Raw genomic sequence first — 288,358 nt, 5'->3', positions numbered from 1 at the left:
GCCCGGCCGCCACAAGGTGTTGCTTTGTGGCAGTGAAGGAACAAGGACAATTGGCTCTTTATGTACACTCAGCCTCTCTTCTATTTTCTCTCAATCTCCAAGATATACAGTGCCTTGTGAAAGTATTCGGCCCCATTGAACTTTGCGACCTTTTGCCCCATTTCAGGCTTCAAACATAAAGATATAAAACTGTATTTTTTTGTGAAGAATCAACAACAAGTGGGACACAATCATGAAGTGGAACGACATTTATTGGCTATTTCAAACTTTTTTAACAAATCAAAAACTGAAAAATTGGGAGTCCAAAATTATTCAGCCCCTTTACTTTCAGTGCAGCAAACTCTCTCCAGAAGTTCAGTGAGGATCTCTGAATGATCCAATGTTGACCTAAATGACTAATGATGATAAATACAATCCACCTGTGTGTAATCAAGTCTCCGTATAAATGCACCGGCACTGTGATAGTCTCAGAGGTCCGTTAAAAGCGCAGAGAGCATCATGAAGAACAAGGAACACACCAGGCAGGTCCGAGATACTGTTGTAAAGAAGTTTAAAGCCGGATTTGGATACAAAAAGATTTCCCAAGCTTTAAACATCCCAAGGAGCACTGTGCAAGCGATAATATTGAAATGGAAGGAGTATCAGACCACTGAAAATCTACCAAGACCTGGCCGTCCCTCTAAACTTTCAGCTCATACAAGGAGAAGACTGATCAGAGATGCAGCCAAGAGGCCCATGATCACTCTGGATGAACTGCAGAGATCTACAGCTGAGGTGGGAGACTCTGTCCATAGGACAACAATCAGTCGGATATTGCACAAATCTGGCCTTTATGGAAGAGTGGCAAGAAGAAAGCCATTTCTTAAAGATATCCATAAAAAGTGTCGTTTAAAGTTTGCCACAAGCCACCTGGGAGACACACCAAACATGTGGAAGAAGGTGCTCTGGTCAGATGAAACAAAAATTGAACTTTTTGGCAACAATGCAAAACGTTATGTTTGGCGTAAAAGCAACACCCTGAACCCACCATCCCCACTGTCAAACATGGTGGTGGCAGCATCATGGTTTGGGCCTGCTTTTCTTCAGCAGGGACAGGGAAGATGGTTAAAATAGATGGGAAGATGATGAAGCCAAATACAGGACCATTCTGGAAGAAAACCTGATGGAGTCTGCAAAAGACCTGAGACTGGGACGGAGATTTGTCTTCCAACAAGACAATGATCCAAAACATAAAGCAAAATCTACAATGGAATGGTTCAAAAATAAACATATCCAGGTGTTAGAATGGCCAAGTCAAAGTCCAGACCTGAATCCAATCGAGAATCTGTGGAAAGAACTGAAAACTGCTGTTCACAAATGCTCTCCATCCAACCTCACTGAGCTCGAGCTGTTTTGCAAGGAGGAATGGGAAACAATTTCAGTATCTCGATGTGCAAAACTGATAGAGACATACCCCAAGTGACTTACAGCTGTAATCGCAGCAAAAGGTGGCGCTACAAAGTATTAACTTAAGGGGGCTGAATAATTTTGCACGCCCAATTTTTCAGTTTTTAAATTGTTAAAAAGTTTGAAATATCCAATAAATGTCGTTCCACTTCATGATTGTGTCCCCCTTGTTGTTGATTCTTCACAAAAAAATACAGTTTTATATCTTTATGTTTGAAGCCTGAAATGTGGCAAAAGGTCGCAAAGTTCAAGGGGGCCGAATACTTTCGCAAGGCACTGTATTCTCCTCCTGATTATGCGTCTCTACATTCCATAGTCTACAGTTGTCTTTTTCCCCTTGGCTCACTCCCTCTCTTTTAGACATTTCTCTTCTATTACTGATTCTGTCTTTCCTCAGTTCTCTCTGTCTTTTAATCAGTTATCTTCGTCTTATTATTCTCTCTGTCTTTACCACATTCTATTCTCATCCTTAGCTTCTTATTTCTATTCTCATCCCTAGCTTCCTATTTCTATTCTCTTCCCTAGTTTTATCATTCTATTCTCATCCCTAGCGTCCTCCTAGCTTTCTCTTTCTATTCTCATCCATAGCTTCCTCTTTCTAATCTCATCCCTAGCTTCCTCTTTCTATTTTCATCCATAATCTTCCTCTTTCTATTTTCATCCCTATCTTTCTCTTTCTTAGCTTCTTCTTTCTATCCTCATCCCTAGCTTCCTCTTTCTATCCTCATCCCTAGCTTCCTCTTTCTATTTTCATCCCTAGCTTCCTCTTTCTATTCTCATCCCTAGCTTTCTCTTTCTATTCTCATCCCTAGCTTTCTCTTTCTATCCTCATCCCTAGCTTCCTCCTTGCTTTCTCTTTCTATTCTCATCCCTATATTTCTCTTTCTATTCTCATCCCTAGCTTCCTTTTTCTATTCTCATCCCTAGCTTTCTCTTTCTATTCTCATCCCTAGCTTCCTCTTTCTATTCTCATCCCTAGCTTTCTCTTTCTATTCTCATCCCTAGCTTTCTCTTTCTATTCTCATCCCTAGCTTCCTTTCTATTCTCATCCCTAGCTTTCTCTTTCTATTCTCATCCCTAGCTTTCTCTTTCTATTCTCATCCCTAGCTTTCTCTTTCTATTCTCATCCCTAGTTCTCTTTCTATTCTCATCCCTAGCTTCCTCTTTCTATTCTCATCCCTAGCTTTGCCTTTCCTTCTCAGTTCAACCTTCACTTTCTCAGCTCCCACTCTCCTCTTTCCATTCACTCTCTCCTCTTTCCATTTACTCTCTCCTCCTTTTTCTCCATCTTTTCATTCACCACTTACTCCCCCCACTTGTCTTTTATCATTTGTTTCCCCTCTCATCTCACCCATCACTTTCTTCTCTCCTCTGCAGCCTGTCACACAGTTTGGTAAACTATTACTTAGACACTCTATCTGGTCGGTCCAATAGACAACATGTCACAGTGTCATCTCACCATGCTATGGACAACAAGCTCTCACAGTCTCACTTCAGAATCAGACGTTCAACTATGTTTCCGAAAATGTTAAATTTCAAAGTTGTTCCAAACGCCAGATTTCAAGGTGTTTAAGGTTAAGTTTAGTTATTAACTTCCTAAATCTTAAGGTTAGGCATTAACTCTGAATGGATAAGGTTAGGCATTAACTCTGAATGGTTTAAATACTGACTTGTTTCACGGGTGACCTTGCTGGCTATGGAACTGAACAACATGGACGTTCATGGGTAGGCTACTTAATTGGTTACTCTCTCTTCTCCCTCCTTCCCCTCTATCTCTTTCTCTCTCCCCCCTCCCCCTCTCATTTGGTACAGATACAGAGAGTTTCTAATAACGGCCTTATCTTTTCCGGGCAGCAATTTGTCTTTGTCCACCCCCCTGTGTCTAGCCAGCCTGTGGTGGCTAATGAAGGTTAGGAGGCCAACTGTTCTCCTTCGAACACACACACACACACACTCTCACACACACTCTCTCTCACACACACTCTCTCTCACACACACACACACACACACACACACACACACACACACACACACACACACACACACACACACACACACACACACACACACACACACACACACACACACACCTACCTCCATCAGACTTCTCTGAAGACACAAAGTGGATTCCCTCAGTTTCATTATTCTCATTATCTGTCTCATGTTCAGTTGAACCCTAGCTTCTTGGGAAACGGTCAACTTAATGCTAATATGCTGCTAACGCTACTCAATTTTCTTTGTTCTCTTTTGAGAGGGGGATTAGTGTGTGAGGCTGCTAAAATGTAGTGCGTGTGTATGTTGGGTTTCTGCTTTTGTTAGTAGTAGTAATGATTTGTTTCTATCTTTTATATATTGTGTTAGTAGTAGTAATGATTTGTATCTATCTAGTATATATTGTGTTAGTAGTAGTAATGATTTGTATCTATCTATTATATATTTTGTTAACATTGTTTAGGTTTATTAATGACTTTTAAAACATTGGGATGATGCATGCACTGCTGGAGGTGGCAGCCTGTACAGTGCCTTGCGAAAGTATTCGGCCCCCTTGAACTTTGCGACCTTTTGCCACATTTCAGGCTTCAAACATAAAGATATAAAACTGTATTTTTTTGTGAAGAATCAACAACAAGTGGGACACAATCATGAAGTGGAACGACATTTATTGGATATTTCAAACTTTTTTAACAAATCAAAAACTGAAAATTGGGCGTGCAAAATTATTCAGCCCCCTTAAGTTAATACTTTGTAGCGCCACCTTTTGCTGCGATAACAGCTGTAAGTCGCTTGGGGTATGTCTCTATCAGTTTTGCACATCGAGAGACTGACATTTTTTTCCCATTCCTCCTTGCAAAACAGCTCGAGCTCAGTGAGGTTGGATGGAGAGCATTTGTGAACAGCAGTTTTCAGTTCTTTCCACAGATTCTCGATTGGATTCAGGTCTGGACTTTCTAACACCTGGATATGTTTATTTTTGAACCATTCCATTGTAGATTTTGCTTTATGTTTTGGATCATTGTCTTGTTGGAAGACAAATCTCCGTCCCAGTCTCAGGTCTTTTGCAGACTCCATCAGGTTTTCTTCCAGAATGGTCCTGTATTTGGCTCCATCCATCTTCCCATCAATTTTAACCATCTTCCCTGTCCCTGCTGAAGAAAAGCAGCCCCACCCCATGATGCTGCCACCACCATGTTTGACAGTGGGGATGGTGTGTTCAGTGTGATGAGCTGTGTTGCTTTTACGCCAAACATAACGTTTTGCATTGTTGCCAAAAAGTTCAATTTTGGTTTCATCTGACCAGAGCACCTTCTTCCACATGTTTGGTGTGTCTCCCAGGTGGCTTGTGGCAAACTTTAAACAACACTTTTTATGGATATCTTTAAGAAATGGCTATCTTCTTGCCACTCTTCCATAAAGGCCAGATTTGTGCAATATCCGACTGATTGTTGTCCTATGGACAGAGTCTCCCACCTCAGCTGTAGATCTCTGCAGTTCATCCAGAGTGATCATGGGCCTCTTGGCTGCATCTCTGATCAGTCTTCTCCTTGTATGAGCTGAAAGTTTAGAGGGACGGCCAGGTCTTGGTAGATTTGCAGTGGTCTGATACTCCTTCCATTTCAATATTATCGCTTGCACAGTGCTCCTTGGGATGTTTAAAGTTTGGGAAATATTTTTGTATCCAAATCCGGCTTTAAACTTCTTCACAACAGTATCTCGGACCTGCCTGGTGTGTTCCTTGTTCTTCATGATGCTCTCTGCGCTTTTAACGGACCTCTGAGACTATCACAGTGCAGGTGCATTTATACGGAGACTTGATTACACACAGGTGGATTGTATTTATCATCATTAGTCATTTAGGTCAACATTGGATCATTCAGAGATCCTCACTGAACTTTTGGAGAGAGTTTGCTGCACTGAAAGTAAAGGGGCTGAATAATTTTGCACGCCCAATTTTTCGGTTTTTGATTTGTTAAAAAAGTTTGAAATATCCAATAAATGTCGTTCCACTTCATGATTGTGTCCTACTTGTTGTTGATTCTTCACAAAAAAATACAGTTTTATATCTTTATGTTTGAAGCCTGAAATGTGGCAAAAGGTTGCAAAGTTCAAGGGGGCCGAATACTTTCACAAGGCACTGTATACAGTCTTATTACAGGGGTTTCTAAGGGGAAGGGGAAACCAAAGTCCCAAATGGAACACTATTCCCTACATAGTGCACTACTTTTGACAATGTCCCATCAAGGGTTCTGGTCAAAAGTTGTGTACTATGGTATATAGGGAATAGGGCCCCATTTGGGCCTCACGCTCATTTGTATCCTCTCCGGTGTAATCAGATGATCTAAATTAATTTACAATGGTGTCAACGCGGCATAACCGCCTCCTTCACTTAATTGTTGTAGTGCAGATGAAAACATAGACTATGTAACGTTCTGAGTGTAGTGGGTGAGAAGTCAGGCGCAGGAAGCAGAGAGTTCAGGGGAGTGCTATTTTAATGCACAACAATGGCGAACATAAGCCAACCCCACGAAAACACAGGGTGTAATACCAAACAAACGCCCCAAACAGGGGGACTTAAACTGTCCAGAAAAGACCCACGAAATGGGAAAGCACGTAACTCACAGACGTGCACACAAGTTTACACAACACAGAAGGTCACAATAATTAATCCCGCACAAGGAACCAGGCGGGCCGGCTGACTAAATAAAGCCTCACTAATAATACATAATTCAAAACAGGTGCACTCAATGAACACATAAGGAGGGGGAGGAAATAATCAGTGGCAGCTAGTAGGCCGGCGACGACGACCGCCGAGCGCCACCCGAACGGGAAGGGGAGCCACCTTCGGTCGGAGTCGTGACAGACTACAGAGCCTTAATGAGGGCTTCCTGTGGTAATGTGATGAAAACATAGACTACAGAGCCTTAATGAGGGCTTCCTGTGGTAATGTGATGAAAACAGACTACAGAGCCTTAATGAGGGCTTCCTGTGGTAATGTGATGAAAACGCAGAATACAACATGCGCCAAATACAACAGGTATTACAGCGAAATGCTTTCTTACAAGCCATTGAAAATACAGTGCCTTGCGAAAGTATTCGGCCCCCTTGAACTTTGCGACCTTTTGCCATATTTCAGGCTTCAAACATGAAGATCTAAAACTGTATTTTTTTGTGAAGAATCAACAACAAGTGGGACACAATCATGAAGTGGAACGACATTTATTGGATATTTCAAACTTTAATTAAAGAGCAGCAGTAAATAACAATAGCGGGGCTATATACAGGGGGTACAGGTACAGAGTCAATGTGCGTGGGTACCGGTGTCGTGGTAATTGAGGTAATATGTACATTTAGGTAGAGTTATTAAAGTGACTATGCATAGATAATAATAGAGAGTAGCAGGGGGGGGGGGGGGGCAGAGCAAATAGTCTGGGTAGACATTTGATTAGATGTTCAGGAGTCTTACGGCTTGGGGGTAGAAGCTGTTTGGAAGCCTCTTGGACCTAGACTTGGCGCTCCGGTACCACTTTCCGTACGGTAGCAGAGAGAACAGTCTATGACTAGGGTGGCTGGAGTCTTTGACAATGTTTAGTGCCTTCCTCTGACACCGCCTGGTATAGAGGTCCTGGATGGCAGGAAGCTTGGCCTCGGTGATGTACTGGGCCGTACGCACTACCTACCCTCTGTAGTGCCTTGCAGTCGGAGGCCCGAGCAATTGTCGTACCAGGCAGTAATGCAACTAGTCAGGATGCTCTCGATGGTGCAGCTGTAAAACCTTTTGAAGATCTGAGGACCCATGCCAAATCTTTTCAGTCTCCTGAGGGAGAATACGTTTTGTCGTGCCCTCCTCACGACAAATGAGGGCTTCCTGTGATAATGTGATGAAATTATAGATTGCAGAGCCTTAATGAGGGCTTCCTGTGATAATGTGATGAAAATGTAGATAGCAGCACCTTAATGAGGGCTTCCTGTGATAATGGGATGAAATTATAGATTGCAGAGCCTTAATGAGGGCTTCCTGTGATAATGTGATGAAAATGTAGATAGCAGCGCCTTAATGAGGGCTTCCTGTGATAATGGGATGAAAATGTAGATAGCAGCACCTTAATGAGGGCTTCCTGTGATAATGTGATGAAATTATAGATTGCAGAGCCTTAATGAGGGCTTCCTGTGATAATGTGATGAAAATGTAGATAGCAGCACCTTAATGAGGGTAATGTGATGTCACTATTACTTACTGTTCAACTGGGGGGAGGAGGCTGGGACCTGTTCAGTAGGGTACAACATAACAAAATGGTTTGCAAAGAAAAATTACCTGTAAATCTAAGACAGGAGAGAGAGGTGGGGGACAATGGGAGAGGAAAGGAGGAGAGAGAGAGAGAGAGAGAGAGAAAGAAGATGGAGGGGAGGAGAGGAGAGGAGAGTTAGAGAATGGAGAGGAGAGGAGATAGCAGAAATATATTAGCTAAACAAATCAATAGAGCATTAAGGCCTCTGGGAGGCATCCTAAGGAAGAATGATGTCATGACTCACTGAGCATACACACACCACACACACACACACACACACACACACACACACAAACACACTCAGAGACAGAACCTGGCCATCTCCAGCCCTGCTGTATAGTCCGCTCTGCCAGGCACTCGCTGAGTAAATCTATGAAGTCTGAGGGTGATCCATTACTGTGCTGATGGGGAATTTTACTACCAGAGCAATGAGAGGAACGGGAGATGACTTCTGTGGGCCAGTCACCTCTCTGGCAGGCTCTAGTGATTGTGCCAAGGGGAGAAACTAAGAGATCATGAAGGATCGCAGTGTTCCAACCTGCCACCAAATGATTATTGTTGGTTTGTCTGGTGCGGATGGATAAAATGACCATGCACGCACGTGGCCGGTGTAATCAGCATGTTATTGCATAGCATATAGTCTCCCTAGACAGACGTGTTGCCTTCCTCATTAACAATGTTCCCTAAGTCTGGGATTTCCGAGACTACATAGAGAAGTTTTGCCATCATAATTGTAACTGGATATCTGCAGCAGTGATGCTCACAGGAAGAGTTGAATAAAGGGAAATCTTATCTCAAACAGATTAAAAGGTCAAAGAGTGAAAGCGACCTAATCCCTCACTGGTTTTTGTATTACAAGGTACAACTGATGACCAGATTCATTAACAGTCCCTGGTCAGAAAACAGAAGGACACAACTAAGCATAGTGTACTAAGCCTGTATAGGACACTACTTTTGATCAGGGACTATAGGGCTCTGGTCAAAAGTAGTGTGCACTATGTAGGGAACAGGGTGCCATTTTGCAACACAGGCTCAGGCATAAAGAACTGCTTCCTTGTCTCTTGAAGACCATACATCAGACCATAAATCAGCCAACAGAGAGGGCTGCCTCGCTTCTAGTTCTTAGGAGACTTTGCAGTAACTTTGTTAGCCCAGAACATGTTTTGTGCTATTACATACAGCCGGGAAGAACTATTGGCTAACAGAGCAGTGGTAAATACAAGATTTTTGCTACATCCGCAATAACATCTGTTAAACACGTGTATGTGACCAATACAACTTGATTGAGCTAAATGAGTGCCCTCTACAGATCCACAGGTCAGTGAACACTAGCACTGCTCCATTAACTCAGGTAATATATGGCCATTCATTCAGTTCATTCAGGGCCCCTATTCAGGAGTGCTGATCTAGGATCAGGTCCCCCCTCTTATTAATTTTAATGTTAGTAACTTGAGCTGTGAGAAGGGGTGACCGTGTCCACCATCATCCAGGAACTCTTCAGATGGAGCCTTGAAACTACTGAGTGTATGATTACCAAAACATAATCTGTCAAGCCATTTCTAGACACCTAGTAACCCATGAGCCACTAGGGAATCATCCATTCCTCTCCAATGTCACCAAAGGTTACAGAAATTAGTTATTGAATCCAAGTGATCCTAGTGGGAATTATCAAGCTATTTTATCAAAGCGAATAGAAAAGAATAATCCAAGAGAGACTATTTTAATTTCAGCGTGCCCCACTTCGCTCATAATTAATTGTTCCTGTTGCAGCTGAGAGAGAGAGAGAGAGAGAGAGTGAGAGAGAGAGCGAGAGGCGAAAAGGGAAACACCCCCTGAGACAGTTACAAGAGGAACAGAGGAAGAATTAGGTAATTACCAGAGTTTAGAGCCCTTTCTGATGAGGTGTCTGTACGTCACAAAGCTTCTCAGAGTAGGAGTGCTGATCAACAAAGCATTTGACACACATGTCATGAATGCCCTGTTTGTACTACCTCAGTTGGATGTTCAGGACACCTTGGGAATTCCACAGGCACGATCTGTGTAATGTGAATGGTTCTAGCTAGTCACTGATTCAACTCAACCACAAGCCAATTATCAATAACACCTATTGGTCTTACAAATGAATTGTCGCTGTTATGAGGGCAAAAGGAACTGCAACTCAATATTAGGAAGGTTTTTATTTTTTTATTTAACCAGGTAGGCCTGTTGAGAACCTGGCCAAGGTAAAGCAAAGCAGTGTGACACAAACAACACAGAGTTACAAATGGGATAAACAAAGGTACAGTCAATAACACAATAGAACTGTCTATATACAGTGTGTTCAAATGGAGTAAGGAGGTAAAGCAATAAATAGGCCACAGTGGAGAAGTAATTATAATTTAGCAAATTAACACGGGAGTGATAGATGTGCAGATGATGATGTGCAAGTAGAAATACTGGTGTGCAAAAGAGCAGAAAAGTAAATAAAAACAATATGGTGTGAGGTAGGTAGTTGGATGGGCTATTTACAGATGGGCTATGTTCAGCTGCAGCGATCGATAAGCTGCTCAGATAGCTGATGCTTAAAGTTAGATATGAGAGATACTGTATGTCTCCAACTTCAGCGATTTTTGCAATTCGTTCCAGTCATTGGCAGCAGAGAACTGGAAGGAAAGGCGGCCAAAGCATGTGTTGGCTTTGGGGATGACCAGTGCAATATACCTGCTGGAGCGTGTGCTACGGGTGGGACTGTGATTTCCTGCATCCAGTTTGCTGAGTAAACTGTTGGAAGCTATTTTGTAAATGACATCGCCGAAGTCGAGGATTGGTAGGATAGTCAGTTTTATGAGGGTATGTTTGGCAGGGTGAGTGAAGGAGGCTTTGTTGCGAAATAGGAAGCCGATTCTAGATTTATTTTTGGATTGGAGATGCTTAATATGAGTCTGGAAGGAGAGTTTACAGTCTAGCCAGACACCTAGGTATTTGTAGTTGTCCACATATTCTAAGTCTGAACCGTCCAGAGTAGTGATGCTACTTGGTGGGTACGGGTAGCGATCGGTTGAAGAGTATGCATTTAGTTTTACTAGAATATAAGAGCAGTTGGAGGCCACGGAAGGTGTTCCTAATGTTTTGTACACTCAGCACGTGCCTGCATGCAGATATGTGTGCGCGCGAGTGTGTTCGGCCATTTATAGTCTCCACAGGATTATGGCAGGAGCTAAGATTAGAGCGTTGAATTTCCTCCACCTTAGCAGAAGTCAAGCTCTCTGAAGAGTGTATTAAAGGCCTGTCTGGGAAGGTGAAATCTTGATGCGTTGACAGTTCCTGAGACAAAGATAATGGAATTTGAGATCAGAGGGCAAAATGAAAAATACCAAGATAAGTATTCCAATTTGCCTATCACACATTTAATTAAAAATCTCCCTTTTTGATCTGACTGGAAGAAGGGAAGGAGGGATTTTTTGGTTGAATTGAAGGTAAAGTAATCCAACAAGGTCAATCTGAAATCCATCCAAGGCCCATCAGGAGAATGACATTATGGAGACTTAGGTCTAATTTCAGGAAGTTGTCTGTCTCTCTCTCACCCAGAATACATTATCTGTGGTATGTCAAAGTCAAAAGGAAATACTGAGAAAGGATGGAGGAAAGGAGGGATCAGCCACAGACTGGGTAGAAAAAAACCAACACATTTTCTTCAAGTAAAAGCAGTACTCAACTTCAAACTTCACTCTGAAGTCTCCTTCATAATGGTCCCATGTGTAAATTAACAATGGACCGTTTCAACAACGGAGAGAAAACGTTGTTTATTACTACATGAAAACAACGTGATCGCTTTCGTCAGGAACACTGGAGGGGGAGATAGAGGGAGTCTTTGTGTAAGCACCCACACACACACGCACGCGCCACATACACACAGAATGGTGGTTCTGTAATTGGTGGTGAGCAGATGAATAGCAGATACAACATGCTGGGTTGCGAGTGTCTGAGCCGCGGGAAAACAAACACGTTTAACAGAATACTGTTACTTTTGGGGGAAGTATGCTAATTAGCTCATAAACAGTGTCACATTGTGTTACGAGTGGCGTTCGGAAGACGGAATCAAGGAACAATGGCTGATTTAAAAAAGTTCTATAATTATATTGGAATGAAAAAGTATGTGTCATGGAATTTTTTGTTATTGCCATAGTTAGTTTCTGAGAAGAACTGAATGGAATGTCTGTATAATACTGGTACCCCTTTTATGTATCCCAGATAGGGATTAGGGCACCCAGACGGGGACTAGGGCACCCAGACGGGGAATAGGGCACCCGACGGGGAATAGGGCTCCCAGACGGGGAATAGGGCTCCCAGACGGGGAATAGGGCACCCGACGGGGAATAGGGCTCCCAGACGGGGAATAGGGCTCCCAGACGGGGAATAGGGCTCCCAGACGGGGAATTGGGCTCCCAGACGGCGAATAGGGCACCCAGACGGGGAATAGGGCTCCCGACGGGGAATAGGGCTCCCAGACGGGGAATAGGGCTCCCAGACGGGGAATAGGGCTCCCAGACGGGGAATAGGGCTCCCAGACGGGGAATAGGGCTCCCAGACGGGGAATAGGGCACCCAGACGGGGAACAGGGCACCATTTAGGATGTAACTAGTGTATTTACTGGCCAGATGCTGGGTCTCCAGTAAACTCTCCGAATAATCTCTCTCTCCTCCTGGTATGCTGGGTCTCCAGTAAACTCTCCTAATAATCTCTCTCTCCTCCTGGCATGCTGGGTCTTCAGTAAACTCTCCTAATAATCTCTCTCTCCTCCTGGCATGCTGGGTCTCCAGTAAACTCTCCTAATAATCTCCCTCTCCTCCTGGCATGCTGGGTCTTCAGTAAACTCTCCTAATAATCTCTCTCTCCTCCTGGCATGCTGGGTCTTCAGTAAACTCTCCTAATAATCTCTCTCTCCTCCTGGCATGCTGGGTCTTCAGTAAACTCTCCTAATAATCTCTCTCTCCTCCTGGCATGCTGGGTCTTCAGTAAACTCTCCTAATAATCTCTCTCTCCTCCTGGCATGCTGGGTCTCCAGTAAACTCTCCTAATAATCTCTCTCTCCTCCTGGCATGCTGGGTCTCTAGTAAACTCTCCTAATAATCTCTCTCTCCTCCTGGCATGCTGGGTCTCTAGTAAACTCTAACTTCTTAAGGCTAGGGGTCAGTATTCGGAAGTTCGGATGACTGACGTGCCCAAAGTAAACTGCTTGCTCTCAGGCCCAGAACCTAGGATAGGCATATAATTGGTAGCATTGGATAGAAAACACTCTGAAGTTTCTAAAACTCATGTCTGTGAGTATAACAGAACTGATAAGGCAGGTGAAAACCAGAGGAGAATCCATCCGGATTTTTTTGTTTTTGAGGTCACCACCCATTGAAATGTTTATCTGTGGGATATTCAAAGGAAATCCTCCCAGATTGCAGTTCCTATGGCTTCCACTAGATGTCACCATTCTTTAGAAAGGGTTTCAGGCTTGTTTTTTGAAAAAATTCATACATAGTTGTAGTTTTTCAAGGTGGCTCTCATTTTGACTGTATTCTTGTGGCGCGTGTGGATGAGGGCGCGCACCTCGTTATTTATCTCCGGTATTGAACATACTATATTCTGTCTGAAATGTTATTGCTTATTTACATATTAGGGTACCTGAGGATTGATTAGAAAAGTTGTTTGACTTGTTTGGACAAAGTTTAATCTGTAACTTTTGGGATTCCTTTGTATACATGTTGAACGAGTGGAACGGGTGGATTACTGAATCAAACGCGCCAACTAAACTGACTTTTTTGGGATATAAAGAAGGACTTTATCGAACAAAACAACCATTTGTTGTGTAGCTGGGACCCTTGGGATTGCAAACAGAGGAAGATCTTCAAAGGTAAGTGATTTATTTTATCGCTATTTCTGACTTTTGCGATGCCTCTGCTGGTTTGGAAAATGTTTTTAATGCTTTTGTATGCGGGGCACTGTCCTCAGATAATCACATGGTATGCTTTCATCGTAAAGCCTTTCTGAAATCTGACAAAGCGGCTGGATTAACAAGTTAGGCTTTTAAATGATGTATAACACTTGTATTTTCATGAATGTTTAATATTAAAATTTTTCTATTTTGAATTTCGCGCTCTGCAATTTCACCGGATGTTGTCGAGACGGAGCGCTAGCGTCCCACCTAGCCAATAATCTCTCTCTCCTCCTGGCCAGATGCTGGGTCTCTAGTAAACTCTCCTAATAGTCTCTCTATCCTCCTGGCATGCTGGGTCTCTAGTAAACTCTCCTAAAAATCTCTCTCCTCCTGGCCAGATAATAGGTCTCTAGTAAACTCTCATAATAATGTCTCTCTCGTCCTGGCCAGAAGCTGGTCTCTTGTAAACTCTCCAAATCATCTCTCTATCCTCCTGGCATGCTTGATTCTCTAGTAAACTCTCATAATAATCTCGCTCTCCTCCTAGCCAGATGCTGGGTCTCTAGTAAACTCTCCTAATAATCTTTCTCCTCTCCTGGCCAGATGCTGGGTCTCTAGTAAACTCTCCTTATATTCTCTCTCTCTCTCTTCCTGGCCAGATGTAACAGTTGTCTCCCTCCTCCTGCCAATATGTGTCTGTTTATTCAGATCTAAGTGCTTTTCTAAGTGCTTCTGATGGAGTCACCCAGCGAGGGGTGGCTAATTATTAACAAACTGCTGTTAGCTTAGCTCTGTTAGCTTAGTGCTTTTGGGTCCACTAATAAACAAACCGCTATTAGCTTAGCATTAATGAACCAAATTGCATTTAGCTTAGCGCTGCTAACTTAGCCTGCCTAGTAGCCTGCCCAGTCAATACAGCTCTATTGACTTAGTGCTGTTTAGAGTGGTTAGCTTAGCGTATTACGGCCTCACATCCTTGGTCCTGTGAGATCAGCCAGGCCTTTGATCCTGGTCCAGAAGTCCTTGTTCTCCTGCCAACACACACACACACACACACACTTTTCTGGTGTTCCTGCCAACAGAACAGTAAATATTTAAATACCTTCTGGATGGATCATAAGCAAGCAGAGGCCCTCCGCTTCACACAATCAGTAGAGATGGTGTATGTGTGTATGTGTGTGTGTGTGTGTGTGTGTGTGTGTGTGTGTGTGTTTCAATGTAAACATCCCACCATCCTTAAACTGTCAGGATTCACTCCTTTTCCAGAACAGAACAGAATATAACTTTAATAGATATGGAAAACTGTTGTCTCACGTTACCTCATGACCAAAAATAGACAGGGAAATCTATAAATGAACCTTGTTAGGGTTTGGCCTGTGTTAAAACAGTGTATTTATAAACATTAGTAAGTAGGGTGAATTGTTTAATCTTTGACATGCCCAGATGTGTCCTCTCCCTCCATGTGGAGACAGACATAGAAGCAACACACTGTAAATGAACACGTTGGGGGAATGTGTATAATAACCAAGTCAGCACGAATAACCAAGTCAGCACGAAGCCATAAGTTTCTTGCCAGCGTGTGTGTGTTGGAAACGCTGTATGATAACATCCGTGTATGGCTGACTGGAGCCAGTGACCTTGGTAACGTGGTTGTTTTTTGTTGTTGTAACTAACACATTCCACAACAGAACAAATATTATTTATTCACACAAATGATCTGAATAGAAACATCTGTGGATTTTTTGAAAGGATTAAAAACCATAAAGGCTACAGAGCTCTTACTGTTACATCTTATTTATCAAAATTGCAGAAAACAACTATTTATCAAAAACATCTCCCAAAGATTCTGGTCCTCCCCCCCTGTCTCCACCCCATTAGTGTTCTCTGTCCAGTAACATCCCACTGTTCATCCCAGTAACATCCCAGTGTTTATCCGTGCTTATCCCAGCAACTTCCCAGTGCTTAGCCCAGGAACTTCCCAGTGCTTAGCCCAGGAACTTCCCAGTGCTTAGCCCAGGAACATCCCAGTGTTTTTATCCCAGGAACTTCCCAGTGTTTTTATCCCAGGAACTTCCCAGTGTTTTTATCCCAGGAACATCCCAGTGTTTTTATCCCAGGAACATCCCAGTGTTTTTATCCCAGGAACATCCCAGTGTTTTTATCCCAGGAACATCCCAGTGTTTTTATCCCAGGAACATCCCAGTGTTTTTATCCCAGGAACATCCCAGTGTTTTTATCCCAGGAACATCCCAGTGTTTTTATCCCAGGAACATCCCAGTGTTTTTATCCCAGGAACATCCCAGTGTTTATCCCAGGAACATCCCAGTGTTTATCCCAGGAGCATCCCAGTGTTTAGCCCAGTAACATACCAGTGATATCCCAGTAATCTCCATTAGGGTTCTCTGTCCAGTAACATCCCCAGAGCCTGGTTCCGCTCTAGGATTCTTCCTAGGTTACTGCCTTTCTAGGGAGTTTTTCCTAGCCACCCTGCTTCTACATCTGCATTACTTGCTGTTTGGGGTTTTAGGCTGGGTTTCTGTACAGCACTTTGTGACATCTGTAAAAAAAGAATTTATAAAATACTGGGATGAATCAATCAATCAAATGTAACATCAGCAACATCCCCGTGTTCTCTGTCCAGCAACATCCCAGTGTTCTCTGTCCAGCAACATCCCCGTGTTCTCTGTCCAGCAACATCCCTGTGTTCTCTGTCCAGCAACATCCCCGTGTTCTCTGTCCAGCAACATCCCCGTGTTCTCTGTCCAGCAACATCCCCGTGTTCTCTGTCCAGCAACATCCCCGTGTTCTCTGTCCAGCAACATCCCCGTGTTCTCTGTCCAGCAACATCCCCATGTTCTCTGTCCAGCAACATCCCCGTGTTCTCTATCCAGTAACATCCCAGTGTTCTCTATCCAGTAACATCCCAGTGTTCTCTATCCAGTAACATCCCAGTGTTCTCTATCCAGTAACATCCCAGTGTTATCTGTCCAGTAACATCCCAGGTCTGCATGGACAAGTGTCTTCAAAGACTCACAGAAATGTGTTCTCCTCAGAAGAGTGCTCTCTCTGTGTGTGAGACGTACTGTAAGTGGCAGGGTCTACAGACAATCACGAATTACAAAGTGACAACTAACAACGTCATGGACACAGATGTCTTGCTCCCAGACAAGCTAAACAATTTCTTTGCCTGCTTTGAGGATAACACAGTGCCACCGACACGACCCGCTCCCAAGGACTGCTGGCATCCCTAGCTGTGCCCTCAGAGCATGCGCAGACCAACTGGCTGGAGTGTTTACGGACATATTTAATTCTCCCAGTCCCTGTTTGCTTCAAGATGTTCACCATTGTTCCTGTACCCAAGAAAGCAAGGGGAACTGAACTAAATTACTACCGCCCTGTAGTACTCACTTCTGTCATCATGAAGTGCTTTGAGAGGCTAGTCAAGGGTCATATCACCTCTATCCTACCTGATACCCTAGACCCACTCCAATTTGCTTACCGCACCAATAGATCCACAGATAACACAATCGCCATTGCACTGCACACTGCCCTATCCCATTTGGACAAGAGGAATACCTACCTATAGCTCAGCCTTCAACACCATACTAACCTCCAAGCTCATCATTAAGCTTGGGGCCCTGGGTCTGATTCCCGCCCTGTGCAACTGGGTCCTGAACTTCCTGACAGGCCACTCCCAGGCGGTGAAGGTAGTAAACAACACCTCCACTTTGCTGATCCTCAACACAGGGGTCCCACAATAGTGTGTATAGCCCCCTCCTGCACTCCCTGTTCACCCATGACTGCATGGCCACACACGCCTCCAACTCAATCATCAAGTTTGCAGACGACAGTAGCCCTGATTACCAACAACTTTGAGACATGAAATGGTCCACCCACACAGGACAGTGTGGTGAAGAAGGCACAACAGTGCCTCTTCAACCTCAGGAGGCTGAAGAAATTCGTATTGGCCCCTAAAACCCTCACAAACTGGTACGGCAACTCCTGGTCCCAACGTTGATGCATCTTTACTGACCTCACCTTCTGGATGATAGAGGAGAGAACAGGCCATGGTTTGGGTTGTTGATGTCCTTGATGATATTTTTCGCCTTCCTGTGACATCAGGTGCTTTAGGTGTCCTGGAGGGCAGGCAATGTGTCCCCGGTGATGCGTTGGGCAGACCGCACCACCCTCTGGAGAGTCCTGAGGTTGCAGGTGGTGCGGTCTGCCCAACTCATCACCGGGGACACATTAGGTGTCCTGGAGGGCAGGCAAAGCACCTGATGTCACAGGAAGGCCAAAAAGATCATCAAGGACATCAACAACCCAAACCATGGCCTGTTCTCTCCGCTATCATCCAGAAGGTGAGGTCAGTAAAGATGCATCAACGTTGGGACCAGGAGACTGAAAAACAGCTTCTATCTCAAGGCCATCAGACTGTTAAACTAGCTGGCTACCACCCGGTTACTCAACCCTGCACCTTAGAGGATGCTGCCCTATATACGTAGTCACGGAATCACTGGCCACTTTAATAATGGAACACCAATAACTTGAATAATGTTTACATACTGCTTTACTCATCTCATATGAACATACTGTATTCTGCTGTATTTTAGTCAATGCCACTCCGACATTGCTCGTCCTAATATACACTGCTCAAAAAAATAAAGGGAACGCTTAAACAACACAATGTAACTCCAAGTCAATCACACTTCTGTGAAATCAAACTGTCCACTTAGGAAGCAACACTGACAATAAAGTTCACATGCTGTTGTGCAAATGGAATAGACAACAGGTGGAAATTATAGGCAATTAGCAAGACAACCCCCAATAAAGGAGTGGTTCTGCAGGTGGTGACCACAGACCACTTCTCAGTTCCTATGCTCCCTGGCTGATTCGGTCACTTTTGAATGCTGGCGGTGCTTTCACTCTAGTGGTAGCATGAGACGGAGTCTACAACCCACACAAGTGGCTCAGGTAGTGTAGCTCATCCAGGATGGCACATCAATGCGAGCTGTGGCAAGAAGGTTTGCTGTGTCTGTCAGCATAGTGTCCAGAGCATGGAGGCGCTACCAGGAGACAGACCAGTACATCAGAAGACGTGGAGGAGGCCAACAGCCCAGCAGCAGGACCGCTACCTCCGCCTTTGTGCAAGGAGGAGCAGGAGGAGCACTGCCAGAGCCCTGCAAAATGACCTCCAGCAGGCCACAAATGTGCATGTGTCTGCTCAAACGGTCAGAAACAGGCTCCATGAGGGTGGTATGAGGGCCCGACGTCCACAGGTGGGGCTTGTGCTTACAGCGCAACACCGTGCAGGACGTTTGCCATTTGCCAGAGAATACCAAGATTGGCAAATTCGCCACTGGCGCCCTGTGCTCTTCACAGATGAAAGCAGGTTCACACTGAGCACATGTGACAGATGTGATAGAGTCTGGAGACGCCGTGGAGAACATTCTGCTGCCTGCAACATACTCCAGCATGACCGGTTTGGCAGTGGGTCAGTCATGGTGTGGGGTGGCATTTCTGTGGGGGGCCGCACAGCCATCCATGTGCTCACCAGAGGTATCCTGACTGCCATTAGGTACCGAGATGAGATCCTCAGACCCCTTGTGAGACCATATGCTGGTGCGGTTGGCACTGGGTTCCTCCTAATGCAAGACAATGCTAGACCTCATGTGGCTGGAGTGTGTCAGCAGTTCCTGCAAGAGGAAGGCATTGATGCTATGGACTGGCCCGCCCGTTCCCCAGACCTGAATCCAATTGAGCACAACTGGGACATCATGTCTCGCTCCATCCACCAACGCCACGTTGCACCACAGACTGTCCAGGAGTTGGCGGATGCTTTAGTCCAGGTCTGGGAGGAGACCCCTCAGGACACCATCCGCCAACTCATCAGGAGCATGCCCAGGCGTTGTAGGGAGGTCATACAGGCGCATGGAGGCCACACACACTACTGAGCCTTATTTTGACTTGTTTTAAGGACATTACATCAAAGTTGGATCAGCCTGTAGTGTGGTTTTCCACTTTAATTTTGAGTGTGACTCCAAATCCAGACCTCCATGGGTTGATACATTTGTTTTCTATTGGTAATTTTTGTGTGATTTTGTTGTCAGCACATTCAACTATGTAAAGAAAAAAGTATTTAATAAGAATATTTCATTCATTCAGATCTAGGATGTGCTATTTTCCCCTTTGTTGTTTTGAGCAGTGCATATATGTATATATATATTTCTTAATTGCATTATTTTACTTTTAGATCTGTGAATTGTTGTGAATGTATCAGGAATCGAAGTAACAATGATTATTACAGCAACAGTCAGAGGAACAGGACGGAAGGCAGGCTCAGACCAGGCAGAGGTCGGTATTCCAGAGGTGGGGCAAAGGTACAGGACGGCTGGCAGGCTCAGGGTCAGGCAGAGTGGTCAGGCGGGTGGGTACTAGGTCAGGACAGGCAAGGATCTAAAACCAGGAGAACTAGAGAAAAGAGAGACTGGGGAAAAGCAGGAGCTGACACAAAAACGCTGGTTAGCTTGACAAACAAGATGAACAGGGGATAAATGGGGAAGATGGGCACCACCTGGAGGGGGCTGGAGACAATCACAAAAGACAGGTGAAACAGATCAGGGTGTGACAGAATTGTTAGAGACTGTTGGAGCTAAGAAGACAATAAGTTCACTACACCCGCAATAACATCTACTAAATATGTGTATGTGACCAATACAATTTGGTTTGTGTGTGTGTGTGTGTCTCATCATATTCGCTCACTGTGTTTTGTCATGTCACTGTGAACTAGAGGTCGACCGATTAATCATTATGGGCGATTAATCAGGGCCAATTTCAAGTTTATAACAATCGGTAAACTGGATTTTTGGATGCAGATTATGGTTGATTACATTGCAGTCCACGAAGAGACCGCGTGGCAGGCTGACCACCTGTTACTCCACGAAGAGACCGCGTGGCAGGCTGACCACCTGTTACTCCACGAAGAGACCGCGTGGCAGGCTGACCACCTGTTACTCCACGAAGAGACCGCGTGGCAGGCTGACCACCTGTTACTCCACGAAGAGACCGCGTGGCAGGCTGACCACCTGTTACTCCACGAAGAGACCGCGTGGCAGGCTGACCACCTGTTACGCAAGTGCAGCAAGCTAGCATTAAACTGATCTTATAAAAAACAATACATCTTAACAATCACTAGTTAACCACACACGGTTGATGACATTACTAGTTTAACTAGCTTGTCCTGCGTTGCATATAATCAATGCTAATTTATCATCGAATCACAGCCTACATCAACTTCCCCAAACGGGTGATGATTTAACGAAAGCGCATTCGTGAAAAAAAGCACAATCGTTGCACCAATGTACCTAACCATAAACATCAATGCCTTTCTTAAAATGAATACACAAGTATATATTTTTAAACTTGCATATTTAGTTAAAATAAATTCATGTTAGCAGGCAATATTAACCACGGAAATTGTGTCACTTCTCTTGCGTTCAGTGCAAACAAAGTCAGGATATATGCCTGGCTCGTTACGAACTGTGTGAAGACCATTTCTTCCTAACAATGACCGTAATTAATTAGCCAGAATTGTACATAATTATGACATAACATTGAATGTTGTGCAGAGTAACAGCAATATTTAGACTTAGGGTTACCACCCGTTAGATAAAATACGGAAAGGTTCCGTATTTCACTAAAAGAATTAACGTTTTGTTTTCGAAATGATAGTTTCCGGATTTGACCATAGTGATGACCTAAGGCTCGTATTTCTGTGTGTTTATTATATTATAATTAAGTCTATGATTTGATGTTTGATAGAGCAGTCTGACTGAGCAGTGGTAGGCAGTAGCAGGCTGTAAGCATTCATTCAAACAGCAATTTCCTGCGTTTGCAGCTCTTCGCAATGCTTGAAGCACAGTGCTGTTTATGACTTCAAGCCTATCAACTCCTGAGATTAGGCTGGCAATACTATAGTGCCTATAAGAAAATACACTAGTCAAAGGTATATGAAATATAAATGGTAGATAGAGAAATAGTCCTATAATTCCTATAATAACTACAACCTAAAACTTCTTAACTGGGAATATTGAAGACTCATGTTAAAAAAAAACAGCTTTCATATGTTCTCATGTTCTGAGCAAGGAACTTAAACATTAGCTTTTTTTACATGACACATATTGCACTTTTACTTTCTCCTCCAACACTGTGTTTTTGCATTATTTAAACCAAATTAAACAGGTTTCATTATTCATTTGAAACTAAATTGATGTTATAAATTATATTAAGTTAAAATAAAAGTGTTCATTCAGTATTGTTGTAATTGTTGTTATTACAAATATATATACACAATTGAAGTCAGACGTTTACATACACCAACTACATTTAAACTCCGTTTTTTACAATTCCTGACATTTAATCCTATTAAAAATTCCCTGTCTTAGGTCAGTTAGGATCACCACTTTATTTTAAGAATGTGAAATGTCAGAATAATAGTAGAGAGAATGAGATATTTCAGCTTTTATTTCTTTCATCACATTCCCAAGTGGGTCAGAAGCGTACATGCACTCAATTAGTATTTGGTAGCATTGCCATTAAATTGTTTAACTTGGGTCAAACATTTCGGGTAGCCTCCCACAAACTTCCCACAATAAGTTGGGTGAATTTTGGCCCATTCCTCCTGACAGAGCTGGAGTAACTGAGTCAGGTTTGTAGGCCTCCTTGCTCGCTTTTTCAGTTCTGCCCACAAATTGAGGTCAGGGCTTTGCAATGGTTACTTCAATACCTTGACTTTGTTGTCCTTAAGCCATTTTGCCACAAATTTGGAAGTATGCTTGGGGCCATTGTCCATTTGGAAGACGCATTTGCAACCAAGCTTTAACTTCCTGACTGATGTCTTGAGATGTTGCTTCAATATATCCACATAATTTTCCTTTCTCATGATTTCAACTACTTTGTGAAGTGCACCAGTCCCTTCTGCAGCAAAGCACCCCCACAACATGGTGCTGCCACCCCCGTGCTTCACGGTTGGGATGGTGTTTTTCAGCTTGCAAGCGTCACCCTTTTTCCTCCAAACGTAATGATTGTTTCATCAGACCAGAGGACATTTCTCCAAGAAGTACGATCTTTGTGCGTATGTGCATTTGCAAACTGTAGTCTGGCTTTTTTTTATGGCGGTTTTGGAGCAGTGGCTTCTTTCTTGCTGAGCAGCCTTTCAGGTTATTTCGATATACAGTGCCTTGCGAAAGTATTCGGCCCCCTTGAACTTTGCGACCTTTTGCCACATTTCAGGCTTCAAACATAAAGATATAAAACTGTATTTTTTTGTGAAGAATCAACAACAAGTGGGACACAATCATGAAGTGGAACGACATTTATTGGATATTTCAAACTTTTTTAACAAATCAAAAACTGAAAAATTGGGAGTGCAAAATTATTCAGCCCCTTTACTTTCAGTGCAGCAAACTCTCTCCAGAAGTTCAGTGAGGATCTCTGAATGATCCAATGTTGACCTAAATTACTAATGATGATAAATACAATCCACCTGTGTGTAATCAAGTCTCCGTATAAATGCACCTGCACTGTGATAGTCTCAGAGGTCCGTTAAAAGCGCAGAGAGCATCATGAAGAACAAGGAACACACCAGGCAGGTCCGAGATACTGTTGTGAAGAAGTTTAAAGCCGGATTTGGATACAAAAGATTTCCCAAGCTTTAAACATCCCAAGGAGCACTGTGCAAGTGATAATATTGAAATGGAAGGAGTATCAGACCACTGCAAATCTACCAAGACCTGGCCGTCCCTCTAAACTTTCAGCTCATACAAGGAGAAGACTGATCAGAGATGCAGCCAAGAGGCCCATGATCACTCTGGATGAACTGCAGAGATCTACAGCTGAGGTGGGAGACTCTGTTCATAGGACAACAATCAGTCGTATATTGCACAAATCTGGCCTTTATGGAAGAGTGGCAAGAAGAAAGCCATTCTTAAAGATATCCATAAAAAGTGTTGTTTAAAGTTTGCCACAAGCCACCTGGGAGACACACCAAACATGTGGAAGAAGGTGCTCTGGTCAGATGAAACCAAAATTGAACTTTTTGGCAACAATGCAAAACGTTATGTTTGGCGTAAAAGCAGCACAGCTGAACACACCATCCCCACTGTCAAACATGGTGGTGGCAGCATCATGGTTTGGGCCTGCTTTTCTTCAGCAGGGACAGGGAAGATGGTTAAAATTGATGGGAAGATGGACAGGACCATTCTGGAAGAAAACCTGATGGAGTCTGCAAAAGACCTGAGACTGGGACGGAGATTTGATCCAAAACATAAAGCAAAATCTACAATGGAATGGTTCAAAAATAAACATATCCAGGTGTTAGAATGGCCAAGTCAAAGTCCAGACCTGAATCCAATCGAGAATCTGTGGAAAGAACTGAAAACTGCTGTTCACAAATGCTCTCCATCCAACCTCACTGAGCTCGAGCTGTTTTCCAAGGAGGAATGGGAAAAAATGTCAGTCTCTCGATGTGCAAAACTGATAGAGACATACCCCAAGCGACTTACAGCTGTAATCGCAGCAAAAGGTGGCGCTACAAAGTATTAAGGACCGTTTTAGGACCACTATTGTTTTCACTATATATTTTACCTCTTGGGGATGTTATTCGAAAACATAATGTTAACTTTCACTGCTATGCGGATGACACACAGCTGTACATTTCATTTAAACATGGTGAAGCCCCAAAATTGTCCTTGCTAGAAGAATGTGTTTCAGACATAAGGAAGTGGATGGCTGCAAACTTTCTACTTTTAAACTCGGACAAAACAGAGATGCTTGTTCTAGGTCCCAAGAAACAAAGAGATCTTCTGTTGAATCTGACAATTAATCTTAATGGTTGTACAGTCGTCTCAAATGAAACTGTGAAGGACCTCGGCGTTACTCTGGACCCTGATCTCTCTTTTGAAGAACATATCAAGACCATTTCAAGGACAGCTTTTTTCCATCTACGTAACATTGCAAAAATCAGAAACTTTCTGTCCAAAAATGATGCAGAAAAATTAATCCATGCTTTTGTCACTTCCAGGTTAGACTACTGCAATGCTCTACTTTCCGGCTACCCGGATAAAGCACTAAATAAACTTCAGTTAGTGCTAAATACGGCTGCTAGAATCCTGACTAGAACCAAAAAATTTGATCATATTACTCCAGTGGTAGCCTCTCTACACTGGCTTCCTGTCAAAGCAAGGGCTGATTTCAAGGTTTTACTGCTAACCTACAAAGCATTACATGGGCTTGCTCCTACCTATCTCTCTGATTTGGTCCTGCCGTACATACCTACACGTACGCTACGGTCACAAGACGCAGGCCTCCTAATTGTCCCTAGAATTTTTAAGCAAACAGCTGGAGGCAGGGCTTTTTCCTATAGAGCTCCATTTTTATGGAACGGTCTGCCTACCCATGTCAGAGACGCAAACTCGGTCTCAACCTTTAAGTCTCTACTGAAGACTCATCTCTTCAGTGGGTCATATGATTGAGTGTAGTCTGGCCCAGGAGTGGGAGGGTGAACCGAAAGGCTCTGGAGCAACGAACCGCCCTTGCTGTCTCTGCCTGGCCGGTTCCCCTCTTTCCACTGGGATTCTCTGCCTCTAGCCCTATTACAGGGGCTGAGTCACTGGCTTTACTGGGGCTCTCTCATGCCGTCCCTGGAGGGGGTGCGTCACCTGAGTGGGTTGAGTCACTGATGTGGTCATCCTGTCTGGGTTGGCCCCCCCCTCGAACCTTGGGTTGTGCCGTGGCGGAGGTCTTTGTGGGCTATACTCAGCCTTGTCTCAGGATGGTAAGTTGGTGGTTGAAGATATCCCTCTAGTGGTGTGGGGGCTGTGCTTTGGCAAAGTGGGTGGGGTTATATCCTTCCTGTTTGGCCCTGTCCGGGGGTGTCCTCGGAGTGGGCCACAGTGTCTCCTGACCCCTCCTGTCTCAGCCTCCAGTATTTATGCTGCAGTAGTTTATGTGTCGGGGGGCTAGGGTCAGTTTGTTATATCTGGAGTACTTCTCCTGTCCTATTCGGTGTCCTGTGTGAATCTAAGTGTGCGTTCTCTAATTCTCTCCTTCTCTCTCTCGGAGGACCTGAGCCCTAGGACCATGCCCCAGGACTACCTGACATGATGACTCCTTGCTGTCCCCAGTCCACCTGGCTGTGCTGCTGCTCCAGTTTCAACTGTTCTGCCTTATTATTATTCGACCATGCTGGTCATTTATGAACATTTGAACATCTTGGCCATGTTCTGTTATAATCTCCATCCGGCACAGCCAGAAGAGGACTGGCCATCCCACATATGCTCTCTCTAATTCTCTCTTTCTTTCTCTCTCTCGGAGGACCTGAGCCCTAGGACCATGCCCCAGGAATACCTGACATGATGACTCCTTGCTGTCCCCAGTCCACCTGACTGTGCTGCTGCTCCAGTTTCAACTATTCTGCCTTATTATTATTCGACCATGCTGGTCATTTATGAACATTTGAACATCTTGACCATGTTTTGTTATAATCTCCACCCGGCACAGCCAGAAGAGGACTGGCCACCCCACATAGCCTGGTTCCTCTCTAGGTTTCTTCCTAGGTTTTGGCCTTTCTAGGGAGTTTTTCCTAGCCACCGTGCTTCTACACCTGCATTGCTTGCTGTTTGGGGTTTTAGGCTGGGTTTCTGTACAGCACTTTGAGATATCAGCTGATGTACGAAGGGCTATATAAATAAATTTGATTTGATTAACTTAAGGGGGCTGAATAATTTTGCACGCCCAATTTTTCAGTTTTTGATTTGTTAAAAAAGTTTGAAATATCCAATAAATATTGTTCCACTTCATGATTGTGTCCCGCTTGTTGTTGATTCTTCACAGAAAAATACAGTTTTATATCTTTATGTTTGAAGCCTGAAATGTGGCAAAAGGTCGCAAAGTTCAAGGGGGCCGAATACTTTCGCAAGGCACTGTTGAACTCGTTTTACTGTGGATATACATACTTTTGTACCCGTTTCCTCCTGAGTTTGAAAGTAGGACTTGAAATACATCCAGTTACACCTCCAATTGACTCAAATTATGTCAATTAGCCTAACAGAAGCTTCTAAAGCCATGACATCATTTTCTGGAATTTTCCAAGCTGTTTAAAGCCACAGTCAACTTAGTGTATGTAAACTTCTGACCCACTGGAATTGTGATAGTGAATTATAAGTGAAACAATCTGTCTGTAAACAATTGTTGGAAAAATGACTTGTGTCATGCACAAAGTAGATGTACTAACAGAGTTGCATTACCATGAAAGCATTAAGTGAAAATGAAATATTACATTTGGTGGAGAATAATAGTTCAGAGCCATCATCGTGAAGATGCAGAAGTTTAATTTAACCCAGTAGTTTAATTTAACCCAGTAGTTCATGTTGAACCCCTTTGATGTTCCTATCAATATACTATTCTTGCACTGTCCACGTTCTCCAATCTTTTATTTCCAGTAAGTTTGTTTTATGAAAGTTTATTACAAACTGATGAGAACGTGCAGTATCTGCTGGCTACAGCATCGTAGACCAGGATTGTGCCCAAAATGGTACCCTATTCCCTACATCAGGAGTGGGCCATATCTCAAGGCTCAAGGGTCACATTGAGATCTCGAAGATCGACAAAAGGGCCACACAGATTCGTTTTTGGACCGATTTGTTTGCTAAAATCAATTTGACCCTTTGGGGCCTGGTGAAAAGTAGTGCATTATTTAGGTTACAGGATACCATTTGGGACATACCCGGACCTCAGATACTTCACCACAGCAAGGATCTCAGATAAATCAGTGCCAGACGTCAATACAACCTTTAGAGAGCCCAGTGTTTCTCTGTAGACACTCTTACTCAGTTTACTTTCCTCTAGTTGTTAGGCATCTAAAAGTCAAGTCACTCACCTGCCCACACACACTTCCTGTATTTCAGCCAATTAGAATCACTGTCTAAGAGGACGTTGGAGTGAGAGAGTTGGAGGTAGTGGTGGTGAAGTTACAACAGTCTAAAGTAATAGTGGACCTCTCTCTCAATTCAATTCAAGGGGCTTTATTGGCATGGGAAACATATGTTTACATTTCCAAAGCAAGTGAAATAGATAAAACAAAAGTGAAATGAACCGTAACCACTACACTCACAAAAGTTCTAAAGAAATAGAGACATTTCAAATGTCATTATGGCTATATAGAATGTTGTAACGATGTGCAAATTCAAGTACAAAAGGGAATAAAAATAAAACAGAAATATGGGTTGTATTTACAAGGGTGTTCGTTCTTCAATGGTTGCCCTTTTCTTTCTTGTGGCAACAGGTCACAAATGTTGCTGCTGTGATGGTACACTGTGGTATTCAACCCAAGAGATATGGGAGTTTATCAAAATTGTGTTTGTTTTGGAATTCTTTGTGGATCTGTGTAATCTGAGGGAATTATGTGTTTCTAATATGGTCATACATTGGGCAGGAGGTTAGGAAGTGCAGCTCAGTTTCTACCTCAAGAGCCAGGTCTGCCTACTGCGGCCTTTCTCAATAGCAAGGCTATGCTCACTGAGTCTGTACATAGTCAAATCTTTCCTTAAGTTTGGTTCAGTCACAGTGGTCAGGTATTCTGCCACTGCGTACTCTCTGTTTAGGGCCAAATAGCATCCTAGTTTGCTCTGTTTTTTTTGTTAATTATTTCCATTGTGTCAAGTAATTATCTTTTGTTTTCTCATTATTTGGTTGCGTCGAATTGTGTTGCTGTCCTGGGGTTCTGTTAGTGTTTGTGAACAGAGCCCCAGGACCAGCTTGCTTAGGGGACTCTTCTCCAGGTTCATCTCTGTAGGTGATGGCTTTGTTATGGAAGGTTTGGGAATTGCTTATTTTTAGGTGGTTGTAGAATTCAATGGATCTTTTCTGGATTTTGATCATTAGCAGGTATCGGCCAAATTCTAAACTGCATGCATTATTTTGTGTTTTACGTTGTACACAGAGGATATTTTTGCTGAATTCTGCATGGAGTCTCAATTTGGTGTTTGTCCCATTTTGTGAAGTCTTGGTTGGTGAGCGGACCCCAGACCTCACAACCATAAAGGGCAATGGGTTCTATAACTGATTCAAGTATTTTTTAGCCAGATCCTAATTGGTATGTCGAATTTAATGTTCCGGTTGATGGCATAGAATACCCTTCTTGCCTGGTCTCTCAGATCGTTCACAGATTTGTGGAAGTTACCTGTGGAGCTGATGTTTACGCCGAGGTATGTCTAGTTTGTTTGCTCTAGGGCAATGGTGTCTAGATGGAATTTGAAGTTGAGGTCCTGGCAACTGGGCCTTTTTTGGAACACCATTATTTTGGTCTTACTGAGATTCACTGTCAGGGCCCAGGTCTGGCAGAATCTGTGCAGAATATCTAGGTGCTGCTGTAGACCCTCCTTGGTTGGTGACAGAAGCACCAGATCATCAGCAAACAGTAGACATTTGACTTCAGATTCTAGCAGGGTGAGGCCGGGTGCTGCAGACTTTTCTAGTGCCTGCGCCAATTTGTTGATATACAGTATACAGTGGGGCAAAAAAGTATTTAGTCAGCCACCAATTGTGCAAGTTCTCCCACTTAAAAAGATGAGGCCTGTAATGTTCATCATATGTACACTTCAACAATGACGGACAATATAAAAAAAAAATATCCAGAAAATCACATTGTAGGATTTTTAATGAATTTATTTGCAAATTATGGTGGAAAATAAGTATTTGGTCACCTACAAACAAGCAAGATTTCTGGCTCTCACAGACCTGTAACTTCTTCTTTAAGAGGCTCCTCTGTCCTCCACTCGTTACCTGTATTAATGGCACCTGTTTGAACTTGTTATCAGTATAAAAAAGACACCTGTTGTAAGGGCGTTCGTCTGTAGGAGGAAGAGAAGCGGACCAAAGCGCAGCGTGGTGGTTGTTCATATTTTAATAAATCACTACACATGAACAAACTAACGAAAACAAGAAATGTGAGAACGCAAACCAGTCCTATCCTGTGACGACAAACACAGTGACAGGAACAATCACCCACAAACACACAGTGAAACCCAGGCTACCTAAGTATGATTCTCAATCAGAGACAACTAATGACACCTGCCTCTGATTGAGAACCATACTAGGCCGAAAACATAGAAATGCCCCAAAACATAGAAAAACAAACATAGACTGCCCACCCAACTCACGCCCTGACCATACTAAATAAATACAAAACAACAGAAATAGAGGTCAGAACGTGACAGTACCCCCCCCCCAAAGGTGCGGACTCCGGCCGCAAAACCTTGACCTATAGGGGAGGGTCTGGGTGGGCGTCTGTCCGCGGTGGCGGCTCTGGCGCGGGACGCGGACCCCACTTCACCATTGTCTTAGTCCGCCTTATTGTCCGCCTCCCTGGCTTACTCACCATGGCCACCCCTCTCAATGACCCCACTGGACAGAGGGGCTGCTCGGGACAGAGGGGCAGCTCGGGACAGAGGTGAAGCAGCTGCTCGGGAACAGAGGGACAACTGCTCGGGACAGAGGGGCGATAGCAGCTCGGGACAGAGGGGCGATAGCAGCTCGGGACAGAGGGGCGATAGCTGCTCGGGACAGAGGGGCGATAGCTGCTCGGGACAGAGGGGCGATAGCTGCTCGGGACAGAGGGGCAGCTGCTCGGGACAGAGGGGCAGCTGCTCGGGACAGAGGGGCAGCTGCTCGGGACAGAGGGACAGCTGCTCGGGACAGAGGGACAGCTGCTCGGGACAGAGGGACAGCTGCTCGGGACAGAGGGGCGGCAGCAGCTTGGGACAGAGGGGCGACAGCTGCTCTGGACAGAGGGGCAGCTGCTCGGGCGGCCCCTGGCTGACTGACGGCACTGGCGGCCCCTGGCTTACTGGCGGCCCCTGGCTGACTGGCGGCACTGGCGGCCCCTGGCTTACTGGCGGCCCCTGGCTTACTGGCGGCACTGGCGGCCCCTGGCTGACTGGCGGCACTGGCGGCCCCTGGCTGACTGGCGGCACTGGCGGCCCCTGGCTGACTGGCGGCAATGGCGGCCCCTGGCTGACTGGCGGCACTGGCGGCCCCTGTCTGACGGGCGGCACTGGCGGCCCCTGGCTGACGGGCGGCACTGGCGGCTCCTGGCAGACGGGCGGCACTGGCGGCTCCTGGCAGACGGGCGGCACTGGCGGCTCCTGGCAGACGGGCGGCACTGGCGGCTCCTGGCAGACGGGCGGCGCTGGGCAGACGGGCAGCACTGGCGGCGCTGGGCAGACGGGCGGCACTGGCGGCGCTGGGCAGACGGGCGGCGTTGGCGGCGCTGGGCTGACGAGCGGCACTGGCGGCGCTGGAGAGGAGGAAGGCTCTGGAAGCGCCGGACTGAGTAGCTCTCGTAGCGCCGAACAGGCGGGAGACTCCGGCAGCGCTGGAGAGGAGGAAGGCTCTGGTAGCGCCGGAGAGGCGGGAGACTCCGGCAGCGCTGGAGAGGAGAGAGCCCCTGCAAGGATGGGCCGGAGAGACAGCCTGGTACGGGGAGCTGCCACCGGAGGGCTGGTGCGTGGAGGTGGTGACGGATAGACCGGGCCGTGCAGGCGCACTGGAGCTCTTGAGCACCGAGCCTGCCCAACCTTACCCGGTTGAATGGTCCCGGTCGCCCTGCCAGTGCGGCGAGGTGGAATAGCCCGCACTGGGCTATGCAGGCGAACCGGGGACACCATGCGCAAGGCTGGTGCCATGTAAGCCGGCCCACTGGAGACCAGATGCGTAGAGCCGGCTTCATGGCACTTGGCTCGATGCCCACTCTAGCCCGGCCGATACGCGGAGCTGGAATGTACCGCACCGGGCTGTGCACCCGCACTGGGGACACCGTGCGCTCCACAGCATAACACGGTGCCTGCCCGGTCTCTCTAGCCCCCCGGTAACCACAGGAAGTTGGCTCAGGTCTCCTACCTGGCGTAGCCATACTCCCTGTTAGCCCCCCCCCCCAAGAAATTTTTGGGGCTGACTCCCGGGCTTCCTTGCCAACCGAGTTCCCTCATATCGCCGGCTCCTCTCTCCGGCTGCCTCTGCTCTCCTCGCTGCCTCCACCTGTTCCCATGGAAGGCGATCCTTTCCCGCCAGGATCTCCTCCCATGTGTAGCAACCCTTGCCGTCCAACACATCATCCCAAGTCCATTCCTCCTTGTGCCGCTGTTGCCCGTTACCACGCCGCTTGGTCCTGTTGCGGTGGGTGATTCTGTAAGGGCGTTCGTCTGTAGGAGGAAGAGAAGCGGACCAAAGCGCAGCGTGGTGGTTGTTCATATTTTAATAAATCACTACACATGAACAAACTAACGAAAACAAGAAATGTGAGAACGCAAACCAGTCCTATCCTGTGACGACAAACACAGTGACAGGAACAATCACCCACAAACACACAGTGAAACCCAGGCTACCTAAGTATGATTCTCAATCAGAGACAACTAATGACACCTGCCTCTGATTGAGAACCATACTAGGCCGAAAACATAGAAATGCCCCAAAACATAGAAAAACAAACATAGACTGCCCACCCAACTCACGCCCTGACCATACTAAATAAATACAAAACAACAGAAATAGAGGTCAGAACGTGACACCTGTCCACAACAGTCACACTCCAAACTCCACTATGGCCAAGACCAAAGAGCTGTCAAAGGACACCAGAAACAAAATTGTAGACCTGCACCAGGCTGGGAAGACTGAATCTGCAATAGGTAAGCAGCTTGGTTTGAAGAAATCAACTGTGGGAGCAATTATTAGGAAATGGAAGACATACAAGACCACTGATAATCTCCCTCGATCTGGGGCTCCACGCAAGATCTCACCCCGTGGGGTCAAAATGATCACAAGAACGGTGAGCAAAAATCCCAGAACCACACGGGGCGACCTAGTAAATAACCTGCAGAGAACTGGGACCAAAGTAACAAAGCCTACCATCAGTAACACATTGCGCTGCCAGGGACTCAAATCCTGCAGTGCCAGACGTGTCCCCCTGCTTAAGCCATGTCCAGGCCCGTCTGAAGTTTGCTAGAGAGCATTTGGATGATCCAGAAGAAGATTGGGAGAATGTCATATGGTCAGATGAAACCAAAATATAACTTTTTGATAAAAACTCAACTTGTCGTGTTTGGAGGACAAAGAATGCTGAGTTGCATCCAAAGAACACCATACCTACTGTGAAGCATGGGGGTGGAAACATCATGCTTTGGGACTGTTTTTCTGCAAAGGGACCAGGACGACTGATCCGTGTAAAGGAAAGAATGAATGGGGCCATGTATCGTGAGATTGAGTGAAAACCTCCTTCCATCAGCAAGGGCATTGAAGATGAAACGTGGCTGGGTCTTTCAGCATGACAATGATCCCAAACACACCGCCCGGGCAACAAAGGAGTGGCTTCGTAAGAAGCATTTCAAGGTCCTGGCGTGGCTTAGCCAGTCTCCAGATCTCAACCCCATAGAAAATCTTTGGAGGGAGTTGAAAGTCCGTGTTGCCCAGCAACAGCCCCAAAACATCACTGCTCTAGAGGAGATCTGCATGGAGGAATGGGCCAAAATACCAGCAACAGTGTGTGAAAACGTTTGACCTCTGTTAAATACCCTTTGTTGGCAATGACAAAGAATTTAGATAAGTATTTGGTCAATAACAAAAATTTATTTTCCACCATTTTTTGCAAACAAATTCATTAAAAATCCTACATTGATCTTCTGGATTTTTTCTCATTTTGTCTGTCATAGTTGAAGTGTACCTATGATAAATTACAGGCCTCATCTTTTTAAGTGGGAGAACTTGCACAATTGGTGGCTGACTAAATACTTGTTTTGTCCCATTGTATGTTGAAGAGGGTGGGGCTTAAGCTGCATCCCTGTCTCACCCCACGGCCCTGTGAGAAGTGTTTTTTTCCGTTTTAACTGCACACTTGTTGCTGTTTGTGTACATGGATTTTATAATGTACGTTTTTCCCCCAACACCACTTCCCATCAATTTGTATAGCAGACCCTCATGCCAAATTGAGACGAAGGCTTTTTTGAAAACAAAGCATGATTAGACTTGGCCTTTGTTTTGGTTTGTTTGTCAATTAGGGTGTGCAGGGTCAATATATTAGTCAGCAATATGTGGTCTGTCGCACGATAATTTGGTAAAAAGCCAATTTGACACTTGCTCAGTACATACATTTCTTCAGTGAAAATTACGAGTCTACTGTTAATGATAATGCAGAGGATTTTCCCAAGGTTGCATATCCCACAATAGTTATTGGGGTCAAATTTGTCTCCACTTCTGTGGATTGGGGTGATCAGTCTTTGGTTCCAAATATTGAAGATGCCAGTGCCAAGGATGATGTTGAAGAGTTTAAGTATTGCCAATTGGAATTTGTTGTCTGTATATTTGATAATTTCAATGAGGATACCATCAACACCACAGGCCTTTTTGGGTTGGAGGGTTTTTATTTTGTCCTGTAGTTCATTAAATGTCATTGGAGAATCCAGTGGGTTCTGGTAGTCTTTAATAGTTGATTAAGATTTTTATTGGATCATGTATATGTTTATGTTTGTTCTTTGTTATAGGGCCAAAAAGATTTGACAAGTAGTTTACCCATACATCTCCGTTTTGGATCGATAATTCTTTGTGTTGTTTGTTTAGTGTTTTCCAATTTTACCAGAAGTCAAATATATCATTGTAATGTATTTTTCTTCTTGGCTTTAAATAAAAAGTAGCTTCAGACTAAACATGACCCTCAGTTCCAGGTTGGATGGTGTTTTCAGGTTTCTGTTTGTTTTCCATAACATTTGCTGTATTGCTTTGTTATTATTATTATTATTATTATTATTATTATTATTATTATTATTATTATTATTATAAATATTCTTTGGTAGTTTTAACCCTTCCAGGTGATTCCGTAATTCCGTCCAAAATCAGGTTGTAGGTTGAGTTTTGATTTCGAGTGAAGGTTGTTGTAGAGGGTAGCATCCTGCATATGTCCCTGACAAAAAAAAAATAGATTTCATCTTGGATTTTAAAACATGCTGAAAAATGCAGGAGCAGATCTGCTCATGACCCCTTGCATTACCTTTGAGCAGGGCCCATAGGGACATAGCTAGTAAACCCAAAATATCTCCAAGTCTATTTAGATGCTGCTTGCATGTCTTCTGCATAGAAACATATTGTTACTCCTTCTTTACAATAACATAAGGACACTGGAACGTATATGCAGATGGAGCTCTAGGGAACATGTGCTGTGATGCTTTAGACGGCATATGAGGCTTTGCCTGCATGCCAAATGGCACCCTATTCCCTTATAAAGCAACACATTTGACCAGGACCCAGGGTCAAATCTAGTGCACTAATAGGGAGGCATTTGGGAGGTATTCTCTATCTCTGGCTCTGTCCCCTTTGTGTGTATGGCCCTGGCTCTGCTCCTAGGCAGCAGTGATCCATCCAGACAGCCTGGGGCACACAGAAGTGCCCCCAGATGGGAGGTCCTAGGCTGGGCACAGAGACAAGCATAGCCTGCCTCTCTGATGGAAGAACCAGGACAGGGAATTCATCACCATGGTCAGCATAATGAGTTCACATCCACTTTATGTTCTCTCTCTACTGTAGCTAATACACGACCATGTTGTAGTGTTCTACAGTAAAACCAGGCAGCCAGGTCACACCAGATACATAGCAGTATTAGATGTTTGTCCAGCTCCCCACGACGTCGTGCGATGCCTTCAATATCGTCCACTAGGGGCAACTATTACCATCTACTAGGCTTGTGGATGGGGAAAGTTGAAGAGTTTAAACTACGCGCTACAGCTCCAAGGATCACGGATTCAATCCCAGTGCTAGGCATTCTTTTTCTTTCTGTTTTAAATCCCAAACTTTAACCTTGAGCCTACATTTAATCTCCATTTCTATTATTATTTATCAGTCTTTGGGTTTATGGATGTGACGGCAAGCCTCTCAGTGTATCTCAAATAGCACTCTAGTACATTTGTAGTGCATTACTTTTGACCAGGGTCCAATTCCTTTCACTGCCCTCTTAAAAGGACCTGTATAACAACATTGGATCTCCAACTGTTCCCAGGTAGACTTTGCTGGCAGGCCGTGCCAGAGGAGAACAGTTTCTCCATATTTACAACACTTGCATTGGATTCAGAGATTCACAACATAATCCACCTACCTTTTACCTGAGCTCCTTATCCTTAAATAAACCTACCTGGATACACTCACGCATAAGAAAGCACACACACACACCTTACTGCGCAAAGTGTCTCTGGTAATAGTCATGCATTTAATATAAAAGAAACCTCTCCAGTCTGTGTTGTGTGACTCACAGCTCTCCATTTGAAACCTGCTTACTGTGGGTCACGATACAGGATATGGTCCGCTGCAGAATCACTTCACAAAGGAACTTGGTCAGTGTCCAAAATGGCACCCTATTTCCTATGTAGTGTACTACTTTTGACCAAAACCATAGGGAATTGAATGGAATAGGGTGTCATTTGGGATGCACACTAGCGCTCTTTCTATAGTCAGGCTTTGGCCTCTTTCCTTTCAGCTCCCCACGTCACCACTGCCATCCTTAAGAGATGTGTATGAAGAGAGTTAGACAATCCAACCTTTAGCCTAACTGAAGTCTAGGGGCCCATATCCAGAAAACGTCTCAGAGTAGAAAATAGATTGTGACTGGTGAGAATAGAGACATTTACTCTTATGGGTAAAAATAAAAGCTATGCATGAAGCCGCTTTAGTCATGAGTCCCACCTAAAAATCGACAGATACTGTATTTAGGAGACTTCATGAGCGGTCCTAACCAGTTCATGCGCTGTCCTAACCAGCAGGTGCCTTGATAATAGAAAACAAATGCAGTGAGTCATTAGCTCCTGCACCACATGTTATTTCTGTGGTGTTTTTAAAGGAATGTTTGATTATTTCTATATGATAAAGCCATAAATAATCTAGACCTACATGCGCTTTTGACAACGATATCACATAAGGTGTATTTCACATGATATGCCTAAATACTTACAGGCTAATAAATATGTTTCTTTCAATTATTTAATTAGCCTACCTACACATTTTTGGGGGGCGTGCCTATGATTTCAGCAATTGAAGGCATCTAGGGCTTATGTTAACTTTGATTGTGTCAGACGAAAATTATAGACCTCTCAAACGTGGTACAAATGTTATAAATAGGCTTAGGGCTAGGCGTCCCGTCAATCGGACACCTGTCGACAATATCCGGTTAAATTGGAGGGCACCTGATTCAAATAAATAATTGTAATATTAAACATGGGTATCTTATATCGGCTAAAATCTTAATTCTTGTTAATCTAACTACATTGTCCGATTTACAATAGGCTTTATTGCGAAAGCATACCATGCCCCACAGCAACATATTTTTCAACCAGCACAGGCTTCATAAAAATCACAAATAGCGATTAAATTATCACTTTTTGAAAATCTTCCTCTGTTTGCAATCTCAAGGGTCCCTACATGCATGGTCGTTTTGTTAGATAAAATCCTTCTTTATATCCCAAAAAGTCAGTTTAGTTGGCACCATGGATTTCAGTAATCCACTCATTCAACATGCAGACAAAGGAATCCAAAAAGCTACCAATAAACTTTGTAAAACAAGTCAAACTGTTTATTTAATTCTCAGGTACCCTAAAATGTTAAACTATAATATTCCATACAGAAATAAGTATGTCCAATAGAAAAGTAAAATTAGCAAGTGCGCGTCCTTTCTGTCACGCGCCCAGACTGATTTCCTACTGACTCGGTACAAAAACGTAATTCTTCCTCGTTGGAAGAAACAAGCCTGAAACCTTGAATAAAGACTGTTGGCATCTAGTGGAAGTCATAAGAATTGCAATCTCAGAGCTGGAATTTCATAGGACCCATAGCATTCCATTGAAAGAGCATGGGATCTAAAAAAAAAAATCAATTCTGGTTGGTTTTTCTTTGGATTTTCAGCTACCATATCAATTGATTTAGTCTCATACATTATTTGTACATGTCTACAAACTTCAAAGTGTTTTCTATCCAATGATACACATATCCTGGCTTTTGGGCCTGAGTAACAGGCAGTTCACATCAGTCAGGCGGAAATTCTGAAAAAAGGACCCTAGCCCTAAGAAGCTTTAGTAAGTGACTTGATGCTAACTATACCAAAGCGATTTAGAGTTGTTATACGGGAGTGAAAAATGTGTTGACATAAGGGACATTTGTATCAACATTCTGCGTTTAACAACCATCAGAATTGGTTTAAAAAGGTTATGCATGCCAACATATTATGGCAATAATTAAGAGTAGGCAAAATGTGTGCTATAGTGTGCTATAGGGTTCACAGCTGGCGATACATCAATTGTTTTTGCACATATTTGCAACAAAAAAATTAAGCCAATGAGTCATAGCTATTTTTCCTTTTAGGTACCTCAAACTGTCTTGATTACCTGCCGAGAAAGTTATGAGTTGATTTTAGCCCTGGCTCAGAGTTTGTCTGAGTAGCATCTTGTCCTAAAGCCTTCTCTGAGCTGGGAGTTTTTTTTTAGTCTGTGGATAAGGGTTATATACACTGCTCAAAAAAATAAAGGGAACACTAAAATAACACATCCTAAATCTGAATGAAATATTCTTATTAAATATTTTTCTCTTTACATAGTTGAATGTGCTGACAACAAAAATCACATAAAAATTATCAATAGAAATCAAATGTATCAACTCCTGGACAGTCTGTGGTGCAACGTGGCGTTGGTGGATGGAGCGAGACATGATGTCCCAGATGTGCTCAATTGGATTCAGGCCAGTCCATAGCATCAATGCCTTCCTCTTGCAGGAACTGATGACACACTCCAGCCACATGAGGTCTAGCATTGTCTTGCATTAGGAGGAACCCAGGGCCAACCGCACCAGCATATGGTCTCACAAGGGGTCTGAGGATCTCATCTCGGTACCTAATGGCAGTCAGGCTACCTCTGGCGAGCACATGGAGGGCTGTGCGGCCCCCCAAAGAAATGCCACCCCACACCATGACTGACCCACCACCAAACCGGTGATGCTGGAGGATGTTGCAGGCAGCAGAACGTTCTCCACGGCGTCTCCAGACTGTCACGTCTGTCACATGTGCTCAGTGTAACCATGCTTTCATCTGTGAAGAGCACAGGGCGCCAGTGGCGAATATGCCAATCTTGGTGTTCTCTGGCAAATGCCAAACGTCCTGCACGGTGTTGGGCTGTAAGCACAACCCCCACCTATGGACGTCGGGCCCTCATACCACCCTCATGGAGCCTGTTTCTGACCGTTTGAGCAGACACATGCACATTTGTGGCCTGCTGGAGGTCATTTTGCAGGGCTCTGGCAGTGCTCCTCCTGCTCCTCCTTGCACAAAGGCGGAGGTAGCGGTCCTGCTGCTGGGTTGTTGCCCTCCTACGGCATCCTCCCTATAAAATAACATGTAGAATCATGTAGGAACCAAAAAGTGTTTAACAAATCAAAATCTATTTTATATTTGAGATTCTTCAAGTAGCCATCCTTCACCTTGATGACAGCTTTGCACATTCTTGGCATTCTCTCAACCTGCTTCATGCAGTAGTCACCTGGAATACATATTAAGAGGTGTACCTTGTTAAGTTAATTTATGGAATTTCTTTCCTTCTCAATGCGTTTGAGCCAATCAGTTGTCTTGTTACAAGATAGGGGTGGTATACAGAAGATAGTCCAGTAAAAGACAGGACAGCTCAGATAATCAAAGTGAAATGACAGTCCATATTATGGCAAGGACAGCTCAGATAACCAAAGAGAAATGACAGTCCATCATTACTAAGACATGGTCAGTCAATCCTGAAAATGTCAAGAACTTTTAAAGCTTCTTCAAGTGCAGTTTCAAAAACCATCCAGCGCTATGATGAAACTGGCTCTCATGAGGACCGCCACAGGAAAGGAGGATCCAGAGTTACCTCTGCTGCAGAGGAAAAGTTCATTAGAGTTACCAACCTCAGATTGCAGCCCAAACAATGCTTCAGAGTTTAAGTAACAGAAACATCAACTGTTCATAGGAGACTGAAATCAGGCCGTCATGGTCAAATTACTGCAAAGAAACCACTACTAAAGAACACCAATGAGAAGGGGAGACTTGCTTGGGCCAAGAAACACGAGCAATGGACAATAGAGCGGTGGGAAAATGCGCTTTGGTCTGATGAGTCCAAATTGGAGATTTTTGGTTCCAACCGCCATGTCTTTGTGAGACGCAGAGTAGGTGAACGGATGATCTCCGCATGCGAGGTTCCCACCGTGAAGTATGGAGGCGGCGGCATGATGGTGCTTTGCTGGTGACACTGATTTAAAATTCAAAGCACACTTAACCAGCATGGCTACCACAGCATTCTTCAGCAATAAGCAATCCCATCTTAGTGGGACTATCATTTGTTTTTCAACAGGACAATAACCCAAAACACTTCCAGGCTGTGTAAGGGCTAAATGACCAAGGAGTGTGATGGAGTGCTGCATCAGATGGCCTGGCCTCCACAATCACCCGATCAACCTAATTGAGAAGTTTGGGATAAGTTGAACTGCAGAGTGATGGAAAAGCAGCCAACACGTGGTCAGCATATGTGGGAACTACTTCAAGACTGTTTGAAAAGGATTCCAGGTGAGAGAATGCCAAGAGCATGCAAAGCTGTTGTCAAGGCAAAGGTTAACTACTTTGAAGAATCTAAAATATATTTTGATTTGTTTACTACATGATTCCATTTGTGTTATTTCACAGTTGATGTCTTCACTATTATTGTACAACGTAGATAATAGTTCAAATAAAAACCCTTGAATGAGTGTCCAAACTTTTGATTGGTAGTATATAATTATACATATATGAGAGTGAGTTAAGCTAAAGGCTAGATAGTCTAACTCTTCAGACAAAGAGCAGAATTAGAGCAGGTCTGCAGGCTTTAAAATCGAGCCTATCCCTAGCAGGTGAGGAAAGAGGAATAAAAGAACCATGCACAGTCACTGATGAAAATGTGTCAGCTGTGCTTTGTCTGTAGCAAACTGCTCTCCACCTCCATGAGGGAGGGAGGCTGCCCACTTCCAAAGACATCCATTTACCCTCCCTTGCCTGTTACGTCAACACTGACAGATCCGTGATGGATCTTTGTGTGCTCCTGTGCTTATACCACACAAGTTAAGTACTGTGTGGTTCTAAGTTCTAAGTACAGGCATCACTATAGTAGTGTTTGTGGACATGACCATGGTATACTGTAGCAACGCCTGCCAACTAGTAGGGTCATCGTGAATAAATACTCTCCACCCCTCCCCCTCCCTAGCATACTTGGCTGATTACTACTTGAGGGAAATTGTACTTACTATGATTGAGATGGTTGTCCTCCTAGCCCTCTTAATGCACTACTGTAAGTCCCTGGATTTGAGCATGTGATAAATGAAAATTATAAGGTAAAATACCTACCATCCCACTGTTTAATGAAGAGAACACAGGTTGGTGACCGGCCTTTTATTGAGTTGGTTCAACAGTTCTGAGCAATGCTATGGACCAGACAACACCTTAGCAAAATAAATAAACTTTACATTTAAACATTAGACAGTTTAGGCCCATTGAAGAAAACAGTACAGAGGCAGATAAAATAAAAGCAAAGTTAAAACTTACAGGATTAGGTTTGTTTGGCAAAGAAAGACATTAAAAAAGGGTACACAAATTACTTCTTAGATCTGTTACTTCTGCTAGATAGCTTTCTGAAATTCAGTGCTTTCAGAGATGGCTGACCAAGTTCACAAGAGGACCAGAAACACTGGAAAAAAACACCGTAGTTCTGATGATATGAGAGAACAGTTAACCACTGCATTTACATAAATAGAAACACACATTACTACCTGAAGACAGTCTGCTTATGAGACACTGCCAATAAACTGCCTTGACCTCAAACCAGCAAGGCCTCTGAAAACAAAAAGGTTATTGCAGTGGCTTAACATAATGAACACATTGAATATTGTCACATGAATGACCTCACTGATGGTCAAACGCAACACATACCATTCAACCAGACCTCAAACATTTCGTCAAGACAGCATCGTCACAAAATTGTTGCTCACAGAAATAAACCAACTATACCGACGCCATACATCCCAACCCCATGTACAAAGCTCTCACCTGAAAATGACACGGTGTGCTTTTATACATTTCCTGTATGTCCTCCCCTAAGGGTGCCCGGAGAAACAGACAAACTTTAGTTCCTAGCCTTTCACAATATTTAACTGGAGGTTTAGGTGAGGGTTATGGTGATACCCGCCTACTGTGGGACTCCTGTTAAAAGCAGGCAGAGATGCTGTTCAGTTTAAGAGTCTTTATAGATTCAGGTAATGGACATTACACATGGCAGGGAATGATTGACAGTTGACATGAGACTTGGCTGGCTTTTTAAGGAGAGTGGTTTATCTAAAAAGGAGACAAATGTGTAAATAATTACAGCAATTAAAACAAATAATCTACTGTTAACAGCCTTAATTAACAACACATGCAATACGCATATAAAATTGGTAAAGCTATGCATAAATATAACAGTTAATGGCCACGGGTGTGGGGGTGCAACATGAGACATGGTAGGTCAAAGCTGTCAGGCTAATTTATGTTACCTAGTCAGCATAACAAAAGGCAATGCACTAAACGTTCAACACTTAACATGCGTCCATTGACAATACAAGTACCAAAGAGAACAGATCAGTAGACTGAAAATGGCTGTATGACTGAGCCGCTAGCATTTCGCAGACATTAGAGGCCGATATCAACTATACAAACAATGATGAGGGAGTCCTCTTCTTACAATCTTTTATAGGAGGAAAAGTTTGTACTCACATTTCAAGGACGCATACTGGTTGTTGTTTGTCGTGCTCAACTACTCTCTCTGGTTGAAGGACCCTGAATGATAGAAGGCACCAGCCAACCTGCCCGAACAAAAACCTTGCCATAGAGTTATTATAGAGGGCAAAACTGTCACGAGTGCTCACATGTACTAACATAATAACAGAGATGGGTAGAGGGCACACCTGCCACGAATGCCCTCCCCTGCATCCACGTCACCAAGCATGGAATTCTGGACAATAATTAAAAAGCAGTACCTTTTGTCTTTACCACAATAAATCATGAACAATCATCACACAACAAATATTACATACCCAGATAGTGGCTTACTCTGCATTAGTGTGTTATTCTCCACATTGTTCTAATTGCATTTGTGGTTGGATTGTGCTTTAAAATAGTCAAAATCAATCAAGGAATAGTACAGTGCGTAGTATAGTATCATTCAGTCTACTACTAAATTCTAAAGTACTACACATGATCAAGGCATAGTACAGTGTGTAGTATATAGTATTATATTGTAAACTGTAGTATATTGTAAGTTATAGGCAGCGATATGGAATTTTCCCCCCACGCACATGAAGATAAAACCCTGCTAATCCTCCTTGGTGATTGCCTTCCTCCTGATCCCCCTGTAAAGAAGATCAGTGGAGCAATGATACATTTTACACTTCAGCCCAGCCTTAAGGAATTGTACGTACCTTTTTATGTATTCAGGGCAGGCTTTAAACTCTCAGAGGGTTGATGCAAGTCACAGGTCTTTTTATGTACCTGAATGGAATGCAGTCATTTTTATAGTGATGACCTCAACATTCTGGAAGATTTTCTAGCCAGAATGATGTTTATGGCATTTGACATGAGAACTACGAAATGCTTCACAGCCTAGGTTTGAAATGGGCATTAGTACCCTTGCTCCCATGGGGAATGGCATTATGGTGGAAGTAGTTTTACAGCCAAGTTATGCTTCATTTTATCATTACCACTCAATTTATGGAATGGAAATTGGCTGCTATAGAACCTCTCTCTCTCTCTCTCAGTAGAGCTTGAAATTGCATTAGTCCTGTCTTTAACTCTGTGGCTCTCCTGGCTCATGTCATAGCTCACATATAGCCAATGGAAGCTTTTAGTCAGGGGCCATTCAGATGGCCGACCCAGGACCCTAACCAGACCCAGACCGAAGGGTCTCTGGTACGGAGTGCTGGACAGAACGCACACACGCACACACATACTCCTCTCTGGTACAACATTTTAGGGACAAACACTGACCTCTCATCAGGAATTAGATCAACTCAGTCTGGGGAGACTACAGGTCAAGCAGAGCCTAAGCTGGCAGAAGGTATTTGGAGTGAACGTCTAGTCCGACTCAGGTGGTGTGCACACATTCCACCACTTCCAAGTATATTACTCGCTAATTTTCAGTAGACGACCTTAGGGTGAGGATCTCCTTCCAGAGAGACATCATGGACTGTAACATACTATGTTTCACGGAATCATGGCTCTCTCGGGACATACTGTCCCCATCCATACAGCCAGCTGGGTTCTCAGTTCATCATGCAGACAGGAATAAAGAACTCCTTGGGGTAGAAGACCCTACTACTTATGGTTTGATTGTGAGAACAGAAACTCAAGTCCTTTTGTTCACATTACCTAGAATATCTCACAATCAGATGCTGACAGTATTACCTCCCAAGAGAATACTCTTCGGTTATAGTCACAGGCGTGTATATTCAACCTCAAGCCGATACCACGATGGCCTGTAAGGAACTACACTGGACTTTATGTAAACTGAAAACAACATATCCTGAGGCTGCATTTATTGTAGCTGGGGATTTTAACAAAGAACATTTGAGGAAAACACTACCGAAGTTCTATCAAAACATTGACTATAGTACTCGCTCTGGAAAAAAACTAGATCACTGCTACTCCCCCCTTACGGGATATCTACAAGGCCCTCCCCCGCCCACAAATCAGATCATGACTCCATTTTTCTCTTTTCTTCCTATAGGCAGAAACTCATACAGGAAGTACCCGTGCTAAGGTCTATTCAACGCTGGTCTGACCAATCGCAATCCATGCTTTAAGATTGTTTTGATCTCGTGGACTGGGATATGTTCAGGGTAGCCTCTGAGAATAACATTGAAGTATACACGGACATGGTGACTGAGTTCATCGGGAAGTGTATAGGGGATGTTGTTCCCACTGTGACTATAAAACCTACCCAATCCAGAAACCGTGAATAGATGGCAGCATTTGTGCAAAACTGAAAGCGTGAACCATAGCATTTAACCATGGCAAGGTGACTGGGAATGTGGTTGAATACAAACAGTGTAGTTATTCCCTCCGTAAGGCAATCAAACAGGCAAAACGTCAGTACTGAGACAAAGTGGAGCCGCAATTCAGCGGCTCAAACACTAGACGTACAGTGCCTTGCGAAAGTATTCGGCCCCCTTGAACTTTGCGACCTTTTGCCACATTTCAGGCTTCAAACATAAAGATATAAAACTGTATTTTTTGTGAAGAATCAACAACAAGTGGGACACAATCATGAAGTGGAACGACATTTATTGGATATTTCAAACTTTTTTAACAAATCAAAAACTGAAAAATTGGGCGTGCAAAATTATTCGGCCCCCTTAAGTTAATTAATACTTTGTAGCGCCACCTTTTGCTGCGATTACAGCTGTGAGTTGCTTGGGGTATGTCTCTATCAGTTTTGCACATCGAGAGACTGAATTTTTTTCCCATTCCTCCTTGCAAAACAGCTCGAGCTCAGTGAGGTTGGATGGAGAGCATTTGTGAACAGCAGTCTTCAGTTCTTTCCACAGATTCTCGATTGGATTCAGGTCTGGACTTTGACTTGGCCATTCTAACACCTGGATATGTTTATTTTTGAACCATTCCATTGTAGATTTTGCTTTATGTTTTGGATCATTTTCTTGTTCAAAGACCAATCTCCGTCCCAGTCTCAGGTCTTTTGCAGACTCCCTCAGGTTTTCTTCCAGAATGGTCCTGTATTTGGCTCCATCCATCTTCCCATCAATTTTAACCATCTTCCCTGTCCCTGCTGAAGAAAAGCAGGCCCAAACCATGATGCTGCCACCACCATGTTTGACAGTGGGGATGGTGGGTTCAGGGTGATGAGCTGTGTTGCTTTTACGCCAAACATAACTTTTTGCATTGTTGCCAAAAAGTTCAATTTTGGTTTCATCTGACCAGAGCACCTTCTTCCACATGTTTGGTGTGTCTCCCAGGTGGCTTGTGGCAAACTTTAAACGACACTTTTTATGGATATCTTTAAGAAATGGCTTTCTTCTTGCCACTCTTCCATAAAGGCCAGATTTGTGCAATATACAACTGATTGTTGTCCTATGGACAGAGTCTCCCACCTCAGCTGTAGATCTCTGCAGTTCATCCAGAGTGATCATGGGCCTCTTGGCTGCATCTCTGATCAGTCTTCTCCTTGTATGAGCTGAAAGTTTAGAGGGACGGCCAGGTCTTGGTAGATTTGCAGTGGTCTGATACTCCTTCCATTTCAATATTATCGCTTGCACAGTGCTCCTTGGGATGTTTAAAGCTTGGGAAATCTTTTTGTATCCAAATCCGGCTTTAAACTTCTTCACAACAGTATCTCGGACCTGCCTGGTGTGTTCCTTGTTCTTCATGATGCTCTCTGCGCTTTTGACGGACCTCTGAGACTATCACAGTGCAGGTGCATTTATACGGAGACTTGATTACACACAGGTGGATTGTATTTATCATCATTAGTCATTTAGGTCAACATTGGATCATTCAGAGATCCTCACTGAACTTCTGGAGAGAGTTTGCTGCACTGAAAGTAAAGGGGCTGAATTATTTTGCACACCCAATTTTTCAGTTTTTGATTTGTTAAAAAAGTGCTTTCTGGACTTTTTTTTCGAAATTCTTTACATTTTTTATCAGATGCTCATGTTACGATCGTTATAACAAGTGAACCAAGATGCAGCGTGGTATTTTTCCATCCTTTATTTTTGGAATAGAAAACTTTAAAGAACAAAACAACAAAACTAACAAACAAAACAACAAAACTAACAAACAAAACAACAAAACAAACAAACAAAACAACAAAACGAACAAACAAAACGTGCCGCTAATATAATGCTCACAGTCAACTATACATATACAAGATCCCACAAAGAACAATGGGAAAATGGCTACCTAAATATGATCCCCAATCAGAGACAACAATAAACAGCTGCCTCTGATTGGGAACCATACTAGGCCGACATAGAAATATAATTCACCTAGATAACCCACCCTAAAATCACACCCCGACCTAACCAACATAGAGAATAAAAGCTCTCTATGGTCAGGGCGTGACAGCTCAACAATAATGTAAGCTTTACTTTATTGTCAATACTATGCGTGTCAAGACATTAAATTACATTATCACACTACCAGTATCTTTCTGATGTACACAAATGCCTAATGGGAAAGCCCTTGAGTTCATTTATACAATACAATATGGACTTGAACCCGGTCTAACATCTCTGGAGGGACCTGAAAAGAGACTGTGCAGCTACGCTCCCCATCCAACCTGACAGAGCTTGAGAGGATCTGCAGAGAAGAATGGGAGAAACTCCCAAATGCAGGTGTGTTAAGCTTGTATTGTCATACCCAGGAAGATTTGATGCTGTAATCGCTGCCAAAGGTGCTTCAACAAAGTACAGATTAAAAGGTCGGAATACTTATGTAAATGTGATATTTACCTATTTTTATTTGCAATAAATTAGCAAACATTTCTAAGAACCTGTGTTTGCTTCGTCATTATGCGGTATTGTGTGTAGATTGAGGGAATAAAACAATTTAATACATTTTAGAATAAGACTGTAACGTAACAAAATGTGGAAAAAGTCAAGGGGTCGTGAGTAGTTTCCGAATGCACTGTGATGAATTCCAGGAAACTGGCATCTCGTGTTCATTTATTATTTTATCAACATTTAACCAATGTTGAGTGGGTGAGGTGGAGGGGAGGAGTCTGGGGGATGGGGGCTTTCTAGCAGGAGAGGGACAGAGCTATAGTGAGATCAAGATCAAGGGAAGGAGGGAGAAAAAAAGAGAGCAGGGGATCATGGCCTTGAGCTAAATGGGTTAACGGGATATGGTACTAGGAGAGGGATTGAGAGAAGGAGAGTTGAAGGGTCTTAAGTAGCACCAAACTCTCGTGAGACCCTGAGAGATTGAGGGAAGGAAGAAGGGACGAGAAGAGAAGATCTCCTATCATGACAGCAGAGTAGAGCGTGCATCCCAAATCGCACCCCATTCCCTATATAGTGGACTACTTTCGACCAGAGCCCAGAGAGAGAGCAGCCATTCACTTGTAGCTGTGATGTGATGTGTATTGAATTGAGTCATTGGTCCCACGTCCAGCTGGTAGCGGGAGATAAGACCTCACACACTGAACCTGTGAACAAACCAGCATCCATCAAAACCTGCCACAGAGCCAGCCAGCCACACTGCCAGCAGCACCGCCAGTCATCCATCTGGCCCGCAAGTCAGACATCCATCTGGCCAGCCAGTCAGAATGCCAACCACTCATCTGGCCAGACAGGGAAGGGAAAGGGGATACCTAGTCAGTTCCACAACCTAATGGATTCAACCAAAATGTGTCTTCTGCATTTAACCCAACCCCTCTGAATCAGAAAGGTGTGTGGGGGCTGCTTTAATTGACATCCACAGCACCTGGGGAGAAGTCATTGGTTAACTGCCTTGCTCAAGGAGAGCAGAACAGCAGATTTTTTTCACCTTGCCAGCTTGGGGATTCAAACCAGTAACCTCTTGATGTTATGCTGTTATTGTAACTGCCAGCCAGCCAACCAGACAGACAGCTAGTCAGCGAGCCTTCCAGCCAGCAAGGTTTTCTAAAACAGCACAAGGTGGAGAGAACAAGGTTGAGAAAACGAAGTGGAGAGAACGAGGTAGAGAAAAAGAAGTGGAGTGAACGAGGTGGAGAAAACGAAGTGGCGAGAACGAAGTGGAGAGAACAAAGTGGAGAAAATGAAGTGGAGAGAACGAGGTAGAGAAAATAAAGTAGAGAGAACGAGGTAGAGAGAACGAGGTGGAGAGAACGAGGTGGAGAAAACGAAGTGGAGAGAACGAGGTAGAGAAAACGAGGTAGAGAAAACGAAGTGGAGAGAACAAGGTGAAGAAAACGAGGTGGAGAGAACGAGGTGGAGAGAACGAGGTGGAGAAAACGAAGTGGAGAGAACGAGGTGGAGAAAACGAAGTGGAGAGAACGAGGTAGAGAAAACGAGGTAGAGAAAACGAAGTGGAGAGAACGAGGTGGAGAAAACGAGGTGGAGAGAACGAGGTGGAGAGAACGAGGTGGAGAAAACAAAGTGGAGAAAACGAGGTGGAGAGAACGAGGTGGAGAAAACGAAGTGTAGAGAACGAGGTAGAGAAAACAAAGTGGAGAGAGCGAGGTGGAGAAAACGAAGTGGAGAGAACGAGGTGGAGAGAACGAGGTGGAGAAAACGAAGTGAAGAGAACGAGGTAGAGAAAACAAAGTAGAGAGAGCGAGGTGGAGAAAACGAAGTGGAGAGAACGAGGTTGAGAAAACGAAGTGGAGAGAACGAGGTAGAGAAAAAGAAGTGGAGAGAACGAGGTGGAGAAAACGAAGTGGCGAGAACGAGGTGGAGAAAATGAAGTGGAGAGAACGAGGTAGAGAAAACGAAGTGGAGAGAACGAGGTAGAGAAAACGAAGTGGAGAGAACGAGGTGGAGAAAACGAAGTGGAGAGAACGAGGTTGAGAAAACGAAGTGGAGAGAACGAGGTTGAGAAAACGAGGTGGAGAGAATGAGGTGGAGAAAACAAAGTGGAGAAAACGAGGTGGAGAGAACGAGGTGGAGAAAACGAAGTGTAGAGAACGAGGTTGAGAAAACGAAGTGGAGAGAACGAGGTTGAGAAAACGAGGTGGAGAGAACGAGGTGGAGAAAACAAAGTGGAGAAAACGAGGTTGAGAAAACGAGGTGGAGAGAACGAGGTGGAGAAAACAAAGTGGAGAAAACGAGGTGGAGAGAACGAGGTGGAGAAAACGAAGTGTAGAGAACGAGGTAGAGAAAACAAAGTGGAGAGAGCGAGGTGGAGAAAACGAAGTGGAGAGAACGAGGTGGAGAAAACGAAGTGGAGAGAACGAGGTTGAGAAAATGAAGTGGAGAGAACGAGGTGGAGAAAACGAAGTGGAGAGAACGAGGTGGAGAGAATGAGGTGGAGAAAACGAGGTGGAGAGAACGAGGTGGAGAAAACGAGGTGGAAGAAACGAAGTGGAGAAAACGAGGTGGAGAGAACGAGGTGGAGAAAACGAAGTGGAGAAAACGAGGTGGAGAGAACGAGGTGGAGAAGACGAGGTGGAGAGAACGAGGTGGAGAAAACGAGGTGGAGAGAACGAGGTGGAGAGAACGAGGTGGAGAGAACGAGATGGAGAAAACGAAGTGGAGAGAACGAGGTAGAGAAAACGAGGTGGAGAGAACGAGATAGAGAAAACTAAGTGGAGAGAACGAGGTGGAGAAAACGAGGTGGAGAGAACGAGGTGGAGAGAACGAGGTGGAGAGAACGAATTGGAGAGAACGAAGTGGAGAGAACGAGTTTGAGAAAACGAGGTAGAGAAAACGAGGTAGAGAAAACGAGGTGGAGAGAACGAGGTGGAGAAAACGAGGTTGCTGAACTTATAATGTTGATGACTATAATAAAGTATTAACTGGATTTGTTCAGATGGTCATTAAATGTTGTTTTTAACCCAGAAATGTTTCTGTAGAAGATAGTGGCTATTTAAAACGGTAAAATTTATTTTTCCGTCTCTTCCTACCTGGTTGTGGTGATAATATCATTTAGGTATTTTATTATAACCGTTGCCTTTGTATCCACAGAGTACAGGGTGTTCGGTGATGAAATCTCACTTCCTTATCTTCTACAGCGTCAGTGTCCCGAAATCAGGACATTTGCTGCTCAATATGCGATATGTGACTAGAATGGCATTGTAAACAGGCAACCTTCCAGGACATAGACATGTCTTATATCGTCAGAAAGCTTAAATGATTGTTAATCCAACTGCAGTGTCCAATTAACAGTAGTTATTGCATGCTATTGTTTGAGGATAGTACACAACAACAAAACACTTTTGTCAAGGCAACTGGTTTGATACATTTACCTCTGACGTTAAATAATGTACTTACATTTAGTAATCTTACTCAGATTTGTCATCCTGAGGTTAGCAGAGATAAAATGTAGCATAGTTTTGTTTGATAAAATCAATGTTTAAATCCTAACACAATCCATGTTGTGTACAGTGTTTTGCATGAATTCCGACTCTTACAACTTTCTACAAAAAGTTTTATGAAATCTAAAAATCGGTACATCATCGTTTAACTCGGTCAAGATCAGTTTCTGTGCAATCCTCAAACACTCTAGAAGGTAACCAAACGTGTTTCACATTCTACATTACGTATTGGTTGCTAAACACCTCACTTAGCCCATGAAGGTCAGCCATCATTACGCACCGATGAGACGAGCGGTGTTCACTTAATTGACAGTGTCTTGATCCAATGACCACCTACATAGCTAGCTAGATAGCCAATGAGCTGGGCTTTCCAGCAGTATGTGAACACCTTTTCTACCACAAACAGCCATCATGCTAGAGCTGTGCACAACAGTGTTCATTCTCAGGTGAAAGCAAACAGGACACATGGTAGTTTACGTTACGCAGTGGTTCATTCCCTTCTACAAACTTTTCTCAGAACTGAAAAAGTTAAACATGGCTACTAAGAGTGGAAAAGCTAAATCGAAGTCCATTTTTACAAATTTAGATAAAATTATTGCAGAAATTGACCCGAAAGAGTGACACAGAACAAATGGACGAGGACTGAATGCACACAGGTTTGATTCGAGTGCAAAATCAATGTTTTTGGAAGGAAAATATCCACTTTTAGAACAGTAAGTAAAATATGTTTTTGTTTCTTATGCTAATGCAGTTGTTTAAATGGTTGCATATTCTTTTGAGATATTTTTCTTTGATTTTTATAGTGCCTTGGGTAAGTATTCAGATCCCTTGACTTTTTCCACATTTTGTTACGTTACAGCCTTATTCTAAAATAGTTTAAATTGTTTTTACCCCTCATCAATCTACACACAATACCCCATAATGAGAAAGCAAAAACAAATTTTATTTTTGCTACATTTATAAAAAATACAATTCATATAAGTATTCAGACCTTTTACTCAGTACTTTGTTGAAGCACCTTTGGCAGCGATTACAGCATTGAGTCTTCTTGGGTTTGACGCTACAAACTTGGATAACACCTGTATTTGGGGAGTTTCTCCCATTCTTCTGTGCAGATCCTCTCAAGGTTGCATGGGGAGCGTTACTGCACAGCTTTTTCCAGGTCTCTCCAGAGATGTTCGATCAGGTTCAAAACCGGGCTCTGGCTGGGCCACTCTAGGACATTCAGAGACTTGCCCCAAAGCCACTCCTGCGTTGTCTTGGCTGTGTGCTTAGGGCCATTGTCTTGTTGGAAGGTGAACCTTTGCTCCAGTCTGAAGTCCGGAGTGCTCTGGAGCAGGTTATCATCAAGGATCTCTCTGTACTTTGCTCCATTCATCTTTGCCTCGATCCTGATTAGTCTCCCAGTCATTGCCACTGAAAAACATCCCCACAGCATGATGCTGTCACCACCATGCTTCATTGTAGGGATGGCGCCAGGTTTCCTCCAGATGTGGTGCTTGGCATTCAGGCCAAAGAGTTTATTCTTGGCTTCATCAGACCCGAAAATCTTCTTTCTCATATTCTGAGAGTCTTAAACGCTGAGCTGTAGTCGATGAACACCATTCTCAAATAGGTGTTGCTCTTGTCCAGGTGGGAGAGGGCCGTGTGGAGTGCAATAGAGATTCCGTCATATGTGGATCTGTTGGTGTGGTATGGGAATTGGAGTGGGTCCAGGGTGTCTGGGATGATTGTGTTCATGTGAGCCATGACCAGCCTTTCAAAGCATTTCATGGCCACAGATGTGAGTGCTACAGGGTGATAGTCATTTAGACAGGTTACCTCGGCGTTCTTGGACACAGGGACTATGGTGGTCTGCTCTAAACATGTTGGTATTACAAACTGGGTCAGGGAGAGGTTGAATACACTTGCTTTGAGTACATGTCCTGGTAATCTGCCTGGGGCCATGTGAATGTTAACCTGTTTAAAAGGTCTTACTCAAGGGCCGTTAGGACAGTGAGATCACACAGTTGTCCAGAACAGCTGGTGATCACATGCATGGTTCAGTGTTGCTTGGCTCAAAGCGGGCATAGAAGGCATTTAGTTTGTCTGGTAGGCTCGCGGTTTCCTTTGTGATAGTTTGCAAGCCCTGCCACATTTGATGAGTGTCAGGATTCCATCTTAGTCCTGTATTGACGCTTTGCCTGTTTGATCGGAGCAAAGTAGCGGGATTTCTTGCAAGCTTCCACTCCTTGGATGCGGCAGCTCTAGCCTTTAGCTCAGTGTGGATGTTGTCTGTAATCAATGGCTTCTGGTTGGGATATGTATGTACGGTCACTGTGGGGACTACATCATTGATGCACTTATTAATGAAGCCAGTGACTGGTGTGGTAAAATTCTCAGTGTAATCAGATGAATCGCGGAACATATTCCAGTCTGTGCTAGCGAAACAGTCCTGTAGCTTAGCATCCGCTTCATAGGACCACTTCTGTATTGAGCACATCACTGGTACTTCCTGTTTAGTTTATTTAATTATTATTATTATTATTTCTATATTTTTTTGTATTTTACCCCCTTTTTCAACTATGATCTTGTCTCATCGCTGCAAGTCCCCAACGGGCTTGGGAGAGGCGAAAGTCGAGTCATGCGTCCCCCGAAAACATGGTCCGCCAAACCGCCCTCCTTATCACCCGCCCACCCGGAAGCCAGATGCACCAATGTGTCAGAGGAAACACCGTTCAACTGATGACCAAAGTCAGCCTGCAGGCGCCCGGCCCGCCACAAGGAGCTGCTAGAGTGTGATGAGCCAAGTAAAGCACCCTCTGCTAAACCCTCCCTTAACCCGAATGACGCTGGGCCAATTGTGTACCACCCTATGGGACTCCCGGCACTACCGGTTGTGACACAGCCTGGGAAGGAACCTGGGTCTGTAGTGATGCCTCATGCACTGCGATGCTGTTTCTTAGACCGCTGCACCCCTCGGGAGGCCCCCTGTTTGAGGTTTTGCTTGTAAGCAAGAATCAAAAGGATAGAGTTGTGTTCAGATTGCCAAAGGGAGGGCGAGGGAGAACCTTGTATGCATTTAAGGAGTAAAGGTGATCTAGAGTTTTGTCACCTCTTGTTGCACTGGTAAAAATGAGGTAAAATGGATTTCAGTTTTCCTGCATTAAATCACTGGCCACTAGGAGTGCCTCCTCTGGATGTGCATTTCCTTGTGTGCTTATGGCCTTATGCAGCTCATTGAGTGTGGTCTTAGTGCCAGCATCAGTTTGTGGTGGTAAATAGACAGCTAAGAAAAATCTCTTGGTAAATAGTATGTTGTTGCTTATTATGAGGTATTCTAACACAGGCAAGCAAAAACTTGAGACTTCCTTAACATTAGAGATCACGCAGCAGCTGTTATTAGCAAAGAGACACACCTGTCCCCCCTCTCTTACCGGAGGCTGCCGACCGGTCTTTACGATGCAAGATATATTGTATATCCATGTCCTCATTCAGCCACGACTCTGAGAAGCATAGGTTATTACAGTTTTTCAGGTGGGATAATCTTGAACGGATCCCATCCAGTTTGTTCTCCAGTGACTGCAGAGGGCAGTGGCGGTCTACATGCTCACCGACATCTTGTCATGATGCTGCCTCATTTACCTCTCCTTCGCCGCTGCTTCCTCTTTCGAGTCCCGGGGATCAGGGCCTGGTCCGTAGTAAGCACAACATCCAGAGCTGCTGACTCGTTGAAGTAGAAATCTTCATCCAAATCGAGATTAGTGCTCTCTGTTTTGATGTCCAGAAGCTGTGTTTGGTCATAGGAAATTATGTCTGAGACATTATGTACAAAAAAAAAGTTATGTTCAGCGTAAACCCCCCCCCCCACAAGATAGCCAAACTGGTCAGGAGCCCGTCAGACGGCTGCTCTCCACATGAGGAGAGAGCGTAGGCTTTGAGCCAATAATAATAAAAGCATGGGGAGAGGAAGTAGATAGAGACGAGGCTGGCGTTCATCCCTTCTATTTTAACCAGCCTTCTAAGAGCTCTCGACTATCAACATAGCACACAGAGATGAGGCAATGACTGATTTGTTGCTGTGTTGTTGTTGTTGTGTTGTTGTTCAAAGCTAGATGTGGAGGTGGTTTTAAGGAGTTATGGTTGTGTTGTGTTGTTGTTCAAAGCTAGATGTGGAGGTGGTTTTAAGGAGTTATGGTTGTGTTGTGTTGTTGTTCAAAGCTAGATGTGGAGGTGGTTTTAAGGAGCTATGGTTGTGTTGTTGTTCAAAGCTAGATGTCGAGGTGATATTAAGTAGCTATGGTTATGTTGTTCAAATGGATGTCATGATTCTATCTAGTTTCTTACATCTGTCAAGTGTTGAATATTCTCCACAATTGAAGAATGGCGTGAAATTGCCATTTTAATTGTATATGTACAGTGTATGTGAGCATGTGTGCATCCGTGCGTCTGTTGATGTGTGTGTGCTTGTGTCTTTTTGTGAATAGTATTGTTGGTATGACAGTGAGTTACGTATTGAATATTTCTAGGGCTCCATAATGAATGTATTCTGTTTCTGTCTCTTTGCCCACTCGTAATCTCCTCAATGCTTCTCTCAATGCTCTAATGCAGTCATCAATGTGTGTGTGTGTGTGTGTGTGTGTGTGTGTGTGTGTGTGTGTGTGTGTGTGTGTGTGTGCGTGCGTGCGTGCGTGCGTGTGTGTGTGTGTGTGTGTGCGTGCGTGCGTGCGTGCATGTGTGTGTGCGTGCGTGCGTGCGTGCGTGCGTGTGTGTGTGTGTGTTCACAGTCTCATGTCAGAATTAGACGTTCATCTATGTTTCTCAAAGTTGTTCCAAACGTCAAATTTCAAAGTGTTTAAGGCATTAACTCAGAATTTTTAAGTTAGGCTTAAGTTTAGGGATTAACTTCCGAAATCTTAAGGTTAGGCATTAATTCTGATTGGTTAAGGTAAGGGTTAAGTGTTGGGATAGGCTTAAAACAAATCAGCTTTCTATCGCTGGATTTGAACTTACAACCTTAGGAATCACAGGTAGATTTCTTCATCCATTCACCATCACCATCACCCTCACCCACAATGCTCTATTGAAACTGAAACCTACATTTAGGTAACAGCGCTCACTGTTGCCCCTATTGGCCGATTTCCACGTCCACGTCTCCCGACGTCCTCAGACATGGATGGACGTCAAATATGGACTATTTTCACAGGTGGCTTGGCTGGTGTACGTGTGATTGTGCAAATGTGTGTGTGGTTCTTAGTAAGGCTGTGGAAATGTATTCTCCTGTACAAATGGCACAAATTCCCCGATATCAGGGAACTCATGTCAACATGTTTGCTTTCAGAGCATATTTGATCCCAAATTATAAGGGGGAGAGATACCTGTTTCTCAGTCCTAGATCCATGACACCATTTCTCCCTGTGGAGCAGCAGGACCCACACACACACCCCTGTCACCGTGGAAACACCCTATCACCGCTTCAAAGAGACCCACGGTTTCCATAGGAACCGCAATAAAATAAATTAGATAGGATGTGGGAATGAGAGGCTTGATGAGCCATCCTTCTGGAAAGCTACTCAGAATTCCATCAGAGACACTGCACACAGAATCAGGGAATCACTGACTTCTTTTCTCTCCTTCCCTCTCTCATACTATCTTCTCTTGGTCATGCAGAAATATCATGTGTGAGTGTGGATTACATCTCCCATCACTGGTTTGCCTCTTATTCATCATATGATCAGCCTTAGTCTCTGTGGGGGAGAGAGAGATCTCATCATTGCCTGGGTTTGAGAGAGGAGAGAGAGGAGAGGAGGAAGAGGTAGAAGAGAGATGAGCAAGAATAGGAAGAGGTAGGACAAGAGAAGGGAGAGAGAGGAGAGAAAGGAGAGGAGGAAGAGGTAGGACAAGAGGAGGGAGAGAGAGGAGGGAAAGGAGGGAGAGGATAAAATGGAGAACAGAGATGAGGAAGAAGGGTTGAAGAGAAGAAGGAAGAGGTAGAAGAGAGGAGAAATAGGTAAAAAGTTAACATGAGAAAAGGAGGAGGTAGGAAGAAGGGGGAGAAAGAGAGGGAGGAGTGATCTGATGTGAGGGAGGTCTTGTGTAAAACCCTCCCCATTAGATCTTATCTGCATCAAGTTCTCAGGTAGGACTCATTACTGACTTATCTATGTCCCAAATGACACCCTATCCTCTATATGATGCACTACATTTAACAAGGGCACATAGGGGCTCTGATCCAAAGTAGTGCACTATGTAATGTGGAGAATAGGGTGCCATTCAAGATGCAGACATTGAGGTGCTCCTGCTGGAGGGGAGAGATGTTACCAAGTATGACTGGGGTGGCGCCTCCTCTCTCTGTGCCCCTCCCTTCCTCCTTCCCCCTCTCTGTCATTCCCTCCTTCTCTCACCCTTGCCCCTCCCTCGCTCTGTGCATCCCGAATGAATAAACAAGAAAATTAGTATCTGACGGTCTGCGACCCTCTCCACCTCTCTCTTGACCTCTCTCTCCACCAATCTCTCCACCTCTCTCTCCATATCTCTCCACCTCTCTCTCCACCTCTCTCCACCTCTCTCTCCACCTCTCTCTCCACCTCTCTCTCCCTCTCCACCTCTCTCTCCACCTCCCTCTCCACCTTTCTCTCCATTTCTCTCTCTCCCTCTCTCTCCACCTCTCTCTCCCTCTCCAACTCTCTCTCCAACTCCCTCTCCACCTCTCTCCCCACCTCTCTCCACCTCCCTCTCAACCTCCCTCTCCACCTCTCTCTCTACCTCTCTCTCCACCTCTCTCTCCACCTCTCTCCCTCTCCACCTCTCTCTCTACCTCCCTCTCCACCTTTCTCTCCATCTCTCTCTCTCCCTCTCTCTCCACCTCCCTCTCCAACTCTCTCTCCACCTCTCTCCACCTCCCTCTCAACCTCCCTCTCCACCTCTCTCTCTCCCTCTCTCTCCACCTCTCTCTCCCTCTCTCTCCTCACCTCCCTCTCCACCTCTCTCTCTACCTCTCCATCTCTATCTCATCTGAGAGAGCATGTTTCTCCTCTCCCTCCCTGACGCATATTCAATTCCTTTCTCCACCTCCACTCGCTCCGGGTAAAACCTTGGCTGTGTGTCAGTGTCAGTTTAGCCCAGAATACATATTTTTAGGGAGAAAAAAAGGGATTTCACTCTTCTCTCTTTTCCTCATTCCCTCTCTCTTGCTCACTCGAATGGACATTGCCACCAGTGGACACATTGCACCCAGGGCTCTGGTCAAGAGTAGTGTACCATGTAGGGAATAGGGTGCCATTTGTGACACAGCCTGTATTTCCCTGGAGCCCTGACTAATAATATATAATAGCAGCTGGAACAATCAATAGGTTCCTCTCAACTCCTGTGTCACTCGCCTCGCCTCTCCTTCCTCTCCTCTCCTCCGCTCCGCTCCCCTCCCCTCCTCTCCTCTCCTTCACTTCCTCTCCTTCCTCTCCTTCCTCTCCTCTCCTCCGCTCCGCTCCCCTCCCCTCCTCTCCTCTCCTTCACTTCCTCTCCTTCCTCTCCTCTCCTTCCTCTCCTTCCTCTCCTCTCCTCCGCTCCGCTCCCCTCCCCTCCTCTCCTCTCCTTCACTTCCTCTCCTTCCTCTCCTTCCTCTCCTCTCCTCCGCTCCGCTCCACTCCCCTCCTCTCATTTTCTTTTCTTTCCTTCCCTCTCCTCTCCTTCCTCTCTTCTCTTCTTCTCTATCCCACTCACTCACTCTCACACAGTGGGAAGACAACAGCACAAAAAGATCTCCCCCTCTCGTTCTCTGTCTTTATCCCTGCTGTTATTTTCTCTACCTCTATCTCTGTCTTTCTCTCCACCTTTCGCCCTGTCTTTCTGTCTGACAGCTATGGATGCTTTGCTGTGTTTTCAACATATGCTGTATCTGACCCAGCATTCAATTAGCTCCTATTACATCTCCTCTCCGTGGACTGTGTGTCTGCATCCTATCTAAACTGCACAAGTCATGCAGTCCATATGTTCTGATAGAGGTATAGGGCGATGGCTGAAAGTAGTGCACTATATAGGGAATAGGGTGCCATTTGGGACTGAGCCATAATGTGTCCTAATGTGGTCAATAACCAGCAGACAAATGACCCAGTCATTAACATCCATCCTGAGAGTAAAAACACATTAGGAACACCTGCTTTTTCCATGACATATACTGACCAGGTGAATGTGATGATCCCTTATTGATGTCATCTGTTAAATCCACTTCAATCAGCGTAGATAAAGGGGAGGAGACCGGTTAAAGAAGAATGTTTAAACCTTAAGACAATTGAGACGGATTGTGTATGTGTGCCATTCAGACGGTGAATGGGCAAGACAAAATAATGATGGTCCTTTGAACGGGGTTTGGTAGTAGGTGCCAGACGCAGCGGTTTGTGTGTCAAGAACTGTAAAGTCCATGCCTTGACGAATTGAGGCTGTTCTGAGGGCAAAAGGGGTAATGTTTTGTACACTCAGTGTAAATGCATTGGATAATGTATAGATGTTCCAATGTTGCTGTTATTATTTCCATATAGGAAACCCTGAGAGAATACAGAGAGTGATTCAACAGAAAAATAAACAGAGAGACCGTGCTTCTCATGATCACATGGTTTTCACTGTAGCCTGTAGTCTGGTTTCACATGTTCATATTCAACTAGCTTCTCCCAAAATATCTATTCATATATGGGGGAGGAGGTACCATAGTTGAGCCAGGTAGCATTCGACCTCCATCAACCTCCCTCTTCCTTGCTTTCTATGTTCTTCCTTCGTTCATTTTTATGTCCCTCCCTCCCTCTCTCTTTTTTTCCAATTAGCACCGGTCACTTCTACCCCTCAGAGATTACCCCAGCTCTGCCTGTTCAGGCCTGATAACGTCACCTCTCTGTGAGTCCGAAATAGCACCCTTATCCCTGTATACTGTAGGGCAATAATTTGGATGGCTCTGGTCACAATAAGTGCACTATATATGGAATAGGGTGACATTTGGGATGTATACTCTGTCTGAGATCAGCTGATGAATATAAATGACTGCTCCTATTCAGGAAGCTGCTCTTCAGTCTTCTGTCATCTTATTAAAACGTGAAAACCCATTAACCTGTTAATGACAACATTCTAGAACATTCTAATATCCAATTAGCTGACATTACACATTCATTTATTCAATTTGTATAGGAGGAAAGTTCACACATTTCTGCTAATGAGATGCATCAAACGTGCCCCTCTTTCTATTTGCAAACCACCTCGTTACAAGCTACCTCTATGTAAATGAAACATTAGGAATTCGTCATCACGGTGTGTGTGTTTGTGGATGCAAGGCATATCGGGGGAGAATGTAGAGACTGTATGTTGAACTCTGGTAGACTTGTGCCTCCCACTAGGAAAGGAAATGAGATGACAATACAGCCCCCTAGGAGTTCTCACAACGATACAGCCCCCTAGGACTTGTCCCAACAATACAGCCCCCTAGGACTTGTCCCAACAATACAGCCCCCTAGGAGTTGTCCCAACGATACAGTTTCTGAAAGGGCACCCTATTCCCTATCTAGTGCACTACCTTTGATCAGGTCCCACAGGGAACATGGTGCCATTTGGGATACATTCTGAGACTGTTTGAAGTTGCCTCGATATCTGACAGCTACTATTGAAAATACCCTTTTGAAGCCTGGGATTCAGATACAGGACAGAGTCGGTCTCTCTGTCGGTCTCTCTGTCGGTCTCTCTGTCGGTCTCTGTCTGTCTCTGTGTCTCTCTGTGTCTCTCTTTGAGTTTTGAGAGAGGGATGAAGGCAGAGAACCTGCTTGGGTTTCCTCCCATCTTTCCTAATCTTTTAAAGCTATAGCCTCAAATACAACTACCATAGCACTCTTATGTGTGACTTTATGCAGACAGATCTTCCCTTTTGGCCTCTAGTAACTTTGGAGTGGTCGATACAATGGAGAACACCAGAACCATGGAGAGAGTTGGGACATTGAGGTTTCTAGAGATGGAGAACACCAGAACCATGGAGAGAGTTGGGACATTGAGGTTTCTGGAGATGGAGAACACCAGAACCATGGAGAGAGTTGGGACATTGAGGTTTCTAGAGATGGAGAACACCAGAACCATGGAGAGAGTTGGGACATTGAGTTTCTGGAGATGGAGAACACCAGAACCATGTAGGGAGATGGGACATTGAGGTTTCTAGAGCTGGAGAACACCAGAACCATGTAGAGAGTTGAGACATTGAGGTTTCTGGAGATGGAGAACACCAGAACCATGTAGGGAGATGGGACATTGAGGTTTCTAGAGATGGAGAACACCAGAACCATGTAGAGAGTTGAGACATTGAGGTTTCTAGAGATGGAGAACACCAGAACCATGTAGAGAGTTGAGACATTGAGGTTTCTGGAGACAGAGAACACCAGACATTGAGATTTCTAGAGATGGAGAACACCAGAACCATGGAGAGAGTTGGGACATTGAGGTTTCTGGAGACAGAGAACACCAGACATTGAGATTTCTAGAGATGGAGAACACCAGAACCATGGAGAGAGTTGGGACATTGAGGTTTCTGGAGACAGAGAACACCAGACATTGAGATTTCTAGAGATGGAGAACACCAGAACCATGGAGAGAGTTGAGACATTGAGGTTTCTGGAGACAGAGAACACCAGACATTGAGATTTCTAGAGATGGAGAACACCAGAACCATGGAGAGAGTTGGGACATTGAGGTTTCTGGAGACAGAGAACACCAGACATTGAGATTTCTAGAGATGGAGAACACCAGAACCATGGAGAGAGTTGGGACATTGAGGTTTCTGGAGATGGAGAACACCAGAACCATGGAGAGAGTTGGGACATTGAGGTTTCTGGAGACAGAGAACACCAGACATTGAGATTTCTAGAGATGGAGAACACCAGAACCATGGAGAGAGTTGGGACATTGAGGTTTCTGGAGATGGAGAACACCAGAACCATGGAGAGAGTTGGGACATTGAGGTTTCTGGAGACAGAGAACACCAGACATTGAGATTTCTAGAGATGGAGAACACCAGAACCATGGCGAGAGTTGGGACATTGAGGTTTCTGGAGACAGAGAACACCAGACATTGAGATTTCTAGAGATGGAGAACACCAGAACCATGGAGAGAGTTGGGACATTGAGGTTTCTGCATTATGATGCATTTACATGACACTAGAACATTCTATGGCAGCCATGTTAGCACCCCATTAACATTACATGGGTAATATTTAAACAATGCTATGGCACGGAATGTCTAGAATTAGAACAATATTCAAAATTCTAAAAGTTGACTCAACTCTGTAAATACACAGCCCTGGAGAACACTATCCAGAACACACCCTAGAACACTGTGTGTGTGTGTGTGTGTGTGTGTGTGTCTGTGCATTGTTTAGCTTTCATAAAACGCCTACACACTTCCTGAGAATCGACCGCTGCTTCTTTCCTCTCCTGACCTTTTCCCCTCTCTCTCTAAATGTCTCCCTCTCCCTACGTCCATCTCTCCCTGTATTGAGTATGTGTATGAAATCATTAGTGTCAGATTTAACGAGCAGGAAAAGTCCAATGCAGCTGTGGCTGACACACACACAGTGCTGATTTCCCTGGGTAAGCGTGTGCTGTGTGGTTGCCTCATAGGAGAGAGCTGTCAGACTGGCATCAGTAAACCTCCACGTTTTTTATTTGACCTTTATTTTACTAGTCAAGTCGGGTAAGAACAAATTCTTATTTACAATGACGGCCTACCCCGGGCAAGCCCGGACGGCACTGGGCCAATTGTGCGCCGCCCTACGGGACTCCCAATCACAGCCGGTTGTGATACAGCCTGTGTTTGAACCAGGGTGTCTGTAGTGACACCTCTAGCACTGAGATGCAGTGCCTTAGACTGTTGCACCACTCGGGAGCCCCCCACCTGGAGCTCTACAGCAACACAGCACTGATGTTGGAGCCAAGCATCACAAATAGTACCCTATTCCTTATATAGAGCATAGGGCCCTGGTCAACAGAAGTGCGCTATATAGGGAATAGGGTGCCATTTGGAATACACCCTCAGAACACACGCAGCCTGATCTGTCACATAATCACCTTCTATAGGTGCTGCTGCCTACAGGGGTCAGAGAGGAGTGTAGCAGGCACCAGACCTACAGGGTTCAGAGAGGAGTATAGCAGGCACCAGACCTACAGGCGTCAGAGAGGAGTGTAACAGGCACCAGACCTACAGGGGTCAGAGAGGAGTGTAGCAGGCACCAGACCCACAGGGGTCAGAGAGGAGTGTAGCAGGCACCAGACCCACAGGAGTCAAAGAGGACTGTAGCAGGCACCAGACCTACAGGAGTCAGAGAGGAGTGTAGCAGGCACCTGACCTACAGGGGTCAGAGAGGAGTGTAGCAGGCACCAGACCTACAGGGGTCAGAGAGGAGTCTAGCAGGCACCAGACCTACAGGGATCAGAGAGGAGTCTAGCAGGCACCAGACCTACAAGGGTCAGAGAGGAGTCTAGCAGGCACCAGACCTACAGGGGTCAAAGAGGAGTGTAGCAGGCACCAGACCTACAGGGGTCAGAGAGGAGTGTAACAGGCACCAGACCTACAGGGGCCAGAGATGAGTGTAGCAGGCACCAGACCCACAGGAGTCAGAGAGGAGTGTAGCAGGCACCAGACCCACAGGAGTCAAAGAGGACTGTAGCAGGCACCAGACCTACAGGAGTCAGAGAGGAGTCTAGCAGGCACCTGACCTACAGGGGTCAGAGAGGAGTGTAGCAGGCACCAGACCTACAGGGGTCAGAGAGGAGTCTAGCAGGCACCAGACCTACAGGGATCAGAGAGGAGTCTAGCAGGCACCAGACCTACAAGGGTCAGAGAGGAGTCTAGCAGGCACCAGACCTACAGGGGTCAGAGAGGAGTGTAGCAGAAACCAGACCTACAGGGGTCAGAGAGGAGTGTAACAGGCACCAGACCTACAGGGGCCAGAGATGAGTGTAGCAGGCACCAGACCCACAGGAGTCAGACAGGAGTCTAGCAGGCACAAGACCTACAAGGGTCAGAGAGGACTGTAGCAGGCACCAGACCTACAGGAGTCAGAGAGGAGTGTAGCAGGCATCTGACCTACAGGGGTCAGAGAGGAGTGTACCAGGCACCAGACCTACAGGGGTCAGAGTGGAGTCTAGCAGGCACCAGACCTACAGGGATCAGAGAGGAGTCTAGCAGGCACCAGACCTACAGGGATCAGAGAGGAGTCTAGCAGGCACCAGACCTACAAGGGTCAGAGAGGAGTGTAGCAGGCACCAGACCTACAGGGGTCAGAGAGGACTGTAACAGGCACCAGACCTACAGGGGTCAGAGAGGAGTCTAGCAGGCACCAGACCTACAGGGGTCAGAGAGGAGTGTAGCAGGCACCAGACCTACAGGGGTCAGAGAGGAGTGTAGCAGGCACCAGACCTACAGGGGTCAGAGAAGAGTGTAGCAGGCACCAGACCTACAGGGGTCAGAGAGGAGTATAGCAGGCACCAGACCCACAGGGGTCAGGGAGGAGTGTAGCAGGCACCAGACCTACAGGGGTCAGAGTGGAGTGTAGCTGGCACCAGACCTACAGGGGTCAGAGAGGAGTCTAGCAGGCACTAGACGCACAGGGGTCAGAGAGGAGTCTAGCAGGCACCAGACCTACAAGGGTCAGAGAGGACTGTAGAAGGCACCAGACCTACAGCAGTCAGAGAGGAGTGTAGCAGGCATCTGTCCTACAGGGGTCAGAGAGGAGTGTACCAGGCACCAGATCTACTGAGGTCAGAGAGGAGTCTAGCAGGCACCAGACCTACAGGGATCAGAGAGGAGTCTAGCAGGCACCAGATCTACAAGGGTCGGAGAGGACTGTAGCAGGCACCAGACCTACAGCAGTCAGAGAGGAGTGTAGCAGGCATCTGACCTACAGGGGTCAGAGAGGAGTGTACCAGGCACCAGACCTACAAGGATCAGAGAGGAGTCTAGCAGGCACCAGACCTACAGGGATCAGAGAGGAGTCTAGCAGGCACCAGACCTACAGGGGTCAGAGAGGAGTGAGGCAGGCACCAGACCTACAGAGGTCAGAGAGGACTGTAACAGGCACCAGACCTACAGGGGTCAGAGAGGAGTGTAGCAGGCACCAGACCTACAGGGGTCAGAGAGGAGTGTAGCAGGCACCTGACCTACATGGGTCAGAGAGAAGTGTAGCAGGCACCAGACCTACAGGGGTTCAGAGAGGAGTGTAGCAGGCACCTCACCTACAGGGGTCATAGAGGAGTGTAGCAGGCACCAGACCTACAGGGGTCAGAGAGGAGTGAGGCAGGCACCAGACCTACAGAGGTCAGAGAGGACTGTAACAGGCACCAGACCTACAGGTGTCAGAGAGGAGTGTAGCAGGCACCAGACCTACAGGGGTCAGAGAGGAGTGTAGCAGGCACCTGACCTACATGGGTCAGAGAGAAGTGTAGCAGGCACCAGACCTACAGGGGTCATAGAGGAGTGTAGCAGGCACCAGACCTACAGGGGTCAGAGAGGAGTGAGGCAGGCACCAGACCTACAGAGGTCAGAGAGGACTGTAACAGGCACCAGACCTACAGGTGTCAGAGAGGAGTGTAGCAGGCACCAGACCTACAGGGGTCAGAGAGGAGTGTAGCAGGCACCTGACCTACATGGGTCAGAGAGAAGTGTAGCAGGCACCTCACCTACAGGGGTCAGAGAGGAGTGTAGCAGGCACCAGACCTACAGGAGTCAGAGAGGAGTCTAGCAGGCACCAGACCTACAGGGGTCAGAGAGGAGTCTAGCAGGCACCAGACGCACAGGGGTCAGAGAGGAGTGAGGCAGGCACCAGACCTACAGGGGTCAGAGAGGAGTGAGGCAGGCACCAGACCTACAGAGGTCAGAGAGGACTGTAACAGGCACCAGACCTACAGGGGTCAGAGAGGAGTGTAGCAGGCACCAGACCTACAGGGGTCAGAGAGGAGTGTAGCAGGCACCCGACCTACATGGGTCAGAGAGAAGTGTAGCAGGCACCAGACCTACAGGGGTTCAGAGAGGAGTGTAGCAGGCACCTCACCTACAGGGGTCAGAGAGGAGTGTAGCAGGCACCAGACCTACAGGGGTCAGAGAGGAGTGAGGCAGGCACCAGACCTACAGAGGTCAGAGAGGACTGTAACAGGCACCAGACCTACAGGGGTCAGAGAGGAGTGTAGCAGGCACCAGACCTACAGGGGTCAGAGAGGAGTGTAGCAGGCACCTGACCTACATGGGTCAGAGAGAAGTGTAGCAGGCACCAGACCTACAGGGGTTCAGAGAGGAGTGTAGCAGGCACCTCACCTACAGGGGTCAGAGAGGAGTGTAGCAGGCACCAGACCTACAGGAGTCAGAGAGGAGTCTAGCAGGCACCAGACCTACAGGGGTCAGAGAGGAGTCTAGCAGGCACCAGACGCACAGGGGTCAGAGAGGAGTGTAGCAGGCATCTGACCTACAGGGGTCAGAGTGGAGTGTAGCAGGCACCAGACCTACAGGGGTCAGAGAGGAGTCTAGCAGGCACCAGACCTACAGGGATCAGAGAGGAGTCTAGCAGGCACCAGACCTACAAGGGTCAGAGAGGAGTGTAGCAGGCACCAGACCTACAGAGGTCAGACAGGAGTGAGGCAGGCACCAGACCTACAGGGGTCAGAGAGGACTGTAACAGGCACCAGACCTACAGGGGTCAGAGAGGAGTGTAGCAGGCACCAGACCTACAGAGGTCAGAGAGGAGTGTAGCAGGCACCAGACCTACAAGGGTCAGAGAGGAGTATAGCAGGCACCAGACCCACAGGGGTCAGAGAGGAGTGTAGCAGGCACCAGACCTACAGGGGTCAGAGTGGAGTGTAGCAGGCACCAGACCTAGAGGGGTCAGAGCGAAGTCTAGCAGGCACTAGACGCACAGGGGTCAGAGACAGGGTAGCCTAGTGGTTAGAGCGTTGGACTAGTAACCGGAAGGTTGCGAGTTCAAACCCCCGAGCTGACAAGGTACAAATCTGTCGTTCTGCCCCTGAACAGGCAGTTAACCCACTGTTCCCAGGCCGTCATTGAAAATAAGAATTTGTTCTTAACTGACTTGCCTGGTTAAATAAAGGTAAAATAAAATAAAAATAAATAAAAGAGAGGAGTCTAGCAGGCACCAGACCTACAAGGGTCAGAGAGGACTGTAGAAGGCACCAGACCTACAGCAGTCAGAGAGGAGAGTAGCAGGCATCTGTCCTACAGCAGTCAGAGAGGGGTGTACCAGGCACCAGATCTACTTGGGTCAGAGAGGAGTCTAGCAGGCACCAGACCTACAGGGATCAGAGAGGAGTCTAGCAGGCACCAGACCTACAAGGGTCGGAGAGGACTGTAGCAGGCACCAGACCTACAGCAGTCAGAGAGGAGTGTAGCAGGCATCTGACCTACAGGGGTCAGAGAGGAGTGTACCAGGCACCAGACCTACAGCGGTCAGAGAGGAGTCTAGCAGGCACCAGACCTACAGGGATCAGAGAGGAGTCTAGCAGGCACCAGACCTACAAGGGTCAGAGAGGAGTGTAGCAGGCACCAGACCTACAGGGGTCAGAGAGGAGTGAGGCAGGCACCAGACCTACAGAGGTCAGAGAGGACTGTAACAGGCACCAGACCTACAGGGGTCAGAGAGGAGTGTAGCAGGCACCAGACCTACAGGGGTCAGAGAGGAGTCTAGCAGGCACCAGACCCACAGGGGTCAGAGAGAAGTGTAGCAGGCACCAGACCCACAGGAGTCAGAGAGGAGTCTATAGCAGGCACCAGACCTACAGGGGTCAGAGAGGACTGTAGCAGGCACCAGACCTACAGTAGTCAGAGAGGAGTGTAGCAGGCACCTGACCTACAGGAGTCAGAGAGGAGTGTACCAGGCACCAGATCTACAGGGGTCAGAGAGGAGTCTAGCAGGCACCAGACCTACAAGGATCAGAGAGGAGTCTAGCAGGCACCAGACCTACAAGGGTCAGAGAGGAGTGTAGCAGGCACCAGACCTACAAGGGTCAGAGAGGAGTGAGGCAGGCACCAGACCTACAGGGTCAGAAAGGACTGTAACAGGCACCAGACATACAGGGGTCAGAGAGGAGTGTAGCAGGCACCAGACCTACAGGGGTCAGAGAGGACTGTAACAGGCACCAGATCTACAGGGGTCAGAGAGGAGTGTAGCAGGCACCAGACCTACAGGGGTCAGAGAGGAGTGTAGCAGGCACCTGACCTACAGGGGTCAGAGAGGGCTGTAACAGGCACCAGACCTACAGGGGTCAGAGTGGAGTGTAGCAGGCACCAGACCTACAAGGGTCAGAGAGGAGTCTAGCAGGCACCTGACCTACAGGGGTCAGAGTGGAGTGTAGCAGGCACCAGACCTACAGGGGTCAGAGAGGAGTCGAGCAGGCACCAGACCTACAGGGATCAGAGAGGAGTCTAGCAGGCACCAGACCTACAAGGGTCAGAGTGGAGTGTAGCAGGCACCTGACCTACAGGGGTCAGAGAGGACTGTAACAGGCACCAGACCTACAGGGGTCAGAGAGGAGTGTAGCAGGCACCTGACCTACAAGGGGTCAGAGAGGAGTGCAGCAGGCACCAGACCTACAGGGGTCAGAGAGGAGTCTAGCAGGCACCAGACCTACAGGGATCAGAGAGGAGTCTAGCAGGCACCAGACCTACAAGGGTCAGAGAGGAGTGTAGCAGGCACCAGACCTACAAGGGTCAGAGAGGAGTGAGGCAGGCACCAGACCTACAGGGTCAGAGAGGACTGTAACAGGCACCAGACCTACAGGGGTCAGAGAGGAGTGTAGCAGGAACCAGACCTACAGAGGTCAGAGAGGACTGTAACAGGCACCAGATCTACAGGGGTCAGAGAGGAGTGTAGCAGGCACCAGACCTACAGGGGTCAGAGAGGAGTGTAGCAGGCACCTGACCTACAGGGGTCAGAGAGGACTGTAACAGGCACCAGACCTACTGGGGTCAGAGTGGAGTGTAGCAGGCACCAGACCTACAAGGGTCAGAGAGGAGTCGAGCAGGCACCAGACCTACAGGGATCAGAGAGGAGTCTAGCAGGCACCAGACCTACAAGGGTCAGAGTGGAGTGTAGCAGGCACCTGACCTACAGGGGTCAGAGAGGACTGTAACAGGCACCAGACCTACAGGGGTCAGAGAGGAGTGTAGCAGGCACCTGACCTACAAGGGGTCAGAGAGGAGTGCAGCAGGCACCAGACCTACAGGGGTCAGAGAGGAGTCTAGCAGGCACCAGACCTACAGGGATCAGAGTGTAGTCTAGTAGGCACCAGACCTACAGGGGTCAGAGAGTAGTGTAGCAGGCACCAGACCTACAGGGGTCAGAGAGGAGTGAGGCAGGCACCAGACCTACAGGGTCAGAGAGGACTGTAACAGGCACCAGACCTACAGGGGTCAGAGAGGAGTGTAGCAGGAACCAGACCTACAGAGGTCAGAGAGGACTGTAACAGGCACCAGATCTACAGGGGTCAGAGAGGAGTGTAGCAGGCACCTGACCTACAGGGGTCAGAGAGGACTGTAACAGGCACCAGACCTACAGGGGTCAGAGAGGAGTGTAGCAGGCACCTGACCTACAAGGGGTCAGAGAGGAGTGCAGCAGGCACCAGACCTACAGGGGTCAGAGAGGAGTCTAGCAGGCACCAGACCTACAGGGATCAGAGTGTAGTCTAGTAGGCACCAGACCTACAGGGGTCAGAGAGTAGTGTAGCAGGCACCAGACCTACAGGGGTCAGAGAGGAGTGAGGCAGGCACCAGACCTACAGGGTCAGAGAGGACTGTAACAGGCACCAGACCTACAGGGGTCAGAGAGGAGTGTAGCAGGAACCAGACCTACAGAGGTCAGAGAGGACTGTAACAGGCACCAGATCTACAGGGGTCAGAGAGGAGTGTAGCAGGCACCAGACCTACAGGGGTCAGAGAGGAGTGTAGCAGGCACCTGACCTACAGGGGTCAGAGAGGACTGTAACAGGCACCAGACCTACAGGGGTCAGAGAGGAGTGTAGCAGGCACCAGACCTACAGGGGTCAGAGAGGAGTGTAGCAGGCACCTGACCTACAGGGGTCAGAGAGGACTGTAACAGGCACCAGACCTACTGGGGTCAGAGTGGAGTGTAGCAGGCACCAGACCTACAAGGGTCAGAGAGGAGTCGAGCAGGCACCAGACCTACAGGGATCAGAGAGGAGTCTAGCAGGCACCAGACCTACAAGGGTCAGAGTGGAGTGTAGCAGGCACCTGACCTACAGGGGTCAGAGAGGACTGTAACAGGCACCAGACCTACAGGGGTCAGAGAGGAGTGTAGCAGGCACCTGACCTACAAGGGGTCAGAGAGGAGTGCAGCAGGCACCAGACCTACAGGGGTCAGAGAGGAGTCTAGCAGGCACCAGACCTACAGGGATCAGAGTGTAGTCTAGTAGGCACCAGACCTACAGGGGTCAGAGAGTAGTGTAGCAGGCACCAGACCTACAGGGGTCAGAGAGGAATTGAGGCAGGCACCAGACCTACAGGGTCAGAGAGGACTGTAACAGGCACCAGACCTACAGGGGTCAGAGAGGAGTGTAGCAGGAACCAGACCTACAGAGGTCAGAGAGGACTGTAACAGGCACCAGATCTACAGGGGTCAGAGAGGAGTGTAGCAGGCACCTGACCTACAGGGGTCAGAGAGGACTGTAACAGGCACCAGACCTACAGGGGTCAGAGAGGAGTGTAGCAGGCACCTGACCTACAAGGGGTCAGAGAGGAGTGCAGCAGGCACCAGACCTACAGGGGTCAGAGAGGAGTCTAGCAGGCACCAGACCTACAGGGATCAGAGTGTAGTCTAGTAGGCACCAGACCTACAGGGGTCAGAGAGTAGTGTAGCAGGCACCAGACCTACAGGGGTCAGAGAGGAGTGAGGCAGGCACCAGACCTACAGGGTCAGAGAGGACTGTAACAGGCACCAGACCTACAGGGGTCAGAGAGGAGTGTAGCAGGAACCAGACCTACAGAGGTCAGAGAGGACTGTAACAGGCACCAGATCTACAGGGGTCAGAGAGGAGTGTAGCAGGCACCAGACCTACAGGGGTCAGAGAGGAGTGTAGCAGGCACCTGACCTACAGGGGTCAGAGAGGACTGTAACAGGCACCAGACCTACTGGGGTCAGAGTGGAGTGTAGCAGGCACCAGACCTACAAGGGTCAGAGAGGAGTCGAGCAGGCACCAGACCTACAGGGATCAGAGAGGAGTCTAGCAGGCACCAGACCTACAAGGGTCAGAGTGGAGTGTAGCAGGCACCTGACCTACAGGGGTCAGAGAGGAGTGTAGCAGGCACCTGACCTACAAGGGGTCAGAGAGGAGTGCAGCAGGCACCAGACCTACAGGGGTCAGAGAGGAGTCTAGCAGGCACCAGACCTACAGGGATCAGAGTGTAGTCTAGTAGGCACCAGACCTACAGGGGTCAGAGAGTAGTGTAGCAGGCACCAGACCTACAGGGGTCAGAGATGTGTGTAGCAGGCACCAGACCTACAGGGGTCAGAGAGGACTATAGCAGGCACCAGACCTACACCTACAGGGGCTGTCCTCAAAATATACTTGACCTTTCTGTTTTGTTTTCTTTTCCTGTGTATGACACACACACACACACACACACACACACACACTCACCATCAATTTGATTGGCAGATGGAGGGTCTGTACCTCATTAGTGTGTGTGTGACCGTCCCTGTTGGTGTGTCCGATCTGGTTAGACCTAGCCCCGTTAGTCCTGTCAGAAGCTAATTTGTTATGATTTATTCTAAAGGCTTGTTAGACAGAGCAAAAGGGGTGTATAGAGGAAGGAGATGAAGCTCCAACATTATACAGATGTAGGAACGTAATCTGAGCCAGTTCACTACGACAGGACAATAATCCTGCAGCAACAGGACATTTTTTGTAGGGATTGATGCATTTTTCGTAGGGAAAATCAAGTACTTAATTTCAAATTGGAAATTAAAAACTTGTTTAAACTTAAATGCACTACAAGTTTTACATTTCCTGTATTCAGGGTACAGGAAAGGTGTCTCAACTCAGCGTCATCCTCCTTCTCTCTGAACTCCTCAACCTCTCACCGATGTCCTCACTTTGCTACTATGGCTCCATACCGTGGTCTACTGTACACGTCTGTACGCTCGTGCAGAAGTTCATAGTTATTCGTACAGAATGACCTTCTCTTTTCTCACCTCTGTAGTTACTGTGGTTGAGTGACCTTCTCTTCTCTCGCCTCTGTAGTTACTGTGGTTGAGTGACTTTCTCTTCTCTTGCCTCTGTAGTTACTGTGGTTGAGTGACCTTTTCTTCTCTCACCTCTGTAGTTACTGTGGTTGAGTGACCTTCTCTTCTCTCACATCTGTAGTTACTGTGGTTGAGTGACCTTCTCATCTCTCACCTCTGTTGTTACTGTGGTTGAGTGACCTTCTCCTCTCTCACCTCTGTAGTTACTGTGGTTGAGTGACCTTCCCTTCTCTCACCTCTGTAGTTACTGTGTTTGTGTGACCTTCTCTTCTCTCAAATCTGTAGTTACTGTGGTTGAGTGACCTTCTCTTCTCTCACATCTGTAGTTACTGTGGTTGAATGACCTTCTCTTACCTCTGTAGTTACTGTGGTTTAATGACTTTCTCTTCTCTCACCTCTGTAGTTACTGTGGCTGAATTAGTTTATCTTCTCTCACCTCTGTAGTTACTGTGGCTGAATTAGTTTCTCTTCTCTCACCTCTGTAGTTACTGTGGCTGAATTAGTTTCTCTTCTCTCACCTCTGTAGTTACTGTGGCTGAATTAGTTTCTCTTCTCTCACCTCTGTAGTTACTGTGGTTGTGAAAGGCCATACACTGGAGATACATTGTACACATCAATACAGCTGTGTCCATTAAAGCAAAGTTAATAGGTATTAACAATCTACCTCCACTCCAGCTCTACCTCTCCCGTTCTAACTCCAACTCCAACTCAGCCTCTATCTCTACCCCCACCTATTCCTCCACCTCCACCTCCACTTCTACCTCTCCCAGTCTAAATCCCCCTCAGCTTATATCTCTACTTCCACCTCTACCTGCACCTCTACCTTTACAGGTCTAACCCCCCCCCCCTCAGACTCTATCTCTACCTTCACCTCCACCTCTACCTCTACCTCTACCGGTCTAACTCCCCCTCAGACTCTATCTCTACCTCCACCTCTACCTCGACCGGTCTGACTCCCCCTCAGACTCTATCTCTACCTCCACCTCCACCTCTACCTCTACCAGTCTAACTCCCCCTCAGACTCTATCTCTACCTCCACCTCTACCTCTACCTCTACCGGTCTTACTCCCCCTCAGCTTCTATCTCTACCTCTACCTCTACTCTACCTCTACCTCTACCGGTCTAACTCCACCTCATCCTCCACCTCTACCTCCAACTCTACCTCTACCGGTCTAACTCCACCTCAGCCTCTTTCTCTACCTCTACCTCCACCTCTACCTCTACCTCTACCTCTACCGGTCGAACTTCACCTCAGCCTCTATCTCTACCGCCACCTCTACCTTTACAGGACTAACTCCCCCTCAGACTCTATCTCTACCTCCACCTCTACCTCTACCTCTACCGGTCTAACTCCCCCTCAGCCTCCATCTCTACCTCCACCTCCACCTCTACCTCTACCTCTACCAGTCTAACTCCCCCTCAGACTCTATCTCTATCTCCACCTCTACCTCTACCTCTACCGGTCTTACTCCCCCTCAGCTTCTATCTCTACCTCTACCTCTACTCTACCTCTACCTCTACCGGTCTAACTCCACCTCATCCTCCACCTCTACCTCCAACTCTACCTCTACCGGTCTAACTCCACCTCAGCCTCTTTCTCTACCTCTACCTCCACCTCTACCTCTACCTCTACCTCTACCTCTACCGGTCGAACTTCACCTCAGCCTCTATCTCTACCGCCACCTCTACCTTTACAGGACTAACTCCCCCTCAGACTCTATCTCTACCTCCACCTCTACCTCTACCTCTACCGGTCTAACTCCCCCTCAGCCTCCATCTCTACCTCCACCTCCACCTCTACCTCTACCTCTACCAGTCTAACTCCCCCTCAGACTCTATCTCTACCTCCACCTCTACCTCTACCTCTACCGGTCTTACTCCCCCTCAGCTTCTATCTCTACCTCTACCTCTACTCTACCTCTACCTCTACCGGTCTAACTCCACCTCATCCTCCACCTCTACCTCCAACTCTACCTCTACCGGTCTAACTCCACCTCAGCCTCTTTCTCTACCTCTACCTCCACCTCATCCTCCACCTCTACCTCTACTCTACCTCTACCTCTACCGGTCTAACTCCACCTCTACCTCCACCTCTACCTCCACCTCCACCTCTACCTCTCCCAGTCTAACTTCCCCCTCAGGTTGTAACTCCACCTCAGCTTCTTTCTCTACCTTCACCTCCACCTCAACCTCTACCTCTACCAGTCTAACTCCCCCTCAGGTTCTATCTTTACCTCCACCTCCACCTCTAACTCCACCTCCATCTCCACCTCTACCTCTCCCAGTCTAACTTCCCCCTCAGGTTCTAACTCCACCTCAGCTTCTTTCTCTACCTCCACCTCTACCTCCACCTCCACCTCTACCTCTCCCAGTCTAACTTCCCCCTCAGGTTCTAACTCCACCTCAGCTCCTTTCTCTACCTTCACCTCCACCTCTACCTCTACCTCTACCTCTACCTCTACCTCCACCTCTACCTCTACCGGTCTAACTCCCCCTCAGGTTCTATCTTTACCTCCACCTCCACCTCCACCTCCACCTCCACCTCCACCTCTCCCAGTCTAACTTCCCCCTCAGGTTCTAACTCCACCTCAGCTTCTTTCTCTACCTCCACCTCCATCTCTACCTCTACCTCTACCTCCACCTCTACCTCTACCGGTCTAACTCCCCCTCAGGTTCTATCTTTACCTCCACCTCCACCTCTACCTCTCCTGGTCTAACTCCCCCTCAGGTTCTATCTTTACCTCCACCTCCACCTCTACCTCTGCTGGTCTAACTCCCCCTCAGGTTCTATCTCTACCTCCACCTCTACCTCTCCTGGTCTAACTCAGCCTCAGCTTATATCTCTACCTCAACCACTACCACCACCTCTCCGCCTCCCAGTCTAACTCACCATCAGCCTCTATCTCTATCTCTAACTCCACCTCTACCTCTCCCCATCTATCACCCACTCAGACTCCATCTCTACCTCCACCTCCACCTCTACCTCTCCCAGTCTAACTCCACCTCAGCTTCTTTCTCTACCTCCACCTCCACCTCTACCTCTACCTCCACCACCACCACTACCGGTCTAACTCAACCTCAGCTTCCTTCTCTACCTCCACCTCCACCTCTACCTCTACCTCTACCTCTACCTCTACCTCTACCGGTCTAACTCCCCCTCAGGTTCTATCTCTACCTCTACCTACTCAGCATCTTTCTCTACCTCTACCTTTACCGGTCTAACTCCACCTCAGCTTCCTTCTCTACCTCCAACTCCACCTCCACCTCTACCTCTACCTCCATCTCTACTGGTCTAACTCCCACTCAGGTTCTATCTCTATCTCTACCTCCACCTCTACCTCTACCTCTCCTGGTCTAACCTCCTCTCAGCTTCTATCTCTACCTCTACCTCCACCTCTACCTCCACCTCTACCTCTCCTGGTCTAACTCCCCCTCAGCTTCTATCTATACCTCTACCTCCACCTCTACCTCCACCTCTACCTCTACCGGTCTAACTCCCCCTCAGATTCTATCTCCACGTCCACCTCCACCTCTACCTCTCTCGGTCTAAATTCTTCTCAGCTTCTATCTCTACCCTCACCTCCACATCCACTCTACCGGTTTAACTTCATCTAAGCTTCTATCTCTACCTCCACCTCCACCTCTACCTCTACCGGTCTAACTCCACCTCAGCTTCCTTCTGTACCTCCACCTCCACCTTCACCTCTACCGGTCTAACTCCACCTCTACCGGTCTAACTCCCACTCAGGTTCTATCTCTACCTCTACCTCCACCTCTACCTCTACCTCTCCCGGTCTAAATCCTGATCAGCATCTATCTCTACCTCCACCTCCACCTCTACCTCTACCTCTACCAGTCTAACTCCCCCTCAGACTTTATCTCTACCTCCACCTCTACCTCTACCTCTACCGGTCTTACTCCCTCTCAGCTTCTATCTCTACCTCTACCTCTACTCTACCTCTACCTCTACCGGTCTAACTGCACCTCATCCTCCACTTCTACCTCCAACTCTACCTCTACCGGTCTAACTCCACCTCAGCCTCTTTCTCTATCTCTACCTCCACCTCTACCTCCACATCTACCATCAAACTCCCCCTCAGCCTCTATCTCTACCTCCACATCTACCTCCACCTCTATCTCTCCGGGTCTAATTCCCCCTCAGCTTCTGTCTCTACCTCCACATCTACCTACACCTCTACCTCTCCCGGTCTAACTCCCCCTCAGCCTCTATCTCTACCTCCACATCTACCTCTCCCGGTCTATCTCCCACTCAGCCTCTATCTCTACCTCCACCTCAACCTCTACCGCTACCTCTACCGGTCTTGCTCCACCTCAGCTTCTATCTCTACCTCCACCTCCACCTCCACCTCCATCTTCACGTCTACCTCTACCGGTCTTACTCCCCCTCAGCTTCTATCTCTTCCTCTACCTCTACCTCTACCAGTCTAACTCCACCTCATCCTCCACCTCTACCTCCACCTCTACCTCTACCGGTCTATCTCCACCTCAGCTTCTTTCTCTACCTCCACCTCCACCTCTACCTCTACCTCTACATCTACATCTACCTCTACCTCTACCTCTACCTCTACCTCTACCTCTACCTCTACCGCTCTACCTCCACCTCAGCTCTTTCTCTACCTCCACCTCCACTTCTACCTCTACCTCTACCTCTACCTCTACCGGTCAAACTTCACCTCAGCCTCGATCTCTACCTCCACCTCAAGCCCTACCTCTCCCAGTCTAACTCCCCCTCAGCCTTCATCTCTACCTCTACCTCTGTACAACCTCCACCTCTACCTCTGTACCACCTCCACCTCTACCTCTACCTCTGTTCCCACCTCCACATCTGTACCCACCTCCACCTCCACCTCTACCTCTACCTCTGTTCCCCGCTCCACATCTGTACCCACCTCCACCTCTACCTCTGTACCCACCTCCACCTCCACCTCTACCTCTGTACGAACCTCCACATCTGTACCCACCTCCACCTCTACCTCTGTACCCACCTCCACCTCCACCTCTACGTCTGTACCCACCTGCACCTCCACCTCTACCTCGGTACCCACCTCCACCTCTACCTCGGTACCCACCTCCACCTTCACCTATGTACCCACCTCCCCTTCTACCTCTGTACACACCTCCACCTCTGTACCCACCTCCACCACGACCTCTTTACCCACCTCCACCACTACCTATTTACCTTCCTCCACCTCCACCTCTGTACTCACCTCCAACACTACCTCTGTACCCACCTCCACCTCTACCTCTTTACCCACCTCCACCTCCACCTCTGTACCCACCTCCACCACTACCTCTGTACCCACCTCCACCTCTACCTCTTTACCCACCTCCACCTCCGCCACTACACCCACCTCCACCTCTACCTCTGTACCAACCTCCACCTCTGTATCCACCTCCACGTCTACCTCTGTACCCACCTCCGCCTCTACCTCTGTACCCACCACTACACCCTCCGAGCTCTGTTCCCACCTCCACCTCTACCTCTGTACCCACCTCCACCTCTGTACCCACCTCCACCTCCACCTCTGTACCCACCTCCACCTCTGTACCCACCTCCAACACTACCTCTGTACCCACCTCCACCTCTGTACCCACCCCCACCTCCACCTCTACCTCTGTACCCACCTCCAACACTACCTCTGTACCCACCTCCACCTCTACCTCTGTACCCACCTCCACCTCTGTACCCACCTCCACCTCCACCTCTGTACCCACCTCCACCTCTGTACCCACTGCCACCTCTACCTCTGTACCCACCTCCACCTCTACCTAAGTACCCACCTCCTCCTTCACCTATGTACCAACCTGCACTTCTACCTCTTTACACACCTCCACCTCTGTACCCACCTCTACCTCTGTACCCACCTCCACCTCTACCTCTGTACCTACCTCCACCTCCACCTCTGTCCCCACCTCCACCTCTACCTAGGTACCCACCTCCACCTCGACCTCGGTACACACCTCCACCTCTACCTCGGTACCCACCTCCACCTTCACGTATGTACCCACCTGCACTTCTACCTCTGTACACACCTCCACCTCTGTACCCAACTCTACCTCTGTACCCATCCTCACCTCTACCTCTGTACCCACCTCCACCTCTACCTCTGTACCCACCTCCACCTCTACCACTGTACCCACCTCCACTTCTACCTCTGTACCCATCTTCACATCTACCGCTACCTCGGTATGCACCTCCACCTTTGTACCCAACTCTACCTCTGTACCCACCCTCACCTCTACCTCTGTACCCACCTCCACCTCTACCACTGTACCCACCTCCACCTCTACCTCTGTACCCATCTTCACATCTACCTCTGAACCCACCTCCACCTCGGTACCCACCTCCACCTCTACCTCTGTACCCACCTCCACCTCTACCTCTGTACCCATCTTCACATCTACCGCTACCTCGGTATGCACCTCCACCTCTGTACCCATCTCACCCTCTACCTCTGTACCCGCCTCCACCTCTACCTCTGTATCCACCTCCACCTCTACCTCTGTACCCACCTCCACCTCTACCACTGTACCCACCTCCACTTCTACCTCTGTACCCATCTTCACATCTACCGCTACCTCGGTATGCACCTCCACCTCTGTACCCAACTCTACCTCTGTACCCACCCTCATCTCTACCTCTGTACCCACCTCCACCTCTACCTCTGTACCCATCTTCACATCTACCTCTGAACCCACCTCCACCTCTGTACACATCTCCACATCTACCTCTGTACCCACCTCCACCTCTACCTTTGTACCCACCTCCACCTCTACCTCTTTACCCACCTCCACCTCCGCCTCTACACCCACCTCCACCTCTACCTCTGTACCCACCTCCACCTCTGTACCCACCTCCACGTCTACCTCTCTATCCACCTCCGCCTCTAACTCTGTACCCACCACTACACCCTCCGAGCTCTGTTCCCACCTCCACCTCTACCTCTGTACCCACCTCCACCTTCGTACCCACCTCCACCTCTACCTCTTTACCCACCTCCACCTCCGCCTCTACACCCACCTCCACCTCTACCTCTGTACCCACCTCCACCTCTGTACCCACCTCCACGTCTACCTCTCTACCCACCTCCGCCTCTACCTCTGTACCCACCACTACACCCTCCGAGCTCTGTTCCCACCTCCACCTCTACCTCTGTACCCACCTCCACCTCTGTACCCACCTCCACCTCTGTACCCACCTCCACCTCCACCTCTGTACCCACCTCCAACACTACCTCTGTACCCACCTCCACCTCTGTACCCACCTCCACCTCTACCTCTGTACGCACCTCCATCTCGGTACCCCTCTCACCCTCTACCTCTGTACCCACCTCCACCTCTACCTCTGTACCCACCTCCACCTCTACCTCAGTACCCACCTCACCCTCTACCTCTGTACCCACCTCCACCTCTACCTCTGTACCCATCTTCACATCTACCGCTACCTCTGTACGCACCTGTACCTCTGTCCCCACCTCCATCTCTACCTCGTTACGCACCTCCACCTCGACCTCGGTACCCACCTCCACCTCTACCTAAGTACCCACCTCCTCCTTCACCTATGTACCAACCTGCAGTTCTACCTCTCTACACACCTCCACCTCTGTACCCACCTCTACCTCTGTACCCACCCTCACCTCTACCTCTGTACCTACCTCCACCTCCACCTCGGTACACACCTCCACCTCTACCTCGGTACCCACCTCCACCTTCACGTATGTACCCACCTGCACTTCTACCTCTGTACACACCTCCACCTCTGTACCCAACTCTACCTCTGTACCCACCCTCACCTCTACCTCTGTACCCACCTCCACCTCTACCACTGTACCCACCTCCACCTCTACCTCTGTACCCATCTTCACATCTACCTCTGAACCCACCTCCACCTCGGTACCCACCTCCACCTCTACCTCTGTACCCACCTCCACCTCTACCTCTGTACCCATCTTCACATCTACCGCTACCTCGGTATGCACCTCCACCTCTGTACCCATCTTCACATCTACCTCTGAACCCACCTCCACCTCGGTACCCACCTCCACCTCTACCTCTGTACCCACCTCCATCTCTACCTCTGTACCCACCTCCACCTCTACCTCTGTACCCATCTTTACATCTACCTCTGAACCCACCTCCACCTCGGTACCCACCTCCACCTCTACCTCGGTACCCACCTCCACCTCTACCACTGTACCTACCTCCACCTCCACCTCTGTACCCATCTCCACCTCTACCTCTGTACCCATCTTCACATCTACCTCTGAACCCACCTCCACCTCGGTACCCACCTCCACCTCTACCTCGGTACCCACCTCCACCTCTACCACTGTACCCACCTCCACTTCTACCTCTGTACCCACCTCCACCTCTGTACCCACCTCCACCTCTACCTCTGTACCCATCTTCACATCTACCTCTGAACCCACCTCCACCTCTGTACGCATCTCCACTTCTACCTCTGTACCCACCTCCACCTCTACCTTTGTACCCACCCTCACCTCTACCTTGGTACCCACCCTCACCTCTACCTCTGTACCCACCTCCACACCTATGACCTTCCTCTTCTATCTCTCCCCTCAACTGTCCATACTGTGACTTTGAAAGACCATCCACTGGTCATTTACCTTCAACCATGACTACGCTGGTCTATAGTACAGGGCGTCTCTGGCTGTCTCCTCGTAGACAAGTTCACAGGTATTCACAATATTTCCCTTTCCCCAGAGGGGATTAATCATGAGGCCGGCGATTATAATTTGTTCCCAGAAAATGTGTCATGTCTGTGTGCGGCGATGCCTGATGTTCTGGGACCGGGGAGGAGTATCGACTCCATCAATCAGTATTACCAAGGTAACGTTGTGAAGGCCCCACTTCCCCCCACGGGCAGCCGAACCGAAAGGCAATTATGCAGCCGGCAGTTGAGAGGAGAAGAAGGGTGAGAGGGAGGGGGAAAGAGAGGGAGGAGGGAAAGGGAGCGAGAGGGAGGATGAAGGAGTGTGAGAGGAGGGAGAGGGAGCGAGTGGGAGGAGGAAGGAGTGAGAGAGGAGGAGAGAAAGAGGAGGACTTAGACATATTCCAGAGAAAGGAAAGGAGTAGATTGTCAGTTAAATGCAGAACTGTATCTCTTTCCTTTGTAATTGGTGAAGTGATCATTCTGCATGTACTATCCCTTTAATACACAACTGAGTATGTATGAAACATAATGATTATTACCACATAAAACTGTTATATCTACACAAGTCAAACTTCCACTGACCTCAAAAACAACATTAAAGGGATGCCTCTGTATGACAGTGTGGTTCGGTCTCAAATGGTACCCTGTTTCCTATAGTGTGCAACTAATGGCTCCGGTCAAACCAATATACTGTATAGCAATTTGGATGATTTGCATCTCAAACAAACCCATCCAGCTTATCTCCACTTCTAATAACAGTGAAATATAAAAAATGTATCTCCTCCGAGACACTTCTAGTTCTCTATCTATCTATCCAACTCACATCCTTCTGGTTGTCTATCCAACACATATCCTTCTGGTTCTCCATTGATACAACACACATCCTTCTGGTTCTATATATATCTAACACACATCCTTCTGGTCTATATCCAACACACATCCTTCTGGTTCTATATTCAACACACATCCTTCTGGTTCTATATCTAACATACATCCTTCTGGTTCTATATATATCTAACACATTCTTCTGGTTCTATATCCAACACACATCCTTCTGGTTCTATATCTAACATACATCCTTCTGGTTCTATATATATCTAACACACATCCTTCTGGTTCTATATCTAACATACATCCTTCTGGTTCTATATATATCTAACACACATCTTTCTGTATCTATATCTAACACACATCCTTCTGGTTCTATATCTAACACATATCCTTCTGGTTCTATATCTAACACACATCATTCTATCTATCTATCATTCACATCTATCTATCTATCTATCTATTTATCTATCTATCTATCTATCTATCTATCTATCTATCTATCTATCTATCTATCTATCTATCTATCTATCTATCTATCTATCTATCTATCTATCTATTCAATTCAATTCAAGGGGCTTTATCTGCATGGGAAACATGTGTTAACATTGCCAAAGCAAGTGAGGTAGATAATATACAAAAGTGAAATAAACAATAAAAATTAACAGTAAACATTACACATACAGAAGTTTCAAAACAATAAAGACATTACAAATGTCATATTACGTATATAAACAGTGTTGCAACGATGTACAAATGGTTAAGGGTACACAAGGGAAAATAAATAAGCATAAATATGGGTTGTATTTACAATGGTGTTTGTTCTTCACTGGTTGCCCTTTTCTTGTGGCAACAGGTCACAAATCTTGCTGCTGTGATGGCACACTGTGGAATTTCACCCTGTAGATATGGGAGTTTATCAAAATTGGGTTTGTTTTTGAATTATTTGTGGATCTGTGTAATCTGAGGGAAATATGTCTCTAATATGGTCATACATTGGACAGGAGGTTAGGAAGTGCAGCTCAGTTTCCACCTCATTTTGTGGGCAGTGTGCACATAGCCTGTCTTCTCTTGAGAGCCATGTCTGCCTACGGCGGCCTTTCTCAATGGCTAGGCTCTGCTCACTGAGTCTGTAAATCGACAAAGCTTTCCTTAAGTTTGGGTCAGTCACAGTGGTCAGGTATTCTGCCACTGTGTACTCTCTGTTTAGGGCCAAATAGCTATCTAGTTTGCTATGTTTTGCTCTTTTTGTTTTCTCATGATTTGATTGGGTCTAATTGTGCTGCTGTCCTGGGGCTCTGTGGGGTGTGTTTGTGTTTGTGAACAGAGCCCCGGGACCAGCTTGCTTAGGGGACTCTTCTCCAGGTTCATCTCTGTGTGGGTGATGGCTTTGTTATGGAAGGTTTGGGAATCGCTTCCTTTTAGGTGGTTGTAGAATTTAACGGCTCTTTTCTGGATTTTGATAATTAGTGGGTACCGGCCTAATTCTGCTCTGCATGCATTATTTGGTATTCTACGTTGTACACGGAGGATATTTTTTTCAGAATTCTGCATGCATAGTCTCAATTTGGTTGTTTGGTTGTCAATTAGGGTGTGCAGGGTGAATACATGGTATGTTGTACGGTAATTTGGTAAAAAGCCAATTTGACATTTGCTCAGTACATTGTTTTCATTGTGGAAATGTACGAGTCTGCTGTTAATGATAATGCAGAGGATTTTCCCAAGGTTGCTGTTGACACATATCCCACGGCAGTTATTGGGGTCAAATTTGTCTCCACTTTTGTGGATTGGGGGGGGATCAGTCCTTGGTTCCAAATATTGGGGAAGATGCCAGAGCTAAGGAGGATGTTAAAGAGTTTTAGTATAGCCAATTGGAATTTGTCGTCTGTATATTTTATCATTTCATTAAGGATACCATCAACACCACATGCCTTTTTGGGTTGGAGGGTTTTTAATTTTGACCTGTAGCTGATTCAAGGTAATTGGAGAATCCAGTGGGTTCTGGTAGTCTTTAATAGTTGATTCTAAGATTTGTATTTGATCCTGTATATGTTTTTGCTCTTTATTCTTTATTATAGAGCCAAAAAGATTGGAGAAGTGGTTTACCCATACCTCTCCATTTTGGATTTTCCCAGAAGTGGTTAGAGTCTATGGATTCTTCAATTTTATTGAGCTGTTTTCTGACGTGCTGTTTCTTCTTTTTCCATAGTGTATTTCTGTATTGTTTTAGTGATTCACCATAGTGAAGGCGTAAACTCAGGTTTTCTGAGTCTCTATGTTTTTGGTTGGACAGGTTTCTCAATTTCTTTCTTAGATTTTTGCATTCTTCATCAAACCATTTATCATTGTTGTTCATTTTCTTTGGTGTTCTATTTGAGATTTTTAGATTTGATAGGGAAGCTGAGAGGTCAAATATACTGTTAAGATTTTCTACTGCCAAGTTCACACCTTCACTATTACAGTGGAACGTTTTACCCAGGAAAGTGTCTAAAAGGGATTGAATTTGTTGTTGCCTAATTGTTTTTTGATAGGTTTCCAAAATGCATTCCTTCCATCTATAGCATTTCTTAATGTTACTCAGTTCCTTTGGCTTTGATGCCTCATGATTGAGTGTTGCTCTGTTTAAGTAGACTGTGATTTTGCTGTGGTCTGATAGGGGTGTCAGTGGGCTGACTGTGAACGCTCTGAGAGACTCTGGGTTGAGGTCAGTGATAAAGTAGTCTACAGTACTACTGCCAAGAGATGAGCTATAGGTGTACCTACCATAGGAGTCCCCTCGAAGCCTACCATTGACTATGTACATACCCAGCGTGCGACAGAGCTGCAGGAGTTGTGACCCGTTTTTGTTGGTTATGTTGTCATAGTTGTGCCTAGGGGGGCATATGTGGGAGGGAATGCTGTCACTTGCAGGCAGGTGTTTGTCCCCCTGTGTGCTGAGGGTGTCAGGTTCTTGTCCGGTTCTGGCATTTAGGTCACCACAGACATGTCCCTGGGCCTGGAAATTATTGATTTCCCCCTCCTGGATGGAGAAGCTGTCTTCATTAAAGTATGGGGATTCTAGTGGGGGGATATAGGTAGCACACAGGAGGATATTTTTCTCTGTTAAGATCATTTCCTTTTGAATTTCTAGCCAAATGTAAAATGTTCCTGTTTTGATTAATTTAATGGAGTGAGTTAGGTCTGCTCTATACCAAATTAACATACCCCCTGAGTCCCTTCCCTGTTTCACACCTGGTAGTTTGGTGTATGGGACTACCAACTCTGTAACCTACAGGGCAACCAATGGGTCCGTCTCCTCTATACCAGGTTTCTTGCAGGATGACAATGTCTGCATTACCGATTTCTTTGGTGAAGTCCGGGTTCCTGCTCTTTAGGCCAAAGGCAGATGACCTCAGGCCTTGGATATTCCAGAATGATATTGTGAAGGCTTTGTGTTCCATAAAGTGTCCAATGTTGTTGGTCATGTGGTTTGGCCTCAGGCCAGTAAGTGTGAGCAGAGCCTGCTGAGCATCTGGTACATGCCATTGGCTTGGGCTAGTGTAAGAGTGGGGGTTGGGCCTGTTTGCCTGCTCACTACCTGGGCGTATGTATGACTTCCATGCCCTCTTTGCGGGGGTGGGGTGCATAGGGTGGGCGGGAGGGGCATAGGTCTGATCTGAGGGGGCCTATATGGGGTGTGGGCATGGTTGACGTGGGGGGGGGGGGGGGGGTGGATGTGGCTGGGAGTGCTGTGATCTAGATGTAAGTCCACTTGGCCTGGGTCCTCTATGAGTAGGTCCAGGGACTGGTCTCGCTGGTCTGGGTGGGGTGTCTATTGATCTGTTGCTCCTGTGTGAAGTGTTGGGGATACGTTTGAGAGCGATGTCCTTTAGAATCCGGGCAAAGGTGGGCACTGCTGCCTTGTAGAGGTGGACCTGGTCATAGAGGCTGTTCAAGTCCAGAGTGGAGTGGTGGGCCAGGTAAACATTTGGTTTTGAGGCACAGCCACGGGAAATACTTGCGTTTACCCGCTGTATTGTGGCAGGGTGGAAGTCTTTTTGTGGTAGCAGGGTGGAGATAACCACTTGTGCGTTGGGGAAAGTAGAAGATGCTTTTTCAATCACTCCCTTCAGTGCTGTGGCCACCCTTTCCTGCTGTGCTCTCAGGTCGTTTGTGCCTGTGTGTATTATTACGTGGCTAGGTGAACCTAGTTCATCCTCAGACAGAAGATCTAGGATGCGCTGGGTGTTTGGACACCAGAGTTTAGACACACTGTGTTTGGGGAAAAGTTTTTTTTCTTGTATATATTTCCCATTTGAGTCCATAAGGAGAACAATCTGTGGCTTGTGTATGTCCTCAGTGGGTGTGTGGGGGGTGGGGGGGTGGGGGGGGTTTGTCAGAAGGGCTATCAGGGTGGCTGACGAGGGGGGGGTGCTCAGAGGGGATGAGAGCCGCTGGGCTTGGGGTACTTCATTTGTCTGTTCTGCTGTGATGTCGACGCTATGGTCAGGGTCTGGTGTGGACTGTTCTGCTGTGCTGTCAAGACTTTTGTCGGGTGCTGAGGTGGGCTGTTCTGCTGGCTTCTCTGCGGGGGTGGCCACCTCTCTAGTGGGTTGTTCTCTGTCACACGCCATCCCCCTCAACCTCTCCTCCAGCAGTCTGATCCTCTCCTCCATCCCCCTCAACCTCTCCTCCAGCAGTCTGATCCTCTCCTCCATCCCCCTCAACCTCTCCTCCAGCAGTCTGATCCTCTCCTCCATCCCCCTCAACGTCTCCTCCAGCAGTATGATACTCTCCTCTAGTGCTATGTTCTTCTCCTGCTCCTGCTCTTTCTCCTGTTGAAGTTTTCTCACCACTGTCCAGAGTGCAGATATGTCTCTCTCCACCTTCAGCACTCCGGGTCTGGTTAAGTGAGTGTTGTTGTGCTGGACTGTTGTCTGGGTCTGTGCATACTGGAGTGTAATCACCTGCTGTTCCAGCTCCACCTGCCTTACCTCCAGCTGGGTGAATTTATCCTTCATTTCAATGAGAGGGTAGTACTCTGTGCTGGAAGGTTGACTTTCCGCTGGGGGTGGCTCGTCTGTGGTTTTATATAATGAAGAGGTCTGGTCTGACCCGCTCGGGGTGGGGGTATCTTTCTCAAGGGAGAGCTTCTCCTGCTGGGCTAATTCTTTGATTAGGTGAAAGTCCAGCTGAAACTGTTTTGGGTACCCTGTACCATTACTGTTCCAGACGTATAGAGATTTATATTAGCGGACTCAGAGTCCTCATTGTCAAGTATCCTGAGTTTCCACCCCTCGTTAACAAAGGGGTAGTGTGCTCATATAGCACTGTGCCATGCCAGGGGATGGTTTGTGTGGAAGAAAAGGTTGCTGGTGTCACTCAAGTTCAGGTTGGATGGTGTTTTTAGGTTTCTGTTGTTTTCCAGAGAATTTGCTGTATAGAATAATAATCCTTGGTAGTTGTAAACCTTCCAGGTGATTCCGTAATTCCGTCCAAAATCAGGTTGTAGGTTTTGAGTTTTGATTTGAAGTGAAGGTTATGTTGTAGAGGATAGCATCCTGTATATGTTCCTGACAAAAAATCCAAGTTTATCTAACTCTAAATCTATCTTTTTTTAAGAAAATGGTGAGAAATGCAGGAGCTCATCTGATCATGACCTCTAGCCTACCTCTATCCAACACACATCCTTCTGGTTCTCTGTCTATCTGTCTAACACACATCCGTCTGGTTCTCTGTCTATCTATCTATCTATCTATCTATCTATCTATCTATCTATCTATCTATCTATCTATCTATCTATCAACACACATCCTTCTGGTTCTATATCCAACACACATCATTCCATTCCTTCCTCACTTGGCAGGATCAAAACAAGCCTGGGCTGTGTCCCAAATGGTACTATATTCCCTAAATAGTGCACCATTTCTTTTGTCCAGGGCCAAAAACGCTCTGGTCAAAATTAGCTTAATGCACTGTGTAGGGAATGGGGTGCAGTTTGGGAAAAAGACATGGCCAATCGATTTCCAAGGCGGCTAATTAAGTTTACCGTCAATAACTTGTCCCAATTAAGACGGGGAGTTGGACTCAGGCACGGAATACCTCCAGGTTCCATATTGATCTCTCGCTCCCAGGCATCCATCCAAGTTCAATCAGACAAGACCCAGTAATGCACTTCACTTCTCTCTGCCTCCTCTTCCTCCCCGTCCTGGCTGTCAGTCAACAAGTGGTCCAATCAAGAGCGCCTGCCTGCAGACAAAGCGAGTAACAAGCCAAAACCATCACACTCCATTGTTGCTTACTGCTTGTGACATTAAGGGCAATCTGTCCAGAACCATCAAACCAAACAGCCAGGTTGAAGCTTTTTTAAAGAGACGGGAACCACTTTGGTTATGACACGATCATTTCAGCTGTGTGTTGTGTTTTGTACATGTTGAAGCCTTGGCCTATCTTGTACATTGTATGTTGGAAACACCCACCTCCATCTGTTTTAAAGCAACAATATTTAACTTTTTGGGCAAACTGACCAAATTCACATAGAAATGCGAGTTGTAGATATTTTATTATCATTGAAAGCAAGTCTAAGAAGTGTTAGATCTCTTTTATGTGCTCTATTTCTATGCTTCCCATTATTAAGTTTTGTTTTTGCATCTTTTACTTTCGGTTTTGTACACCAGCTTCGAACAGTTGAAAATACAACATTTTTGTGTTATGGAAAATATATTTCACAGCGTTTTAGATGGTACAATGATTCACTACTCAATGACTGCTTGTTGTGTCACATAAACTGAAATTAGGTGAACTACTAGAATTTTAGAAACCAGGAAATAGAGGAGCGATATTTGCATAGTGCACCTTTGAAGGAAACAGAGGGAAGTGCAACAACAGAGTTTGTGTTAATTGTCCTACTGTCAGTTTTTTTCCTACTTGGTCTCTACAGTAAATTAAATCACATTTCTATCTCGCTCTCTCCTCTCTCCTTCTTTCCAGATCTCTATATCCAATCACTATTTATCCTTTCTTTTCTTCTCTCTCCTTCTTACTCTTTCTTTTTTCATTATTTCGCTCCTTTCTCCTCTCTCAATTCGCCAACTCTCATCCTCTCTCTTACTCTCTCTTCCACCCCTCTCTTTCTCTCTCTCATCATTCAATCTCTCTCTTTCTCTCCCCTTCTCTGTCTTTTTCCCTCCACCTTCTCTCCCTCCACCTTCTCTCTCTCTCTCTCTCTCTCTCTCTCTCTCTCTCTCTTTCTCTCTATGCCTCTCATTATTCTCTCTCTCTCTCCCTCCATCCATCCCTCCCCCTTCTCTCTCTCTCTGTCTCTCATTCTCTCTCTCTTATTATTTTCTCTCTCTCTCCATGTTACCGGTCCCTCCTGCGCTCCCTGGAGAGACTGAGGTATGACAGCCTTACTTTATTCTCCTGATCTTCATCTGTAAAGCTGTTAGGCTTCCTGTCACCTCCTGAAAAACACACTCCCTCTAGCACTATGACAGACAGACAGACAGACAGACAGACAGACAGACAGACAGACAGACAGACAGACAGACAGACAGACAGACAGACAGACAGACAGACAGACAGACAGACAGACAGACAGACAGAGACTAAGGCTGTCATTTGAGACAGCCTTAGACTAGCATACAACCTTGAATGTAATGATGACCCATTTAGCAACACCACCTGGCCCATTAGAATCTTGACACATGGCTATATTCCATCCACAGGGTTCATATAGAGTTCTATAGGATGAGTAAATAGAGGGCTCACAACATTCTATTACCAAATGTATGGTGAATTGTATTGATTTACTTTTCAGACATTGAGCTTAGAACAATATGCATCAGCTCTTCAGTTTGGTCTAGATAAATCAGTTTATTTTTTGCTTGAGTTTATCAGGACTTTCAAATCAGAGGTTACAAAGAAGTAATTTCACTTTGAAAGAACACAAGAGAACATGGAACACAGAAGGCAGAACACAGAGAGAACACACGCTGTTCTATACAGCTCACAATAATGCAGGTTATGTGACATTGATACTCCCCCTACCATTTCCTGTTTGCTATGTGGTGAGATTTGCACTACAGTGGATTAGATATGCTAAAGACACATGAATCATGAACATTCCTCTGGAGAGGAAGGTAGCAGGTCATATATGGTGCTATGTCGGTGTGTAGCAGGCCTGTCCCATGGTGAGGGTTTGAGGGAGCCCCCTGTCCGTTGATCACGCACTGGTATCTTTTTTCAAAACTTTTGGCTAATGTGATCAATCAATTTTAAAAAAATTATGAAGCCCTTTTTACATCAGCAGTTGTCAGCAGTTGTGACCACTCTCACCATCACTCCTGTCCCTACTGTCCGACATGGATGGCCAAACAAATAGATGTCTTCACCAGGAGCAGGAACTCTCTGAAACCTAGAGACCTGAATGCTCTCCATTTCTTCAGCTAGCTAACTGTTATCTCCAGTTTGTTTAGCTTCTTTTTTGTCTGTATACTGCAATTCAGCTTTTAGCTGTGAATGTGTACAAGACAGCCTAACCAATAATAACAGCCTAAAATCCCAATGTCCAAGCAAAGCAGAGGCAGAAAAACAGTGGCTAGGAAAAACTCCCTTGGAGGAGAAGAAAACAGCATGTTTCTGTCTTGAAAGTTTGTAGCTGATATTGTACTTCGTAAGACAACAAAACATTTAAATAAAAACAGTCTCAACACCCATTACCATGTATTCCTCTCCACTCCTCCATTGTCTGTGACTGAAGTGTCTCTGACTGGAAGTACGTTGCCATGGTTTTATCAGTAACATTTCTGTTAAATTGGAAACAAGAAGAAATTACTTCAGCTTAAAGCCTCCTAATCTTTCCAAATGTTATTGTCTGAGAAAATATGTTAATACCCTACTTGGGTTTCTGGAGACAATAACTGGGAGAAAGCAATTTTACCATTAGCTGAGGAGAAAGTGCTTTGGCTGGGTCTGATAAACGAGCTTATCCCTAATCCTAATTGTGTCAAAGGAAGGATTTAGTGCTTCATTTGATAAACAAGCACAGGGGCATCACATCCATAATGTCGAGTGCAATCAATCCCTACATGGAAACCAGGGCTGCTGTTTAACCTTGCAGTTGATCCATAGAGATGAAGCACTGATCTGGAGGCATAGGAGAGTGTACATACATTTAGGATGCGTCTGAAATGACACCCTATTCCCTACATAGTGCACTACAGTTGACCATGGCCCCTGGTGAAAAGTAGTGCACAATGCAGGGAATGGAGTGCCATTTGGGATGCAACCAGTGTCCAATAGGAAGTAATTGGAAGGACTTGACTGTAAAAGCGGCTTCGGTAACCTTACAGATTACAAACCCCTTATCAGGTACCAAACAGTCATACTTGTGTGTGTGCTAGCGTTCCCCCATAGTAATTATCCATGCTGAACCTTAAAGTGGTTACAATCATGAATGTTTTGGCCATTAGAAGAGCTCACCCACAAGCCATGCAATAAAACGAAGGTAGGCCATTTGTATACAAACAAGCAGGATAGAAAACGAGGCATATAATCGCCTGGATCACACCGATAGAGTCGTTGGGTTTTGTTACACCAGAAGTCCATTCCTTTCCAACGGAACGCTGCATTTGTCTTGCAGCATTGTGTTGCAGAGGCAGTTGCAGTGCGATCTGTGTGGTGCATACTTTGGATTTATTGAATTTATGCATCAAATTGTATGTATTGACAGAAATTGTAAATGTTGAAGTTTTGTTTCATACATATCCAGATTATGCTGCGTACCATTTTGCTGTTGGTATGTTAAAGGCACTGCACGATCAATCCGACATCTGTGTTGTCCATACAGCATTTACTGGGACGTGGCCTCCACAGAAGAGAGAGCAAACCTTTTTTTGTTCTTCATGGAGCAACGCAGAGCTGTTGTGAAGGAATTTTGGTATTTATTAGGATCCTCATTAGCCGCTGCAAAAGCATCAGCTACTCTTCCTGGTCTCCACATGAAACATGACATCATACATAGTACAGAACATGATTTGCTTAGAAGGAAGAAAGCTTGTGTTTATACAGGACCTCCCGCCATCCATCATTCAACCAATCATGTCAATGCAGAGCTGTATGGAGCCCTCCACAATGTTACAACATTTGAGAGGTGCACAGCGATGCAGAACAGAGCTCAATTTGGCCTCTGCATGCCTACAGAGGCTCCACAAGTACGTCACACCATCCATTTGGCACCTACAACCACATTTTCGGTTCAAGCATAAATGGGCTTTTAGATGTATGTGCCAATGCATAAACAGTGCAATTACGCAAAGGTTATTTATTTATTTTTTATTTAACCTTTATTTAACTAAGCAAGTCAATTAACAACACATTCTTAATTACAAACCCTAACCCGGACGATGTTGGGCCAATTGTGCGCCTGGAATCGAACCAGGGTCTGTAGTGACGCCTCTAGCACTGAGATGCAGTGTCTTAGACCACTGCATAACATTCCCCCCATAGATGCATTTGAGTATATTAGAATGTAGAATGACTCCAAATTCAGATGTAAGAAAACGTTATACACTAATTAAACACTAGATGAACCAAGGAACCATAGCAGTTATGACTGTTTGAATCTAATTCCAAGTGTATAAAACAAAATAAAAACAGAGCGGCCATGAGACCCTCCTCGTGCGCGTCTCCTGAGAGGATGGTGGGTGCATTCCGTAGGTAGGGGCTCGAGCTGAAGTCACCGTTCCATATCATTGTAGCAGAGGACACGCGGGCGTCAGCAGCGCGCGAGAGAAAGAGCGGGAGGAGAGAGGAGATAGTGACTGCAGTTACACGTTCCCTCTCGATATTGGATCTATGTTGTTGTAAGAGCATCTGTAACCGGTAGGAAAGGAGTGGGGAAGAGGAGGTATACACTAACTCACCAAGGAAAGACCTATGCTTGGATTTTGCCTCCTTTTTCTTCGCCAATGCAAAAGGAAATATGCAGCGAAGCTTCACCCTCCTGTACACCAGTTTTCTGGGGATGTGCTTGGGTTCAAGTTTTCCAAGTAACATCAATATAGGTAGGTGAAAAACCCACGCGTAAAATGAAGCCTGGCAGAATTATTGTATTTTTGTATGTATTTGTTTAGTGTACACATTTGATTTCTTGGCATAGGCCTATTTGAATGGACAATGGCAAGTTAGTGAATATGCCTTTTCTGAGGCTATAAAGTTGTATTCAACATATTTTGCTGATAAAAGAGTCCGGAAATATTTATCTCTCTGTGTTTGCGTTTTATTTTGCCGATAGAAGTTTTATAAATAACCGTTGAATATGTATCTTTCACAGGGGGACTATTCCCAACCGAATCTCACGAATATGACGTGTTTCGGTTCGCGCTCTCGCACCACCAGGATATCCCCAAACTGGTGCCGCAGGTGGATATGGTCAAGATAGGCAACAGCTTCTCCATGACATATGCCTGTAAGTCTTTTTTCCCAGGGTCTCTGTTCTCCCCATTCCACCCATCCCTCCCAGTTATTTCTTAGTTTCCCTCATGGGTTATTTATTCATACGGTCAATCTGTTGTCCTCCCGCTCAACGAAACCACTGGCCAACGCTTGTCCAGAAATGATTAGTCTGTGCTACGTAGAGGTGTCTGACATTGATAGATGTAGTTATGACATATACAATTACATCTGGTTATTCTGTCACTGTAAAGATGGTCCGAGAATGTGTGATTTTTTGCATCCATCTGCATCGCTCTTTTTCATAAGAGGCTGGGTGTGCGCGCGTGTGAGATTCTCGTAAGAGGCTGTGTGTGTGCGTTTGTGACTCTATCTTGTAAGAGGCTGTGTGTGTGTGACACTCTTCTAAGAAGCTGTGTGTGTGGGCGTGTGTGACTATCTTATAAGAGGCAATGTGTGTGCGTTTGTGTGACTCTTTTAAGAGGCACCGTGTGTGCGTGTGTGAGCAAGAGAGAGACCTCAGTGCAATGAACACATTTTTTCTGACAAATCTACCCATATCAGTAGTATCATGTAGGCTACAGACAATATAACCAGATGAAACAAAGTGGTTATATACTTTATATTTAAAATATTGATTTTGTTTTGATACCCTTCCCCCATTTAGCCTACTACACAAGCCAACATTGAAATTTGATCTGTGACAGCGCTGATCAAGCAACTTCCCTTTCCCACCGACATTCAGGATAAACCTGTTCCCACAAAGCCCTGTTCCTAATTACAGATGGATTTCTATTCGTTTAGCTTCAGCTGGCACCAGCTACTCAGCTTAGCTTTCTCATTACAGTAGCCTAGCCTACAACACCATACCACTCAAATGGCTCCAAGCGCCGTGACTCACTCAACTTCATAAGGTAGGCTCTGTACGTTTCAGGAACACTTCTAAAATAGGGTTCTAATTACTGTAACACTGTAGGAGAAATATTACATAGTAGACATTCAATTTGTTCACCTTTAGACATCATTATCTTCATGGATGAGCTCACTTACATGGGGGCGAGCGTGTAAGGTGACACTCAGGCACGTAGGAAAGAGGATTTATAGTTTATTGTAAAGCCCTGTAGATCAATGGTGGTCACCGGTCCAAGTTACTCTCCTGTAAGTACATCAACCACCAATCGTCATTGCACGGCCTGTCTGCTCTGATGATGCCCAAATCAAATCATGCTTAATCGTTTTAGCAGCACTGTCACAATCACCTTCCCTTAACAGATACAGACACTGAAGCAGCTTCGTATCATGTTTTAAAGACCAAAGTGATATGGTAGCCCAATCATTCCCCCGTATGCTGAAAATCAAGAAAAAAACACTATAAAATGAAAAATAACTTCATTTCGGGAGTTATGTATGTGTATTTTTGTGTTTTCCAACCTTCACTTTTGGGATTTTAAACACCAAGGTGCCCTTGAGATTTTCTTGATTTAAGTTGGTACATCTAAAGGTAGGCCATGTCCCAGGTGCTCCATGTTGGACACTGTGCATCAGGTCTATGCAGCTGTGTGCTGGCTCCAGATGAAACATACACAATAGATTCTCCTCCCTGACAACTCTCTCTTTCCACACTAGTCTCCTCAGGACTGCTTGAAGTGCGACATTCAATTTCACTGGCAGAGTCTTCAGACATTGATAACCGTGTTGTTTCTGTGTTTTTTTTCCTACTCTGAGACAAGACTTGAATTTAAAGGCAGTTTTTATTCTGTTTCACATACCAGCCATGCTTTTCCTCTGATCTCTGCCTCGGCTCTGAAGAGACGCAGTTCCGTTTTGAAAAAAACTGAATGAAAAGGAAATCAGAAAAAATGGAAACCGTGGATGTATTTTAAGTCAGATGATATCTAATGCAATAGGACTGTAACACATGATATCTAATGCAATAGGACTGTAACACATGATATCTAATGCAATAGGACTGTAACACATGATATCTAATGCAATAGGACTGTAACACATGATATCTAATGCAATAGGACTGTAACACATGATATCTAATGCAATAGGACTGTAACTCATGATATCTAATGCAATAGGACTGTAACACATGATATCTAATGCAATAGGACTGTAACTCATGATATCTAATGCAATAGGACTGTAACACATGATATCTAATGCAATAGGACTGTAACACATGATATCTAATGCAATAGGACTGTAACACATAATATCTAATGCAATAGGACTGTAACACATGATATCTAATGCAATAGGACTGTAACACATGGTATCTAATGCAATAGGACTGTAACTCATGATATCTAATGCAATAGGACTGTAACACATGATATCTAATGTAATAGGACTGTAACACATGATATCTAATGCAATAGGACTGTAACACATGATATCTAATGCAATAGGACTGTAACACATGATATCTAATGCAATAGGACTGTAACACATGATATCTAATGCAATAGGACTGTAACACATGATATCTAATGCAATAGGACTGTAACACATGATATCTAATGCAATAGGACTGTAACACATGATATCTAATGCAATAGGACTGTAACTCATGATATCTAATGCAATAGGACTGTAACACACAATATCTAATGCAATAGAACTGTAACACATGATATCTAATGCAATAGGACTGTAACTCATGATATATAATGCAATATTTTTTAAAATATTTTTTATTTATTTTATTTAACCCTTATTTTACCAGATAAGTTTACTGAGAACACATTCTCATTTACAGCAACGACCTGGGGAATAGTTACAGGGGAGAGGAGCACACTACACAGGGCAATGTCCCCAATCCCTGCCCTGGGGCATTGGGATATTTTTTTTTAGAGCAAAGGAAACGGTGCCTCCTACTGGCCCCCCAACACCACTTCCAGCAGCATCTGGTCTCCCATCCCACTTCTGGTCCCCACAAGAATAGTTAAACACGCCCGGCATGAGGGGGAAGAATCAGCATGTTTACCAGAACAGTCATTGTAACCATTACACAACAATGTTATGTAGGAATGTCAATTACACCTGTCATAACGGCTCACTAACCTTTAATGTAGCCTACATCTTAGCTGACGCAGCTGGAGATTAGGGGGAGTATATTTTCTCTAGGCTAACACAAAATGAACTTTCTTGAGGAATTCCTATTCATACTAGAGCCAGAAATGTGAAATATTGATGCTCCCTGTCATTTATGCCCCAAGGTTTGTTTTGTATGTCACATTTCGACCCATCAGATCTGTGTCACAAACCAGGTTTCCATTCAACCGTTTTAAGCAAGTAAAGTTCCACGTTGGATAAAAAATGTCATGACAGGCCTGATGAAAACTTTCCAAATGTCGACAAAGCAAAATACGCTAGACAAGGTGGGATCTTTTTGTGTCGTTAAAATGAATTATGCGAGAAATGTCGGTGGAAACTCTTTTATGTGCAAACATTCATATCATAACCATAATATCAAAGTAAACTTAGAGTCATGTTGTGTGATCCTCCCACTACGACTCATCAGGAAAGCATTCAATTTATCTCACTACAATACATTTAAGTTAGCAAAAATAGATAAGATCTTGCTACCATGGAAAATTAAATACCTGTCTATTTGTGTAAAAATCACCCTGATTTAACTCTTTAGTCATATCCTATTTTCTTATGGCCCTGCTTACACCTAACGGCTTGTTTAAAAAAATATATATGAGCAAAATATATTCAATTTTATTTGGAATGGCAAGCCAGTTAAAATGAAATGGGCCTAGTTTTATAAAGAATATGAATTCAGAGGGCAGAAATGATTCAATATTAAAGCATTAGACCTCTCACTAAAGGCTTCAGTCATACAAAAACTATGCTTAAATCCAAACGGGTTCTCAATAATAACTTTTTCTCTTTATTCAGATTACAGCCTCTCATTTTGGTTATTTGAAAATGAAATCATCTCCAAAATATCGCTATTTTTAAAACAAGCCAAAGAAAGTTGGTTACTATTTCAGTTTAATCCACCAGAAAAGACACAACAAATATTACAGCAAATATTACGGTTCAACTCAAATATATTCATGTAAAAATATAAAATGTTAAAAAATGGTATAATCTTTGTAAATTATATCATAAATATAATTTAATTTGTAACAAATGCAGCTAAAGGAAATATATGTGTCATGTGTGCTCCCTCTCCGGACTCTAGGTCACCAGGCTGCTGATTATTACGCACACCTGTCACCGTCGTTACGCGCACCTGTGCGTCATTCGACTCACCTGGACTCCATCACTTCCTTGATTACCTGCCCTATATAAGTCACTTCCTTTGGTTCCTTCCCCAGGCGTTATTGTTTCTGTTTCAGTTTCATGTCTGTGCATTGTTTGTGTTTTCATTTATTAAATGATTCACTCCCTGCACTTGCTTCCCGACTCCCAGCGCACACGTTACAATATGGAAATCTGCTCTATTGAAAATATAGCCAACTCATTTCAGCATTACAGCAAAAATGGAGGAGACAAGTGGAAAGGGGAGAAGGTAAGGAACTTGTCTGTCGGCCCGCATTAAAGACCAAAATTGGTTAAAAAAATTGTGATGAATAAAAAAGTGTACCAGTTTCATTTATTAAGGACCAAACATTGACAGCTGTGCCATACAGGCGGCAAAATATTTGGAAAGAGATTTTCGATGTACCGATTCCATGGCACATGGTTTATAAACTGATACACAAAACAACGTCGGATTCAAAACTTTTCAGTGTCAATTATTATATGAAATTCTTGCAACCAATAGAATGTTATAAACAGTGCCTTCGAAAAGTATTCAGACCCCTTGACTTTTTCAGTTTCTTACGTTACAGCCTTATTCTAAAATGTATTAAATAAAATAAAAATTATTCAGCAATCTACACACAATACCCCATAATGACAAAGCCAAAACAAGTTTTTTAGAATTTTTAGAATTTTTAGCAAAAAACAGAAATACCTTATTCAGAAGTATTCAGAAGTAAGTATTCAGAACCTTTGCTCAAGTGCATCCTTTTTCCATTTATCATCATTGAGATGTTTTTTGATTGGAGTCCTTGGTTGGAGTCCACCTGTCATAAATTAAATTAATTGGACATGATTTGGAAAGGCACACACCTGTCTATATAAGGTCCCACAGTTGACAGTGCATGTCAGAGCAAAAACCAAGCCATGAGGTCAAAGGAATTTTCCGTAAAGCTCAGAGACAGGATTGTGTCGAGGCACAGATCTGTGGAAGGGTACCAAAACGATTCTGCAGCATTGAAGGTCCCCAAAAACACAGTGGCCTCCATCATTCTGAAATGGAAGAAGTTTGGAATCACCAGACTCAGCCGGGCTTGGGGGAGAAGGGCCTTTGTCAGGGAGGTGACCAAGAACCTGATTGTCACTCTGACAGAACTCTAGAGTTCCTCTATGGAGATGGGAGAACCTTCCAAAAGGACAACCATCTCTGCAGCACTCCACTCCACCTTTATGGTAGAGTGGCCAGACGGAAGCCACTCCTCTGTAAAAGGCACATGACAGCCCGCTTGGAGGTTGCCAGAAGGCACCTAAAGACTCTCAGACCATGAGAAACAAGATTCTCTGGTCTGTTAAATCCAAGATTGAACTCTTTGGCCTGAATGCCAAATCTCACGTCTGGAGGAAACCTGGCCCATCCCTACGGTGAAGCATGGTGGTGGCAGCATTATGCTGTGGGAATGTTTTTCAGCGGCAGGGACTGGGACACTAGTCAAGATAGAGGCTAAGATGAACAGAACAAAATACAGAGAGATCCTTGATGAAAACCTGCTCTAGAGCACTCAGGACCTCAGACTGGGGCGAAGGTTCACCTTCCAACAGGACAATGACCCGAAGTACACAGCCAAGACAACACAGGAGTGGCTTCGGGACAAGTCTCCGAATGTCCTTGAGTGACACAGCCAGACTTGAACCCGATCAAACATCTCTGGAGAGACCTGAAAATAGCTGTGCAGCAACTCTTCCCATCCAACCTGACAGAGCTTGAGAGGATCTGCAGAGAAGAATGGGAGAAACTTCCCAATACAAATACAAGCTTGTAGTGTCATACCCAAGAAGTCTTGATGCTGTAATCACTGCCAAAGATGCTTCAACAAAGTACTGAGTAAAAGGTCTGAATACTTATGTAAATGTGATATTTCAGGGTGTTGTGTGTAGATTGATGAGGAATTTTAGAATAAGGCTGTAACGTACGAAAATGTGGAAAAAGTCAAGGGGTCTGAATACTTTTAAAAGGCACTGTATATGGGGGATACAACCATCGAAGCTCTGTACATTTTGCTGCACAGAGACAAAATCATTAGATCACTTGTTTTGGTACTGCCCATATGTAGCTTGTTTTTGGTTGCAGGTTCAGGAATGGCAGCAGAATTACAACATTTACCTGGAACTAACTCTGCAGATAGCACTGCTGGGTGATTTGAAAAGGTATAGTCAATCGATCAATATTGTAATAATACTCTTAGCAAAACATTTTATGTTTCATTTACAAACATAAAAGGTTCAGGACTTTTGTGAAACATCACAGCACAGTTAAAAAATGCAGTATATGGCAATGTACAGTATAAGCTGGAAGTAGAAGCCTAGGTGTTGTTGTCCATTTATTTACTCCAATTGGGGGAGGGATGATGGGGCTAGGGGAAAATAAAGAAGGAAAATATATTTTAAAAATATATTTACCAAAATATATACGGGGGATTGGATATGATGCAGACAATTCCATTGATAGAAGCCACTGATCTACCCCCTAAAAAAACACTACTGCAGGTCTGAGACAAGGCCACTATTTCTAAACCATTTCTTGTGCTGAACAACCTTTGAGCTGAGCTGGGTATTGGCAGCCGCTGTGATGACAACACATTGCCAGATTGTGGTGAGTGAATAGTCATCCTGCTCCTCTCCGTCCCTAACACGAAGGGACAGATCAGATCCTGTCAGCTGAGACAGCCAGGCTTCCATGTGACACGCATCAGGTAGCCTATCGGTTAGAGCGTTGCGCCAGTAACGAAAAGGTCGGTGGTTCCAATCCCCGAGCTGAGCTGGCTTGGTGAAACATCTGTTGACGCACCCTTGAGCACTTAACCCTAATTGCTCCTGTAAGTCGAGTGTCTGCTAAATGACTAACATGTAAATAACAGGCACAAACAGACGGAAGACGTGATGTACGTACGACAGAAGAGACAGGGACACCATTTCTCTCTGTTTCAGGATGTGCTTCAAGAGGATGTGGAAAAGGTTAACATTACATTACATTTTGGAATCTGGACTTCATGATGATCTGCTTAGTGTGTGTATGAATGAAAGTTCATCCGTTTGTGTGTGTGTGTGTGTGTGTGCGTGTGTGTCCGGGTGTGTGTGTGTGTGTGTGCATGTGTGCATTTGTGCATCTGACTGTCTGTGTGTGTGCGTGTGCTTGAGTGCTTGTGTCTGTGCGTGCATTTGTGCATCTGTATGTATGTACAGTGGGGAGAACAAGTATTTGATACACTGCCGATTGTGCAGGTTATCCTACTTACAAAGCATGTAGAGGTCTGTCATTTCTATCACAGGTACACTTCAACTGTGAGAGACGGAATCTAAAACAAAAATCCAGAAAATCACATTGTATGATTTTTAAGAAATGAATTAGCATTTTATTGCATGACATAAGTATTTGATACATCAGAAAAGCAGAACTTAATATTTGGTACAGAAACCTTTGTTTGCAATTACCGAGATCATACGTTTCCTGTAGTTCTTGACCAGGTTTGCACACACTGCAGCAGGGATTTTGGCCCACTCCTCCGTACAGACCTTCTCCAGGTCCTTGAGGTTTTGGGGCTGTCGCTGGGCAATACGGACTTTCAGCTCCCTCCAAAGATTTTCTATTGGGTTCAGGTCTGGAGACTGGCTGGGCCACTCCAGGACCTTGAGATGCTTCTCATGGAGCCACTCCTTAGTTGCCCTGGCTGTGTGTTTCGGGTCATTGTCATGCTGGAAGACCCAGCCATGACCCATCTTCAATGCTCTTACTGAGGGAAGGAGGTTGTTGACCAAGATCTCGGGATACATGGCCCCGTCCATCCTCCCCTCAATACGATGCAGTCGACCTGTCCCCTTTGCAGAAAAGTATCCCCAAAGAATGATGTTTCCATCTCCATGCTTCACAGTTGGGATGGTGTTCTTGGGGTTGTACTCATCCTTCTTCTTCCTCCAAACACGGCGAGTGGAGTTTAGACCAAAATTTTGTCTCATCAGACCACATGACATTCCTCCACTGGATCATTCAGATGGTCATTGGCAAACTTCAGACTGGCCTGGACATGCGCTGGCTTGAGCAGGGGGACCTTGCGTGCGCTGCAGGATTTTAATCCATGACGGCGTAGTCCCAGCTCTCTTCAGGTCATTGACAAGGTCCTGCCGTGTAGTTCTGGGCTGATTCCTCACCTTCCTCATGATCATTGATGCCCCACGAGGTGAGATCTTGCATGGAGCCCCAGACCGAGGGTGATTGACCATCATCTTGAACTTCTTCCATTTTATAATAATTGTGCCAACAGTTGTTGCCTTCTCACCAAGCTGCTTGCCTATTGTCCTGTAGCCCATCCCAGCCTTGTGCAGGTCTACAATTTTAACCCTGATGTCCTTACACAGCTCTCTGGTCTTGGTCATTGTGGAGAGGTTGGAGTCTGTTTGATTGTGTGTGGACAGGTGTCTTTTATACAGGTAACGAGTTCAAACAGGTGCAGTTAAATCAGGTAATGAGTGGAGAACAGGAGGACTTCTTAATGAAAAACTAACAGGTCTGTGAGAGCCGGAATTCTTACTGGTTGGTAGGTGATCAAATACTTATGTCATGCAATAAAATGCAGATTAATTACTTAAAAATCAAACAATGTGATTTTCTGGATTTTACATTCCGTCTCTAACAGTTGAAGTGTACCTATGATAAAAATTACAGACCTCTACATGCTTTTGTAAGTGGTAAAACCTGCAAAATCGGCAGTGTATCAAATACTTGTTCTTCCCACTGTATGTATGTGTGTGAATAAGCCTGGGAAGATGTGTGCTATGACGGTTAGAGGCAGTTGGAGGCTGAATGGATCCTTGTGTCTGTGGCTGAATGGAGCTCCTCCGGATGAGGGAGGTACTCATCAGCACGGCTGAGGCCTGCATGCCTTGCACTCCAAATTACACCCTATGCCCTATTTTGTGCACTACTTTTGACCAGCACTCATAGGGCCTATATAGGGAATAGGGTACAATTTGGGGCGTAGACTATATGACCACCCACTTCCTCCAGCCCTCCCCCTGCCTCCCCCTAACCTCACGCTTCACCCCCCACATTCCCCCTCCCCAACAACTGTTCAGTTTAAACAGAGTAGGGCAGTAGGAGATGTAACGGTTGGGGGTTGAGCGGACTGGTAAAGGTGAGAGAACAGACAGAACAGGGTAGATGGTGTAGAAGGAAAATGGTTGACGTTGAGGGAACGATAATGTCTTTCTCCTGTTGAGTCATCGACAGTGTGTGTGTGCACGGCCTGTGTGTGTGTGTGTGTGTGTGTGTGTGTGTGAGTGCACGCCCTGTGTGTGTGTGTGTGTGTGTGTGTGTGTGTGTGCACTCCCTGTATGTGTACGTTTGTTCATCTGTGTGTTATTTGTGGGTGTATTTTTCCATGCTTACGTATGTGTTTGTGTATGTAGCCTACGTGTTCATAGGAAGATCTAGCTTGACTGTCTCTACATGTTTCCATGTTTAAATATAACTGCAGTGGAATGGATACCTTGAGCCAATCTGAGAGTATTAGTCAGTCTTCCCCTTGGTTAGCATTGACATCACCATCATCTGCTACTGACTGGCTTTAGAATAGGGATGGAGCGGAGGCATAAATACCTGATTTCGTGTCAAATCTCCTGCAGGCATTAAGTTATAACTCCAGTGTTGTGCTGAATGAATATGTTGGTCAGTTGTTGCTTTAACGTTGGTTACCTGGCGAAGAGATATCGTATCCATATTTAAACAAACAAAATTCAATTTTATATTCAGATGAAATATTTGTAATAAGAATTGTTAGCTATGTGCAAAAAAAACAACATTCACAAATAAACTATATGAATAAAATAACAATCCCTTCGTACATTTAAAACAATAAAAAATAAGCCTCTGAATGTTTTCCGGGTATCCTTCTTAGTGACCACAAAAATATACAAAAATAAATATGATTACTACAGTGATCTATTCTAGTAATGTTATTTCTCTGAATGACCAAACCACCAGTTCTAGCATCACAACATCTATGAACCCTAATTGGATCCATAGCTAAGCAGATTAATGGTGTCACTATAATCTTCTGCTGCAGTATTTCTCTTCTGAGGGCCTTTAATGGAAGTGTGTGTGTGTGTGTGTGTGTGTGTGTGTGTGTGTGTGTGTGTGTGTGTGTGTGTGTGTGTGTGTGTGTGTGTGTGTGTGTGTGTGTGTGTGTGTGTGTGTGTGTGTGTGTGTGTGTGTGTGTGCGTGTGTGTATGAGAGCCCTAAGCCAGGTCTGATCAGTGGACTGAGGCCACACAAAGACATCCACATCAGTAGGAGTATAGAAAATAGCTTATTCTCCAAATCTGCTGGTCTAATTACTACTACAGTACTATAGTCTGGTCTAGAGGACCACCAGGAATTACTACTACAGTACTATAGTCTGGTCTAGAGGACCACCAGGAATTACTACTACAGTACTATAGTCTGGTCTAGAGGACCACCAGGAATTACTACTACAGTACTATAGTCTGGTCTGGATGACCACCAGGAATTACTACTACTATTACTACTGGTAGTACTACTACCAGTTCTAGCATCACAACATCTATGAACCCTAATTGGATCCATAGCTAAGCAGATTAATGTTGTCACTATAATCTTCTGCTGCAGTATTTCTCTTCTGAGGGCCTTTAATGGAAGTGTGTGTGTGTGTGCGTGTGTGTGTGTGTGTCTCTGTGTGTGTGTGTGTGTGTGTGTGTGTGTGTGTGTGTGTGTGTGTGTGTGTGTGTGTGTGTGTGTGTGTGTGTGTGTGTGTGTGTGTGTGTGTGTGTGCGTGTGTGCGTGTGTGTATGAGAGCCCTAAGCCAGGTCTGATCAGTGGACTGAGGCCACACAAAGACATCCACATCAGTAGGAGTATAGAAAATAGCTTATTCTCCAAATCTGCTGGTCTAATTACTACTACAGTACTATAGTCTGGTCTAGAGGACCACCAGGAATTACTACTACAGTACTATAGTCTGGTCTAGAGGACCACCAGGAATTACTACTACAGTACTATAGTCTGGTCTGGAGGACCACCAGGAATTACTACTACAGTACTATAGTCTGTCTAGAGGACCACCAGGAATTACTACTACAGTACTATAGCCTACTACAGTACTATAGTCTGGTCTGGAGGACCACCAGGAATTACTACTACAGTACTATAGCCTACTACAGTACTATAGTCTGGTCTGGAGGACCACCAGGAATTACTACTACAGTACTATAGTCTGGTCTGGATGACCACCAGGAATTACTACTACAGTACTATAGCCTGGTCTAGGGGATGGGTTCTCAAACCTCTCAAATTCAGGTCTACAAGAACATTGTGAAACGGCTGGGGGCGGTTTGAGAACAGGAATCATTACTATAGTACTTAACTGTATGTGATGGAATGTTGGGTTGCTGGGAGATAACTGGGATAACAGACCAGATGAATCACTCAAGATCCACTGTGAAATTATACGTCTGTCCAGTTTAGCAAGATGTAAGGAGAGAACGCCAAAACCGGCCACTAGGGGCAACGGGGCGCACTATTTTCATTAAGCCCTTTAGTAAATTAGATTTGCTCACCTCCTGTGTCCTCCGTCCTCTCTCGCATGCCTTTGAAAAAGGCCAAAGTTAAAGGTGCATAATGCAGAAATTATTTCCTGGTTGCTAAAATTCTCATAGTTTGCCTAAGTTCAGTTTGTGTGACTAAACAAGCAGTCAATATTTAAAGAATTTAAACCGCTGTGAACTATCTTTCCCATAACCATCAATAGTTTATTTTCAGAGCTTTGAAGCTGGTGTACAAAACCAAAAGTAAAAGATGCAAAAAGAAAATATAAGAACGGGAAGCATAGAAATAGAGCACATAGAATATATCTACCACTTCTTAGACTTGCTGTCAATGAGAATAACAGATCCATAGGTCATAATTCTATGTGAATTTGCTCTGGTCGCCCAAAAAGTTCCATATTGCAGCTTTAATTGAGGAGAGTCGGCGAGGAGAGTGAACGTGTATGTTTTTCTCTGACAAAACAAAAGCTGGTTCAAAGGGGGTGTGATAGGTTGCTAAACTCTTCTGCGGTATGATACATAATATACTCAACGAAAGGAGGGGAGGACACTCTTCCGTTTGGGTACTAATTAATTGGCACGCGGAGAGAGGGTCACGTGTTTTTTTTACCCTAGCCCAAACCTTAACCCTTAACCATTCGGATTGAATTGCCAAATTTAACCTTTGAAATTTTGCTTTGATGGACAAGTGTTTGGATGTCTGATTCTGAAGTAAGAGCTTGTTGGATAGAGATGGTGTTGGATTCCGGTGAGTTATCCCGGGTGCTGGACCCTTATTTACCATATCAAAGTACCACTACACGGGTTAGATTATAATACAAAGAGAGGTGATGTAGAGAGAGTACTCCTCTCCTCTTCTTCTGCAGTCTGATGCCTCGGCCTAGAGAGACACTCCTCTTCTCTTCTTCTGCAGTGTGATGCCTCGGCCTAGAGAGACACTCCTCTCCTCTTCTTCTGCAGTCTGATGCCTCGGCCTAGAGAGACACTCCTCTTCTCTTCTTCTGCAGTGTGATGCCTCGGCCTAGAGAGACACTCCTCTCCTCTTCTTCTGCAGTCTGATGCCTCGGCCTAGAGAGACACTCCTCTCCTCTTCTTCTGCAGTGTGATGCCTCGGCCTAGAGAGACACTCCTCTCCTCTTCTTCTGCAGTGTGATGCCTCGGCCTAGAGAGACACTCCTCTCCTCTTCTTCTGCAGTGTGATGCCTCGGCCTAGAGAGACACTCCTCTCCTCTTCTTCTGCAGTGTGATGCCTCGGCCTAGAGAGACACTCCTCTCCTCTTCTTCTGCAGTGTGATGCCTCGGCCTAGAGAGACACTCCTCTCCTCTTCTTCTGCAGTCTGGTGCCTCGGCCTAGAGAGACACTCCTCTCCTCTTCTTCTGCAGTGTGATGCCTAGGCCTAGAGAGACACTCCTCTCCTCTTCTTCTGCAGTGTGATGCCTCGGCCTAGAGAGACACTCCTCTCCTCTTCTTCTGCAGTCTGATGCCTCGGCCTAGAGAGACACTCCTCTCCTCTTCTTCTGCAGTGTGATGCCTCGGCCTAGAGAGACACTCCTCTCCTCTTCTTCTGCAGTGTGATGCCTCGGCCTAGAGAGAGACTCCTCTTCTCTTCTTCTGCAGTGTGATGCCTCGGCCTAGAGAGACACTCCTCTCCTCTTCTTCTGCAGTGTGATGCCTCGGCCTAGAGAGACACTCCTCTCCTCTTCTTCTGCAGTCTGATGCCTCGGCCTAGAGAGACACTCCTCTCCTCTTCTTCTGCAGTCTGGTGCCTTGGCCTAGAGAGACACTCCTCTCCTCTTCTTCTGCAGTGTGATGCCTCGGCCTAGAGAGAGACTCCTCTTCTCTTCTTCTGCAGTCTGGTGCCTCGGCCTAGAGAGACACTCCTCTCCTCTTCTTCTGCAGTGTGATGCCTCGGCCTAGAGAGAGACTCCTCTTCTCTTCTTCTGCAGTCTGGTGCCTCGGCCTAGAGAGACACTCCTCTCCTCTTCTTCTGCAGTGTGATGCCTCGGCCTAGAGAGACACTCCTCTTCTCTTCTTCTGCAGTCTGATGCCTCGGCCTAGAGAGACACTCCTCTCCTCTTCTTCTGCAGTCTGATGCCTCGGCCTAGAGAGACACTCCTCTCCTCTTCTTCTGCAGTGTGATGCCTCGGCCTAGAGAGACACCCCTCTCCTCTTCTTCTGCAGTGTGATGCCTCGGCCTAGAGAGACACTCCTCTCCTCTTCTTCTGCAGTGTGATGCCTCGGCCTAGAGAGACACCCCTCTCCTCTTCTTCTGCAGTCTGATGCCTCGGCCTAGAGAGACACTCCTCTCCTCTTCTTCTGCAGTGTGATGCCTCGGCCTAGAGAGACACCCCTCTCCTCTTCTTCTGCAGTGTGATGCCTCGGCCTAGAGAGACACTCCTCTTCTCTTCTTCTGCAGTGTGATGCCTCGGCCTAGAGAGAGACTCCTCTCCTCTTCTTCTGCAGTGTGGTGGTGATGTGTATCATCCCTCTGGGTAGCTCTGGGAGTAGAATGTAGAGAAAAAGAGAGAGCGTGTGTGTGTGTGGAGTTTAAGATTGAGAACAGAGAAACCGCTGCAGATTCTCCTCCATCACAGCTTACACGCTGCTTAGTCCTCCTCCGTCTAATTGCATGATCACTGCTTAGTGGATTCACACACACACACACACACACACACACACGCACAATTACTGGAGACAGCGCTTCATCAGATGCATTTAATGTATTATTCATTGCAGCTCATCCAAAAGCCATCACTCCATGGAGTTAGAGGCATAAATATGTATTAATAACCATGTGGAAGAAATAGAAGTGTGGGAGCTTTTGTGTTTAGAAATACTCTTCTCAGGATTCATTGAAGGGAGTTTCACAATGGGGAATTGGAAAAATAGAGAGTGAGTCAGGTTTTGGTTTGTGTTCCCTACACACCACCACCACAACCACCCCACTGGGGTAGAACCATGCCCTAGAATGGTATGTCTCAGCTGGGATATGGGATTGAGGTGAGAGGGGCTAAGGCACCGTGCCCCAGAATGGTGTGTCTCAGCTGGGCTGTGGGATTGAGGTGAGAGGGGCTAAGACTGGAGTTTAATGGCTCAATTCAATCTGTAGAGCAGAAGATCGCGAATTGACATTCCCGGAGACTACACTGACAGTAAACGCTACACATGTAGCCGACGCAAGACCTTGGAACATGTCACCATTCACAAGGCTGCAGGGCCAGATGGATTACCAGGACGAGTACTCAGAGCATGCACTTATCCACTGGCAAGTGTCTTCACTGACATTTTCAACCTCTCCCTGACCCCGTCTGTAAAGCAGACCACCATAGTCCCTGTGCCCAAGAATGCCAAGGTAACCTTCCTAAATGACTATCGCCCTGTAGCACTCATATATGTAGCCATGAAATGCTTTGAAAGTCTGGTCATGGCTCACATCAACACCATCATCCCAGACACCCTGGACCACTCCAATTCGCATACCGCCCAACTATCTGTATACTGCCACTGATCACTGATGTTGGGCGATTAGGCCTGGCTCACAGTCTGCGTTCCAATTCACCCCAAAGGTGTTCGATGGGGTTGAGGTCAGGGCTTTGTGCAGGCCAGTCAAGTTCGTCCACACCGATCTTGACAAACCATTTCTGTATGGACCTCGCTTTGTACTTGGGGGTTTTGTCATGCTGAAACAGGAAAGGGCTGGTACTTCCTGTAAAATAGCCAAGTTAGTACCTCGTACCCCTGCACATCGACTCGGCACTGGTACCCTGTGTATATAGCCAAGTTATTAACTCGTAACCCTGTACATCGACTCGCTACTGGTACCCCGTGTATATAGCCAAGTTATTACCTCATACCCCTGCACTACGACTCTGTACTGGTACTTCCTGTATATAGCCACGTTATTACCTCGTACCCCTGCCATTGACTCAGCAGGTCGCGTTCGTCATAACGAGGAGACCAATGCGTAGCGTGATATGAATACATTCCTCTTTAATGAAGGAGAACACTGAACAAATTATACAAAACAACAACTATATATATATATATATATATATATATATATATAAAACGAGTGCTGACATGCAACTAACCATAGATAATAACCCAAAAACCAAAATGGAAAATGGCAACCTAAATAGGATCCCCAATCAGAGACAACGATAAACAGCTGTCTCTGATTGGGAACCAATTCAGGCCACCATAGATCTATATTTACCTAGACAATACCAAAAGCCCATAGATATACAAAAAACCCTAGACAAGACAAAAACACACATACCGCCCTCGTAACACCGTGACCTAACCAAAATAATAAAGAAAACAACGATAACTAAGGTCAGGGCGTGACACAGTACTGGTACCCTGTGTATATAGCCAAGTTATTACCTCGTACCCCTGCCATTGACTCAGTACGGGTACCCTGTGTATATAGTAGCCAAGTTATTACCTCGTACCCCTGCCATTGACTCAGTACGGGTACCCTGTGTATATAGCCAAGTTATTACCTTGTACCCCTGCCATTGACTCAGTACGGGTACCCTGTGTATATAGCCAAGTTATTACCTCGTACCCCTGCCATTGACTCAGTACTGGTACCCTGTGTATATAGCCAAGTTATTACCTCGTACCCCTGCCATTGACTCAGTACTGGTACCCTGTGTATATAGCCAAGTTATTACCTCGTACCCCTGCCATTGACTCAGTACGGGTACCCTGTGTATATAGCCAAGTTATTACCTTGTACCCCTGCCATTGACTCAGTACTGGTACCCTGTGTATATAGCCAAGTTATTACCTCGTACCCCTGCCATTGACTCAGTACTGGTACCCTGTGTATATAGCCAAGTTATTACCTCGTACCCCTGCCATTGACTCAGTACGGGTACCCTGTGTATATAGCCAAGTTATTACCTCGTACCCCTGCCATTGACTCAGTACGGGTACCCTGTGTATATAGTAGCCAAGTTATTGTTACTCATTGTGTATTTATTATACTGTAACATTTATTATTAAGTGTTATTACTTTTCTATTAATTTTCTTTTGTCTCTCTCTCTGCACATTTTGGATGGTCCCATAAGTAATAATTTCTCTGTTAGTTTACACCTGTTGTTTACCAAGGGTGTGACTTGATTTGATATGCAGGCTCAGTCAGAAAACCTGCGGTACGGATAGAATCGAGCACTAAGTTACTATAACTAGGACCCTATAAAATCCTTGTTGCGGAAGGAATCATGGAATCCAGACATTATAACAGAATTCAACAATAGTAAAAATGTGTTTAACTTAGGAAGTAGTAGGAAATCAACTAAATGTATTGAATGTATTAGAGCACACCTTAAGGGCTTCTGCAGAATTCTATGGCACGTTATTTAATGGTCAGCCATTTTTACCATTAATGCTAGTTAGTGCTAGTTTGACCAGCAGAGTGCATCTTTGAGAAGCATTTGATAGTCTTCAATATTGGCATTATCAGAGAATTGAAAACCTATTTTGTAAGAACATAGTATATGGGATGGATTTTAAGAAATGTAGCTTAATTAATTTGATTAATATTATAATGTTTCTATTCCAAGAAAAATGAAAAACGAAACCCTCAGTGTTTCCGTTAGAATGGAACGGAAAATATGTCCCTCTACAATGTGATGGTCGGGAGTAGGCTACAGTACTAAGAGCATAGGAGGATTGGAGGATTCTAAATGAATATCTAAGGGACATTTTTCTTTAGGGCAAATCTGATCTATATGGGGCTTTTATATAATTCTAAATGAATTAATAATAATAATAGCTTTTACATTTTTTTTATTAACGATATTTTAGAGATTATTTCATTTTCAAATAACGTAAAGGGAGCCAGGGAAAAGTCCATTCTTGAACATGGGGTGTTTTTTTACTATTTTGTAAATAAAGGCAGTTTGTTATTTAGAATGATTTATTTCTATTTTTAGAGGGAGAGAAATCAAAAGCCTAACATCACCTCATGGGTCTCCTGGTCGCACCCAGCACAGGTATTGAACCAGCATCTGTAGCAACGCAGTTTGCACTGTCATGCAGTGTCTTAGCCCACAGTTTGCACTGTGATGCAGTGTCTTAGCCCACAGTTTGCACTGTGATGCAGTGTCTTAGCCCACAGTTTGCACTGTGATGCAGTGTCTTAGCCCACAGTTTGCACTGTGATGCAGTGTCTTAACCCACAGTTTGCACTGTGATGCAGTGTCTTAGCCCACAATTTGCACTGTGATGCAGTGTCTTAGCCCACAGTTTGCACTGTGATGCAGTGTCTTAGCCCACAGTTTGCACTGTGATGCAGTGTCTTAACCCACAGTTTGCACTGTGATGCAGTGTCTTAGCCCACAGTTTTCACTGTCATGCAGTGTCTTAGCCCACAGTTTGCACTGTGATGCAGTGTCTTAGCCCACAGTTTGCACTGTGATGCAGTGTCTTAGCCCACAGTTTGCACTGTGATGCAGTGTCTTAGCCCACAGTTTGCACTGTGATGCAGTGTCTTAGCCCACAGTTTGCACTGTGATGCAGTGTCTTAGCCCACAGTTTGCACTGTGATGCAGTGTCTTAGGCCACTGTGCCACTCTGACGCTGTACAATGTGATCGGTTGGGAGTAGGCTACAGTACAATAATAGCGAAATAAACATTTCCACACCCTAATTGTAGTCTAAGTTTCTCTTAGAATAAAAACAACAGTTTTAGTAAGAAATACTGGTGAGTAGTAACAAAACAATATGTGTATTTTTAGAGACACAGTAGCGCCTTGGGACCCAAAAGCATAATCAGTGCTCTAACTCCCCCTTGCGCAGGTCTGGAGGAATGAAGTAGTAACGCAGGGTACCGTACTAAACCACAAATTACCTCTGCGTCCCGCAGCATAATCGCAAACCTTTAGTTGAGCAACCACTGTATGCCTTCCTAACGTAGCAGGCATAAAATAAACACCTGAGCCAGGTTCCCACATCCGCTTTTCAAGGGAAAAGGAAGCTATGTTGAAGATACTGTATCCCTGAAAACTCCATGTTTCCAGTTTCTCCCGACACCGCTGAGTAGATACAAAGTAGAAGATCCAGTGACCCTTTGTTTTGCAAACTCTGCGATCACATGAGCTCTACAGAAGCTTTGCTAACCAAACAAAGGTCAATGGCTGGTGTGCACTTGAATTAAAAGGTAACTGCTCCCCAGAGTCTACATTTCTTAGATATTTCCCAGACCTCATAAAGTGGTCTCCTAATGAGGTTTAAGCACTGTTGTGGACTTAGAATATCCAATTTCTTTGTTTTTCTATAAAAAGAAAAAGAGAATAGAATTTGGGTACAAATTGAATCAGGCAAATATGATAACATATTTTTTTAGGGCCCTATATAACAGATATAACCATGTGTCTTGTGTGAATCAGACTGTGCTGTTAATTCAAACTCATTGTATCTCTTTTACCAAGGTCAGGGGTTAAATATTGTCTTTACCTCAAAAACTTTTGTCTAACACACACACGCACACACTGTGAGTCATATCCCATTTTTTTGTAACTCATTCTCTCACCCTGCCCCTCTGTTGAAGCCTGTTACTGTATATATGCTACGTCTCCCTGTGTTGTTTCACCAGCTAGCCAAGCATGCAATACATGGACAGTGATTGTCTGAACTGCTGTTATGACAGGGATCACTAAGTCCCTGTGTGTGTGTGTGTGTGCGTGTGTGTGTATACGCCTGTGTGTGTGTGAATACGCATGTGTGTGTGTGTGTGTGTGTGTGTGTGTGTGTGTGTGTGTATACGCCTGTGTGTGTTTTTGTGTTTGTGTTACGATGAGAACATGGATCACTTAGCTAAGAGCTCTGGGTCGCTCATACCGAGCACCGCTGCTGTTACTGTTGTTACTGTTGTTAATAGTGTTACTGTTGCTACTAGTGTTACTGTTGTTACTAGTGTTACTGTTGTTACTGTTGTTACTGTTGTTACGAGTGTTACTGTTATTACTGTTGTTACTAGTGTTACTGTTGTTACTGTTGTTACTGTTGTTACTGTTGTTACTGTTGTTACGAGTGTTACTGTTGTTACTGTTGTTACTAGTGTTACTGTTGTTACTGTTGTTAGTAGTGTTACTGTTGCTACTAGTGTTACAGTTGTTACTAGTGTTACTGTTGTTACTGTTGTTACTGTTGTTACGAGTGTTACTGTTATTACTGTTGTTACTAGTGTTACTGTTGTTACGGTTGTTACTGTTGTTACTGTTGTCACTAGTGTTACTGTAGTTACTGTTGTTACTGTTGTTACGAGTGGTACTGTTGTTACTGTTGTTACTAGTGTTACTGTTGTTACTGTTGTTACTGTTGTTACTAGTGTTACTGTAGTTACTGTTGTTACTGTTGTTACTGTTGTTACTGTTGTTACTAGTGTTACTGTTGTTACTGTTGTTACTGTTGTTACTGTTGTTACTGTTGTTACTAGTGTTACTGTTGTTACTGTTGTTACTAGTGTTACTGTTGTTACTGTTGTTACGAGTGTTACTGTTATTACTGTTGTTACTAGTGTTACTGTTGTTACTGTTGTTACTGTTGTTACTAGTGTTACTGTTGTTACTGTTGTTACGAGTGTTACTGTTATTACTGTTGTTACTGTTGTTACTGTTGTTACTAGTGTTACTGTTGTTACTGTTGTTACTAGTGTTACTGTAGTTACTGTTGTTACGAGTGTTACTGTTGTTACTGTTGTTAAGAGTGTTACTGTTGTTACTGTTGTTACTGTTGTTACTGGTGTTACTAGTGTTACTGTTGTTACTGTTGTTAGTAGTGTTACTGTTGCTACTAGTGTTACTGTAGTTACTGTTGTTACTGTTGTTACGAGTGTTACTGTTGTTACTGTTGTTAGTAGTGTTACTGTTGTTACTAGTGTTACTGTTGTTACTGTTGCTACTAGTGTTACTGTTGTTACTAGTGTTACTGTTGTTACTGTTGTTACTGTTGTTACGAGTGTTACTGGTATTACTGTTGTTACTAGTGTTACTGTTGTTACTGTTGTTACTGTTGTTACTGTTGTTACTGTTGTTACGAGTGTTACTGTTGTTACTGTTGTTACTAGTGTTACTGTTGTTACTGTTGTTAGTAGTGTTACTGTTGCTACTAGTGTTACTGTTGTTACTAGTGTTACTGTTGTTACTGTTGTTACTGTTGTTACGAGTGTTACTGTTATTACTGTTGTTACTAGTGTTACTGTTGTTACTGTTGTTACTGTTGTTACTGTTGTTACTGTTGTTACGAGTGTTACTGTTGTTACTGTTGTTACTAGTGTTACTGTTGTTACTGTTGTTAGTAGTGTTACTGTTGCTACTAGTGTTACTGTTGTTACTAGTGTTACTGTTGTTACTGTTGTTACTGTTGTTACGAGTGTTACTGTTATTACTGTTGTTACTAGTGTTACTGTTGTTACTGTTGTTACTGTTGTTACTGTTGTCACTAGTGTTACTGTAGTTACTGTTGTTACTGTTGTTACGAGTGGTACTGTTGTTACTGTTGTTACTAGTGTTACTGTTGTTACTGTTGTTACTGTTGTTACTAGTGTTACTGTAGTTACTGTTGTTACTGTTGTTACTGTTGTTACTGTTGTTACTGTTGTTACTAGTGTTACTGTTGTTACTGTTGTTACTGTTGTTACTGTTGTTACTAGTGTTACTGTTGTTACTGTTGTTACTAGTGTTACTGTTGTTACTGTTGTTACGAGTGTTACTGTTATTACTGTTGTTACTAGTGTTACTGTTGTTACTGTTGTTACTGTTGTTACTAGTGTTACTGTTGTTACTTTTGTTACGAGTGTTACTGTTATTACTGTTGTTACTGTTGTTACTGTTGTTACTAGTGTTACTGTTGTTACTGTTGTTACTAGTGTTACTGTAGTTACTGTTGTTACGAGTGTTACTGTTGTTACTGTTGTTAAGAGTGTTACTGTTGTTACTGTTGTTACTGTTGTTACTGGTGTTACTAGTGTTACTGTTGTTACTGTTGTTAGTAGTGTTACTGTTGCTACTAGTGTTACTGTAGTTACTGTTGTTACTGTTGTTACGAGTGTTACTGTTGTTACTGTTGTTACGAGTGTTACTGTTGTTACTGTTGTTACTAGTGTTACTGTTGTTACTGTTGTTAGTAGTGTTACTGTTGTTACTAGTGTTACTGTTGTTACTAGTGTTACTGTTGTTACTGTTGTTACGAGTGTTACTGGTATTACTGTTGTTACTAGTGTTACTGTTGTTACTGTTGTTACTGTTGTTACTGTTGTTACGAGTGTTACTGTTGTTACTGTTGTTACTAGTGTTACTGTTGTTACTGTTGTTAGTAGTGTTACTGTTGCTACTAGTGTTACTGTTTTTACTAGTGTTACTGTTGTTACTGTTGTTACTGTTGTTACGAGTGTTACTGTTATTACTGTTGTTATTAGTGTTACTGTTGTTACTGTTGTTACTGTTGTTACTGTTGTCACTAGTGTTACTGTAGTTACTGTTGTTACTGTTGTTACGAGTGGTACTGTTGTTACTGTTGTTACTAGTGTTACTGTTGTTACTGTTGTTACTGTTGTTACTAGTGTTACTGTAGTTACTGTTGTTACTGTTGTTACTGTTGTTACTAGTGTTACTGTTGTTACTGTTGTTACTGTTGTTACTGTTGTTACTGTTGTTACTGTTGTTACTAGTGTTACTGTTGTTACTGTTGTTACTAGTGTTACTGTTGTTACTGTTGTTACGAGTGTTACTGTTATTACTGTTGTTACTAGTGTTACTGTTGTTACTGTTGTTACTGTTGTTACTAGTGTTACTGTTGTTACTGTTGTTACGAGTGTTACTGTTATTACTGTTGTTACTGTTGTTACTAGTGTTACTGTTGTTACTGTTGTTACTAGTGTTACTGTAGTTACTGTTGTTACGAGTGTTACTGTTGTTACTGTTGTTAAGAGTGTTACTGTTGTTACTGTTGTTACTGTTGTTACTGGTGTTACTAGTGTTACTGTTGTTACTGTTGTTAGTAGTGTTACTGTTGCTACTAGTGTTACTGTAGTTACTGTTGTTACTGTTGTTACGAGTGTTACTGTTGTTACTGTTGTTACGAGTGTTACTGTTGTTACTGTTGTTACTAGTGTTACTGTTGTTACTGTTGTTAGTAGTGTTACTGTTGTTACTAGTGTTACTGTTGTTACTGTTGCTACTAGTGTTACTGTTGTTACTAGTGTTACTGTTGTTACTGTTGTTACTAGTGTTACTGTTGTTACTGTTGTTACGAGTGTTACTGTTATTACTGTTGTTACTAGTGTTACTGTTGTTACTGTTGTTACTAGTGTTACTGTTGTTACTGTTTTTACTAGTGTTACTGTAGTTACTGTTGTTACTGTTTGTTACGAGTGTTACTGTTGTTACGAGTGTTACTGTTGTTACTGTTGTTACTGTTGTTACTAGTGTTAATGTTGTTACTTTTGTTACTGTTGTTACGAGTGTTACTGTTGTTACTGTTGTTACTAGTGTCACTGTTGTTACTGTTGTTATGAGTGTTACTGTTGTTACTGTTGTTACTAGTGTTACTGTTGTTACTGTTGTTACTATTGTTACTGTTGTTACTAGTGTTACTGTTGTTACTGTTGCTACTAGTGTTACTATTGTTACTAGTGTTACTGTTGTTACTGTTGTTACGAGTGTTACTGTTATTACTGTTGTTACTAGTGTTACTGTTGTTACTGTTGTTACTGTTGCTACTAGTGTTACTGTTGTTACTAGTGTTACTGTAGTTACTGTTGTTACGAGTGTTACTGTTGTTACTGTTGTTACGAGTGTTACTGTTGTTACTGTTGTTACTAGTGTTACTGTTGTTACTGTTGTTAGTAGTGTTACTGTTGCTACTAGTGTTACTGTTGTTACTAGTGTTACTGTTGTTACTGTTGTTACGAGTGTTACGAGTGTTACTGTTATTACTGTTGTTACTAGTGTTACTGTTGTTACTGTTGTTACTGTTGTTACTGTTGTCACTAGTGTTACTGTAGTTACTGTTGTTACTGTTGTTACGAGTGGTACTGTTGTTACTGTTGTTACTAGTGTTACTGTTGTTACTGTTGTTACTGTTGTTACTAGTGTTACTGTTGTTACTGTTGTTACTAGTGTTACTGTAGTTACTGTTGTTACTGTTGTTACTGTTGTTACGAGTGTTACTGTTGTTACTGTTGTTACGAGTGTTACTATTGTTACTGTTGTTACTAGTGTTCCTGTTGTGACTGTTGTTACTAGTGTTACTGTTGTTACTGTTACTATTGTTACTAGTGTTACTGTTGTTAATGTTGTTACTGCTGTTACTGTTGTTACTGCTGTTACTGCTGTTACTGTTGTTACTCTTGTTACTAGTGTTACTGTTGTTACTGTTGTTACTAGTGTTGCTGTTGTTACTAGTGTTACTGTTGTTACTGTTGTTACTAGTGTTACTGTTGTTACTGTTGTTACTTGTGGTACTGTTGTTACTAGTGTTACTGCTGTTACTGTTGTTACTAGTGTTACTGTTGTTACTGTTGTTACTAGTGTTACTGTTGTTACTGTTGTTAATGTTGTTACTAGTGTCACTGTTGTTACTGTTGTTATGAGTGTTACTGTTGTTACTGTTGTTACTAGTGTTACTGTTGTTACTGTTGTTACTATTTGTACTGTTGTTACTAGTGTTACTGTTGTTACTGTTGCTACTAGTGTTACTGTTGTTACTAGTGTTACTGTTGTTACTGTTGTTACGAGTGTTACTGTAATTACTGTTGTTACTAGTGTTACTGTTGTTACTGTTGTTAATGTTGTTACTGCTGTCACTGTTGTTACTGCAGTTACTGCTTTTACTGTTGTTACTGTTGTTACTAGTGTTACTGTTGTTACTGTTGCTACTAGTGTTACTGTTGTTACTAGTGTTACTGTTGTTACTGTTGTTACTGTTGTTACTCGTGGTACTGTTGTTACTAGTGTTACTGTTGTTACTGTTGTTACTAGTGTTACAGTTGTTACTGTTGTTACTAGTGTTACTGTTGTTACTAGTGTTACTAGTGTTACTGTTGTTACTGTTGTTACTAGTGTTACTGTTGTTACTGTTGCTACTGTTGTTGCTGTTGTTACTAGTGTTACTGTTGTTACTAGTGTTACTGTTGTTACTGTTGTTGCTGTTGTTACTGTTGTTACTAGTGTTACTGTTGTTACTGTTGTTTATGTTGTTACTAGTGTTACTGTTGTTACTGTTGTTACTCTTGTTACTCTTGTTACTAGTGTTACTGTTGTTACTGTTGTTACTAGTGGTAATGTTGTTACTGTTGTTACTAGTGTTAATGTTGTTACTGTTACTAGTGTTACTGTTGTTAATGTTGTTACTGTTGTTACTGTTGTTACTGTTACTAGTGTTACTGTTGTTAATGTTGTTACTGCTGTTACTGTTGTTACTGCTGTTACTGCTGTTACTGTTGTTACTGTTGTTACTAGTGTTACTGTTGTTACTGTTGTTACTAGTGTTACTGTTGTTCCTCGTGTTACTGTTGTTACTAGTGTTACTGTTGTTACTGTTGTTACTAGTGTTACTGTTGTTACTGTTAGTAGTGTTACTGTTGTTACTAGTGTTACTGTTGTTACTGTTGTTCCTAGTGTTACTGTTGTTACTGTTGTTACTAGTGTTACTGTTGTTACTAGTGTTAGGTTGAGATGAGTCTTGGGAGTCTGTCTGTGTGAGCCGTGTTGCAGTGCAGTAGAGGAAGGACTTACGTAGTGCAGGCAGCTGTCATGTTGTAGCAGTAGAGAGAGACTCCCTCCTCTCTCTCTCTGGTACATCCCTGTCTGTCCCTGTCTGTCCCTGTGTTAATGAGTCACACAGACAACAACATATTTAGCTGCCACTTTAGCAGTTCTTACTTTGACAGGTGTGTGTTTTTGATGTTGTTCTTTTGCCTGTTTGTACTTTGATGTGTTTGTGCATGCACGTGCATGTTTAAGTGTGTACACACATCCAGAAGATGATAAATGGACGTTCTGTCTTGACAACACTACTGGTAGTGACTGGTAGTGACAGAGAGACTGACGCCATACAACAACACTAACACACAGTACAGACCACAGTACAGACCACATTACACACCACATTACAGATCACTGTACAGCCCACTGTACAGTCTCTTCCTCCCCTCTCTCCATCACACTCTTCCTCCTCCTCTTCCTCTCCTCTCTCATCCTCCTTTTCCTCTACCCTCTCCTCTTCTAGAGCAGGTTCACCTGTTTGGGAGGGATAGACGGCAGGACAGGGAGAGAGGGAGAGACAACAGGGCAGGGAGAGAGGGAGAGACGGCAAGATAGGGAGAGAGGGAGAGACAATGGGACAGGGAGAGACAATGGGACAGGGAGAGAGCGAGAGATGGCAAGATAGGGAGAGAGGGAGAGACAATGGGACAGGGAGAGAGGGAGAGACAATGGGACAGGGAGAGAGGGAGAGACAATGGGACAGGGAGAGAGCGAGAGATGGCAAGATAGGGAGAGAGGGAGAGACAATGGGACAGGGAGAGAGGGAGAGACAATGGGACAGGGAGAGACAATGGGACAGGGAGAGTGGGAGAGATAATGGGACAGGGAGAGAGGGAGAGACAACAGACAGGGAGAGAGGGAGAGACAACAGGACAGGGAGAGAGGGAGAGACAACGGGACAGGGAGGGAGGGACAACAGGACTGGGACAGAGGGAGGGAGGGAAAGACAACAGGACAGGGAGCGAGGGAGAGACAACAGGACAGGACAGGAAGGGAGAGACAACAGGACAGGGAGGGAGAGAGGGAGAGACAACAGGACAGGGAGGGAGGGAGAGACAACAGGACAGGGAGGGAGGGAGGGGCAACAGGACGGGAAGGGAGAGACAACAGGACAGGGAGGGAGGTACAACAGGACAGGGAGGGAGAGACAACAGAACAGGGAGGGAGGGAGAGACAATGGGACAGGGAGGGAGGGAGGGAAAGACAACAGGACAGGGAGGGAGGGAGAGACAACAGGACAGGGAGGGAGGGAGAGACAACAGGACAGGGAGGGAGGGACAAAAGGATTGGGACGGAGGGAGGGAGGGAAAGACAACAGGACAGGGAGGGAGGGAGAGACAACAGGACAGGGAGGGAGGGAGGGACAACAGGACAGGGAGGGAGGGAGGGACAACAGGACAGGGAGGGAGAGAGAGAGAACAGGACAGGGAGGGAGGGAGAGACAACAGGACAGGACAGGAAGGGAGAGACAACAGGACAGGGAGGGAGAGAGGGACAACAGGACAGGGAGGGAGGCTGGGAGGGACAACAGGACAGGGAGGGAGAGACAACAGAACAGGGAGGGAGGCTGGGAGGGACAACAGGACAGGGGGGAGAGACAACAGAACAGGGAGGGAGGGAGAGACAACAGGACAGGGAGGGAGAGACAACAGGACAGGGAGTGAGAGACAACAGGACAGGGAGTGAGAGACAACAGGACAGGGAGGGAGGGAGGGACAACAGGACAGGGAGGGAGGGAGCGACAACAGGACAGGAAGGGAGGGATAGACAACAGGACAGGGAGGAAGAGACAACAGGACAGGGAGGGAGAGACAACAGGACAGGGAGGGAGGGAGGGACAACAGGACAGGGAGGGAGAGACAACAGGGCAGGGAGGGAGGGACAATAGGACAGGGAAGGAGGGAGGGAAAGACAACAGGACAGGGAGGGAGGGAGAGACAACAGGACAGGGAGGGAGGGAGAGACAACAGGACAGGGAGGGAGGGACAACAGAACAGGGAGGGAGGCTGGGAGGGACAACAGGACAGGGGGGAGAGACAACAGAACAGGGAGGGAGGGAGAGACAACAGGACAGGGAGGGAGAGACAACAGGACAGGGAGTGAGAGACAACAGGACAGGGAGTGAGAGACAACAGGACAGGGAGGGAGGGAGGGACAACAGGACAGGGAGGGAGGGAGCGACAACAGGACAGGAAGGGAGGGATAGACAACAGGACAGGGAGGAAGAGACAACAGGACAGGGAGGGAGAGACAACAGGACAGGGAGGGAGGGATAGACAACAGGACAGGGAGGGAGAGACAACAGATCAGGGAGAGTGGGAGAGTGGGAGAGATAATGGGACAGGGAGAGAGGAGAGACAACAGACAGGGAGAGAGGGAGAGACAACGGGACAGGGAGAGAGGGAGAGACAACGGGACAGGGCGAGAGGGAGAGACAACAGGACAGGGATGGAGGGAGGGAGGGAGGGAGAGACAACAGGACAGGGAGGGAGGGATAGACAACAGGACAGGGAGGAAGAGACAACAGGACAGGGAGGGAGAGACAACAGGACAGGGAGGGAGGGATAGACAACAGGACAGGGAGGGAGAGACCACAGATCAGGGAGAGTGGGAGAGATAATGGGACAGGGAGAGAGGAGAGACAACAGACAGGGAGAGAGGGAGATACAACGGGACAGGGAGAGAGGGAGAGACAACGGGACAGGGCGAGAGGGAGAGACAACGGGACAGGGCGAGAGGGAGAGACAACAGGACAGGGATGGAGGGAGGGAGGGAGGGAGCGACAACAGGACAGGAAGGGAGGGATAGACAACAGGACAGGGAGGAAGAGACAACAGGACAGGGAGGGAGAGACAACAGGACAGGGAGGGAGGGATAGACAACAGGACAGGGAGGGAGAGACAACAGATCAGGGAGAGTGGGAGAGATAATGGGACAGGGAGAGAGGAGAGACAACAGACAGGGAGAGAGGGAGATACAACGGGACAGGGAGAGAGGGAGAGACAACGGGACAGGGCGAGAGGGAGAGACAACAGGACAGGGATGGAGGGAGGGAGGGAGGGAGAGACAACAGGACAGGGAGGGAGAGACAACAGGACAGGGAGGGAGGAACAACAGGACAGGGAGGGAGAGACAACAGGACAGGGAGGGAGGGAGGGACAACATGACAGGGAGGGAGAAACAACAGGACAGGGAGGGAGGGAGGGACAACAGGACAGGGAGGGAGGGAGGGAGAGACAACAGGACAGGGTGGGAGGGACAATAGGTCAGGGAGGGAGGGAGAGACAACAGGACAGGGAGGGAGGGACAACAGGACAGGGACGGAGGGAGGGAGGGAGGGAAAGACAACAGGACATGGAGGGAGGGAGAGACAACAGGACAGGGAGGGAGGGAGGGAGGGACAACAGGACAGGGAGGGAGGGAGAGAGAACAGGACAGGGAGGGAGGGAGAGACAACAGGACAGGACAGGAAGGGAGAGGCAACAGGACAGGGAGGGAGAGAGGGAGAGACAACAGGACAGGATGGGAAGGGAGAGACAACAGGACAGGGAGGGAGGGAGGGACAACAGGACACGGAGGGAGAGACAACAGGGACAACAGGACAGGGAGGGAGGCTTGGAGTGACAACAGGACAGGGAGTGAGAGACAACAGAACAGGGAGGGAGGGAGAGACAACAGGACATGGAGGGAGAGACAACAGGACAGGGAGTGAGAGACAACAGGACAGGGAGTGAGAGACAACAGGACAGGGAGGGAGGGAGGGACAACAGGACAGGGAGGGAGGGAGTGACAACAGGACAGGAAGGGAGAGACAGCAGGACAGGGAGGGAGGGAGAGACAACAGGACAGCGAGGGAGAGACAACAGGACAGGGAGGGAGAGATAACAGGACAGGGAGGGAGGGATAGACAACAGGACAGGGAGGCAGAGACAACAGGACAGGGAGGGAGGGAGAGACAACAGGACAGGGAGGGAGAGACAACAGGACAGGGAGTGAGAGACGACAGGGAGGGAGGGAGGGAGGGACAACAGGACAACAGGACAGGGAGGGAGGGAGGGAGGGAGGGAGGGAGGGAGGGAGGGACAACAGGACAGAGGGAGGGAGGGGCAACAGGACAGGGAGGGAGGGAGAGAACAGGACAGGGAGGGAGGGACAACAGGACAGGGACGGAGGGAGAGAGGGAGGGAAAGACAACAGGACAGCGAGGGAGGGAGAGACAACATGACAGGGAGGGAGGGAGGGAGGGACAACAGGACAGGGAGGGAGGAAGAGAGAACAGGACAGGGAGGGAGGGAGAGACAACAGGACAGGACAGGAAGGGAGAGACAACAGGACAGGGAGGGAGGGAGAGACAACAGGACAGGGAGGGAGGGAGGGACAACAGGACAGGGAGGGAGAGACAACAGGACAGGGAGGGAGGGAGGGACAACAGGACAGGGAGGGAGGCTGGGAGTGACAACAGGACAGGGATGGAGAGACAACAGAACATGGAGGGAGGGAGAGACAACAGGACATGGAGGGAGAGACAACAGGACAGGGAGTGAGAGACAACAGGACAGGGAGTGAGAGACAACAGGACACGGAGGGAGGGACAACAGGACAGGGAGGGAGGGAGCAACAACAGGACAGAAAGGGAGAGACAGCAGGACAGGGAGTGAGAGACAACAGGACAGGGAGGGAGAGACAACAGGACAGGGAGGGAGGGAGAGACAACAGGACAGGGAGGGAGGGAGAGACAACAGGACAGGGAGGGAGAGACAACAGGACAGGGAGGGAGAGACAACAGGACAGGGAGGGAGGGAGAGACAACAGGACAGGGAGGGAGAGACAACAGGACAGGGAGTGAGAGACAACAGGACAGGGAGGGAGACAGGGAGGGAGGGAGGGAGGGAGGGAGGGAGGGACAACAGGGCAGGGAGGGAGAGACAACAGGACAGGGAGTGAGAGACAACTGGACAGGGAGGGAGGGATAGACAACAGGACAGGGAGGGAGAGACAACAGGACAGGGAGTGAGAGACAACAGGACAGGGAGGGAGGGAGAGACAACAGGACAGGGAGGGAGAGACAACAGGACAGGGAGGGAGGGATAGACAACATGACAGGGAGGGAGAGACAACAGGACAGGGAGAGAGAGACAACAGGACAGCGAGGGAGGGAGAGACAACAGGACAGGGAGGGAGGGACAACAGGGCAGGGAGGGAGAGACAACAGGACAGGGAGTGAGAGACAACTGGACAGGGAGGGAGGGATAGACAACAGGACAGGGAGGGAGGGAGTGGACCGTCTCGCCTTGTCTCACACCTTCAATCACTGGACTACGGGTAATTAGGCATTGAAACGCCATTGTTTTATCACTGTGCTCCCTCCCTGTCCTGTTGACTCTCCCTCTAGAGAGAAATGGGATGGAGAGGGATAAAGCGGGAGGGAGATGTTGAGAGACAGAATGATAGAATGAGAAATGGAGAAAATATGCTAGAGGGCTAGAGAGACAGAACAGAGACCAGAACAGTTGGCAAAAATAGAGAGCTAGAGAGAGAGAGAGAGCTGTGTAGTCCGTGTCATTCTACAGCTAGGCTGACATCGGTTTCCTTTGTTCCCAACATTCTTCAAATCTCTCCCTTTCAATTCAATTTCAGGGGCTTTATTGGCATGGGAAACATATATTTACATTGTTAATGCAATTGAAATAGATAATAAACAAAAATGAAATAATCAATACTAAATGAACAGTAAACATTACACTCAAAAAAGTTCCAAAAGAATAAAGACATTTCAAATGTCATATTATGGCTATGCACAGTGTTGTAATGATGTGCAAATAGTTCAAGTACAAAAGGGAAAATAAATCAACATAAACATAAATATGGGTTGTATTTACAATGGTGTTTGTAGTTTACTGTTTTTTTGTTAATTCTTTCTAATGTGTCAAGTAATTATCTTTTGGTTTTCTCATGATTTGGTTGGGTCTAATTGTGTTGCTGTCCTGGGGCTCTGTGGGGTCTGTTTGTGTTTGTGAACAGAGCTCCAGGACCAGCTTACTTAGGGGACTTTTCTCCAGGTTCATCTCTGTGTGGGTGATGGCTTTGTTATGGAAGGTTTGTAACCGCTTCCTTTTAGTTGGTTGTAGAATTTAACTTCTCTTTTCTGGATTTTGATAATTAGCGGGTTTCGGCCTAATTCTGCTATGCATGCATTATTTGGCGTTTTACATTGTACACAGAGGATATTTTTTGCAGAATTCTGTATGCAGAGACTCAATTTGGTGTTTGTCACAATTTGTGAATTCTTGATGATTGATGAGCTTGATGGGTTCTATAACTGATTCAAGTATTTTTTGCCAGGTCCTAATTGGTATGGTTTTTGTGTGCTCTAGGGCAATGGTGTCTAGATGGAATTTGTATTTGTGGTCATGGCAACTGGACCTTTTTTGGAACACTATTATTTTAGTCTTACTGAGATTTACTGTCATGGCCCAGGTCTGACAGAATCTGTGCAATAGATTTAGGTCCTCCTTGGTTGGGGACAGAAGCACCAGATCTTCAGAAAACAGTAGTCATTTGACTTCAGATTCTAGTTGCCTGCCCCTGTTGCTGTAATAAACATTGTTACTTCAACACAGTCTGCATTTGGATCTTACCTGAAACGTGATAGTACGAACTGGCCATGACTGATCCAGCAGACTTGGACCAGCTCCGCAACACAATCTCCTTCCAAGTAGCCATCATTGGCAGGCATGAGGAGTTGCTTCTCTGTCTGAATGAAGGTTCCAGGACGTGGCCAAATGTCACGACCTAGCATTGGACACATTGCGGAAGAAATTGCGTAGGTTGCCTACTAGGCATCCTACCGCGATGGTATCCTCCCATCCCCTCTGTAACCTTGCTGGTAGCAGCGCCGTCACCCCGGTTTTCCCGAGAACCCTGCTTACCTTCCCTGGTGCGCTACGATGGAGATTCCAGAACCTGCCGGACCATTCTCTCCCAGTGCTCCCTCGCTTTTGAGCTGCAGCCTTCTTCTTTTCCCTCGGACTGCTCGAGGATAGCGTACTTCATTTTGCTGATGTCCGGGAGGGAACTCGCCTGGTCCCCGGCGGTGTGGAAGCAACATTCCGCCATCTGCCTCAGTTTGGAGGTATTCGTGGCGGAGGTGAGAAACTTTTTTGTGGCTCAGGTGTCCCGGGAGCGAGGCTGCCCGTAAGTTACTCCAGCTTCGGCAGGACTCCCTCAGTGTGGTAGACTATGCGGTGGATTTCCGCACACTAGCAATGGAGGGTGCCTGAACTCGGAAGTGCTGTTTGACACGTTCCTGCACAGATTATCGGAGGAAGTAAAGGACGAGCTTGCAGCCCGAGAACATAGGAGGGAGAAGAGGTCTGATTGCTGTCCCAATTGCCCACTTAAGGATCCCACCTTGCATCTGATGAACTCCGGAAATTCCCCAGCGTCTACGCCCCCGAGAGGATCCGAGCTTACCCCGAGATCCTCCAAGAGCCTCCGAAGTCTGCCGATTTACTTCTTCTCTAGCCGATGCAGCTCGGCAGGGCCAGGCTGTCTCCAGCCATACGCGTACACAGACTTAACAACCAGAGTTGTCTGTGTTGTGGTAATGCCGGTCATTATGTGTCTACCTGTACCTACAAGAGACTCCCCCTACTCGACCCCCTCTCCATGCCACCCTGCTGTGCGGCAACCAGTCCAAGTCTCTCCAGATACTCATCGACTCGGGGGCCGATATGAGTCTTATGGACGTTACCCTGGTGTCCGAGCTGGGCATCCCCACTCATCCCCTCTCCATTCCCATGAATGTTAGAGCACTGGACGGGCGCTCTATAGGCCGGGTCACCCACCATACCACACCCATCAACCTACAAGTGTCAGGGAACCACAGCCAGACGATCCAATTTCTGATAATTGAGTCTCTGCAGGTTCCTGTGGTATTGGGCTTCTCTTGGCTCCAGCGACACAATCCCATGATTGACTGGTCTACTAGTGCCATCGTAGGCTGGAGCCCGTTCTGCCACACTCATTGCCTGAAATCAGCTCTGCCTGCCCCGGGACGTCTTCCTGGGGGCTTGGAAATTGCCACGAACCTCCCCGCCATTCCCACAGAGTACCAGGACCTCCTGGAGGGGTTCAGTAAGGCCCGGGCCACTTCACTCCGCAACACCGACCGGTACCCAAGGATGTTAAGTCAGATGCTCTGGCACGCCGCTTTAGCCCTGCTGCTACACCCCGGCAAGCCGAGACCTTTCCCCCCTGCGCCAAGATCATTAGCCCCTCTGCTGTTTGTCCGTATACTTACCTCTTTTCATGTGTCTAGATGTAAACCAATGTCTCACAGCCCTTTGTCTCCTGCTTTTTCCCAGTCTCTCTTTTTCTCGCCCTCCTGGTTTAGACCCTTGCCTGTCATGACTCTGAGACCACCCGCCTGACCACTCTGCCTGCCCCTGACCCTGAGCCTGCCTGCCGTCTTGTACCTTTGCCCCTACTCTGGATTACCGACCTCTGCCTGACTTGACCCTGAGCCTGCCTGCCATCCTGTACCTTTTCCCCTACTCTGGATAACCGACCTCTGCCTGACTTGACCCTGAGCCTGCCTGCCATCCTGTACCTTTTCCCCTACTCTGGATAACCGACCTCTGCCTGACTTGACCCTGAGCCTGCCTGCCATCCTGTACCTTTTCCCCACTACTCTGGATTATCAACCAATGCTTGCCTTGACCTGTTGTTTGCCTGCCCCTGTTGCTGTAATAAACATTGTTACTTCAACACAGTCTGCATTTGGGTCTTACCTAGGGCTGAGCGGTATACCGTTTTTTTGTGATAGACCGGTATTCATGCACGGACCAGTTTGGGTTTTTACTTTACCTTCTATAACGGTATTTGAATGTTTGGTTTGTTAAATGTGATACGCAGTGTGTTATGTCAATTTTTCTATTTTACTTCGCTACTTGAGTCATCTCTCGCCACTCTCTCTCCTTTCCACACAGACCTACGTAGCCCCGGCTCCTGTCACTCAAGGAGCCCGTTTGTTTTTCCTCAACTACGAGACACTTGCGTTCAGTCTGCATGGTCAATGCAGCATATGCAACAATGTTGATGACAACGATGCAGTTGTCACTTTGCTTCTTAATATAAATCTACTAGCATTCTATAATTACACTATTAGCTTGTGTTTCTTACATATGCATACACAGCTACAGTGAGGGAAACATGTATTTGATCCCCTGGAGGGAAATGTACTTATTTCCCTCATTAAAATGCAAATCAATTTATAATATTTTTGACATGCTTTTCTCTGGATTTTTTTGTTGTTATTCTGTCTCTCACTGTTCAAATAAACCTACCATTAAAATTATAGACTGATCATTTCTTTGTCAGTGGGCAAACGTACAAAATCAACAGGGGATCAAATACTTTTTTCCCTCACTGTAGTTTGTCTTTTCTTACCAAGTTGTTCCTAAATCTTGTTAGCCATTGATTGTTAGCTGCTAATGCTAATCACTAGCTAGCTAATATATGTACTGAGTAAGAGCAAGTGTAATTAGCTATACAGCCTGATAATAGCAGTGATGGTGCAGACCTAAATCCGCATGTTTGTGCAACAGTATCTTAAAATTAAAGAGGTAAACGCAAAGCAAGAGTATGTTAGCGACATGAAGTAGCTAAGAAAAAGCATTTAATGTAGCCAAAGATTATAGGGTCCCCTAGGAAACACCTATCAACACTTTAGTTCCTACCCTGTCACATTAACTCCTCCCTGGCATTTTCATTCGTTGTCATGTCAAACAACATGATTGCAACAGTTAACCCAAGTGTTTTGCTCTAAATCGCAAGTCAAATCGCAACATTTGGTTAAAAATAATTCCCAGATTGCTTACCCATATAGTGCAGCCCTTTGTGGCAGTGTGGAAATGATCTCAAATGCAGAAGTTGATGAAAATGATGACGTTTTTTGGGTTGAAGTTGAATTGAACAGTATAAAACAATCAGAATTAAAATCACTTAGAATGTATGTGTTGCCACCTTAGGGTCATGCACTACTCATTACACAAATATAGAACTTTTATTATTAAAAAATATTAAATACCGTCAAATACCGTTATATCGTATTTAAAAAAAAAAATACTGTGATATAATATTTTTGCCATAGCGCCCAGCCCTAGTCTTACCTGAAAAATTATAAAAGCATGAGAAGACTTTGACTTTGTTTAGGTTTGTGTGTTTGTCAATTTGGGTGTGCAGGGTGAATACGTGGTCTGTTGTATGGTAATTTGGTAAAAAGCCAATTTGACATTTGCTCAGTACATTGTTTTCTCTGAGGAAATGTATGAGTCGGCTGTTAATGATAATGCAGAGTCTTTTCCCAAGGTTGCTGTTGACACATATCCCACGGTAGTTAATGGGGTCAAATTTGTGTCCACTTTTGTGGATTGGGGTGATCAGTCTTTGGTTCCAAATATTGGGGAAGATGCCAGAGCTGAGGATGATGTTAAAAAGTTTAAGTATAGCCTATTGGAATTTGTGGTCTGTATATTTTATCATTTAGGATACCATCAACACCACAGGCCTTTTGGGGTTGCTGGGTTTTGTATTTTGTCCTGTAGTTCATTCAATGTAATTGGAAGTCTTTAATAGTTATTCTAAGATTTGTATTTGATCATGTATATGTTTTTTCTGTTTGCTCTTTGTTATAGAGCCAAACAGATTGGAGAAGTGGTTTATCCATAGATCTACGTTTTGGATAGATAACTCTTCGTGCTGTTTGTTTGTTTAGTGTGTTCCAATTTTCCCAGAAGTGGTTAGATTCTATGGATTCTTCAATTACATTGAGCTGATTTCTGACGTGCTGTTCCTTCTTTTTCCGTAGTGTATTTCTGTATTGTTTTAGTGATTCACCATAGTGAAGGCGTAGGCTCAGGTTTTCTGGGTCTCTTCTGTTTTTGGTTGGATAGGTTTCTCAATTTCTTTCTTAGGTTTTTGCATTCTTCATCAAACCATTTGTCATTGTTGTTAATTTTATTTTGTTGTCTGCTTGACATTTTTTGATTTGATAGGGAAGCTGAGAGGTTGTTGTTGCATAATAGTTTTTTTGGTAGGTTTCCACTCTTTCTCTCTGTCTCTCTCTGTAATGCAGGCTAATGCCTGGGGCTCTGTGTGTCTCCTTTTCTACTGTGAGGGCAGAGAACGTAACAGCCTGGCAGAACGTAATCCCAGGGTGGTCCTTTAGCTCCTTGACATTTATCTGAGGGCCGTTAGTTGGTCAACAGCTGTGTTCTCTCTTCTGTTCTGTTCCCAGATGTCCTGATCTGAAACCTGCTCGGAGTCACTGGCTCTATCTCTTATGTCTTCTCCTGTGTATCCGTCTCTCTCTGTCTCTTTGTCTGTCATTTCTGTCTCCCTCCCTTCTCCACCCACCCCCATCTCCCTCCAACTCACAGAGGGAGCAGTAGAGGTAAAGCAGTGTTATATTGCTCTTTTAAAGCTGTTCAGTTGTAAATCTTTGCTCTAAAAGCTGTGTGCAGTGTTCGCTAGGGAAGACTGAGTGAGTCTCTCTGGTGAGTTTCTCTCCATGGGGCATATTGTTGCGTGGGGGGCCTGTGCGCCCAGGCAGAGAGGCAGGCAGGCAGGGAGGGAGGGAGGACAGAGAGGTGGGCAGGCAGGCAGGCAGCGAAGCAAAGCCAAGTATTACCACCCCCATACAGAGAAACAAGAGCCTTAATACAGCTGTCGTGTCACATTTCTTGGGCCACACTGCTTCGTATACGGCTATGTTTCTGCAACACATTCTGCTGATAACCACTGTTGTATATTTGTTGTATATCAGTGCCTTCATCTACAGCTCCTTCATCTACAGCTCCTATAACTACTGCTCCTATATCTACAGCTCCTATATCTACTGCTCCTATATATACTGCTCCTATATCTACAGCTCCTTCATCTACAGCTCCTTCATCTACAGCTCCTAAATCTACAGCTCCTTCATCTACAGCTCCTATAACTACTGCTCCTATATATACTGCTCCTATATCTACAGTTCCTATATTTACAGTAGAGGTCGAGCAAATGGCCGATTAGAGGTCGAGCGGAATGGCCGATTAATTAGGGCCGATTTCAAGTTTTCATAACAATCGGAAATCTGTATTTTTGGGCGCCGATTTTGCCGATTTTTGATTTATTTATTTATACCTTTATTTAACTAGGCAAGTCAGTTAAGAACACATTCTTATTTTCAATGACGGCCTAGGAACAGTGGGTTAACTGCCTTGTTCAGGGGCAGAATGACAGATTTTCACCTTGTCAGCTCAGGGGATCCAATCTTGCAACCGTACAGTTAACTAGTCCAACGCTATAACCACCTGCCTCTCGTTGCACTCCACAAGGAGACTGCCTGTTACGCGAATGCAGTAGAAGCCAAGGTAAATTGCTAGCTAGCATTAAACTTATCTTGTAAAAAACAATCAATCAATCATAATCACTAGTTATAACTACACATGGTTACTAGTTTATCTAGCGTGTCCTGCATTGCATATAATCAATGCAACGCTGGGGGATGATTTAACAAAAGCGCATTTGCGAAAAAAGCACAATCGTTGGACAACTGTACCTAACCATAAACACCAATGCCTTTCTTAAAATCATAAGCACACATAAGTATATATTTTTAAACCTACATATTTAGCTAATAGCTAATAATTGCCTGCTAGGTTAGCAGGCAATATTAACCAGGTGAAATTGTGTCACTTCTCTTGCGTTCATTGCACACAGAGGTATATGCAACAGTTTGGGCGGCCTGGCTCATTGCGAACTAATTTACCAGAATTTTACGTAATTATGACATAACATTGAAGGTTGTGCAATGTAACAAGACTATTTAGACTTAGGGATGCTACCCGTTAGATAAAATACCGAACGGTTCCGTATTTCACTGAAATAATAAACGTTTTGTTTTCGAAATGGTAGTTTCCGGAGTCGACCATATTAATGACCAAAGGCTCGTATTTCTGTGTGTTATCATGTTATAACTAAGTCTATGATTTGATAGAGAAGTCTGACTGAGCGATGGTAGGCAGCAGCAGGCTCGTAAGCATTCATTCAGACAGCACTTTCGTGCGTATTGCCAGCAGCTCTTCGCAAGCACAGCGCTGTTTATGACTTCAAGCCTATCAGCCTAACGGCTGGTGTAACCGATGTGAAATGGCTAGCTAGTTAGCGGGGTGCACAATAATAGCATTTCAAACGTCACTCGCTCTGAGACTTGGAGTAGTTATTCCCCCCGCGGCTTTTGTGGAGTGATGGGTAACGCTGCTTCGAGTGTGGCTGTTGTCGATGTGTTCCTGGTTCGAGCCCAGGTAGGGGCAAGGAGAGGGACGGAAACTATACTGTTACACTGGCAATACTAAAGTGCCTAAAAGAACATCCAATAGTCAAAGGTATATGAAATACAAATGGCAGAGAGAGAAATAGTCCTACAAATACTACACTGCTCAAAAAATAGGGCACACTAAAATAACACATCCTAGATCTGAATGATTGAAATATTCTTATTAAATACTTTTTTCTTTACATAGTTGAATGTGCTGACAACAAAATCACACAAACATTATCAATGGATATCAAATTTATCAACCCATGGAGGTCTGGATTTGGAGTCACACTCAAAATTAAAGTGGAAAACCACACTACAGGCTGATCCAACTTTGATGTAATGTCCTTAAAACAAGTCAAAATGAGGCTCAGTAGTGTGTGTGGCCTCCACGTGCCTGTATGACCTCTCTACAACGCCTGGGCATGCTCCTGATGAGGTGGCGGATAGTCTCCTGAGGGATCTCCTCCCAGACCTGGACTAAAGCATCCGCCAACTCCTGGACAGTCTGTGGTGCAATGTAGCGAGACATGATGTCCCAGATGTGCTCAATTGGATTCACGTCTGGGGAACGGGTGGGCAAGTCCATAGCATCAATGCCTTCCTCTTGCAGGAACTGCTGACACACTCCAGCCACATGAGGTCTAGCATTGTCTTGCATTAGGAGGAACCCAGGGCCAACCGCACCAGCATATGGTCTCACAAGGTGTCTGAGGATCCCATCTCGGTACCTAATGGCAGTCAGGCTACCTCTGGTGAGCACATGGAGGGCTGTGCGGCCCCCCAAAGAAATGCCACCCCACACCATAGGGGTGGAGGATGTTTCAGGCAGTGTGAACCTGCTTTCATCTGTGAAGAGCACAGGGCGCCAGTGGCAAATTTGCCAATCTTGGTGTTCTCTGGCAAATGCCAAACGTCCTGCACGGTGTTGGGCTGTAAGCACAACCCCCACCTGTGGACGTCGGGCCCTCATACCACCCTCATGGAGTCTGTTTCTGACCGTTTGAGCAGACACATACACATTTGTGGCCTGCTAGAGGTCATTTTGCAGGGCTCTGGCAGTGCTCCTCCTGCTCCTCCTTGCACAAAGGCGGAGGTAGGGGTCCTGCTGCTGGGCTGTTGCCCTCCTATGGCCTCTTCCACTTCTCCTGATGTACTGGCCTGTCTCCTGGTAGCGCCTCCATGCTCTGGACACTACACTGACAGACACAGCAAACCTTCTTGCCACAGCTCGCATTGATGTGCCATCCAGGATGAGCTGCGCTACCTGAGCCACTTGTGTGGGTTGTAAGACTCCGTCTCATGCTACCACTAGAGTGAAAGCACCGCCAGCATTCAAAAGTGACCGAAACATCAGCCAGGAAGCATAGGAACTGAGAAGTGATCTGTGGTCACCACCTGCAAAACCACTCCTTTATTGGGGGTGTCTTGCTAATTGCCTATAATTTCCACCTGTTGTCTATGCCATTTGCACAACAGCATGTGAAATTTATTGTCAATCAGTGTTGCTTCCTAAGTGGACAGTTTGATTTCACAGAAGTGTGATTGACTTTGAGCAGTGTATATTAACTACAACCTAAAACCTCTTACCTTGGAATATTGAAGTCTCATGTTAAAAGGAACCACCAACTTTCATATGTTCTCATGTTCTCAGCAAGGAACTCAAACATGAGCTTTTTTACATGGCACATATTGCACTTTTACTTCTCTAACACTTTATTTTTGCATTATTTAAACCAAATTGAACATGTTTCATTATTTATTTGAGGCTAAATTGATTTTTATTGATGTATTATATTAAGTTAAAATAAGTGTTCATTCAGTATTGTTGTAATTGTCATTATTACAAATAAATAAGTACAAATCGGCCGATTAATCGGCATCGGACCTTTTTTGGTCCTCCAATAATCGGAATCGGTATCGGCGTTGAAAAATCATAATCGACCGACCTCTACTCTACAGCTCCTATATCTACAGCTCCTATATCTACAGCTCCTATATCTACAGCTCCTTCATCTACTGCTCCTATTTCTACAGCTCCTTTATCTACAGCTCCTTCATCTACAGCTCCTTTATCTACAGCTCCTATATCTACAGCTCCTTCATCTACAGCTCCTTCATCTACTGCTCCTATTTCTACAGCTCCTTTATCTACAGCGCCTTCATCTACAGCTCCTTTATCTACTGCTCCTATATCTACAGCTCCTATATCTACAGCTCCTATATCTACAGCTCCTTCATCTACTGCTCCTATTTCTACAGCTCCTTTATCTACAGCTCCTTCATCTACAGCTCCTTTATCTACTGCTCCTATATCTACAGCTCCTTCATCTACAGCTCCTATATCTACAGCTCCTATATCTACAGCTCCTTCATCTACAGCTCCTATTTCTACAGCTCCTTCATCTACAGCTCCTTCATCTACAGCTCCATTATCTACACCCCCCATATCTACAGCTCCTTCATCTACTGCTCCTATTTCTACAGCTCCTTTATCTACAGCTCCTTCATCTACAGCTCCTTTATCTACAGCTCCTATATCTACAGCTCCTTCATCTACAGCTCCTTTATCTACAGCTCCTATATCTACAGCTCCTATATCTACTGCTCCTATTTCTACAGCTCCTTCATCTACAGCTCCTTCATCTACAGCTCCATTATCTACAGCTCCTATATCTACTGCTCCTATATATACTGCTCCTATATCTACAGCTCCTTCATCTACTGCTCCATTATCTACAGCTCCTATATCTACAGCTCCTTCATCTACAGCTCCATTATCTACAGCTCCTATATCTACAGCTCCTTCATCTACTGCTCCTATTTCTACAGCTCCTTTATCTACAGCTCCTTCATCTACAGCTCCTTTATCTACTGCTCCTATATCTACAGCTCCTTCATCTACAGCTCCTATATCTACAGCTCCTATATCTACAGCTCCTTCATCTACAGCTCCTATTTCTACAGCTCCTTCATCTACAGCTCCTTCATCTACAGCTCCATTATCTACACCCCCCATATCTACAGCTCCTTCATCTACTGCTCCTATTTCTACAGCTCCTTTATCTACAGCTCCTTCATCTACAGCTCCTTTATCTACAGCTCCTATATCTACAGCTCCTTCATCTACAGCTCCTTTATCTACAGCTCCTATATCTACAGCTCCTTCATCTACTGCTCCTATTTCTACAGCTCCTTCATCTACAGCTCCTTCATCTACAGCTCCATTATCTACACCCCCCATATCTACAGCTCCTATATCTACTGCTGCTATGGGTAAACTGTGGCTGATGATGTTTGAATGTTTGTATCGATGATAATTACCTCCGCCTGGGTTTTTTGATTTTGAAAACACACACGTACAGTGACACACGCACGCATACAGTTGAAGTTGGAAGTTTACATACATTTAGGTTGGAGTCATTAAAACTCATTTTTCAACCACTCCACAAATTTCTTGTTAAACAAACTATAGTTTTGGCAAGTCGGTTAGGACACCTACTTTGTGCATGACACAAGTAGTTTTAACAGCTATTGTTTACAGACAGATAATTTCACTTATAATTCACTGTATCACAATTCCAGTGGGTCAGAGGTTTACATACACTAAGTTGACTGTGACTTTAAACAGCTTGGAAAATTCCAGAAAATTATGTCATGGCTTTAAAAGCTTCTGATAGGCTAATTGACATCATTTGAGTCAATTGGAGGTGTACCTGTGGATGTATTTCAAACTCAGTGCCTCTTTGCTTGACATCATGGGCAAATCAAATGAAATCAGCCAAGATTGCTCCAAGGTTCATCCCTTGGAACAATTTCCAAACGCCTGAAGGTACCACGTTTATCTGTACAAACAATAGTATGCAAGTATAAACACCATGGGACCACACAGCCGTCATACTACTCAGGAAGGAGACGCGTTCTGTCTCCTAGAGATGAACGTACTTTGGTGCGAAAAGTGCAAATCAATCCCAGAACAACAGCAAAGGACCTTGTGAAGATGCTGAAGGAAACAGGTACAAAAGTATCTACATCCACAGTAAAACGAGTCCTATTTCGACATAACCTGAAAGGCCACTTAGCAAGGAAGAAGACACTGCTCCAAAACCACCATAAAAAAGACTACGGTTTGCAACTGCACATGGTGACAATGATCATACCTTTTGGAGAAATGTCCTCTGGTCTGATGAAACAAAAATAGAACTGTTTGGCCATAATGACCATCGTTATGTTTGGAGGAAAAAGGGGGAGGCTTGCAAGCCGAAGAACACCATCCCAACTATGAAGCACGGGGGTGGCAGCATCATGTTGTGGGGGTGCTTTGCTGCAGGAGGGACTGGTGCACTTCACAAAATAGATGGCATCATGAGGCAGGAAAATTATGTGGATATATTTAAGCAACATCTCAAGACATCAGTCATGAGGTTAAAGCTTGGTCGCAAATGGGTCTTCCAAATGGACAATGACCCCAAGCATACTTCCAAAGTTGTGGCAAAATGGCTTAAGGACAACAAAGTCAAGGTATTGGAGTGGCCATCACAAAGCCCTGACCTCAATCCCATAGAAAATTTGTTGGCAGAACTGAAAAAGCATGTGTGAGCAAGGAGGCCTACAAACCTGACTCAGTTACACCAGCTCTGTCAGGAGGAAGGTGCCAAAATTCACCTAACTTATTGTGGGAAGCTTGTGGAAGGCTACCCGAAACGTTTGACCCAAGTTAAATAATTTAAAGGCAATGCTACAAAATACTAATTGAGTGTATGTAAACTTCTGACCCACTGGGAATGTGAAAATAAATAAACACAGAAATAAATCATTCTCTCTACTATCATTCTGACATTTCACATTCTTAAAATTAAGTGGCCATCCTAACTGACCTAAGACAGGGAATTTTTACACGGATTAAATGTCCGTAACTGTGAAAACTGAGTTTAAATGTATTTGACTAAACTTCCGACTTCAACTGTACATGTACACACACACACACACACACACACACACACACACACACACACACACACACACATACACACACACACACACACACACACACTACAGCTCACATCCGTTCTCCTTGTGCTAACAGGCTGAGGTGGACAGAATAATAGCAATGTGTAAGTCATAGAGAGAGAGAGAGAGAGAGAGAGAGAGAGAGAGAGAGATGAGGTTGGAGGGAGGGGGGGAGAGAGAGGAGGTTGTGGGGGGGGAGAGAGAGAGGTTGGAGGGAGGGAGAGAGAGAGGAGGTTGTAGGGGGGAGAGAGAGAGAGAGAGAGAGAGGAGGTTGGAGGGAGATAAAGCTTTAACCCTACTGGTGTTGAGATGTGACCTTTAACCCTACTGGTGTTGAGATGTGACCTTTAACCCCACTGGTGGTGAGATGTGACCTTTAACCCTACTGGTGTTAAGATGTGACCTTTAACCCTACTGGTGTTGAGATGTAACCTTTAACCTCTCTGGGATATGTGGGACGCTAGTGTCCCACCTGGCCAAAAGCCAGGGAAAATGCAGAGCGCGAAATTCAAATGAATTACTATAAAAATCACACATGCAAGATAGAAAATTAAAGCTACACTTGTTGTGAATCCAGCCAACATGTCAGATTTCAAAAAGGCTTTTCGGCGAAAGCAATCGATGCTATTATCTGAGGATAGCACCTCCATAAACAAAGAGAGAAACCATATTTCAATCCTGCAGGGACAACACAAAACGCAGAAATAAAATTATAATTAATGCCTTACCTTTGATGAGCTTTTTTTGTTGGCACTTCAATATGTCCCATAAACATCATAAATGGTCCTTTTGTTCGATTAATTCCGTCGATATATATCCAAAATGTCAATTTATTTGGCGCTTTTGATCCAGAAAAACACCGGTTCCAACTTGCGCAACGTGACTACAAAATATCTCAAACGTAACCTGTAAACTTTGCCAAAACATTTCAAACTACTTTTGTAATACAACTTTAGGTATTTTTTAACGGAAATAATCGATAATATTGAAGACGGGATGATCTGTGTTCAATACAGGAAGAAAACAAACTGAAGCATACTTTCTGGTCATGCGCCTCTATCTAACAGTACACTTCAAGTGACCCTCGTTCAAGATGGCTGTACTTTTTCATTACACAAAGGAATAACCTCAACCAATTTCTAAAGACTGTTGACATCCAGTGGAAGCGATAGGAACTGGAAGAAGGTTCCTTAGAAATCTGGATTCCCAATGAAACCCCATTGAAAAGAGAGTGACCTCAAAACAATAAATCTGAATGGTTTGTCCTCGGGGTTTCGCCTGCTAAATAAGTTCTGTTATACTCACAGACATGATTCAAACAGTTTTAGAAACGTCAGAGTGTTTTCTATTCAAATCTACTAATAATATGCATATCTTATCTTCTGGGGATGAGTAGCAGGCAGTTGAATGTGGGCATGCATTTCATCCGGACGTGAAAATACTGCCCCCTGTCCCAAGAAGTTAACCCTACTGGTGTTGAGACGTGACCTTTAACCCTATTGGTGTTGAGATGTGACTGTAAAAACCCTCTGGTGATGTTGTCATTGGATCACTGCTCCTAGCTGAGACACACACACGCACATACACACTGCAGCTAGCCTACACACAGAGGAACTGGATGGAGTCTAGAGATGAAACACAACTACACAACTACCATACTGAATCATTATGTAAAAAATATCTAGCCTCATTATGTGACACTGCTTTGAACATGCTCATTTCACAACTTAAGTCAGTGCTCATCGAGGCTACTCATGTATCAGACATAAATTAACATAGTACTTCATGCATTAATGCAGGTAGGATGAACATACTTTTATGCCTTTTGTTTGTGTGTGTGCGTGTTCCCTCTTCCAAGGATTATGCAAGGGAGAAACAGCCCTATTGCTTGCCTTTGGCTCTGTAAAATAGCTTTGGTCCTGTGGTTCAGAGGTGACATTGGCTGTTTTACACACATCCAGCCAGGTTGATTGTTTGTCGTACTATGGTGTGTGTGAGTTAGGAGCCGTGAGTAAACCGTGTGGATAGACTCGGGCTGAAAAGACTTGCTGCTGGGTTTTATGTTGCAATGTTGCTGTTCAATGTTGCACCTCACAATTATACTGTATTGATCTGCGTTTGGTTTGCTACCAGCCACAGACACACAGGGAGACACACACAGAGACACACAGAGAGAAACAATGAGGGACACACAGAGAGACACAGAGGGACACCCAGAGAGACACACAGAGGCACACCCAGAGAGACACACAGAGAGACACACAGAGAGACACACAGAGGGACACAGAGGCACACACAGAGAGACACACAGAGAGACACACAGAGAGACACACAGAGGGACACACAGAGAGACACACAGAGGGACACACAGAGGGACACACAGAGGGACACACAGAGGGACACAGATACAGATCATGGGCTTTGAAAAGGATACTCATGGAACAGTGTAGAAACATGTTTTCATGAACACACACACACACACACACACACACACACACACACACACACACACACACACACACACACACACACACACACACACACCCACATACAGTCCATATGACAGATGACAGATGAGACACAATATTGGTTATATACCATTAACGTAGTTCATTAAAAGCTAGCACGGCATCCAGCCTGCATTGAGAGAGTGTGAGAGCACGGATACAGATCATAAGTAACCTATAGAGAACAGCATTATTCCCATATCCTGTTCTCTAGTCCCCAAATCCTGTTCTCTAGTCCCCATATCCTGTTCTCTAGTGCCCATATCCTGTTCTCTAGTCCCCATATCCATATCCTGCTCTCTATCTGTTAACATCTGTCCCAAATTATTACTCTATTATAAGAATAATAGCTATGACACATTTAATCATTAGAATATGAATAATAATAAGGATCATAATATAGTAATAATCTATAATGGCATTTTGTTCTGGAGCCTGCTATATTCCAGTACTTCACTGTTCTCTTTACTCTATATTCCAGTACTCCACTGTTCTCTTTACTCTATAGTCCAGTACTCCACTGTTCTCTTTACTCTATAGTCCAGTACTCCGCTGTTCTCTTTACTCTATAGTCCAGTACTCCACTGTTCTCTTTACTCTATAGTCCAGTACTCTGCTGTTCTCTTTACTCTATAGTCCAGTACTCTGCTGTTCTCTTTACTCTATATTCCAGTACTCCACTGTTCTCTTTACTCTATAGTCCAGTACTATGCTGTTCTCTTTACTCTATAGTCCAGTACTATGCTGTTCTCTTTACTCTATAGTCCAGTACTATGCTGTTCTCTTTACTCTATAGTCCAGTACTATGCTGTTCTCTTTACTCTATAGTCCAGTACTTCACTGTTCTCTTTACTCTATAGTCCAGTACTCTGCTGTTCTCTTTACTCTATAGTCCAGTACTCCACTGTTCTCTTTACTCTATAGTCCAGTACTCCACTGTTCTCTTTACTCTATATTCCAGTACTCCACTGTTCTCTTTACTCTATAGTCCAGTACTCCACTGTCCTCTTTACTCTATATTCCAGTACTCCACTGTTCTCTTTACTCTATAGTCCAGTACTCCACTGTTCTCTTTACTCTATAGTCCAGTACTCCACTGTTCTCTTTACTCTATATTCCAGTACTCCACTGTTCTCTTTACTCTATAGTCCAGTACTTCACTGTTCTCTTTACTCTATAGTCCAGTACTCCACTGTTCTCTTTACTCTATAGTCCAGTACTATGCTGTTCCCTTTACTCTATAGTCCAGTACTCCACTGTTCTCTTTACTCTATAGTCCAGTACTCCACTGTTCTCTTTACTCTATAGTCCAGTACTCCACTGTTCTCTTTACTCTATAGTCCAGTACTCCACTGTTCTCTTTACTCTATAGTCCAGTACTCCACTGTTCTCTTTACTCTATAGTCCAGTACTCCACTGTTCTCTTTACTCTATAGTCCAGTACTTCACTGTTCTCTTTACTCTATAGTCCAGTACTCCACTGTTCTCTTTACTCTATAGTCCAGTACTCCACTGTTCTCTTTACTCTATATTCCAGTACTCCACTGTTCTCTTTACTCTATAGTCCAGTACTCCACTGTCCTCTTTACTCTATATTCCAGTACTCCACTGTTCTCTTTACTCTATAGTCCAGTACTCCACTGTTCTCTTTACTCTATAGTCCAGTACTCCACTGTTCTCTTTACTCTATATTCCAGTACTCCACTGTTCTCTTTACTCTATAGTCCAGTACTTCACTGTTCTCTTTACTCTATAGTCCAGTACTCCACTGTTCTCTTTACTCTATAGTCCAGTACTATGCTGTTCCCTTTACTCTATAGTCCAGTACTCCACTGTTCTCTTTACTCTATAGTCCAGTACTCCACTGTTCTCTTTACTCTATAGTCCAGTACTCCACTGTTCTCTTTACTCTATAGTCCAGTACTCCACTGTTCTCTTTACTCTATAGTCCAGTACTCCACTGTTCTCTTTACTCTATAGTCCAGTACTCCACTGTTCTCTTTACTCTATAGTCCAGTACTTCACTGTTCTCTTTACTCTATAGTCCAGTACTCCACTGTTCTCTTTACTCTATAGTCCAGTACTATGCTGTCCTCTTTACTCTATAGTCCAGTACTCCACTGTTCTCTTTACTCTATATTCCAGTACTCCACTGTTCTCTTTACTCTATAGTCCAGTACTTCACTGTTCTCTTTACTCTATAGTCCAGTACTCCACTGTTCTCTTTACTCTATAGTCCAGTACTATGCTGTCCTCTTTACTCTATAGTCCAGTACTCCACTGTTCTCTTTACTCTATAGTCCAGTACTTCACTGTTCTCTTTACTCTATAGTCCAGTACTCCACTGTTCTCTTTACTCTATAGTCCAGTACTATGCTGTCCTCTTTACTCTATAGTCCAGTACTCCACTGTTCTCTTTACTCTATAGTCCAGTACTCCACTGTTCTCTTTACTCTATATTCCAGTACTCCACTGTTCTCGTTACTCTATAGTCCAGTACTCCACTGTTCTCTTTACTCTATAGTCCAGTACTCCACTGTTCTCTTTACTCTATAGTCCAGTACTCTGTTCTCTTTACTATATAGTCCAGTACTCCACTGTTCTCTTTACTCTATAGTCCAGTACTATGCTTTTCTCTTTACTCTATAGTCCAGTACTCCACTGTTCTCTTTACTCTATAGTCCAGTACTCCACTGTTCTCTTTACTCTATATTCCAGTAGTCTGCTGTTCGCTTTACTCTATAGTCCAGTACTCCACTGTTCTCTTTACTCTATAGTCCAGTACTCCACTGTTCTCTTTACTCTATATTCCAGTAGTCTGCTGTTCTCTTTACTCTATAGTCCAGTACTCCACTGTTCTCTTTACTCTATAGTCCAGTACTCCACTGTTCTCTTTACTCTATAGTCCAGTACTCCACTGCTCCCTGCTGTCTCTAAGGGTTTGTACTGGCCCTGCTGTCTCTAAGAGTCTGTACTGGTCCTGCTGTCTCTAAGGGTTTGGTACCGTACTGGTCCTGCTGTCTCTAAGGCGTTGTATTGGTCCTGCTGTCTCTAAGGGTTTGTACTGGTCCTGCTGTCTCTAAGGGTTTGTACTGGTCCTGCTGTTTCTAAGGGTTTATACTGGCCCTGCTGTCTCTAAGGGTTTATCCTGGTCCTGCTGTCTCTAAGGCTTTGTACTGGTCCTGCTGTCTCTAAGGGTTTGTACTGGCCCTGCTGTCTCTAAGGGTTTGTATTGGTCCTGCTGTCTCTAAGGGTTTGGTACTGTACTGGTCCTGCTGTCTCTAAGGGTTTGGTACTGTACTGGTCCTGCTGTCTCTAAGGGTTTGGTACTGTACTGGTCCTGCTGTCTCTAAGGGTTTGGTACTGTACTGGTCCTGCTGTCTCTAAGGGTTTGGTACTGTACTGGTCCTGCTGTCTCTAAGGGTTTGTATTGGTCCTGATGTATCCAAGGGTTTGTATTGGTCCTGCTGTCTCTAAGGGTTTGGTACTGTACTGGTCCTGCTGTCTCTAAGGGTTTGGTACTGTACTGGTCCTGCTGTCTCTAAGGGTTTGTACTGGTCCTGCTGTCTCTAAGGGTTTGTATTGGTCCTGCTGTCTCTAAGGGTTTGTATTGGTCCTGCTGTCTCTAAGGGTTTGTATTGGTCCTGCTGTCGCTAAGGGTTTGTATTGGTCCTGCTGTCTCTAAGGGTTTGTATTGGTCCTGCTGTATCTAAGGGTTTGTATTGGTCCTGCTGTATCTAAGGGTTTGTATTGGTCCTGCTGTCTCTAAGGGTTTGTATTGGTCCTGCTGTCTGTAAGGGTTTGTATTGGTCCTGCTGTCTCTAAGGGTTTGGTACTGTACTGGTCCTGCTGTCTCTAAGGGTTTGGTACTGGTCCTGCTGTCTCTAAGGGTTTGTATTGGTCCTGCTGTCTCTAAGGGTTTGTATTGGTCCTGCTGTCTCTAAGGGTTTGTATTGGTCCTGCTGTCTCTAAGGGTTTGTATTGGTCCTGCTGTTTCTAAGGGTTTGTATTGGTCCTGCTGTCTCTAAGGGTTTGTATTGGTCCTGCTGTCTGTAAGGGTTTCGTACTGTACTGGTCCTGCTGTCTCTAAGGGTTTGTACTGGTCCTGCTGTCTCTAAGGGTTTGTATTTGTCCTGCTGTCTGTAAGGGTTTGTATTGGTCCTGCTGTCTCTAAGGGTTTGTATTGGTCCTGCTGTCTCTAAGGGTTTGTATTGGTCCTGCTGTCTCTAAGGGTTTGGTACTGTACTGGTCCTGCTGTCTCTAAGGGTTTGTACTGGTCCTGCTGTCTCTAAGGGTTTGTATTGGTCCTGCTGTCTCTAAGGGTTTGTATTGGTCCTGCTGTCTCTAAGGGTTTGTATTGGTCCTTCTGTCTCTAAGGGTTTGGTACTGTACTGGTCCTGCTGTCTCTAAGGGTTTGTATTGGTCCTGCTGTCTCTAAGGGTTTGTATTGGTCCTGCTGTCTCTTAAGGGTTTGTATTGGTCCTGCTGTCTCTAAGGGTTTGTATTGGTCCTGCTGTCTGTAAGGGTTTGTATTGGTCCTGCTGTCTCTAAGGGTTTGTATTGGTCCTACTGTCTGTAAGGGTTTGTATTAGTCCTGCTGTCTCTAAGGGTTTGTACTGGTCCTGCTGTCTCTAAGGGTTTGTACTGGTCCTGCTGTCTCTAAGGGTTTGTATTGGTCCTGCTGTCTGTAAGGGTTTGTATTGGTCCTGCTGTCTCTAAGGGTTTGTATTGGTCCTGCTGTCTCTAAGGGTTTGGTACTGTACTGGTCCTGCTGTCTCTAAGGGTTTGTATTGGTCCTGCTGTCTCTAAGGGTTTGTATTGGTCCTGCTGTCTGTAAGGGTTTGTATTGGTCCTGCTGTCTCTAAGGGTTTGTACTGGTCCTGCTGTCTCTAAGGGTTTGTATTAGTCCTGCTGTCTCTAAAGGTTTGTATTGGTCCTGCTGTCTCTAAGGGTTTGTACTGGTCCTGCTTTCTCTAAGGTTTTGTATTGGTCCTGCTGTCTCTAAGGGTTTGTATTGGTCCTGCTGTCTCTAAGGGTTTGTATTGGTCCTGCTGTCTGTAAGGGTTTGTATTGGTCCTGCTGTCTCTAAGCAAATAACTGGAGCAGCAGACTAATGGTCACTGATCATATCAATATGGATGATTTATAATAGCTGGCTTATCAGGTCATCATACCAGAAGAGATGAAGAGTGTGAATGGTTGAATGGTGAAACCAAGTCTTCCATTGGCTTTCTATTGAGGTGGTGGTGCAGTTATCTTGCCTTACAAAATGGCAGTAGAAACATGACATTTACAAGAGAGAGGGAATTAATAGCACAGCATCATGTGTACTAGTGTACTTTTTCAGTGTGACCATGGGAGTCGTCTGTTACTGTTTCCAGGTGCAAGCAGGCTAGTCTATTTCAGGGAGCGCTCCACGTAGGGTGAGTCACCATGCATTTGGAACACACACACACACACACACACACACACACACACACACACACACACACACACACACACACACACACACACACACACACACACACACACACACACACGTGGCCTGGAGAATGCTGTTCTTTCTACAGATGGGCAGGCCTACTGGGTAGCGGCCATCTATGTCTGTTCCCTCCACTCCCTCTCTCGGCCCCTCCCCTTGGCCCCTCCCCTCGCTCCCTCTCCTCTCTATAATCTGGCCCTAGGCTTTGAACAGGTTGAACAGGCTGGAGACTCAATCTGTTGGATGAATACAGAGGCACATGAGTCCTGGCCTACCCACAGACAAGGCATAGCAGAAAATCACCCAGTCCCAGACCAGACCAGAGCAGGCCAGACCTGAGAGGGCAAAGAGAGCAGCACACTGCCAGATCAGAGAGAGTAGAGATAGAGATGTGTTGTACTGTAGTGTAAAGAGAGCAGAGATAGCAGAGATAGAGATGTGATGTAGTGGAGTAGAAAGATAGCAGAGATATAGATGTGATGTAGTGGAGTAGAAAGAGAGCAGAGATAGCAGAGATAGAGATGTGTTGTACTGTAGTGTAAAGAGAGCAGAGATAGCAGAGATAGAGATGTGATGTACTGTAGTGGAAAGAGAGCAGAGATAGCAGAGATAGAGATGTGATGTACTGTAGTGGAAAGAGAGCAGAGATAGCAGAGATAGAGATGTGATGTAGTGGAGTAGAAAGAGAGCAGAGATAGAGATGTGATGTAGTGGAGTAGAAAAATAGCAGAGATAGCAGAGATAGAGATGTGATGTAGTGGAGTAGAAAGAGAGCAGAGATAGCAGAGATAGAGATGTGATGTAGTGGAGTAGAAAGATAGCAGAGATAGAGATGTGTTGTACTGTAGTGGAAAGAGAGCAGAGATAGAGATGTGATGTAGTGGAGTAGAAAGAGAGCAGAGATAGCAGAGATAGAGATGTGATGTAGTGGAGTAGAAAGAGAGCAGAGATAGCAGAGAGAGCAGAGATAGAGATGTGATGTAGTAAAGATTTGTTTTCCATGCCAATATAGCCCCTTGAATTGAATTGAGAGAGCCCAGTGGAATAATTGACTCAGGGAATCATGAACACTGCTGACATGTCAGTGGAACCCAGAGGATGCATTGATTCATCTCTCCTTTCCTCATGTCCATTCTTCACCATGTTCCACCTCTCACAGTAGACAGAATGCCCATCATGCTACCATGGTACCTACAGTTACCCTAATCTGCAGAATGTATCTTGCAATGTAACATTATGTTTTCAATCAACAGGTTTTGAAAATGTGAATCTAAATACGAGAAAGTCTAACAATGTCATCTCTCCCCTCCCCCTCCCTCTCTCCCCCTCCTCTCCCACTCTCTCCCTCCTCCTCGCCCTCCCTCTCCCTCCACCCTCCCGCCCCCCTCCTCTCCGTCTCTCCTTTTCTCTCACCACCCCCTCTCCACCTTCCTCTCTCTCTCTCCGTCTTCCTACTCTCCTTCCCCCCAGTCTGTTCCCAGTTCTCTAAAGGTGTCTATGCTATCATTGGCCTCTACGACAGGAAGACGGTCAACATGCTGATGTCGTTCTGCGGGGCGCTGCACGTGTGTTTTGTCACGCCTTCCTTCCCCATCGAGACGGCCAACCAGTTTGTGATCCAGCTGAGACCCGAGCTACAGGACACTCTGGTGGGGGTCATAGACCACTACGGATGGACCAAGTTCGTCTACATGTACAGTTCTGACTCCGGTGAGTAGAGGGGTCAAAGGTCAAATGATGTATTCACTGAATAGTGTCTGCATGTGAATGAATAGCTGTACAGTTGGCCTGGTTCTTCTGTCAACATAGTTTCTGGGACCATTCTGAAGAGGACAATGTAAAGGGAAATATCAGTGCCAGCTCAGTAGAGTTCTGGTTGGCCCTATAGTGTAAAAAGGGCATATCAACATCACAATGGTGCACAAATATAAGACATAACGGAACATTATTTTTTTTTTGTTAACTTTATTTAACTAGGCAAGTCAGTTAAGAACAAATTCTTATTTTCAATGACAGCCTATTCAGGGGCAGAACAACAGATTTGTACCTAGTCAGCTCGGGGATTTGAACTTGCAACCTTCCGGTTACTAGTCCAACACTCTAACCACTGCCGCCCCTACATATGCCATTTAGCAGAAACATACAGGCATACGATTATCCTGGCACTGCAAGCTGTACCAGCTGAGCTACAGAGGACCACAACATTACCATAAAGCACTACCACTGGCTGGTTTGTCAAGCTTGTCAAGGAGACCCAGTGACACGGTAGTGAAACAGAGTGATTTTCAGCTGACTATCCAGGCTAATAGACGGGGGAGTTACTGGAGGTTTGGTAGGATCGCTGGGTCACAGGGTATGACGTTCCAGGTGAGTTGCAGGAATAGCTTTAGAAATGGAACATGAATCTGTAAAAGCTGCTCGCTAGAGAACGTTGGACACACACACTCACACACACACAATACACACCTCCTGCACACAACACAACTCAAAGGTCCTGTCTTGTGCAAGACATCAGTCGTCATACCAACCACAGTTAGTCATTCACTGATTGCCATGGTGACAGCGGAGGGGTAAGGAGTTGCCATTGTGTCCTTTCACAATGAAAAGCCTTTTCAGCCACGACTCTAGGAAGCACCTGCATATGGAAAGTCAAAACTCACACAGACATATCGACCAGACACAGACTGAGAGAGGAAGAAGAGAGTCACACAGGGACAATCAACACTCACACAGACATATCGACCAGACACAGACTGAGAGAGGAAGAAGAGAGTCACACAGGGACAGTCAACACTCACACAGACATATCGAACAGACACAGACTGAGAGAGGAAGAAGAGAGTCACACAGGGACAATCAACACTCACACAGACATATCGACCAGACACAGACTGAGAGAGGAAGAAGAGAGTCACACAGGGACAGTCAACACTCACACAGACATATCGACCAGACACAGACTGAGAGAGGCAGAAGAGAGTCACACAGGGACAGTCAACACTCACACAGACATATCGACCAGACACAGACTGAGAGAGGCAGAAGAGAGTCACACAGGGACAGTCAACACTCACACAGACATATCGACCAGACACAGACTGAGAGAGGAAGAAGAGAGTCACACAGGGACAGTCAACACTCACACAGACATATCGACCAGACACAGACTGAGAGAGGCAGAAGAGAGTCACACAGGGACAGTCAACACTCACACAGACATATCGACCAGACACAGACTGAGAGAGGCAGAAGAGAGTCACACAGGGACAGTCAACACTCACACAGACATATCGACCAGACACAGACTGAGAGAGGCAGAAGAGAGTCACACAGGGACAGTCAACACTCACACAGACATATCGACCAGACACAGACTGAGAGAGGCAGAAGAGAGTCACACAGGGACAGTCAACACTCACACAGACATATCGACCAGACACAGACTGAGAGAGGCAGAAGAGAGTCACACAGGGACAGTCAACACTCACACAGACATATCGACCAGACACAGGAAGAAGAGAGTCACACAGGGACAGTCAACACTCACACAGACATATCGACCAGACACAGGAAGAAGAGAGTCACACAGGGACAGACAACACAAACACAGACATATCGACCAGACACAGGAAGAAGAGAGTCACACAGGGACAGACAACACAAACACAGACATATCGACCAGACACAGGAAGAAGAGAGTCACACAGGGACAGACAACACTCACACAGACATATCGACCAGACACAGGAAGAAGAGAGTCACACAGGGACAGACAACACAAACACAGACATAATGATATATCACCCGGAGGAGAGAGTTGAACGTGTCTACCGTCTCTAATTTCGGTACACACAGCCCGTGTCCGGGTATTTGAAAAGCACATGTTTTAGTGGTTTGCTTTTCAGTGCAAACACACCCAGAGAAAAAAATGATGCACCTGTTCACACCAGGTGTGTTTTACCTCCGTCCCTCCCCCTCTCGCGCCTCCTCTCCCCTCTAGCCTACCCATAATGCTGTGCCATCTGTCCAAGGTGTTTAGTGTTTCAGAGCATAACTGTCAAGCTACACAAAACTATCTGCGTAAGCTGGCTGTGTGTGTGTGTGTGTGTGTGTGTGTGTGTGTGTGTGTGTGTGTGTGTGTGTGTGTGTGTGTGTGTGTGTGTGTGTGTGTGTGTGTGTGTGTGTGTGTGTGTGTGTGTGTTGTGACTGCTGAGTGATGTAACACTCTTTGAAATAAAGCCAGATAAATGCCAACTGTGAGACCTTGGTAAACTGTCACTCTGTCAGTCTGGCTGGACACATAACAGGACTGTGACAGAGGTGATTGGTCCTTGTGATGCATAGTAGCCATGATAGTTAGTGCAACTACTCATGTCCAATGATCCCTTCATCGGCCAGTGAGGGACTGCAGGGCCATTAACCCTGCTGTTTGTATGTTGTTGTGTGGGGATGTGTGTGTGTATGTGTGATAAACCCTGCTGTTTGTATGTGTGACTAACCCTGCTGTTTGTATGTTGTTGTGTGGGTTTGTGTGTGTGTATGTGTGACTAACCCTGCTGTTTGTATGTTGTTGTGTGGGTTTGTGTGTGTGTATGTGTGATTAACCCTGCTGTTTGTATGTTGTTGTGTGGGTTTGTGTGTGTGTATGTGTGACTAACCCTGCTGTTTGTATGTTGTTGTGTGGGTTTGTGTGTGTGTATGTGTGACTAACCCTGCTGTTTGTATGTTGTTGTGTGGGTTTGTGTGTGTGTATGTGTGACTAACCCTGCTGTTTGTATGTTGTTGTGTGGGTTTGTGTGTGTGTATGTGTGATTAACCCTGCTGTTTGTATGTTGTTGTGTGGGTTTCTGTGTGTGTATGTGTGATTAACCCTGCTGTTTGTATGTTGTTGTGTGTGTGCATGTGTGGCGTGTATGTATGTGTGTGTAAGGTCAATAAACCCCCGTAGTAATTGAGTGATGGAATTGAGGGTTCTGGAATCCATATCATCATCCATATTGCCTCCTGTTGCCTGGATACTATTCTCCAGCTGTGTGTCCAAAGGGTTATTTTAAGCCTGTAAGAAAAACATGTGTTTGTGCGATTATAGTGTGTGTGTTTCTTCTGGTAGGGTGTGTGTGTATGTGTCTGTGTGCCTGCAGGTCTTCAGGTCATTGTAGATGGCACTTTGTTCCTTATCACAGGGCTAAATAGAGATATGCAGACAGGCATCTTTGTCAGTGTAGATGAAAGCAGTCTGTGTTTAGTCCCCGGGAGGGCTCTGCCTCCTTGGTATGCTGATTGGGAGATTCTCCATCCATTGGTATGTAGGGCTGGATGTGGATTCAAGTTGAATGCCTGGGGGAGAGACTTACGTAGCCATACATTTATGTATACCTGTACATTCTGTGTGTTCATGAAGGTTTTCCTGTTGCTCACATTTCAGCACCTTGGCATTCAAAAAGACTCTTTGTTTATTTCATATTACCATCTGTCTACACAGCCCAAATAGCTTTATGGTCTAATACATTTACAACTTCTCTTTACAAATATTACTTTTTAAGTGCTGGAGAGATGGTCTGCGTCCCAAATGGCACCCTATTTCCTAAAGTAGTGCACAATAAAGGGAATGGGGACGCAGCACGAGTGAAAGCAGGGATACATCTCTCTGAGTTTTGCCATTTTCTTGCAGTCGCAGGGATTTTAATACCATTTTCACCCAGGATGACACCTGTGTAGATGTGCTATTAAGCAACTGTCGGTAACTAAAGAAATGTAAATGTCCATTAAAACCCTCATAAATGATATTTACAAAATGGTCTTTCAAAAAAGTTAATATTCTCTCTCTCTCTCGCTCTCACTCTCTCTCTCCCCTCTCTCGCACTCTCTTGCTCTCTCCTCTCTCGCACTCTCTTGCTCTCTCCTCTCTCGCACTCTCTTGCTCTCTCCTCTCTCATTCTCTTGCTCTCTCCCCCTGCTCTCTCTCTGCTCTCGCTCTGCTCTCTCTCCCCCTGCTCTCTCTCTGCTCTCGCTCTGCTCTCTCTCCCCCTGCTCTCTCTCTCTCTCGATCTGCTCTCTCCCCCTGCTCTCTCTCTCGATCTGCTCTCTCCCCCTGCTCTCTCTCTCGATCTGCTCTCTCTCTCTCTCTCTCTCTTGCTCTCCCTGCTCTCTATACCCTCTTGCTCTCCCTGCTCTCTCTACCCTCTTGCTCTCCCTGCTCTCTCTACCCTCTCGCGCTCCCTGCTCTCTTCTCCCACGTGTCGGTACCTCCATGTGTTAGTCAAGTTAGTTCTTATGAGGGCCAGATTCCAACAGAAAGTTGAGCAGGAAAATATAGTGTTTTCTGTCTCAAACTATACCTTGAAACAGAGGAGTTGACAGTTGTTCTGAAACTAACCATTCTGAAACAGAGGAGTTGGCCATGGTCCTGAAACGAACCACTCTGAAACAGAGGAGTTGGCCATGGTCCTGAAACTAACCTCTCAGAAACAGAGGAGTTGGCCATGGTCCTGAAACTAACCACTCTGAAACACAGGAGTTGGCCATGGCCCTGAAACGAACCATTCTAAAACAGAGGAGTTGGCCATGGTCCTGAAACGAACCACTCTGAAACAGAGGAGTTGGCCATGGTCCTGAAGCGAACCACTTTGAAACAGAGGAGTTGACAGTTGTCCTGAAACTAACCACTCTGAAACAGAGGAGTTGACAGTGGTAAACAGAGGAGTTGACAGTGGTCCTGAGTAGAAGCTCCCTTTATGGTGTTCTCTGCTGTACATAGCAATCAATAGTTTGTGACTGACTGCTGGGTTTGAAACCAGGTCTTCTGAACACAATAGGACTGTATTAGCCCACTGAACAAAAGCCTAGCCACACTATCCCTCTACTTCTTAGTTTTTCGTTCAGATTTTGTAATTTGTATTAATCCATTTTAGCCGTAGTAAAGTTGCTATGAATCTCCAGTTGTCATGTAGGTATCGACCCTGACATAAAGACAAGACAGGCACCATGAATCGTGTAGATTGGGTGGATCAAGGCAGCATCTGTCTGTAGTAAATGGGCATGACATTTTAGTCATTTAGCAGACACTTATCCAGAGCTACTTACAGTTAGTGCATTGATCTGAAGAGAACTAGGTGGGACAACCACATATCTCAGTCATAGCAAGTCAATTTTTCCTGAATAAAGTAGCTATCAGTGGAGTCAGGGCTAGAAAGGGGAGGGGGAGGGGGGTCAAGTGCAAGTGCTGGTTCAGGCGAGGAGGGGGATTATTTAAGGTACTGTTTGAAGAGGTAGGGTTTCAGATGTTTCCAGAATATGGGCAGGGACTCTGCTGTTCTAGCTTCAGGGGGAAGCTGGTTCCACCATTGGGGTGCTGGGACAGAGAAGAGCTTGGACTGGGCTGAGCGGGAGCTGCCCTTCCGTAGGGGTGGGAGGGCCAAGAGACCTGAGGTGAGTGTAGGGTTTCAGATGTTTCCAGAAGATGGGCAGGGACTCTGCTGTTCTAGCTTCAGGGGGAAGCTGGTTCCAACATTGGGGTGCTGGGACAGAAAAGAGCTTGGACTGGGCTGAGCGGGAGCTGCCCTTCCGTAGGGGTGGGAGGGCCAAGAGACCTGAGGTGGCACAACGGAGTGCTCGGGTTGGGGTAGGGATGGGCAGTTCCTCTTGTAAGCACCATGGTCTTGTAGTAGATGTGAGCTTTGACTGGAAGCCAGTGGAGTGTGTGGAGGAGCAGGGTGACATGAGAAAATCAGGTGGGCTGCAGCGTTCTGCAGGGGTTTGATGGCACAAGCGAGGAGCCTAGCCAACCGTGAGTTGCAGATGCTGTGGAGCATGCACTCTGGGAGGGAGACACTGTGGAGTTGTCAACCATGATGGAGAGATCTTTGAGTGGGCAGACCTTCCCCGGGAGGAAGAGAAGCTCCGCCGTGTCGAAGTTGAGCTTGAGGTGGTGGGCCAACATCCAACTTGATATATCAAGTGTCACAAACCCCCTTAAAACCGCTTCTCAACCTGTCCTCTAAACCATCCAATGGAGCCAGACAACTATCACCTTTCACCATAACTCTGACTAGTTAGACAGCCAGACATCTATCACCTTTCACCATAACTCTGACTAGTTAGACAGCCAGACATCTTTCACCTTTCACCATAACTCTGACTAGTTAGACAGCCAGACATCTATCACCTTTCACCATAACTCTGACTAGTTAGACAGCCAGACATCTATCACCTTTCACCATAACTCTGACTAGTTAGACAGCCAGACATCTATCACCTTTCACCATAACTCTGACTAGTTAGTCAGCCAGACACCTTTCACCATAACTCTGACTAGTTAGACAGCCAGACATCTATCACCTTTCACCATAACTCTGACTAGTTAGACAGCCAGACATCTATCACCTTTCACCATAACTCTGACTAGTTAGACAGCCAGACATCTTTCACCTTTCACCATAACTCTGACTAGTTAGACAGCCAGACATCTATCACCTTTCACCATAACTCTGACTAGTTAGACAGCCAGACATCTATCACCTTTCACCATAACTCTGACTAGTTAGACAGCCAGACATCTATCACCTTTCACCATAACTCTGACTAGTTAGTCAGCCAGACACCTTTCACCATAACTCTGACTAGTTAGACAGCCAGACATCTATCACCTTTCACCATAACTCTGACTAGTTAGACAGCCAGACATCTATCACCTTTCACCATAACTCTGACTAGTTAGACAGCCAGACATCTATCACCTTTCACCATAACTCTGACTAGTTAGACAGCCAGACATCTATCACCTTTCACCATAACTCTGACTAGTTAGACAGCCAGACATCTATCACCTTTCACCATAACTCTGACTAGTTAGACAGCCAGACATCTATCACCTTTCACCATAACTCTGACTAGTTAGTCAGCCAGACACCTTTCACCATAACTCTGACTAGTTAGACAGCCAGACATCTATCACCTTTCACCATAACTCTGACTAGTTAGTCAGCCAGACACCTTTCACCATAACTCTGACTAGTTAGACAGCCAGACATCTATCACCTTTCACCATAACTCTGACTAGTTAGACACACCAACAACCCTGCTGCAAATATGGCACGTGAAATATGTAAAGAGGGTCATATGTATGTATCAGACAGTCTCACCAAGAACAGAGGTTGCATACAAAAATGAAATTTCTGATTATTCTCTCTAGTGTAGTTGTGATTGGCTGGGTGGAATATTAGCTTAGCTTATAATGTAATTGGTGTAATTCAGTATTTGCTTCAGTAATGGCCGCCGCTCTGCTGCATGTAAAATATTTGTTTACCTCCTGGAACAACTGTCTCTCCCCTCCCAGGAGGATTCTGATTAGTCTAACATGATACTGTGTGTTTGTGTGTGGCTCCCACACTCTTTATCTGCAGCCATGATCGATGCATTCCCTAATCGCGTCTTATTTCCTGTCCCTGTGTGTTCTCCCATGATGCTCCCTAGCCTGTTCCCCCATTATGCTTTAGATGCTTTTAGCCTATGGGGACAGCTTAATGGAGTGGCCTGGGTGTAATTGGTGCCTCTGAGGGTCTGTGTGCATTTGCGTGGATGTCTGGGTGTGTGTGTCCAGGGCCAGCCCTAGCCTTGAGCCTTGAGCTTTGGTTGTGGGGCCCCCACCTCGGGGCAAAACATTTTAGTGGCTCCCCTCTTGACGACAGAGAGAAAAGTTTACCATTAATTTCCTTCAATTCTACACATTTTTGCCACGGGCCGTAGAGAAAATGTTGCATATTTATTACACATCTCATGCAATTCTACTAATTTTGCTATTGTTTTAGTTTTACAGATAATTTTCTGCAATTCTACACATTTCTTAATGACTTATGCCATGTTAATATGATATCTGAGTGAGAATTACGAACAAAATCAATAGGGAGCCTCTGGACGTCAGGGCCCCTGGGCATGTGTACTGCGTGCCCGGTTAGTATTCGTCCATGATTTAGTTTAGATAGCTGGCTAGACTAATTGACTAATCTAATAAATGTTTGCTGACATGGCTAATTGAGTGACTGTCAGTGACTGAAAAAACAAGAGAAAAACTGCTGATGCACAAACACATTTTGAAATTGTACCTGGTGTATTTTACAATTCTTACTCTCAATAGTAAGCTGAGACCCCGTCTGAGTTCCTAAAACAATAAAAGCTTATGCCTGGGGCCGGCCCTGTGTGTGTGTGTGTGTGTGTGTGTGTGTGTGTGTGTGTGTGTGTGTGTGTGTGTGTGTGTGTGTGTGTGTGTGTGTGTGTGTGTGTGTGTGTGTGTGCATGTGTCTGTGAGTGTGTGTTTGTGTGTGTGTGTGTGTGTGGAGGGATTATTCAGAGTAGCAAGGAGTGCTGTAACATCATACCTGTACATGGCATCTCAGTCATCATAATGAACTATCCCTCTGGAGACGGTAATCATATATTACATTGCTGTGCTGTCAGAAAGTCATATGATGGATAGTCCTACTGTATGTTAGCATGACAGATGTATTACTGATGGATAGTCCTACTGTATGTTAGCATGACAGATGTATTACTGATGGATAGTCCTACTGTATGTTAGCATGACAGATGTATTACTGATGGATAGTCCTACTGTATGTTAGCATGACAGATGTATTACTGATGGATAGTCCTACTGTATGTTAGCATGACAGATGTGTTACTGATGGATAGTCCTACTGTATGTTAGCATGACAGATGTGTTACTGATGGATAGTCCTACTGTATGTTATTATGACAGATTGATGGATAGTCCAGGCCAGGGCATTTTGGGAATATGATTTTGGAACACAGCCATAGTTCACCTCTAACCCCTGACCTCTGACTTTTGCCCCTGACTTGTAGGCCTGTCTGTGCTGCAGAAGGTCCTGGACACGGCTGCTGAAAGGAGCTGGCTGGTGACGTCTGTCAACGTAGAGACCATGACGGAGGCCTCATTCCTCAAGGTGTTTCAAGACCTGGACAAGAGGAAGGAGGGACAGATCATCATTGACTGTGAGACCGAAAGACTCACCTCCATCCTCAAAAAGGTAACAAGGGATTGAGAGACTCACCTCATCCTCAAAACGATAACGAGAGACTGAGAGACTCACCTCATCCTCAAAAAGTTAATGAGAGACTGAGAGACTCACCTCATCCTCAAAACGATAACGAGAGACTGAGAGACTCACCTCATCCTCAAAAATGTAATGAGAGACTCACCTCATCCTCAAAACGATAACGAGAGACTGAGAGACTCACCTCATCCTCAAAAATGTAATGAGAGACTGAGAGATTGAGCCAGTCATCTTCATCGCTAGTATTGGGCTAGTATTGGGCTAGTAATGGGCTAGTAATGGGCTAGTAATGGGCTAGTAATGGGCTAGTATTGGGCTAGTAATGGGCTAGTAATGGGCAAGTAATGGGCTAGTATTGGGCTAGTAATGGGCTAGTAATGGGCTAGTAATGGGCTAGTAATGGGCTAGTATTGGGCTAGTATTGGGCTAGTAATGGGCTAGTAATGGGCTAGTAATGGGCTAGTATTGGGCTAGTAATGGGCTAGTATTGGGCTAGTAATGGGCTAGTATTGGGCTAGTAATGGGCTAGTAATGGGCTAGTAATGGGCTAGTATTGGGCTAGTAATGGGCTAGTAATGGGCTAGTAATGGGCTAGTAATGGGCTAGTATTGGGCTAGTATTGGGCTAGTAATGGGCTAGTAATGGCAAAAATGGCAAGCAGTGGTCCATGATTCGGCTGCCATACATAAGCCAGAACTTTGACAGATCTGGGTCAGCCAGAACTTTGACAGATCTGGGTCAGCCAGAACTTTGACAGATCTGGGTCAGCCAGAACTTTGACAGATCTGGGTCAGCCAGAACTGGATTCACATAAAAATGCTGTGCGAATTAAAAAAGTGGGCTTGATATGTGCCATCGTAATTTTGCTTTCTGTGAATTAAAATAAATCCAGACATTTAAAAAAGCATTGCTCTGTTGCACGTGTGACATAATTTAAATAAATACCACATAGCCAGCAAAAGAGGGGAGAGAGAAAGACAGAGAGTAATAACAAGAGATAGAAGAGAAGGTAAAAGAGGCAGGTTGATGTTTATTGTCAAGAATCTTCCGCTTGATAGGCCAGCTGTAAAGTCAAAATGGGCTATATCATAAAAATGTGTAAAAACAAAAATGAGCTTTTTGGTTGTTATTTAAGGTTAAAGTTAAGGTTAGCCATTAGGGTTAGAAGTGTGGTTCAGGTTAGGGTTAAGGTAAGGGTTAGGTTAGGGTTTCAGACTTTATGACTTTGTGGTTGTGCCAGAGTGACTACTTTGTAGAGCTGCCTCCAGGGCATGATTCCTGACAATAAAGGCCAACCTGTGAAAGAGATGATCCTCCCAGGCAGTGGTCCGGTGTAGTTTATTAGTCTCAGTGTATTACAGACAGGATATATAGATACGGTTAGGTTGACATTTGGAGCTGAAGAGAAACACTTACTCTCCACGCTACTGCTGCCTGGGAAGGGTGTATCCCGGCATAGCAATTAATGACACACACACACACACACACACACACACACAGGGATGCCCTTAATGATACATGCACACACGCTCACACACAAACACACACGCACCACTACCCCACTCACTCCCCCATACTTATGCATCCTTCCCCCTCCCACACACAGATACACACAGAAAGAACAGAGACCTCTATCCCCTCTCTCTCCTCCAACGCTTGGCTCTAGCTGTGTGAAGGCAGTGTCTGTTGTGTGAGTGTGTGTGAGTGTTATTGATGACCTGGTGTCCACACTTAAGGTAGTTTCATCACTTCTCACCAGTTTACAGCAGCTGAGCCACAGCAGTTCTCCGCTCAGACAGTCTCCATCCATCACAGAGGTCTGCACCCTGCTCTATTGCAGCCTGTTTGTTATACACACGCACAGGGACCCACACGTGCACACACAGACACATATACATATGCAGGCACCCAAATGTTAGCATGAACATATCATTCCAAAATAATGCGCGTTAATATGGAGTTGGTCCCCCCTTCGCTGCTATAACAGCCTCCACTCTTCTGGGAAGACTTTCCACTAGATGTTGGAACATTGCTGCAGGGACTTGCTTCCATTCAGCCACAAGAATTAGTGAGGTCGGCACTGATGTTGGGCGATTATGCCTGGCTCGATGTTGGGCGATTACGCCTGGCTCGATGTTGGGCGATTATGCCTGGCTCAATATTGGGCGATTACGCCTGGCTCGATGTTGGGCGATTATGCCTGGCTCGATGTTGGGCGATTACGCCTTGCTCGATGTTGGGCGATTTAGCCTGGCTCGATGTTGGCCGATTAGGCCTGGCTCGATGTTGGGCGATTGTGCCTGGCTCGATATTGGGCGATTACGCCTGGTTCGATGTTGGCCGATTAGGCCTGGCTCGATGTTGGCCGATTAGGCCTGGCTCGATGTTGGGCGATTAGGCCTGGCTCGATGTTGGGCGATTGTGCCTGGCTCGATGTTGGGCGATTAGGCCTGGCTCGATGTTGGGCGATTTTGCCTGGCTCGATGTTGGGCGATTATGCCTGGCTCGATGTTGGGCGATTACGCCTTGCTCGATGTTGGGCGATTTAGCCTGGCTCGATGTTGGCCGATTAGGCCTGGCTCGATGTTGGGCGATTGTGCCTGGCTCGATATTGGGCGATTACGCCTGGTTCGATGTTGGCCGATTAGGCCTGGCTCGATGTTGGCCGATTAGGCCTGGCTCGATGTTGGGCGATTAGGCCTGGCTCGATGTTGGGCGATTGTGCCTGGCTCGATGTTGGGCGATTAGGCCTGGCTCGATGTTGGGCGATTTTGCCTGGCTCGATGTTGGGCGATTAGGCCTGGCTCGATGTTGGGCGATTAGGCCTGGCTCGATGTTGGGCGATTAGGCCTGGCTCGATGTTGGGCATTTAGGCCTGGCTCGATGTTGGGCATTTAGGCCTGGCTCGATGTTGGGCATTTAGGCCTGGCTCGATGTTGGGCGATTCAGTTCATCCCGAAGATGTTCGATGGAGTTGTAATGCAGTCAAGTTCTTCCACACTGATCTCAACAAACCATTTCTTTATGGACCTCACTTTGTCCACAGGGGCATTGTCATGCTGAAACAGGAAAGGGCCTTCCCCAAACTGTTGTCACAAAGTTGGAAGCACAGAATCGTCTTGAATGTTATGGTATGCTGTAGTATTAAGATTTCCCTTTACTGGAACTAATGGGCCTAGCATGAACCATGAAAAACAGCCCCAGACCGTTGTTCCTTCTTCAACAAACTTTACAGTTGGCCCTATGCATTGGGGCAGGTAGCGTTCTCCTGGCATCCACCAAACGCAGACTCGTCCGTCAGACTGCGAGATAGTGTAGCATGATTCATCACGACAGAGAACGTGTTTCCACTGCTTCAATGGCGGCAAACATTACACCACTCCAGCCAACACTTGGCATTGACATGGTGATCTTAAGCTTGTGGCTGCTCGGCCACAGAAACCCATTTCATGAAGCTCCCGACGAACAGTTATTGTGCTGATGTTGCTCCCCAGTGTCTTGGGTATCAGTATCTTTAGGCCTCGTGTCTCTCCATCATCTTCTCCCAGTCTTGGGTATCAGTATCTCTAGGCCTCGTGCCTCTCCATCATCTTCCCCCAGTCTTGGGTATCAGTATCTCTAGGCCTTGTGCCTCTCCATCATCTTCCCCCAGTGTCTTAGGTATCAGTGTCCCTAGGCCTCGTGCCTCTCCGTCATCTTCCCCCAGTCTTGGGTATCAGTATCTCTAGGCCTCGTGCCTCTCCATCATCTTCTCCCAGTCTTGGGTATCAGTATCTCTAGGCCTCGTGCCTCTCCATCATCTTCCCCCAGTGTCTTGGGTATCAGTATCTTTAGGCCTCGTGCCTCTCCATCATCTTCCCCCAGTCTTGGGTATCAGTGTCTCTAGGCCTCGTGCCTCTCCATAATTTTTCCCCAGTCTTGGGTATCAGTGTCTCTAGGCCTCGTGCCTCTCCTCGCCGGAGACTACATTGTGCTGCAGGACATGCCTTGTGCTAGGGTCACCCTTAATATCTAATGCAACTGTCTGCTATGCCTTCCAGCCTGCTACACACACACACACACACACACACACACACACACACACACACAGGATATGAACGTGTGGGAGACTCAGAGGAAGAAAATATGTTGGGAATGTGTGAGGTTCATGTAAATTCCATGATCAGTTACATAACCCCCACTTTATATGTCAGTTACAGAACCCACGCTCTATATGTCAGTTACAGAACCCACACTCTATATGTCAGTTACAGAACCCCCACTCTATATGTCAGTTACAGAACCCCCACTCTATATGTCAGTTACAGAACCCACACTCTATATGTCAGTTACAGAACCCACACTCTATATGTCAGTTACAGAACCCACGCTCTATATGTCAGTTACAGAACCCCCACTCTATATGTCAGTTACAGAACCCCCACTCTATATGTCAGTTACAGAACCCCCACTCTATATGTCAGTTACAGAACCCCCACTCTATCTGTCAGTTACAGAACCCCCACTCTATATGTCAGTTACAGAACCCACGCTCTATATGTCAGTTACAGAACCCACGCTCTATATGTCAGTAACAGAACCCACACTCTATATGTCAGTTACAGAACCCCCACTCTATATGTCAGTTACAGAACCCCCACTCTATATGTCAGTTACAGAACCCACACTCTATATGTCAGTTACAGAACCCACACTCTATATGTCAGTTACAGAACCCACACTCTATATGTCAGTTACAGAACCCACGCTCTATATGTCAGTTACAGAACCCCCACTCTATATGTCAGTTACAGAACCCCCACTCTATATGTCAGTTACAGAACCCCCACTCTATATGTCAGTTACAGAACCCCCACTCTATCTGTCAGTTACAGAACCCCCACTCTATATGTCAGTTACAGAACCCACGCTCTATATGTCAGTTACAGAACCCACGCTCTATATGTCAGTAACAGAACCCACACTCTATATGTCAGTTACAGAACCCCCACTCTATATGTCAGTTACAGAACCCCCACTCTATATGTCAGTTACAGAACCCCCACTCTATCTGTCAGTTACAGAACCCCCACTCTATATGTCAGTTACAGAACCCCCACTCTATATGTCAGTTACAGAACCCCCACTCTATATGTCAGTTACAGAACCCCCACTCTATATGTCAATAACAGAACCCCCTCTATAGCCTCAGACGTATACACGGAGCAGTACATATCTATGAATCAAACAATTATCAGTTTATAGGTCCCTATCGAATGAACAATTTCACAAATGGATTCATTCATAGAACTCTGTAGCTGTATAGATTTCCTTTTTAGTGATTTAGCAGATGCTCTAATCCAAAGCGACTTATAGTAAGTAGTAAGTGCATACATTTTTATACCAGTCCCCCGTGGGAATCTAACCCACAACCCTGGCGAATCCACAACCAACTGAGCCACACGGAACCATCCCGTCTACACTACAATTTATATTTTCCTCTCTTCTCTTCTCCTCGCCTCACCTAAAATATCTTACCCTCTCCTCCCCAGTCCATCTCTTCTCAATCTCTCTCCTCCTTTCCTCCCCACTCCCTCTCCTCCCCACCCCTTCCCCTCTCCAATCCCTCTCCTCTCTGCCCCTCTTTTCTCCAATCCCTCTCCTCTTCTCCCCACTCCATCTCTTCTCCTTTCCTCCTCACTCCCTCTCCTCCCCACTATCTCTCCTCTTCTTTCCACTCTCTCTCCTCTCCTCCGCACTCTCTCTCCTCTCCTCCCCACCCCTTCTCCTCTCCAATCCCTCTCCTCTTCTCCCCACTCTCTCCCTTCTCCTTTCCTCCTCACTCCCTCTCCTCCCCACTATCTCTCCTCTTCTTTCCACTCTCTCCTCTCCTCCCCACTCTCTCTCCTCTTCTCCCCACTCCCACTCCTCTACAATCCCTCTCATCTCCTCCCCACTATCTCTCCTCTCCTCTCCTCCCCACTTCCTCTCCTCTCCTCCCCAGTCCCTCTCCTCTCCACCCCCTCTCCTCCTCTCCTCCCCACTATCTCTCCTCTCCACCCTCTCCTCTCCTCCCCACTCCCTCTCCTCTCCTCCCCACTACCTCTACTCTCCTCCCCACTCCCTCTACTCTCATCCCCAGTCCCTCTACTCTCCTCCCCAGTCTCTCTCCTCTCCATCCCAGTCCCTATCCTCTCCTCCGCTACCTAAGTTATTGGAGCTATTTGGCGTAGCAGCTAGCAGGGTTTTCTTGAACGCAGCCCCCAACGTGGCTGGGACCGCAGATTGTCTAAATCCCTGCTGTTTGTTGTTTTCAATCTTCCCTGTGACCTGCCCTGTTTGGAACTGCAAGGAATAACAGCGTAACCTACATTGCTAGCCATGACAAAGACCAAAGCCAGCGGGAGTACCATTGAGGACAGTGGTGTCTCTCTATCAGAGGTGAAGGATATTTTAAAAGAACAAAAAGAGACCTACAAGCAGTTGTTACAACTGCTTCAAGTGTTTTGTCCAAATACTTGTGGATTCTACTAATAAAAGAATGGACGCCCTGACCAGAGAGGGCCAGGACCTGAAGAACAGTTTGCAGTTCTCCCAGGGTCAGCTCGATGAGTTGAAACAGGAGAACGGCAAGAAGACAGCAATCTGCAAGTCTTTGAGAGAGGACATCAGTTCTGTGTGTGAATCCATGATAACAATGACAGATAAATCAGACTCGAGGGACAATCAAGACGGAACAACATGGTTGTGGACGGAATTGCAGAATCTGCACATGAGATCTGGACGGAGTCTGAGGAATTGAAGATGGACCACAGGACGTTTGAGGTGGAGCACGCCCACAGGACTGGGAAACTCAGCACCGGCCCAGGTGACAGGCCCAGGCCGATAGTGGTCAAGTTCCTGAGGTTCAAGGACAAGGTAGCTGTTCTGGAAAGAGCCAAGAACTTGAGAGGAGCGTATATCTTCCTCAATGAGGACTATCCTGAAGCTGTGCGCCAGAAGAGGAAAGAATTTATCCCAGCCATGAAAGCTGCCAGAGCGTGTGGGGACATTGCTTACATCCGCTATGACAGGCTCATTGTCCACCCTCCCACCCAGAAGCCTAGAAGGGATGAGAGAGCCAAGCTATAACCACGCAACACACACACACACCAATTGATTAATGGACTGCTGAATGTAGATTTATTTTATCTTGCTTTATTTGCTCTTTTCAGTGTTATGTCTATCTCTGTTAAGCTACCCAGGAAAGGGATGAAAATAGTCCATATTAATATATGTAGCCTTAGAAATAAGGTTCATAAAATCAATAACTCGCTAACATCAGATAACATTCATATATTATCATTCATATATTATCAATGAGACTCACTTAGATAATTAATTTGATGATACATCAGTTGCAATACAAGGATATACAATCTATAGAAGAGACATAAATGTTTATGGGGGAGGTGTTGCTGTATATATTCAGAGCCATATCCCGGTAATACTTAGAGAAGATATTATGTCGTGTTATTTAAGTGTTGTGGTTGCAAGTTCACTTGGCACATCTAAAGCCTTTTCTTTTGATGTGTTGCTATAGTCCACCAAGTGCTAACAGTCAGTATCCAAATAATATGTGTGAAATGCTTGATAGTGTATGTGATGTAAACAGAGAGGTCTACTTTCTTGAGGACCTGAATATTGACTAGTTTTCATCAAGCTGTCCGCTCAAGAGGAAGCTTCTCACTGTAACCAGTGCCTGTAATCTGGTTCAGGTTATTAATCAACCTACCAGGGTGTTTGCAAACACTACAGGAACAAGATCATCCACATGTACAATCACATTTGTACTAATACTGTAGAACGTTGTTCTAAAGCTCTATCCGTACCCATTGGATAAAGTGATCACAATATAGTGGCTATATCCAGGAAAGCTAAAGTTCCAACAGATGGGCCTAAAATAGTGTATAAGAGATCATACAAAATATTTAGCTGTGACTCTTATGTGGATGATGTTAAAGATATGTGTTGGTCTCATGTAATTAATGAGGAGCATCCAGACGCTGCACTTGATTAATTTATGAAATTGCTTCTTCTAATTATTGATAAACACCTGTTAAGAAACTGACTGTTAGAACTGTTAAGACTCCATGGATTGATGAGGAATTGAAAAGCTGTATGGTTGAAAGAGATGGGGCAAAAGGAGTGGCTAATAAGTCTGGCTGCACATCTGACTGGCTGACTTACTGCAAATTGAGAAATTATGTGACTAAACTCAACAAAAAGAATAATAAACTTTATTATAAAACCAAGATCAATGATATAAAGAATAATGGAAAAAACTTTGGAGTACTTTATATGAAATTATGGGCAGAAAGACAAATTCAACTCCATCTTTCATCAAATCAGATGGCTTATTCATCACAAAACCATTTGATGTTGCCAATTATTTTAATGATTACTTCATTGGCAAAGTGGGCAAACTTAGGCAGGAAATGCCATCAACGAACAGTGAGCAATTGTATTCATGCATAATAAAACAAATAATGAAAGAAAAGCATTGCAAGTTTGAGTTTTGTAAAGTTAGTGTGGGAGATGTGGAGAAAGTATTGTTATCGATCATGACAAACCTCCTGGCATTGACAAGTTAGATGGAAGCTACTGAGGATGGTAGCTGACTCTATAGCCACTCCTGTCGGAGTGGCTCTCAACAAGAGAAGGGCCCTCAACATGTACTGCACTGACACAAATGACTGATGATTGGTTGAAATAAATCGATAAGAAGAAGATTGTGGGAGCTGTACTGTTAGATTTCAGTGCAGCCTTTGATATTATTGACCATAACCTGGTGTTTAAAAATGTATGTGCTATGGCTTTTCAAAATCTGCCATAGTGTGGATTCAGAGCTATCTGTCGAATAGAACTCAAAGTTTTCTTTAATGGAAGCTTCTCTAATGTCAAACATGTCAAGTTTGGTGTACTGCAGGGCAGCTCTCTAGGCCCTCTACTCTTTTCTATTTTACCAATGACCTGCCACTGGCATTAAACAAAGCATGTGTGTCCATGTATACTGAAGATTCAACTATATACACATCAGCAACCACAGCTAATGAAGTCACTGAAACCCTTAACAAAGAGTTGCAGTCTGTTTTGGAATGGGTGGCTAGTAGTAAACTGGTCCTGAACATCTCTAAAACTAAGAGCGTTGTATTTGGTACAAATCATTCCTTAAGTGCTAGACCTCAGCTGAATCTGGTAATGAATGGTGTAGCTGTTGAACAAGTTGAGGAGACTAAATTACTTGGCGTTACCTTAGATTGTAAAGTGTCATGGTCAAAACATATAGATTCAATGGTTGTAAAGATGGGGAGAGTTCTGGTCATAATAAAGGGATGCTGTGCTTTTTTGGCACCACATTCCAAAAAGCAAGTTCTGCAGGCTCTAGTTTTGTCTAATCTTGATTATTGTTCAGTCGTGTGGTCCAGTGCTGCAAAGAAATACGTAGTTAAGCTGCAGCTGGCCCAGAACAGAACAGCACGTTTTGCTCTTAATTGTAAAACTGAGGGCTGATATAAATACTATGCTGCCAGACTCTCTTGGCTAAGAGTTGAGGAGAGACTGACTGCATCACTTCTTCTTTTTTGTAAAAAACATTGATGTGTTGAAAATCCCAAATCGTTTGCATCGTCAACTTGCACACAGCTCTGACAGTATTATATAGAGCCCATATTGCATGAAACTTCCTTCCATCTCCTTCCATCTCATATGTTAATCAAATGCCTACCAGGAACTATTTGCATTGTGTGCTCCCCAACCCCTCTTTTTACGCTGCTGCTACTCTCTGTTTATCATATATGCATAGTCACTTTAACCATATCTACATGTACATACTACCTCAATCAGCCTGACTAACCGGTGTCTGTATGTAGCCTTGCTACTTTTATAGCCTCGCTACTGTATATAGTCTGTCTTTTTACAGTTGTTTGTAGACCTTACATTTCACTACACCTGTTGAATTCGGTGCACGTGACAAATGAACTTTGATTTATTGTTCACATAAACAGCAAACCTGGTTTCAAAAAAGAGATAAATCAACACCTTGCGGCGCAACGCCTCTCCCCTATTTGACCCTGATAGTTTGTGTGTATGCATTGATATGTAGGCTACGCGTGCCTTTAAAAGAAACGTATGTAGTTATGTCCTTCAGCTGTTCTTGTCTATTGATGTTCTGTATTATGTAATTCTGTATTATGTTTCGTGTTCTGTGTGGACCCCAGGAATAGTAGCTGCTGCTTTTGCAACAGCTAATGGGGATCCTAATAAAATACCAAATACCAAATACTATCTCTGCTCTCCTCCCCAGTCCATCTCCTCTCCTGCCCAGTCCATCTCCTCTCCTGCCCAGTCCATCTCTTCTCCTGCCCAGTCCATCTCCTCTCCTCCCCAGTTCCTCTCCTCTCTCCCCACTATCTCTCCTCTCCTCCCCACTCCCTCTCCTCTTCTTCCCACTCCATCTCCTCTCTTCCCCAGTCCGTCTCCTCTCCCACCCGTCCATCTACTCTCCTCCCCACTCCCTCTCCTCTCCTTCCCACTCCCTCTCCCGTACCTCATCACTCCATCTCCTCTCCTCCACACTCCCTCTCCCCTACCTCCTCACTCCATCTCCTCTCCTCCACACTCCCTCTCCCCTACCTCCTCACTCCATCTCCTCCCCTCCACACTCCCTCTCCCCTACCTCCTCACTCCGTCTCCTTTCCTCCCCAGTCTGTCCATCCGTCTCCTCTCCTCTCCTCCACACTCCCTCTCCCCTACCTTCTCACTCCATCTCCTCTCCTCCCCAGTCCCTCTCCTCTCCTCACTCCCTCTCCTCCCCACCCCCTCTAATCTCCTCACCACTCCACCTCCTCTCCTCCCCAGTCATCTCCTCTCCTCCCCACTCACTCTCCTCTCCCGTCCTCTACCAACTTCTTCTCACCTCCCATTTCCTTCCTTATCCTCCCCTCCTCTTCAGTGCGATGACAGAGTGTTTAGGGTTGTCTGTCTGTCATAAATTACACGTTAACCTCATTAGCCACCCTCCCTCTATGTGTGTTTCGAGGGGAAGTGCATGGGTGCATCTGTGTGTGTGTGTGTGTGTGTGTGAGTGCATGCAACCGTGTGTTTCTGTACATTGAGTCCTCAGTGGTGTCGTGGCGTGATGCGATGACGATTATTTTATCAAATCAATTAACTATTTTTAATTATTATGATGCTTAAATTAATCATGCAACAATTAACTAATTAGCAATCTTGGGGCACCACGGAAAATGTTTGTTTAATGAGTTACCGTTTCCCGAACTCAAGAATATCAGAATATGTCGTTATCATATTAATCAACTATTAATTATTATTACCTCATATCAGTCTCATTCTGAATGTCTCATAATCCGTTAAATCTGCACGATCCCTAGTCTACATGATGACTCAGCGATACACAAATTGCCTTAATTATTTATTTACTAACTAACTAAATAATCACACGGGATTATATAAACACACACACGAGATAGATGATGCATTGATTATTAACATAATGGTTGGGTTAAATGTGGAAGACACATTTCTGTTAATGATGTTGTACAACTGACTAGGTATCCCCCTTTCCCTTTCCTAATGTAATGAAAAGTCTCTAGTGGACTAACCCGATATGACAGCTTGTTACACAGTGAAACGGGTGGGGAAATAACTATCATACATACAGTTGAATAACACGCTCATGATAAATATTGATATTTAGCACCCTAACAACCGCTCATTCGGATTTAGAAATGCAACATATATTTACTCTTGTATGTCTTTGTTGTCTCTCTGTTGAAATCGCCCGGTCCGTCTATGGGGAGTAATTCAACAGAAATTCTCTGGTTGTTTAAGTCTCTGGTTGTCTGTTTGACTGGATCCTTCAGACGTTCCAATTGTCATTTGATGGGATCTCCCTCCTTTGGTCAAAGTTCTAGACTACTTTACATTACAGCTGTAGACTGTGAATGTCTTCACCTTCACGCTGTTTAACCATTTCCACATGTAGCCACTGCTCCACGTTTTCTGGTCTAGTGGTTGATTATTCAGGGTACAGCTAAGACCACTTTCCACACCGGTAACAACCCAACATATTTTGGTCTGTTCTTAAATCGCAACCATTTCAACATGTAGTTTTAAACCATTTGTGACGTCCGGCTTACCGTCCATGCACTGGTCTAACGTATATTTCGTTAGGGGTCCTTTCATAAGCACTCTGGACAAAGGGGCGTTCCATCCTTTTGGCATTAATGTATGTGCTCATATGGGCATGGTTACTGACTGGGTAAAACTTTACATGAAAAACAATGATCTAATTTTGAAGGCTAAAATCACATTTTATCTTCTCACAAATAGTTTCATATCTAATCATATAAGTTTTAGAACATTTTAATGTAACTCTGACAAATACATTTTGAAAGCTCTTAAAGTTAAAATGTTTCTATTATAACGTCTTTAATGATATCACCAAACAATAAATAATGATTCAATGTCCAACCTTTTTATGTTAAAGTTTGGGGCAGAGGCTATCTCTACACACAAAGGATTTTTAGCTTCTCCATATTGCAGTGCAGAGAGAGAGGAAGTTTTCGACCGGTCGTTAAAGTCCTAGAACCGGCCCCACTCTACCCCCTCTCTTTGATCCTCACCTAGGAGGGAAAGTCATGACAGTGGTTATGTGCTTAATGCTTTAACGTGAGCTAATGTACAGCCTGCATATAATTAGGGCCATGTTTTTAATCAATGTGTTTCTCATCTGTGGTAAATTGTAATGACTATTTACAGGTTTTTACAATCACTTTGGCACTAATTTCGGAACCTTGATGTCATTTTTCAAAACTCTAGACACAACCAATGATCAAAATGCAAATTTTTCAAAACTCTTTTTCCAATTGCTTCGATACAATACATGTAAATCTAAGATCATTTGTTCATTGAACTAAAATCACCTTAACATCAAAGTATTACCATTTCAAAATGCAATTCACACATTACATCTGAGATGACTGTTGTCATGACGTTGGCCTCTTTGGGTACAGCAAGCCCCATCCCCCTCTCCCTGCCTCCCCCTTGCCTCCTTCAACTATGCTGCTATGGCCAGAGAGAGGTCGTAAATTCCTGAGAAGACCCTGCCACATGGCCACAGAGTATAAGAGGCAGAGTAGATTTTCATGGAGCACAAAATCATTTCTTCCACCTCACAGAACTTGAGGTACGAACAAACTTCATGTTCCGGAGAAAGTATAAAAGATCGATGAAGAATCCAGCTATGAACTGGTCCATTTGTCACAACTTCTGGAAGCTCATGGGAGATGGTGTGGCCACATTACCATAACGCTATTTATATAATAGCCTCAGATATGAGGTTTACATGTAATTGTTGTATAAGATGAATCAGTGAGTATTTTACTGTTTGTAAAATTGTGTAATGTGATTTTGGACTGTTTAATGAAGGAAAACTCAAAAAGGGGATTGGAGTTAACTAAATCAGAGGACCGCCCATGAGCCCAGTTAGGGTCAGGTGTCCTGGGACAGCCTTTTATGCCTTCCGAATTAAACCCCCACTCGGGTTTTCGATCAGCAGACCGAGCTTACCTCAATTACGAGATGGCTGAAGGTTGCAGACCATGTTTTTCTCCATTAGGAAGACAAAGGTTGTATACCGTTGCTGAATCTTTTTAACCATACCACGTGGTTAAACTCTTAGACTATCGATACCGACAGAATAAGAACAAGTCTTTGATATTAATTACTAGTCTGCATCTAGGAATTCGGTATTATTGAATGCGAAGAATGACAACCGCCGAAACATCAATTCTATAACGAAACGAATTAATGTCACTCTGAACAATCCACTCTAACCACAACCGAGAGAAAGAGGGAGAGAGACGGACAATTCTATAAAATAAACAAACTTTTCACCAGCGATCAAGACGACACACTGAGTGTAAATAAATATATTGATTGCAATTGTTCCCGAATGAGTGAGCGTTCATGTGCAAAGGATTAGCATTTCAATTGTTATAATTATCACTCTGTAGTGACTTCTTAGTCGACCCCCCACTTCCCTTTTGTCTAACAAGCCGTGATGCCGGTTTAGCCCACTAGGGCACATTCTCCTATCATTTCTTGTAACCACATTTACCTTGTTTGTTTGTTTGTTTATGCATTTCTGTGAATTATTTCATTAGAAATATATAAATGATTTAAGACAATTGATGTATGGATGACTCATAGTGAAGACTGGGTTCGTGCAGATAACCAACCATTTACAACGTTTGGAATGAGACTAACGTGAGGTAAAGTAAATCATTCATTAATTCGAAGACTAATTGATCAGATAAAATATCTGAAAAGTTATTTTGGGAAATGATAACTTTGTAATCTGAATATTTTTCCTTGGTGCCCCGACTTCCTAGTAATTACAGTTACATGATTTGTCAGTCTAATTGCGTAATACTAATTACAGAGAATCTTTGATAAAAACTATCAGTCTTCAGTTAATGATAGTAAAGACACGACACTGTCTATTCATTTCATTACAATGACCTAACTATCAATTGATACAACTGCTCAAAATGATAAGTAACTGTTGCATTACTCTTAATGCATAGTTTTATTGAAACTGACAAGCAATATTCCATGTTCAGATCATGAAAGTTTCAGGATAACGAGATGCATTGACACCAATTACCGTGGAATATGACTACATGACTACCAATTGGACTACATTATCTATGGCTGTAATATTTCATCATCATTCTTTATCAGACACTGTTTCTATGGTCCTATGTACCACTTTTCCAGACCATGTTTTCAGATTTCACATTACTGTACACTCACCGGCCACTTTATTAGACTACTGATATTACCTGGTGTTGGTCAGCGTGAGAAGCAGGACACAGTGCTCAGTTTGACTAGACTACTGATATTACCTGGTAATGGTCAGTGTGAGAAGCAGGACACAGTGCTCAGTTTGACTAGACTACTGATATTACCTGGTGTTGGTCAGCGTGAGAAGCAGGACACAGTGCTCAGTTTGACTAGACTACTGATATTACCTGGTGTTGGTCAGCGTGAGAAGCAGGGCACAGTGCTCAGTTTGACTAGACTACTGATATTACCTGGTGTTGGTCAGCGTGAGAAGCAGGACACAGTGCTCAGTTTGACTAGACTACTGATATTACCTGGTGTTGGTCAGTGTGAGAAGCAGGACACAGTGCTCAGTTTGACTAGACTACTGATATTACCTGGTGTTGGTCAGCGTGAGAAGCAGGACACAGTGCTCAGTTTGACTAGACTACTGATATTACCTGGTAATGGTCAGAATGCAACATGACTTGTAGATCAGTGACTTTCAACACAGTTACATGCTTCGTTTAACACTGAAGGAGAGGACACATCAGTTGTCACAAAAGGTGAGAGGTATTTTCAGGAGGTAGAAAGAACTTTACATGAGCAAAAAATAAATGTGAATTAGCAATTTGTAACGCTTGAATGGACCGGTGCATGCTACATTTGGATCGGTTCGGGGTCCGCGGAATAATGCAGTCATATCTTAAATATTTAAATTGGGGACTGACTCGTATTGGTTCATCTTTACAATCCCTACTATTTAACAAGCTGTTATGTCTATCTGTATGCATGGGATGACACTACAGGAATGACACACACACACACACACACACACACACACTAAAGTCATGTCTTCTCTGCTCTGCTCCAGATCGTTGAACAGGGGAAGAATGCTAAGAGTTACCACTACATCCTGGCCAACCTGGTAAGATCTCTATCTCTCTACTGTATCTATGTATCTCCATCTCTCTCTCCCTCTCTCTCTCTCTCTTTCTCTTGATCTCTATCTCTCATTCTATATATATATATAGAATATATATATATATATATATATCTCTACTGTATCTATATACCTCCATCTCTCTCTTTCTCTTTCTCTCCCTCTCTATTTATATATTATCTCAACATAATTCAATTGAAGGGCTTTCTTGGCATGGGAAACATATGTTAACATTGCCAAAGCAAGTAAAATAGATAATAAACAAAAGTTAAATAAACAATAAAAAATGTTTTACAATAAACATTGCACTCACAGAAGTTCCAAAATAATAAAGACATTTCAAATGTCATATTATTTCTATACACAGTGTTGCAATGATGTGGAAATAGTTAAAGTACAAAAGGGAAAATAAATAAACATAAATATGGGTTGTATTTACAATGGTGTTTGTTCTTCACTGGTTGCCCTTTTCTTGTGGCAACAGGTCTCAAATCTTGCTGCTGTGGGAAAATATGTCTCTAATATGGTCATACATTTGGCAGGAGGTTAGGAAGTGCAGCTCAGTTTCCACCTCATTTTGTGGGCAGTGTGCATATAGCCTGTCTTCTCTTGAGAGGCAGGTCTGCCTACGGCAGCCTTTCTCAATAGCAAGGCTATGCTCACTAAGTCTGTACATAGTCAAAGCTTTCCTTATTTTGGGTCAGTCACAGTGGTCATGTATTCTGCCACTGTGTACTCTCTGTTTAGGGCCAAATAGCATTCTAGTTGGCTCTGTTTTTTGTTAATTATTTCCAATGTGTCAAGTAATTATCTTTTTGTTTTCTCATGATTTGGTTGGGTCTAACTGTGTTGCTGTCCTGGGGATGTGTGGGGTGTGTTTGTGTTTGTGAACAGAGCCCCAGGACCAGCTTGCTTAGGGGATTCTTCTCCAGGTTCATCTCTGGCTTTGTTATGGAAGGTTTGGGAATCGCTTCCTTTTAGGTGGTTGTAGAATTTAACGGCTCTTTTCAGGTTTTTGATAATTAGCGGGTTTCAGCCTAATTCTGCTCTGCATGCATTATTTGGAGTTTTACGTTGTACACAGAGGATATTTTTACAGAATTCTGCATGCAGAGACACCATTTGGTATTTGTCTAATTTAGTGAATTCTTGGTTAGTGAGCGGACCCCAGACCTCACAACCATAAGGGCAATGTGTTCTATAACTGTTTCAAGTATTTTTAGCCAGATCCTAATTGGTATGTCAAATGTTCTATTCTTTCTGATGGCATTGAAGGCCCTTCTTGCCTTGTCTCAGATCGTTCACAGCTCTGTGGAAGTTACCTGTGGCCGAGGTATGTCTAGTTATTTGTGTGCGACTCTCTCTGTCTTTCTCTGTCTCTCTCTCTCTCTGTCTCTGTCTCTATTTCTAGCTCTGCTTTATCTCTCTGTCTTTCTCTCTCTGTCTCTCTGTCTCTGTCTCTGTTTATATTTCTAGCTCTGCTTTATCTCTCTGTCTTTCTCTGTCTCTCTCTCTGTGTCTCTGTCTCTGTTTCTAGCTCTGCTTTATCTCTCTGTGGATTCTACAGGTGTTGTTCTGTGTAATATGTGTGATATATCCCAATGTGTTGATAGTACAATAAGACTTACAACATGGTATCCACTCTGCCCCAAGTGGGTGGAAACGTAATGAATACATCCATTTTTAACAAGACAAGTACAAGTGTTCTGAATGGTTCTGTGAGGCCTTTCTCTGACATGTCATTAACATTCTATCCAAAGAAAAATATGTCGGAACCTAACACATTGATAATAAGAGCTCTGTTGACTGAGCCGTGCCACTTCTCACAGTAACTTTTTGAAGATTTGACAAACGGATAAATTAGCTGAATTCAATTTAAAAAGCTTTGAAAATGAAAAGCTCAGTGCTCCGTTGACATTTCACAGAGATACGCTTGTTTTTTTGAGGAATTTTGCATTAACATGAAAAGTGTATCCTAAAATATGAAAATATTACAAGTCATGTCTCAAAACTGATGTCTCTCTTACCCTCTACACACTCTCTGAATAGACGTCTCTGTAGACTACCGAGTCAGACCGTTCATACTGCCACTGATAACCTGCTGCTGGTAGAGCCTTCTGCGAAGAGGATTGCAAACCCCTGCCTTGATTGACTGACTGTGACTGTGTTGAAATGCTGCACAACACACACACACACACACACTCAGCCGCCAGCCACTGAGAGACAGACAGACAGTAGAGGGTCAGTGAGTAAATGTGTGCAGGGTAATGTGTATTAGCTGTATTTCTCTGCTATGGTCGTCCCAGGGCACCGCTCATACAACCTCCCCATGGACACTAAATACAGCAGAACATTGGTATCAACAGAAAGCATGGGCTGTGTCCCAAATGGCACCATATTCCTTTTATACTGCACTACATTTCCCTTTATAGCGCATTATATAGGGAATAGGGTGCCATTTGGGACACCGAAATGGTAATAACAACAATAATATGCTGGCTCACTATGATTCTCTCAGTATCCCTCTCATCTGGTCAGTTTGTTAGAATGAAGTGTAAGTGATACAGCTATAAAGTCTAGTGTTCAAACTGCCTGCGTTCTCCATAATGGTTCTATTAAAATGACTTTTCTGTGTCCTACCTTAGTGCAGCTGTTGTATTTACGTGTGTGTGTGTGTGTGTGTGTGCCTGCAAACAAGCATCTTTTACGCTACTGCTACTCTCTGTTCATCATATATGTATAGTCACTTTAACCACATCTACATGTACAGACTACCTCAATCAGCCTGACTAACCGGTGTCTGTATGTAGCCTTGCTACTGTATATAGCCTGTATTTTCACTGTTGTTTTATTTCTTAACTTACCTATTGTTCACCTAACACCTTTTTTTGCACCATTGGTTAGAGCCTGTAAGTAAGCATTTCACTGTAAGGTCTACTACACCTGTTGTATTTGGCGCACATGACAAATAAACGTGATTTGATTTGAGTGTGTGTGCCTGTCTCTGTGTGTGTCTTCATCTCTTAGTCTTTCTGTGTGTGTCTAGGAAGTCTATATCAAATGGTTCCACTCCGTGTCTGTGAGGAGTGGTTTCTATAGTAACCAGCTCAGTTCAGTGCACTTCATTAGCTAACACATGGAGCAGAAAAATACACACTTCTCTTCTTCTCTTCTCTCTCCTTCACTCTCTCCTCGGAACATTCAACTGAGACATATGGACACCTGGTTGTACTGGTACTTCAGGGAGAAGGAGGAGAGGAGAGAGGCCAGAGGAGGAAAAGGGAGAGGAGAGTGAGGAGGGTGGAGAGGGAGAGGAGTGGGGGGTAGGGAGTAGAGGGAGCAGGCCCATTAGGCATAAGAGGGAGAGGAGTGGGGGGTAGGGAGTAGAGGGAGCAGGCCCATTAGGCATAAGAGGGAGAGGAGTGGGGGGTAGGGAGTAGAGGGAGCAGGCCCATTAGGCATAAGAGGGAGAGGAGTGGGGGGTAGGGAGTAGAGGGAGCAGGCCCATTAGGCATAAGAGGGAGAGGAGTGGGGGGTAGGGAGTAGAGGGAGCAGGCCCATTAGGCATAAGAGGGAGAGGAGTGGGGGGTAGGGAGTAGATGGAGCAGGCCCATTAGGCATAAGAAGGAGAGGAGTTGGGGGTAGGGAGTGGAGGGAGCAGGCCCATTAGGCATAAGAAGGAGAGGAGTGGGGGGTAGGGAGTAGAGGGAGCAGGCCCATTAGGCATAAGAAGGAGAGGAGTGGGGGGTAGGGAGTAGAGGGAGCAGGCCCATTAGGCATAAGAAGGACAGGAGTGGGGGGTAGGGAGTGGAGGGAGCAGACCCATTAGGCATAAGAAGGAGAGGAGTGGGGGGTAGGGAGTAGAGGGAGCAGGCCCATTAGGCATAAGAAGGAGAGGAGTGGGGGGTAGGGAGTAGAGGGAGCAGGCCCATTAGGCATAAGAAGGAGAGGAGTGGGGGGTAGGGAGTAGAGGGAGCAGGCCCGTTAGGCATAAGAAGGAGAGAAGGGGGAGAGAAAGAGAATAAAGTTCTGGTTGATGGTGTGAAGAATAGCAGACCACAGAAAGTTTCATCAAAGAGGGCAGGCAGGGATCAACATAATAAGGGTTGCCTGTGTTTCTGGAACTTCTACCAGAAAGACAGTCACAGTCGGAGGCTGAAGGTCAGAGCAGTCGACAGCACCACTTCCACTACCAATCACAAAGATCTGAGGCTACAAAGTTCACTTGTTCTGTCTCCTGCTGTACATCAGTCTTTCTGTGTCTGTGTGTGACTGCTTCTGTCTGTACATCAGTCTTTCTGTGTCTGTGTGTGACTGCTTCTGTCTGTAGATCAGTCTTTCTGTGTCTCTGTGTGTGACTGCTTCTGCCTGCATCTGATTCACCATGCAGCAGATTACCTGCTGTGGGCTTGAATCTGCCTTCTCTCTCAATTCAATTCAAGGGGGTTTATTGGCATGGGAAACATGTGTTAACATTGCCAAAGCAAGTGAGGTAGATAATATACAAAAATGAAATAAACAATAAAAATTAACAGTAAACATTACACATACAGAAGTTTCAAAACAATAAAGACATTACAAATGTCATATTTTGTATATATACAGTGTTTTAACGATGTGCAAATGGTTAAAGTACAAAAGGGAAAATAAATAAACATAATTTTTATGTGTTATATTTACGATGGTGTTTGTTCTTCACTGGTTGCCCTTTTCTCGTGGTAACAGGTCACAAATCTTGCTGCTGTGATGGTACACTGTGGTATTTCACCCAGTAGATATGGGAGTTAATCAAAATTGGTTTTGTTTTCAAATTCTTTGTGGATCTGTGTAATCTGAGGGAAATATGTGTCTCTAATATGGTCATACATTTGGCAGGAGGTTAGGAAGTGCAGCTCAGTTTCCACCCCATTTTGTGGGCAGTGTTCACATAGCCTGTCTTCTCTTGAGAGCCATGTCTGCCTACGGCGGCCTTTCTCAATAGCAAGGCTATGCTCACTGAGTCTGTACATAGTCAAAGCTTTCCTTAAGTTTGGGTCAGTCACAGTGGTCAGGTATTCTGCCACTGTGTATTCTCTGTTTAGGGACAAATAGCATTCTAATAGCATGCTCTGTTTTTTTGTTAATTCTTTCCAATGTGTCAAGTAATTATCTTGTTGTTTTCTCATGATTTGTTTGGGTCTAATTGTGCTGCTGTCCTGGGGCTCTGTGGGGTGTGTTTGTGTTTGTGTTTGTGAACAGAGCCCCAGGACCAGCTTGCTTAGGGGACTCTTCTCCAGGTTCATCTCTCTGTAGGTGATGGCTTTGTTATGGAAGGTTTGGGGATCGCTTCCTTTTAGGTGGTCGTAGAAGTTAATGTCTCTTTTCTGGATTTTGATAATTAGCGGGTATCGGCCTAATTCTGCTCTGCATGCATTATTTGGTGTTCTACGTTGTACACGGAGGATTTTTTTGCAGAATTCTGCATGCAGAGTCTCAATTTGGTGTTTGTCTCATTTTGTGAAATCTTGGTTGGTGAGCGGACCCCAGACCACACAACCATAAAGGGCAATGGGCTCTATGACTGACTCAAGTATTTTTAGCCAGATCCTAATTGGTATGTTGAAATTTATGTTCCTTTTGATGGCATAGAATTTCCTTCTTGCCTTGTCTCTCTTGCAGTGCATTCAATGTAATTGGAGAATCCAGTGGGTTCTGGGAGCCTTTAATAGTTGATTCTAAGATTTGATCATGTATATGTTTAAGCTGGTTGTTCTTTGTTAAAGGGCCAAAACGTTTTGAGGAGTGGTTTATCCATACATCTCCGTTTTGGATAGATGACTCTTCGTGTTGTTGTTTGTTTAGTGTTTTACAATTTTCCCAGAAGTGATTTCTGACGTGCTGTTCCTTCTTTTTCCGTAGTGTATTTCTGTACTGTTTTAGTGATTCACCATAGTGAAGTCGTAGGCTCAGGTTGGATAGGTTTCTCAATTTCTTTCTTAGGTTTTTGCATTCTTCATCAAACCATTTGTCATTATTGTTAATTTTCTTCGGTTTTCTATTTTACATTTTAAGATTTTATAGGGAAGCTGAGAGGTCAAATACAGTGCCTTGCGAAAGTATTCGGCCCCCTTGAACTTTGCGACCTTTTGCCACATTTCAGGCTTCAAACATAAAGATATAAAACTGTATTTTTTTGTGAAGAATCAACAACAAGTGGGACACAATCATGAAATGGAACGACATTTATTGGATATTTCAAACTTTTTTAACAAATCAAAAACTGAAAAATTGGCCGTGCAAAATGATTCAGCCGCTTTACTTTCAGTGCAGCAAACTCTCTCCAGAAGTTCAGTAAGGATCTCTGAATGATCCAATGTTGACCTAAATGACTAATGATGATAAATACAATCCACCTGTGTGTAATCAAGTCTCCGTATAAATGCACCTGCACTGTGATAGTCTCAGAGGTCCGTTAAAAGCGCAGAGAGCATCATGAAGAACAAGGAACACACCAGGCAGGTCCGAGATACTGTTGTGAAGAAGTTTAAAGCCGGATTTGGATACAAAAAGATTTCCCAAGCTTTAAACATCCCAAGGAGCACTGTGCAAGCGATAATATTGAAATGGAAGGAGTATCAGACCACTGCAAATCTACCAAGACCTGGCCGTCCCTCTAAACTTTCAGCTCATACAAGGAGAAGACTGATCAGAGATGCAGCCAAGAGGCCCATGATCACTCTGGATGAACTGCAGAGATCTACAGCTGAGGTGGGAGACTCTGTCCATAGGACAACAATCAGTCGTATATTGCACAAATCTGGCCTTTATGGAAGAGTGGCAAGAAGAAAGCCATTTCTTAAAGATATCCATAAAAAGTGTTGTTTAAAGTTTGCCACAAGCCACCTGGGAGACACACCAAACATGTGGAAGAAGGTGCTCTGGTCAGATGAAACCAAAATTGAACTTTTTGGCAACAATGCAAAATGTTATGTTTGGCGTAAAAGCAACACAGCTGAACACACCATCCCCACTGTCAAACATGGTGGTGGCAGCATCATGGTTTGGGCCTGCTTTTCTTCAGCAGGGACAGGGAAGATGGTTAAAATTGATGGGAAGATGGATGGAGCCAAATACAGGACCATTTTGGAAGAAAACCTGATGGAGTCTGCAAAAGACCTGAGACTGGGACGGAGATTTGTCTTCCAACAAGACAATGATCCAAAACATAAATCAAAATCTACAATGGAATGGTTCAAAAATAAACATATCCAGGTGTTAGAATGGCCAAGTCAAAGTCCAGACCTGAATCCAATCGAGAATCTGTGGAAAGAACTGAAAACTGCTGTTCACAAATGCTCTCCATCCAACCTCACTGAGCTCGGGCTGTTTTGCAAGGAGGAATGGGAAAAAATGTCAGTCTCTCGATGTGCAAAACTGAGAGACATACCCCAAGCAACTTACAGCTGTAATCGCAGCAAAAGGTGGCGCTACAAAGTATTAACTTAAGGGGGCTGAATAAATTTGCACGCCCAATTTTTCAGTTTTGATTTGTTAAAAAAGTTTGAAATATCCAATAAATGTCGTTCCACTTCATGATTGTGTCCCACTTGTTGTTGATTCTTTACAAAAAAATACAGTTTTATATCTTTATGTTTGAAGCCTGAAATGTGGCAAAAGGTCGCAAAGTTCAAGGGGGCCGAATACTTTCGCAAGGCAATGTATACTCTTAAAGTTTTCTATTGCTAAGTTTACACTTTCACTATTACAGTGAAACATTTTGTCCAGGAAGTTGTCTAGATGGGATTGAATTAGTTTTTGCCTAATAGTTTTTTGGTAGATTTCCACACTACTTTCCTTCTATGTATAGCGTATCTTAATGTTATTCAGTTTCTTTGGCTTTGATGCCTCATGATTGAGCATAGCTCTGTTCTAGTAGTGTGATTTTGCTGTGGTCTGATGTCAGTGGACTGACTGTGAACGCTCTATGAGACTTTGGGTTCAGGTCAGTGATAAAGTAGTCTACAGTTACTGCCAAGAGAATAGCTTCCTTTTAGGTGGTTGTAGAATTTAACGTCTCTTTTCTGGATTTTGATCATTAGCGAGTATCGGCCCATTTCTGCTCTGCATGCATTATTTGGTGTTTTACGTTGTACCCTGAGGATATTTTTTGCAGAATTCTGCATGCAGTCTCAATATGGTGTTTGTCCTACCAAAGGAGTCCCCTCGAAGCCTAATATTGACTATGTACATACCCAGCGTCCAACAGAGCTGCATTTTTTGTTGGTTATGTTGTCATAGTTGTGTCTAGGGGGGCATATGGGGGAAGGAATGCTGTCACCTCCAGGTAGGTATTTGTCCCCCTGTGTGCCAGGGTGTCAGGTTCTTGTCCAGTTCTGGCATGTTGGTCGCCACAGACTAGTACATGTCCCTGGAAATTGTTGATCTCCCTCTCTTGGATGGAGAAGCTGTCATCGTTAAAGTACATGGATACTGTAGGGGGGATATAGGTAGAACACATGAGGATATTTTTCTCTGTTGAGATCATTTCCTTATTAATTTCTAGCCAGATGCAAAATGTTCCTGGTTTGACTAATTTAATAGAGTGAGTTAGGTCTGCTCTATACCAAATTAGGATACCCTCTGAGTCTCTTCCCTGTATCACACCTGGTAGTTTGGTGTATGGGACTACCAGCTCTCTGTAACCTAGAGGGCAAACAGTGGGTTCGTCTCTCTCTCTCCCCATCTCTCTCTCTCTCCATCTCTCTCTCCCCCCCATCTCTCTCTCCCCCCCATCTCTCTCTCTCCCCCCATCTCTCTCTCCCCCATCTCTCTCTCTCTCCATCTCTCTCTCCCCATCTCTCTCCCCATCTCTCTCTCCCCATCTCTCTCTCCCCATCTCTCTCTCTCTCTCTCTCCATCTCTCTCCATCTCTCTCCATCTCTCTCTCTCGGTTTTCTGTATGGGAAAGAGAGCCAGACCAAAATGCAGCATGGCTATTGCGATCCATGTTTAATGAAACTGAAACTGAAGCAACACGAATCCAATACAAAAACTACAAGACAATAAACGTAAGGAAAACCAAAACAGCCAAATACTGGTTCCCATACACACAGAACAAGGACACTAAGGACCCACATAACCCAACACCAAACAGCCTAATACTGGTTCCCATACACACAGAACAAGGACACTAAGGACCCACATAACCCAACACCAAACAGCCTAATACTGGTTCCCATACACACAGAACAAGGACACTAAGGACCCACATAACCCAACACCAAACAGCCTAATACTGGTTCCCATACACACAGAACAAGGACACTAAGGACCCACATAACCCAACACCAAACAGCCTAATACTGGTTCCCATACACACAGAACAAGGACACTAAGGACCCACATAACCCAACACCAAACAGCCTAATACTGGTGCACATACACACAGAACAAGGACATCAAGACACTAAGGACCCACATAACCCAACACCAAACAGCCTAATACTGGTGCACATACACACAGAACAAGGACACTAAGGACAATCACCCACAAAACCCAACACCAAACAGCCTACCTAAATATGGTTCCCAATCAGAGACAATGATGAACACCTGCCTCTGATTGAGAACCATATCAGGCCAAACATAGAACTAGACAAACTAGACATGTAACATAGAATGCCCACCCAGCTCACACCCTGACCAACCAAAACATAGAAACATACAAAGCAAACTATGGTCAGGGTGTGACACTCTCTCTCTCTCTCTGTCTCTCTGTCTGTCTGTCTGTCTGTCTGTCTGTCTGTCTGTCTCTCTCTCCAAAATAATAAAATACATTTATTTTTGTCAACTGTTCTGAAGAGATCGGTCCCATTATATCTGGCAAAAACTGGCGGAATGTTGCAAGGAGGCATGAGGACTGCAGATGTGGCCAGGGCAATAAATTGCAATGTCCGTACTGTGAGATGCCTAAGACAACGCTACAGGGAGACAGGACGGACAGCTGATCATCCTCGCAGTGACAGACCACGTGTAACAACACCTGTACAGGATCGGTACATCCGAACATCACACCTGCAGGACAGGTACAGGATGGCAACAGCAACTGCCGAGTTACACCAGAAATGCACAATCCCTCCATCAGTGCTCAGACTGTCCGCAATAGGCTGAGAGAGGCTGGACTGGGGGCTTGTAGGCCTGTAAGGCAGGTTCTCACATCACCGGCAACAACATCGCCTATAGGCACAAACCCACCGTCGCTGGACCAGACAGGACTGGCAAAAAGTGCTCTTCACTGACGAGTTGCAGTTTTGTCTCACCAGGGGTGATGGTTGGATTCGCGTTTATCGTTGAAGGAATGAGTATTACACCGAGGCCTGTACTCTGGAGCGGGATCGATTTGGAGGTAGAGGGTCCGTCATGGTCTGGGGAGGTGTGTCACAGCATCATCGCACTGAGCTTGTTGTCATTGCAGGCAATCACAATGCTGTGCGTTACAGGGAAGACATCCTCCTCCCTCACGTGGTACCTTCCTGATGGCTCATCCTGACATGACCCTCCAGCATGACAATGCCACCAGCCATACTGCTCGTTCTGTGCGTGATTTCCTGCAAGACAGGAATGTCAGTGTTCTGCCATGGCCAGTGAAGAACCCGGATCTCAATCCCATTGAGCACGTCTGGGACCTGTTGGATCGGAGGGTGAGGGCTAGGGCCATTCCCCCAAGAAATGTCTGGGAACTTGCATGTGCCTTGGCGGAATACTGGGGTAACATCTCACAGCAAGAACTGGCAAATCTGGTGCAGTACATGTGGAAGAGATGCACTGCAGTACTTAATGCAGCTGGTGGCCACACCAGATACTGACTGTTACTTTGTTTTTGACCCCCCCCTTTGTTCAGGGACACATTATTCAAATTCTGTTAGTCACATGTCTGTGGAACTTGTTCAATTTATGTCTGTTGTTCAATCTTGTTATGTTCATACAAATATTTACACATGTTAAGTTTGCTGAAAATAAACGCAGTTGACAGTGAGAGGATGTTTCTTTTTTTTCTGAGTTCAAAAAGAACCATGAATTTTGTTTGTAAGATTCTGTGACACCTCAGATTCTGTGACACCTCAGAAGAGAATCAGTAATTCTGTACCGCAGAGCAGTGTTTGTCAGGGGTGCGTAACTGGTGGCAGAGTAGTCAGACGCAAGAGAGCAGAACTGGGTAATAACCGGAGCAGTTTAATATACAAAACCACTGGCATCCAGAATAACAACGTATGGGTACAAAACCCATCGCGCCCCAGACAACAATGTGCACAAGCACTTACAACAAACAATTCCACACAAAGACATGAGGGGAACAGAGGGTAAAATACACAACACGTAATGAGGGAATGAAAACCAAGTGTGTGGGAAAACAAGACAAAACAAATGAAAAATTGATTCGGCGATGGCTAGAAGACCGGTGACGTCGACCACCGAACACCGCCCGAACAAGGAGAGGAACCGTCTTTGGAAGAAGTCGTGACAGTGTTTTAGTTCTCAAGACCACATATTGAGTGTCTCGGTCTTGTTCGGTGTCGGATGCATTTGTACTCGGTCTCAGACAGTGAGGACTCGTAAACCCTTCCCGAAACCGGCCAAGACCATCCTAGTGAAAAACTCATAATTATCAGCTTCCGTTCAGTCAGCGCACAAAACCACTCCACCAGGCCAAATATATACACTCCTTTTTTTAACATGAACATCTTAACAGCCTTTATAGCTATTATAGACAGGTTAGTACAGTGGTGAACCTATAGGTCTTCAGTGGTGAACCTCTAGGTCTTCAGTGTGACAGGTTAGTACAGTGGTGAACCTATAGGTCTTCAGTGTGTGGAAGGTTAGTACAGTGGTGAACCTGTAGGTCTTCAGTGGTGAACCTATAGGTCTTCAGTGGTGAACCTTTCGGTCTTCAGTGGTGACCCTGTAGGTCTTCAGTGGTGAACCTATAGGTCTTCAGTGGTGAACCTATAGGTCTTCAGTGGTGAACCTGTAGGTCTTCAGTGGTGAACCTGTAGGTCTTCAGTGGTGAACCTATAGGTCTTCAGTGGTGAACCTATAGGTCTTCAGTGGTGAACCTCTAGGTCTTCAGTGGTGAACCTATAGGTCTTCAGTGGTGAACCTATAGGTCTTCAGTGGTGAACCTATAGGTCTTCAGTGGTGAACCTATAGGTCTTCAGTGGTGAACCTATAGGTCTTCAGTGGTGAACCTCTAGGTCTTCAGTGGTGAACCTATAGGTCTTCAGTGGTGAACCTATAGGTCTTCAGTGGTGAACCTATAGGTCTTCAGTGTAACAGGTTAGTACAGTGGTGAACCTATAGGTCTTCAGTGTGACAGGTTAGTACAGTGGTGAACCTATAGGTCTTCAGTATGTGACAGGTTAGTACAGTGGTGAACCTATAGGTCTTCAGTGTGACAGGTTAGTACAGTGGTGAACCTATAGGTCTTCAGTATGTGACAGGTTAGTACAGTGGTGAACCTGTAGGTCTTCAGTGGTGAACCTGTAGGTCTTCAGTGGTGAACCTGTAGGTCTTCAGTGGTGAACCTGTAGGTCTTCAGTGGTGAACCTATAGGTCTTCAGTGGTGAACCTATAGGTCTTCAGTGGTGAACCTCTAGGTCTTCAGTGGTGAACCTATAGGTCTTCAGTGGTGAACCTATAGGTCTTCAGTGGTGAACCTATAGGTCTTCATTGGTGAACCTGTAGGTCTTCAGTGGTGAACCTATAGGTCTTCAGTGTAACAGGTTAGTACAGTGGTGAACCTATAGGTCTTCAGTGGTGAACCTATAGGTCTTCAGTGGTGAACCTATAGGTCTTCAGTGGTGAACCTATAGGTCTTCAGTGGTGAACCTATAGGTCTTCAGTGGTGAACCTATAGGTCTTCAGTGGTGAACCTATAGGTCTTCAGTGTAACAGGTTAGTACAGTGGTGAACCTATAGGTCTTCAGTATGTGACAGGTTAGTACAGTGGTGAACCTATAGGTCTTCAGTGGTGAACCTATAGGTCTTCAGTGGTGAACCTCTAGGTCTTCAGTGGTGAACCTATAGGTCTTCAGTGGTGAACCTATAGGTCTTCAGTGTAACAGGTTAGTACAGTGGTGAACCTATAGGTCTTCAGTGTGACAGGTTAGTACAGTGGTGAACCTATAGGTCTTCAGTGTGTGGAAGGTTAGTACAGTGGTGAACCTGTAGGTCTTCAGTGTGTGGCAGGTTAGTATAGTGGTGAACCTATAGGTCTTCAGTGTGACAGGTTAGTACAGTGGTGAACCTATAGGTCTTCAGTGTGTGGAAGGTTAGTACAGTGGTGAACCTATAGGTCTTCAGTATGTGACAGGTTAGTACAGTGGTGAACCTATAGGTCTTCAGTGTGACAGGTTAGTACAGTGATGAACCTATAGGTCTTCAGTGTGTGGAAGGTTAGTACAGTGGTGAACCTGTAGGTCTTCAGTGTGTGGCAGGTTAGTATAGTGGTGAACCTATAGGTCTTCAGTGTGACAGGTTAGTACAGTGGTGAACCTATAGGTCTTCAGTGTGTGGAAGGTTAGTACAGTGGTGAACCTGTAGGTCTTCAGTGTGTGGCAGGTTAGTACAGTGGTGAACCTGTAGGTCTTCAGTGTGTGGCAGGTTAGTATAGTGGTGAACCTATAGGTCTTCAGTGTGACAGGTTAGTACAGTGGTGAACCTATAGGTCTTCAGTGTGTGGCAGGTTAGTATAGTGGTGAACCTATAGGTCTTCAGTGTGACAGGTTAGTACAGTGGTGAACCTATAGGTCTTCAGTGTGTGGCAGGTTAGTATAGTGGTGAACCTATAGGTCTTCAGTGTGACAGGTTAGTACAGTGGTGAACCTGTAGGTCTTCAGTGTGTGGCAGGTTAGTACAGTGAACCTATAGGTCTTCAGTGTGTGACAGGTTAGTATAGTGGTGAACCTATAGAATACCAACGGTAAAACACAAAGTGGTCTAGTGGAGGGTAAACACAAAGGGCCAGTGGTCTAGTGGAGGGTAAACACAAAGGGCCAGTGGTCTAGTGGAGGGTAAACACAAAGGGCCAGTGGTCTAGTGGAGGGTAAACACAAAGGGCCAGTGGTCTAGTGGAGGGTAAACACAAAGGGCCAGTGGTCTAGTGGAGGGTAAACACAAAGGGCCAGTGGTCTAGTGGAGGGTAAACACAAAGGGCCAGTGGTCTAGTGGAGGGTAAACACAAAGGGCCAGTGGTCTAGTGGAGGGTAAACACAAAGGGCCAGTGGTCTAGTGGAGGGTAAACACAAAGGGCCAGTGGTCTAGTGGAGGGTAAACACAAAGGGCCAGTGGTCTAGTGGAGAGTAAACACAAAGGGCCAGTGGTCTAGTGGAGGGTAAACACAAAGGGCCAGTGGTCTAGTGGAGGGTAAACACAAAGGGCCAGTGGTCTAGTGGAGGGTAAACACAAAGGGCCAGTGGTCTAGTGGAGGGTAAACACAAAGGGCCAGTGGTCTAGTGGAGGGTAAACACAAAGGGCCAGTGGTCTAGTGGAGGGTAAACACAAAGGGCCAGTGGTCTAGTGGAGAGTAAACACAAAGGGCCAGTGGTCTAGTGGAGGGTAAACACAAAGGGCCAGTGGTCTAGTGGAGAGTAAACACAAAGGGCCAGTGGTCTAGTGGAGGGTAAACACAAAGGGCCAGTGGTCTAGTGGAGGGTAAACACAAAGGGCCAGTGGTCTAGTGGAGGGTAAACACAAAGGGCCAGTGGTCTAGTGGAGAGTAAACGCAGGTATAAGTCATATACTCACTTTTTATTCAGGGGGCATTGCTTATACTCACTTCTTAATCCCTACTGATGCATATCGAAGTAGTGTAGTGGAGGTATACGACTTATCAATGATGTAGTACAATAGAGAAATCATGCACAAAGTAGCCTACACAATCTCAAAGCAGTGAAATATATTGACATGCGTGCAGCACACAGCCCAGTTTCAGCTGAATATCATCTGCAGGCAGCAGGAGTGTTCAGCTCTCAGCTGGTTTTAGCAAGGAGAAGCTCACAGAAGAAAGACAGTGGTTCTATTGTGTTCCACAGTTTTGAAGGGTTCCAGGGATGTGGTTCTATTGTGTTCCACAGTGTTGAAGGGTTCCAGGGAAGTGGTTCTATTGTGTTCCACAGTGTTGAAGGGTTCCAGGGATGTGGTTCTATTGTGTTCCACAGTGTTGAAGGGTTCCAGGGAAGTGGTTCTATTGTGTTCCACAGTGTTGAAAGGTTCCAAGGAAGTGGTTCTATTGTGTTCCGCAGTGTTGAAGGGTTCCAGGGAAGTGGTTCTATTGTGTTCCACAGTGTTGAAAGGTTCCAAGGAAGTGGTTCTATTGTACCTCACCACACGCGGGTCCAGGATTAACACAACTCTATCAGGAATTAAACCTAGACCTCTCCATCAACCTTTCATTCTCTACTTTATTCCTTCTCCTCCCTCGTTACTTCTTTCTTTTCAGGCTGGCGCTGGGATAAGAGCTTGCTCTGAAGGATTTGCCTTTTTCATTAAGAGATTGACCCTGGCATTCTGTCATTCTCTTCCTGCTTTAGTTTAAACCAGGAATTACAATGTAGAGCCACTTCACTTCTTTGGCCTTTATACAGAACACTCTCATTATACAATTCTCCCTCTGTCTCTTGCACTGCTTCTCTTTCTCCTTCTCTCTCCACTTCTCACTCTCTCCTTCTCTCTCTTACACTCTTGCTATAGCAAATAACTTATTCTCCACAGATCTGATTGTGATTTTATCTCTCAGAATATTGATCTCTCACATTTCAAATTTGAGTTATTTCTCTTTAAACTTCCGATTTTCGCTCCCTGCAGTATTAGCGTAACACCCAAGGTAATTTATTTGACCACTGAAGTTGTTGGTATTCTATGAACAGAAGTATACTGGCCGTCACCTCTGTATCCCTCTGTAGTCCTACACAATGGTTTTAAATCCAACAATGTGAGCTGTAGGAAACATATTTACTCAAATCTCCTCTTGAAAAAGTAGCCTTCATATTTCTTTATTTCATCCTAAAAACATTAAACTAGAGAAAGTAATTGATTCCTCTAAATGTCTAACGTGTTTTTCTCTCCGTCCTGTGTGTCTGTCTGTCTTTCTTTCCTTCCATCTGTCTCTATATCCTCTCTTTTTCTATCTGTCTGTCCTCTCTGTATCCTCTTCCTATCAGGGTTTTCTGGACATTGACCTAACGGACCTGAGGAAAGGTGGGGCGAACATCACAGGCTTCCATCTGGTCAACTACACAGAGCAGAACGTCAGTCGTACCATTCAGCAGTGGATGGAGTTCGAAAACAAAGACGCCAAGATCCCCAAGAGACGCCTGAAGGTACTGCACTGCACTGCACAGACATGCACACTACTCTGTCTAGACAGACGGGTTGCAACTCTCAATGTTCCAATGCTCCAGCATTAACACGTCTGTACAAGTTCCGTTATCAGTTGGGACAGAGAGTACGAGTCGGAAATCAGACACGCTTCTCCGGACACCTCGCTGCCAAATCACTTCGCTGCCTTATCCAATTTCCTCCACATTTTAAGTCCTGCTTCCCAAACTCGTGATTTGTGGCCCCCGAGTGGAGCACTGCTTTGCAGTGATAGAGGCGTCGCTACAGAGCCTGGTTCGATACCGGGCTGTATCACAACCGGCCGTGATCGGGAGTCCCATAGGGTGGCGCACAATTGGCCCAGCGTCGTTAGGGGAGGGTTTTGCTTTGGTAGGCTGTCATTGTAAATAAGAATTTGTTCTTAACTGACTTGCCTAGTTAAATAAAGGTTAAAAAAATATATACAGTGGGGCAAAAAAGTATTTAGTCAGCCACCAATTGTGCAAGTTCTCCCACTTAAAAAGATGAGAGAGGCCTGTAATTTTTATCATAGGTACACTTCAACTATGACAGACAAAATGAGAAAAAAAATCCAGAAAATCACATTGTAGGATTTTAATGAATTTGTTTGCAAATTATGGTGGAAAATAAGTATTTGGTCAATAACAAACGTTTATTTACCCTTTGTTGGCAATGACAGAGGTCAAACGTTTTCTGTTAGTCTTCACAAGGTTTTCACACACTGTTGCTGGTATTTTGGCCCATTCCTCCATGCAGATCTCCTCTAGAGCAGTGATGTTTTGGGGCTGTTGCTGGGCAACACGGACCTTCAACTCCCTCCAAAGATTTTCTATGGGGATGAGATCTGGAGACTGGCTAGGCCACTCCAGGACCTTGAAATGCTTCTTACGAAGCCACTTTTGCTCACCGTTCTTGTGATCATTTTGACCCCACGGGGTGAGATCGTGCGTGGAGCCCCAGATCGAGGGAGATTATCAGTGGTCTTGTATGTCTTTCATTTCCTAATAATTGCTCCCACAGTTGATTTCTTCAAACCAAGCTGCTTACCTATTGCAGATTCAGTCTTCCCAGCCTGGTGCAGGTCTACAATTTTGTTTCTGGTGTCCTTTGACAGCTCTTTGGTCTTGGCCATGGTGGAGTTTGGAGTGTGACTGTTTGAGGTTGTGGACAGGTGTCTTTTATACTGATAAAAAGTTCAAACAGGTGCCATTAATACAGGTAACGAGTGGAGGACAGAGGAGCCTCTTAAAGAAGAAGTTACAGGTCTATGAGAGCCAGAAATCTTGCTTGTTTGTAGGTGACCAAATACTTATTTTCCACCATAATTTGCAAATAAATTCATTAAAAATCCTACAATGTGATTTACTGGATATTTTTTCTCATTTTGTCTGACATAGTTGAAGTGTACCTATGATGAAAATTACAGGCCTCTCATCTTTTTAAGTGGGAGAACTTGCACAATTGGTGGCTGACTAAAGACATTTTTGCCCACTGTATATATAGAAAAAATATATAGAATAATAATAATACAAAATGAAAATTAAAATATTTGTTGAGTGAGTTGTATGTCTGAAGAGGACCCTCCCTAGAAAACATTTTTCCCCCTTTGAAATGTCCAAGAGAATCCGCCATCCTTCCCAGACCTTGTGCCGTTGCCTATCTTACGTTGCTCCAAGGTCTGGGAGCAACGTAAGCATGTGCGCATGCACACACCTAAATGCACACACGCACCTAAAGGCACACTTGGGGCGATCTCTGATCTCTCTATAATGGTCTCTGCTCTGATCTCTGTATAATGAGCTCTGCTCTGATCTCTCTATAATGATCTCTGCTCTGATCTCTCCATAATGATCTCTGCTCTGATCTCTCTATAATGATCTCTGCTCTGATCTCTCTATAATGATCTCTGCTCTGATCTCTCCATAATGATCTCTGCTCTGATCTCTCTATAATGATCTCTGCTCTGATCTCTTTATAATGATCTCTGCTCTGATCTCTCCATAATGATCTCTGCTCTGATCCCCCTATAATGATCTCTGCTCTGATCTCTCCATAATGATCTCTGCTCTGATCTCTGTATAATGATCGCTGCTCTGATCTCTCTATAATGATCTCTGCTCTGATCTCTGTACGATGATCTTTGCCTTACTTGCTTTCATCACCCTCCTCTTGAATTTGTTTTACCCTCTCAAGATGTGGTGTTTTAAGTCTAATGAGGTTGTCTCTCTCTCTATCTATCTCTCTCTCTTACACACCACTCTACCCCCACCCCCCCTCTCTCTCTCTGTAGTACACCGGAGCATTGACATATGACGGAGTGAAGGTGATGTCTACAGCATTCCAGAACCTCCGGAAACAGAGGATAGACATCTCTCGCCGTGGTAACGCAGGCGAATGCCTCGCCAACCCGCCCGCACCCTGGGGCCAAGGCATAGATATACAGAGAGCTCTGCAACAGGTACACCCCCCCCCCCCCCCCCACACACACACACACACACACACACACACCAAGATGCCTGGACCCGGGGGCCATTTTAAAGACATTCAGAGAACCTTATAACAGGTACACCCACACCACAATCTACTCTGCTGGTAGAAATTAGGGATTCACCCACACACTCTTACCTACAGCACAACAACATACACAGACAAGCTCCTGAGTGGCACGTTGGCTAACCCATTCTGAGTCGGGCCCTGCTGAACAATTTATATCTCTATTCTGTCACCTAACATTCCCATTGAGTCACCTATGAGCTTCTTGGATGGAATGTGACATCATGTTAGGTAAACAAAACCTGCAGGCAATAAAACCTGCCTGTGATCATCATAGAATATGACATCAACAATGGAGTTTAGTTATGCAGTGTTCTGAGATGGGAATGAAATAAAGCACTTGGTTTAGTATTACAGAGATGGTGAGAGAGCAGCCGGGCCACTCAAGATTCACTTCATAATTAGACCTTAATCCAAGTCGTGAGGACGTCAGGAGATGCCTTCAAATCCCGCCACTAGGGGCAGCGGTGAGCGCTATTACCATCAAGTAGGCTTGGGTTTTGCTAGGACGGGGATGATGGGTGGACGTAGACACTTGTTTTTGTGTGTTGATTTTTATACTATCCCAAACCTTAACCCTTAACTTAACCATTCAGAATGAACGCCTAAACTTAACCATGGAGTTGTTTTTATTTTAACCCTACCCAAACCTTAACCCTTACCTTAACCATTCAGAATTAATACAGGAGGAGCCGCATGAAGGAGGAGCAACCCAGGGTGTCAAAAACACATTTAGGTTTGGAGAAACGTGGATAAACGTCAGGGCCCGGTTGCGTAAAACATCTAAAACATATTAGGGAATTGTTTAAAGGTGTTGCATAGACATTTCCTTAGGTCAGGGCATGATTTTACGGTAGTTTGAAGGCATGTACGGCAGAAAGCGTCTCTGATTACTATGGAGATGACCTGATTCACTGAAAGAGAGGCAGAAAAGACAGGGCTCAATAGGTTTTCAGACAACCTGAATAAACCGATATTGCTGTGTGATTATTAGTAATTGCCCTAGACGTGCCTACAGAGGAATATGCTGTGAACTGGATTGATTATCAATATCAGCTAGCAGTAGGGTAGCTGTTTTCTGGTACTGACGACATTACTAGTTGGATGTAGTTATTAAGATGTTATTGTATTCATATTTTAGTTGGGCCCTCGACTTGAGCTTTTAAACAGACAGATGCTCTCAGAGTCTCACACTGATCTCTCTGGTGTGGCTCTGTGGAACTGTGGTCTAATTGATGCACACACACACTCACTCTTGTGCATACACACGCACATCCACACACCTGTATACACACACACACACACACACACACACACACTCTCCCCTCTATATATTCCACACACACACACACACACACACACACTCTATATATTCCTCACACACACACACACACACACACACACACACAAGCACACAGTGCCTCCATGGGTTGTGTCTAGCTGTGGTCTGGTCCGAGTGAATGCAGACATCTATCTGCCTGTGGGTAGAGAGGAGATTGATGCCCCACTCGCTCAATTAAACCCATCATGCTGCCAACACTAGCATGCTGCACTGAACACATGCTGCAGACACTACACACACACTCACACGCATACACTGAGTGTACAAAACATTAGGAACACCTTCCTAATATTGTGTTGCACCAAGTTTTGCCCTCAGAACAGCCTCAATTCGTTGTGGCATAGACTCTACAAGGAGTTGAAAGCATTCCACAGGGATGCTGGCTCATGTTGACTCCAATGCTTCCTACAGTTGGCTGGATGTTCTTTGGGTGGTGGACCATTCTTGATACACACAGGAAACTGTTAAGTGTTAGGAACCCAGCAGCAGTGCAGTTCTTAGCATCTACTACCATACACTGTTCGAAGGCACTTAAACATTTTATATTGTCCATTCACCCTCTGAATGGCACACATACATAATCCATGTCTCAATTATCTCAAGGCTTAAAAATCCTTCTTTAACCTGTTGTCACGTTTGTTTGTAGAGATGGACCAAGGCGCAGCGACTGTAGAGTTCCACATGCTTCAATCATAATGAAACTTAACAAAACAACAAAATGAACAATACCCCCCCCTCAAAGGTGCAGACTCCGACCGCAAAACCTGAAACAAAAAAGGGAGGGTTAGGGGGGGGGGGGTGTCGGTGGTGGTTCTGGTGTGGGGCGAAGTACCCGCTCATCTGCCAGCATCGGGGGCGGTTCTGGTGTGGGGCGAAGTACCCGCTTATCCTGCGGATCCAGCCATGGACCCAGGCTAAACACTGTGCCTGGACTGGACCTAGATGCCGAGGAAGGCTCCTGCCTTGGCCTTGGGGCTGGACTGGACGCCGTGCTTAGACTGGGCATCGGCGCAGGGCAAGGCTCTGGGCATTGGCGCAGGGCAAGGCTCCGGCCATGGAGCTGGAGGTTCTGGAGATTCCGGTCCATGAGGTTCACAGGAGATTCCGGTCCATGGACTGTCTCAGGAGGTTCCGGACCGGGGACCGACGCCGGAAGCTCTGGACCGGGGACCGTCGCCGGAAGCTCTGGACTGGGAACTGTCGCCGGAAGCTCTGGACTGGGAACTGTCGCCGGAAGCTCTGGACTGGGGACTGTCGCCGGAAGCTCTGGACTGGGAACTGTCGCCGGAAGCTCTGGACTGGGAACTGTCGCCGGAAGCTCTGGACTGGGGAGGCGCACTGGAGGCCTGATGCGTGGGGCCGGCACAGGTGGCACCAGACTGGTTACACACACTTCAGGAGTAGCAGGCACAGGACGCACCTGCCTGGGAACACGCACTCCAAGGTGAATGCAAGGAGCAGGCACAGGACGTACCTGACTGGGAAGGCGCACTTGAGGGAGAATGCGAGGAGCAGGCACAGGACGTACTGGGCTGTGGAGGCGCACTGGAGGTCTGGAGCGTAGAGCTGGCACAACGTGTCCTGGACAGATGACAACCTTCGCACGGCAAGTGCGAGGAGCTGGCACAGGACGTACTGGTCTGTGAGGACGCACTGGAGACCTGGTGCGTATAGCCGGCATCAATTGTACCAGAACTTTAACACACTTCTCAGGACGATTACGGGGAGCTGACTCAGGTGGCACTAAACTGACAACACGTTCCTTAGGCAAATGCCGTGCATCCTCCACACTTCAGGAGTAGCAGGCACAGGACGCACCTGCCTGGGAACACGCACTCCAAGGTGAATGCAAGGAGCAGGCACAGGACGTACCTGACTGGGAAGGCGCACTTGAGGGAGAATGCGAGGAGCAGGCACAGGACGTACTGGGCTGTGGAGGCGCACTGGAGGTCTGGAGCGTAGAGCTGGCACAACGTGTCCTGGACAGATGACAACCTTCGCACGGCAAGTGCGAGGAGCTGGCACAGGACGTACTGGGCTGTGGAGGCGCACTGGAGGTCTGGAGCGTAGAGCTGGCACAACGTGTCCTGGACAGATGACAACCTTCGCACGGCAAGTGCGAGGAGCTGGCACAGGACGTACTGGTCTGTGAGGACGCACTGGAGACCTGGTGCGTATAGCCGGCATCAATTGTACCAGAACTTTAACACACTTCTCAGGACGATTACGGGGAGCTGACTCAGGTGGCACTAAACTGACAACACGTTCCTTAGGCAAATGCCGTGCATCCTCCACCAACTCAACAACTCTCCCATTTCTCTCTCCTCCAAATTCTACCTCTTCTCCCAGACTGGCTTTGGTTCACTCCTCGGCTCCGCCGACTGCTCCATGTGCCCCCCACCAACATTTTCTTGGGGTTTCTGTGGCCTTCCTCCCCGACGTCGTCGCTGTCCTCTCATGCTCCTAGGCGACTCCCCCGCCAAGGAAGGCGATCCTGTCTTGCCAGGATTTCCTCCCAAGTCCAGGATCCCTTCCCATCCAGGATCCCTTCCCCTTCCTGGGCACGCTGCTCGGTTCTTTGTGGATGGGAATTCTGTCACGTTTGTTTGTAGAGATGGACCAAGGCGCAGCGACTGTAGAGTTCCACATGCTTCAATCATAATGAAACTTAACAAAACAACAAACAAACCGTGACTACAGAGATGCACTAACTCCAAACACAGTTACATAAACAATATCCCATACCCCACAGGTGGAAAAATGCAACTTAAGTATGATCCCCATTTAGAGACAACGATTACCAGCTGCCTCTAATTGGGAATCATACACAATCACCAACATAGAAAATTAAACCTAGAACCCCACAAAGAAATAATAAACTAGACTAAAACCCATAGTCAATCCCTGACCTACTCTACCATAGAAAATACAGGCTTTGACACCTGTCTCCTCCCCTTCATCTACACTGATTGAAGTGGATTTAACAGGTGACATCAATAAAGGATCATAGCTTTCACCTGGATTCACCTGGTCAGTCTATGTCATGGAAAGAGCAGGTGTTCTTAATGTTTTTAACACCCAGTGCACACACACACACACGCACGCACGCACGCACACACACACACACACACACACATGCATAATACATGCTATACAGACTCCAATGAACATCCAGACAAGGCTCTCGAAGAAACTGAACTCCAGCTCATGTTCTCTGTTAATGAGGCTAATAGAAGACTACACCTCAAAACCTATATCGTAACTGCTCCCTGTGTCTCTGTGTTATTGATGTGTCAGGTGCGTATCGATGGCCTGACAGGTCATATCCAGTTCAATGAGAAAGGACGCAGGACCAACTTCACTGTCAGTGTCATGGAGCTAGCCCCCTCTGGACCTAAGAAGGTGAGTCATGAGATCTGTAGGACCATATGGGATCTAATGGGATCTTATAGAAGCTTATTTGATGTCAAATATTGGGATTCATGTCCATTAGTGTTTCATTGCAGTCTAACATCATATCTGTACAGTTGAGTATCAGATCAAATCCAGGTTTCCTTCATGGCCCTTCAGTTTTTTCACTTGTCTGTTTATCTTGTATGTGTATCAGGTGGGCTACTGGAACGAGGACGAGAAGTATGTGAGCACAGCCACCTTCATGAGAGGAAGCAACGACAGCAGCTACGGCCTACAGAACAGGACCTACATAGTTACCACCATCCTGGTTAGTGCGTGTGTGGGTGTGTCAGGGTTTTCATTAGGAAAATGTGACCGGCAGCATTTTCATTTACCGTACATTTGAGAAATTTACCGGACCCATATGCATTGGATGTGCGTAACCTGATTAGGGCGTCCACCCACGGTGCTCAGAATAAAATAAATCACATTTAGATTATGGTAATTCATTTTAACAGAACATGAAACTCGAGGTGCTCCTTACCGAATTCCGATGCAGAATTTAAAGATGTTAGAATAACTGTTCACATTTACTTTTCCTCAGCCATTTACTTTTCCTCAGTAGACCAGTAAGGAACAGCAACATCACTAGCCTATGTCAATCTACTATCCCCCATAGTAGAAAAGTTAAACTATTCTATTGTGTCTCCTGTCTCCTATGTCTCCTGCCCACAGACAGGGCCTCTAACTTATGGATGGAGGACAGGCTCCAGGTCCTCTAGCTTTGGGTAGTGGGAGGTGGTAGGTATGAGGCTCCAGGTCTTCTAGCTTGGGGTAGTGGGAGGTGGTAGGTATGAGGCTCCAGGACCTCTAGCTTGGGGTAGTGGGAGGTGGTAGGTATGAGGCTCCAGGTCCTCTAGCTTGGGGTAGTGGGAGGTGGTAGGTATGAGGCTCCAGGTCCTCTAGCTTGGGGTAGTGGGAGGTGGTAGGTATGAGGCTCCAGGTCCTCTAGCTTGGGGTAGTGGGAGGTGGTAGGTATGAGGCTCCAGGTCTTCTAGCTTGGGGTAGTGGGAGGTGGTAGGTATGAGGCTCCAGGTCTTCTAGCTTGGGGTAGTGGGAGGTGGTAGGTATGGAGGACAGGCTCCAGGCCCTCTAGCTTGGGGTAGTGGGAGGTGGTAGGTATGAGGCTCCAGGCCCTCTAGCTTGGGGTAGTGGGAGGTGGTAGGTATGAGGCTCCAGGTCCTCTAGCTTGGGGTAGTGGGAGGTGGTAGGTATGAGGCTCCAGGTCCTCTAGCTTGGGGTAGTGGGAGGTGGTAGGTATGAGGCTCCAGGTCCTCTAGCTTGGGGTAGTGGGAGGTGGTAGGTATGAGGCTCCAGGTCCTCTAGCTTGGGGTAGTGGGAGGTGGTAGGTATGGAGGACAGGCTCCAGGCCCTCTAGCTTGGGGTAGTGGGAGGTGGGTGGTATGAGGCTCCAGGTCCTCTAGCTTGGGGTAGTGGGAGGTGGTAGGTATGAGGCTTCAGGTCCTCCAGCTTGGGGTAGTGGGAGGTGGTAGGTATGAGGCTCCAGGTCCTCTAGCTTGGGGTAGTGGGAGGTGGTAGGTATGGAGGACAGGCTCCAGGCCCTCTAGCTTGGGGTAGTGGGAGGTGGGTGGTATGGGGGATATTGCCAGGTCTGCATAGAGTAACTCACAACCACACTACCAACACACACATTTAGACAATTCAGTCATTAGGTTTTGCTGTAAACCGTAGTGAAGAATCAGCGAGCTAAGGTCTTAGTGGTCTGTTAAAGGTGGGTGGAGAGGGAGAAGGGAGCTGGGCTGAGGATTGTTCCAGGGAGAAGGGATCTGGGCTAAGGTTTGTTCCATCCAGACCCCCAGGCCTACAGCATACCTCCACAGAGAGGGTTATTGGGGTGAGGGATTTCAGCAGCCCGCCTGTCCTGCAGAGCCTTGTTAAGACGAGTGCTGAGGAGGGGGAGAGGCAAAGCTGTGTGTGTGTGTGTGTGTGTGTGTGTGTATGTGTGTGTGTGTGTGTGTGTGTGTGTGTGTGTGTGTGTGTGTGTGTGTGTGTGTGTGTGTGTGTGTGTGTGTGTGTGTGTGTGTGTGTGAGGAGGAAGGGGGAAAGGATAACTGAAAGGCTTGGTGCCTTTACAGGAAGACATAGTGTTGTTTTAAGACAAGGCTATAGACCTGAATCTAAGTGTTGGGTTTTCTTTTAGTGGAATTGCCCCAAAAAGTTTTAGAACACTTACTCATTCAATAGTTTTTCTTGTAGAATAATAGTGAAGACATCAAAACTATGTAATAACACATATGGAATCATGTACTAACCCAAAAAGTGTTAAACAAATCTAAATATATTTTATATTTGAGAATCTTCAAAAGTAGCCACCCTTTGCCTTGATGACAGCTTTGCACAATCTTGGCATTCTCTCAACCAGCTTCATGAAGTAGTCACCTGGAATGCATTTCAATTAACAGGTGTGCCTTCTTAAAAGTTCATTTGTGGAATTTCTTTCCTTCTTAATGCGTTTGAGCCAATCAGTTGTGTTGTGACAAGGTAGGAGGGGTATACAGAAAATAGCCCTATTTGGTAAAAGACCAAGTCCATATTATGGCAAGAGCAGCTCAAATATGCAAAGAGAAACGACAGTCCATCATTACTTTAAGACATGAAGGTCAGTCAATACGGAAAATATAAAGAACTTTGAAAGTTTCTTCAAGTGCAGTCTCAAAAATCATTAGGCGCTGTGATGAAACTGTCTTTCATGAGGACCGCCACAGGAATGGAAGACCCAGAATTATCTCTGCTGCAGAGGATAAGTTCATTAGAGTTACCAGCCTCAGAAATTACAGTCCAAATAAATGCTTCACAGAGTTCAAGTAACAGACACATCTCAACATCAACTGTTCAGAGGAGACTGTGAATCAGGCCTTCATGTCGAATTGCTGTAAGGAAACCACTACTAAAGGACACCAATAAGAAGAAGAGACTTGCTTGGGTCCAGAAACATGAGCAATGGACATAAGTCTGGTGGAAATTTGGCCTTTGGTCTGGAGTCCAAATGTGAGATTTTTTTGTGAGACGTGGCCTGGATGAACATATGATCTCTGCATGTGTGGTTCCCACCGTGAAGCATGGAGGAAGTGGTGTGGTGTGGGGGTGCTTTGCTGGTGACACTGTCTGTGATTAATTTAGAATTCAAGTCACACTTAACCAGCATGGCTACCACAGCATTCTGCAGCGATACGCCATCCCATCTGGTTTGGGCTTAGTGGGATTATCATTTGTTTTTCAAAAGGACAATGACCCAACACACCTCCAGGCTGTGTAAGGACTATTTGACCAAGAAGGAGAGTGATGGAGTGCTGCATCAGATGACCTGGCCTCCACAGTACCCCGACCTCAACCAAATCGAGATGGTTTGGGATGAGTCATACCACAGAGTGAAGGAAAAGCAGCCAACAAGTGCTCAGCATATTTGGGGACTCCTTCAAGACCATTGGAAACGCATTTCAGGTGAAGCACAACTTTGGAAGTATGCTTGGGGTCATTGTCCATTTGGAAGACCCATTTGCGACCAAGCTTTAACTTCCTAACTGATGTCTTGAGATGTTGCTTCAATATATCCACATAATTGTCCTTTCTCGTGATGCCATCTATTTTGTGAAGTGCACCAGTCCCTCCTGCAGCAAAGCACCCCCACAACATGATGCTGCCACCCCCGTGCTTCATGGTTGGAATGGTGTTCTTCGGCTTGCAAGCCTCCCCCTTTTTCCTCCAAACATAACAATGGTCATTATGTCCTTAAAATACGTCCACAGGTACACCTCCAATTGACTCAAATGATGTCAATTAGCCTATCAGAAGCTTCTAAAGCCATGACATCCATTTCTGGAATTTTCCAAGCTGTTTGAAGGCACAGTGAACTTTGTGTACTTAAACCTCTGACCCACTGGAATTGTGATACAGTGAATTATAAGTGAAATAATATTTTAATTGTTGTAAAAATTACGTGTGTCAAGCACAAAGTAGATGTCCTAACCAACTTGCCAAAACTATAGTTTGTTAACAAGAAATGTGTGGAGTTTTAATGACTTCAACCTAAGTGTATGTAAACTTCCGACTTCAACTGTATATATATGTTTACTATGGGCGCAACTATAGAATACAACTAAATTGTCTTTCCAAGAGGAATTATTACACTGTTCAAGAAACCTCATCAACTGTCAGGCATGAGATACTGTATAAGAATACTTTGATTATCTCTGTTTTTAGGATGTTAGGAAGGAATGAAAGAGGAAAGGGTCCATAAGGAAGGAAGAACAGGTGCATTTCTAGAAGATCTGTCCAAAGCCATGGTGTTCTGTATGTGTGTTGGTTCTCCGCCTGAGTGGCAGCCGGTCTCTGTTGACCTATTATAGGTCAGTGCGGGAGTGAGTCCTAGTGGACCTGCTATCTGTGTGTGTGCGTGCGTGCTTGTGTTTGTTTTTGTGTCTGTGTATATGTGGCGTAAGTGTGGTGTGTGTGTGTTGGCCTGTCAAACTGCTCTGAAACGGACCTGTCTCTCCACTCCCTCCCTGGGGTCCTGTCTCTCTGCCAGACCTAGAGGCTCTGTGTGTAGTGATGATTACATTCCACTCATCTGTAACCAGCAGGGGGACAGTTATTACCATAACACACAGAGGAAAACTGGCCTCTACAGCAGCTGATAAAATATCAAATGTAAGGATTTGTGCGCTGGGCGCAGTCTGAGCTTAAATTGCTACTGTAGCTTGAAACGACTTGTGGGTATTGGTTCTCCTCCACTACTTCCTCAAGTGTACCATTACTGCTCTGGACATCTAGCTCATCTAGAGCTCTATCGCTCTTTGACATTTTCACTTATTTAGTTGGTTCCCAGCTTGCACATTTGGTTCCTTGGAAGTTGTTGGAACGTCCGTTATTGGTTTTCCATTGGTTCTGGGAACGAAGCCATACGGTGCCTGACCTGTAAAACAGAATGTTTTTTAAACGTTCTGAGAACGGAAGTGAACATTTCACCTTCTCTGGGAACGTTACATTTTAGTTGCATGGAGGTTCTGAGAACGTTGTGCTATGATTCCCTGAATGTTTTCCTGGGAGGTTTTATTAACATTCTGAGAACAGTAATTATACGTTATTTAGAGGTTTTTGAATAATACAAAGTTTACTGAATGTTTCAATAAGACTTTTAATAACGCTGCTAGCTTAGTTTGGGTAAACTGTTGGAAATTCATTTGCTTTGGCATTAATCATGCCACAGATGTATTTTTTATTGTGGCACGGTGCCAGTGAGATTTTAACCTATGATCTTCTGTTCTCTATCCTTGAAATGAGTCCACTGCATCCACCAGGATGGAGTTAGCATGCCATATTTGTTTTGCTCATAAACATGGCATGCTAAAAAGCTGTTCATTTTGGTCTACAGTGCCTTGCGAAAGTATTCGGCCCCCTTGAACTTTGCGACCTTTTGCCACATTTCAGGCTTCAAACATAAAGATATAAAACTGTATTTTTTTGTGAAGAATCAACAACAAGTGGGACACAATCATGAAGTGGAACGACATTTATTGGATATTTCAAACTTTTTTAACAAATCAAAAACTGAAAAATTGGGCGTGCAAAATTATTCAGCCCCCTTAAGTTAATACTTTGTAGCGCCACCTTTTGCTGCGATTACAGCTGTAAGTCGCTTGGGGTATGTCTCTATCAGTTTTGCACATCGAGAGACTGAATTTTTTTCCCATTCCCCCTTGCAAAACAGCTCGAGCTCAGTGAGGTTGGATGGAGAGCATTTGTGAACAGCAGTTTTCAGTTCTTTCCACAGATTCTCGATTGGATTCAGGTCTGGACTTTGACTTGGCCATTCTAACACCTGGATATGTTTATTTTTGAACCATTCCATTGTAGATTTTGCTTTATGTTTTGGATCATTGTCTTGTTGGAAGACAAATCTCCGTCCCAGTCTCAGGTCTTTTGCAGACTCCATCAGGTTTTCTTCCAGAATGGTCCTGTATTTGGCTCCATCCATCTTCCCATCAATTGTAACCATCTTCCCTGTCCCTGCTGAAGAAAAGCAGGCCCAAACCATGATGCTGCCACCACCATGTTTGACAGTGGGCATGGTGTGTTCAGGGTGATGAGCTGTGTTGCTTTTACGCCAAACATAACGTTTTGCATTGTTGCCAAAAAGTTCAATTTTGGTTTCATCTGACCAGAGCACCTTCTTCCACATGTTTGGTGCGTCTCCCAGGTGGCTTGTGGCAAACTTTAAACGACACTTTGTATGGATATCTTTAAGAAATGGCTTTCTTCTTGCCACTCTTCCATAAAGGCCAGATTTGTGCAATATACGACTGATTGTTGTCCTATGGACAGAGTCTCCCACCTCAGCTGTAGATCTCTGCAGTTCATCCAGAGTGATCATGGGCCTCTTGGCTGCATCTCTGATCAGTCTTCTCCTTGTATGAGCTGAAAGTTTAGAGGGACGGCCAGGTCTTGGTAGATTTGCAGTGGTCTGATACTCCTTCCATTTCAATATTATCGCTTGCACAGTGCTCCTTGGGATGTTTAAAGCTTGGGAAATCTTTTTGTATCCAAATCCGGCTTTAAACTTCTTCACAACAGTATCTCGGACCTGCCTGGTGTGTTCCTTGTTCTTCATGATGCTCTCTGCGCTTTTAACGGACCTCTGAGACTATCACAGTGCAGGTGCATTTATACGGAGACTTGATTACACACAGGTGGATTGTATTTATCATCATTAGTCATTTAGGTCAACATTGGATCATTCAGAGATCCTCACTGAACTTCTGGAGAGAGTTTGCTGCACTGAAAGTAAAGGGGTTTGAAATATCCAATTAATGTCGTTCCACTTCATGATTGTGTCCCACTTGTTGTTGATTCTTCACAAAAAAATACAGTTTTATATCTTTATGTTTGAAGCCTGAAATGTGGCAAAAGGTCGCACAGTTCAAGGGGGCCGAATACTTTCGCAAGGCACTGTATTCAAAAATAAACCCATTTCAAAGTAAACAAGCACTCATTAAGATCAGGTGTGGCCGATTAGTGGGTGCGGCCAACACTCCTGAACAAACTTAACAAGATAGAGGATAGAGAGAGTTTTGTTGTTGACGCTGAGAACGGAATGGATATGTTTTTCCATAACATTCTTTGAACGTAACGTTGTGGTTTTTATGAAAAGTTTTCTTAATGTTCTGACAACCTGACTTTCAGTAGAACCACAAAGAAACCTGCAGAAAACGTTATGCTGAAGTACTGAAATTGCCACAGAAGAACGTTGTTTCTTGGAACAGTTTGAGAACATTACTTTAAATAGAACCTTGAACCAATAATGTTATTTTGTCAAGTTCCTTAAAAGTGCTGAAAATGTTCCAAAGTCAAGCAACTATCCTGCACCATTCCCAGAATGTTGTGGGAAGGTTGTATGCAAAATAACCATAGGACAACCACACTCTCACCAATGTCTAAGGAACACATGGTTGTTAGAACGTTATGTGCTATCTGGGTTTGTTCAATACAGGTTTGCTAGAAATGGCCTTGTATGGAGCAAGAGAAAGAAAGAAAAAGAGGCATAGTGTGTGTAAGAGCAAGAGAGAGCAAGAGAGAGAGAGACAGAAAGAAAAAATGAGAGTACAGGGCCTCAGGTGCCATGTCAGCTGTAATCTTGCTAGGATGTCCAATATCTCTGAAAAGGTCCAATTGGTTGTCTGGCTGGTAGAACAGGAATAGGATAACCTCTCAGAACAGAGGTGGGCTGGCAGTGATTGTCTGCTGTACTCTCCCACACGCACACACAACACACACACTAATAAACCTGTCTGTGTCAGGTTCACCAGGTGTCTTTGTGATGTCGACATAATGAACCTCCAGTCTACAAGGGCAGGCAGCACCGCCATTCTTATCAAATATAATGATCTTTCTGGGTTGAAAAGTACACCATGGTTGTGAAAAGGCCATACAGTCTAATGATATGTAATCATGAAATAGCTAATTGTGTAAGTGACTAACTTTAGGCCTACTCCATCGTTGTGACAAATATTTAATGATTCCTAAAGATCTATTGTCTAATTATCTTTCTTAGTTTAATTGTAGGCTTATTAACAATTATTATTCCACCATTGTTATGTCTTAATGATCAAACATTAACCATCCTATTGAAATACCTCTCCAGGAGAGTTCCTCAATAGAACAAGGCTTCAGTAGCTCCATTTGATTCCATCACTGTGTAAGCTGCTACTCTATATGTCCTCCTGAATATAAAGCATTCATCACATCTATGGTCTCAACTTGAGGAAACTGGTGATAAACTTTATGAGCTGGTAACATTTTATGTCTCACCTCCCCAGGGCTGTGTATGGTTATTACCTCATTCCAATGTCCCTCTTTGCAAATATTATGTCAGCTACTTAAATTAGGTCTGGTGCTTCTCCTATTATAATTTGTGTATTATTTTTTATTTAACCTTTATGTGACTAGTCAAGTCAGTTAATTTAAAGAACAAATTCTTATTTACAATGACGGCTTACCAAAAGGCCCCCTGCGGGGACGGGGGATGGGATTACATTTTTTTACATAAACATATAGGACAAAACACACATCGTGACAAGAGAGACATCACTACACTACATATAGAGAGACCGAAGACAACAACATGACAACAATATGGTAGCAACACAACATGGCAGCAGCACCACATGGTAGCAGTACAAAACATAGCACAAACATTATTGGGCACAAAGGACAATAAGGTAGAGACAACAATACATCACACGAAGCAGCCACAACTGTTAGTAAGAGTGTCCATGATTGAGTCTTTGAATGAAGAGATATTAAATCCATCCAATATCGATCTTCAGTGTGTCAATATTTTAACGGTATTGTAAATCTAAATGAATAAGTCTTCTGAAGGGCCTGTGGGTTCGATGATAAAGAATCTGGTTACAAGGAGGTTATTTTCTCTAGTTTAATCCGGCCAAGTATCAGCAGCATAAGCCTTTGTGGCACAACAGGTTACCGTCGTATGAAAAAGTTTGGGCACCCCTCTGAGGCTGCGTAATAATTTACTCTGTCGTCACAGAAAATGATCACAGTGGCATGCCATTCCTTTTCTAATAAAAGCTGAGAACTGGGGTATTGTCCAGACAAAGATTTTTAGTGTAGCAATATTAAGTTGTATGAAATTAAATCAGATGTGAAAAATAGGCTATGCAAAAATGTGGGCACCCTCGTCATTCTGTTGATTTGAATACCTGTAACTACTTAGCACTTGATTAATTGGAACACACAATTGGTTTGGTGAGCTCATTAAGCCTTGAACTTCATAGACAAGTGCATCCAATCATGAGAAAAGGTATTTAAGGTGGCCAATTGCAAGTTGTTGTTCTCTTTGACTCTCCTCTGAAGAGTGGCAACATGGGGGCCTCAAAACAACTCTCAAATGACCTGAAAACAAAGATTGTTCAACATAATGGTTTAGAGGAAGGATACAAAAGCTATCGCAGAGATTTAAGCTGTCAGTGTCCACTGTGAGGAACATAGTGAGGAAATGGAAGACCACATGCACAGTTCTTGTTAAGGCCAGAAGTGGCAGGCCAAGTAAAATGTCGGAGAGGCAAAGGATGGTGAGAACAGTCAAAAACAGCCCACAAACCACCTCCAAAGACCTACAACATCATCTTGCTGCAGATGGTGTCACTGTGCATCATTCAACAATTCAGCGCACTTTGCACAAGGAGAAGCTGTATGGGAGAGTGATGCGGAAGAAGCCTTTTCTGCACACACGCCACAAACAGAGTTGCTTGAGGTATGCAAACGCACATTTGGACAAGCCAGCTTCATTTTGGAATAAGGTGCTGTGGACTGATGAAACAAAGATTGAGTTATCTGGTCATAACAAGGGACGTTATGCATGGTGGCAAAAGAACACAGTGTTCCAAGAAAAACACTTGCTACCCACAGTAAAATTTGGTGGGGGTTCCACCATGCTGTGGGGCTGTGTGGCCAGTGCCGGTACTGGGAATCTTGTTCAAGTTGAGGGTCGCATGGATTCCACTCAATATCAGCAGATTCTTGGGAATAATGTTGAAGAATCAGTCACAAAGTCAAAGTTACGCCGGGGCTGGATATTTCAACAAGACAACAACCCAAAACACTGCTCAAAATCTACCCGGGCATTTATACAGAGGAACAAGTACAATGTTCTGGAATGGCCATCCCAGTCCCCAGACCTGAATATCATTGAGAATCTGTGGGATGATTTGAAGCGTGCTGTCCATGCTCAGCAACCATCACACCTAACTGAACTGGAGATGTTTTGTAAGGAGGAAGGGTCCAAAATACCTTCATCCAGAATCCAGACACTCATTAGAGGCTATGGGAAGCGTCTAGAGGCTGTTATTTTAGCAAAAGGAGGCTCTACTAAATATTGATGTGATTTTTCTAATTTTGTTTTGATGCATATTGCACATTTTCTGTTAATCCAATAAACCTAATTTCACTACTGAAATATTACTGTGTCCATCAGTTAGTTGATAGATCAAAATGAAATTGCTGATCCAAACACCCAATTATTTAAAAATGGAAATCATGGAAATTGTCAGGGGTGCCCAAACTTTTTCATATGACTGTACATCTCAGTCAGTATTTTCTGAATAGAAAAATCCCCAACATAAAATCTCAGTGGCGATACCATAGACAATCTCAGATATACAGTACATATTTCTGATTATAAAAACCAGTATCTGTACTTACCTATCAAATGAACTATGAACAGAACAGATCTCCTCAGAATAGGACTCAAAAGATCTGTCAGGCAACTAGTGTGCTCTACAAACTCTACAAACATTTCAGAGGGCTTTTGTTTCTGCGTTATAAATGTTTGTTAATGTGTCCCGAGTTAAACTAGCCTACATTTCTGTTAAATCTATATTCCACAATAGCTTACAATAATCACTAGCGTTACATTTATTTCTTAACGTTTAACGCAACCTTGTAGAAATGTTGTTTCATTTTGGCACAATATTGTTGCATTTCACTTTCCAATCCTGTGAGTGGGTGCAGCGTTTAGCCCTTTCCTGCAGTGACATGACCTAGTGACCTCATGGGTGGAATGTTATTTATATTTCTCATCATTTTGTAATTTATCAACATTGGGGGTTTTTAAACGCAGAAAATCCTGTGTTTTTCCTCATGTTTTTTTTGTTATAGTTCAGTTAGTTAACCTTTATTTAACTAGGAAGGGCTCATTGAGATTAAAATCTATTTTTCAAGAGCACCCTGGCCAAGATAGGCAGCACCAAGTCATTACAGACAGACAACATGAAAAACTACAAGTAATCTAGTAAAAACCATTGAATTCACAAGAGTATAAAACAGCAAATTAAAAACATTGACAGGTCAGGCAATCAGCCTCAAAATCCTTCATCAGTGATATAAAAACACCAATCGGGAGTTCTTCCAATTTAAAAGTATTTTGTAAGGTGTTCCAAGAGTACATAAAAGAGTACATAAAAGAGTACATAAAAGCCCTTTAAATCTTCTGTGATGTGTAATATTGGGAAGCAAACTCAAAATGTAATACATGTCAACTCTATATCTGACATGGTACAGGTGTCTTCTTTTTTTAAGCCCAAAACCATGTGTGTGAGGTGTATACTTCTGTTTCACAGTAGATTTGTTTAAGACTACCTAGAAACACTGTGACCTTGATTTAGCCCACTGCAATAAAAGGTTAAAGTCCACATACACATTTGCCTGACCTATGAGGTAGAAGATCATTCTATAGAGTGACTAATATACAATGTAATGAATGATTTTGGTAAGCATTTTACATTGAATATCAGTTATGTCATTTTGACAGTGATACAGTGAAAGTATTCAGACCCCTTGATGTTTTCCATATTTTGTTAGGTTACAGCGATATAAAATTGATTTTAAAAATAAAAATGTACCTCATCAATACCCCATGATGACAAAGCAAAAACAGGTTTTTAGAAATGTTTGCAAATGTAAAAAAAAACAATAAAAAAAACTGAAATATCACATTTACATAAGTATTCAGACCCTTAACCTAAGAACTTTGTTGATGCACCTTTGGCAGCGATTACAGCCTCGACTCTTGGCACACCTGTATTTGGGAATTTTCTCCCATTCTTCTATGCAGATCCTCTAAAGCTCTGTCAGGTTGGATGGGGAGCGTCGCTGCACAGCTATTTTCAGGTCTCTCCAGAGATGTTCGATCGGGTTCAAGTCTGGGCTCTGGTTGGGCCAATCAAGGACATTCAGAGACTTGACTGTGTGCTTAAGGTCGTTGTCCTGTTGGAAAGTGAACCTTATGGTGGGAAATTGCAAGACTATGTTATAATACTTTTATTGCATCAAATGGTTGTTTTTTTGCAACAGAATAGAGTATTCTTAACTATTGTGTGTGTTACACTGAGGATGGGTCTATACCGTACCAGAGAGAGATGGTTCCAGTATGGAGTAGGAGGGCCAGACACTGGTCTATACCGTACCAGAGAGAGATGGTTCCAGTTTGGAGTAGGAGGGCCAGACACTGGTCTATACCGTACCAGAGAGAGATGGTTCCAGTATGGAGTAGGAGGGACAGACATTGGTCTATACCGTACCAGCGAGAGATGGTTCCAGTATGGAGTAGGAGGGCCAGACAATGGTCTATACCGTACCAGAGAGAGATGGTTCCAGTATGGAGTCGGAGGGCCAGACACTGGTCTATACGGTACCAGAGAGAGATGGTTCCAGTTTGGAGTCGGAGGGACAGACACTGGTCTCTATACAGTGAAAACTGTTGACCCAGCAGATACTGTCTGCTGTGTATTATAGGTATCTTTCATACAGATCTTAACCTTGTGAGCCATTCTATATATCTGTTGTTCGTCATGTAGGTTGAAAGGGGTGTATTTTGGCTATAAAAGACCTTTGTACTTTTGTCTCGGGGCTCTCAAAGAATCATCTGAGCGTGACTCGTCGACCAGCCATGACCAGCCATCATTATCTTACAGCACTCAATCGATTCACTTTATATGTGTGTTTTGTATTGACCTGCTTCCTTATTAATAAGTGATTAAAGATTTAGTTTAAGTATAACTCTGACTTGTGTGATAAGTTTGTCTCTCCTCATTTGATTAATTAAATTAACCACCACAACCTTCACCCCAGTCTGAGGTCCTCAGCACTCTGGAGCAGGTTTTCATCAAGGATCTTTCCCTCGATCCTGACTAGTCTTCCAGTCCCTGCCGCTGAAAAACATCCCCACAGCATGATGCTGCCACCACCATGCTTCACCGTAGGGATGGTGCCAGGTTTCTTCCAGACGTGATGCTTGGCATTCAGGACAAAGAGTTCAATCTTGGTTTCATCAGACCAGAGAATCTTGTTACTCATGGTCTGAGTCCTTTAGGTGCCTTTTGGCAAACTTCAAGCGGGCTGTCATGTGCCTTTTACTGAGGAGTGGCTTCTGTCTGGCCACTCTACCATAAAGGCCTGATAGGTGGAGTGCTGCAGAGAAGGTTGTCCTTCTGGAAGTTTCTCCCATCTCCACAGAGGACCCCTGGAGCTCCATCGGGTGACGATCGGGTTCTTAGTCACCTCCCTGACCAAGGCCCTTCTTCCCCGATTGGTCAGTTTGGCCGGGCGGCCAGCTCTCGGAAGAGTCTTGGTGGTTCCAAACTTCTTCCATTTGGTAATCATGGAGGCCACTGTGTTCTTGGGGACCTTCAATGCTGCAGAAATTGGTTGGTACCCTTCCCAAGATGTGTGCCTCGACACCATCCTGTCTCGGAACTCTACGGACAATTCCTTTGAACTCATGGCTTGGTTTTTGCTCTGACATGCACTGTCAACCTTGGTATCCTATAAAGACAGGTGTGTGCCTTTCCAAATCATGTCCAATCAATTGAATTTAAAACAGGTGGATTCCAAGTTGTAGAAGCATCTCAAGGATGATACATGGAAACAGGATGCACCTGAGCTCAATTTCAAGTGTCTCATAGCAAAGGGTCTGAATTACTTAGCACAACTTGTGCACCTGATCCTGCTGCCTCCTGCAACATGTCTTCCCTTACGGCTGCTACAAGGACCCTACTCTCTGTCATCACAGTTCATCCAGCAGTCATACTAATGTTTCATGTCATTACACTCCCTGGTGCTAACCTTTATCAATCCATCCAATAATGATCTTTAATGTGATCATATTGGAACTGTATCCATGATTGGGTTCACTTCAGGTCAATTCAGAAAGTACATTTTCCTTATTGAAAAGCATAGAAGAGAAAAGGAATTGGAATTTCAGTGTACTTCCTGAATTGGAATTGAAATGGAATTGAGCCCAACCCTGAACGTATACACACCCCCTCTCCTACAGGAATCCCCATACGTGATGCTGAAGAAGAACCATGATCAGCTGTCAGGGAACGATAAGTACGAGGGCTACATCGTGGAGCTAGCGGCTGAGATTGCCAAGCACGTTGGATACCACTACAAACTGAAGGTGGTCTCAGATGGGAAGTATGGAGCCAGAGACCCCGAGACCAAGATGTGGAACGGCATGGTCGGAGAGCTGGTGTACGGGGTGAGTGCTCATAAGATGGTCATTAGAGCTTATAAAGAGGGTTTGTAAGTGCTCATAATGGGAGGTCATAAGTGTCCATAACATTTCTGGAAGTGGTTAACGTTCATAGTTGAAACATTGTATTGTTATGTTGATGTCACTGCAAAAAAAAATCTTTCTGACACTATAATGTTTGCATCGATATCGTCTGCCAAACATGTTGGTCCTTTCAAAGAAGTATATATTTTTTCACAGAAAATCTGTATTCAATGCTCAACAATAAAGCTTTAAATAGCTTAATACACAGTGGACTCTCTCTCTCTCTCTCTCTCTCTCTCTCTCCCTGTCTCCTTCTCTCTCTCTCTCTCTCTCTCTGGTTGTGACTCAGAGTCGGGCAGCTCAATGCTTCAGCAGGTGACAGGGAGGTTAAGTGTATGTACTGTAACTAAAGAACAACTGTTCAGTCCTATCTCCTGCAATCTGCCCACACACATCCATAGGAAATTAATTTGTAACAAAGAGGACACGTTGCACACCATGGTGCCAATCTCTGCTGTTGAAAGGGTCTGTGTGATGCTATGGGGAGATTGGTGTGTGTATGAGGGTGGGAGAACCGGGTCTACAGGAAATCAAGGTCAGGATTTGAGTGTTTCCTGTTAAACAAAATCTCTGTGTGTGTTCAGTCTTATGCTGCATGTATGATGACTATCTTCAGTATTCTCTTTCCTTCTTTGTCCTCGTCCAGCACACCTACTGTACTGGACAGTATCTAGCTCTACGGATTTATTTACAGATGTAGAAAACAGGTTTTTATTTACAGATGTAGGATCTTAATTTGATCAATCTTTTCATGCTTTTCATTTTTTGTGCTTGAGTGTATTCCATGGTCAATGTGACAGCACAACTCTATATTTCTTGCTAACATGTCTCTCTTTCTCTCTCTCTCCCTCTCTACCTCCTTCCCTCCCTACCTCTCTCTCTCTCTACCTTCCTCCCTCCCTCTCAACCTCTCTCTCCCTCCTTACCTTCCTCTCTATCTACCTCCCTCCCTCCCTCCCTCTCAACCTCTCTCTACCTCCTTCCCTCCCTACCTATCTCTCTACCTCCTTCCCTCCCTACCTCTCTCTCTCCCTCCTTCCCTTCCTCTCTATCTACCTCTGTTCCTCCCCTTCTCTCCTCCAGAAAGCAGACGTGGCGGTGGCCCCGCTGACCATCACCCTGGTCCGAGAAGAAGTGATCGACTTCTCCAAGCCATTCATGTCTCTGGGCATCTCCATCATGATCAAGAAGCCCACCAAGTCTAAACCAGGTGTCTTCTCCTTTCTGGACCCGCTGGCCTATGAGATCTGGATGTGTATCGTGTTCGCCTACATCGGTGTGAGCGTGGTCCTGTTCCTGGTGAGCCGCTTCAGCCCCTACGAGTGGCACGCAGAGGACTATGAGGAGGAGGCCGACCCCCAGACCCCAACCCAGCCGACGGGGCCCGGTGCTGGGCTACAGTCGGGGCAGAGCCCTGGTCAGCCAGGCCAGAACCAGCAGAATCAGGAACAGACCAACGAGTTTGGCATCTTCAACTCTCTCTGGTTCTCCCTGGGAGCCTTCATGCAGCAGGGATGCGACATCTCACCCAGGTAAGAATCCCACTTAGAAATATGATGGGTAGATCTGATGTAGAAATACAATGGGTAGATCTGAGGTAGAAATACAATGGGGTAGAAATACAATGGGTAAATCTGATGTAGAAATACAATGGGGTAGAAATACAATGGGTAAATCTAATGTAGAAATACAATGTGTAGAAATACAATGTGTAGAAATACAATGGGGTAGAAATACAATGGGTAAATCTGATGTAGAAATACAATGGGGTAGAAATACAATGGGTAAATCTAATGTAGAAATACAATGTGTAGAAATACAATGGATAGATCTGATGTAGAAATACAATGGGTAGATCTGATGTAGAAATACAATGGGGTAGAAATACAATGGGTAGATCTGATGTAGAAATACAACGGGTAGATCTGGGTCATCACTTTATTTGGATCATCCGCATTTTCCATCTGTAGATGCTCTATAAAGGGTAAATCTATCAACAAACTATCTGTTGCTAAGGCTTAGCTAAGGTTAAGGTTACATTTAGGGATAGGTTTAGAATAAGGCTAAGGGTTATGTTTGGTATAGAATAAGGGTAAGGGCTAAGTTTAGGGTTAGGATAAAGGTTAAGGTTAGGGTTAAGGCTAGTAGATAGTTCGTTGAAATGTCCCTGATAGTCTGTAGAGCCCTCAAACTAACTCTGGACCTGGAAGCCAGTTCCACTGCATGTTTTCATTGTTCCCCTCTAATTAGGGACTGATTTAGACCTGGGACACCAGGTGGGTGATTCCCCTCTAAAACTAGGGACTGATTTAGACCTGGGACACCAGGTGGGTGATTCCCCTCTAAAACTAGGGACTGATTTAGACCTGGGACACCAGGTGGGTGATTCCCCTCTAAAACTAGGGACTGATTTAGACCTGGGACACCAGGTGGGTGATTCCCCTCTAATCAGGGACTGATTTAGACCTGGGACACCAGGTGGGTGATTCCCCTCTAAAACTAGGGACTGATTTAGACCTGGGACACCAGGTGGGTGATTCCCCTCTAATCAGGGACTGATTTAGACCTGGGACACCAGGTGTGTTCAATTAACTCTCAGGTAGAACAAAAAACATGCCGGCTCCAGACCTCGTAGGGTGGGAGTTGAGTACCCCTGCTGTAGAGCATCTACAGATGGACTATCCAAATGAAGTGAGCTAAATCTGGTGTAGATTGGATATATTATATGATGGTATGATATACTTTATTGTCCCCGAAGGGAAATTTGACTTGGACAGAGTGCTGCTGCTTCCACATAAATACTGAGACTCAATTGACACAACACCCCATCATTCAGCCCCCCTCCCCACCCACACAAAAGGTAATTAGTTCATGCCAGGCCAGGCTGTGACTTAGTGGCAGTTACACATGATGTAACCAGACTCCCAGGCACAGATTGGCTACCTGGTAATTCTGGCAAATGCCAGATGGGCTAGATACATTTTTTGTTGTTGAGTGGCTGGTAGAAAATGACACCCACAAAATGTTTTACTTCATTTCAGAATAAAACATGAAAAAGGTGACATGGTTGGTGATCCATGGGTCTGTTAAATGTTCTGTTATACTAAGCTGATCAGTGGGCAACAGCCCGCCCCACTACCAAGATGCCAGGGCTAAATTCTTGTCCCAATCTGTATGTATGTCTCTCTGTCTATCAGTCTGTCTGTACCTCTGTCTGTCAGTCCCTCTGCCTGTCAGTCTGTCCCTCTGTCCGTCTGTCTGTCTGTCAGTCAGTTAGATAAAACAGGACTAAAGAAGTTCTCTACTTTCATGATCATTGTCATCACAGAACACTTTAAACGATGTCAGCTGTCATTGAATACTTAACAACAGTCCCAGACAGACGGGCGGCAGGGTAGCCTAGTGGTTAGAGCGTTGGACTAGTGACCGGAAGGTTGTGAGTTCAAACCCCCGAGCTGACAAGGTACAAATCTGTCGTTCTGCCCCTGAACAGGCAGTTCAGGCCACTGTTCCCAGGCCGTCATTGAAAATAAGAATTTGTTCTTAACTGACTTGCCTGGTTAAATAAAGATAAAATAAAATAAACAGACGCTTCCGGTGTCCTACTCTTTCAGTTACACTGGTTGTGTGTCACAAGCCTACAGTGGGATAGAGGTGCCATTTTAAAATGCTTCAAAACTAGAGAAGCAAAAACTATGACCTCATTGAAGGTATTTTAAAGTATCTCTCTTTTTAATATAGCCAGGTCCCAGATCTGTATTTAACCTTTATTAACTAGACAAGTCAGTTAAGAACAAATTATTTTTTACAATGGTGGCCTACCCGGCCAAACCCGGACGACGCAGTGCGCCATCCTAAGGGACCAATCACAGCCGGATGTGATGCATCCTGGATTCGAACCAGGTACTGCAGTGACGCCTCTTGCACTGAGATGCAGTGTCTTAGACCACTGTGCCACTCAGGAGCCCCCACATGGTGCCAATCCAACCATCACAAAGAAAACACAAGGAAAACACTGTCACCAACTAAACTCTGTCCACTCCGAAGTGAACTGCGCTGAAGGGTGGCTGGGTCGATAGTGTGTAGCTCTGTCTGGCTCCCCCCGGAGTGAGAGCATTGATCAACAGTGCCACCGTCGGTCCCCCTCTCTAAAGGTCACCAATTAAGAATCTCAATAAAGTGTCTGAAATTAGAGACACAGAAAGGTTGACTCTCTCTCAGGGACACCAGAGAGACCTACTGAGAGGAGGAGGGGAGAGGAGATGAGGGGAGTGGAGGATAAAGGAGGAGAGAAGGAGAGGAGGACAAAAAAAGGAGAGTGAGGGGAGAAGAGGGGAGAGGAATAGCATCATCACCAGTGTCTTCCAAGGCACTGACTGACTCACTGGACCAATGGAGAGAGATTGTGATTCCAAGAGCCTTGCAGTATGGGGACCAGATTTGATAAATCAAAGGCCTTCCTCTGTCCCTGCTGTTTCTGCTATTACCCTTCAGCTGGTGGCATTTACAGCATGCTGCTAAGCTAGCATAGCAAACACACACACAGACGTGCAGAATGTGCTCTCACAGCATAACAGAACACACCACTCCAGTAAATATGGATCTGCCAGTCTGTCCAATGAAGGAGAATGTCATCTCTCTCTCTCTCTCAATTCAATTTCAATTTAACGGGCTTTATTGGCATAGGAAACATATGTTTACATTGCCAAAGCAAGTGTAAACATACTCTCTCTCTCCCTCTCCCTCCTCCTCCCCTCTGGGGTCGACAGCAGCGGTACAGTACATGAAAGTATACAATCTGCTGTACTCATCGTTCCCAGATGAGCTGGCCCCATTACTTCATGTGTGGACATCTGGACTCCAGAGAGGGCTTCCTTCACCAAACTCAACTGTTATGTGTCCATAGCTCCATACAAGGGCAGTCTTCTGAAGAGCCACAGTCAGTCTTTGCTGGGCTGGTTTTTAAAATGCTTAAACTTTGTTTTTGACCATCTGTGAGGAGAGACAGTGATTCTTTAAGCTGCCTGTACTGTCTTCCATCTAATCAGACAACGAGTTTACAAAAGACCTTAACGATGTTCAGCTGGTATTAATCAGCGCTGTGGCGTTTCATTTCCACACGTTGCTGTCTGAAGAGAGACATGGGTCGCATCCCAAATGGCACCCTATTCCCTATATAGTGCACTACTTTTGAACAGAGCCTATAGTAGTGCACTATATAGGGAATAGGGTGCTATATGGAATTCAACCAGAGACAGCTGTAAATTCCCCTCCCTTTGTCTGTTCCTTAATGCATTCTGATTGGCTGGCTCTTAAGGTATGTCTGCCTAGAGCTCTGTAGAGACAGGGCTGTGGGTGTGGTTTCGTGCGTACGAATGTGTACGAATGTGTACGAATGTGTAGGAATGTGTATGTGTGCGTGCGTGGATGTGTCACACCCTGACCATAGTTTACTTTGTATATTTCTATGTTTTGGTTGGTCAGGGTGTGAGCTGATTGGGCATTCTATGTTTCATTGTCTAGTTTGTCTATTTCTATGTCTGGCCTGATATGGTTCTCAATCAGAGGCAGGTGTTAGTCATTGTCTCTGATTGGGAACCATATTTAGGTAGCCTGGGTTTCACTGTGTGTTTGTGGGTGATTGTTCCTGTCCCTGTGTTCTCACCAGATAGGGCTGTTTCGGTTTTCGTTACGTTCTTTGTTTTGTAGTGTTTGTATCGATTCGTGTTTTACGTTTGTTTATTAAACATGGATCGCAATCTACACACAGGGAGTATGGCTACGCCAGGTAGGAGACCTGGGCAGACTCCCTGTGCTTACCGGGGGGCTAGAGAGACCGGGCAGGCACCGTGTTATGCTGTGGTGCGCACGGTGTCTCCAGTGCGGGTGCATAGCCCGGTGCGGTACATTCCAGCTCCGCGTATCGGCCGGTTCTAGAGTGAGCATCGAGCCAAGTGCCATGAAGCTGGCTCTACGCATCTGGTCTCCAGTGCGTCTCCTTTGGCCGGGTTACATGGCACCAGCCTTGCGCTCGGTGTCTCCGGTTCGCCTGCATAGCCCAGTGCGGGCTATTCCACCTCGCCGCACTGGCAGGGCGACCGTGAGCATTCAACCAGGTAAGGTTGGGCAGGCTCGGTGCTCAAGAGCTCCAGTGCGCCTGCACGGTCCGGTCTTTCCAGTACCACCCCAGCCCTCCGGTAGCAGCTCCCCGCACCAGGCTTCCTGTGCGTGTCCTCGGCCCAGTACCACCAGTGCCAGCACCACGCATCAGGCCTACAGTGCGCCTCGCCTGTCCAGCGCTGTCGGAGCCCTCCTCCTCTCCAGCGCTGTTGGAGTCTCCCGCCTGTTTAGCGCTGTTAGAGCCTTCCTTCTCTACAGCGCTGCCGGAGTCTCCCGCCTGTTCAGAGCTGCCAGTTAGCATAGAGCTGCCAGTTAGCATAGAGCTGCCAGTTAGCATAGAGCTGCCAGTTAGCATAGAGCTGCCAGTTAGCATAGAGCTGCCAGTTAGCATGGAGCTGCCAGTTTGCAAGGAGCTGCCAGTCTGCATAGAGCTGCCAGTCTGCAAGGAGCTGCCAGTCTGCAAGGAGCTGCCTGTCTGCAGGATGCCGCCAAAGCTGCCTGTCTGCAAGGAGCCGCCAGAGCTGCCAGTCTGCAAGGAGCTGCCAGTCTGCAAGGAGCCGCCAGAGCTGCCAGTCTGCAAGGAGCCGCCAGAGCTGCCAGTCTGCAAGGAGCCGCCAGAGCTGCCAGTCTGCAAGGAGCCGCCAGAGCTGCCAGTCTGCAAGGAGCCGCCAGAGCTGCCAGTCTGCAAGGAGCCGCCAGAGCTGCCAGTCTGCAAGGAGCCGCCAGAGCTGCCAGTCTGCAAGGAGCCGCCAGAGCTGCCAGTCTGCAAGGAGCCGCCAGAGCCGCCAGTCTGCATGGAGCAGCCAGGGCCGCCAGTCTGCATGGAGCAGCCAGGGCCGCCAGTCAGCATGGAGCAGCCAGGGCCGCCAGTCAGCATGGAGCAGCCAGGGCCGCCAGTCAGCATGGAGCAGCCAGGGCCGCCAGTCAGCATGGAGCAGCCAGGGCCGCCAGTCAGCATGGAGCAGCCAGGGCCGCCAGTCAGCATGGAGCAGCCAGTCAGCATGGAGCAGCCAGAGCAGCCAGTCAGCATGGAGCAGCCAGAGCTGCCAGTCAGCATGGAGCAGCCAGTCAGCATGGAGCAGCCAGAGCTGCCAGTCAGCATGGAGCAGCCAGAGCTGCCAGTCAGCATGGAGCAGCCAGTCAGCATGGAGCAGCCAGAGCTGCCAGTCATCATGGAGCAGCCAGTCAGCATGGAGCTGCCAGTCAGCATGGAGCAGCCAGTCAGCATGGAGCAGCCAGAGCTGCCAGTCGACCAGACTCTCCCAGATCTGCCAGTCGACCAGACTCTCCCAGATCTGCCAGTCGACCAGACTCTCCCAGATCTGCCAGTCGACCAGACTCTCCCAGATCTGCCAGTCGACCAGACTCTCCCAGATCTGCCAGTCGACCAGACTCTTCCAGATCTGCCAGTCAGCCAGACTCTTCCAGATCTGCCAGTCAGCCAGACTCTTCCAGATCTGCCAGACTCTTCCAGATCTGCCAGTCAGCCAGACTCTTCCAGATCTGCCAGTCAACCAGACTCTTCCAGATCTGCCAGTCAGCCAGGGGCCGCCAGTCAGCCAGGAGCTGCCGACCCTCTGTCCAGAGCTTCTGCCCCTTTGTCCCGAGTTGCCGCCCCTCTGTCCATTGAGAAGAGTTGCCATGGTGAGGAGGCCACGGAAGAGGACAAGGTGGGGGAAGACTAAGGTGAAGTGGGGGCCACGTCCAGAGCCGCCACCGCGGACAGATCCCCACCCAGACCCTCCCCTATAGGTTCAAGTTTTGCGGCCGGAGTCCGCACCTTGGGGGGGGGGGGGGGGGTACTGTCACACCCTGACCATAGTTTACTTTGTATATTTCTATGTTTTGGTTGGTCAGGGTGTGAGCTGAGTGGGCATTCTATGTTTCATTGTCTAGTTTGTCTATTTCTATGTCTGGCCTGATATGGTTCTCAATCAGAGGCAGGTGTTAGTCATTGTCTCTGATTGGGAACCATATTTAGGTAGCCTGGGTTTCACTGTGTGTTTGTGGGTGACTGTTCCTGTCTCTGTGTTCTCACCAGATAGGGCTGTTTCGGTTTTCGTTACGTTCTTTGTTTTGTAGTGTTTGTATCGATTCGTGTTTTACGTTTGTTTATTAAACATGGATCGCAGTCTACACGCCGCATTTTGGTCCGACTCTCCTTCACATACAGAATACCGTGACAGGATGTGTGTGCATGGGTGTGTGATCCTGTGTGCCTACCTGTTTGTTTGTGTGCCTACCTGTGTGTGTGATCTATCTCTGCTATTTATTCTCTATAAATCCTTTGTTTACTGTGCTCTTTGTAAATGTCACCCCTGTCACTCAGAGCTCCTAAATCTCCCATCCATGACTCTCTTCTCTCCGCTCTCCTCTGCTCTCCTCCCCTCTGCCCTCTCTGCTCTCCCCTCTCTGCTCTCCCCACTCCTCTCCTCCGCTCTGCCCTCTCTGCTCTCCCCTCCTCTGCTCTCCCCTCTCCTCTCCTCCCCTCTGCCCTCTCTGCTTTAGTGACACTGCATGCAGGCGGGCGTGTATGTGAGTGCATGTGTGAGTGATTGCGTGTGTGTGTGAGTGAGTTTGTGTGTGTGTGAGTTTGTGTGAGTATGTGCGTTCATGTGTGTGTGCCTGCATATATTCATGTCATCTCATGCCTGCTGAGCAGACGATATCCATTTCTCTTTCTTCAGTCATTATTTCACAAGCCTCATTCCTTTCATGCTGACAGCACAAAACACACACACACTAACCACACAAGACCAAGGTGTGATTCTCTAACAAACAAAGTCAACCAAAGCCAACTATGTGTTTCCTCATTTTTAGTGTAAGATCAACAGAAACTCTGTGTGTGTGTTTCCCGAGAGGACTTGTCTCCTCTTCTCTCCTGCTCGGTCGGCCGGTGTTACCGCTGCACTGCTAGCATGAAATAAATCAACACTGTCACTTACAATGCTACCTGCCACACACACAGAGCGTTCGCTACCCGTCACAATAGCAATTTCTCAGTCCACTGGTCAAAATCATTCCATAATGAATAATGGATCCAGTCTAATAAAGCATCCTGGTCTGTGTGTGTGTGTGTTTGCGTGTGTGTGCGTGTGTGTGTGAGAGAGAATGTGTATACTGTATATGACAGCGAGCACAATCTTCCTCTAATCCCATGCCTCCTGAACAGAGGATATCTGTTTCTCTCTCTCATCTGAATGTCTCATCTTCCTATACATGTTCCTCCCATCTGAATGTCTCTCATAGGGATCTGTCTCTTCCTATACATGTTCCTCTCATCTGTTAGATCTCATTGATTGGTGTTTTGTGTAGGTTTGTTTGTTTAAACGCTCTCTGTAGGTTCTGATGTGTATTCCTGACAGTTGTTTAAAAGGAATTTGAATTGAGCCCATTTTGTAGTACTTTGATTTGAACATTGAACATTCTCTACTGTTGAAGTCATCTCCACTACAGTTATCAACCAGAACAATGGAAACATCAACACGTTATACTACTCAAGTCATCTCCACTACAGATATCAACCAGAACAATGGAAACATCAACACATTATACTACTGAAGTCATCTCCACTACAGTTATCAACCAGAACAATGGAAACATCAACACGTTATACTACTGAAGTCATCTCCACTACAGTTATCAACCAGAACAATGGAAACATCAACACATTATACTACTGAAGTCATCTCCACTACAGTTATCAACCAGAACAATGGAAACATCAACACGTTATACTACTGAAGTCATCTCCACTACAGTTATCAACCAGAACAATGGAAACATCAACACATTATACTACTGAAGTCATCTCCACTACAGTTATCAACCAGAACAATGGAAACATCAACACATTATACTACTGAAGTCATCTCCACTACAGTTATCAACCAGAACAATGGAAACATCAACACATTATACTACTGAAGTCATCTCCACTACAGTTATCAACCAGAACAATGGAAACATCAACACGTTATACTACTGAAGTCATCTCCACTACAGATATCAACCAGAACAATGGAAACATCAACACGTTATACTACTGAAGTCATCTCCACTACAGTTATCAACCAGAACAATGGAAACATCAACACACTATACTACTGAAGTCATCTCCACTACAGTTATCAACCAGAACAATGGAAACATCAACACGTTATACTACTGAAGTCATCTCCACTACAGTTATCAACCAGAACAATGGAAACATCAACACGTTATACTACTGAAGTCATCTCCACTACAGATATCAACCAGAACAATGGAAACATCAACACATTATACTACTGAAGTCATCTCCACTACAGTTATCAACCAGAACAATGGAAACATCAACACATTATACTACTGAAGTCATCTCCACTACAGTTATCAACCAGAACAATGGAAACATCAACACATTATACACTCATACGTCTAGGGCAATCATGTGACATAGCAGGTGTCGTGTCTTTACTATCATTAAATTGAAGACATAGTTTTATCAAAGATTCCCTGTAATTAGTATAAAAGTGATCAAAGTAATTAATTGTGTAACTGTAATTAAGTAGGGGCACCAAGGAAAGTATTCAGATTACAAAGTTATAATTTCCCAATATAACCTTTCAGATATTTTTATATCTGATCAATAGTCTTCCGATTAATGATTTTTTTTTTTTTACCTCACGTTAGTCTCATTCCAAACATCGTAAATGGTTGGTTATCTGCACGAACCCAGTCTTCACTATGAGTCATCCATACATCAATTGTCTTAAATCATTTATTTATTACTAACTAAGTAATTCACAGAAATGCATAAACAAACAGTAAATATGGTTACATGAAATGATAGAATGTGCCCTAGTGGGCTAAACCGGCATCGCGGCTTGTTTGACAAAAGGAGAGTGGGGGTCGACTGAGAAGTCACTACAGAGTGATAATTATAACAATTGAAATGCTAATCCTTACACATGAACGCTCACTCAGTCGGGAACAATTGCAATCAATATATATATTTACGCTCAGTGTGTCGTCTTGGTCGCTGGTGAAAAGTTCATTTATTTTGCAGAATTGTCCGTCTCTCTCCCTCTCTCTCTCGGTTGTTCAGAGTGACATTCGTTATAGAATGGATGTTTTGGCGGTTGTTGTTCTTCGTGTTCAATGATGTCGAATTCCTAGCTGCAGACTAGTAATTAGTATCAAAGACTTGTTCTTATTCTGTCGGTATCGATAGTCTTAAGAGTTTTAACCACGTGGTATGGTTAAAAGATTCAGCAATGGTATGCAACCTTTAGTCCCCCTCCTACTAGAGAAAAACATGGTCTGCTGATAATTTCTCAAAGTGGGGTTTTATTCAGAGTGGCAGAAGAGGGCTGTCTCAGGATGTCTGACCCTAACTGTGCTCAGGGGCGGTCCTCTGATTTAGTTCAAATCAAAAGGGAATTGTATTTTTCTTCATTAAACAGTCCACAATCATATTACACAATTATACAAACAGTATCATACTCACTCATTCATCTTATACAACAATTAGATGTAAACCTCATATCTGAGGCTACTGTATAAACAGCGTTATGGTAATGTGACCACACAGTCTCCCATGAGCTTCCCCAAGTTGTAACAAACGGACCAGTTCATAGCTGGATTCTTCACCGATCTTTTACACTTTCCCTGGAACATGAAATTTGTTCGCACCTCACGTTCTGTGAGGTGGAAGGATTTCCTTTGTCTCCATAAAACTACTCTCTATAACTGTGTGTCCATGAGGCAGGGTCTTCCTTAGGGATTTACGACCTCACTCTGCCCACAGCAGTCTGGTTGTAGAAGCAGAGAGCGGGGGATGGTGCTCGATGTACTCAAAGAGGGCAACATCATGACACAGGATTGTATCTTGTATTTTAAGCCTTATCCAGAGATGTGAATTGCACCAACAATGAATATTGTTGACAAAGGGCTGTGAGACATGGGTTTAGACTAGACACATGACAGGTAGGAAGTATTCGGAGGGTACGGGGCAACAGAGGACGAACAGCAGAGGGTCTAATGACTCTGGAGCAGGGGGAAAAGGTCTCGGCCGAGGGGCTACAGCAGCGTTCCAGCTTAGCCGGCTAAAGATCCTTGGGTACCGGTCGGTGTTGCGAAAGTGAAGTGGCTTGGGCCTTACTGAACCCCTCCAGGAGGTCCTGGTACTCCGCGGAAATGGCGGAGAGGTTCGGGCCAATTTCCAAGCCCCCAGGAAGACATCCCGGGGCAGTCAGAACTGATTTCAGGCAATGAGTGTGGCAAAACGAGCTTCAGCCCATGATGGCACCAGTAGACCAGTCAATCAAGGGATTGTGTCGCTGTAGCCAAGATAATCCCAATACCAAAGGTACCTGCTGAGACTCAATTAGCAGGAATTGGATCATCTCACTGTGGATCATCTCACTATGATGGTGGTGGTATGGTGGGTGACCCGGCCTATAGAGCGCCCGTCCAGCGTTCTAACATTCATGGGAATGGAGAGCTGTTGAGTAGGGATGCCCAGCTCGGACACCAGGGTAACATCCACAAGACTCATATCGGCCCTCAAGTCGATGAGTATCTGGAGAGACTTGGACTGGTTGCCCCACAGCAGGGTGGCATGGAGAGGGGGGTGAGTAGGGGGAGTCTCTTGAAGGGACAGGTAGACACATAATGACCGGCATTACCGCAATACAGACAACTCTGGGATTTAATTCTGCATATGCGTTCGGCTGGAGACAGCCTAGCCCTGCCGAGCTGCATCAGCTCGCGAAGAGGCATATCGTCAGTCTTTGGAGGCTCATGGAGGAACTCAGATAAGCCCAGATGCTCTCGGGGACTTCCGGAGTTCATCAGATGCAAGGTGGGATCCTTGAGTGAGTGATTGGGGTCGCAATTGGCTACGTTCCTGTTGCCGTCCATCGATCCGGATGGTTAAAGGGATGAGTGAGTCGAGATCCGTCGGTAGTTCCCGGGCTGCAAGCTCATCCTTTACTTCCTCTGATAATCTGTGCAGGAACGTGTCGAACAGTTGCTTCCGGGTTCCAGGCACGCTCCGCTACTAGCGTGCGGAAATCCACCGCATAGTCTGCCACACTGAGGGAGTCCTGCCGAAGCTGGAGTAACTTCCAGGCAGCCTCTCTCCCTGGAAATTGTAGCCTCAAACTTTTCTCACCTCCATCACGAATACATCCAGACTGAGGCAGACGGTGGATTGTTGCTCCCTCACCGCTGTGGCCCAGGCGAGTGCCCTCCCGGACGTCAGCGTAATATTGTACACTATCTTTGAGCTGTCCGAGGGGAACGAAGAAGACTGCAGCTCGAAAACGAGGGAGCACTGGGAGAGAAAGGCCCGGCAGGTTTTGGAATCGCCATCGTAGCACTCCGGTAAGAGGCGTTCCCGGGAAACCAGGGTGACGGTGCTGCTACCAGCCTGGTTACTTGGGGGCTGGGAGGTTACTGTCATGGTAGGTTGCCTGGTAGGCAGCCCACGGAATTTCCCCCGCAATGCGTCCAATGCTAGGTCGTGACGTTCGGCCACTTCCTGGAACCCTTCCATCAGACTGCAAAGCAACTCCTTGTGTTACTAATGATCGTTCCTTGGGGGAGATGGCGTTGCGGAGCTGGTCTAAGTCTGCTGGGTCAGTCACGGCCAGTTTGTACTATCACGTTTCAGGTAAGACCCAAATGCAGACTGTTGAAGTAAGAATGTGTATTACAGCAACAGGGGCAGGCAAACCACAAATCAAGGCAGGCAGGGGTTGATAATCCAGAGTAGTGGCAAAGGCACAGGATGGCAGGCAGGCTCAGAGTCAGGGGCAGGCAGTGTGGTCAGGCAGGCGGGCTCAGAGTCAGGACAGGCAAAGGTCAAAACCAGGAGAGTGAGAAAAGAGAGACTGGGGAAAAGCAGGAGCTGAGAAGAAACAGTGGTTGACTTGACAAACAAGACGACCTGGCAACAGACAAACAAAGAACACAGCTATAAGTACCCAGGGGATAATGTGGAAGATGAGCAACACCTGGAGGAGGGTAGAGACAAGCACAAGTACAGGTGAAACAGATCACGGCGTGACAATGAAGGCAATTGTCTGAGGATGGTGCTGGACCAGCTTTAACCTCTTAAATGTAATCTAAAATGTAATCTACGTAATCCCAAAAGTAATTATTTATCATGAGAGGGACATAAACAAAAACTAATAATGCTGCATATTCCAAGAAAGGTTAAAATCTCACCTTTCTGGTCATTTAAAAAAAAATATATTGCTGAGGTATTGTCACTTTTGAGGACACAAGCTCAAATACACAGTACAAATATGATAAAATTAAATATTTTTTATGATGCATTTCCTATTCAGCGAAACTATGAATAAGACTTCAAGTGATTTATATGCTTTCTAAATATAGTATAATCAAATTATAAAATGGCTAACTATGAGTTCACCTTCCTTATGAATGTAAAATACATGTTTGTATGTTTAGTGTTCGAGAAAATGTGCAGATTTTTCTAAAACATATGCCCCGACCGCTGTGAATGTCTCGCAGAGCTCTAGCCCTAAACACGGCAGGAACTCACAGAGCTCTAGCCCTAAACACGTCAGGAACTCACAGAGCTCTAGCCCTAAACACCGCAGGAACTCGCATTTCATCCCAGATTAATCCTGTACTTCTATGGCAAACAGATAGTGTGTTTTGTTTAAAGTCTGTGAATTATTTTAGATTACTGTCTATAAATCGATCTCTGAATGTGCTAGAGCGACAAAACCACTCTCTCCTGCTGCTCTACATTGTAAGGAGTGTGACGTAGGTTTCAGCCAGATTTTGATGGACAGTCGGAAGAGCAAATTAAATGGTAGGAAGGACATCCCAGCTTCAAGTGCTGTCAGATTTCACATCCTACATCACACAGGCGGAAGAGATATACGGAATTTCGATCTACCGTGCTTTAGAGAAGAGACAGTCAGTATTATAGCAGTGCTTTAGAGAAGAGACAGTCAGTATTATAGCAGTGCTTTAGAGAAGAGACAGTCAGTATTATAGCAGTGCTTTATAGAGGAGACAATCAGTATTATAGCAGTGCTTTAGAGAAGAGACAGTCAGTATTATAGCAGTGCTTTAGAGAAGAGACAGTCAGTATTATAGCAGTGCTTTAGAGAAGAGACAGTCAGTATTATAGCAGTGCTTTAGATAAGAGACAGTATTATAGCAGTGCTTTAGATAAGAGACAGTCAGTATTATAGCAGTGCTTTAGAGAAGAGACAGTCAGTATTATAGCAGTGCTTTAGATAAGAGACATTATTATAGCAGTGCTTTAGATAAGAGACAGTCAGTATTATAGCAGTGCTTTAGAGAAGAGACAGTCAGTATTATAGCAGTGCTTTAGAGAAGAGACAGTCAGTATTATAGCAGTGCTTTGGAGAAGAGACAGCCAGTATTATAGCAGTGCTTTAGAGAAGAGACAGCCAGTATTATAGCAGTGCTTTAGAGAAGAGACAGTCAGTGTTATAGCAGTGCTTTAGAGAAGAGACAGTCAGTATTATAGCAGTGCTTTAGAGAAGAAACAGTCAGTATTATAGCAGTGCTTTAGAGAAGAGACAGCCAGTATTATAGCAGTGCTTTATAGAGGAGACAGTCAGTATTATAGCAGTGCTTTAGAGAAGAGACAGTCAGTATTATAGCAGTGCTTTAGAGAAGAGACAGTCAGTATTATAGCAGTGCTTTAGCGAGGAGACAGTCAGTATTATAGCAGTGCTTTATAGAGGAGACAGTCAGTATTATAGCAGTGCTTTAGAGAAGAGACAGTCAGTATTATAGCAGTGCTTTATAGAGGAGACAGTCAGTATTATAGCAGTGCTTTAGATAAGAGACAGTCAGTATTATAGCAGTGCTTTAGAGAAGAGACAGTCAGTATTATAGCAGTGCTTTAGATAAGAGACAGTCAGTATTTTAGCAGTGCTTTAGATAAGAGACAGTCAGTATTTTAGCAGTGCTTTAGATAAGAGACATTCAGTATTTTAGCAGTGCTTTAGATAAGAGACAGTCAGTATTTTAGCAGTGCTTTAGATAAGAGACAGTCAGTATTTTAGCAGTGCTTTAGATAAGAGACAGTATTATAGAGCGTGGTTGATTTATAACCTGGTTCAGTTTACTTCAGGACATTGTCTCACATCAAAGCAACCCTTGATCACTCTAACACACATAAAAGCATACACACATTCACACACTGAGGCAGACACACGGGCACGTACACAAGCACACGCACACACACACACTCAGGCACACACACTACATCTTATTCACACACAGGAACACACACACTCACACACGGAGGCAGACACACAGATATGTATGCAGGCATAAAGGCATGTATGCACACACACACACTTAAATGGTCCTTGTGGAGGCTAGTTATGTTCCGTAAAATATAATCGTGACAGAATCTGAATGTGTCTCTGATTAGATTTCCCATAGGGGTTCAGGCTCTCTGTGAAATCTAAGGTAGAGTTAACACCATGTACCAGACAGGGGTTCAGGCTCTCTGGGAAATCTAAGGTAGAGTTAACACCATGTACCAGATAAGGGTTCAGGCTCTCTGGGAAATCTAAGGTAGAGTTAACACCATGTACCAGACAGGGGTTCAGGCTCTCTGGGAAATCTAAGGTAGAGTTAACACCATGTACCAGACAGGGGTTCAGGCTCTCTGGGAAATCTAAGGTAGAGTTAACACCATGTACCACATGGATGGATTTGTTAGCTGTTAGGTCAGGCTTTAAGGGCTGTATAGTAAAGAGGTTTGTATGTCACAGGGACTGGTCAGTTAGAAACCCATGTTCTAGTTGTTGAAATCATTAGTAGCTGGATGTTTAAATCAGAGTAAATAGGCTAGTAACGGGCTAAATCAGAGTAGATAGGCTAGTAACTGGCTAAATCAGAGTAGATAGGCTAGTAACTGGCTAAATCAGAGTAAATAGGCTAGTAACTGGCTAAATCAGAGTAGATAGGCTAGTAACTGGCTAAATCAGAGTAAATAGGCTAGTAACTGGCTAAATCAGAGTAAATAGGCTAGTAACTGGCTAAATCAGAGTAAATAGGCTAGTAACTGGCTAAATCAGAGTAAATAGGCTAGTAACGGGCTAAATCAGAGTAAATAGGCTAGTAACTGGCTAAATCAGAGTAAATAGGCTAGTAACTGGCTAAATCAGAGTAGATAGGCTAGTAACTGGCTAAATCAGAGTAGATAGGCTAGTAACTGGCTAAATCAGAGTAGATAGGCTAGTAACTGGCTAAATCAGAGTAAATAGGCTAGTAACTGGCTAAATCAGAGTAAATAGGCTAGTAACTGGCTAAATCAGAGTAGATAGGCTAGTAACTGGCTAAATCAGAGTAAATAGGCTAGTAACTGGCTAAATCAGAGTAGATAGGCTAGTGTCGTGTCTTTGGCTATGCCGGATTAAGTGATATGACATGCTATTCTATAAAAGTATTTATCCGTAATTAATATTACCTGATTGAGCTAATCATGTAAATGTAATTAACTAGAGAGTCGGGGCTCTACGAAATAATATTTATAGAGCTGTTATCTTCCGAATAAACTCTTAAAGACCTAGTAATAATTTACATCAATAGCAGTCAATATTAATCGTCACCTTAATTCAGTGTCATCTGAAAGTTGTAAATTCTTGGTTATCTTCACAAACCCTGGCTAACAAGTTGAATCAGCAATACAAAATTGGGTTTAATTATTTATTTACTAAATACCTAACTAATCACACAGAATTACACATACACATAATTAATCATAACTTGATTACAAATTACGTCATAAAGGAAAACGGCCCTAGCGAGCAGAACAGATATGACAGCTGGTTACACAAAAGAAAAGGGGCTGGATTTGAGTGAAAGAGCGTGTAGACTGAGGAACAAAGGGAAGAAGCTATGCTTTCGCAAATACAGTACCTTATGCATTCTAAATTACCGCCCATTTGGAAAAGGAAAATGCAATAAATATTTATTCTGAGCAGCGCTTCGGTAAGTTGGTGGTAGATGGAAAACCGTGTTGCCCAACCTAGTCCTTTGAAGAATGCTGGTAAATTGGATACGTTGTAATAACGTTGTTGTGTGGTAGACGGGATACTCTGTTCCTTCCTAACCTGCGTTTGCAGCTGCTGTTGCTAACTCAACGGCTAGGAGGTATCACTTCTGTAGTGAATAAGAGTTCAACGTTCATACCATTCGCAACCAAAGCTCACGCTGATGTTGGCTTCGTTCTGTAGTTATTATCTGAACCATTCTGACCGTCATCCACACATACTCGAAACACATGGTTATATTGTCGTCAAGGCTTTATATAGGAAGGGAGAGGAGGGCGTGTATGAAAAGTTTTATAGCCCATGTCCCTTCATAGGGGCGGGCCAATGATAGAGCAGAGCACCTTATGAAAACCGAAATCTTACATTTTAGAAGCTAAAATCACATTTCATCCCATCACGAATAATTTCATATTCAAACATTTAAATTGAACAACAATTCCATGTGAATCTGATAACTCTGATGTGAAGACTTTCCACTGTAGAGTTTATGTCATCTTATCATTGATGAGAATGTCTCAGATGACAACCGAACTGACATCATATTCATTAAGTACCACCTTCTGATGTTCCCAGAATCTCTATGTTAATCAATGGATTTTCAAATGTAACATCAGTAGGGTAGAGAGGGGAAAAAGGGGGGAAGAGGTATTTATGACTGTCATAAACCTACCCCCAGGCCAACGTCAAGACACTAGGCTAATTCAGAGTAAATAGGCTAGTAACTGGCTAAATCAGAGTAAACAGGCTAGTAACTGGCTAAATCAGAGTAGATAGGCTAGTAACTGGCTAAATCAGAGAAGATAAGGATATGATATGCTACTATAGTAGCTGGATGATCTGAAGGGCTGTGTCTGTGGATTTTACCGGTTAAGAGAGAAGAGAGCTACACTTCAGGGTTTGTTCCGCTGCCTCCCACAGAGAGAGCCTGATAGAGGACAGAGTGAGAAAGAGAGAGAGAGACTGATAGAGGACAGAGTGAGAAAGAGAGAGAGACTGATAGAGGACAGAGTGAAAAAGAGAGAGAGACTGATAGAGGACAGAGTGAGAAAGAGAGAGAGACTGATAGAGAACCGAGAGAGAAAGAGAGAGAAGGAGAGATAGGACAGAGAGAGAAAGAGAGAGAACCTGATGGAGGACAGAGAGAGAAAGCGAGAGACTGATAGAAGAGAGAGAGACTGATAGAGTACAGAGAGAGGGGGGGGCAGAGAGAGAGCTAGACAGAGAGAAGAGAGTGGGAGAGAGAGAGCTAGACAGAGAGAAGAGAGGGGCAGAGAGAGAGCTAGACAGAGAGAAGAGAGGGGCAGAGAGAGAGCTAGACAGAGAGAAGAGTGGGAGAGAGAGAGCTAGACAGAGAGAAAAGAGGGGCAGAGAGAGAGCTAGACAGAGAGAAGAGAGGGGCAGAGAGAGAGCTAGACAGAGAGAAGAGAGGGGCAGAGAGAGCTAGACAGAGAGAAGAGAGGGGCAGAGAGAGAGCTAGACAGAGAGAAGAGAGGGGGAGAGAGAGCTAGACAGAGAGAAGAGAGGGGCAGAGAGAGAGCTAAACAGAGAGAAGAGAGGGGCAGAGAGAGAGCTAGACAGAGTGAAGAGAGGTGCAGAGAGAGAGCTAGACAGAGAGAAGATAGGGGCAGAGAGAGAGCTAGACAGAGAGAAGAGAGGGGGAGAGAGAGAGCTAGACAGAGAGAAGAGAGGGGGAGAGAGAGCTAGACAGAGAGAAGAGAGGGGCAGAGAGAGAGCTAGACAGAGAGAAGAGAGGGGCAGAGAGAGAGCTAGACAGAGTGAAGAGAGGAGCAGAGAGAGCTAGACAGAGAGAAGATAGGGGCAGAGAGAGAGCTAGACAGAGAGAAGAGAGGGGGAGAGAGAGAGCTAGACAGAGAGAAGAGAGGGGCAGAGAGAGAGCTAGACAGAGAGAAGAGAGGGGCAGAGAGAGAGCTAGACAGAGAGAAGAGAGGGGCAGAGAGAGAGCTAGACAGAGAGAAGAGAGTTGGAGAGAGAGAGAGCTAGACAGAGAGAAGAGAGGGGCAGAGAGAGAGCTAGACAGAGAGAAGAGAGGGGTAGAGAGAGAGCTAGACAGAGAGAATAAAGGGGCAGAGAGGGAGGGAAGGAGGAGTGAGAAGACTTAAATCCTTCTTTCGGCTCAGATCGTCAGAACTGTTTGGAGAGCAGGGTGTGCTACCATGGCAACCCAGAGAGACACGTGTCGCAGCTCACAGCATGTACCCGTATGCGTGCGTGAGTGTGTGTCACAGCACCCCTGTGTGTATGTGTGTGTATGCCCACACGTGTCTGCAGTGAACCACAGTGAACCACTAAGTCCACATCAGCCATTGAATTGATTCCCTCCTTGTATCACACTAGTACAAAGCATCGTATGCCATAACACTCTATGGTAGAGACCTTTAACAGAACTGTTTACTGTTTTGAGTGCCCCAAACTGATGTTTCCCAACCCTGGTCCTCCTGTACTCCAACAGGACAGTTTTATTGTATCCCTGGACAAACACCTGATTCAACTCATTGAGGACTTGATGATTAGTTGACAAGTTGAACCAGGTGTGTTTGTCCAGGGTTACGATACAGCTGTACTGTTGGGACACTGGAAGACCAGGGTTGGAAACACTGCCCTAGGCTGTAAACATTATTAACATAATTCAATCATTCTCTACTGCATGAAAATACTGACCTTTTATAAGAGAGAGAGAGAGAGACAGAGACAGAGACAGAGAGAGAGAGAGCGGTCCGACTGCATTATTAGAGGCGACGTGGCATTTCGAGAACACACACACCTATCTAATTTATTCAGAAAACAGAAAAGCCGGTACGTCTTGTTCTTCTAATTTCTGACTGGTCTGGAATCAGAACATTATTCAGCCTGCTTTTGTCCCTCATTTCCAGCAGTGTAAATCCTAATCCATTGTAATGTGGTCATTACAGACTCATTCTTTACACTCACTGATGCCATTAGTCATGCTAATTAGCATATGGAATAGAAGGGGAATTTTACGGGGAGTTTAGCAGTTCAGTTTGCTACACTAGATCAACTCAGAGCTGGGGAGATTAGAGGATGATTAGAGGATGATTAGAGAATGGTTAGAGGATGATTAGAGGATGATTAGAGGATGGTTAGAGGATGATTAGAGGATGGGTAGAGGATGATTAGAGGATGATTAGAGGATGGTTAGAGGATGGTTAGAGGATGATTAGAGGATGATTAGAGGATGATTAGAGGATGATTAGAGGATGGTTAGAGGATGATTAGAGGATGATTAGAGGATGGTTAGAGGATGATTAGAGGATGGTTAGAGGATGATTAGAGGATGATTAGAGGATGGTTAGAGGATGATTAGAGGATGATTAGAGGATTATAAGAGGATGATTAGAGGATGGTTAGAGGATGGTTAGATGATGATTAGAGGATGATTAGAGGATGATTAGAGGATGGTTAGAGGATCATTAGAGGATCATTAGAGGATGATTAGAGGATGATTAGAGGATGGTTAGAGGATGATTAGAGGATGATTAGAGAATGATTAGAGCATGGTTAGAGGATGATTAGAGGATGGTTAGATGGTGATTAGAGGATGGTTAGAGGATGATTAGAGGATGATTAGAGGATGGTTAGAGGATGGTTAGAGGATCATTAGAGGATGATTAGAGGATGGTTAGAGGATGATTAGAGGATGGTTAGAGGATGATTAGAGGATGGTTAGGGGATGGTTAGAGGATGATTAGAGGATGATTAGAGGATGGTTAGAGGATGATTAGAGGATGGTTAGAGCATGATTAGAGCATGGTTAGAACATAGTTAGAGGATGATTAGAAGATGGTTAGAGCATGGTTAGAGGATGGTTAGAGCATGGTTAGAGAGGGCTTTGGTTTTGTTTGGCTGCTGTGAGCACGCCTGGACCTGCTCCTTTTCTGCCACACAGACATTCACTCTAATGCACACAAGCATCCCATACCTGTTCCATGTTAACATAACCATTTAATATAATGTTCAGTAGTAATCAATAGTTGTGAATACGTCATGAATCATTGTCTTAATGGGGTAGTGAAATGACAGCACTGCTCTAAACCCCTGGTACTGTAAGCAGCCTCCATAGTCTTTCACTGATGTTCACTGCAGCACTGTACTGTATGAGGTTCTCAAACGTTTTGGGACTGGGGACCACTTTTGTGATAGAACATTTTATCAGTGACCCATTTCTAATCAGAACACAACTCCAGTGCCATTTAAAAATAGCCTACAAGGAGTTTTAGTATGATTTCTGCAGTGCGTGGCTGGACGAACCAAGTCTTGGGCCCAGGGAATGAACGTTTAAAAGGCTCGCCTCTTGGCATCGGAGAGAAACACATTTCCTGCAATTCTACACATTTTGTCATGGGGCAAAGACATGTTTGTTGTTGCAGCTTTAAAGCTGATATCATGCAATTCTACACATTTTGCCTTAAATGACAGTGAACAAAAATGGGGGGGGGGTTAGTATTGCATGAGGCAAACGGTGGTCACACTGGATACTGACTGGTTTTCTGATCCACACCCCTGCTTTTTAAAAAATCTGTGATCAACAAATGCATGTCTCTATTCCCAGTCATGTGAAATCCATAGATTAGGTCCTAATTTATTTATTTCAATTGACTGATTTCCTCATATGAACTGTAACCCAGTAAAATTGTATGTTGCATTTCTATTTTTGTTCGGTGTATTTTCTGATTTGAGATCTTGCAGCAGACCCCATTCAGGACCTTGGACCCACTTTGAGAACCCCTGCTGTACAGTATGGGGTTTATATGTTGGTGACGATTGATTAGTACTAATTAGACTGTTCGCAGATAAGAGTGAGAAAGAGATGATGAGATGGGTTAGGGAGAGAGAGAGCGAGAGCGAGAGTGAGGGAGAAAGAGAGGGAGAGATGGGAGGGTGTGAGGGTTAGGGAGAGAGAGAGACAGAGAGCTAGGAGGGCTCCCGAGTGGCGCAGTGGTCTAAGCCACTGCATCTCAGTGCTAGACGCGTCACTACAGACCCTGGTTCGATCCTGGGCTGTATCACAGCTGGCTGTGATTGAGAGTCCCATAGGGCGTCGCACAACTGGCCCGGCGTTGTCCGTGTTAAGGGAGGGTTTGGCGGGGATAGGCCGTCATTGTAAATAAGAATTTGTTCTTAACTAACTTGCCTAATTAAATAAAGGTTAAATATAAAATAAAAAGAGAGTGAGAGAAGAGAAGCAGGGGATGGGAGCATGTATGGAAGGAGGGATAGAGAGGAAGGGATATAGTATACCCAGATGGACAGACATGCAGACATATCCTCCTCCACCTAAAGCCTGCTCAGGTTTAACACGGTGGTAGGTCTCCACATACGCTCTCTTCTCTGTCACTCTTACCCCTCTCTGTCACTCTCTTCTCTGTCACTCTTTCCCTCTCTTCTCTGTCACTCTCTTCTCTGTCACTCTTACCCCTCTATTTCCCTCTCTTCTCTGTCACTCTTACCCCTCTCTTTCCCTCTCTTCTCTGTCACTCTCTTCTCTGTCACTCTTTCCCTCTCTTCTCTGTCACTCTCTTCTCTGTCACTCTTTCCCTCTCTTCTCTGTCACTCTCTTCTCTGTCACTCTCTTCTCTGTCACTCTTACCCCTCTCTTTCCCTCTCTTCTCTGTCACTCTCTTCTCTGTCACTCTTTCCCTCTCTTCTCTGTCACTCTTACCCCTCTCTTTCCCTCTCTTCTCTGTCACTCTTACCCCTCTCTTTCCCTCTCTTCTCTGTCACTCTTACCCCTCTCTTTCCCTCTCTTCTCTTTCACTCTTACCCCTCTCTTTCCCTCTCTTCTCTTTCACTCTCACCCCTCTCTTTCCCTCTCTTCTCTTTCTCTCTTTCCCTCTCTTCTCTGTCACTCTTCCCCTCTCTTTCCCTCTCTTCTCTGTCACTCTTACCCCTCTCTTTCCCTCTCTTCTCTGTCACTCTTACCCCTCTCTTTCCCTCTCTTCTCTGTCACTCTTACCCCTCACTTCTCTGTCACTCTTACCCCTCTCTTTCACTCTTTTCTCTGTCACTCTTACCCCTCTCTTTCCCTCTCTTCTCTGTCACTCTTACCCCTCTCTTTCCCTCTCTTCTCTGTCACTCTCTTCTTTGTCACTCTTACCCCTCTCTTTCCCTCCCTTCTCTGTCACTCTTACCCCTCTCTTTCCCTCTCTTCTCTGTCACTCTTCTCTGTCACTCTTACCCCTCTCTTCTCTGTCACTCTTACCCCTCTCTTTCCCTCTCTTCTCTGTCACTCTTACCCCTCTCTTTCCCTCTCTTCTCTGTCACTCTTACCCCTCTCTTTCCCTCTCTTCTCTGTCACTCTTACCCCTCTCTTTCCCTCTCTTCTCTGTCACTCTTACCCCTCTCTTTCCCTCTCTTCTCTTTCACTCTTACCCCTCTCTTTCCCTCTCTTCTCTTTCACTCTTACCCCTCTCTTTCCCTCTCTTCTCTTTCACTCTCACCCCTCTCTTTCCCTCTCTTCTCTTTCTCTCCTTCCCTCTCTTCTCTGTCACTCTTCCCCAGCTCTTTCCTTCTCTTCTCCTTCCCTCTCTCCTCTTTCCCTCTCTTCTCTGTCACTCTTACCCCTCTCTTTCCCTCTCTTCTCTTTCCCTCTCTTCTCTGTCACTCTAACCCCTCTCTTTCCCTCTCTTCTCTTTCACTATCTTCTCTTTCCCTATATTTTCTTTCACTGTCTTCTCTTTCTCTCTCTTCTCTTTCACTCTCTTCTCTTTCCCTCTCTTCTCTTTCACTATCTTCTCTTTCCCTCTCTTCTGTTTCACTCTCTTCTCTTTCCCTCTCTTCTCTTTCACTCTTTCACTCTCTTCTCTTTCCCTCTCTTCTCTTTCACCCATACCCTCTTTCCCTCTCTTCTCTTTCACCCATACCCTCTTTCCCTCTCTTCTCTTTCACTCTCTTCTCTTTCACTCTCTTCTCTTTCCCTCTCTTCTCTTTCCCTCTCCTCTCTTTCCCTCTCTTCTCTTTCCCTCTCTTCTCTTTCCCTCTCTTCTCTTTCACTATCTTCTCTTTCCCTCCCTTCTCTTTCCCTCTCTTCTCTTTCCCTCTCTTCTCTTTCCCTCTCTCTTCTCTTTCCCTCTCTTCTCTTTCCCTCTCTTCTCTTTCCCTCTCTTCTTTTTCACCCATACCCTCTTTCCATCTCTTCTCAGGCCTTGTAACTTTTTCATCAGCCTCCTATCTTCTCTCATCCTAAATAATTTCCCTCTTATTTTCTTGTCCAATCTTCCTTTTAATGTTCTACTTCACTAAGTACACGAAGACTAAACCCTGGAACCCTTTTTTGTTTTCTCTTCAGCTTATTGTTGATCACGTAAAAGCTCTCTATCTCTCTCTGTCCTGTACTCTCTCTGAGTCTGACGTGCCAGAGAAGAGAATGGTATGTAACAGAGATACAGTTAATCGTTAGTGCTCAGTTGTGTTCTCCTGAGGCAGAGAGACAGGGCTACAGCCCGTGTGGTACCCTGTTCCCTATATGGCCTATCACATGGCCCTGGTCAGACGCAGTGCACCATAAAGGCAATAGGGTTCCATTTGGGACACTTCCTGAGACACAGAGAAAGGTCCTAGGGGAATTTGGCTTCCGACAAATCAGTAGTTTGTTTTTGAAAAGCTGTGACTAAGTGGCCTCCTCTTCCTCCTCCTGTTATTAATCACCACCAGTGAATGTGTGTGGCTCCGTGAAACATGCTGGCAGCTTCCTTAAGGTGAGGTGAATCTGGTGTAGCTCCTTTGTGATGCTCAGTTATCTTGTCTCAGCACATTTAACACAGCTCTCCCAGAGCCTTGATGACATTACAGTAGAGGCAGGGGTGTATCCCAAACAGCACCTTATTCCCTATATAGACGCCCTGGTCAAAAGTAGTGCACTGTGAAGGGAATATGGTGCTATTTGGGACATAGCATGGTGTCTGATGATGAGACACAGACAGAGACTGCGGTACTGTCATGTGATGCTAGATAGGTCAGAGTCATGTGAAAGGCAGAGGCTTTGGTTTGTTATAATGTAGATAGATGCAAGTGAATGAGATCCTAACGGAGAGTTATACAGATGGGTTTACCTGAACCTTTCTCCTTACCCTTACCCCCTTACCCTTCCCCCTTACCTTTCTCCTTACCCTTACCCTTCCCCCTTACCCTTACCCTTACCCCTTACCCTTCCCCCTTACCTTTCTCCCACCCTTCCCCTTACCCCCTTACCCTTCCCCCTTACCTTTCTCCGTACCCTTCCCCTTACCCTTACCCCTTAACCTTTCTCCTTCCCCCTTACCCTTCTCCTTCCCCTTCCCCTTCCCCTTCCCCTTCCCCTTACCCTTACCCTTCCCCCTTACCCTTCCCCTTCCCCTTACCCTTCCCCCTTACCCTTCTCCTTCCCCTTACCCTTCCCCCTTAACCTTTCTCCTTAACCTTTCTTCTTACCCTTCCCCCTTAACCTTTCTCCTTCCCCTTACCCTTCCCCTTACCCTTCCCACTTAACCTTTCTCCTTCCCCCTTACCCTTCTCCTTCCCCTTCCCCTTCCCCCTTACCCTTCCCCTTCCCCTTCCCCTTACCCTTCCCCTTACCCTTCCCCCTTAACCTTTCTCCTTCCCCTTCCCCTTCCCCCTTAACCTTTCTCCTTCCCCCTTAACCTTTCTCCTTCCCCTTCCCCTTCCCCCTTAACCTTTCTCCTTCCCCCTTACCCTTCTCCTTCCCCTTCCCCTTCCCCCTTAACCTTTCTCCTTCCCCCTTCCCCTTCCCCTTACCCTTCCCCCTTACCCTTCTCCTTCCCCTTACCCTTCCCACTTAACCTTTCTCCTTCCCCCTTCCCCTTCCCCTTCCCCTTCCCCTTCCCCTTCCCCCTTACCCTTCTCCTTCCCCTTACCCTTCCCACTTAACCTTTCTCCTTCCCCCTTACCCTTCTCCTTCCCCTTCCCCTTCCCCTTACCCTTCCCCCTTAACCTTTCTCCTTCCCCTTACCCTTCCCCCTTAACCTTTCTCCTTCCCCCTTACCCTTCTCCTTCCACTTCCCCTTCCCCCTTAACCTTTCTCATTCCCCCTTACCCTTCTCCTTCCACTTCCCCTTTAACCTTTCTCCTTCCCCCTTCCCCTTACCCTTCCCCCTTAACCTTTCTCCTTCCCCCTTACCCTTCTCCTTCCCCTTCCCCTTACCCTTCCCCCTTACCCTTCTCCTTCCCCTTACCCTTCCCACTTAACCTTTCTCCTTCCCCCTTACCCTTCTCCTTCCCCTTCCCCTTCCCCTTCCCCCTTACCCTTCTCCTTCCCCCTTCCCCTTCCCCTTAACCTTCCCCCTTACCCTTCTCCTTCCCCTTCCCCTTCCCCCTTAACCTTTCTCCTTCCCCCTTACCCTTCTCCTTCCACTTCCCCTTTAACCTTTCTCCTTCCCCCTTCCCCTTCCCCTTACCCTTCCCCCTTAACCTTTCTCCTTACCCTTCCCCCTTAACCTTTCTCCTTCCCCTTACCCTTCCCCCTTAACCTTTCTCCTTAACCTTTCTTCTTACCCTTCCCCCTTAACCTTTCTCCTTCCCCTTACCCTTCCCCTTCCCCTTACCCTTCCCACTTAACCTTTCTTCTTCCCCCTTACCCTTCTCCTTCCCCTTCCCCTTCCCCTTCCCCCTTACCCTTCTCCTTCCCCTTCCCCTTCCCCTTACCCTTCCCCTTACCCTTCCCCCTTAACCTTTCTCCTTCCCCTTACCCTTCCCCCTTAACCTTTCTCCTTCCCCCTTACCCTTCTCCTTCCCCTTCCCCTTCCCCCTTAACCTTTCTCCTTCCCCCTTCCCCTTCTCCTTCCACTTCCCCTTTAACCTTTCTCCTTCCCCCTTCCCCTTCCCCTTACCCTTCCCCCTTAACCTTTCTCCTTACCCTTCCCCCTTAACCTTTCTCCTTCCCCTTACCCTTCCCCCTTAACCTTTCTCCTTAACCTTTCTTCTTACCCTTCCCCCTTAACCTTTCTCCTTCCCCTTACCCTTCCCCTTACCCTTCCCCCTTAACCTTTCTCCTTACCCTTTCCCCTTACCCTTCTCCTTCCCCTTACCCTTCCCCTTCCCCTTACCCTTCCCACTTAACCTTTCTCCTTCCCCCTTACCCTTCTCCTTCCCCTTCCCCTTCCCCTTCCCCTTCCCCTTCCCCCTTACCCTTCTCCTTCCCCTTCCCCTTCCCCTTACCCTTCCCCTTACCCTTCCCCCTTAACCTTTCTCCTTCCCCTTACCCTTCCCCCTAAACCCTTCTCCTTCCCCCTTACCCTTCTCCTTCCCCTTCCCCTTCCCCCTTAACCTTTCTCCTTCCCCCTTACCCTTCTCCTTCCACTTCCCCTTTAACTTTTCTCCTTCCCCCTTCCCCTTCCCCTTCCCCTTCCCCCTTAACCTTTCTCCTTACCCTTCCCCCTTAACCTTTCTCCTTCCCCTTACCCTTCCCCCTTAACCTTTCTCCTTAACCTTTCTTCTTACCCTTCCCCCTTAACCTTTCTCCTTCCCCTTACCCTTCCCCTTACCCTTCCCCCTTAACCTTTCTCCTTACCCTTTCCCCTTACCCTTCTCCTTCCCCTTACCCTTCCCCTTCCCCTTCCCCCTTACCCTTCTCCTTCCCCTTACCCTTCCCACTTAACCTTTCTCCTTCCCCCTTACCCTTCTCCTTCCCCTTCCCCTTCCCCTTCCCCCTTACCCTTCTCCTTCCCCTTCCCCTTCCCCTTCCCCTTCCCCTTACCCTTCCCCCTTAACCTTTCTCCTTCCCCTTCCCCTTCCCCCTTAACCTTTCCCCTTCCCCCTTACCCTTCTCCTTCCCCTTCCCCTTCCCCCTTAACCTTTCTCCTTCCCCCTTACCCTTCTCCTTCCACTTCCCCTTTAACCTTTCTCCTTCCCCCTTCCCCTTCCCCTTACCCTTCCCCCTTAACCTTTCTCCTTACCCTTCCCCCTTACCCTTCCCCCTTAACCTATAGACGCCCTGGTCAAAAGTAGTGCACTGTGAAGGGAATATGGTGCTATTTGGGACATAGCATGGTGTCTGATGATGAGACACAGACAGAGACTGCGGTAATGTCATGTGATGCTAGATAGGTCAGAGTCATGTGAAAGGCAGAGGCTTTGGTTTGTTATAATGTAGATAGATGCAAGTGAATGAGATCCTAACGGAGAGTTATACAGATGGGTTTACCTGAACCTTTCTCCTTACCCTTACCCCCTTACCCTTCCCCCTTACCTTTCTCCTTACCCTTACCCTTCCCCCTTACCCTTACCCCTTACCCTTCCCCCTTACCTTTCTCCCACCCTTCCCCTTACCCCCTTACCCTTCCCCCTTACCTTTCTCCGTACCCTTCCCCTTACCCTTACCCCTTAACCTTTCTCCTTCCCCCTTACCCTTCTCCTTCTCCTTCCCCTTCCCCTTCCCCTTACCCTTCCCCCTTACCCTTCCCCTTCCCCTTACCCTTCCCCCTTACCCTTCTCCTTCCCCTTACCCTTCCCACTTAACCTTTCTCCTTCCCCCTTCCCCTTCCCCTTCCCCTTCCCCTTCCCCCTTACCCTTCTCCTTCCCCTTACCCTTCCCACTTAACCTTTCTCCTTCCCCCTTACCCTTCTCCTTCCCCTTCCCCTTACCCTTCCCCCTTAACCTTTCTCCTTCCCCTTACCCTTCCCCCTTAACCTTTCTCCTTCCCCCTTACCCTTCTCCTTCCCCTTCCCCTTCCCCCTTAACCTTTCTCATTCCCCCTTACCCTTCTCCTTCCACTTCCCCTTTAACCTTTCTCCTTCCCCCTTCCCCTTCCCCTTACCCTTCCCCCTTAACCTTTCTCCTTCCCCCTTACCCTTCTCCTTCCCCTTCCCCTTCCCCTTCCCCCTTACCCTTCTCCTTCCCCTTACCCTTCCCACTTAACCTTTCTCCTTCCCCCTTACCCTTCTCCTTCCCCTTCCCCTTCCCCTTCCCCCTTACCCTTCTCCTTCCCCCTTCCCCTTCCCCTTAACCTTCCCCCTTACCCTTCTCCTTCCCCTTCCCCTTCCCCCTTAACCTTTCTCCTTCCCCCTTACCCTTCTCCTTCCACTTCCCCTTTAACCTTTCTCCTTCCCCCTTCCCCTTCCCCTTACCCTTCCCCCTTAACCTTTCTCCTTACCCTTCCCCCTTAACCTTTCTCCTTCCCCTTACCCTTCCCCCTTAACCTTTCTCCTTAACCTTTCTTCTTACCCTTCCCCCTTAACCTTTCTCCTTCCCCTTACCCTTCCCCTTCCCCTTACCCTTCCCACTTAACCTTTCTCCTTCCCCCTTACCCTTCTCCTTCCCCTTCCCCTTCCCCCTTACCCTTCTCCTTCCCCTTCCCCTTCCCCTTCCCCCTTACCCTTCTCCTTCCCCTTCCCCTTACCCTTCCCCCTAAACCCTTCTCCTTCCCCCTTACCCTTCTCCTTCCCCTTCCCCTTCCCCCTTAACATTTCTCCTTCCCCCTTACCCTTCTCCTTCCACTTCCCCTTTAACTTTTCTCCTTCCCCCTTCCCCTTCCCCTTACCCTTCCCCCTTAACCTTTCTCCTTACCCTTCCCCCTTAACCTTTCTCCTTCCCCTTACCCTTCCCCCTTAACCTTTCTCCTTAACCTTTCTTCTTACCCTTCCCCCTTAACCTTTCTCCTTCCCCTTACCCTTCCCCTTACCCTTCCCCCTTAACCTTTCTCCTTACCCTTTCCCCTTACCCTTCTCCTTCCCCTTACCCTTCCCCTTCCCCTTCCCCCTTACCCTTCTCCTTCCCCTTACCCTTCCCACTTAACCTTTCTCCTTCCCCCTTACCCTTCTCCTTCCCCTTCCCCTTCCCCTTCCCCTTCCCCCTTACCCTTCTCCTTCCCCTTCCCCTTCCCCTTCCCCTTCCCCTTACCCTTACCCTTCCCCCTTAACCTTTCTCCTTCCCCTTCCCCTTCCCCCTTAACCTTTCCCCTTCCCCCTTACCCTTCTCCTTCCCCTTCCCCTTCCCCCTTAACCTTTCTCCTTCCCCCTTACCCTTCTCCTTCCACTTCCCCTTTAACCTTTCTCCTTCCCCCTTCCCCTTCCCCTTACCCTTCCCCCTTAACCTTTCTCCTTACCCTTCCCCCTTACCCTTCCCCCTTAACCTATAGACGCCCTGGTCAAAAGTAGTGCACTGTGAAGGGAATATGGTGCTATTTGGGACATAGCATGGTGTCTGATGATGAGACACAGACAGAGACTGCGGTAATGTCATGTGATGCTAGATAGGTCAGAGTCATGTGAAAGGCAGAGGCTTTGGTTTGTTATAATGTAGATAGATGCAAGTGAATGAGATCCTAACGGAGAGTTATACAGATGGGTTTACCTGAACCTTTCTCCTTACCCTTACCCCCTTACCCTTCCCCCTTACCTTTCTCCTTACCCTTACCCTTCCCCCTTACCCTTACCCTTACCCCTTACCCTTCCCCCTTACCTTTCTCCCACCCTTCCCCTTACCCCCTTACCCTTCCCCCTTACCTTTCTCCGTACCCTTCCCCTTACCCTTACCCCTTAACCTTTCTCCTTCCCCCTTACCCTTCTCCTTCTCCTTCCCCTTCCCCTTCCCCTTACCCTTCCCCCTTACCCTTCCCCTTCCCCTTACCCTTCCCCCTTACCCTTCTCCTTCCCCTTACCCTTCCCACTTAACCTTTCTCCTTCCCCCTTCCCCTTCCCCTTCCCCTTCCCCTTCCCCTTCCCCTTCCCCCTTACCCTTCTCCTTCCCCTTACCCTTCCCACTTAACCTTTCTCCTTCCCCCTTACCCTTCTCCTTCCCCTTCCCCTTCCCCTTCCCCCTTACCCTTCTCCTTCCCCTTCCCCTTCCCCTTCCCCCTTAACCTTTCTCCTTCCCCTTACCCTTCCCCCTTAACCTTTCTCCTTCCCCCTTACCCTTCTCCTTCCCCTTCCCCTTCCCCCTTAACCTTTCTCCTTCCCCCTTACCCTTCTCCTTCCACTTCCCCTTTAACCTTTTTCCTTCCCCCTTCCCCTTCCCCTTCCCCCTTAACCTTTCTCCTTACCCTTCCCCCTTAACCTTTCTCCTTCCCCTTACCCTTCCCCTTAACCTTTCTCCTTAACCTTTCTTCTTACCCTTCCCCCTTAACCTTTCTCCTTCCCCTTACCCTTCCCCTTACCCTTCCCCCTTAACCTTTCTCCTTACCCTTTCCCCTTACCCTTCTCCTTCCCCTTACCCTTCCCCTTCCCCTTACCCTTCCCACTTAACCTTTCTCCTTCCCCCTTACCCTTCTCCTTCCCCTTCCCCTTCCCCTTCCCCTTCCCCCTTAACCTTTCTCCTTCCCCTTACCCTTCCCCTTACCCTTCCCCCTTAACCTTTCTCCTTACCCTTTCCCCTTACCCTTCTCCTTCCCCTTACCCTTCCCCTTCCCCTTACCCTTCCCCCTTAACCTTTCTCCTTCCCCTTACCCTTCCCCCTAAACCTTTCTCCTTCCCCCTTACCCTTCTCCTTCCCCTTCCCCTTCCCCCTTAACCTTTCTCCTTCCCCCTTACCCTTCTCCTTCCACTTCCCCTTTAACCTTTCTCCTTCCCCCTTCCCCTTCCCCTTACCCTTCCCCCTTAACCTTTCTCCTTACCCTTCCCCCTTAACCTTTCTCCTTCCCCTTACCCTTCCCCCTTAACCTTTCTCCTTAACCTTTCTTCTTACCCTTCCCCCTTAACCTTTCTCCTTCCCCTTACCCTTCCCCTTACCCTTCCCCCTTAACCTTTCGCCTTACCCTTTCCCCTTACCCTTCTCCTTCCCCTTACCCTTCCCCTTACCCTTCCCCCTTACCCTTCTCCTTCCCCTTACCCTTCCCACTTAACCTTTCTCCTTCCCCCTTACCCTTCTCCTTCCCCTTCCCCTTCCCCTTCCCCCTTACCCTTCTCCTTCCCCTTACCCTTCCCACTTAACCTTTCTCCTTCCCCCTTACCCTTCTCCTTCCCCTTCCCCTTCCCCTTCCCCTTCCCCTTCCCCCTTACCCTTCTCCTTCCCCTTCCCCTTCCCCTTCCCCTTCCCCTTACCCTTCCCCCTTAACCTTTCTCCTTCCCCTTCCCCTTCCCCCTTAACCTTTCCCCTTCCCCCTTACCCTTCTCCTTCCCCTTCCCCTTCCCCCTTAACCTTTCTCCTTCCCCCTTACCCTTCTCCTTCCACTTCCCCTTTAACCTTTCTCCTTCCCCCTTCCCCTTCCCCTTACCCTTCCCCCTTAACCTTTCTCCTTACCCTTCCCCCTTACCCTTCCCCCTTAACCTATAGACGCCCTGGTCAAAAGTAGTGCACTGTGAAGGGAATATGGTGCTATTTGGGACATAGCATGGTGTCTGATGATGAGACACAGACAGAGACTGCGGTACTGTCATGTGATGCTAGATAGGTCAGAGTCATGTGAAAGGCAGAGGCTTTGGTTTGTTATAATGTAGATAGATGCAAGTGAATGAGATCCTAACGGAGAGTTATACAGATGGGTTTACCTGAACCTTTCTCCTTACCCTTACCCCCTTACCCTTCCCCCTTACCTTTCTCCTTACCCTTACCCTTCCCCCTTACCCTTACCCTTACCCCTTCCCCTTCCCCCTTAACCTTTCTCCTTCCCCCTTAACCTTTCTCCTTCCCCTTACCCTTCCCCCTTAACCTTTCTCCTTAACCTTTCTTCTTACCCTTCCCCCTTAACCTTTCTCCTTCCCCTTCCCCTTCCCCTTCCCCTTCCCCTTCCCCCTTACCCTTCTCCTTCCCCTTCCCCTTCCCCTTACCCTTCCCCTTACCCTTCCCCCTTAACCTTTCTCCTTCCCCTTACCCTTCCCCCTTAACCTTTCTCCTTCCCCCTTACCCTTCTCCTTCCCCTTCCCCTTCCCCCTTAACCTTTCTCCTTCCCCCTTACCCTTCTCCTTCCACTTCCCCTTTAACCTTTCTCCTTCCCCCTTCCCCTTCCCCTTCCTCTTCCCCCTTAACCTTTCTCCTTACCCTTCCCCCTTAACCTTTCTCCTTCCCCTTACCCTTCCCCCTTAACCTTTCTCCTTAACCTTTCTTCTTACCCTTCCCCCTTAACCTTTCTCCTTCCCCTTACCCTTCCCCTTCCCCCTTAACCTTTCTCCTTACCCTTCCCCCTTACCCTTCTCCTTCCCCTTCCCCTTCCCCTTACCCTTCCCCTTACCCTTCCCCCTTACCCTTCTCCTTCCCCTTACCCTTCCCACTTAACCTTTCTCCTTCCCCCTTACCCTTCTCCTTCCCCTTCCCCTTCCCCTTCCCCCTTCCCCTTCTCCTTCTCCTTCCCCCTTCCCCTTCCCCTTAACCTTCCCCCTTACCCTTCTCCTTCCCCTTCCCCCTTAACCTTTCTCCTTCCCCCTTAACCTTTCTCCTTCCCCTTACCCTTCCCCCTTAACCTTTCTCCTTAACCTTTCTTCTTACCCTTCCCCCTTAACCTTTCTCCTTCCCCTTACCCTTCCCCTTACCCTTCCCACTTAACCTTTCTCCTTCCCCCTTACCCTTCTCCTTCCCCTTCCCCTTCCCCCTTACCCTTCTCCTTCCCCTTCCCCTTACCCTTCCCCTTACCCTTCCCCCTTAACCTTTCTCCTTCCCCTGCCCCTTCCCCCTTAACCTTTCTCCTTCCCCCTTACCCTTCTCCTTCCCCTTCCCCTTCCCCCTTAACCTTTCTCCTTCCCCCTTACCCTTCTCCTTCCACTTCCCCTTTAACCTTTCTCCTTCCCCCTTCCCCTTCCCCTTCCCCTTCCCCCTTAACCTTTCTCCTTACCCTTCCCCCTTAACCTTTCTCCTTCCCCTTACCCTTCCCCCTTAACCTTTCTCCTTAACCTTTCTTCTTACCATTCCCCCTTAACCTTTCTCCTTCCCCTTACCCTTCCCCTTACCCTTCCCCCTTAACCTTTCTCCTTACCCTTCCCCCTTAACCTTTCTCCTTCCCCCTTAACCTTTCTCCTTAACCTTTCTTCTTACCCTTCCCCCTTAACCTTTCTCCTTCCCCTTACCCTTCCCCTTACCCTTCCCCTTACCCTTCCCCCTTACCCTTCCCCTTCCCCTTCCCCCTTACCCTTCTCCTTCCCCTTACCCTTCCCACTTAACCTTTCTCCTTCCCCCTTACCCTTCTCCTTCCCCTTCCCCTTCCCCTTACCCTTCCCCTTCCCCTTCCCCTTCCCCTTCCCCTTCCCCTTACCCTTCCCCCTTAACCTTTCTCCTTCCCCTTCCCCTTCCCCCTTAACCTTTCCCCTTCCCCCTTACCCTTCTCCTTCCCCTTCCCCTTCCCCCTTAACCTTTCTCCTTCCCCCTTACCCTTCTCCTTCCACTTCCCCTTTAACCTTTCTCCTTCCCCCTTCCCCTTCCCCTTACCCTTCCCCCTTAACCTTTCTCCTTACCCTTCCCCCTTAACCTTTCTCCTTCCCCTTACCCTTCCCCCTTAACCTTTCTCCTTAACCTTTCTTCTTACCCTTCCCCCTTAACCTTTCTCCTTCCCCTTACCCTTCCCCTTCCCCTTACCCTTCCCCCTTAACCTTTCTCCTTACCCTTCCCCCTTACCCTTCCCCTTCCCCTTCCCCTCCCCTTACCCTTACCCTTACCCTTCCCCCTTCCCCTTCCCCTTACCCCTTACCCCTTACCCTTACCCTTACCCCTTACCCTTCCCCCTACCCTTCCCCCTTACCCTTACCCTAACCCTTACCCCTTACCCCTTACCCTTCCCCCTTACCCTTACCCCTTACCCCTTACCCTTACCCCTTCCCCTAACCCGTCCCCCTTCCCCTTCCCCTTACCCTTCCCCCTTACCCTTACCCTTCCCCCTTACCCTTCCCCTTACCCTTCCCCCTTACCCTTACCCTTACCCTTCCCCTTACCCTTACTCCTTACCCTTACCCCTTACCCTTCCCCCTTAACCTTTCTTCTTACCCTTACCCCGTACCCATTTCCCTGTCCCTGTCCCTTTCTTGTTTTTAAACTGTGAGAGAAGCGCTACACCTGTAGCAGAGAGGCTGTACCACACAGAGGCTGTACCACACAGAGGCTGTACCACACAGAGGCTGTACCACACAGAAGGAGGTGCATAATGTGTGGTGTACGTTACATCATGACACATCACAATTTAATGTACAGCGTCGGTGGGGTCAGTTTTTTCAACTTTTCTCCAATATTATTGGGCCATTAACATGTCAATCAACACTTGAATAGAAACCTAGTTCACACCCCATATATTGATACCAACACAGTCGCTACAGTCCCATTCGTTTTCATTGCAGCCTCGTTTGAGTGCCGCGGTTGCTCAGATTTCTATGGAACTGGGTTAGTCGCCGTTATATATTTCTCCCTTTAGGTGTAGCTGGACATATCCTAGGGGTTGTGTGTGTAGGTATGTACGTAGGTGTCTGTAGGCATGTCTCAAACTCCTGTCTCTGGCTGTTTCTCCCTCTAGGTCTCTGTCAGGGCGGTTAGTGGGGGGCGTGTGGTGGTTCTTCACTCTCATCATCATCTCGTCCTACACGGCCAACCTGGTTGTTTCTCCCTCTAGGTCTCTGTCAGGGCGGATAGTGGGGGGCGTGTGGTGGTTCTTCACTCTCATCATCATCTCGTCCTACACGGCCAACCTGGTTGTTTCTCCCTCTAGGTCTCTGTCAGGGCGGATAGTGGGGGGCGTGTGGTGGTTCTTCACTCTCATCATCATCTCGTCCTACACGGCCAACCTGGTTGTTTCTCCCTCTAGGTCTCTGTCAGGGCGGATAGTGGGGGGCGTGTGGTGGTTCTTCACTCTCATCATCATCTCGTCCTACACGGCCAACCTGGTTGTTTCTCCCTCTAGGTCTCTGTCAGGGCGGATAGTGGGGGGCGTGTGGTGGTTCTTCACTCTCATCATCATCTCGTCCTACACGGCCAACCTGGCTGCTTTCCTCACCGTGGAGAGGATGGTGTCCCCCATAGAGAGTGCTGAGGACCTGGCTAAGCAGACTGAGATCGCCTACGGAACTCTGGATGCTGGTTCCACCAAGGAGTTCTTCAGGGTGAGACCTGTGGTTTACTTATAGACACACACCTGTTTGACTGGCATGTACATGCAGTTTACTCACACACGCAGTTTACTACCCCCCCACACACACACAATCCTAACCCCTCCTCTCTCCCCAGCGGTCTAAGATCGCGGTGTTTGAGAAGATGTGGTCGTACATGAAGTCGGCCGACCCCTCAGTGTTTGTGAAGACCACAGACGAGGGTGTGATGAGGGTCAGGAAGTCCAAAGGGAGGTATGCCTACCTGTTAGAGTCCACCATGAACGAGTACATCGAGCAGAGGAAACCCTGTGACACCATGAAGGTGGGGGGGAACCTGGACTCTAAAGGATACGGTATCGCCACGCCCAAGGGCTCACCCCTCAGGTAATAACGTGGAGCTGCACCTCTGCCTCAGGGCCTGGAATGGCTTAAACAGATTTTTCTGCATGCAGATTGTTTTGTATGGAGATACTAGATACATCCCTTTTCCCTATATTGTGCATTACTTTTGACCAAGTTCCACAAGGTGCTGGTCAAAAGTAGTGAACTATGTAGGGAATAGGGTGCCGTTTGAGATGCAGACACTATAAACATCAAACACCTGACACACTGTGTTAAAAGGTGTCTTTATATTTTCACAATGGCAATTTGTGTAACCTCTATGACTCCTGCAGAGCCGTATATCTCTGTGTCTGTGTAACCTCTATGACTCCTGCAGAGCAGTATATCTCTGTGTCTGTGTAACCTCTATGACTCCTGCAGAGCCGTATATCTCTGTGTCTGTGTAACCTCTATTTACATCCACCTCTTGGGCCTTGGTCAGGCTGACAGGACTCTGAGTGCTTAAAGAAGTGGTCTGTGGAAATCTGACCCCCACTTTCTTTCCTCCCTCCTTCAGAAACACTTGTTCTCCTCTCCTTTACTCCTCTCTCCCTGACTCTCGTCTTTTCTCTTCAGTTCTCCTCTTTCTCTGTTCTCCTCTTTCTCCTCTCCTCTGTTCTCCTCTTTCTCTGTTTTCCTCTTTCTCCTCTCCTCTGTTCTCCTCTTTCTCTGTTCTCCTCTGTTCCCCTCTCTCCTCTGTTCTCTCTCCTATGTTCTCCTCTTTCTCTGTTCTCCTCTGTTCCCCTCTCTCCTCTGTTCTCTCTCCTCTGTTCTCCTCTTTCTCCTCTCTCCTCTGTTCTCATCTGTTCTCCTCTTTCTCTGTTTTCCTCTTTCTCCTCTCCTCTGTTCTCCTCTTTCTCTGTTCTCCTCTGTTCTCCTCTTTCTCTGTTCTCCTCTGTTCTCCTCTTTCTCTGTTCTCCTCTGTTCTCTGTTCTCCTCTGTTCTCCTCTGTTCTCTCTCCTCTGTTCTCCTCTTTCTCTGTTCTCCTATGTTCTCTGTTCTCTGTTCTCCTCTGTTCTCCTCTTTCTCTGTTCTCCTCTGTTCTCTCTCCTCTGTTCTCTCTCCTCTGTTCTCCTCTTTCTCTGTTCTCCTCTGTTCTCTCTCCTCTGTTCTCCTCTTTCTCTGTTCTCCTCTGTTCTCTCTCATCTGTTCTCCTCCTTCTCTGTTCTCCTCTGTTCTCTCTCCTCTGTTCTCCTCTTTCTCCTCTCCTCTGTTCTCCTCTTTCTCTGTTCTCCTCTTTCTCTGTTCTCTCTCCTCTGTTCTCTCTCCTCTGTTATCCTCTTTCTCTGTTATCCTCTGTTCTCTCCCCTCTGTTCTCCTCTTTCTCTGTTCTCCTCTGTTCTCTCTCCTCTGTTCTCCTCTTTCTCTGTTCTCTGTTCTCCTCTTTCTCTGTTCTCCTCTTTCTCTGTTCTCCTCTCTCAGTCTGAGGCTTGTGTTCTAGTGCAGTTTTATTTGGCCTGCTTCATTTGAAGCCTCAACTATGGTCTCTCTCTCTCTCTCTCTTACTCTCTCTCTCTCTCTGTCTCTTTCTCTCTCTGTCTCTCTTTCTCTCTCTGTCTCTCTTTCTCTCTCTGTCTCTCTTTCTCTCTCTGTCTCTCTCTCTCTGTCGCTCTCTCTCTCTGTCACTTTCCCTCTCTTTCGCTCTCTGTCTCTCTATCTCACCCTCTCTCTTTCTGACTTCACACAAACACACACACACAGCTCTCATAAACAATGTATCTGGGCTGAAGCTCTATGTGGGACTACATTTAAACAGACGTCTGTCTAGTGTTTTCACTGCTACTCCTGTAAGAACTCAGATCATCAATGCAGACTGATGTTATGAGGCTTTAATGAGAAATGATTACAAAAACTGATTTTGTGTTTGTCATTATTTGTATTATTTGGTAACAGCTACAGCAGACAACTCAACACCCGCCTAACCTCACCTCTCATGACTACAGTCCATGTTTTATACAGTGGGGCAAAAAAGTATTTAGTCAGCCACCAATTGTGCAAGTTCTGCCACTTAAAAAGATGAGAGAGGCCTGTACTTTTCATCATAGGTACACTTCAACTATGACAGACAAAATGAGGAAAAAAGATCCAGTAAATCACATTGTAGGATTTTTAATGAATTTATATGCAAATTATGGTGGAAAATAAGTATTTGGTTAATAACAAAAGTTTATCTCAATACTTTGTTATATACCCTTTGTTGGCAATGACAGAGGTCAAACGTTTTCTGTAAGTCTTCACAAGGTTTTCACACACTGTTGCTGGTATTTTGGCCCATTCCTCCATGCAGGTCTCCTCTAGAGCAGTGATGTTTTTGATGTTTTGGGGCTGTTGCTGGGCAACACAGACTTTCAACTCCCTTCAAAGATTTTCTATGGGGTTGAGATCTGGAGAATGGCTAGGCCACTCCAGGACCTTGAAATGCTTCTTACAAAGCCACTCCTTCGTTGCCCGGGCGGTGTGTTTGGGATCATTGTCATGCTGAAAGAGCCAGCCACGTTTCATCTTCAATGCCCTTGCTGATGGAAGGAGGTTTTCACTCAAAATCTCACGATACATGGCCCCATTCATTCTTTCCTTTACACGGATCAGTCGTCCTGGTCCCTTTGCAGAAAAACAGCCCCAAAGCATGATGTTTCCACCCCCATGCTTCACAGTAGGTATGGTGTTCTTTGGATGCAACTTAGCATTCTTTGTCCTCCAAACACGACGAGTTGAGTTTTTACCAAAAAGTTATATTTTGGTTTCATCTGACCATATGACATTCTCCCAATCTTCTTCTGGATCATCCAAATGCTCTCTAGCAAACTTCAGACGGGCCTGGACATGTACTGGCTTAAGCAGGGGGACACGTCTGGCACTGCAGGATTTGAGTCCCTGGCGGCGTAATGTGTTACTGATGGTAGGCTTTGTTACTTTTGTCCCAGTTCTCTGCAGGTCATTCACTAGGTCCCCCCGTGTGGTTCTGGGATTTTTGCTCACCGTTCTTGTGATCATTTTGACCCCACGGGGTGAGATCTTGCGTGGAGCCCCAGATCGAGGGAGATTATCAGTGGTCTTGTATGTCTTCCATTTCCTAATAATTGCTCCCACAGTTGATTTCTTCAAACCAAGCTGCTTACCTATTGCAGATTCAGTCTTCCCAGCCTGGTGCAGGTCTACAATTTTGTTTCTGGTGTCCTTTGACAGCTCTTTGGTCTTGGCCATAGTGGAGTTTGGAGTGTGACTGTTTGAGGTTGTGGACAGGTGTCTTTTATACTGATAACAAGTTCAAACAGGTGACATTAATACAGGTAACGAGTGGAGGACAAAGGAGCCTCTTAAAGAAGAAGTTACAGCTCTGTGAGAGCCAGACATCTTGCTTGTTTGTAGGTGACCAAACACTTATTTTCCACCATAATTTGCAAATAAATTCATTAAAAATCCTACAATGTGATTTTCTGGATTTTTTTTCTAATTTGTCTGTCATAGTTGAAGTGTACCTATGATGAAAATTACAGGCCTCTCTCATCTTTTTAAGTCGGAGAACTTGCACAATTGGTGGCTGACTAAATACTTTTTTTTCTGTTCCAGAAAGGGCTTGGAGGGGTCCTAATCATCTTCATGTATTCTGTTCCAGAAAGGGCTTGGAGGGGTCCTAATCTCCATGTACTCTGTTCCAGAAAGGACTTGGAGGGGTCCTAATCATCTTCATGTACTCTGTTCCAGAAAGGGCTTGGAGGGGTCCTAATCTCCATGTACTCTGTTCCAGAAAGGGCTTGGAGGGGTCCTAATCATCTCCATGTATTCTGTTCCAGAAAGGGCTTGGAGGGGTCCTAATCATCTTCATGTACTCTGTTCCAGAAAGGGCTTGGAGGGGTCCTAATCATCTCCATGTACTCTGTTCCAGAAAGGGCTTGGAGGGGTCCTAATCATCTTCATGTATTCTGTTCCAGAAAGGGCTTGGAGGGGTCCTAATCTCCATGTATTCTGTTCCAGAAAGGGCTTGGAGGGGTCCTAATCATCTTCATGTACTCTGTTCCAGAAAGGGCTTGGAGGGGTCCTAATCTCCATGTACTCTGTTCCAGAAAGGGTTTGGAGGGGTCCTAATCTCCATGTACTCTGTTCCAGAAAGGGCTTGGAGGGGTCCTAATCATCTTCATGTATTCTGTTCCAGAAAGGGTTTGGAGGGGTCCTAATCATCTCCATGTACTCTGTTCCAGAAAGGGCTTGGAGGGGTCCTAATCATCTTCATGTATTCTGTTCCAGAAAGGGCTTGGAGGGGTCCTAATCATCTCCATGTACTCTGTTCCAGAAAGGGCTTGGAGGGGTCCTAATCTCCATGTACTCTGTTCCAGAAAGGGCTTGGAGGGGTCCTAATCATCTTCATGTACTCTGTTCCAGAAAGGGCTTGGAGGGGTCCTAATCATCTCCATGTACTCTGTTCCAGAAAGGGCTTGGAGGGGTCCTAATCATCTTCATGTATTCTGTTCCAGAAAGGACTTGGAGGGGTCCTAATCTCCATGTACTCTGTTCCAGAAAGGGTTTGGAGGGGTCCTAATCTCCATGTACTCTGTTCCAGAAAGGGCTTGGAGGGGTCCTAATCATCTCCATGTATTCTGTTCCAGAAAGGGCTTGGAGGGGTCCTAATCTCCATGTACTCTGTTCCAGAAAGGGCTTGGAGGGGTCCTAATCATCTTCATGTACTCTGTTCCAGAAAGGGCTTGGAGGGGTCCTAATCATCTCCATGTACTCTGTTCCAGAAAGGGCTTGGAGGGGTCCTAATCATCTCCATGTACTCTGTTCCAGAAAGGGTTTGGAGGGGTCCTAATCTCCATGTACTCTGTTCCAGAAAGGGCTTGGAGGGGTCCTAATCATCTCCATGTATTCTGTTCCAGAAAGGGCTTGGAGGGGTCCTAATCATCTCCATGTACTCTGTTCCAGAAAGGGTTTGGAGGGGTCCTAATCTCCATGTACTCTGTTCCAGAAAGGGCTTGGAGGGGTCCTAATCATCTCCATCTATTCTGTTCCAGAAAGGGCTTGGAGGGGTCCTAATCATCTCCATGTACTCTGTTACAGAAAGGGCTTGGAGGGGTCCTAATCTCCATGTACTCTGTTCCAGAAAGGGCTTGGAGGGGTCCTAATCATCTCCATGTATTCTGTTCCAGAAAGGGCTTGGAGGGGTCCTAATCTCCATGTACTCTGTTCCAGAAAGGGCTTGGAGGGGTCCTAATCATCTCCATCTATTCTGTTCCAGAAAGGGCTTGGAGGGGTCCTAATCTCCATGTACTCTCTTTCTCTCACTCATTCTCTCTCACACAGACACACAGACACAGACACTGACACACACACACACACACACACACACACACACACACACACACACACACACACACTCACAGACACGGAACACACATACACTCCTAACCCCTCCTTTCTCCCCCCAGCAGCCTAAGATCACACACACACACTGAGCGTGGTCGGTGGTATTCACAGATGTCTGATACAGACAGAGAAGATGGGGTTCATTACTCAGATAATGTTTTGTAAGAGAGTCTGAGACAATTTCGGACTGAATGGTCTCTTTCATTCATTGAGATCCCATTGTTCTGGCTAGACACTTCAGATGTGGGTAAATCAAGCCTTACCATTTTTCATTTGTTTAATTATTCTCTGTCCGAATCAGAAATTAGTGAACACCCCCTTTTTGGTTTACTAAGGGCTCTGTTCAATCAAATGTGCCTTAGAGGTGTTGCCTGGTGACACTGTTGTTCTCACACAGGACACGAGTGAGTCTAGAAGCGTCTACCTGTGAGGGGAGTCTACTGAATATTCTCACAGTGTCTGAAACCATTCTGCAGTATCATTTTAGTACAGTCAATGTGAAATATGATGCCAGTTTGATTGAATTCATCTTTCAGAATTGCTACATTAACAGCTCTTCAGTTCACAGGATCTCTACTGTTGTTACCCTGAAGACTGTTGTTGTGTTTTGACCTTGTCCTAGCTTCATCCCTGATGTGTACTGTTGTGGTTTGTTGGGAAAACCCACTCCTCTTTTAACCCACCACCAAGCACTCTGATGCTTCATCTACTCGACCTCTAACCTCTAACCATCCACCAAGCACTCTGTCGCCTCATCTACTTGACCTCTAACCTCTAACCATCCACCAAGCACTCTGCAGCTTCATCTACTTGACCTCTAACCTCTAACCATCCACCAAGCACTCTGCTGCTTCATCTACTCGACCTCTAACCTCTAACCATCCACCAAGCACTCTGCTGCTTCATCTACTCGACCTCTAACCATCCACCAAGCACTCTGCAGCTTCATCTACTTGACCTCTAACCTCTAACCATCCACCAAGCACTCTGTCGTCTCATCTACTTGACCTCTAACCTCTAACCATCCACCAAGCACTCTGCTGCTTCATCTACTCGACCTCTAACCTCTAACCATCCACCAAGCACTCTGCTGCTTCATCTACTCGACCTCTAACCTCTAACCATCCACCAAGCACTCTGCAGCTTCATCTACTTGACCTCTAACCTCTAACCATCCACCAAGCACTCTGCTGCTTCATCTACTTGACCTCTAACCTCTAACCATCCACCAAGCACTCTGTTGCCTCATCTACTCGACCTCTAATCATCCACCAAGCACTCTGTCGCCTCATCTACTCGACCTCTAATCATCCACCAAGCACTCTGTCGCCTCATCTACTCGACCTCTAATCATCCACCAAGCACTCTGTCTCATCATCTACTCGACCTCTAATCATCCACCAAGCACTCTGTCTCATCATCTACTCGACCTCTAATCATCCACCAAGCACTCTGTCGCCTCATCTACTCAACCTCTAATCATCCACCAAGCACTCGGTCGCCTCATCTACTCGACCTCTAATCATCCACCAAGCACTCTGTCTCATCATCTACTCGACCTCTAACCTCTAACCATCCACCAAGCACTCTGTCTCATCATCTACTCGACCTCTAACCCACCAACAGGTATATTGTTATCTACTGTACATGAACACATAAAAGTCCATGTCTGACTCTACCTGGGATGAGAGAGAGAGACAGTTCCTGGGATGAGAGAGAGAGAGAGAGACAGTTCCTGGGATTGAGAGAGACAGGTAGCCTATCAGAGAGGTGCTATAGATATGGATGTGGTAGTTAATTTCGCTGAGCTAGTTGGTGGTTTCCTTTCTATTTCCTTTCTATATTTCTCCGTTTCCATAGCAAGACATATCCACATAGTGGAAACACAAAGGACATGATCATCTAGAGACAGGCAGGCAGGCAGACAGGCAGGCAGGCTTCCATATCTGAAGCATCTCCATGATATAAGTCCTGTCCTCTCTGTGATTAAACCTGACTCAAGTATGGCCAGCAAGCATTTCAGTCCATTGAGATATACAAATAATATACTGTATATCAAGCATTTAGAGTGTCCAAACTCAAGATCAATCTCATGGTCTATTCACTCCATATGACACCATAGTCTTAGCCATGCAGGTGGTTCAACATTCATAACTACTTACCTACCTGTCCATATACTTTTTCATTATACAGCTATCATTATTAAAATATAGCTCCAACATTTTCATAATCGCTCTGTACAGTCTATAAATATAACTTTATATACCTGTCCATCATTTTTTTTTTTTTTTGCGTATTTCCTAACCCAGCAAAACTGACCCCGTTCTGATTGTATCTATTATCGTTCTAAAGAAACCCTGTTAACCTGGCCGTGTTAAAACTGAACGAGCAAGGCCTGTTGGACAAACTGAAAAACAAATGGTGGTACGACAAGGGCGAGTGTGGCAGCGGGGGCGGGGACTCCAAGGTCAGAACCCTGTTTCAACCAACCACGCTGAACCACCAGGGGGGTAACTGGCCAATCACAAAGCTGCTCAGACACTCTGGATGGAAACACTTCCTGACAACTCTGTAAAACACAAGAGAGACATGATATTGTATCTCTCCCAAGCCATGGATAGTTCTATGGCCCCGACTTCAACACGCAGGTTAACAAGTGCTTCAACTCCGTGTAAAGAGGCCAATTTAAAACTACAGAGAAACATTATACTCTCTCCCTAGCCAACATAAACTACTGTAGTCCTTCTGGGAAGAGGGTGTCTGGAATAGGCACAGTTTGTATTTTAGTAGCTCTCCCCCCACCCCTTACCCTGTTCTCATGAATAAGTAAGGGTTGTCTTTTATTCATGTGTAGGATCCCTGTAGAGCTGATACACTGAAGACTCCACACAAACAGCAGAATTGGGTTTGTTTGTGTCTTTGTCCCCAAGCATCTCCTACTACCTAGATGCTCCTACAGCTTTTAAAGGGGAATAGACTCCAGAATCAGAATCTTTTCTGACGTGTTGTGTTCCGTAACAGAGGGTTCACAGCTGGTGTGCCGGTTACCCAAAGTGATACAGTAATACACATCTACTACCGTACAGTACAGTAGGGAGAGATGGAGTATAAACACATATCACTTTGACTCTGATGTACATGTGTATGTTGCCAATGATGTTGATGTATACTTTATGTACTTGCCTGTGAGTGAACGTGTGTGTGTGTGTGTGAGGGTTCAGACTACTAACCACTGACACAGCTAAAGTGCAGAAAACCTTGATGCGTAGATGTGGTATATGATTGGACATGTTCTGAATGACTGACATAAGATAACATATGTTATGCTATGTTATTTATGTTATGGCCCTGCCCTGTCCTGGGTGTGGTGTGGTGTACATGCAGGATCCCGGTAAACCTAGCCGTGTTGAAGCTCAATGAGCAGGCCGTCTTAGACAAACTAAAGAACAAATGGTGGTACGATAAAGGAGAGTGTGGCAGCAACGACTCCGGACGCAAGGTCAGTCACACACTATAACTCAGTCCTTAAACCCCTGATCCTAGACCAGTCCTAGCCCCCAAACACTCCTTACAACCTCCTCAAAAACCTCTGATCCAAAACCAGTCTGAAACTACAAAAGCCCTGTAAGGTCTGTTCCCAGACCAGCCCTTATATCTCAAACTTTTGCTCTATCTCTCTTAAACATGCCACTGGTACTCATTAGTATAATGACTGAGATTGTCTCTCTCTCTCTCTCTCTCTCTCTCTCTCTCCCCCTCTCTCTATCCCCCTCTCTCTCCCTCCCTCCCTCTCTCTCTCTCTCTCTCTCTCTCTCTCTCTCTCCCTCCCCCTCTCTCTCTATCTCTCTCTCTCTCTCTCTCTCTCTCCCTCCCCCTCTCTCTCTCTCTATCCCCCCCTCTCTCTCTATCCCCCTCTCTCTCTCTCTCTCTATCCCTCTCTCTCTCTCTATCCCCCCCTCTCTCTCTATCCCCCTCTCTCTCTCTCTTTATCCCGCTCTCTCTCCCTCTCTCTCTCTAGCCCCCTCTCTATCTCTATCCCCCCCTCTCTCTCTATCCCCCCCTCTCTCTCTCTCTCTCTCTCTCTCTCTCTCTCTCTCTCTCTCTGGAGTGATGATCATGTTGCAGGCATCCCTCATGTCAGAATGAGATTGTCCTAATGTATACTACTACATTATGTTGAAGTACATTATTGTAAAGTGCACTCTGCTGATCTAGCTAATATCAACCAGAGGGAATAGAAACATAAAGAGATCAGCACATTCAGAAAGTATTCAGACCCCTTCACTTTATTCCACATTATGTTACGTTACAGCCTTATTCTAAAATTGATGAAATTTCATTTCCCCTCATCAATCTACACACAATACCCCATAATGACAAAGTTAAAACAGGTTTTTAGAAAGTTGTGCAAATGTATTAACGATAAAAACCTTTACATAAGTATTCAGACCCTTTGATATGAGACTCCAAATTAAGCTCAGGTGCATCCTGTTTCCATTGATCATCCTTGAGATGTTTCTACAACTTGATTGGAGTCCACCTGTGGTAAATTCAATTGATTGCACATGATTTGGAAAGGCACACACCTGTCTATGGAAGGTCCCACAGTTGACAGTGCATGTCAGAGCAAAAACCAAGCCATGAGGTCGAAGGAATTGTCCGTAGAGTTCCGAGACAGGATTGTGTCGATGCACAGATCTGGGGAAGGTACCAAGAACAGATTGGCCTCCATCATTCTTAAATGGAAGACGTTTGGAACCACCAAGACTCTTCCTAGAGCTGGCTGCCTGGCCAAACTGAGCAATCGGGGGAGAAGGGCCTTGGTCAGGGAGGTGACCAAGAACCTGATGGTCACTCTGACAGAGCTCCAGAGTTCCTCTGTGGAGATGGGAGAACCTTCCAGAAGGACAACCATCTCTACAGCACTCCACCAATCATGTCTTTATGGTAGAGTGAGTGGCCAGACAGAAGCAAAACAAAATGCAACATGTTTTCCAAAAGGCACCTAAAGGACTCAGACCACGAGAAACAAGATTATCTGGCCTGATGAAACCAAGAACCCTTTGGACTGATTGCCAAGCGTCACGTCTGGAGGAAACCTGGCACCACCCCCACGGTGAAGCATGGTGGTGGCAGCATCATACTGTGGGATGTTTTTCAGCGGCAGGGACTGGGAGACTAGTTAGGATCGAGGGAAAGATGAACGGAGCAAAGTCCAGAGAGATCCTTGATGAAAACCTGCTCCAGAGCCCTCAGGACCTCAGACTGGGGCGAAGGTTCACCTTCCAACAGGACAATGACCCTAAGCACACAGCCAAGACAGCGCAGACGTGGCTTCAGGGTAGGTCTCTGAATGTCCTTGAGTGGCCCTGCCAGAGCCCGGACTTGAACCCGATCGAACATCTCTGGAGAGACCTGAAAAAAGCTGTGCAGCAACGCTCCCCATCCAACCTGACAGAACTTGAGAAGATCTGCAGAGAAGAATGGACGAAACTCCCCAAATGCAGGTGTGCCAAGCTTGTAGCGTCATATGTAAGAAGTCTCGAGGCTGTAATCGCTGTCAAAGGTGCTTCAAGAAAATACTGAGTAAAGGATCTGAATACTTATGTAAAATTGCTTTGTCATTATGGGGTATTATGTGTCGGTTGATGAGGGAAAAAATGATTGAATCAGTTTTATAACAAGGCTGTAGCGTAACAAAGTGTGGAAAAAGACAAGAGGTCTGAATACTTTCCCAATGCACTGTAGCTGTTGTCAGCAAAGTGGTCTCTTAAAGCAGACAGAGAACAAAACAAAGAACAGCACCCTAAGGCTCCACAATGGGACTGAGTTGTGTCTGAAATGGCAACCTAATTCTCTATACAGTTCACTTAGGATGCCATTTAGGATGCAGCCTGGATGTCAGTGTAGCGAGAGAGAGAGAGAGAGAGAGAGAGAGAGAGTGATTTTGATTTAAATGATGGACCCTGTGAAGGGCTCAGACCACTCCTAACCCCTGACCCTTGGCTCCTAACATGACCTTGGCTCCTTCTCTGTCTGTGGATGTGACCCCCATGGATCCAATGCACCTCTTGTTGCCTGGCCCTGAAACACTTCTCCACACCAGCCTGCCTGGTCTGGCTCTACCCTCTCCAGTGGGAGAGGTGCACCCCACCCCACCCAAAACCTATAAAACCTACAGATACTATTTAGCCTAGCAACCCCTTAGCCTCGCGTGCCAGCCTGATCCTGTTCAGCCTAGCAACCCCTTAGCCTCGCGTGCCAGACTGATCCTGTTCAGCCTCTAGCAACCCCTTAGCCTCGCGTGCCAGCCTGATCCTGTTCAGCCTAGCAACCCCTTAGCCTCGCGTGCCAGACTGATCCTGTTCAGCCTCTAGCAACCCCTTAGCCTCGCGTGCCAGCCTGATCCTGTTCAGCCTAGCAACCCCTTAGCCTCGCGTGCCAGCCTGATCCTGTTCAGCCTAGCAACCCCTTAGCCTCGCGTGCCAGACTGATCCTGTTCAGCCTCTAGCAACCCCTTAGCCTCGCGTGCCAGCCTGATCCTGTTCAGCCTAGCAACCCCTTAGCCTCGCGTGCCAGACTGATCCTGTTCAGCCTCTAGCAACCCCTTAGCCTCGCGTGCCAGCCTGATCCTGTTCAGCCTAGCAACCCCTTAGCCTCGTGAGCCAGTCTGCTCCTGTTCAGCCTAGCAACTCGTTAGTCTTGCCAGCCAGACTGAGCTTCCGAGCATACAATAAATTAAATGATTAAGCTTGCAATATCAAGCTGTATCGCGAGGCTAGCAACCCCCTACACCCTGCATAACCCTAAAGCAGAATCAGGGAGTTTGATAATGATCTGATTGTCTTGACCAGCATGGTTTCTCACCACTGAGAATGAAGCAGCGGCCTCAACCCTCCTTAACCCACAACCCCAGCATGATAACCAGTTAACCAGTTTATCTGTTGGAAGTAGAGAATACATACATATACATATACTATAATATATGTATTCTCTACTTCCAACAGATAAACTGGTTAAAGTGAATTTAGACTCTGCCTGTTAAATTAATGCTGCATGGATGCATGGATCTTTTGAGGATTTGACTCAAGTTTTATTGTCATGAAAAATGCACTTTATCTAAACCCCCTCAGAAATAAAGAAAGGCAATGAATATAACGTTAGACTAGCTCTTCAAGTATTATCTGTGTCTGAGTACAGAGTGAGTGGGTTATTTACTATGTCAACTTAGTGTCTTAATGAAGCCAGTGTGTTATATTAGTAGTGTGAAGTTGCACGTGTTGTTTAGTGAATATTATCTTGTCTACCTGTATTTCGTTTGGGTTAGTTAACTAAGCAGGGTTTGGGTTAGTTAACTAAGCAGGGTTTGGGTTAGTTAACTAAGCAGGGTTTGGGTTAGTTAACTAAGCAGGGCAGAACTGTTATGTGTTTTCTGGGAGTCCTGACACAATTGTGTCTGTCTATGTGTGTGTGTGTGTCTGTGTGTCTGTGTGTGTGCGCGTGTGTACCACATTTGTTTGGCTCTGTGCATGCTGTTTCTGTATGTTTTTACATGTTTTCTATGTATGGTGTCATTGTGTGTGTGTAGTGTGTGTGTAATGTGTGTACAGTGTACAATGTGTGTGTGTGTGTAATGTGTGTGTGTAAGGTGTGTGTGCATGTGCGTGTGTGTGTGTGTGTCCTCCCCTGTCTCCTTCTTACCCCGTCTCTCCCCCCCAGGATAAGACAAGTGCGTTGAGCCTGAGCAACGTGGCCGGAGTGTTCTACATTCTGATTGGAGGGCTGGGCCTGGCCATGCTGGTGGCGTTGGTGGAGTTCTGCTACAAGTCGCGAACCGAGTCTCAGAGAATGAAGGTGTCCACCGCGCGAGCCGCCGCCGCATCCGCCGCTCAGACCTTTCAGTGCTCAGCCTTAGACACAGGGGGCGCTACCGCTCCTTACACAGAGCTGCAGAGCTACGGCCTGTACTCCAACAACACTGTTAAGATATAAGAGAGAGAACAGAGGACACGGGGTAGGAAACTGTGATACCATGATGATGATGATTGATGATGTTGATATCATCTGCCTCTTCCTCACCCCTCCCTCCCTCCCTCCAGCCATCTAACCGTGTGATCACAGTAGACCCACCTGTAGCTCCTCACTACTTCTCAACCGCAACGCAAACGCTCTACCTCTATACCTCCCTGTTTACCCTTTTATCTCTGTCTATCTCTTTCTCTCTACCTGTCTCTGTCCCTTAATCTGTCTCTCTTTACTTCACCACCTCCGTCCCTCTCCTTTCCACTCCCTCTCCCCTCCCCTCCTCCTCCTTCCCTCCTACTCTCCCCTCCCCTCCTTTCTCTCCCCTCCCTCTCCTTCCCTCCTCTCCCCTCCTCCCTCGTCTGCTGACTCTATGTGTTGTAGTGCAGGTCCATTGTAGTAGCATCCTATCTATGTTCCTCACTCCTCTCCCCTCCCTCGCTCATTTCCCCTCCGCCTTCCTCTCCTCTCCCCCCTACTCTCCATCTCTCCCCTCCCCCTCTTCCCTCTCTCTTCTCCCCCTCCCTCCCTCCCTCCCTCCATCTTCCTCTCCTCCCTACTCTACTCTCCTCTCCACATCCCTCTCTTCCTCTCCCTTCCTTCCCTCCTCTCCTCTCTCCCTCCCTCCACTTCTTCCCTCCTCTCCTCCCTACCCCCCCTCCTCCCCTCCCCCTCCTCCCACCCTCTCCCCTCCTCTCTCCTCCCTCCCTCCCCTCCCTCCTCTCCCTCCCTCCCTCCCTCCTCTCCTCCCTACTCTCCCTCCTCTCTCCCTACTCTCCCTCCCTCCTCTCTCCTCCCTCCTTCCTCTCCTCCCTACTCTCCCTCCCTCCCTCTCCCCCTCCCTCCCTCCTCTCCTTCCTACTCTCCCTCCTCTCTCCCTACTCTCCCTCCCTCCTCTCCTCTCTACTCTCCCTCCTCTCTCCCTACTCTCCCTCCCCTCTCCTCCCTCCCTCCCTCCTCTCCTTCCTCCTCTCCTCCCTCCCTCCTCTCATTCCCTCTTCTCCTCCCCCCTCATCCCTCCTCTCTCCCTACTCTCCCTCCCTCCCCCCTCTCCTCCCTACTCTCCCTCCTCTCTCCCTACTCTCCCTCCCTCCCTCCCTTCCTCCTCTCCTCTCTACTCTCCCTCCTCTCTCCCTACACTCCCTCCCTCCTCTCTCCTCCCTCCCTCCTCTCCTTCCTCCTCTCCTCCCTCCTCTCTCATACCTCCACTCATTCCCTCCTCTCCTCCCTCCCTCCCTCCCTCCCTCCCTCCCTCCCTCCCTCCCTCCCTCCCTCCCTCCCTCCCTCCCTCTCTACTCTCCCTCCCTCCTCTCTTCCCTACTCTCCCTCCCTCCCTCGCCCCCCCTCCCTCCCTCCCTCCTCTCCTCCCTACTCTCCCTCCTCTCTCCCTACTCTCCCTCCCTCCCTCCTCTCCTCCCTCCCTCCCTCCTCTCTCCTCCCTCCCTCCTCTCCTTCCTCTCTCCTCCCTCCTTCCTCTCTCCTTCCTCCTCTCCTCCCTCCCTCCTCTCTCCTCCCTCGTCTCCTTCCTCCTCTCTCCTCCCTCCTCTCCTTCCTCCTCTCCTCCCTCCCTCCCTCCTCTCTCCTCCCTCCCTCCTCTCCTTCCTCTCTCCTCTCTCCTCCCTCCCTCCTCTCTCCTTCCTCCTCTCCTCCCTCCCTCCTCTCTCCTCCCTCCTCTCCTTCCTCCTCTCTCCTCCCTCCTCTCCTTCCTCCTCTCCTCCCTCCCTCCTCCCCCCTCAACCCTCCTCTCATTTCCTCCTCTCCTCCCCCCTCATCCCTCCTCTGCTGACACTTTATTTGTTTTGCGCAGCTCTGTTGTAGTAGAATCATATCTATGTACCTCCCTTCTCTCCCTACTCTCCTCTCCTTCCCTCCCCCCTCCATCCTCTTCCCTCCCTCCCCTCCTTCCTCTTTCCCTCCTCTCCTCCCTCCTCTCCCTCCTCTCTACTCCCCTCCTCCCTCCTCTGCTGACTCTATGTGTTGTAGTGCAGGTCCATTGTAGTAGAATCATATCTATGCCCCTCCCTCTCTCCCTCCCTCATCTCCCCTCCTCCATCCCTCCTCTCCTCTCCTCCCTACTCTCCCTCTCTCCTTCTCTTCCCTCCTCTCCTCTATACTCTCCCCTCCCTCCTCTCCCCCCCTCCCTCCTCTCCTCTCCTCCCTACTCTCCCTCCCTCCTCTCTCCTCCCTCCCTCCCTCCTCCCTCTGCTTCTCTCCTCTCCTACTCCTTCCCTCCTCTCCTCCCTCCCTCCTCTCCTCGCCTCTCCTCTCCCTCCTCTCCCCTGCCTCACTCCTCTCCCCTCCTCCCGCCCTCTCTCCTCCCTCCTATGCTGACTCTATGTGTTGTAGTGCAGGTCATTGTAGTAGCATCCTATCTATGTTGCCACTGCTGTAACAGAGATTTTAAAAACAGAGATGATAGATTTAGGATTATAAATGATAGATGATAGATTCTACGGTATACCTCTCGTTCAAATCAGCTGTTTGGACAGGCTTACAAGTAAAGGCTGATATGTGGTAATGAAGAATAAGTTGACAGACACTAGTTATATTATTACAAGCTGAGAGCAGCTCTAGAACATCACACACACTCACACATACCACACACTCACACACACACACCACACACTCACTCACTCACACACACACACACACTCACACACACACACACACACAAACACACACACACACACACACACACACACACACACACACACACACACACACACACACACACACACACACACACACACACACTCACTCACACCACACACTCACCTACTCACACCACACCACACACTCACACCACACACACACTCACACCACACACACACTCACACCACTCACTCACACCTCACACACCATACTCACTCACACAGACTCACTCACTCACTCACACCACTCACACTCACACCACACACACACACCACACACACTCACTCACTCACACCACACACTCACACAGACTCACTCACTCACTCACTCACTCACTCACTCACACCACACACACTCACACCACACACACACACACCACACTCACTCACTCACTCACTCACTCACACCACACACACACTCACACACACACACACCTACTCACACCACACAGACACACACACACTCACACACCACGCACACACCACACACACACCACACACACACACCACACACTCACACACACACACACACACTCACACACGTCATTAGCTCCACTTTCAGCCCCACTGGCTTTTATTGCATTATGCTGTAGCTCAGAGCAATAAGGCCAAAGAGAGACCATCGCTGCCCTCTCCTCTCTGCCTGCAAATTGGGAGTGTGATGTGTGTGGGCTATCAGAAGCGTTTACCGCTCCGCACCAGTAACAGTCAGTAGCTAGATAAAGACAATGAAGGATAGCACACTGTGACTGCTATCCGCTCATTGTCTGTGTCCCAAATGGCACTCTATACCCTATACAGTGTGCTACTCTTGACCGGATCCCATAGGGTGCACTATATAGGGAATAGGGTGCACTATATAGAGAATAGGGTGCACTATATGGGGAATAGGGTGTACTAAATAGGGAATAGGGTGCACTATATAGGGAATAGGGTGCACTATATAGGGAATAGGGTGTATTATATAGGGAATAGGGTGTACTATATAGGGAATAGGGTGTACTATATAGGGAATAGGGTGTACTATATAGGGAATAGGGTGTACTATATAGGGAATAGGGTGCACAATATAGGGAATAGGGTGCACTATATAGGGAATAGGGTGCACTGTATAGGGAATAGGGTGCACTATATAGGGAATGGAGTGTACTATATAGGGAATAGGGTGCACTATATAGGGAATAGGGTGCACTGTATAGAGAATGCGGTGCACTATATAGGGAATAGGGTGCACTATATAGGGAATAGGGTGTACTATATAGGGAATAGGGTGCACTATATAGGGAATAGGGTGCACTATATAGGGAATAGGGTGCACTATATAGGGAATAGTGTGCACTATATAGAGAATAGGGTGCACTATATAGGGAATAGGGTGCACTATACAGGGAATAGGGTGCACTATATGGAGAATAGGGTGCACTATATAGGGAATAGTGTGCATTATAAGGAGAATAGGGTGCACTATCTAGGGAATAGTGTGCACTATATGGAGAATAGGGTGCACTGTATAGAGAATAGTGTGCACTATATAGGGAATAGGGTGCACTATATAGGGAATTTTGTGCACTATATGGAGAATAGGGTGCACTATATAGGGAATAGTGTGCACTATATGGAGAATAGGGTGCACTATCTAGGGAATAGTGTGCACTATATGGAGAATAGGGTGCACTGTATAGAGAATAATGTGCACTATATAGGGAATAGGGTGCACTATATAGGGAATCGTGTGCACTATATAGAGAATAGGGTGCACTATATAGGGAATAGTGTGCACTATATGGAGAATAGGGTGCACTATATAGGGAATAGGGTGCACTATATAGGGAATAGGGTGCACTATATAGGGAATAGGGTGCATTATATAGGGAATAGGGTGTTGTATATAGGGAATAGGGTGTACTAAATAGGGAATAGGGTGCACTATATAGGGAATAGTGTGTACTATATAGGGAATAGGGTGTACTATATAGGGAATAGGGTGCACAATATAGGGAATAGGGTGCACTATATAGGGAATAGGGTGAACTGTATAGGGAATAGGGTGCACTATATACGGAATAGAGTGTACTATATAGGGAATAGGGTGCACTATATAGGGAATAGGGTGCACTATATAGGGAATAGGGTGCACTATATAGGGAATAGTGTGCACTATATAGGGAATAGTGTGCACTATATAGAGAATAGGGTGCACTATATAGGGAATACTGTGCATTATAAGGAGAATAGGGTGCACTATATAGGGAATAGGGTGCACTATATAGGGAATAGTGTGCACTATATAGGGAATAGGGTGCACTATATGGAGAATAGGGTGCACTATATAGGGAATAGTGTGCATTCTAAGGAGAATAGGGTGCACTATCTAGGGAATAGTGTGCATTATATGGAGAATAGGGTGCACTGTATAGAGAATAGTGTGCACTATATAGGGAATAGGGTGCACTATATAGGGAATTGTGTGCACTATATGGAGAATAGGGTGCACTATCTAGGGAATAGTGTGCACTAAATGGAGAATAGGGTGCATTGTATAGAGAATAGGGTGCACTATATAGGGAATAGGGTGCACTATATAGGGAATCGTGTGCACTATATGGAGGATAGGGTGCACTATATAGGGAATAGTGTGCACTATATGGAGAATAGGGTGCACTATATAGGGAATAGTGTGCACTATATAGGGAATAGGGTGCACTATATAGGTAATAGGGTGCACTATATAGGGAATAGGGTGTATTATATAGGGAATAGGGTGTACAAATAGGGAATAGGGTGTACTATATAGGGAATAGGGTGTACTATATAGGGAATAGGGTGCACAATATAGGGAATAGGGTGCACTATATAGGGAATAGGGTGAACTGTATAGGGAATAGGGTGCACTATATAGGGAATAGAGTGTACTTTATAGGGAATAGGGTGCACTATATAGGGAATAGGGTGCACTGTATAGAGAATACGGTGCACTATATAGGGAATAGGGTGCACTATATAGGGAATAGGGTGCACTATATAGGGAATAGGGTGCACTATATAGGGAATAGGGTGCACTATATGGAGAATAGGGTGCACTATCTAGGGAATAGTGTGCACTATATGGATAATATGGTGCACTCTATAGAGAATAGTGTGCACTATATAGGGAATAGGGTGCACTGTATAGGGAATCGTGTGCACTCTATGGAGAATAGGGTGCACTATATGGAGAATAGGGTGCACTATATAGGGAATAGGGTGCACTATATAGGGAATAGTGTGCACTATATAGGGTGCCACTTGGGACATTATCTGCCAAACACTTACCATCATAATAGAGACATGCTGGTTTCTTCTAGCCTGTTCATAGATGCCTGTAGTTAGTTACACATTCATTCACACAACTATTATTGTTAATATATTCCAGTATTCCTGTAGAGAAATCAGATAGGAGGTGATCAAATGGAGGGCTGTTGATTCAACAAAGACCTTGTGGTTGAAACGTCAGCGATTATAAGACACATAATATAATACAATATTATTCTACTGTATTACAATACTATGATAGTTATATTTTATCATATTACACCAGCCTTTCCTCTTGTCTTTGTTAGAGTCTAAATCCCCAGGAGATACGTACAGTATTTACCTGGTAGGGCTAACCTCTGTTTAGGTGACCAGTGTTACTGAGAGCCCATAGACACTATTTACCTGGTAGGACTAACCTCTGTTTAGGTGACCAGTATTACTGAGAGCCCATAGACACTATTTACCTGGTAGGGCTATCCTCTGTTTAGGTGACCAGTATTACTGAGAGCCCATAGACACTATTTACCTGGTAGGACTAACCTCTGTTTAGATGAGCAGTATTACTGAGAGCCCATAGACACTATTTATCTGGTAGGACTAACCTCTGTTTAGATGACCAGTATTACTGAGAGCCCATAGACACTATTTACCTGGTAGGGCTATCCTCTGTTTAGATGACCAGTATTACTGAGAGCCCATAGACACTATTTACCTGGTAGGACTAACCTCTGTTTAGGTGACCAGTATTACTGAGAGCCCATAGACACTATTTACCTGGTAGGACTAACCTCTGTTTAGGTGACCAGTATTACTGAGAGCCCATAGACACTATTTACCTGGTAGGGCTATCCTCTGTTTAGGTGACCAGTATTACTGAGAGCCCATAGACACTATTTACATGGTAGGACTAACCTCTGTTTAGGTGACCAGTATTACTGAGAGCCCATAGACACTATTTACCTGGTAGGGCTATCCTCTGTTTAGATGACCAGTATTACTGAGAGCCCATAGACACTATTTACCTGGTAGGACTAACCTCTGTTTAGGTGACCAGTATTACTGAGAGCCCATAGACACTATTTACCTGGTAGGGCTATCCTCTGTTTAGGTGACCAGTATTACTGAGAGCCCATATACACTATTTACCTGGTAGGACTAACCTCTGTTTAGATGACCAGTATTACTGAGAGCCCATAGACACTATTTACATGGTAGGGCTAACCTCTGTTTAGGTGACCAGTATTACTGCGAGCCCATAGACACTATTTACCTGGTAGGACTAACCTCTGTTTAGGTGACCAGTATTACTGAGAGCCCATAGATGTATGCATGGCTGTGACTCTTGTCTTGGTGTCCAACTCTGTTGCCCTCTTTTCTCTCTGTTATCTGCAGCAGAACGTCAACGACGCCATGCACTGCTCCTCAATGACCAGAATGAGTGGGAACGGGAACGGGGGAGGAGGAGGTGAAGGTGGAGGTGGAGGAGAGAACGGACGCATCCTAACTCACGACTTCCCTGAAACAGTCCAGACTCTCTCCTGCATGAGCCACACCGCCAGCATGGGGCTCAGCGCCTCCGGCCTGTGATCACATGACTTGGCATAAGGGGCTGAGCAGGAGACTTACAAAGATGGCCACATTAATGGTGACATTGACCTTATGAACATGGCCCTCTTTCTGACCCGTTTGTTTGTGTGGCGGCTGCGTGCTGTGTGCCGGAGACGGATGCGCTCTGAAATCACTCACTACAAACAGGGGAAACATGTAGATGGAGTATAGAAATGAACAGAAAAGAAGATAAGGAAAATGTTTTGAAAAAGGAGCCATGTGGAGGGATGTGATGTTTTTTGATTATTTTATCATGATTTTTTTTTAAAGGTGTTCCTTTCTGTGTTAAAAAGAGAACAATCCCGTAAATACCGCCTGCCCTGCCCTGACCTCTTCTGCCCTGCCCTGACCTCTTCTGCCCTGCCCTGACCTCTTCTGCCCTGCCCTGACCTCTTCTGCCCTGACCTGACCTCTTCTGCCCTGCCCTGACCTCTCCTGCCCTGCCCTGACATCTTCTGCCCTGACCTGACCTCTTCTGCCCTGACCTGACCTCTTCTGCCCTGCCCTGCCCTGACCTCTCCTACCCTGCGCTGACCTCTTCTGCCCTGCGCTGACCTCTCAGTCCCTGACCTGAGCTGTGGCCGTTCTCTTGTCTGTCTGTCTGTCTGTCTGTCTGTCTGTCTGTCTGTCTGTCTGTCTGTCTGTGTAAAATCTCAGTTCACTACCTACTCTCTCTGACCATTTACTTAGTGATGACGGATCACAAAATGGGTGTTTCTTTGTGTCTTTGCACAGCTAAAAGACAACAATGATAATAATGCTGATTGTTTATTATGGTCATTTTATATTTGTGGCTATGGTTTCTCTCGTGTGTTTTGGACACAGTTACACACGTTATATTGGAAAGGCATCATGAACTGGAACACAAGCATATCAAGCACCAATGCAATCTTAAAATACAGACATGAATAATCATGCACAGAGCTCAGTCATCCCTGGCCTCTCTGAACCATCTGCTGACAGTCCTTCCCACAGAGACTGATCCCTGTATAGGTATGGATTTCATTTGTCCTGATCTCACAGGTGAAAGACGTTTAAATTGATGCTTAACCAGCTGTGTTGTGTTCTCCTCAACATACATGCTGTACTGCTACACCATGCCTTGTGTGTCTGTTGTCGACAGACACACACACTGTCACGTTATTAAACTACCTAGAATGCTTGGTATGACTAGATTTGGAAGTGAGGAAGTATTGACTTAACTTGACAAAGTACCACAGATTAACACCATTGATTTCCTCAGTGGCTCCACTGTATTATTTTGTAGAGAGAGTAGTCATTTTGGAACACAGCCTAACTGACAGAGGAAGGAGGCATGACTTACGCACAGAAACCCCTGCTTGATTTACACGTTCACAGTCAATCAGCCTTTGGCGATCGTTAATGGAAACCATGGAAACGGTGGCTACCACCATGGCAACCAATCTTGTTTCTCTCTCAGTAGTTTGTTATTTTATGACAGAGGTTATTCAGTATTGTTTGATGTTTAGGTCATTGTACGTGTTGCTGTAGCCTATAGGGCTGGCAGCAGAGAGACGCCTCGTTAGGAAACTGGAATCGGAATAAGAGACAGCCTGCCTACAGCTACAAAAGGAACATTTGCTAGCTACACTCTCCAGCTCTGCTCTGGCTCTGTTTGTGTGGGTCTCTGCCATAAAGAGAGCGTTCAACACGGACGCAGCTGTCAGACTGTTTCTGCCATAGTGCTAAACATGGAACAACCTTTCACTCTTGAACATGTTTGACAGTGAAGACAGATACTGGACAGAGATAGACTGCTTACATCAAATATATCTCATCTCTCCATCCACTATGTATATAAAAGGGTTGATTCTTCTCTACTGCAGTGAAACTTGTTATTCTACTCTGACCCAATCTGCCTCTCTGCCTGACTCTGTGATGCTTCTGTTCTTCATCTTCTCTAGTTCTTCCTCTCTTCTCTAGTTCTTCTTCTTCTCCTTTAGTTATTCTCCTTTAGTTCTTCCTCTCTTCTCCTTTAGTTCTTCCTCTCTTCTCCTTTAGTTCTTCCCCTCTTCTCCTTTAGTTATTCCTATCTTCTCCTTTAGTTATTCCTCTCTTCTCCTTTAGTTCTTCCTCTCTTCTCCTTTAGTTCTTCCTCTCTTCTCCTTTAGTTCTTCCCCTCTTCTCCTTTAGTTCTTCCTCTCTTCTCCTTTAGTTCTTCCTCTCTTCTCCTTTAGTTCTTCCCCTCTTCTCCTTTAGTTCTTCTCCTTTAGTTCTTCCCCTCTTCTCCTTTAGTTCTTCCTCTCTTCTCCTTTAGTTCTTCCTCTCTTCTCCTTTAGTTCTTCACCTTTAGTTCATCCCCTCTTCTCCTTTAGTTTTTCTTCTTCTCCTTTAGTTCTTCTTTTTCTCCTTTAGTTCTTCTTTTTCTCCTTTAGTTCTTCTCCTTGAGTTCTTCCTCTCCTCCTTTAGTTCTTCCTCTCTTCTCCTTTAGTCCTTCTTCTTCTCCTTTAGTTCTTCCTCTCTTCTCTAGTTCTTCTTCTTCTCATTTAGTTCTTCCTCTCTTCTCCTTTAGTTCTTCCTCTCTTCTCTAGTTCTTCTTCTTCTCCTTTAGTTCATCCTCTCTTCTCCTTTAGTTCTTCCTCTCTTCTCTAGTTCTTCTTCTTCTCCTTTAGTTCTTCCTCTATTCTCTAGTTCTTCTTCTTCTCCTTCAGTTCTTCCTCTCTCCTCCTTTAGTTCTTCCTCTCTTCTCCTTTAGTCCTTCTTCTCCTTTAGTTCTTCCTCTCTTCTCTAGTTCTTCTTCTTCTCCTTTAGTTCTTCCTCTCTTCTCCTTTAGTCCTTCTTCTCCTTTAGTTCTTCCTCTCTTCTCTAGTTCTTCTTCTTCTCCATTAGTTCTTCCTCTCTTCTCCTTTAGTTCTTCCTCTCTTCTCCTTTAGTTCTTCTTCTTCTCCTTTAGTTCTTTCTCTCTTCTCCTGTAGTTCTTCTTCTTCTGCTTTAGTTATTCTTCTCATGTAGTTCTTCCTCTCTTCTCCTTTAGTTATTCTTCTTCTCCTTTGTTCTTCCTCTCTTCTCCTTTAGTTATTCTTCTTCTGCTTTAGTTCTTCCCCTCTGCTCCTTTATTTCTTCCCCTCTTCTCCTTTAGTTCTTCCCCTCTTCTCCTTTAGTTATTCTCCTTTAGCTCATCCCCTCTTCTCCTTTAGTTCTTCCGCTCTTCTCCTTTAGTTCTTCCCCTCTTCTCCTTTAGTTAATTCTCTCTTCTCCTTGAGTTCTTTAGTGTTGTATTGATGAAGGCACAGCACAAAGTGAGTCCTTGGCAGACGTTTTCATCTCAAGAGAATGAGATGTTTTATATGCCCTAACAGATTTAGAAAAATACATTCAATGTTTTGTTTCGTATAGAGAGTTTGAGAGCTGCAAAAAATGATGTTTCACACTTTGAGAAAGTGTAGAAAAAGCAGATGTTGAATAATGCGTAGACAATGTTTGAACCACTTAAAAGTGGAACTTGAGCCAATATCATTCTGTTATTTGAATAAAAGGGATGTTCAGTTGGTGTTTCGTTTGGTGTTTATGACTGAACAACATTTTACTTTTCTTCTTTCTTCTTTTCTTTTTTCAAAAAGTTTTAATACACGGATATGAAGGGTTATGATATGAAGGGTTATGATATGAAGGGTTAGGATATGAAGCGTTATGATATGAAGGGTTATGATATGAAGTTTTATGATATGAAGGGTTATGATATGAAGGGTTATGATATGAAGCGTTATGAAATGAAGGGTTATGATATGAAGGGTTATGATATGAAGCGTTATGATATGAAGGGTTATGATATGAAGGGTTATGATATGACGCGTTATGATATGAAGGGTTATGATATGAAGGGTTATGATATGAAGCGTTATGAAATGAAGGGTTATGATATGAAGGGTTATGATATCAAGCGTTATGATATGAAGGGTTATGATATGAAGGGTTATGATATGAAGCGTTATGATATGAAGGGTTATGATATGAAGCGTTATGATATGAAGGGTTATGATATGAAGGGTTATGATATGAAGCGTTATGATATGAAGGGTTAGGATATTAAGCGTTATGATATGAAGGGTTATGATATGAAGGGTTATGATATAAAGTGATTATTTAGTTTGTTCACCTGAAAACCTCACAGTATCGTTTTTTTTATACATCACTACTGAAAGATGTTGCAGAATAAAACATTTATAAAATACATGGAGATCATTCATGAATAAGAGAAAAGACAAACTTTTGAGAAATGAAAGTTTTCTTAACAAAGTGTCTCTGAAGAAAGTCATCATGCTTTTTGTAACTGAATAAAGGAATAAACTATGTCAATATGTTTGTTTTGTTTTTTTCGGTGTACAAAACGTTAGGAACACCTTCCTAATATGGAGTTGCACCCCCCTTTACCCTCAGAACAGCCTCAATTCTGTTCTGGTCACTGAGAGCACAAACATTAGGAACACCTGCTCTTTCGATAACAGAGTTACCAGATGAATCCAGGTTAAAACTATGATCCCTTATCGATGTCACTTGTTAAATCCACTTCAATCAGTGTAGCTGAAGGGGAGGAGGCAGGTTAAAGAAGGATTTTTAAGCCTTGAGACAATTGAGACATGGATTGTGTATGTGTGCCATTCAGAAGGTGAATGGGCAAGACAATATATTTAAGTGCTTTTGAACAGGGTGTGGTGTTCGTGTCAATAACTGCAGCACTGCTGGTTTTTCATGCTCAACAGTTTCCGTGTGCATCAAGAACGGTCCACCACCCAAAGGACATCCAGCCAACTTGACACAACTGTGGGAAGCATTGGAGTCAACATGGGCCAGCATCCCTGTGGGAAGGAGTTGTTGGTGTTTCTAATGGAAGGAATGTGTTTATAATGGAAGGAAGGTGTTCCTAATGGAAGGAAGGTATTCCTAATGGAAGGATGGTGTTCCTAATGTTTTGTACACTCCAGAGTCTTTTATATATACAGTATAACAATGGAAAAAGGAATAGGTATATTTTCACAATTGAGGATTCCTTACATGCAATACCTTATAAATACACAGACTGGATAATTTTCCTCATGTTCCCTCTACTGTATCTAACCTGCTTCAGGGCATTTATATGGAAAAACACCCTCATGGTTTATAACTCTTGTTCCTAGCATGATGCTCATTTCTTTAAATAATTGACATACGTGTGCTTTTAACCTCATTTCTGGGGAGAGAGCTGCTCAGTCCCTTTGGCGCTGTGTCACAGTGTGTGTGTCATTATCACAGATATATTAATACTGCATATGGAAGCCCATCAATGTGAAGAAAAGAGGCCTGCTGCACTCGCTTTCAGAACATGATATACATCTAAATGTCAACTGTGACTATTTCAAATGACAACTTTGACAACAAACAACTGGCCCCTTTTTCACCTTTTTAATTAATTCATATATCCTTTATCTAACCAGGGGAGTCACACTGAGATCTCTCTGTATACTGTGGGGCTGTTTTAGGGAAGAGATACAAGGTATACCATTATTGTAACTTACAGTACTGTACAAACCTAAACGCATCACCAACACTTTAATTCTTTGACATGTGGAAGGGAACTGTGATGATGAAATGATGTTCGGTAGCTGTGTGGGTGTTTGTATGTGTGAACATGTGACCACCGTTTCTATTTTGCTCCCTGTGATTATAGTACCATCATCCCCTGTAAACTCTCTCCTGCTGTCTGTCTGTCTGTCTGTCTGTCTGTCTGTCTGTCTGTCTGTCTGTCTGTCTGTCTGTCTGTCTGTCTGTGGTGAGGCTCTATAACTATGAACCACTTCCTGCACACAAATAGTAGCCATTGAATGGTCATTGAGGTGTTGTTGTATCTCAGTAAGTAGCCATTGAATGGTCATTGAGGTGTTGTTGTATCTCAGTAAGTAGCCAGTGAATGGTCATTGAGGTGTTGTTGTATCTCAGTAAGTAGCCAGTGAATGGTCAGTGAGGTGTTGTTGTATCTCAGTAAGTAGCCAGTGAATGGTCAGTGAGGTGTTGTTGTATCTCAGTAAGCAGCCAGTGAATGGTCAGTGAGGTGTTGTTTTATCTCAGTAAGCAGCCAGTGAATGGTCAGTGAGGTGTTGTTGTATCTCAGTAAGTAGCCAGTGAATGGTCATTGAGGTGTTGTTGTATCTCAGTAAGTAGCCAGTGAATGGTCAGTGAGGTGTTGTTGTATCTCAGTAAGTAGCCAGTGACTGGTCAGTGAGGTGTTGTTGTATCTCAGTAAGTAGCCAGTGAATGGTCATTGAGGTGTTGTTGTATCTCAGTAAGTAGCCAGTGAATGGTCAGTGAGGTGTTGTTGTATCTCAGTAAGTAGCCAGTGAATGGTCAGTGAGGTGTTGTTGTATCTCAGTAAGTAGCCAGTGAATGGTCAGTGAGGTGTTGTTGTATCTCAGTAAGTAGCCAGTGAATGGTCATTGGGGTGTTGTTGTATCTCAGTAAGTAGCCAGTGAATGGTCATTGGGGTGTTGTTGTATCTCAGTAAGTAGCCAGTGAATGGTCAGTGAGGTGTTGTTGTATCTCAGTAAGTAGCCAGTGAATGGTCATTGGGGTGTTGTTGTATCTCAGTAAGCAGCCAGTGAATGGTCATTGGGGTGTTGTTGTATCTCAGTAAGCAGCCAGTGAATGGTCATTGGGGTGTTGTTGTATCTCAGTAAGTAGCCAGTGAATGGTCATTGGGGTGTTGTTGTATCTCAGTAAGTAGCCAGTGAATGGTCATTGGGGTGTTGTTGTATCTCAGTAAGTAGCCAGTGAATGGTCATTGGGGTGTTGTTGTATCTCAGTAAGTAGCCAGTGAATGGTCATTGGGGTGTTGTTGTATCTCAGTAAGTAGCCAGTGAATGGTCATTGGGGTGTTGTTGTATCTCAGTAAGTAGCCAGTGAATGGTCATTGAGGTGTTGTTGTATCTCAGTAAGTAGCCAGTGAATGGTCATTGAGGTGTTGTCGTATCTCAGTAAGTAGCCAGTGAATGGTCATTGAGGTGTTGTTGTATCTCAGTAAGTAGCCAGTGAATTGTCAGTGAGGTGTTGTTGTATCTCAGTAAGTAGCCAGTGAATGGTCATTGAGGTGTTGTTGTATCTCAGTAAGTAGCCAGTGAATGGTCATTGGGGTGTTGTTGTATCTCAGTAAGTAGCCAGTGAATGGTCATTGGGGTGTTGTTGTATCTCAGTAAGTAGCCAGTGAATGGTCATTGGGGTGTTGTTGTATCTCAGTAAGTAGCCAGTGAATGGTCATTGGGGTGTTGTTGTATCTCAGTAAGTAGCCAGTGAATGGTCATTGAGGTGTTGTCGTATCTCAGTAAGCAGCCAGTGAATGGTCATTGAGGTGTTGTTGTATCTCAGTAAGTAGCCAGTGAATGGTCATTGAGGTGTTGTTGTATCTCAGTAAGTAGCCAGTGAATGGTCAGTGAGGTGTTGTTGTATCTCAGTAAGCAGCCAGTGAATGGTCATTGGGGTGTTGTTGTATCTCAGTAAGCAGCCAGTGAATGGTCATTGGGGTGTTGTTGTATCTCAGTAAGTAGCCAGTGAATGGTCATTGAGGTGTTGTTGTATCTCAGTAAGCAGCCAGTGAATGGTCATTGGGGTGTTGTTGTATCTCAGTAAGCAGCCAGTGAATGATCAGTGAGGTGTTGTTGTATCTCAGTAAGTAGCCAGTGAATGGTCATTGAGGTGTTGTTGTATCTCAGTAAGCAGCCAGTGAATGGTCATTGGGGTGTTGTTGTATCTCAGTAAGCAGCCAGTGAATGGTCATTGAGGTGTTGTTGTATCTCAGTAAGCAGCCAGTGAATGGTCAGTGAGGTGTTGTTGTATCTCAGTAAGTAGCCAGTGAATGGTCATTGGGGTGTTGTTGTATCTCAGTAAGTAGCCAGTGAATGGTCATTGAGGTGTTGTTGTATCTCAGTAAGCAGCCAGTGAATGGTCATTGGGGTGTTGTTGTATCTCAGTAAGCAGCCAGTGAATGGTCATTGAGGTGTTGTTGTATCTCAGTAAGTAGCCAGTGAATGGTCAGTGAGGTGTTGTTGTATCTCAGTAAGCAGCCAGTGAATGGTCATTGGGGTGTTGTTGTATCTCAGTAAGTAGCCAGTGAATGGTCATTGAGGTGTTGTTGTATCTCAGTAAGTAGCCAGTGAATGGTCATTGAGGTGTTGTTGTATCTCAGTAAGTAGCCAGTGAATGGTCATTGGGGTGTTGTTGTATCTCAGTAAGCAGCCAGTGAATGGTCATTGAGGTGTTGTTGTATCTCAGTAAGTAGCCAGTGAATGGTCAGTGAGGTGTTGTTGTATCTCAGTAAGCAGCCAGTGAATGGTCAGTGAGGTGTTGTTGTATCTCAGTAAGCAGCCAGTGAATGGTCAGTGAGGTGTTGTTGTATCTCAGTAAGTAGCCAGTGAATGGTCAGTGAGGTGTTGTTGTATCTCAGTAAGCAGCCAGTGAATGGTCAGTGAGGTGTTGTTGTATCTCAGTAAGTAGCCAGTGAATGGTCATTGAGTTGTTGTTGTATCTCAGTAAGTAGCCAGTGAATGGTCAGTGAGGTGTTGTTGTATCTCAGTAAGTAGCCAGTGAATGGTCAGTGAGGTGTTGTTGTATCTCAGTAAGTAGCCAGTGAATGGTCAGTGAGGTGTTGTTGTATCTCAGTAAGTAGCCAGTGAATGGTCAGTGAGGTGTTGTTGTATCTCAGTAAGCAGCCAGTGAATGGTCAGTGAGGTGTTGTTGTAGCTCAGTAAGCAGCCAGTGAATGGTCAGTGAGGTGTTGTTGTATCTCAGTAAGTAGCCAGTGAATGGTCATTGAGTTGTTGTTGTATCTCAGTAAGTAGCCAGTGAATGGTCAGTGAGGTGTTGTTGTATCTCAGTAAGTAGCCAGTGAATGGTCAGTGAGGTGTTGTTGTATCTCAGTAAGTAGCCAGTGAATGGTCAGTGAGGTGTTGTTGTATCTCAGTAAGTAGCCAGTGAATGGTCAGTGAGGTGTTGTTGTATCTCAGTAAGCAGCCAGTGAATGGTCAGTGAGGTGTTGTTGTATCTCAGTAAGTAGCCAGTGAATGGTCATTCAGGTGTTGTTGTATCTCAGTAAGTAGCCAGTGAATGGTCAGTGAGGTGTTGTTGTATCTCAGTAAGCAGCCAGTGAATGGTCAGTGAGGTGTTGTTGTAGCTCAGTAAGCAGCCAGTGAATGGTCAGTGAGGTGTTGTTGTATCTCAGTAAGTAGCCAGTGAATGGTCAGTGAGGTGTTGTTGTATCTCAGTAAGTAGCCAGTGAATGGTCAGTGAGGTGTTGTTGTATCTCAGTAAGCAGCCAGGGGAGAATTACAGTAAACTCCTGCTGCGTCTCATTCTCAAGAGACTGAAACCACATAGAGATACATGGAGGGAGGGAGAGAGGGGGAGGGAGAGATGGAGGGAGGGAAGTAGGAAGTGAGAAAGAGTTGGGAAATGGAGCAAAAAAAACAGGGAGAGAGAGAGAGACCATCTTAGTATAGACGGGAACGTGATTGGAAGTGAGGGTTGGTTAATTGAGTCCAGGTGCAGATCACACACACACTCATCCTCACATTAGACCAGAGTGCGCACACACACACATCTTTCCTCCCGAGGAGAACAGTTAATGGCGGAGAACTGACATCCCTCTTCATCGACCTGTCAGCTGTCACATCCTCCTCGTCCTGGTCTTCCTCCTACTATAATCATCCCATATTCTCCTCCTTTTCTTTTATCCTACCACCTTCCTCTTTTCCTATCCTTTTCTTCCTCTTCTCATCCAGGGTGACAGTGACAAAATGTATGTTTCAGGAGATGAGGCTGTCTGTAGCAGTCACAGACTTCATCCTGTCAATCTCACTAACAGAAAGATGTTTTTTCTGTTTGGTACAGTAAGTTCTAGTCATATGTATTCAGGGCAGAGCACTACTGTACAGATAGACAACACAATCACTATGGAGGACTTAACTATTCACTACTGTACAGATAGACAACACGATCACTATGGAGGACTTAACTATTCACTACTGTACTGATAGACAACACAATCACTATGGAGGACTTAACTATTCACTACTGTACAGATAGACAACACAATCACTATGGACTTAACTAGTCACTACTGTACTGATAGATAACACAATCTCTATGGATGACTTAACTATTCACTACTGTACTGATAGATAACACAATCACTATGGAGGACTTAACTATTCACTACTGTACAGATAGATAACACAATCACTATGGAGGACTTAACTATTCACTACTGTACTGATAGACAACACAATCACTATGGAGGACTTAACTATTCACTACTGTACATATAGACAACACAATCACTATGGAGGACTTAACTATTCACTACTGTACATATAGACAACACAATCACTATGGAGGACTTAACTATTCACTACTGTACAGATAGATAACACAATCACTATGGAGGACTTAACTATTCACTACTGTACTGATAGATAACACAATCACTATGGAGGACTTACCTGTTCACTACTGTACAGATAGACAACACAATCACTATGGAGGACTTAACTATTCACTACTGTACTGATAGATAACACAATCACTATGGACTTAACTGTTCACTACTGTACTGATAGATAACACAATCACTATGGAGGACTTAACTATTCACTACTGTACAGATAGATAACACAATCACTATGGAGGACTTAACTATTCAACACTGTACAGATAGATAACACAATCACTATGGAGGACTTAACTATTCACTACTGTACTGATAGATAACACAATCACTATGGACTTAACTATTCACTACTGTACTGATAGATAACACAATCACTATGGAGGACTTAACTATTCACTACTGTACTGATAGACAACACAATCACTATGGAGGACTTAACCATTCACTACTGTACAGATAGATAACACAATCACTATGGAGGACTTAACTATTCACTACTGTACTGATAGATAACACAATCACTATGGACTTAACTATTCACTACTGTACTGATAGACAACACAATCACTATGGAGGACTTAACTATTCACTACTGTACTGATAGATAACACAATCACTATGGAGGACTTAACTATTCACTACTGTACAGATAGACAACACAATCACTATGGACTTAACTATTCATTACTGTACTGATAGATAACACAATCACTATGGAGGACTTAACTATTCACTACTGTACTGATAGATAACACAATCACTATGGAGGACTTAACTATTCACTACTGTACAGATAGATAACACAATCACTATGGAGGACTTAACTATTCACTACTGTACAGATAGATAACACAATCACTATGGAGGACTTAACTATTCACTACTGTACAGATAGACAACACAATCACTATGGACTTAACTAGTCACTACTGTACTGATAGACAACACAATCACTATGGAGGACTTAACTATTCACTACTGTACTGATAGATAACACAATCACTATGAAGGACTTAACTATTGACTTACACTGGAAGCACTCTGGTTTGTCTACATCTTATCACTACCATACGCTTTCTGTCTCTCCCTCTCTTTCTCTCTTCTGTTTTCTCAAATATTTCGCTCTCTCCCTCATGTTTTCATTATTCTGTCTGTGAAGAGAGGTAATGTTTGAGTGAGTACTCCTCAGATTTAATCCGTGTTGTTACAAATGGGAGAGGAAAGGAAATTCATGTCTGTGAAGACGCTGTTGCCATGTTAAACTCAGACAATGTGGTCATGAAGAAAGCATTGTTGTTTTAACTTGATTGATTTATAGAATTTTCAGATTAGAGTACAGTGACTATCATGCGCATAGACAGACACATGCATACACACGCACAGACACACACAAACACACACACAGACAAACACAAACAGACAAACACACACACACACAAACACACACACACACACACACAGACACACACACACACACGCCTGAATGATGGTGAGCTCGCTTCGCAGCAGTAAATAGCAAGGTAAATATTTTATCCAAAGCTGTCTTTTTCTCAGGGCAGTCTAAATGGTTTATTCAGGGGAAATTCACACACACACACACACACCGTACACACACAGACATACACGCACACGCCTGAAGCATGATGGTGAGCTTGCTTCACAGCAGTTTAGTAATCCAGACAGATGTCAGGTCCTGTACATCTTAGAGACGTAAAGCCTGAACCTGTATCTCATATCTCTGTCTAACAGACTAGCAACTTCCTCTTTCCTCTCTTTCTTCCCTCTAATACTCATCTTAATACATTACCCATTGATTTGTTACATTATTCACTGGAGGAAAGGTCATTCTATTATGATACGTTTGTTCATACATCCAAAGCGTCACAGGATGGTGTTCCAACCATCCCAATTAGACTTGCCTGGAGAGTAGAAACAGCCAGGAGACTGAGAGAGGCTGTACAGAAAGCCAGGAGACTGAGAGAGGCTGTACAGAAAGCCAGGAGACTGAGAGAGGTTGTACAGAAAGCCAGGAGTCTGAGAGAGGCTGTACAGAAAGCCAGGAGACTGAGAGAGGCTGTACAGAAAGCCAGGAGACTAAGAGAGGCTGTACAGAAACCTTCATCACTCTATTCCTCCATCTGTCCATCCATGTGTGGATGGGGGCCAGGTGAAGAAGATGGATGGAGGAAGTAAGTGGGTACTGGAGAGTGTGAGCGAGAGAGCGAAGGAGAGACAGCGAGAGGGGGAGAGTGAAGTAGGGTGAGAAAGGGAGATCAAGAAAGCGAGGGAGAGAGTGGGAGGAAAGAGAGAGGGATAGAAATAGAGATGTATGGTGGTTTACATTGTTCCAGACATGATGACAGATGATGAAATTACAGAGCAGGCCTAGTTGGAGCGGCGATCAAACTGCAGGCAGCTGATTGGACGGCCCGGGCGACCCCCAGCCAATCACAGAAGCAGATGGGGTCAGTGCAAAGAAACAGGAAATAGCTCCCATTTACATGCAATATCTCATCCAAAGGAGCCAGAAAACCTTCCGTTTGATGACCTCTGTTCAAAGCCATGGTTATATTGTCCATAACATCACTTTTAATTGTCTTTTGGCCAAAGCAGAATGGTTTTTGGTAGATTGTGAATGTTGGTTTAGTTTGAGGGTAAAGTATTTCAGTTAGGTTCAGTTGAAGTAAAGCTATGTGTTTTGTTCAATGTCAAATGTCCTCTCTGTCACTGGGCTCTGGAGTGGCGCAGCGGTCTAAGCCACGGCATAGAGGCTTTGAAACAGACACCCTGGTTCGATTCCAGGCTGTATCACATGGCCGGGTTTGGCCGTCATTGTAAATACACATTTTTTCTTAACTGACTTGCCAAGATCAATAAAGGTTACATTTAAAATATATATATAAACTCAGCAAAAAAGAAAGGACCCTGTCTTTCAAAGATAATTCATAAAAATCCAAATAACTTCACAGATCTTCATTGTAAAGGGTTTAAACACGTTTCCCATTCTTGTTCAATAAGCCATAAACAATTAATGAACGTGCACCTGTGGAACGGTCGTTAAGACAATTAACAGCTTACAGACGATAGGCAATTAAGGTCACAGTTAGAACACTACACAGGCCTTTCTACTGTCTCTGAAAAACACCAAAAGAAAGATGCCCAGGGTCCCTGCTCATCTGCATGAACGTGCCTTAGGCATGCTGCAAGGAGGCATGAGGAGTGCAGATGTGGCCAGGGCAATAAATTGCAATGTCCGTACTGTGAGACGCCTAAGACAGCGCTACAGTGAGACAGGACGGACAGCTGATCATCCTCGCAGTGACAGACCACGTGTAACAACACCTGCACAGGATCGGGACATCCGAACATCACACCTGCGGGATAGGTACAGGATGGCAACAGCAACTGCCCGAGTTACACCAGGAACGCACAATCCCTCCATCAGTGCTCAGACTGTCCACAATAGTCTGAGAGAGGCTGGACTGAGGGCTTGTAGGCCTGTTGTGAGGCAGGTCCTCACTAGACATCACCGGCAACAGCGTCACCTATGGTCACAAACCCACCGTCGCTGGACCAGACAGGACTGGCAAAAAGTGCTCTTCACTGACGAGTTGCAGTTTTGTCTCACCAGGGGTGATGGTCAATTTCGTGTTTATGGTCGAAGGAATGAGCGTTACACCAAGGCCTGTACTCTGGAGAGGGATCGATTTGGAGGTGGAGGGTCCGTCATGGTCTGGGGCGGTGTGTCACAGCATCATCGGATTGAGCTTGTTGTCATTGCAGGCAATCTCTACGCTGTGCGTTACAGGGGAGACATCCTCCTCCCTCACATGGTACCCTTCCTGCAGGTTCATCCTGACATGACCCTCCAGCATGACAATGCCACCAGCCATACTGCTCGTTCTGTGCGTGATTTCCTGCAAGACAGGAATGTCAGTGTTCTGCCATGGCCAGCGAAGAGCACGGATCTCAATCCCATTGAGCACGTCTGGGATCTGTTGGATCGGAGGGTGAGGGCTAGGGCCATTCCCCACAGAAATGTCTGGGAACATGCATGTGCCTTGATGGAAGAGTGGGGTAACATCTCACTGCAAGAACTGGCAAATCTGGTGCAGTCCATGAGGAGGAGATGCACTGCGGTACTTAATGCAGCTGGTGGCCACACCAGATACTGACTGTTACTTTTGATTTTAACCCTCCCTTTGTTCAGGGACACATTATTCAATTTCTGTTAGTCACATGTCTGTGGAACTTGTTCAGTTTATGTCTCAGTTGTTCAATCTTGTTATGTTCATACAAATATTTCCACATGTTCAATTTGCTGAAAATAAACGGAGTTGACAGTGAGAGGAAGTTTATTTTTTTGCTGAGTTTATATCCTACACGGAAAAATTCTTAGCTTGAATTTAGGTCTCAATTCAGACAGACTGAGTGTTAACCCACATTGGCAGACATCCGCATAGCAGATGTTTTGGCTGGTTTGGAGGTGTGACAGAGTTATGAGCTGACATGCCAGTGAGCGGCTGCTCCTGTGTGTCACCAACCACTCCCTTCCTTATCCCTACTGCCTTAGAAGTTGAAAACGTGTAGACTCTATCGATCGTCGGCTGTCATTATTTCTACTGCATGTTTTCATGTTGATTTGGATGAGCGGACAATACGTCTATCAGTCTAATCACACATTCCAGTGTTTGAATTTGTAAAGTGGCTGGATATAAAGACAGGTGTAGTTTCCTTGCATCCAGTGTCCGTGATAAACTAACGCGAGGAGCCTCTTGTGGATCTGACAGCTCTATCGCAGTTCCACCTTGACACTGCCAAAACAACCACTATGCGGATGTTGGCTAGAACGGATCTGATAGTGTCTATAGCCCTTACTTCAGCTTCTGTTCTTAGTGTATAACTAATGCAGATTTAGCATGGAAGCCAATTGCCTTTGCCATGGAGGTTTAATTAACTAAAATACAGTAGTGCTGCAGGTCTAAGGTGTTTAGGAGATTGAGTGTGCATATGCTCTTGCCTGCACGTGTGTGTGTATCTGTGTGTGTGCATGTTTCTGTGTGTGTGTGTGTGTATCTGTGGGCGTGCATGTTTCTGTGTGTGTGTATCTGTGGGCGTGCATGTTTCTGTGTGTGTGTGTGTGTATCTGTGGGCGTGCATGTTTCTGTGTGTGTGTGTATCTGCCTGCCTTCCTGCCTGTGTACGTTTCTGTCTGCCTGCTACGTTGGTGTACGTACGTGTGTACATTGGTGCATGCCGGGGTGTGTGTGTGCCAGTGTGTGTAATGTATGCGGGTGCGTGGTTGTGATTGTAGTAAACAGGCAATGTGAAGTAAAACCAGCAGAACAATGGATTCCCAGTATGTGAGAGAGACCAGTCAACCTTAAACTCAGTCTCAGTTTAATAACATTCTGAATGGCACAACGCACAACATCCCAGAAATATGATTCCTGCTGCCTGCTAAGAGAGTGGCAGACCTCTCTCTCTCTCTCTCAGTGTACATGTGTGTGTGTGTGTGTGTGTGTGTGTGTGTGTGTGTGTGTGTGTGTGTGTGTGTGTGTGTGTGTGTGTGTGTGTGTGTGTGTGTGTGTGTGTGTGTGTGTATTAGCTTTGCTGAATGCCAACAACAATACACACCTCTCTGTACAATAACAACACAATGAGTCAGCTGGTAAGATGTTAACTATCAAACACACACACACACACACACACACACACCTCTACTGGCCTTCAGTGCAGAATAATCTCCCTTGACTGTGTGTTAGTGAGGGTCCATGTCCTCTCCAGCTCCTCTACAGGCGATTAGCATCAATAATTTAGCACCTCAGAAGGAAAAGTGGTTTCAAACAAGCATCCGTTTCAAATATTCCTTTTTAGCTGCTCAATGCCTGACAGAGAAGAGAGGAGTCCTGTCGTACCACTGCACCACTGTGCTGTCAGGCCCCAGCTGCCTGACAGAGAAGAGAGGAGTCCTGTCGTACCACTGCACCACTGTGCTGTCAGGCCCCAGCTGCCTGACAGAGAAGAGAGGAGTCCTGTCGTACCACTGCACCACTGTGCTGTCAGGCCCCAGCTGCCTGACAGAGAAGAGAGGAGTCCTGTCGTACCACTGCACCACTGTGCTGTCAGGCCCCAGCTGCCTGACAGAGAAGAGAGGAGTCCTGTCGTACCACTGCACCACTGTGCTGTCAGGCCCCAGCTGCCTGACAGAGAAGAGAGGAGTCCTGTCGTACCACTGCACCACTGTGCTGTCAGGCCCCAGCTGCCTGACAGAGAAGAGAGGAGTCCTGTCGTACCACTGCACCACTGTGCTGTCAGGCCCCAGCTGCCTGACAGAGAAGAGAGGAGTCCTGTCGTACCACTGCACCACTGTGCTGTCAGGCCCCAGCTGCCTGACAGAGAAGAGAGGAGTCCTGTCGTACCACTGCACCACTGTGCTGTCAGGCCCCAGCTGCCTGACAGAGAAGAGAGGAGTCCTGTCGTACCACTGCACCACTGTGCTGTCAGGCCCCAGCTGCCTGACAGAGAAGAGAGGAGTCCTGTCGTACCACTGCACCACTGTGCTGTCAGGCCCCAGCTGCCTGACATCTACTTTACAGTACAGTCAAGCCTTGACCCGTAATAAACCAACAGTTTAATATCTGTGACTCCATCCAAAGCTAGTCTCGATGCCATTTGAATTAAATTCATTCAGGAGATTAAATTAGGTTTCAGTGCAAGAATTTAACAATGATGTGTCGTCAAGGCTTTCTTTCTTCTTGAAATGGAATTTCAGATCATTTTCTGAATTGTGTCCGTTGAAATTGATTTGACCGCAACTCTGACCGTCTCTCAAATGGGACGAGGCTCTGGTTACAGGTATTGAGCTGAGGCTCTGGTCACAGGTATTGAGCTGAGGCTCTGGTTACAGGTATTGAGCTGAGGCTCTGGTTACAGGTATTGAGCTGAGGCTCTTGTCACAGGTATTGAGCTGAGGCTCTGGTCACAGGTAATGAGCTGAGGCTCTGGTCACAGGTAACTGTTACATAGGCCTGTTACAGCAATGACACCCTATCTGTTACATAGACCTGTTACAGTAATGACACCCTATCTATTACATAGGCCTGTTACAACAATGACACCCTATCTATTACATAGACATGTTACAGTAATGACACCCTATCTGTTACATAGACCTGTTACAGTAATGACACCCTATCTATTACATAGACCTGTTACAGTAATGACACCCTATCTATTACATAGACCTGTTACAGTAATGACACCCTATCTGTTACATAGACCTGTTACAGCAATGACACCCTATCTATTACATAGACCTGTTACAGTAATGACACCCTATCTGTTACATAGACCTGTTACAGTAATGACACCCTATCTATTACATAGACCTGTTACAGTAATGACACCCTATCTATTACATAGACCTGTTACAGTAATGACACCCTATCTGTTACATAGACCTGTTACAGTAATGACACCCTATCTATTACATAGACCTGTTACAGTAATGACACCCTATCTATTACATAGACCTGTTACAGTAATGACACCCTATCTATTACATAGACCTGTTACAGTAATGACACCCTATCTGTTACATAGACCTGTTACAGTAATGACACCCTATCTGTTACATAGACCTGTTACAGTAATGACACCCTATCTATTACATAGACCTGTTACAGCTGCCAAAATGACACAGAGCAAACTATCTGGTTTAGGCCCTGATCAGTTTTCTGCTTACCCCTAATGGTTGAGGTTAGGACTGGAAAAAGAAATAGAATGTTTTTAAAGGAACTAAACAAACAACATATTAATATTCAGAAGGCAGCCTCTGGACCACCACACCGGTGGAATGTAAAGGGATTAGTTGTCTCCGGGCGGAGTGGCAGATAGGGGGAAGGGGTGGGGTGGCGGTGCCGACGTGTTCCATCGTGTGGTGTTGTTTTAAAGACATGCCATTTTTTAGATGATTATACTAATCCACCCCACTCAGGACCTCTCAGCCCCTCAGACCCTTATCGCTCCTCCAACACACTCTGTCACTCATTAAAAGGCAATCACAGGCCACCAACTCTAGTAAACTTTAAAGCTACTCTTTCAAAGAGAGGGAGAGAGGAAGGGGTGGAGAATGAGAGGGAGGGGAACGTGAGAGAGGGAGATAGAGAGGGAGAGAGAAGAATGTGAAGAGAGAGAGAGGGAGAGAAATTACAAGGAACTTGAAGCGCTCAACCTACTTCACTACAGCCCCATGGATGAGAATGGGGGCTTGCTTGGTCCTCCATTTCCTGTAGTCCACAATCATCTCCTTTGTCTTTATCAAGTTGAGGGAGAGGTTGCTGTCCTTGCACCACACGGTCAGGTCTCTGACCTCCTATAGCCTGTCTTGTCGTTGATCATGCCTGCCACGTTAACAGTGAAGAGGCGACTCCGGGATGCTGGCCTTCTAGGCTGAGTTGAAAGAAAAAGACATATCTCAGACTGGCCAATAAAAAGAAAAGATTAAGATGGGCAAAAGAACACAGACACTGGACAGAGGAACTCTGCCTAGAAGGCCAGCACTAATCAGGACAACAGTTTTCAGCTGTGCTAGCATAATTGCAAAAGGGTTTTCTAATTATCAATTAGCCTTTTAAAATGATACACTTCGATTAGCTAACACAACGTGCCATTGGAACACAGGAGTGATGGTTGCTGATAAGGCCTCTGTACAGCTATGTAGATATTCTATTCAAAATCAGCCATTTCCAGCAGTGTGAAAGGGCAGTGTGAAAGGGCAGTGTGAAATGGCAGTGTGAAAGGGCAGTGTGAAAGGGCAGTGTGAAATGGCAGTGTGAAAGGTCAGTGTGAAAGGGCAGTGTGAAAGGGCAGTGTGAAATGGCAGTGTGAAAGGGCAGTGTGAAAGGGCAGTGTGAAAGGGCAGTGTGAAATGGTAGTGTGAAAGGGCAGTGTGAAAGGACAGTGTGAAAGGGCAGTGTGAAAGGGCAGTGTGAAAGGGCAGTGTGAAATGGCAGTGTGAAAGGGCAGTGTGAAAGGGCAGTGTGAAAGGGCAGTGTGAAAGGGCAGTGTGAAAGGGCAGTATGAAAGGGCAGTGTGAAAGGGCAGTGTGAAAGGGCAGTGTGAAAGGGCAGTGTGAAAGGGCAGTGTGAAATGGCAGTGTGAAAGGGCAGTGTGAAAGGGCAGTGTGAAAGGGCAGTGTGAAA

At 45.5% G+C, this 288,358-nt stretch overlaps 1 protein-coding gene across 3 annotated transcripts; it reads left to right on the top strand.

Annotated features, from left to right (window-relative positions):
* Positions 1-92,228: 92,228 nt before the first annotated feature.
* LOC110504385 (glutamate receptor 1-like) lies at positions 92,229-273,034 on the top strand. 3 transcript variants are annotated; one of them, XM_090220231.1, is made up of 16 exons: positions 92,229-92,584; positions 92,854-92,988; positions 146,468-146,707; positions 155,855-156,039; positions 171,809-171,862; positions 188,074-188,232; positions 190,542-190,709; positions 195,444-195,548; positions 195,754-195,867; positions 209,968-210,174; positions 211,336-211,784; positions 247,220-247,418; positions 247,543-247,790; positions 255,501-255,615; positions 260,868-261,002; positions 268,508-273,034. In XM_090220231.1, exons 1-16 carry the CDS (start codon positions 92,503-92,505, stop codon positions 268,700-268,702), a joined length of 2,790 nt encoding a protein of 929 aa, XP_090076357.1. In that variant the 5' UTR covers positions 92,229-92,502; the 3' UTR covers positions 268,703-273,034. The 3 variants fall into 3 exon arrangements, with proteins under 3 accessions (XP_090076357.1, XP_090076359.1, XP_090076358.1); XM_090220233.1 differs by lacking the exon at positions 255,501-255,615 and adding an exon at positions 256,533-256,647 and having other exon boundaries at positions 268,508-269,894; XM_090220232.1 differs by having other exon boundaries at positions 260,868-261,162; positions 268,508-269,894.
* Positions 273,035-288,358: the final 15,324 nt, after the last annotated feature.

This window comes from Oncorhynchus mykiss, chromosome 25 (assembly GCF_057628025.1).
Source record: "Oncorhynchus mykiss isolate SJ-2025 chromosome 25, ASM5762802v1, whole genome shotgun sequence".
Classification (NCBI taxonomy): Eukaryota; Metazoa; Chordata; class Actinopteri; order Salmoniformes; family Salmonidae; genus Oncorhynchus; species Oncorhynchus mykiss.
Note: the sequence above shows the minus strand (reverse complement) of the source record. Positions and strands in the feature narration are given on the sequence as shown.

Excerpts from the sequence above, each read along its gene's own strand:
- LOC110504385 (XM_090220231.1), top strand. The coding sequence starts at position 92,503 with ATGCAGCGAAGCTTCACCCTCCTGTACACCAGTTTTCTGGGGATGTGC. Across the intron at positions 188,233-190,541 it reads TCCCCAAGAGACGCCTGAAG|TACACCGGAGCATTGACATA; the intron begins GTACTGCACTGC and ends CTCTCTCTGTAG. Across the intron at positions 195,868-209,967 it reads ACATAGTTACCACCATCCTG|GAATCCCCATACGTGATGCT; the intron begins GTTAGTGCGTGT and ends CCTCTCCTACAG.